The 285,519-nt window shown below is 45.3% G+C and overlaps 2 protein-coding genes, 2 long non-coding RNA genes and 2 pseudogenes across 7 annotated transcripts; 3 read left to right on the forward strand and 3 right to left on the reverse strand.

The window, feature by feature from the left end:
• Positions 1-30,977: 30,977 nt before the first annotated feature.
• Positions 30,978-61,742, reverse strand: LOC128110657 (meteorin-like protein; annotated as a pseudogene).
• A 57-nt stretch (positions 61,743-61,799) lies between these two features.
• Positions 61,800-96,828, forward strand: Sypl1 (synaptophysin like 1). 2 transcript variants are annotated; one of them, XM_052738296.1, is made up of 5 exons: positions 61,804-61,976; positions 72,474-72,592; positions 74,843-75,050; positions 89,121-89,306; positions 90,963-96,828. In XM_052738296.1, exons 1-5 carry the CDS (start codon positions 61,908-61,910, stop codon positions 91,095-91,097), a joined length of 717 nt encoding a protein of 238 aa, XP_052594256.1. In that variant the 5' UTR covers positions 61,804-61,907; the 3' UTR covers positions 91,098-96,828. The 2 variants fall into 2 exon arrangements, with proteins under 2 accessions (XP_052594257.1, XP_052594256.1); XM_052738297.1 differs by lacking the exon at positions 89,121-89,306 and having other exon boundaries at positions 61,800-61,976.
• A 24,131-nt stretch (positions 96,829-120,959) lies between these two features.
• On the forward strand, positions 120,960-160,060 carry LOC128110659 (uncharacterized). 3 transcript variants are annotated; one of them, XR_008218269.1, is made up of 4 exons: positions 120,960-121,221; positions 128,571-128,680; positions 151,851-156,178; positions 157,839-160,060. It is a non-coding gene; the product is annotated as an uncharacterized LOC128110659 (long non-coding RNA). The 3 variants fall into 3 exon arrangements; XR_008218268.1 differs by having other exon boundaries at positions 151,851-160,060; XR_008218270.1 differs by lacking the exons at positions 151,851-156,178; positions 157,839-160,060 and adding an exon at positions 130,796-131,157.
• A 6,689-nt stretch (positions 160,061-166,749) lies between these two features.
• Positions 166,750-243,578, reverse strand: Cdhr3 (cadherin related family member 3). Its single transcript, XM_052738298.1, has 20 exons — positions 243,473-243,578; positions 236,505-236,707; positions 232,431-232,596; positions 231,005-231,102; positions 220,844-220,938; positions 219,992-220,096; positions 211,465-211,613; positions 208,791-208,980; positions 190,710-190,881; positions 189,424-189,526; positions 188,239-188,337; positions 185,468-185,694; positions 182,728-182,899; positions 180,279-180,529; positions 174,625-174,806; positions 172,534-172,547; positions 171,178-171,209; positions 168,917-168,965; positions 167,168-167,319; positions 166,750-166,917 (listed from the first exon to the last, which is right to left on the reverse strand). Exons 1-19 carry the CDS (start codon positions 243,552-243,554, stop codon positions 167,171-167,173), a joined length of 2,538 nt encoding a protein of 845 aa, XP_052594258.1. The 5' UTR covers positions 243,555-243,578; the 3' UTR covers positions 166,750-166,917; positions 167,168-167,170.
• Positions 243,579-254,378: 10,800 nt separating this feature from the next.
• Positions 254,379-268,857, reverse strand: LOC128110661 (uncharacterized). The gene is made up of 2 exons (XR_008218271.1): positions 262,352-268,857; positions 254,379-256,336 (listed from the first exon to the last, which is right to left on the reverse strand). It is a non-coding gene; the product is annotated as an uncharacterized LOC128110661 (long non-coding RNA).
• A 9,152-nt stretch (positions 268,858-278,009) lies between these two features.
• LOC128110662 (transformer-2 protein homolog beta-like) overlaps positions 278,010-285,519 on the forward strand; it is an 8,258-nt pseudogene continuing 748 nt past the window's right edge.

The following is a 285,519-nucleotide window of genomic DNA, read 5'->3' on the forward strand; positions in this document are numbered from 1 at the left end:
GAAGAAACCTGGTGCCAGGGAACCCCCAGGAAGCCACAAGGACGACCCCAGCTAAGACTCCTAGCAATAGTGGAGAGGGTGCCTGAACTGACTTCTCCTGTAATCAGATTGGTGAATACCCTAATTGTCATCAGAGAGCCTTCATCCAGTGACTGATGGGAACAGATGCAGAGATCCACAGCCAAGCACTGGGCCGAGCTCCGGGAGTCTCATTGAGGAGAGGGAGGAGGGATTGTATGAGCAAGGGTCATGACTTCAAGGTCATGAAGGGGAAACCCACAAAGACAACTGACCTGAGCTCATGGGAGCTCACGGACTCTACACTGACAGCTAGGGAGCCTGCATGGGACTGGCCTAGACCCTCTACATGTGGGTGACAGTTGTGTAGCTTGGTCTGTTTGTGGAGCCCCTAGCAGTGGGATCAGGACCTGTCCCTGGCACATGAGCTGGCCTTTGGGAACCTATTCCCCATGCTGGAATGCCTCGCCCAGCCTTGATGCAGGGGGAGGAGCTGGTCCTGCCTCAACTTGATGTGCCATGCTTTGTTGACTCCCATGGAAGGCCTGCCCCTTTCTGAGGAATAGATGGGGGAGGGGTAGAAAGGATGTGGGGGAGGACAGGAGGGAGGGAAAACTGTGGTTGCTATGTAAAATAAAAGAAAAAATTAATAAAAAAAAAGAAAGAAAATTAAGGAACTAAGAAAAAATGAATAAAACGTAGCAACAGAGTGAAGTTTTGCTTCCTATACCAAAGCCAGCATTCTTACTGAGATGGTGTTCAGGCCAACACAGCCTAACTGGCTCCTCCCATTAGCCTCAGTGGAGGGGCACTAAGGAAAGAGAGGACCGAGGCCAGACGACCCTGGGCCCATGCTCCTGCCCTCCCAGTCAGGCAAAGGAATATCCCAACCAGTGGCGTCCTTTCAGAAAGAGCTCTGAGCTCCTGAGCACAGCAGGAGGCAGCGCATGCCCACTCTGGTTTAGTTCCCAGACTCTTCCAGGAGCAGGGCGAGCTTAAACCAGCCAGGCCCACTGGTACACTGGATTGTGTGAGTGGGCCCATGGTCCAGTGGCGGTTGGATTATTCTCCTTAGAAACCCTGAATCTAGGGACTGGGAATGGCAGAAAGCACTGTGTTCAGCCATGCGCAGGCATCGATGGAGGGGCTGACTTCAACTGGTCGGTGCTCTGGGGTCATTTATCCACACGGTGGTCAGCTGTCTTCCCTTTAAGAGGGTAAGATCCTTAGCCAGGCATGGTGGCACACACCTGTAAACCCAGCACTTGGGAAGTAGAGGCAGGAGGATCAGGAGTTCAAGGTCATCCTCCCCTACACAGTGAGTTCCAGCCCAGACTGGATCACAAGAGACCCTGTCTCCTTCTGGCTGTCACCTCTGGCTGTGGGTGTTACAGCTGTGTAAAAGTAGATAACTTTTGGTAGCTTCAACCTATAGTCCCAGCACTTGGCAGGCTGAGGCAGGAGGATTGTGAGTTTGAGGCCTGCTTAAAATACACAGTGAGAACTTGTCTCTAAAACAAACAAATCACAAATAAATAAAGACAACTTCAAACTTTAGATCTTTGATATTGGTGAAATCAGAGGCTAAATATTCTGAAACTGGCAAGGGAGCATTGAGAAAAGAGAAACATTGTTATCACAAATGCTTTGTGGATACCAAAGCTTGGGCATCCGAAAGGCACCACAGGCACAAATCCCACCCCACCCCCACCTCCCTTTGCCACAGTCTATCCTGGGAAAGTCTACGGCAGCTGAGTCATTTACTGGCACTTGTTGGAAGATTTTTGCTGTAGAAAATGAGTTTGCTGGTTGCTGAACACTGCTCTGAAACGGAGTTACCAGAACCTTGAATTCTCTTACTCACTAGCTGTGGCTTCCCTGACCTTCTGGCAGATAACCAAGTCGGGCCTGTGGAGGGAGTGAGCTGGCTTGTGGTTAGGAAGAGCTGTGGAGACTTCCTGTAAGTCATAGAAGTGGGTTGTCTGTCACACTTTACGATGCCAACAGTTCTGTTGTCTTTTGATACACACTGCAAGATTTGGACAAGTCCTTCCACCCAGACCTCGTTACGTGGAAAGTGTGCAGTGTACTCAGTCATGCTTGGTTGATGTTTACTGAGTGATTTACCCATTGGCTTCTTAAAGCTGAGAAGAGGAACGTCTGTTAGAAATCAGAGTCAACTTGTCCCCGGGTCCTCTGAAACTATTGTCGTTCATTTGTCTCACGTATTTTTCTTAAATGTTGAGGAATCCTTCAAACACAGCTTAATATTATGAAGGAGGCTGAAATGAGTCAGTTACTAGCTGTGAGATTCAGTTACTAGCTACATCCTTTGAATTGCAGGAAACAATAGCGGCCTCCAGCACAGAGGGTTAAAACTCATCATGTACACGAAGCGGTAAATCCAAAGTCCACTAGAGGGCAACAGCGGGCCAGGAATTGACTGCGGAGCTGCGCCTCTGTAGGAGCTGGGGAGACCAAAGCCCTAGGGCCACAGTTCTGTGAGCCCTGAGCAGAAGTGGGAGGATGAGACACAGCTCCGGGGTGAGTAGAGCGATCTATCAGGAGCTGTAAAGAAGCTAGGCAAGGAGTCTGTGAGATGGCTCAGTGGTTTGCTGCCAAACCTGCTGCCCTGAGTTCAGGGTAGGAGAGAACAGACTCCTGCGAGTTGTTTTCTAAATGACAAATACACACACGAATTAATTAAAAGTTTAAAGGGAAAAAATCCCATTTTAAAACAAAGAAACTAAGCAAGGCAAAAGCCAGGAGGCCTGCCTGGACGCAGAGGTCCTGAGGAGTAGCTGGGAAGTGTGAGTGTCGTGCTGAAATGCAAAGGGCTGCAGAGACTGCCAAACCAAGGCCCAGATCACTAGACGTTCAAGAATCTGGTCGAGAACGGAGGGCGCCTGGATCCTAACCATACCTGAGAAAGATCCGACGGGTGTCACCTGTGGTGACGTCCCGACCTCTCCTTAGGTGGAGAAGCACCATCCAGGCATTGGCTCTCCCTTCCTGCGCTCACTCCCTGACTAACCATGGCATCAAGCTCTCCACATCTCAGTTCCTTTCCCATTAACTGGGTGTGATGATGATAGCACAAACTTAAAAAAGATTTAAAATTATATTTATGTAGGTGGATCCCCTGGAGCTGGAGTTACAAGTGACTGAGCAGCCTGACAGGTGCTGGGAATTGAACCCAGGGCTTCTACAAGAGCAGTTAGTGCTCTTAACAGCTGAGTTACGCTCCAGCCCAAAGCTTCTTACATGAGGGATTCAACGGAGGTTTGATATCTTACTAAGTCGAGTTATTTAAAATTCTGCAAAGCAACAGCGTTTCTGCCATCAGACAAATTAAAAGCCTCAAGCATGTCTGCCATCAGACTGACATTTAATGACACACTCGACCTGTCATGTCGCCTTGAAACTTGTTGATTCTTAACAAGATTGGGGTGGTAGAGGTGGGCAGGAGACGTTAATGTTTTCATTGCCCTGTAGACAATCTCCATTCATGAAGTAAGTGTCCCAGTGCCTGCCGTCAGAGTGTTGTGGGGATTAAATGTGCCGTGGACACAAAGGGCAAACACCAGAGAGCAGCAGTTGGTGTCAATCACAGCTCAGTAGCTTAACCAGCAACCACTGCACATCTGGAGCCGGCTAGAGACCGCGTAATCCTGGCTAAACTTAGCTCAGCCCAGTTTCTCATCCTCCTGAGAGTTGTCACCTTCTCCGGGCAACAATGAAGTACAGAATGCACATGGAAAGACAGACCCATGGGATCCACGCCCAGAACTGGATCGGCATGGCTTCTGCCTCCTTCTGTCAGCCCAAGCAATCACATGGCCAAGCCCTGCCTCTATGCTGGGAAAGTCTGCTCTGTGACATACACTATGTGAGTTTGTTGTTTGCTTTATTGCAGGTTTCCCACAACTACAGTGTGAACACCCTTAGACTGGGGACTGTCTGTCGTATCCAGGTTGCTTACCACTGGGAAAGGATGGTCTGGAGAGGTCACAGGATCATACAGGGCAGGAGAGGCAAGATCTAAACAGGACTGGCTGGCTCCAAAGTTCAGGCTGTGAGTTATTACACTCTAATACCTCCCTTAGTAAAAGACAGGTAAGTAATTATGGTCTGTGTAAGACTCAGAGCCCTAAGTGGGACCTACATATTGTAATACTTTTTTTCCTGCAGTTGGAGTCTCTAGTGGAAGCATCAAATTGCTGGGTTTATTATTGGATCAGGTGGGTAAGAAAAGTGCATTTAAAGGCACAGGCCCCTAATGTGTGGCGCTGGCCTGTAATCTCAGCTACTTGGCAGAGAGGCTAATAAAGAGGGTCCTGCAAGTTGAAGGCCAACCTGAGCAACCTAGCAGGACCCTGGCTCAAAAGTTCTAAAATACAGTTCACTGGTGGAACTTGTAGTACAAGTGAGGCCCTGGATTAACCTCAATAGAGAAAAAGAGGAGGGAGAGGAGAGGAGGGCGTGTGGGGTGGGGGCAAAAGCGTAAGTAGACAAATAGATTTCCGAATTCAACTGGCTTGCCTATCGAGTAAAACAGCAAGTAAATAATCTAGAAGATGAGAGTAATATTTCCAAACTGACAAGGAGCTAATAATTGGAACCTGAAAGGAATTCAAGCAATTTATTAGCAATGAACTCCAAGTAAAACATGTCAAAAACTCTAAGTGGGCATTTCTGAAAGAAGACATACAAATGAGCAACAGGAACGCGAGAAAAGTAATGCCAAGGTCATCTGAGAAACACAAGTCAAAACCAAGAGCGCTCACGGCAGAGTAGAAGACAGAGAGTTGAGGGCAGGAAGGAAAGGGAGCTTCTGCACACTGCCTGTGGAAACGCAAATAATACAGCAATTATGGAAAAGAGTAAGAAGGTACCTGACAATTAAAAAAATAGTACTATCCAGCAATCTCACACTTGCTAAGGAAGTTAAGTCGATGTATGAGAGAAATCAACACTTCCGTGTTGATCCTAGCAATGTTCACAAGGATCAAGAAAGGGAAGCAATCTACATGCCCAGCATCCGATAAGTGGGTGAGGAAAATGTGGCGGATAGGCATAATGGAATGCTATTTGGCCACAGAGAAAGGATGAAACCCTGTCATTTATAACAAAATGGGTAAAATGAGGCTGCGGTCATTGTATTTAGTCAGAGAATCCAGACTCCACGAGATAAGCTCACTCACACGTGACATGGAAGCTGAGAGCATCATGATGCTGGACAGAGGGAGGCCAGAGGAGAGATGAGGAGGACATGGCCCTCGGTGGGGACCAAGTTACCGCGAGGAGGGAAAGGTAAATCCGGCTGTGCTGGTCCTCAGCACGTGGATGGCAGGTGCAGATCAGGTGATCTGTGTTTCTAAAGTTAGTTGACTTTGCAATGTCTTAGTATAAATAAATAATAATTGAGGAGACAAATATGTTTATCCTGATTCAGACATTACATAATATATATACATTAAAACATCACATGATTCTTCATAAATATATACATTTTATGACAGTCTAAAAAGAATAACTGAAGTTATCATTGTGTTAGCTTGATTGTGGCAACTACCTTATAATGCATACATTTATCAAATTAATATGTTGTATATATTAAATATGTATAATTTTTGTCAGTCATACTTCACTAGAGCTGGAAAATATTTTTTAAAAGAAGAGTGTTCATTAGCCAGGCCTAGTGACACAGGCCTATAATCCTAATTATTCAGGTGGCTGAGGCAGGAGGATTGTAAGTACAGCCTTGTCTGGTCAACACAGTGAAACCTTGCCTCAAAATAAAGCAAATACATTTTTAAAGAGCTGAGGATGCGGCTTAGAGGTAGAGCTCTTTCCTAGCATGCCCTGTAGTCCATTCAATTCTCAGAGACAGAAAAAGAAAAGAGAAAGATGGAAGGAGAGATAAGACAAGGAAAAGCAGACAAACAGCAAGGCATGCGAGAGGCAGGACTGAAAGCTCAGGAGACGGCCCAAGAAGGATGCCCGCACACCCCTCCATGAATGCCAGCCTTCTTTAGGAGCACTGCAGCTGACTGTGGTGTGTGCAGACCACGAAGACCGTGTGCGTGCTGCACGTCAGCATTTCATTATCCATCAGCGAGTTCCGCTACCATTAGTCCCCTAAGTCATCAACCTAGTTGCACTGTGACTTTCAAGGGTGCTTCATGAGGCAGAGAACAGGGGTTGCAAACTGGCAGACTGTGGGCTGGAACCAGCCTGCAGGCATATTGTGTTTTGCCTGCACTGACAAAAAAAAAATGTTTAAAAGTTGCCAACATTTAAAAATAGAGAATGCTCTATTAAAACTCCAACTGTTAGTGAACTCAGTCACTGGAAGGGCTTTCTTTGCTCAGAATTACCTACTCTGTAAGAGTTTGTTGGAGGTCACCTATAAAATCTGCACTTGGTGTCTTCCCTAAGGTGGAATTGCTAGCTGGACTTTCACTTAAGGTCGTCAGACTTCGTCTTCCCCCTTATTCTTCAGTCAACTTTAGAAAGTCGTGTTTTCTGAGGAGGGATATTGTAAGCCTTCCACTGTATTGACAGAAGTCACTCATAATTCCCTTTCATTGAAATGATTTCAGTGTCTACGGTTCTAGTTCCCTTTTCATTGATATCATAATCATTTATCTTTCTCCTTCTCCCTGAGATAATTTCGCTGGAAACCTATTTTACTGTTTTTCTCTATGCACCAATTATGTTATTTCTTTTCTATCATTATTTCCTATGTCAATAATCTGCTTTTATTATTTCTAGATTGCTTTCTTTGTATATGCTATGACGGATTTATTCCTAAGTTTTGAGATTTGAATCTTAGTTCCTGGGCATTGATCTTTTCTGATCTAGTACTTAACTGATTGGTTTCTGAGTGTTCTTCTAGCTGCACCCCACAGATTTTGAAATAGAGAGCTTTACCAAACAATTTTAAATTATTTTAAGTTTACATCACGATTTTTCTACTTTGGTTCATGAATTGTGGTGGATTTGGTAAATTAGCATTCATTGTCTATTTCAAATCCCTCTACATGCTAAAAAAGTATTTCAGAGTCTGGAATGTTAAAAAAAAATTCATCTATCAGACTCCCTTGCAGCTAGCTACAGTTCTGTGAAATAGGTTCTTCTACCAGATATGCTTTACATTATTTGAAAGGTAGAAAGCAAACGTCACCTTTCTGCTGAAGCAAGGTCATGGTATGTTTATTTTTACTTCAGCAGCTAACACTGGGTATCTTCCTCAATCATTCTCCACCTTATTCACTGAAGCAGGGTCTCTCAGTTGAGTTTACTAATCAGCCGTCTATCCGGACGGCTTGCCCCCAGGGAGGGATACCATGTCTCTGGCTCCCCGAAGGCAGGGTTATGGGCTTTCACCTGGGTTCCAGGGATCCAGTCTCTGGCCCTCCCCCGTGTGCCACAAGCTCTCTGCTCTCTGAGCCATCTTCCTAACCCCTGCCCCTGATTTCTGTCTGCATGATGAGAATACATCACTTAAAGTGATGTATTAAAAAGTTGAGCTAGTTGGGCTAGAGAGATGGCTCAGCAATTAAGAGTACTGGCTGCTCTTGCAAAGGACCAAGGTTTGGTTCCCAGCACCCACACAGAGGTTCACGCCTGTCTGTAACTCCAGTTCTAAGGAATCTGACATACCCTCTGGCCTCTAGGGCACCAGGCATGCATACGGTGCGCACACATACATACAGGCAAAATACGCACACACATAAAACAAAAATTAAAAAATCTTATTTTAAAGGTGGTACTGTCATGATAAATTTATCACTTCCTTCTAGAAATTTGACATTTTGTTTAAATATTATAGTGCTGCAGTGTTAGGTGCAGGGTGGGGGTCTCTGCAACCGTCACAGGCAGCAGAGTGATGACCGAGGCAGGCATGAAGCCAGTTTGCAGCCACACAGCTCAGCAGTCGTGTTGGCTCAAACTTTGGGAGTCTGACCCCAGGGCGTTTACTTTAGGCATGTTTAAGCACAGCACAATCTGATGTAAACTATTCTTGTGATGATTTCTCAATCCCACGAACACAGCAAAACATACCAAAATCTCTTTCAGGAACAAAGTAAGCTAAATACCTACAGATCAGATGTGATTGCATCAAAGCTAAGTTAAAAGCACTGATAACTTGCTATTTTAATTATCTTGGTCCTATTTTGTACAGCTGTCACAACTACAGACCTGTTTGTGTCTTTTTTTAAAATATTTTCAAATGTTATGTGTGCCTGTGTTTGCGTGTGTGCTTTGTGTGTATAAGCACACACAGAGGCCAGAAGAGGACATCAGGTTCCATGGACCTAGAAGGCCATGAGCTACCAGGTATGAGTGTTGGGAACCATGCCCGGATCCTCAGCAAGAGCAGCAGGTGCTCTTAACCACTGAGCCATCTCTCCAGCCCACGTCACCGTTTTAAAGAGTACCAAGATGCATATATAGAACAACACAGATTACCAGTACATTCATGTTTCTCCTTCTCTGGAAACTTCTCCTTTTTCTTGCAGTTCAACTTTGAGCTTTTTCTGGTGATGATTTCTTGGTAAATTCAAATGTGATTCTTCCGAAAGGCCTTGCTTTCTTGTACTGAGAAAGATCCTATGAGTACAGTTTTCAGATTTGAAAATAATTTTCTTTTGAAAAATTAAAGTTGCCGGGCAGTGGTGGCACACACCTTTAATCCCAGCACTCGGGAGGCAGAGGCAGGCGAGTCTGTGAGTTCGAGGCCAGCCTGGACTACCGAGTGAGTTCCAGGAAAGGAGCAAAACTACACAGAGAAACCCTGTCTCGAAAAATAAAAACAAAAAACAAACAAAAAAAAATTAAAGTCTTTTGCCACTGTTTTCTAACTTTTATTTTGCTACCAAGAATCACTCTTCTCTGATTGCTATTCCTTGCTAGTGTGCCTATTTTAAAGGTGTCCCTTTTGTACGGGTGCCTGTGCTTCACTTATAATGTGTCCTGGTGAATTTCTTGTAACATCAGTGTCATCTTCCTGCACCCAGGATGGGTTCCTTCTGCCAGGCCAGGCCAGGTCTTGGCTGTCATCTCTTTACACGTTGACACCATCTCCTGTCAGACTCGCCCCTCCCCCTCTATGTCTCACCCCCTCTCAGTCTTATGTCTGTAACCTTCTGATCTGCACTGTGAATAATTTCTTTACTTTCTAACTCACTAGTTCTCTCTGCAGCAGCATCTAAAATACGGTATTTGTTCCATCACTGGGACTGTTACTTCCAGTTATGACTTTTCTATTACCAGGGATTCTATTCCTTTATAAAATTTGCTTGGTTGTTCCTTAGAGTCCCTTTCCCATTCTCACTTTAAAGTTTTTTGTTGGGGTACATTAAATATGGCTATTTTGTAATTTGCATCTGGTGATATAAAGTTTTTAAGTCTGCTCCTGACTTTTTCTTACTTCCTTTCTGATATTTTGGTGTGTGTTTGTTACTAAAACAGGATCACACTATGTAGCCCTAACTGGCCCGGAACTTGCCATGTAAATCAGGCTGGCCGGGAAGTAGAGGCAATCCTCCCGCCTCCACCTCTTGAGTGGTGGGATTACAAGAGTACCTGGCTTCCTATTTCCGACTGTTTTTCAGTTGCATGTCACCTTCCTAACCCTTCCTTCTCCTCTGAATTCTGACCTTGCTCGGCTCGCTTAGCAATAAGTAGTTCCCTGGAGGAAGTCTCTGGAGCCGCCTGCTCCTGCAGAGTTTCAGGTCTGCTGCTGTTCCCCTTGGGGCCCTATCAGCCAGAACTGTCCTAAATTTAGCACTGTTTCAGAGTTGTTGTTGCCTTTTAATCATACAATATATATATAAATTTGGACCTGGACTCTAAGAAAGCAAGTTTCTCATTTTAAATTGTCAATATATTTTGAACAATTTTCTCCTATCCAGTGTTAAAATAGAAATAGCGAGTCTCCTTTCTGTCCTTCAGTGTACCAGGGTTATCTGTGCACACTCCTACACTCAGATCATAGCCTGGATTCCCACCCTGATGCAGAAGTTCTCCTCATACATACCCCACCTCCGGCATGCTCTAGCTGGCCCTGGGTTCTAGTCTGCCATCCTCTCTACTACCAACGCTGCCCTGAAAGTGCACAGCCTTCTCTCCAGCCTCAGCGTTCACTGGGCAGTGCCTCATGAGACAGATGCCTCTCCCTTCTCATGTCTTGATCACTGTGGATTTCCTTTGGGGAGGCTCATACATTTCTTAAAACTCTTGGTTTAATTGACATTTTAAATTTTGTTCTTACAAAAAGGAGATCGGTCCTACTGCCACCAAATCTGACAATCCAAGTTTAATTCCCAAAACACATGGTGAAAGGAAAGAATCAACCCTAAAAATTGTCCTCTGACCTTACATGATAGCTGAGATATGCATGTGCTCAAACTGTCTCTCTCTCACTCTCTCTCTCTCTCTCTCTCTCTCTCTCTCTCTCTCTCAACAAACAAATAAATGAACAGAGAAGCAATTTATGATGTCTAACTCACTATATGGCCCGAAACAATTATCTCACCACACAAAGGGAGGTCACCAGGGCTGCAGGCCTCTGCCTCAGTGTCCCACAAGTGGCCAGTGGCTGAAAAGGTGCTGGGTCAGTGTTTCTGGGCCAGGCTTCATTCTGCAAAATCTTGAAGAAAAGCCTGCTAGGCACTCATGACTAGGCAGGTGAATAAGGATTGTGCAAGACCCTAGAATTACCTTCCTCTGCAGAATGGCTGGTAGGAAAAGCATCTCCTCACACACTGTGGTGATAACTGAACAAGGATTGTTACCTCAGAGCAGCACCATCTTGCAATGACCAATGGAGTTAGTGGGCCTCAGTATAGAGAACCAGTGGCAGCTAATATCTCTCTCTGTCTCCATCTCCCTCTCTAACACACACACACACACACACACACACACACACACACACACACACACACAGATCCAGACTGCGGGTCAAGGGACTCGGGATCTTCCACTAGCAAAGATGGCAAGAGGCGAGGATCTATAACTAAAAATTCTTGACGGCACACACGTCAAACAATTTCCCAGAGAAGGGACGGTGTTCGAGGGCAGGGTCAAGAGTCAGGCTTAGATGGCCAACCAGAAAGAGATGCAGGGAGGTACTGTGATGGCAGATGGTGGTTCCTGACAGGGAGGGGGCAGCCGTGACCTGCTGTCCTCACTGTCACTCACTAAGCTATGCTTTGTGTGGTTTTCTATCTTTGGTTCCCTTTCACAGGGAAAGGGCTTTTTAATGTGGGGTACAGAGAGGCTTGCTCTCAAATACCACCTCACTGCCCAGTCATTTTTTTTAATCCAGCTCCACACGAAGGTGTCAGTATGCTTTAAAATTAGACTCTAAGAAATGCAAGGAACCCTGACAACATCTATGTCAACATCAGGTGTGGACATCAGCAGGTGTCTGTGGAACTGAAGACACACCATTCTTGCCTCTAGCTAGTCCCTGCTGGCTCCCGGATAGAATAGTTACACTTCATCTTGGCCTGGGTGACTTTCCCTGCTCCCTGTGTCTGAGCTCTCCCTCCCCCGCGCTCTATCCACCCCCAAGATACGTTGATGTTTCATTTTATAATCATGTCCCTTTTTCTGGGTCACTGATAACTGAGAATATCTAACTCGCTGCATGTGCCCCTTAAGTACGAGCACAACGCATCGCACAGAACAGTCGCCAGCAAGCACTTGTTTTGCAGTGTAAAGCGCTCACTGTCCTTTCTTTCTCAGCTGATAAGTTAAAAGGCAGCCATCACCACTGGCTGCTCTTGACAGTCTTGTTGCTCATTCTGTTAATACAAAATGATTTTACTTCGTATTCAGTTATAAGTCACAAAGTCTGTAACTTGTTCAGCATCTTCTGTCTGTTGCAGACAATAAAACATAATGATTAATGCTGGTCGTGCTGGCAGCAAAGTCCCAACAGAGGGCAGTAGAGAGCCGGGGGCAGGCAGCAAGCCTCTGCGGGGTGTTTGCTCTGGAGCCCTAAGAACTAAGTCTGGGGCTAGGAACGGCAGGAAGTCTACGATTTCAAAACAGGCAATTTCCGGAATCAGAAAAACGAGGAACTTACCAGGAGCCTGCGATCTCAGAGTGAGCACGGTCCTAACGGGGTCCGCTGGGGTCGGGTCGGGGTGCCACACCTGTTTCTTTTTGTTTGCTGTGGAGCAGTGTTTCGCCTGACTCGGAACTTCCTTCTGCAAAGCGATCTTTCTTCTGAATACTAAGTTCCCAGAATTATTCTTCAGGGTATCTTCCCTTCTGTCCTATAGGGTGGCCCTCGCTGACTGTTCCCAACAGTGAAGTGCCCCTGCCTCACCTCAGTCCAGCCAGGCCTTTGCTGCTCACTTGCTTTTTAAAGTGGCCCACAGAACCATAGCAGAATGGATCCCAGACTTGCGCGGATGTGTGTTTAAAACAAACACTGGTGCTCTAAGCATGGAAAGTCTTACAAGAGACCCACCCCTGGCCTTTAGGGGTGTATACGTGTCACTGCTCTGGGATCTTCTCACCACCACTGGGGGTGCTAAAAATCCAGCTTGAAGCCAATCTGTGACCCAGTGAGTGTCAAAAGAATGCCAGCAGGCCCAACCACGTGGACAGAGGAGAAAATACAGACATGCCGAAGAGGAGCTGTCTGCTTTTGTTGGAGATTTCTACAGACCATCTGTCCAGAGACAACTGTGCACGTAGTGACAGGTGCCGGCCCAGAGGCAGATCACCCTACCTAGTCCTCAGAGTCCGCAGAAACCTGTCCTGGCCCTCTGACAAGGCAGCCATCCTCCTACGCAGACCTTCCCCTCGATTCTCTGGTGCCTTTGGTCTCTTGATTTTTCCATCTTGATTTGGAAACCTCTGTGGCACTTGAAGATTAGGAAAGTTCCTGTCAAAAGCAGACCATTTAGCTCATGTGGCAGCACTTGTCACCAGCCCAAGGTCTAGTCTTCTTCCAGTTCAGCTGGGGGGGAGGAAAGGGAAAAGGACAGGAAAGGGAGGGGAAGGGAGGGGAGGGGAAAGGGAAAAGGACAGGAAAGGGAGGGGAAGGGAGGGGAGGGGAAAGGGAAAAGGACAGGGAAGGGAGGGGAAGGGAGGGGAGGGGAAAGGGAAAAGGACAGGAAAGGGAGGGGAAGGGAGGGGAGGAAAGGGAAAAGGACAGGGAAGGGAGGGGAAGGGAGGGGAGGGGAAAGGGAAAAGGACAGGGAAGGGAGGGGAAGGGAGGGGAGGAAAGGGAAAAGGACAGGGAAGGGAGGGGAAGGGAGGGGAGGGGAAAGGGAAAAGGACAGGAAAGGGAGGGGAAGGGAGGGGAGGGGAAAGGGAAAAGGACAGGGAAGGGAGGGGAAGGGAGGGGAGGGGAAAGGGAAAAGGACAGGGAAGGGAGGGGAAGGGAGGGGAGGGGAAAGGGAAAAGGAGGGGAAGGGAGGGGAAGGGAGGGGAGGGGAAAGGGAAAAGGACAGGGAAGGGAGGGGAAGGGAGGGGAGGGGAAAGGGAAAAGGACAGGAAAGGGAGGGGAAGGGAGGGGAGGGGAAAGGGAAAAGGACAGGAAAGGGAGGGGAAGGGAGGGGAGGGGAAAGGACAGGAAAGGGAGGGGAAGGGAGGGGAGGGGAAAGGACAGGGAAGGGAGGGGAGGGGAAAGGGAAAAGGACAGGAAAGGGAGGGGAAGGGAGGGGAGGGGAAAGGGAAAAGGACAGGAAAGGGAGGGGAGGGGAAGGGAGGGGAGGGGAAGGGAGGGGAGGGGAAAGGGAAAAGGACAGGAAAGGGAGGGGAAGGGAGGGGAGGGGAAAGGGAAAAGGACAGGGAAGGGAGGGGAAGGGAGGGGAGGGGAAAGGGAAAAGGACAGGAAAGGGAGGGGAAGGGAGGGGAGGGGAAAGGGAAAAGGACAGGAAAGGGAGGGGAAGGGAGGGGAGGGGAAAGGGAAAAGGACAGGAAAGGGAGGGGAAGGGAGGGGAGGGGAAAGGGAAAAGGAGGGGAAGGAAGGGGAAGGGAGGGGAGGGGAAAGGGAAAAGGACAGGGAAGGGAGGGGAAGGGAGGGGAGGAGGGGAAGGGAGGGGAGGGGAAGGGAGGGGAGGGGAAGGGAGGGGAGGGGAAAGGGAAAAGGACAGGAAAGGGAAGGGAAGGGAGGGGAGGGGAAAGGGAAAAGGACAGGAAAGGGAGGGGAAGGGAGGGGAGGGGAAAGGACAGGAAAGGGAGGGGAGGAAGAGGAGAAAGGAAGGAGATGGGAGATGTGGAAGGAAGGCCTGCCACCTGTGGTGCACATGCACTCTGAGTGTGCACATGCACTCTGAGTGTGGTGCACATGCACTCTGAGTGTGCACATGTACTCTGGGTGTGGTGCACATGCACTCTGGGTGTGAGTGCACATGCACTCTGAGTGTGCACATGCACTCTGGGTGTGCACATGCACTCTGAGTGTGGTGCACATGTACTCTGAGTGTGGTGCACATGCACTCTGAGTGTGCACATGCACTCTGAGTGTGGTGCACATGCACTCTGAGTGTGGTGCACATGCACTCTGAGTGTGCACATGTACTCTGGGTGTGGTGCACATGCACTCTGGGTGTGAGTGCACATGCACTCTGAGTGTGCACATGCACTCTGGGTGTGCACATGCACTCTGAGTGTGGTGCACATGTACTCTGAGTGTGGTGCACATGCACTCTGAGTGTGCACATGCACTCTGAGTGTGGTGCACATGCACTCTGAGTGTGGTGCACATGCACTCTGAGTGTGCACATGCACTCTGGGTGTGCACATGCACTCTGAGTGTGGTGCACATGTGCTGTGGGATGTTCTGTATGTCAATGTGTTGCTGATTAGTCAATAATTAAAACACTGATTGGCCATTGGCTAGGCAGGAAGTGTAGGCGGGACAAGGAGGAGAATAAAGCTGGGAAGTGGAAGGCTGAGTCAGAGAGACACTGCCAGCCGCCCTGATGAGAAACAGCATGTGAAGATGCCGGTAAGCCACGAGCCACGTGGCAAGGTATGGATTAATGGAAATGGATTAATTTAAGCTGTAAGAACAGTTAGCAAGAAGCCTGCCATGGCCATACAGTTTGTAACCAATATAAGTCTCTGTGTTTACTTGGTCGGGTCTGAGTGGCTGTGGGACTGGCAGGTGAGGGACTGGCAGGTGAGAGAGATTTGTCCTGACTGTGGGCCAGGCAGGAAAACTCTAGCTACACACATGTACTCTGAGTGTGGTGCACATGCACTCTGAGTGTGCACATGCACTCTGAGTGTGGTGCACATGCACTCTGAGTATGGTACACATGCACTCTGAGTGTGCACATGCACTCTGAGTGTGGTGCACATGCACTCTGAGTATGGTACACATGCACTCTGGGTGTGCACATGCACTCTGAGTGTGGTACACATGCACTCTGGGTGTGAGTGCACATGCACTCTGAGTGTGCACATGCACTCTGAGTGTGCACATGCACTCTGAGTGTGGTGCACATGTACTCTGAGTGTGGTGCACATGCACTCTGAGTATGGTACACATGCACTCTGAGTGTGCACATGCACTCTGAGTGTGGTGCACATGTACTCTGAGTGTGGTGCACATGCACTCTGAGTATGGTACACATGCACTCTGAGTGTGCACATGCACTCTGGGTGTGGTGCACATGTACTCTGAGTGTGGTGCACATGCACTCTGAGTATGGTACACATGCACTCTGGGTGTGGTGCACATGCATTCTGAGTGTGCACATGCATTCTGAGTGTGGTGGACATGTACTCTGGGTGTGAGTGCACATGTACTCTGGGTGTGGTGCACATGCATTCTGAGTGTGCACATGCATTCTGAGTGTGCACATGTACTCTGAGTGTGGTGCACATGCACTCTGAGTATGGTACACATGCACTCTGAGTGTGCACATGCACTCTGGGTGTGGTGCACATGTACTCTGAGTGTGGTGCACATGCACTCTGAGTATGGTACACATGCACTCTGGGTGTGGTGCACATGCATTCTGAGTGTGCACATGCATTCTGAGTGTGGTGGACATGTACTCTGGGTGTGAGTGCACATGTACTCTGGGTGTGGTGCACATGCATTCTGAGTGTGCACATGCATTCTGAGTGTGCACATGTACTCTGAGTGTGGTGCACATGTACTCTGGCTGTGGTGCACATGTACTCTGAGTGTGGTGCATATGCACTCTGGGTGTGGTGCACATGCACTCTGGGTGTGGTGCACATGCACCTGGAGTGGTAGAGTCTAAGTGTTGAGATTGAAATTCAAGAGGAGAGCACAACTTCCATTCTGCCTTACATGAAGAAGCAGGGCTTCCGCTTGGAGCAGCTGCGCCAATGCAATTAGTCCTACACTCCTAGCACCCTGCGCAGTGGGAAAGTCTTCCTGACCACAGGCAGCCTGAGTCCTGACAGGTCCTTCTGGAGCATCTGTTGTTGGGTGCCTCCAGATGACTGGAACACTTTACATAGATAAGGAAGAGCATTGAGATGGATGTGATGACTGCTCCTATCCGAATATGGTGTAAATGGAGAGTGGTTGAGAACAGGAAATGCGCTTTAGAGACAAGTGTGGCTATGTGGGCAAACTTCTAAAGCTAAACCAGGGCGAGAGCAGGCGTTCTAACGTGATCACCACTGACTATCAGCTGCAGAAACAACGGACTGCAAAGGTGAAACTTGGTTGTGACCCACCATGTGGGTACTGGGAAGTGAACTTCTGTCCTCTGGGAAAGCAGCCAGTGATCTTAACTGCTGAGCCATCTCTCCAGCCCAGACACACACACACACACACACACACACACACACACACACACACACACACACACACACACACCTCTAATAGCAAAAGAAAATCACTAAGAGATACTTCAAATCTTGACTTTAAAAAATCTTTTTGAGAAATTGAACTTTTAAGCGCAGGCTGACAATTTGGTGGTTAGTGTCCACTGTCAGGTTTGGATATTTCACAGACTCCAGAGTCACCTGGGAGATGGGGACTATATTGATTAGAGAGGATCAGACCTGCCCAGTGTGGGCAGCACCATCCCCCTGCTGAGACCCTGACTGTGGATGCAATGGACCAACTGCTTGAAGCTCCTGACAGTTAGTTTTTATGAAGTGGAGCTGTGTTATTCATTAAGTGGCACTGTTACTGTGCAAGAAAAGCCAAGAGGCACAACAAAACCCACTATGAGAGTTTATTAGGAGAAGCGGGGACAGGAGAGGGTGTGCTCAGACCTGTTTGATAGACGTGTGTGGAGAGAGGGGAAGAAGGAGAAGGGGGAAGAAGAAGAGAGGGAGGAGTCTGTGACCTGCTTTTTATGGATTCCCCCGCACATGCACATATGGGCTCACAGAGCTACACCATACATGTGCATAGATTGCATGATCATGCTGCATGCAAATTACACAATCGCACAGCACACAGATTACATAGGACGCATGGATTACGCAGGACATAAGGCCCTGGAATGACTAAACATCTGGACAGTGCATGTGCAGTCATGTAGCTGAGGGAGTGGCCAGGAATTCCAACATTCCAGACTCTTTGCTTATTGTAAAAAAAGGTGGGTGAACAGGAATGGGGGTGCTGTGTCTCCCAAAACTGCTTCCAGCTGACTCGGTGGACATCAGTTAACTCTTGGGAGTGGGGAAGGGGGCTTTTGGGATGGCCAGACATCCTGAGGTAGTGGATTGTCCTCTGCTGCTTTGGGAATCATCCAACACCTTCCACTGTTTAGGACTCTGGCTGCTTTGGCCTGACAAGGTGCTGTCCAGGAGGATCAAGCTGGCTCTGGAGCTCACTGACCTGTCCAGGAGGATCAAGCTGGCTCTGGAGCTTGGAAGAATTTTTAAACATATTAAGAAGCAGCCATGGGGAATTTAAAATCCTGAGCTGGTAACCATGATGTTACAATGTTTAATACTTTGCTATATTGGTTAGTGTTGGGGAAGGAGAGATATTTGGAACATGCTTTTAATTTTTACCTGAGATAAACTTTATCTGAGACAGATTTTAAGACACCTGTTTTCTTTATTAGTTTAGCATCCAGGAGACACAGGTGATCAACTGCTGAGGGCATTTAATAGTAATAGATGGTTATATTAAAGTCTGTTTTTGCAGAGTCCAAACCCTTTTGAGTCTGGGGGTGTAAATACCTCTGGACTGTTACTGTTCCTTCCCGCCTGGGTATATTTGATGGTCCTTGGACTCCAGTTCTATGGTGATCCTATAACAATTAGCTGAGTAGTTCATTAGGAGAGGAAACCAGGAAGGAAAAGCTTGTGGGGTGAGACCTCATTCTTCTGGAATTGGTGATGTCCTCTGGAACTTGAGAGAACAGGGCCCTGTCTGTGTCACTGTACATGAGGAGGAGGAGAGGAGCTGCTGACCGGTCTGGAGTGAGGCACATGGAGGGAGCAAATGAAATGAAAGCTCCTACCTTAGCTGGAAAATCTCTTCCCATTAGGGGAACAGGGCAGGTTGACACCACTAAGAATGTGTGTGTGAGAGGGATACCCCTGAAAGTACGGTTAAGTAGTGGGGTCTGATGAGAAGGGTAAGACTGTCTCCCTACCCTGACAATAGGGAAATGAGGAGAGGTGGGACCCCAAAACTCCCTCAGGATTGAGTAAGTTGCTTGGTGTCCAAAAGGAAGGAAATGGATCACCCTAATATTGCAATGCTATCCTGGGTTCCCTGTGAGAGATGGCATCTTTAATCCTTGCCCATGGCCAAGCCCATTTGCCCATTCATTGGCAGAAGTTAGATATTTCCTGTGAAATATCGGGGTCCAAGCAGCCATTACATGGCCAAGTTTGTTGTTATCTAAGGGATATTTAAGGCATTTCTCAGAGGAGGAGTGGGACCAGGAGGAGGAAGCCTTATTGTGGTGATATTGTGTTCCCCAATATATCATGCACCCTAATAAATTTATCTGGGGTCAGAGAACAGAACAGTCACTAGACAGATATAGAGGCCAGAAACTGGTGCCACTCACACCTTTAATCCTAGCCTTCTGGAGGCAGAGATGCATCTGGATCTCTGTGAGTTCAAAGCCACACTGGAAACAGTCAGGCATGGTGACTCACGCCTTTAATCCCAGGAAGTGATGTCAGAAAGCAGAAAGGTATATAAGGCATGAAAACCAGGAACTAGAGCTGGTTAAGCTTTCAGGCTTTTGAGCAGCAGTTTCCAGAAGCTTCCTCAGAAGCTTCCAGTCTGAGGAAACAGGATCAGCTGAGGAACTGGCGTGGTGAGGTTGCTGTGGCTTGTTCTGCTTCTCTGATCTTCTAGCGTTCACCCAGTACCTGGCTCTGGGTTTGTTTTTATTAATAAAATCTTCTAACAATTCATGCTTCACCTTATGTCCCACGACTGCAGCCAAGAGAAAAAAAATCTGAAAAACCAAACGTTATCTAAGACCACAATTTCAGGTGTCCCTGAGATCATGGAAGGATCTGCAGATTGGCTTGAGTTACCTGACCCTTGGTCAAGAGAGGGGTAAGGCCAGGGTGAGTGAGTACAAGGACCTCCTGGGGGTCTGACAGCATTCAATGCTTGGTCAAGTGAAGAATGAGTCACTGCGTGTGCAGCCTGAGGACCCCCCATCTGACAGCGAGAAATGTATCTCAGGCTGCAGACGTGGGAAGTGACTAGGGACTGGAAAGGGAAAATTCACCAATCGGAACAGCCAGTGTTGTGTGGAGCAGTCCGCCGACTGGGCAAATGAAAAAGTGGGCAGCTGTAGATCAAACAAGCCTCAGTACAGGATCCTGGATGCAGAGCGCTGGGAGGGCCTACTTCATCTCAGCACCAATGTTAGTGTTAGGAAAGGGTGGGCTCAGGCCTGTTTGAAAGACATGTTCAGGAGAGAGGGGAAGAAGGAGAAGGGGGAAGAAGAGAGGGAGGAGTCCGACCCGCATTTAATGAATTCCCCCGCACATGCGCGTATGGACTCACAGAGCTACACCACACATGCACATAGATTGCGTAATCACACTGCATGCATATTATGTGACCATGCAGTGCACGGATTACATAGGATGCATGGATTACGTAGGATGTAAAGCTCTGGAATGACTAAACATCTTGACAGCGCATGTGCAGTCATGTAGCTGGGGGAGTGGCCAGGAATTCCAACACTGACATGCTGACTTCCTGTCATGAGGGACTGTACTGGAACTGGAAGTGAAAATAAACCATTTTTCTCTTAAATTGCTTTTGTCCAAGTATTTTATCTCAGCTATAGGAAAATTAACGCCCACTGTTAATGCACAGGCCTAAGGATGCTGTATCACCTGAGAGTGTGGGGTCAGCCAGGGCTACACACTGAGACCATGTCTAGAGACAAAGGGGCTGCCTCCAAGCTCTTGTGTTAAAGCCTTGGATCCCAGTAGATGGCACTACTTTAGAAACTTAAGAGGTGGAGCCTAACTACAGGAGACAGATCACTAACAGCGTGCCCTGAGGCTCCATCTTGCCCTAGTCCCTAGCTATGTTCCCTCCTCAGCCTCCTGTCTGCCATGGGATGAACAGCCTCATGCTCCCAACCCCATGGCATGAGCCTTTCTGTGAGCCCAGAGTCAGCAGATCCAAAGACTGTGGGCTGAAATGTCTAAAACTGGAAGCCAAAATAAACAGTTTCTTTTTTTAAGTTGTGTATACCATTCGTTCTGACACAGCAGTGAAAACTGCTGTTACAGAGGGCCAGATAACAGGGATGGAGGTTTATGGACTAGATGGTCTCTGCGGGGAGCTCCACTGTGCCACTGTACTGTGAAAGGGGCACAGTGTACTAACAAGGGAGTGTGGCTGGCTCCCAATAAAATCTATTTACAAAAGCAGTCAGCCCCCGACTGAGGCCATGGTTTGCCAACATCCAGAGTGGCAGTTGTAATAGAGAGAGGATGCCTCCAGGCTAGAGGAAGTGTGGTAATCAATCCATCCTGTCTACACATGTATTTTAAGTCAAGCAGCAGGTTCTGGATCAGCCAGTGGTCTATGAAGTGAACTGTGCCTACTCTAGGGTGCACACATGTAAGTCAATTAAGGGGGGTGGGGGTAGAATTTCTACATATGTCTCATCTATTTTCATTTTAAACTACTGATTTTGTCTATCATTTTGTGATTTGGGGAATTTAAAATAAATCATCTCTAACATGTTAATCAGAAATCAGTCTTCTAAACTTCTGAAGAGGACTTGGCAGCACATGTGTCCTTGGAGCAGTGGTATATGTCCACTGCCACTTGGGCTGGTCTGAGCTGTGCATGTCTGTCAGGAGCCAGGCCCCAAGGACAGCAGGGTCCCACCTGCTCGCAGGTTTCCTGCTTGAGACCTGCCTCTCGAAAGGAGTCTTGGACTCACCACTCTGTTTTGAGTCTGACCAATAGTTTCAGCAACTGGTCAGGCACATGCACGTGCGCGCACACACACACACACACACACACACACACACACACACACACCATTCACAAGTGCATTGCATAGGCTATATTTCTTTCACCTGTTTTCACAGCAGTTCAAGCCTGTCTTGCCAGGGGACAGATTATGCATTATTATTATTATTATTATTATTATTATTATTATTATTATTATTATCATATAAGCATCTGTAAAATTATCACTCAGACTGTCAACATCGTAGGTTAGTGTTATGACAGTTTTATGGTCTACATACAGCAGCATCTTGTTCAAACAAATTGTGAGACCAAAATGAGCCATCTTAGAAATAAGACCAAAATACTTTCACCCTAAAACTAAGGCCTAAGATTTCAACTTCTAGGAATAGGCCAATAGTTACTGAAACAAGTCAGTCCAGATTCCAGAAACCAGGAAGTGTAAAAGTACAGAGTCACAAGGTAGTCACGAGGTAATGACTGCCGGACTATGAAATGTCTTCTCCCTGGTTTCCAGGGTAACTGACCACAGAAATGCCCCCACCTGAGGGCAGCCAATGAGAAATGGCGGTGGGCAACCACTCCCTTGGAAGCAAGATTAAGCCATGATTTCTAGAAAGCCCCTAGAAGCGAGCCAATCAGAATTGTACCTGTACTAGCACCCCTAAATGATGTAACCTTGTGGCTTTTCCCTTTAAAAACTGAGCTTGCAGACAGGCGGGCACTTCCTCCAGCCTCCACTGCATTGGATGTATTGGACGAAGTCCCTGCCTAGGCTTGTATTGCTTTTGGATATCCAGAATTAAACCTTGCTTTTGCATTCCAGCATGCTCGTCTTTGGTGGTCTCTCTGGAGGTCACGATCTGGGCACAACAAAATTAGTACATTATGAGAATTCTGACCAATGGGAGCACAGTGTCTCAAAGACGAGCCTTTTATTTCCACAGAGGGACACAGAGGATAGAAGTAAAGGGCTGGAATCTAAGGGGAAATACCTGACATTCCAAACATTCCCAGCACAGACCCATACCTCTAGACAAATGTCAGCAGTCAGGGTCCTGAATCCTGGAAATCCCCTCACCCCAACCTCTGCAGTGATAAAACCCTACCCTGCCCAGGGAGTCTCTGCTCTCATGCTGCATTGGACAGATGGGAAGACCGTTGCCAGCACAGCCCGAGGACAACCCCTGGGATGTCCATCGCAAAGAATATAGCTCAGACTACAGCTGCGAGAAGGGCAGACTCACTGTGGTGAAGAATCATGGTGGTAGCAGTTGTGGTAGCTGTGTGGGGGTCCAGCAGAGGCAAGGGATGCGTGCACTTGCAGTCTTGTGGTCTCATTGGATGGGGGAGGCAGCGGCAAGCGGCAGTGGTCACAGCAGGTCCTCAGTGGTATATCCTGGGTCACGGCACCAATGTTGGTTAAATGGCACAGCTCATGGCAGCCATGCTGGCAGAGGAGAGTACTGATCAGGAGGATCACAAGCCATGGGTTACCTTTTTAGAGCTTTATTGGGAGAGGGGGAAGAGAGAGAGGGAGGGAGGGAGGGAGAGAGAGAGAGAGAGAGAGAGAGAGAGAGAGAGAGAGAGAGAGAGAACAGACGACAGACGGAAGGAAAGAGAGTGGAAAGAGAAGGGAACGCACAGAGGGCCCGCCCGCTTTTTAGGCTGGGACGCCGTTGCAGACTGGTGACATAATTAAGGACAGAATCCTTACAACACCTCCTTTATCTTCTGCTAGAGGGGCCCCAAAACAGCTTGACCACACAGCTGCCAGGACAGACTTAGAGGCCCAGACACAGCTTCTGTGACAGGCTCACTGACAGGTAACATCCAGGTCCAGGAAAAGCCATAAGCTGACCCCACCTAGAGAGGACCTACATTTAAGGGGAAATACCTGACATCCCAAACATTCCAACCATTAGATAAGGTGGCCAGATGTCCCTGAGTCTAGCACACACCTATTTTTGTTTTACAGATAACCCTTAACAAATGTCAGACAATCAGGGCCCTGAACCCTGGAGATCCCCTCATCCCAATCTCTGCTATGATAAAAACTCTACCCCGCCAGAGCTCAGGGCCCTCTGCTCTCACCGCTGCATTGGACAGACAGAGAGACCAAGCTCAGAGCTTGGAAATGAAGGCTCTTTGCTTTTGCGTATGGGATTCGATCTCTGTGGTGGTCTTTTGGGGGTCCCCGTGATACGGGCACGACACTTCCTGGCTTTCCCTCACTGTGCAGTCAGACTGCAAACCCACTCTGCCATGGCTCAGTTTCCACCTGCAATCCTGCAGCCCGTCTTCACTCTCACCTTCCCCTAAACACTTAGAGGAACACATGAGCTCGGTGTTCCACTTTGCCACCCTCTCTCTCTCCTCCATGGACGAAGATTTTATTTTATCAGCTTGTCCTCAATACAAATCAATGGCTAAAACTGGCAAACTTGGTTTCCAAATTCTCACAAATTATTAACTGCTACTGCTGCAAACAAATGATCCCCAAATACCTTATACCTAAACTTGCTCTGCTATACTTCCAAAGCCCCTAACCTCTAAGGCTCTACTTACTCATTCCTAAAAATCTTTTTGTAAGAATGATAAGTGTTCCCTCACGGAAAGGTCATGGCCATGACTACCCCAGTATCAGTATCAGAGCTTTATTAGGAGGAAGAGAGGTAGGGTGGGTACAAGAGAACCAGGCCTGGGGGAGGGAAACGCACGCACAGAGAGCAGAGAGAAAGATGATGTGAGGAGAGAGAGAACAGAACAGAGAGAGAGTGGCGTCTGTGTCACACTTTTTAAGGGTTCCGGGGAACTTGTGCAGGTGGGCTTACAGAGCTACACCTCACATGTGCACGTAGTCACCAGTGCACACTAATGACACAAGACCCTTCGCTTAGCTCCTGAACTGTGCGTGTGCGGTCATGCAGCTGGAGTGAGGGCAGAATCCTAACATTTTTATTCCTACGGTTTCGTAACATGCTGCTCTATTAGCACTATAAACTCTCATTTCAGGATTTGTAAATTGCTCATCTGACATGGTTTAAAATCTATATAATTTGTAACAAAGTCTGTTTCCTGTGGAAAGTTTTGTTTGTATTGCTGTTAGAAAAGTTTTGTCTATTTTTTATGGATGGATGGATGTGTGTCCGTATGTTTTCTTGTGGACGTGGGAGCCACACAGAATTACTTCAGGCTCAGCTGGGTGTGTAAATGTGTGTGCCACTGCGTGTTTGTTTCTGACTGGTCTTGGGTGCCTGAGTTTACATTTTCCACGTGTCTTGGCAATAGCTCAGCTGCTACTATTATAACTAGCTGCCTGAGCTCAGAATTTGCCTCTGTGTTTCTGACCACTGACTCTGATGTAGTGATAGAAATTCATATGTCATTTGGGTATTAATAAAATTAAAAGTTATTTTATGCTGTTCTACCTTATTTAAAAAACAGCTAAGGAAATTGAGTATGGTTAAAAATTTGTACTTGTAACTTCAAATTGTTCTTGGAAACAACACGTGGTTTGCCATCATCTTAAGTTCAGCCACATGGGCAGTCACCATTTTGACTGAGTTGGAGAAGAGGGATGTCATGTGACTTCACCACCATCTTGATTAAAAGTGACCACATGGAGTGGGCCTACCAAGGAGACAACAGGTCTCCAAGATATTTTGGATTAGGATGGATTTCTGTGTGATAATTCCTGTCCTGTCCTGAAAACGAGGTTTATGAAAGATAGGATTTAAAACAATGTTGGTTTAATGAGGTCTTAAAGCTCCACCTCCATGCGCTTACCTTTCTGGTGGCCAGATTTTGTAAGGTAAGAGTAATCCACTTGGTATTGATTTTAGAGACACTGAATTGTTTACACTGTTGAAACTTGAATTTTGCCTTCTACAAATTATGGTTGTGCTCCATGTCTTAATTCTTCAAATAAAAAAAGTTAGGACCACAGCTGAGCACCAGAGATTGAAGTATTTCTATCTTATCTCTCCGCCTAAGGTCTATCTAGGCTAACAAAGACCAAGTTAGGAATGTATGTCTAACCTCCTTGCTTTTACTAACATTGTTAAGCTGTAGCTAGTTTGGTAAACTTAGTCATACAGAAAACTGTTATGCACTATGAAAGGATCAGGAAAGATCTGTCTCTTTGTGGACTGTGCTTATGAGTTATAAGAGTCTTATTTTGATATTAAAAGAGCTTCAATTCAGAAATTGTTATTTCTTAAGGCTAAACTTTTTTTTTTTTTTTTTTTTTGGTTTTTCGAGACAGGGTTTCTCTGTGTAGCTTTGTGCCTTTCCTGGAACTCACTTGGCAGCCCAGGCTGGCCTCAAACTCACAGAGATCCGCCTGGCTCTGCCTCCCGAGTGCTGGGATTAAAGGCGTGCGCCACCACTGCCCGGCACTTAAGGCTAAACTTAACAGGGATAAAGCTATAAAATTCTAATCTTATAAGACAGACAAGTTAACTGCCAATCACCTCATAAAGGCTTAACTTCTTTGATATGTTCAGATTTAGCTTATATATATATACATATATATATATATTCAAAGTTAAACCTAAAACAAGCAACTAGAAATAAATATTTGTCTAGTTTAGATATATCTAACAGATAATGATCCTCAAATGCTTCAGAGATACAAGAATATGGCATTTAATATGTTTAATAAAAAAAGCTTTTCATGATAGAGACATGCCAGCTCCTAGCAGCACCCCTATCTCCTCCAAAGAAAATGGATGGGCGCAGAAGAACCTCAACCTGGAGCTTGCTTTAAATGTGGAAAGCTGGCCACAGGGCAGAAAAAAACACTGCCTTTCATCTCAACTGCTGCCAAGACCCTGTCCACACTATGAACAAGCAGGATATTGGGGAATTGTTTGCCCTAATTTGTCTAGACAAGGTAGGCCAGTTCCTCAAGTTCCTACTCCACAGGAAAGTCTGTCAGATTCTCTGAGCCTGACAGCTGAATACTGATGCTGCCCTGGGACCTCTGTCCCCAGTGACCATGGAGGAACCTGGGGTAGCTGTCTAGGTAGCCAGTAAGTCCCTGTTGTTTTTAATAGATGTAGAAGCTGTTTCACTTCTGCTTACTCAGGTGAAATTCATCCTTCTCAGATCTGACAGCGTTTGATGACTAGGGTACTGATAGCTTCTCCAGTTTAAGCTCTCTCCCTGACCCCAAGGCTACAACCACTTTGGTAGTTCATTAGTTAAGTTTCTTATTAAAAATACAGACAGGTTTGCCTTGTTCACAGGCAGCAAAGGATAAATAGGTTACAGATGTAGTTTCCCACTAAAGGAACACAGGAGATTATTTAAGGTGTGTAAAGATGTTTCAGACTTCTGTCCCTTTGGTATGCTATTGTTCCACTAGGATTTCAGAGGTCCAGAGTTTCAGCATTGATAAATGGAGTTCTGAGGAACTGACAGAGCACTGACTATTTACTATTCAGTCACAAGCTCAAGATTTTAAATTTCCTTTGGTTGTCTTCTGAGTATAGACTTAAAGGTGTGTTTCATTGGGCTAAAACCAGGCTCTCTAGACATAGGAAAAATGTTCATGCCTTTTAACCTAAAGCCATAGCAAGGTGTAAATCTCTTCCAGCTGTTTTACAGACACCTGCATGTTCCTGGGGAAAAAGTGCTACTACTGTACTAAGAAATCTGGCCTGGTGGAAACTCATATCAAGTCACTCCACAAATTGTCTGAACAACTTCATCAATACAACCAGGGCACATCTCCGTTCCATTCTTTCTGGAAGTCTTCACTCTCCCCATGGCTAGCCCCATTCATAGGGCTGGTATTAGTAATCTATTTTTTTTTCTCCTAGCAACTTGCTTCTCCACTTCCTCCCAGAACAGATTCCTGAAGTCTCAGATGGCGGCTAACTGGAAGCTTCTTCACCCATACCTCCTGCTGAGCACAAGCCCACCTATTCCCTCTCCCCACATTGTCCCATGACAACAGGAAATAGCCAAATTTGAACCAGTGCCCATATACCCAAAAGGTCAGGATGTTCAGCTGGAACCTCCAGCTCACTCTAGGAAGCCCCATTCCTGCTTCTCCAAAGCCTGCCCCCTCACAAAAAACGAAACAAAAACCTCCAAAAGTCCAGTTGTGCATTCCTGATTTGCAGGGGCTCCTCCTCTGAAGCTGCCAGCAGCCCAACCCCCACCTAAAGCGTTATAATTGGGCACAAACCCAGCTAGTGGAGGACCCATCATCACCCTGTGCCTACAGGATAGTTAAGCTCCCTCTTTTAGACCGGCCATGTAATTTTTTCCTGCCCCTTCCCCAGCCTCCATCTCTGGGGGCTGGAGGAGTCACTGGGGAGTTGCTTTGCTCAGAATGAACCTGGTCTTTTACTTTTTTAATTCAGCTTGATCTGGCTTACTATGTCAGTGGAGAAACCTATTATCAGGGTACAGAAAATTTTATTACCATTAACATTTTAATCAGGACCTGGAGAAATGACTCAGTGGTTAAGAACACTTGTTGCTCTTATAGAGGACCTGGGTTCAGTTCCCAGTATCCACATGGATGACTCACAACCATCTGCTACTCCAGTTATAGGGGACCCTTTTCTGACCTCTGCAGAATCTGTGATGCACATACGTACATGCAGAACACACACACACACACACACACACACACACACACACACACACACACTTTTTTTTTAAGGTTTAAGAGCTTGTACTAGTCTTGCAGAGGACCCAGTCACACCCCAGCACCCATGTCAGGTGGCTCACAGTCACTTGTAACCGGGCCCAGCAGAGCACCTCCCACCTCTGTGCTACTGCTCTGCTGGGGGAGACAGCTAGGAGGAAGTGAACCAAGTGATCCTGGCTCTCGGGAACTTACCTCTTTAAGAGTCCTTCCTGCTCAAGCAGAATAACTCTTTTTCTTCAGACAAGGCCTTGTAATATATAGCTCAGGCTAGCTTCAAATTCACTATGTAGTCTGGCCTAGCTCCAAATCCTCAGCTTCCTGAGATCTAGATCACAGGCACATGTCACCCACCATACTCAGCTTCAAGAACCTTAACTGGTATCAAAAGTTCCCTCCTCTTTCTTCCACCAAAGAACCCTGCTAGATGTTCACCTGCCCTGCAGAGACTTCTCATCCTGCTCCTTCTGTAGATCTTCTTAAGTAAACCAGAGACTGCTCTCCAGGAGGCACTGGAGAAAGAACCATGGCTCTGGGAATTGTTGATGGTCACTGCTCCATTACCACGCAAAGGAAAAATCCCAGGACCCCCATGAGGGCACGTGCAAAGTACGTAATTTTAGTTAGTGACTGGCTTTACAGGACACCAACTCAGGGAACCCTCCCTCAGTCTAAGCCATTTTAGGACAGAGATTAGCTGCAGAGTGAGCAGTGCATTGTTCCTGCCTCATTATGACTTTTTTGTGTTTTATCTTCTTCACCAGGGCTTTTTTAATGTCTTGTCAAAGCCCAGATGATTCATTCTGGGATTAGTCGGAGTGGAGCCGAGAGGCACTTTGAAATGGCCAGCCATGCTCTTTCTCCAGGCCGCACAGTTGGTTAACACCACCAAAACTCCATCTTGCGGCAAGCAAGCATGCTGTTGGCTTCACTGGGGGGTTGATGACGGCGGCTGGGAATTGTCACAGTTTAGTTTAGTGCTCCTGGCAAACTTTAGAGCCAGTTTGCATAATGCAGTGTCTAAAGAACATGATTCCAGCTGAACAGAGCATGTGCAGTTAAAAATAGAACACAGGCACAGAGCTACTCATCTATAAACCATGAGGCTGGGGGAGGAACAAAATTAAATAATAGTCCCTGGGGGTTCGTGAACACCTGTCCCTGTCACTCAAATCGTGCAAGAGCTGGGGATTGCCGGCACATTGAAACAGGCCCTGCCCTGATGCCAAGTGGCAAAAAAGAACCACCAAACTGACCCAGTTAAATCAGGAAACATGAACACACCTTTAAGCAGGCCACAGTTCAGGTAGTCTCTCTAGTCTGGGCCCCTTGGGAATTAGCTGTGTGTTGGACTGATCTAGATTGCCTTAGCTCCCACAGCAGACAGCCGGTCTAGACTGCCTTAGTCCCCAGCAGACAGTGTCCTAGACTGCCTTAGCTCCCACAGCAGACAGTGGTCTAGACTGCCTTAGTCCCCAGCAGACAGTGGTCTAGACTGCCTTAGTCCCCAGCAGACAGTGTCCTAGACTGCCTTAGCTCCCACAGCAGACAGTGTCCTAGACTGCCTTAGTCCCCAGCAGACAGTGGTCTAGACTGCCTTAGCTCCCACAGCAGACAGTGGTCTAGACTGCCTTAGCTCCCACAGCAGACAGTGGTCTAGACTGCCTTAGTCCCCAGCAGACAGTGGTCTAGACTGCCTTAGTCCCCAGCAGACAGTGGTCTAGACTGCCTTAGTCCCCAGCAGACAGTGGTCTAGACTGCCTTAGCTACCACAGCAGACAGTGGTCTAGACTGCCTTAGTCCCCAGCAGACAGTGGTCTAGACTGCCTTAGTCCCCAGCAGACAGTGGTCTAGACTGCCTTAGTCCCCAGCAGACAGTGGTCTAGACTGCCTTAGCTCCCACAGCAGACAGTGGTCTAGACTGCCTTAGCTCCCACAGCAGACAGTGGTCTAGACTGCCTTAGTCCCCAGCAGACAGTGGTCTAGACTGCCTTAGTCCCCAGCAGACAGTGGTCTAGACTGCCTTAATCCCCAGCAGACAGTGGTCTAGACTGCCTTAGTCCCCAGCAGACAGCCGGTCTAAACTGCCTTAGTCCCCAGCAGACAGTGGTCTAGACTGCCTTAGTCCCCAGCAGACAGTGGTCTAGACTGCCTTAGTCCCCAGCAGACAGTGGTCTAGACTGCCTTAGTCCCCAGCAGACAGTGGTCTAGACTGCCTTAGTCCCCAGCAGACAGTGGTCTAGACTGCCTTAGTCCCCAGCAGACAGTGGTCTAGACTGCCTTAGTCCCCAGCAGACAGTGGTCTAGACTGCCTTAGTCCCCAGCAGACAGTGGTCTAGACTGCCTTAGCTCCCACAGCAGACAGCCGGTCTAGACTGCCTTAGCTCCTACATCAGTGGAGCTGGACTTACAGCCAATGGGAAGCCGAGGCTGCTTGGGCTGGAGTCCACTCTCACGCCTCTGTGTGCACCGTGCACCTGTTGTGTTCTGTGTACAAGGAATACAATGCGGCCTTCAGTTGCTTCTAAGCTGTGGAGGAGTCTCAGTGTCCCAGTACACAGAATTGCAAAGTGCTAAGAATCAGAAAAGAAATAACCTAGTATGAGTTTCCATACTAGGAAACAATTTTGACAAGCAATATAATCTATTTTGTGTCAATAAAGAAGTAAGTATTTGCTGTCTGGGTATATAAAAAGCTAAGCCATCAAAACAATGTTGTAAATGTGTTTCCACAGAAGTACAGGAAACTACAGAGAGTAGGAAGCTGCCTCCTCCTCCATCCTGTCATTCTCCAGCATCTGGCTGGCAAACCGCTTCTCTTGTGTGTGACTGTCTCTCTTTCCATCGACAGTGCCATCCCACCCAAACTAAACAGTGTGGAGACTTACCAGAGTCTTATGCCAATTATTTGTTTCTGATTCTGAAACTCTATAGTAGTAATGTTCTCCATGTTTTACAGCCACCTGGGTAGGTTTCAAAAATTACAGTGCCAGGGCTGGAGAGATGGCTCGGCATTCACTGGCTGTTCTTCCAGAAGACCTGGTTTGATTCTTAGCACTCACAAGGCAGCTCAGTGTTTGCAAGTCCATTCCCAGAGGATCCAGCACCCTCGATAGAGCATGAACAAGATTTAAAGGATTTCCTTTGTTTTGTTTTGTTCTGGTTTGTAATGAGGTCTTAGTATACAGCACAAGCTGGGCTTGAACTCAGGATTTTGCCTTTGCCTCCCAAGTTTTAAGTTCATGATGGGTGGTTGCATTGTACCAATAGGCCTGTGGAGGATTCTCTTTTATGTCTCATCAGACTCTCTCAGCAGAAAAGCTTTATTATTCCTTTTAAGGACAGACAAACTACACCCAAAGCCTTATCTTACAATTGTAAGGTACAGGACACAGTAGGGAAGTGCTGTGCTTAAGAAGGACACACTGGTATGACGTGACACTGAGCTCCTTGGTGGCCTAGACGAGGTGGAGGGGATAGGCTGCAGAAAAGCAAGATGGCAGCTGTGGTTGAAAGTGCTAGAGCTGCAGACTGAAGGTAAGGCTGCACGGCCTGCCCTGTGGGAGGGGAGTGGCTGGTGTTCTCCCCAGGACTTAGGCTGTGCTGCACAGAGCCACTTTGAACTCAGTGGATCTCTGTAGACCTTGGCAGTGTCCTGTGGCAGAGTCCTCTGAACTGGCTCTACGGTAAAGGACATTCACCCATCAAGTCCATAGAGGTGGCTGTCCACATTGTTGAACAGAATAAAATGAAAATTCACTTTGTCATCTATCCAACACTAGACCTCCTGGGCCACGACATCATGGGCTGCCTGAATGGCCTCATTCTTTCCAAAGCACTCTGTCTTCAGGGGTATGGTCTCCATTTCAGCAAGAAACTGTTTCAGGACTGATCCATCCTTAAATTCCAGCTTGTCTTGACCATTGGCCACTGCATGGATCATCCCAATGTTCCCAACGGTCTGCTTCAAGAAGTAAACTTTAAGATTCTTTGTCTTGTTGTTGTTGTTTCTTATGGACATTTCTTTTTTTTACAAAAAATACAACTTAGTTTGCATTTTATAGCATTTCCAATGGGTCATAGTATGCTTGGTTGAGACCTAATGGGGTCAGAGCAGCATGTACCTTCCCAGTTAGAGCAACAGGCTGGGCAGTGCCACTACCCTGCTGCTTCTATCTAGATTTGCGCAACTAAGGCCATGAACTATGGCATATTTGAAGGAGAACAGTACCACATTGCCCTGAAAGTCACTCCATATTAATCTCACAGAGATTTATGCCCCTCTCCTCTGCATTCCTGTACATCCTTTGAAAGTCACTAAAGCGTGGGGCACGCCCGGCTGTACTTCCTAAAGTGCACATGTCCAGTGAAGAGACTTCCCCATGTGGCTGTACACCACACTCCAGCAGTGCTGTGACATGGCCCAGCCAGTGGCCACTGCCCTCAGGAGCTGGCTGGAAGACCCTGCTCTCCTGCCGGCTCACATGAAGGTAGAAAACCAACACTTGCTGCTCTGGCACATGGGTGACATCCTGGATGAAGCCGCAAACGACAAAGTCAGTGTCAAGGAGGGCACTGGGCAGACAGCATATGCGGGTCCAGGCCCCTCTGCCCACTCTCCAGCTCACACTGGAAGCCTGTGGCCTGCCTACGGATGTCAGTTGGGGCGTTGCCTCCACAGATAGGCCACCCTGCTCTAGGCTGAGGCGCTGCACCTGAACAGGCTCAGCACCAATGTCCCACATCAATAGCGCCAGTTCTCACTTTTTCCAAATAAATATTGGCCCTGCAGAAGTCCCTGAAAAGCTTTATGCACAGTCAGGTTCCTGGCAGGTGAGGTGGTGTTGGGCTGTATGTTAACAGTGAGCATCCCCGTTGAGTACATCTACTCCACAAAGCCTGCTGAATAGAGCAGGTACACCTGCTCAACCTCCTTGCTGTGTGACTTCCAGGTCAGCCCACCCTCCTTCCAGATGCACAGGTCGCTTGCTTGTGGGGTCCAGCAGCACTGGGGGTGGGGCAGACCTGGCCCAAGGCTACGGCTGCCTGACAGCTGGGGCCAAGTCTGTCCAGCATGCCTCAGCACCCACTAAGTAGGCTCTTGCACCATTGGGGCTGGCAGCGTGATTCCCTGTGCGCTCTGATCACAGCAGCCCACCCCAGCTTGTCCTTGGCTGCCCAAGCTGCAACCAGAGCTCCTAGCTCAGGCAGTTCAGAGGGGGTAGAGTCACAGAGAAGCAGGGTGGATTGCAGGCACCAGCGACCCAGCCCGGGAGAAGATGAAGAGACACAGACAGAACTCCTGGAGACACTGGACAAGGGTGAAACGATCCTGGAAGGAAGGCATGAGGAGGCTGGGCGAGTCCTGTAGACATGTGTGCACAGGAGAAAGACAGTCTTAGTGATGCTAGGTCCAAGGGTGTGCAAAAAAATGGGGGCCAGACCATCGAAGTCTATGAAACCAGAAGCAAACTTTATTTCAGAAAAAAAATCATCCCAGGGAGGAGGGAGGCTGGGGAGGGGGAGCTTACCAGTTAACTAGGACCAAGCCAGAGTTCAGGCTTCTGAAACTATGGCAAATGGGGGGGGGGAATTCAAGCCCCTTTTTCATAGTAAGAAGTAAGCATTAGGCAGAGACAAAAGAATTTTTACAATTCTGAAGTTAAACTTTTAGAGATATATTGCATTTTAGGATTTATAATTTTGTAAACAAGGTTTTAGAAGGTTCCAGCTAACTGATGTTTGCAATCTTCTCTGACAGAGCCAAATGATGTTTGCCCAAAACCCACAACTTTTCCTGATTTCTGACGTTGCTGCGTTCCCATAGCAGAGAGAAAATGAAACAATGCAAAGCAGGTTGTTACACAGAACTCATTAAAGATTAACTTTGGTCTACAGCAGTTGTCAGTGGTAGGGAGAATAGCTAACCCCAGGCTGCAGAGAGCCATTGTAAACAAAACAAAACAACAACAACAACAAATCCTAACATTTGGGCTGCTGACAGAGCTGCCCATCATAAAACAAAGGCCTAGTTAAAGATTAATCCCTATTTGCTGGCAGAGCTGATGGCTGTCAGCTTCCATCTCTTAAGCTTATAACTTTTTATTTCTCTATTCCTATCTTCCTATCATCCTTTTCCTGGACCATTAAGAAGGCCCATGAAATGCTGGCCTCACCACAGGAGGGCTTCCAAGTCAAGATGTACAAGGTGAAAGGGTCCCTCCTTAGCTGACCCTGTAAGAATCACACCCAGGATTATGGTAGCCCCAGCTCTGTTCAGGGAACAAGAGCTGGAGAGTTTGCACCATGTCATTGAGATGAAGAATGAGCAAATTCATGAGCTGGAGAAGCACCTCCTCCTCCTCCTGGAGATACTGAAAGAAAAAAATCTGATATTAGCACTGAAAAGGACCATCTTGGGGAGGAGGCTGAGGACCTACAGTTACAAGCTGGCAACAGACTGACCATGTCAAGGCGGTTTGGAAAAAGATCTACCCAGACCTGGAAAAGGACTCAGAACAGCCACTGCTGCAGCAGAGGGAGAAGCCACTGAACCATCTGAGTCCTGGGCCAGTGCCTCCTCCATCTTACCCTGTGATAGGAATTCCCACCACGCCCCCACGGCTGTGCATAGCTTAGTCATTTCCAGTCATACGTCCTGTGTGATCCATGACCCCGTGGCTGTGTGGTTGTTCAAAGTGCTCGGCGCAACCACATGATCCACGTGATCTATGTGCATGCGTGGAATAGCCACATGGGCCTGTGTGTGCAGGTGCGGCTTGGCCTTTAAAAGCCATCCCCCACGTTCCCCTGCCCCCTTCACACATGTGTCCTTTCAGCAGACAGATGATCAGATAGATGATCACATCTATCCTTTTCTCCTCATCTTAATAAAACTCTTGTTAGTGGATTCTGTTGTGTTTCGTGACTTTTCCTCGCAGGGTAAGAGCACTGCTAGAAACCAACACCCTGCCCTCTGCCACGCCTCAGAGCTCCCCCATGCCCCCAACACCTCCCCGTGACAGCCAGGCTACTGCTCCCTCCAAAGACTCCATGGAGAAGAGAGCAAGAGACGCTCAATTCTTCTCCCAGGGTGGACAAGTGGGCAGAAGGAGGTGATGGATGTAGGCAACAACGATGACGGGGAGGGCGGGCCACCATGGTCACCCCAAAAAGTGCCTTTCCTTAGCTGGCCCGGGGAAGCAAAGGCAGACATTTCCCTTCCCTTTTCTCTGTCCTCAGAGGGTGTCCAAGACGTCTCCTATGAAGCTGGGGCTATTTGGACCATCTGGCAAAGAGGGGACAACCTCGTCCCGGAACCTCACCTTTGCTGACAACTCCGTGACCCCCAAGTTCTCATTACCATACCCGTAATTCTCACTCAGAAAAATGGAAAAGGACACAGCCCAAGAAAAAGGAATGCAGTATTGGTTTTGCTGAGATGGCTTCTCACCACATAGCCTAACCGTGAACTCAAAACCATCTTGCCTCAGCTTCCTGAGTGCTGGGAACATGAGTGTGTACCATCACTTCCAGCTGGACAAAGGATTCAATCTGCATAGAGATGAGCACTGTTGATAGTCTGAGGCACATTTATCTAAGGTCTTAATGTGAAAATTAAATCCTTTTGTTAAAAATAAAACGACAGATTTACATATTTTATATATATATATATATATATATATATATATATATATATAAATGAAATCTTTCAGAGATAATCCACAAACCCCCATCTCCTGTCACAAATAGGAAGGGCTTGGCATCCAGGTGTGCCAGTGGCTGAGCCCACCCACAACTTACACTCTTCTCCACAAAGGTTTACTATCTCTGTGGTAGGAAGTGACGCTGTGCCTCTTAGCTAGTTCTCAGATGTCTGCAGGGGAGAATTAGGGAGGAGGCTCACCCTAGGGATGTTTGTAAAAAAGTGTGTGTGTGTGTGTGTGTGTGTGTGTGTGTGTGTGTGTGTGTGTGTGGTGCCTTACAGTACTTTCCAGCTGCTTTAAGCTCCTTTCAAGACTAAAGAAGACGGGTGCTGGGAGGAGGGGTAGATTGTGGGAGGTGGGCAATGTTTTTATTATTTATCTATCTATCTATCTATCTATCTATCTATCTATTTATTTATTTATTTATTTTTTGAGACTGGGTTTCTCTGTGTACCCCTGGCTGACCTGCAACTCACTCTGTAGACCACGCTGGCCTCGAACTCACAAAGATCCTCCTGAGTGCTGGGATTAAAGGTGTGTGCCACCATGCCTGGCTGGGTAATATTTTTTATAGAAACAAAAGTAACATTAATTTTGCAGACTCTGTCCACCTTAGCCAGGTTGCATTAATCAGTGTCATGAGTCTCTAGAGAACTGATTCAAGTCCTTTCAGATTCTGTTGTATTTGCCAAGACTCTCCCAAAATACCTGTGCTGTTTTCATATTGTTCAGCTGCAACTTGTGAAAGCTACTTCTTCCATTTTCAAAAATAGCTTGAAAGCTACTTTTTAAATTAAAGTAATATTTTCTCAAAAAAAAAAATCCTTGGGCCTGGGGGTCCCTTCTGAGTCTTGGAGTCTCCTGGTCACAGCAGCTGCTCCTCCACCCGCTGACAGGGTTGCCTGCTGGGGCACCCCTGCAGCTGCTGGAGCACACACAGGCTAGGCTCCTCCAGGCCACGGTTGTTCCTGAGGAACTGGGTAGTGTTGTAGCATACAAGGGGCCGGCCTTTGGCAAATGTCTCCTCGATAACCCAGAGGCTCTCTGGCTCTGCCCTCACACTGAGGCTGCTTCCTACACTGTTCAGCTCCAACTAGGGCCAGCAGCACCGCTTGAGCTTTGATGGCCACTAAGGGCCAGCACCCCTCCATTGGACAGTTCCCTGGGCTCTGGGTTTGAGAAGCCCTACTGTTACGGCCTGAGCCACTGTCAGCTGGGCAATACCTTCACCCTCTGAGTGCATCTCTTTTCCTGGTGGCAGAAGCAAGGGAACACCAACAACATGAGGCCCAGGGACTGTTCAGGGGCTCTGCAGACTGTCAGAGGTCTCCTCCTCTCCCAGGGCTGCTGGTGACTGTTTTACAGTTGGTATGGTTCAGAGTGGCCATCTTCTCCCACTCTCTCAGAAGCCTTGAACTAGTGTCACCACTTGCTGCAGGAGCAGCAGCTCTGGCAAAGTCACTCAAGCACTAAGATTGGGGGTGAGGGAGCAGAGAGGACAGCCTGGCACAGCAGGCCTGCTAGGTAACAGGTTTCTCTGCTGACACAGTAAGCCAGATCAAGCTGAACTGAAAAAGAAAAAGAACAGGGTTATTTGAGCAAAGCAGTTCCCAGGTGAGTCCTCCAACCCCAGAGATCAGGGGCAGAGAAGTCACGGGCCTGAACTAAAGCAGGGAGCTTATAGACCCTGTAGGTGAGGGGTGATGACGTGTCCTCCACAAACTGAGTTTGTGCCCAAGTGTGGTCAAAAGTTCACCGCTTTAGGCGGGGTCTTAGGCTACTAGCAATTACAGGGAAGGAGCCACTGCAGCCACCAAGAATGTGGAACTGGGCTTTTGGATACCTTTTCTTTGTTGGAGATTCTCTGAGAGGGTGGGGTTTGGAGAGAGAGGAGTGGAGCTTTCTGAATCAAGCAGGAGTGAGCTGCAGGTTCCAGCTGAACACTAGGGCTTGTAGTTCTCATTATCTTTCAAAGATGGCTGAGCATTTTTAATGTTTTAATGGAGGCAAACCCTTAAGCCGCACATTCTAAGTCTGATCTGAACAAACTAAAAGGGGATTTAGCTAGCAGTTTTCCTATGTCCTGCCTGGCCCTGTCAGGATAAATCTCTCTATCTGGCAGTCCCACAGCGGCTCGGACCCAGGCAAACACACAGAGGCGTATATTAATTTAACTGCATGGCCGTGGCTCAAGCCTTTCGCTCGCTATCTCTTACATCTAAAGTTAGCCCATAACTACTCATCCATGTATCGCCACATGCTCCGTGGCTTTACCTTCGTCCCATTACATGTTGCTCCTTGGGCAGCTCACTGGCATTCCGTGTCTTCCCCCTCCCCTGTAACCACCACAACCCCCACCCACCTCACCCCACCCCCGCCTTCTTCCTGTTTCTCTCTTTGAATTTCCCTGCCTGCCTCTAAGCTGCCTTGCCATAGGCCAAACGGCTTTATTTCTCAACCAATCAGAACAACACATATTCACAGCATACAGAAAGACATTCCTCCATCAAGGGGATAAATGAATATTCAGAGAGTAGGAAGGTAAAACAAAACAAAACACATAGCTTAACTCTCAGACCTTTAACCTGCAGCTCAAAAGAAGACCAGACCTTCTGAGGGGCATGCAGGGAGTGAGGAGTCTGACTAGAGGGAGCCACATAATCAAGGGACACTGTGACCTGATTTTAGGCTTGATTCAGCAACTATTTACCATACAATCTCACATTAACTCAGGAGACATTCTAATCTGAAAGGTAGACTTTCATAAATGATGACCTTCCTGGAAGTCGACTAATATCACAGGATATTAACAAGGGAGGAGGAAGAAGTGTAGAAAATGTCACAGGGATTTCTTCTCTTGGGGGACCTGGATTCCGGGCTCTTAGGATTTTTTTAGTACTTAACTGTTTGAAATGTCACCTCTTATGGGATATTTTTCTGGTACTTTATTGTTTGTGGGTGTCTGAACTCTATCCTACACAAATAAACATTGCTAATTTGAAAGGAAATCAGTTACTCTTTCTACAAGAAAGCAGGGAGGATTCAGTATCAAAATGTCACTAGTGTTATTTATTATGCGGTGCTGCTCACTGTGCGAGAAAAGTCACAGGCACAACAAAACCCACTCACTGTAAGAGTTTACTAGGGGAAGGAAACACAAGGGTGTGCTCAGGCCTATTGGAAGATTGTGCAGGAAGGGTGTGTGTGTGTGTGATCTGCTTTTATGGATTTCCCCACACATGCACATATGGGTTTACGTAGCTATGCCACACATGTGCATAGATTGTGTGATCACGCTGCATGCAAATCACGTGACCATGCAGCGCACTGATTAGTAGGACATAAGGCCCTGGAATGACTAAGCGTCTTGACAGCGCATGTGCAATCATGGGGGAGTGGCTAGGAATCCTATCAACTAGTTACTTGTAACTCCTACCTAGTGAGCATTTTCTCTGTGTCCTGGGCCACTAATTACTTCTCAATTGTCCTTACAGCCACTGCTGATACAGGCTGCTGAACATTTACATTAAAAACATATGATGGGACTGGAGAGATGACTCAGTAAGAGTACTTACTGCCCTAGCAAAGGACCCAGGTTCAGTTACCTGAATCCACATGGAGGTTCACAACCATCTGTGACACCCATTACCTAACACCCTCTTGTCCTCTGGGGACATATATATACACACACTCACACACACAAAAAAAAAATTTAAATAAATAATAAACTTTAACACGGACAAAAATCATCTATGACTTAGGATAGTTTAAAACACCGGGCACTGGTCCTCAGGTCTGCAGGATGGCTCATCTGTAAAGTGCCTGCAGTTCAAGCACAGGAATCCTGAAAAGGAGCCAGGCAGTTTGTTCACACACCTCTGCAATCCTTTCGCAGCCAGGGTCGATCCCTGTGGCTTGCTGGCCCCCCAGTCTATCAGATCTACTGAGTCCCTAATTAGGTGAGACTCTCTCTCTGTCTCTCTCTGTCTCTGTCTCTCTGTCTCTGTTTCTCTTCTCTGTCTCTCTCTGTCTTTGTCTCTCTCTCTGTCTGTCTCCCCCACCACTGTCTGGTTTTTTGAGACAGGGTTTCTCTATGTAGCCCTGGCTGTCCTGGAACTCACTTTGTTGACTAGGCTGGCCTTGAACTCAAGTAGATCCTTCTGCCTCTGCCTCCTGAGTGTTGGGACTAAAGGTATGCAGAAAAAGATCAGGCAGAGAGTGGTAGAGGGGAAAGCCCTGACATTGGCTTCTTGTCCCAACATGCAAACATACATGTGCACTCATACACTCACGCCCACAGAAATGTAAAAATAAAACCACAATGGCTCTCCAGTATGTTAATCTTTTTAAAACAATTAAAATTTAGCAAAATAAAAGAAATTCCGTTAGCAGAGTTCTAGGCTTTGCTCAAGAAGTATTTGGCATGGGGGCACATCCATATAATCCTAGCATTCTAAAGGCTGAGGCAAGAGGATTGCTGCCTGGAGTACATAAATCTGTCTGACAAAAAGTAAGAAAGAGAGGGAGAGAAGGATTGAGGAAAAGAGGGAGGGAGAGGGATAAGAAGAAGGAAAAGGAGAGAGAACATGCATTCGTGTGTGCATGCATGCATGTGTATGTGTGTTTGTGTTTGGGGAAACAGGCAAAAGGTAATTTCTAGAGCTGTAACTTTGCACAATGGTACAAAATCTTTAAATCATTTCTTGTTCTTCTGATTTCTGCCCACTTGTGGAAAAATCAAGGTTTCTAGTATCTTTGGACATGAGAAGTGAGCCAGGAGAACAGAATATAAGGAGTGCCACCCCTCCAAATTTTCTGCATATTAAGGTCATGGGATCAGCTCAAAGGGAAGAGGGCAACCTAGCATTGAGGCTGTTCTCTAACCTGCACATGATTCTGAGGAGGAGTGCTGTGAAGCTGAGCATGGGTAAAAGGCATTGGACATAAGGAGAGCCCCTTCTGAGAGCTTATCTCTGGTCAGCACCTACCTTCATTTTACCCCTAAGATAGGAAGCCAAGTGAAAACAACAAAATTGCAAGTACTCATCTAAACCTACAAATTAAAACCTCAGCTACATTTCCTTAGCACTACAGCAGTGTGAGATTATTTAGTCCCTGGTAAATGTTCGATCATAAGAACCAAGGGATATTGTGAAGATACACACAGCCAGATAAGACAAGTAAATTGGGAAATGGACATAGGCATATTTTTCCTAGTATTAAAGACTGACCCCATATTTTACATATACCAGGCACTCTGCCACTAAAAGACATCCTTAGCCAGAAATGAACCCCCTGCCGTGTGTGTGTGTGTCTTATGTTTGTAGTATATACTTCTGTATGCAAACAAACTCAAGTGCACACATGGGGAGGTCAGAAGTTGACATCATCATGTCATCTTTCATCCAACACTCTCCACAGTATTTTTGGAGACAATGCTCAAAGGTCACCATTTCAGCTAGACTGGCCACCTGACAAGCTTCCTGGATCCTTCTGCCTCTGTCCACCAGTGCTGGAGTTACAGGTGTGCATCACTTTGCCTGGCCTTCTTCTCAGATCCTTTACCTAAGGAGCCTTCTCCTAGTCCTTGAATGAATATTCTTTATTTTTTTTAAATATTTATTTATTTATTATGTATACAGTGTTCTGTTTGCATGTATCCCTGCAGGCCAGAAGAGGGAGCCAGGTCTCATTACAGATGGTTATGAGCCACCATGTGGGTGCTGGGAATTGAACTCAGGAGCTCTGGAAGAACAGTCAGTGTTCTTAACCTCTGAGCCATCTCTCCAGTCTTGAATGAATATTCTTAACTAATCAAAAAAGAAGTGCTGTGGGATGTTCTGTATGGCAAATGTGTTGCTGATTGGTCAATAAATAAATCACTGATTGGTCAGTGGCTAGGCAGGAAGTATAGGCAGGACAAGGAGGAGAATAAAGCTGGGAAGTGGAAGGCTGAGTCAGAGAGACACTGCCAGCCGCCATGATGAGAAACAGCATGTGAAGATGCTGGTAAGCCACGAGCCATGTGGCAAGGTATAGATTAATGGAAATGGATTAATTTAAGCTGTAAGAACAGTTAGCAAGAAGCCTGCCACGGCCATACAGCTTGTAAGCAATATAAGTCTCTGTGTTTACTTGGTCGGGTCTGAGAGGCTGTGGGACTGGCGGGTGACAGAGATTTGTCCTGACTGTGGGCCAGGCAGGAAAACTCTAGCTACAAAGAAGAGCAATTCTGAATTAAAGTGAAGTACATGGGCTAACAAGGTATCTGGCTGACCTAGTCTCCCTTTATGGTACCCTAGACACATAAAAGAATGACCATGTGCCTTAGTTAGGGTTTCTATTGCTGTGAAGAGACATCATGGCCATGGCAACCCTTATAAAGGAAAACATTCTGTTGGGGCTGGCTTACAGTCTCAGAGGCTTGGTCCATTATTTCATGGCAGCACGCAGGCAGGCATGTTGCTAGAGAAGGAGCTGAGAGTTCCACATCATGATCCATAGGCAACAGAAGCAACTGTGTCACTCAGCATGGTTTGAACATATGAGACCTCAAAGCCAGCCTCCACAGTGACACACTTCCTCCAACAAGGCCTCCTAACAGTGCCACTCCCTGTAGCCAAGCATTCAAACGCATGAATCTATGGAACCATACCTATTCAAACCACCATATCATGTGAACAAGTGGACCAGATAGCAAGTCTTAAAGGAGCAAACACATCTCTGAAACAGATTGGAAACCTGCCATCATGCCTTACATCTAACATATGGAGTAAAGGTACCTTCATCCTGCTGGGCTAGCTCTGCCCCCACCCAGAACAAACATTTGCTAGGTATTTGAAGAGCTAAATCATTTGCCTGCTTGGAACACCTAGCTTCATTTGGGACATCTTTCATACCAAGAGCAGAGAAAACAGCCTGCTGTTAAGAAGGAAGAAAATTTACCTTTCTCTCCTTTATCCTGTAGAATGAGGTCAGTGTCCTAGGGCTAGCTACTCTGGGTGAAGAACAGACGGTTGGCACAGCTATATCTGAAGGAAATGGCAGAAGTCACAAAGCCAGCACAGCTGCTTGACAAAGATCCAGCAAAGCTGAGCCACATGATGACTGCTATGCCACCTTTGGTTTTCATCTCCACCTGTTACATACTTGGGGCACTTTTAATTTTAATGGATTGATGGAAAATTCCTTATGAATCATTTATGCCTTCTCCCAGGAATGCTGCTTCTAAGCTTATCCAGGCAAGTCCTGAACATACTATCCCCCACACACACTTTGAGGGAGATATCCTTATCTACTTGAAGGTCTTTCTTACGCCTTGGAGGTTGTGACACATAAAGAAGAAGCCAGAGGTCTCTTTATGAGGCTATGAGACATTCTTGAAACATCTGTCCCTGTACTTACACTGGAACAAGATATTCAAAACAAAATAAATTCAAAAAGGTCAACAAGTTGGCCACAGCTCAGATTACAAGCCTCTTCCCACTGTACACTCAGACAATTACATGACATACAACCCTGCCCCGCATAGAAACATATTGATAAGCAAAGTACAGAGTGGAAAGGTGATAAAAGTATGAGGTGTCATGACCTCCCTCTCTTAGAAGTTAGCTCATGCAGAGCCACTATAATGTCATATGACCAAGGAACAACGGAATGCCAGGATTAGACATGTAGACCAATTCTATAAAGATAATATAAACATTGATTGTATTATGCCAGGATTTGAATAAAAGCAGCAGTTTTAGCCTGAGGATTTTCCCTGAGTACTCTGACCACTAAGAGTTAGTAATACACTGCCTGAGACAAGGCAAAATGCCCAGGGTGACTTGAAGACTTTGTTTTGGTCTAATGTCCTTGAAGCAACCAAAACAACCAGCCCAAGCACAGGCTGTCATATGCCTCTAGATTCTCAAAAATTGGGTTATGGGTTTATGAATAAGAATGATAATTCTGTTTATTAATGATGTCAAACCTTGAGGGAAAATGATTGGAAATGATTAACTCTGTTCTGTCATAGTTTATTAATGATGACTAAAAGATGAGCAAAAGGAAGTGAAACACATGACCAAAAACAAAAATGGTATGATCTATGTTTTTGGAACATCATGAATGTAACCCTGCTAACTAAATTCTGGATAAATAAAGAAACACTCTGACTGCTAGTCAGTCAGGCTGCAAGATTCTCCCGACCACCATGGCCTAGCTCACTTTCTTCTCCTGCCGACTCCTTACACCCTCTGCAGGACCCATCCAGAAGGTGATGGGATAAAACAACCTTTTAAATGTATCTATTGCTATTTCCATATTCCATATGAATCTTGAGAGAAATTATGGATTTTTTCTGAGTTCACACAGGAATTCAAGCCTGGCTCTTCTGCCCCAGCTCCTACTCATAAGGGGTGTGTCTTGTCCCCACTGCTATCCTGGCCTGGATGATATGCTGATAGTGCTGGCTCAGTTGTCTCCACAGCATGAACTAAGCCCACCTGGGATCTGCAGTCTTGTTGGGAAAGCCAGGCCTTTCCCCTGGCTGTAGCTGGTAATCAGGAAAAGGCCCAAGATACACAGTGCTAACATCCTCCACCACTTACAGACTCAGTAGAAATAGACCATAGCTTTGGTTCCTTAACTGCCATTCAAAGGGAGCAGATAAATGCCCAGAAGTGGCTCCTGTGGGACTTGACCTTCCTATTAGAGACATAGCCTGACAATTTCCCTTCCCTCCTCTCCCAAGGAATCCCCGGGGCTGTCTCATCCTCCCTGAAGAGTCCTATGTGGTGGGGCAGATGATGCTGCATTTATCAGCCTTCTCTCTCCAATGTTTTCTGTGAAGTAATGCTAAAGCAGCCCTAGACACTGCTTCCTGACTCCCACCTCACCCTACTTTGTAGCTGGAAGTTTTCCTGGTCCCACCCGGCTCACAGCTGCTCAGATCCAAATAAACACACAGATACTTATATTAATTAAAACTGTTTGGCCTAATGGCTCAGGCTTCTTGCTAGCTAGATCTTACACTTAAATTAATCCATAATTCTTATTTATGTTTAGCCACATGGCTTGGTACCTTTTCCCAGTTCTGCCTTCACGTCTTGCTTCTCATGGTGGTGGCGGCTGGCAGCGTCTCCTAACTCAGCCTTCCACTTCCCAGAATTCTCTTCTCTGCTTGTCCCACCTACTATACTTCCTGCCTGGCTACCAGCCAATCAGCATTTTATTTATCAATAAATCAGAGCAACACATTCACAGCATACAGAAAGACATCCCCAGCACCACTTGTCACTCGCTGTCTCTGCTCTGAGTGTGCATAGTCCCAACGAAGCATCAGCTTCAGTTTCCTCCAGAATGCAAGCTATTTACACTTGTAGAATTTTACATCATTGTTCTTAATATTTTCTAAGTGCCTGTGAACCTAGCATTCAAAAAAAAACTATATCCTCAATATACCCTTCATTTAGCCATATGGCCCTACATCTTATTTTCTACCCAAGGAAACCATCATCTGGAATTCCTTCACTTTAAAAAATATATAGTATTGCATTTATATGCATTCCTAAAATGTATCCTTTTTATATTCATTGTTTAAAATCTATGAATTTGGGGTATTTACTTTTTTCACTTAGTGTTTACTGCTTAATTGCTAAGCACAGCCACACTTGTGAATTAGTGCAATTCATTTCTTTTACTGCCATGTAATATTAGGTTGTACAAATGTAGCATAGTGTACCCTTTTTCCTGCTTATGGGCATTTTCTTTGTTTTCAGGTTTTTGTAGCATGGATGGTATAGCTGTAGCCATTCTTTTACACCTCTCCTTTTCACATCTGTCACTCTCTCTTAGGCCCACCCTCCCATTGTTGGGTCTCCATTCTCACATCTGTCACTCTCTCTTAGGCCCGCCCTCCCATTGTTGGGTCTCCATTCTCACATCTGTCGCTCTCTCTTAGGCTCACCTCTCATTTTTGAGTCACATGTAAATGAATGCTTGGCTTTAGGAGATAATGACTAACTGTTCCCCAAATTGTTTACACAAATCCATGCCTTTTCTATCACACTGAGTGTTCTCTAAGGTCCAATTGCATTGTCCCACTTGTTCTGACAACTGCCAAAATTGAGAACTGTTGGTTGAAAACTAAATATGTCACATTTCCTCTGGAGGTCTGGACAGGTAGTACTGAGGTTCTCGGGCTGAATCTATGTAGGCCATCTGACTTCCAGAGCTGCACCAGGCCTGAAGGTGCAGGAGGAGGGAACTGGCCCATGCCTTAGAAAAGAACACCATGTGCAACCTGAGTGTTCTCAGGCTTCCAGTTTCTTTTCTTTCTTTCTTTTTTTTTTTAAGATCTATTTCTTTTTATTTTATGTATATTGTATTGTTGCAAGGTAAGCCCACCAGAGACCACATGGACACTCTTAAAGCCAAGAAGAAAGTCTTTATTGCCAGCTGGCAGCTTCATGGGGAACTTATCCTAATCACGCAGCCCTGAGCCTTAAAGCCCTTTTGTCTCTTATGCCCAAACACCACACCCTGGCTGTCACACTTCAGTTAGCAAGAAACAGAACAACAGAAGCAAAGAAGAAAGGTTGGTAGCACATTTAGGGACTGTCCTGGAACTGTGGACTGGGTCTCTGATGGGTTAGGTTTTGCTCCTGCCTTGTCAGGTGCTGGGGCCTGTGTGCTGGGTTCTAAGGTCAGAACAGTGCCTCTAAGATGGCGTCAGTTGTGCTAAGGTCTGAAGGCCTGTTACAGTAGGAGTGTTTGGTCTGCATATCCTGTGTGTGCACTACCACATGCATGCCCAGTGCCTGCAGGGGCCAGAAGAGGTCATCAGATCCCCTGAAGCTAACATTATATGTTGTAGAATATTATTTTAAAATGTGTTACATTTGTTTATGCTGTGGAATATTTGTTTAATGATGCAAAGATGTGTTGCATTCTTTTATGCTGCATTTGTTTAACTTTGTAAAGCTGTGTTGCTTTGCCTGTCCAAAACACCTGATTGGTCTAATAAAGGGCTGAATGGCCAGCAGCAAGGCAGGAGAGAGAAATAGGCAGGGCTGGTATGCAGAAAGAATGAATAGGAGGAGAAATCTAGGGAAAAGAGAGAAGAGGGAGGGGTGAGAAAAGGAGGAGAGGAGGACACCAAGGGCCAGCCACTCAGCCACAGAGTAAGAAGGAAAGAAAGATATATAGAATAAAAAAAGGTAAAAAGCCCAGAGGCAAAACATAGTTAAAGAGAAATGGGATAATTTAAGTTAGAAAAGCTGGCTAGAAACAAGCCAAGCTAAGACCAGGCATTCATAAATAAGAGTAAGTCTCCATGTATTTATTTGAGAGCTGGGTGGTGGGTCCTCAAAGAGATTAAAAACAAATCAACTACAGTTACAGATGGTTGAATCACCATGTGGATGCTGGGAATTGAACCAGGTCCTCTGCAAGAACAACAAGGGCTCTTAAGCACTAAGCCATCTCTCTACCTCTCTATCTCTCTATCTCTCTATCTCTCTATCTCTCTATCTATCTATCTATCTATCTATCTATCTACACACACACACACACACACACACACACACACACACACACACACACACACACACATATACATTTCCCCTGCAGGTGAACTAGACAATTCAGGTTAACATTGGAAAACATAAGAAGGCTTCAGAAAGATGGACAGGCATATACCAATCTTGAAGTTAATCAAAGATACATCATTTCAAGTCCTACCCCCCCCCCCCCCAGTATCGGTCTACTATCACTGTAAATGTTCTGAGAAGCTCAGGCTCTCCTGACTAGGACATTCATTCTTTGGTGAGTCACAGACACATTCACCTTTTCCAAAGGCTGGTGCCCTGTCCTCCAAACAAAGCTCTCTTACAATGGATAAAAGTGTCTGTGGAGAGCCTTTCCTCACTCAGCCCTTACCCTTTCCAGTACTGATGACCTCTACTTGGCTTCATCTCCAAGTTGGCTCCTCTTACACGCAGCAAGATTGCTTCTAGCTGTTTCAGATCTCTAGAGATTGACTTGAGCCCACAGAAAAGGGTACTTTTCTGAAGAGCTAATAAAAACCCAAATATTTCTGTCAGCTCAACTCATTTATATGACCTTCCATAAACCAATCCATGTTCCCAATGGGACAAAATATGCAGATTAACTGAGCATACCACATACTCAAGCCTAAGCCAGATCACACAAGTAGGAATACTTTGGGAAGTGAGGAGAAGAGAATACGTTGCCCTCAAGGGATGCTGGGCAGACATAAAACAGTGTGCTACTAAGAGACCGGAGAACACAGTCTTATCTTCCTTTATTTCTCTTTTCGCTAGCAGGTATAAGTCAAAACATATTTTATACTGATTCTCAGTATTCTATTTCTAGTATAACAATCCTTATAATAGATACAAATCACACCAAGTGTGGTATCTGCTGTGGGATGGTCTGTTTGTCAAATGTGTTACTGATTGGTCAATGAATAAATCACTGATTGGCAGTGGCCAGGCAAGAAGTATAGGCGGGACCAACAGAGAGGAGAATTGAGAGAACAGGAAGCTGGGTGAGGGAGACACTGCCAGCCGCCATCAGGACAAGGAAGATGTAAAGTACCGGTAAGCCATAAACCACGTGGCAAGGTATAGATTAATAGAAATGGATTAATTTAAGCTGTAAGAACAGTTAACAAGAAGCCTGCCATGGCCATACAGTTTGTAATCAATATAAGTCTCTGTGTTTACTTGGTTGGGTCTGAGCGGCTGTGGGACTGGCAGGTGAGAGAGATTTGTCCTGTCGGCCAGGCAGGAAAACTCTAGCTACAAATGGTGTCCAACGTGTTGGCAAGAGTTTCCACCTAAAACCTGAGAAAAGATTCTAAAACAGAGCTAAAAACAGCTTCCTAATTGTCTTTCTCAAATGAGCGACAGCTGCCGGTTTGAGCTACTGGCGGGTTCCTAGCGTGCGTGCATGCTCGACCTACAGTATGGTGGGAATGAGGCCTCTGCAAGTGGCACATTAAACTGCATGGTGGATTTAGCCTTTTCTAGTACAAAACAAAAAAAAAGAGGTTTCTGGGCTACACGCTGCTTGGATAAAAACATAGACTCACGATAGCTCCCAGAGCTGGCGAAAAACTACAGTACTGAAGCCATGTTGGGAAGCTGAGGTGGGCGGAGCCAGCAGCTACAGCTGCTGCAGCTTAAAGCAATAGATTCACAATAAGACAGATTCAGATGTAATAGTTTAAAATGTGTATAAAATATACGTAGGCTTGAAAGAGACAAAAAAGGTGATATATACAGTATAGAAACAAATACATAGTTTTAAAAAATAAAGTCTTTAAAGAGACAGTAAAATTAATATAAAACATAAGCCACGTGAAGATGAATATTACACAGAAAATCTGGATTGTGTTGTCTTTGGGATTCTTAACTACAGAGAGATATTTGATTGTAAAGGAAGCTGAGTTAAACCAATATGCATTTTTTTTTTTTTTTTGGTTTTTCGAGACAGGGTTTCTCTGTGCAGCTTTGCGCCTTTCCTGGGACTCACTTGGTAGCCCAGGCTGGCCTCGAACTCACAGAGATCCGCCTGGCTCTGCCTCCCGAGTGCTGGGATTAAAGGCGTGGGCCACCACCACCCGGCCCAATATGCATATTTTAAAGGTACCTTGACTTCAAAATTTGGATATAAGGATATGGTACTTTGGAAAGGAGACTCTGCTTTTGTTTCCACAGAAAGCCAGGGGCTATGGATTTGTTGCAGATTAAGACACATCAGGTTTGACCAGCCAAGACCACCTGAAAGGTCTCCGATGACACCATGGCCCAGATGATCCAACATCCAGAACCGTTTCAAGGCAACTGGCTCAGATGATACAGCCTCACGGACTACTCCATGATCCTAAAATTTTCTTTGTTTCCCCATAAGATACAGCGCCCCCCTCCAGCAGAAAGTAGTAAGAGAAGCTACGCCCAAATTCCCAAATATACCAAGCTGACTTTGGAGATGTGTAATGGTTAAAACCTTCCTTTTTAAGAAAAGAAAAGGGGAAGTGCTGTGGGATGGTCTTTATGTCAAATGTGTTACTGATTGGTCAATGAATAAATCACTGATTGGCAGTGGCCAGGCAGGAAGTATAGGCGGGACTAACAGAGAGGAGAATTGAGAGAACAGGAAGCTGGGTGAGGGAGATACTGCCAGCCGCCATCAGGACAAGGAAGATGTAAAGTACCGGTAAGCCACAAGCCACGTGGCAAGGTATAGATTAATAGAAATGGATTAATTTAAGCTGTAAGAACAGTTAACAAGAAGCCTGCCATGGCCATACAGTTTGTAATCAATATAAGTCTCTGTGTTTACTTGATCGGGTTTGAGCGGCTTGGGACTGGCGGGTGACAGAGATTTGTCCTGACTGTGGGTCAGGCAGGAAAACTCCTGACTGTGGGCCAGTCAGGAAAACTCAAGCTACAGGTATCATTTACCTGCAATCCTAGCACTAGGGAAATAAAGCAAGATCCTGAGTTCAAGGCCAGCCTGGGCTATATAAGGAGGCCAATACTCAATAACTGGACCTCAAATCCAATAAAACAAACAAAAATTGTTATCTATCTGACTTCATCTTGTAAGGTTTAGTAATCACATGCTTTCATAAAAGGATGTTTGGGGCAGTGTTTTAGCCTATCACAGTACATATGCACTGTTCCTTAACAGCAAATAGCATCACATCTTAAGGGCATAGTTTATAGTTTTGTGTACTGGCTTCCCACACTTTAGCCATCCTGGCAAGAGAGGAGTATTTTAAAGAGAAACATTTATGCTATCAAAACTTCAAATAATTCAAATTTCCCCAGGAAACTTGTAGTAGGCTGAAGCTATTGTACAGCCAGAGGACAAACTTGCCTCCCCACGTGAGCCTTTTACGTAGTTCTGACAACATATGAGATGCCATTAGGATAGACACAACCAGGGATGGGTTAGTAATGGGAGGGGCCACACCTTGACCAGGACCACTTAGTTCCCCATACCTCTTGCCCTTATTTACATCTAAACCTTCGGTCAAGAGTCTGAAGATCAACTAGATGTTGGACGTGTCAGAGAACCTCTTTCTTTGTTCCTCTTTTCAGTGTGGCCACATTAAAGAATCCCCTTTCTCTATTGTCCGAATTACTTGCCTTTTTAGTTAAGCATATTGGAGACAACTGGTGGCTGAGTCTCCAGAGCCCAGACTTTAACCCTAAAAACTCAGATAATAGCACTTCACTCTTAGCTTGGGAGCCATTCTGGACTTTTCCCCTCTCTTGAGTTATTGATCAAGCTTTCCAATTTGTTTTAATTTTTTTCCCAGGGCCTGGTCATATTCCTTCTGCCTCTCCCTCCTTGTCACTAGCTGCTCAATAACCAACTACTTTTCTTTCTTTTCTTCCCTTTACCTAGAGTTCTTGATGCTGAAATGTTGGAAAATGTAGCAGAAGCATAGGCATGGTGCTAGGTTGAGAATGACAAACAGAAGTTAGGTCTCAAAATTAAACCACACAGGCAGCTCCATGTGGAGGATGTAGAGTCCATAGAATTTCAAAGGGCCTGAAAAGTCACAGGATTATTCCTAAGAACCTCCCAAGTCATAGCACTGGATCGCATACATTGTGAAGACTTCAGCCCTCATTAATTCAACTGTTTTACCACAGATTTGTTGAGGATGATCAAATATAGATCAGGAAACAGTGTTTTCTATTCTCCCTTGTGGTCATCACTACTTGACAATATGTTTTTATCGTTTTTATTACTATTATTGGCCCACTTCTTCCTTTTGGACGTAAACTCTTGGAGAGCAAGGATGATGTTGTGTTTCTCCTTGTAGGATCAGGGCTCATGGTGCCTGGTGCAAATGAACGGTTATAAATACTGCAAGGCAGGTCTGCGGCATCCGGTCTCTTAACAGATGGCCGACAACCACTTTCACTACCTGTGCTAATTTGTCTTAGGTTTGCTGTTTTCCTTCCTTAGCACCGAACAGACTCGACCAAGTTCCTAGGAATTCAGCAGCTCTCATGTCGTTTCATGGCAGCCCAAAGCTTCACCCTGTAGTTAAACCTACCTTCCTTGGATTGTGCCCCAGACTCTAAGATTCTACCTCAGACTCTTTGTACACTCAAATGAAAACTTCCATTAGTCTCACTGCCAAAAAAAGGAAATCATATGGTTTCCTGTCATACTGTAATACACCATTTAATGTAATAAACCTCCAGGGTGTTTGTATTTTAAAACAAGGGGCTGTTAGCCTATGATGGCATTTTAGGGTTTAAGTGACAATACAGTACAATAGATAGATGATAAACGGATGTATGAAGGGAGGGAGGGAGGGGAAGGGAGACAGAGACAGAGAGACAGAGACAGACAGACAGACACACACACACACACACACACACACAGAGAGAGAGAGAGAGAGAGAGAGAGAGAGAGAGAGAGAGAGAGAGAGAGAGAGAGAGAGAAATAATTGCCACAGATGGGTGGTGGGGTGCTCCAACTTTTCCTTATTCTTCCAGGCTTCATCATAAAGATGCTCACCCGCTTTGATCATAAAGTTAAGGTCATGTTAGAAGACTGAAAACAACAGTGAAGAGAAACAAGAACCCAGAGAGGTTTAAATACAAAGAATGAAAACCCTTGCTTTCTATCCAAGGGAAAATAACACAAACCAAACAAACTGCTTAAAAAACTGAAGACCGGCCGGGCGGTGGTAGCGCACGCCTTTAATCCCAGCACTTGGGAGGCAGAGCCAGGCGGATCTCTGTGAGTTCGAGGCCAGCCTGGGCTACCAAGCGAGTTCCAGGAGAGGCGCAAAGCTACACAGAGAAACCCTGTCTCGAAAAACCAAAAAAAAAAAAAAAAAAACTGAAGACCAATTCACTTAGCTTATAAGAAAATTACAAATGATTATTGCTTTAAAGACAGACTGGGGGGAGGCTGCCAAGTGTGGTGTCAAACTGTAATCAGAGCACTCAGGAAACTAAAACAAGAAGACTGTGAGTTTAAGGCCAGGCTAGGCCACACTGGAACCCTGTCTCAAAATTGTAGAGCACATGCTTAGCATGGAGGTGCCCTGGGTTAGACCTTGAACACCACAAAACAAAGCAAAAGGTTGAAGTGTAAAAGACATACAGCTACAAACACAACAAATGATCAGAGCAGGTTACCCTGAGGGGTCCTTTAAATGGCCATCTCCTCAAGCACATTTATAATTAAATCTAATTGATTTATAATTAGTTTTCTAGAAACCCAGCTAGTATGTGGAGTATTTTCTTCTGCTGCCTAAAGCAATTACATACAAACTTCCACTGTATTCTGTCATTGGTATTTGTATTTTCCTGGCTGGTTTCTACATTGTCATTTCTGTATGTCCCCTCTTCACATGTTCCAAGAGGATTCTTCTTCTTCTTCTGCTGCTGCTGCTGCTGCGATTATAGACATCTGTGGCTGAAGAAGCCAACATGGAAAGTGATCACTTTTGGTGGTCTATTCTTAGTAAATGCTGTGATACCATTCTGAAGATCATGGTGATTCTAATACAAATTCTACAGAGTCAGAATCAGGAGGGGAGCCTATTCTCCAGTCCCATCTGCAGACACAGAAGTTGGGATCCTAAGGCTATCCTGTCCCGCAGGCTTAAAACAAAGGACTTTGTCCACCCAATTCACTGTCCTGGAAAGCTATTAGACTCCATGTTCTCCCTGGCAAAAAGCCAGTTCTCTGTAGAATGGCAAACAGAAGAAGCACACCATTCTTAAAAACTGGTTCATGCTGCTTCTCACCTAATTTCAGAGAAAGCCTTCCATATAGTGCAATATTAAACTTGAAAACTGTTGACACCTTCAGGGGCGATTCTGTCTAAAGAGAATAAAATGTGGAAGTCCTCTAATAATGATTTCTCAGATAAGTTGCTTCAAACTGGTTTCTACACTCTTCATACTGCTGCATCTTACCAGTGCAGGCAGCCTGCTGAGCTCACTGCCCTGGAGAATGGTTCTGGGAGCAGCCCAGACATTTGTCTTCATTCTCTGGTCCTGATTTATTATCATAAATATTCAATCGGTGTTAATTGATATATGCAAAATTGGTGGGAAACAAATACCCTCATTACATAGACAATATAAGCCAAAGAAAATTAAATAGTAATGTTCTGGGAAAGCCTGCACAAGTGACAAATCCAGTCAGGACCCAATGGTTTTTGCATTTCAACCTCATGCTTTTGCTGTGTGTAATATCATGCTGCTGTTGCTAACTTGGCTGTCTGCTCTTGGCCATTGTTACCACACTGGGGACTGAGAGCTCTTTACCAACAGGTTTAGAACACTCTAGTTACTGTGCACATACCAACTAAGGATCGTTCCCTTTCATGTTCTATACTCCTGTCGCAGTGATCTTCCAAACTAAGAGATCCCCATGTGACTCAGCATTGTTAGAACCTAACCTTCTGTCAAGTAACATTGCAGACATGTACACTGGTGTGTATGGCCGGTCCTCTAACAATGTTCCCTATCCCCACCTGCCACACATGGAGGACTCCGACACTGTATAAGTAACATTGCAGACATGTACACTGGTGTGGATGGCCGGTCCTCTAACAATGTTCCCTATCCCCGCCTGCCACACATGGAGGACTCCGACACTGTATAAGTAACATTGCAGACATGCACACTGGTGTGGATGGCCGGTCCTCTAACAATGTTCCCTATCCCCGCCTGCCACACATGGAGGACTCCGACACTGTATAAGTAACATTGCAGACAAGTACACTGGTGTGGATGGCCGGTCCTCTAACAATGTTCCCTATCCCCGCCTGCCACACTTGGATGACTCCGACACTGTATAAGATGTTCCTCTTTCAATCACTATGCTCTATCATGGCCTCCTACCTAGGGAAGCCCTGCACATCTCTGATCAAGCTTTAGTGCTATGTCACCTCTTGTGTGAATCCTTTTCTGAGATTCTTTCTTCCCTTTGAGCCTTGGTGTCCAGATCATCAAGACATGAATCATAATTCTTATCCTTTTTTAAACTCAGTTGTCACATGAAACATGACTAAAAGTTCTCCAAAATGTGTAAAATACTATACAAAAGCCAACTTTTATTTATACAATAAACAATAAAAGTTTATTTATAAAATAAACCTTATACAATAAAGTTTCTCTTTAGAAACTTTAATATTTGTGATTATAAAATTAGCACCTACAAGTTAGAACAGTTCCCCTACTTATTCATTGCTTCAGTATAATCCAAGCTTGAAACGTGCTGGGAACTAAGCTCAATTCCAACACAGATAGAAGGAATAGAACTGGATCCATACAGAAACTATTAGAATGACTTTGCTCTGTGTGATGTTCAGTCACGGAAAATTTTATTTTCTTTGCTTCCTAAAATTCTAGTCTCAAGTTTTATATTTCTCTCATCAAAAGAAGAGTCTTCTTTATAACTCCCTCTGCCTAATAAAGTATGATCTCCTCACATAGCCTTTTGTTTTAACACTAAGTCTTTGTTGCTTTTTGGCTATCCAATTTGCACATTGATACTCTTTCTGGGACACAGTGACAGTAAGAGGCTACATTTGTTCAGTTCTTTCGCAGTACCAGGAACTCCTTTATCATCATCATCATCATTATTACATTTATTTATTTGGGGAGGGGCTCAAGTGCCACAACCCTGTGGAGGTCAGAAGACAGCCTCTGGGAGCTGTTTTCTTCTTCTAGCACTTGGTTCCCAGAGATCTAACTCAGGCTATGAGGTTGTCACTGAGCCATCCCACCAGTAACCCTCTCACACACTCCTTTAACTGATCTCTGATTATGAAATTCAAACCTTACTACAACTCTCATTTCCTTTCTGTCAAGTAGGAATGAGGCCATGAAAACCTCTAAGCTCCCACTGATGGGCATGACAGAGTTTAGAGACACAGTTTAATCACTCAGTTGTACCACTGTTCTAGAGGACCGAAGATATTTAGAGGACTCTCCAGAGACCCACAATTAGAATAAAGATTGGGGGAGGAGCAGAAAGAGGCAAGGCTGTGTGAACATATGTCAAATTGTAGAAACAGATCATAACACAATATTGGAACCAGAAACAGAGGTCCAAGAAGGGTCGGTGCTGGGAAGCGGAGGCAGGAAGATCAGCAGTTCAAGGCCAACCTAGACTACTCAGCAAGTTAAAGTCCATTAGCTGGTGGCTACCGGGGTCAGGGTAATCTGCCATGCACTGCATTCTTCTTGTGCACTTTGTTTTGTTTGCAACAGAATGGAAAATAATTTTGTCTTACACACTTCCCTACGCTACTGAACATACCTTTTAAAAAAATCTCCTAAGATTAAATGTGGTTTTCTGGGTTGATCAGAGCAGAAAAAGAACATTAGTGGACTATTGATGGGGTTTAAAGATTTCTATAGTTTAGTCAACAATAATATATCAATATTAAATTTATTTTTAATTAATTTTTTCCTGAGACAGAATCTCCTGTAGTACAGGCTGACATTGAACTCCTAATCTTCCTATCTCCATCTCCCAAGTGTTTGGAGTGCAGGTGTGCCACCATGCTCAGCTAATTAAAAACACTTTTTTTGACAAATGTATGATGGTTATAGAAAGTGTTAACATTAGAGAAAACTGGTTAAAATGTATATAGAACTGTATTTTGTAACTTTTCTGTATGCCAACTATTACTTTAAAATTTGAAGTTTATGGAGAGATGGCTCTGTGGTTAAGAGCACTTAGTGCTCTTGCAAGGGGCCTGAGCTGGGTTCCCAGCTTCCACATGTAAGTTCACAACCATCTGTAACTCCAGTTCCAAGGGATCTGACACCCTGTTCTGACCTCCATGGGCACCAAGCATTGCATGGTGTACATACATTCATCCAGGCAAAACACACAAACAAAATCAAACAAAATAAATCTAAAAGAAATATTAATTTTACAAATTAAAATGTAAATTTAAAATTGCAAGTTTATTTTAAAAAGGCTTTAATTATTTTGAGATTTACCAAGTTTCCTCAGTTAGGATTTGGTTGCTGGGAGAAGACACCATGACCAAAATCAACTATGAGAGGCAAAGGTTTATTTCACTTACAGTTCTACAGTATAATTTATCATTAGAGGAAGTCAGGACAGGATGTCAAATGGCAGAAACCTGGAGACAGGAGCTGATGTAGGGGCCATGGAGGAGTGCTGCTTATCCTGCCTTGCCCATGGCTTGCTCTGCTTGCTTTCTTACAGTACCCAGGACTACCAGCCCTGGGATGGCACTGCCAATAGGAAGCACAATCAAGAAAACAGAAGTCAGGAATAGTGGTGCACATCTTTAATCCCAGAACTTGAGAGGCAAAGGCAGGAGGATCTCTGTAAGTTTGAGGCCAGCCTGGTCTACATATCCTGAGTTCCAGGAGACCCTGTCTTATTCTTCATCCCAAGCCCCCAAAAAGAAAAGAAAATGCATCATAGGCTTGTTCTTAGGCTTCTTAACTGTTCTAGCTTCTTAACTGAGGTTTCTTTTCCAAATGACTCCAGCTTGTGTCAAGCTGACATAAAACTATCCAGAATATAAGCCTACTTAATCAATTTATTGCACAATTACATGCATGCGGTTATTTTTTCTAAAATTATTGTGGAATCCACTAAAGGAAAAAGTATTTGTGTATATAAACAAAACTTGGGTGGGTTTTGAACTTGATGCTAATGCATTCAAAGCTGCTGTGGAACAATCTTTTTCTACACTATGAATATATATTACTCTCATTGGTCAATAAAAAGCTGACAGGCTGGTAGCTGGGCAGGAAGGTAGGCAGGAAAGCCAAACTGAGAATGATGGGAAGAAGGAAGACAGAGTCAGGAGATACCAGCCAGCCAGCCACTGAGCAAGCAGGACATGTAAAAAAAAAAAAAGAGGGAATAAGCCACGAGCCACATGTCAATACATAGATTAATAGAAATGGGTTAATTTAAATGTAAGAGTTAACTAGTAAGAAGCCTGAGCTATCGGCCGAGCATCTGTAATTAATATAATCCTGAGTGATTATTTGGAACTGGGAAGTTGGGACAGGGAAACATCCATTTACATAAAACACTTTTTAGGGAAAAAAAAGTATTAGTTGGGAATTAATTACAAAGATTCATTTTGCCAGTAAGGTACCAGAAATTTTGTATACCCATCAAGAAAAACAAAAGTATATTCTAGCTACCCAATTTCTGTCTAAATGTACCATCCTTTCTGGCCTCTGAACATCTCTAAATCCCAGTGTCACCATCTAGAAAATGTTTTGTAAACAGCGTAGAGAAGGCAAAACAGTGACAAGTTATTTGGTATCTATATAGACCCGTGACACTACTTCAGAGAGGGCAATTCGGCATTACAAGCACTATTCTATAACCTCCCTCATAAAGGAGAAATGGGCCAGTGGCTAAGAGCTCTTACTGCTCTTGCGAGAGACTTAGGTTTGATTCTTAGCACCCATATGACAGCTCACAGCCATCTGTATCCCCAGTTCCAAGGGAATCTAACTTTTGACACCCTCTTCTGGTTTCCACAGGATCCGGAGCTCATGTGGTACACATATACAATGCAGGCTCATATAATACAAATAAATAAGAGAAATAAACCTTTTTCAAAAAATAAACGAAGAGGAATACACTGTGCACAGAGTTCCTGGCCCTTTCCTCTGGTTTGAAGAAATGCAGCTGCAGCCAATGTAGAGTCACCAGCATCTGCAACAGTCCTCCTAGATTTGAACAGTTATGCTCTCACAAAATGCTATGCTTACCACTTCTGCTGTGGGAGCATTCAAAGACTCCTACAGCTATCTTTTTAACCACTCAGATATCACTGTCTCTGCCAGCCACTGTCAGCTCCGTCCCAGGCAGCAAGCAGTACCAGGCTATATGTGACTGGAGGCTTATGCTTCATTGTGGTTCTGTTCAGTGAGATCCTGCAAATGAATCCTGACAAGTGATCTGACGGTTCTGCTCACCCTATGTGGTCTCTATATTTAAAAACTAATGGCACAGGACCAATAAAGGGACCCTCTTAAAATTCAAGGATTACATTCTAGCATTTTGATCTCCTAAGAAGCTGTAATAAGATCTTCCTCTGGTGCGTTTGAATAAGCAGGAGAGAAAGGAGACAAAAGGAGGAGAGAGGAAATTACAGCTCACAAGTTGATTAAGGCCCATCCTATCTTAATTCCTGAGACTATAGTAAGTGGGAAAAAAACAAACAACTGCAACAAAAAAAACAGACAACAACAACAAAAAAACCCAGAGAACTACAAAAGACTGACTTACTAGTTTATGAAATAAATTAATAAAAAAATAGCCAGGGCTGGTGGCACACACCTTTAATCCCAACCCTCAGGAGGCAGAGGAATGTGGACCTCTGCATTCAAGGCTAGCCAGAGCAAAAATATAGTGAGATCCTGTCTCAAAAGGAAGTAAGAAACAGGGTCTGACTATGTAACCCAGACTAGACTTCAACCCCTGGACTCAACCTCCTTCCTAAACCTGAATAGCTGGGACTAAGACAGATATAGGAACCACTACAATACTTGTACAAATATGTTCATTAAGTTTATATTTTAAAATATTCCTTCCGACGTTCATTCTCCTATAAATTAGCATAGACACTGAGAATGGAGCAATTTGGCTCCCTTCATCAAAACAAGTGTCTGTTTAATAACCAACAGAACTATTCTCATGCCAGCCTATGGACAAAGTATACAAAGATTGTAGCTGATTGCTCTGGTTCTTGGAGGCACAAGGCAGGGCTGTTTGAAACAGTTGATATCAGATTTTTTGCTACCTCAAGCCTCAGTGAACTCTAGACGGTCCTGCAATCATCCCTACCATGACCAGACAGGGAGAAATTCCTTGGGGGGTCTAGAGAAGAGACCACTTGACTGGTGCTAAGAGACAAATCTGTGATTGGCCCAAAGTGATGGGTATGCTTTATTTAAAACAAGCACTTGTGGTTGGTCCAAACCAGCTGGACTGGAGGACATAGTCCTCAGGCTGCATAAGAAGGATGTTCAGGCTCACTCGGTTAGCTGAGTCAGAGCTACTCCAGTGTGTTAACTCCTCTCTGAAGTGGCCCTGACCACTTCCAGAGGTGACACAGAGAGGAAGCAGCAGAGACAGAAGCAGTGGCTGCACGATGACCCCAGCAGCAGTAGCAGGTACCCTGTGTCTACCTACAGTGGCAGAGGTGTAGCAGTCCAGGTGACTGAGTCACTGAAGGGGTTAATAGCCAGCTATGTGACAGCCAGAGCAGCTGAGACATTCAAGACACATCAGGCAGGAAGAAGAAAGGCTGAAGGGGTAGAAAAAGAAAAGGCGGGGGGCCAAGAGCAAAGAATAAAATGTTGTAAGGGACAGAGAAGAGAAAGGGCAGGCCCTGGTCACCACAAGAGTTCCAGAGACCTGGTAAGCCTTCAGGGCCAAAGGTCTCACCCTGAGCCAAGAATGGCCAAGGGCTGAGAAACTCAGCGTCCTAGATTTACCAACACCACTACAGGGTAAGTTCTGAGGACTGAGCACTAGAGGGGGCCAGTTGCTATTGCTCCTGTCTGGGTACAGCCACCAGGCACTGCTGCCTACCGCCAAGAAAGGAAAGCTGCACCACACCAGCTGCTGCTTCCCTGCCTGCCCACAATTCCTATCCACGTACGCACTCAGACGAACCTCAGCCAACTGACTGGTGACAGGACTAACGAACCATGGGGTACAAATTATTCTGAGCCTCTCAGCACTGTGAAGGTGCAAGGTGTGCACCCTTCCATTCTGTTAGTATCTATCTGATTTTGAAATTACATTGAGTCTACTTTGAATATTTGTTATTTGAAGCAAAAGCTAATAATCCACTCCTGGGTGCCTATCCAGCAGGCCTCGGCAGAAAAGAACTTTTTAAAAAGGCTTGAGGAGTGGAATTCACAGAAACAAGAGTGAGGGAGGAGGAAGTGTTAGCTTGGTAGCAGATGTCCACGAGTAGTGCTCAATTCTGATGGAATAATTCAAGAACACTGAGTAAATACAAGGACGTACGTGGAAGCCGGTCCTGGGATCCTCTCGTGGCAAACCTCTGCCTTCCTTTGCTATTACCATCTTACCATGCATGAAAACAGGCCACTATTCCAGCTCTCCAAAACTCAGGGGATTGAGGAAGCCAGACAAGAGAGGACTAGACTGGCCTCCCATTCTGGTGGCAGGAGGCAGTGCTACCTAAGGTAAATCGTGAAAGAAGAGTCGACTTTACAGAAGCAAAAACAAACAAAACCTGCCCCCAATGCGGGCCTCGCCAGACCGGGATAGGAGACGCGATCCCTGTGACATCTGCCAAGCCATGCCTTCTCCTACTCTGGCTCCAACAACTTTTAAAAGCAATGCCCGCAGAAATGTTTGGTGAATCATACTTTCAAGCGCCCTTACACAGGCAGGTTCGCCAGACATCTGTTGTTTTGCAATAACTCATTTAAGGGCCCTTCACACGAGCTTTGGAGCGAGGCGTTATCTGTGTTCACACTTCATAAATCGGTCCAAAAGCCGAGAGCATCGTGAAGGCCCTGAGACAGGAGGGCGTTGCCGGGGCGGGTTGCAACAGCCACAAAAGGGCATAGCAACGAGAACGCCGCCGGGGTCGCGCTGCGCAGGCGCAGGCACCCCCGCCCCACCCCCGCGCGCTGGCGAAGACCGGAAGGGAGTCTGGGGCCTAGGGAGCGCGTGCGCTGTGGAGAAAGCGCCAGGGCCTGGGCTTCAGGGACCGGGGCGCAGCGCAGGCATGGCTTCCAATGCTTACTTAGTTCGCCAGCGGTTCAGCCGGCTGAGTCAGGTGCGGCCGGGGGAGGAGCCAGCCCTTGCCCGCCGCCTCTCAGCCTCGCCTTCACGGGCGCGCCCTCTGGTCTCCCCAGTGACGCTCAACCGCCACCCGCCCCGCCCCCTCGGCCGCCCCGCCCCCAGCCCCGCCCCGGCCCCGCCCCGGAGCCCGCGGCCCCGCCTTCCCGTCCTCGCCGCCGAGCTGCTCCGGTAGCGCTGCTCCCCTCCTCCGCCCCGCGTCCTGACTCTGTTCCCTCCTTTCCCTCAGAGGATGTCCGCCTTCCAGATCAACCTCAGCCCGCTCAAGGAGCCGCTCGGCTTCATCAAGGTCCTGGAGTGGGTGAGTGCAGCGGGCGACGCGGACCCCGCCCGGCCCAGCGCGGGGCGCCCGGGGGAGGCGGGGACCCGGCCGTGAAGAGCCCCGCGCTGGCAGGCCGCGGGGCGGAGATGGCGGCCGCCGTCCCGTCGCCGGTGCGCGTGGCTCGTCCCGGCCGCCCCTGGCCGCGGAGGCGTGGGAGCGGCTCGCTTTTCTCCCGGGCTCCACCGGCAGCCGCAGAGGAAGCCAGGACTTCCTGCTGCGGTCCAACCGAAACCGAGCGCCCCGAGGCCGGCGCCCTCCGCGGGCGAGGCCGGCCCTGCGCTGGGTTAAAAATAGTGTGGTCGGGGCCGCGGAGGCAAGGGCCTGGCCCCGAGCGCGCCCCGCTGCTCGGCCCGTTCAGTACCTTGCCAGCCGTGGACGTCGAGGTTGTTTTTACTTACTTCTGGCAACACCCTCCTTGGAAAGTCAGCTTCCAGCCCTTCTCTGGCAAACAATCATTAACATCAAAGGAGACTTAGAGTTCGACCTTGGTGCTTGAAGCTGGTTTACTGCGATTTTCCTTCACACTGCGCGGCCCGCTGTAGTTCGGTGCCGGTGTTAACAATGTTAACTTTGAGCGCTTGGCATGTGTTTGCCCAGTGTGCAGTCAGGTTGTGTTTTTATGGCCAGTACCGTTTAACTCCTTCACAATTCATTTTGACGATGGAAAATTAAGAACTTTGCAGTGTCCTACATGTGCTTTAACATAGAACTTCACGTTTTCCGATGATACTCTAATTTTTTTTTACACTGTATGCCTCCAGTTTTATGAAAACTGGAATGCCGCCGGTTTCTTGCAACTGGCAAGACACTTGGCTTTGTACAAACCTGTTAATAAGAAAGTGAATATTTTAATTCCAGAAGCAAAAATTATAGGAGAGAAATCAAAGAAATGTAAAGATCAAGAAAAAAACCCTTACATTTAGTGTCATTGAAGGTTACAATTCAGTTTAATAATTTAGATTTTCAGTTAAATGCAGAGGCAGTTTATAACTTTTTCTTGAGTATTTTAAAGTAGGGGTGATTTTTTTGTTGTATTTTGAAATTATCTTTAAGTTTCTTAAGGAGATGCTGTTTTCAGTTTGAAGGCTTTTTATTATGCAGACAGTAATTTTGTAGTAAGACTACATTGTGTTAATGGTGTGGTAAATATTTACCCAACAAGTATTTGAGTAGGTATATTCCAGCACTGTGCTAAGCACCAGCAAAACAGACACTAATAAATGATCTTTTTTCTCACGATCATTCAGGGATGGAGTGGAGTATATAAAGACGCCATATGGTACATTCTGTACTAAAGCTACTTGTTTAGTGTAGTAGATGAAACAGGAAGGGATCTTAGGGAGGACTTTATAGATGGAAGAACATTTGAAGGATGAATACTCACTCATCGGGTGGTGGATACAGATTGGCTTTCTAGGCAAGAGGATCTTATGTTCAATGGGAGGAAAAGTTGAAGCAGCATAGCATTGTGTAAGTAAGTACACTCGGTTGGAACATGGACATATTGGGCAAAAGTACAGTTCTAGATGATTATAACAAGTCGATTTTGAAGCCCTTGCTCCCTCTGAGGTTAGGCTTGAAAAACTGGCCCTTTGTGTACAAAATAACAACTTAGGTTGTATATTGGATAGTGTCCAGTTAAGCTCAGACTTCAAGTGAATCATTGTTTATTTGTAAACAATGTAAAAATGGCCATACATGGAGGGAGACCTGCTGCTTTAGAAATTATATGTGCCTAAAATCAGTTGTTGTGAGGATGGAGATGTCGGGAAGTTAAAATATATATAGAAGTAGCATTCTTGTGATGACTAGCATATTTCTGGCTTGAGTTGGTAATGGCCTTATAGTCCAAGTCATTAAGAGGAAGAGAAAAATATTTGGATGGTTAATAAGGATATATTGTTGGTGATCTCTTCACATTATGTAAGTTGCAGTGTCCTATAGGCAGTGAGTGGGACATACAGACCTAGCTGTTTAGAATACAGGTCAGCAAAGAAGAAAAGAATGGTTAGGAAGGTGAAGAGAAACATCTAGACATCACTGTTAGAATTTCCAGTAAAGAATGCTAGTGATGTCAGATGCCATGGAGCCAAAGCATGTCCCTTGTTTTTGTAGTCAGGAGACTCTTGATGGCGTTAACAAGAACAGTCTCAGTCAAATCAGAAACCACATTACTGTAGGCTGCGTGGGGTGGTTGTCTGGTGAGGTAATGAACTCAGTGAAGGTTGACCAGTATTTGGGGATACGGGAGAGAATTGGTGGTATTAGAAAAGGGAAAACTAGTTCCTGTTACAACTCATTTGTTTAAATAATTTGATAAGAAAAAAAAATCCTGTGTTTTCTACTTCTCTTAAACTATTAAGATTCAGGGCTCAGGTTTAACTTTATTGCTTCATCAAACACTTTTTTCTTTTGGCTTTTAGAGACAGGGTTTCTCTGTGTAGCACTGGTGTCCTGGAACTCACTCTGTAGACCAGGCTGGCCTCAAACTCAGATCTGCCTGTGTCTGCCTTCTGAGTGCTGGGATTAAAGGCGTGGGCCACCACTGCCTGACTATCAAAAATTCTTAAGTCTTTTTTTTTCCCCCAAGCTGCTGATACTGCTGATTTTTACTAAAGCCCAGCATTTTTACCCATCAGTCCATTTGCTCAGTCAGTGCAAGTGTCAGTGTTCTAGAATTAATAATATCTTAGTGTTATTACAAAAATAATTTTGACCTTTGTAGGTTCCTGGAAGAATCTTGGGAACTCTCAGGGGTCTGCAGGCTGAGATTAATGTTTTACTGTAAGAAAAATATTGTTGGGGACCCCAGAAACATAATAGAGTAAAAGCCTCTGGGGGTTTGACGTAGATGCGAGTACTTTAGAAAGTAGAGAGAGACTGGGGAGTTGGCTCAGTGGGGGACGTGCTTGCTGTAGAAACTGAGGGCCTGAGTGTAGATGCCCAACAGGTGCACCTCTGTAACTCAGTACTGTGTGATGGAGACAGGTGGGGCTCACTGGCCAGCCAATCTAGCAGAAATAATAAGTTCCAGGTTCAGTGAAAACCCTGCATTTAAAAAAAAAGTACAATGGAGAACAACAGAACATACCTCACATTGGCCCTGTGACCCCAACATGGGCATGCACAAGTTAGTGCACACACTTAAGAAAAGAGAGAGCCACCTAACAACTGAGACCTGCATCAAATACCCTGAAACATGAAGAAAACCAATTTTTACTTAACTCAGAATTTATAAGTGGCAACAAATCCTCGTTCTCCATAATAAAACATATTCATGTCAACCCAGCCAGCCAAATTAACAGTGAAGGTGCTGATTTACTCTAAAGGCCATAAAACTAATTGAAAGTATTATTATTTATCACATATGGTCAGAGCATAGCATCCTGGAGTTGGTTCTCCTTCTACCATGTGGGGCCTGGTGATGGAATTCGGGTCATGAGGAGTACTGGCCAGCATCTGAAGCAGCTGAGCCACTGACCCTGAAAATGATTTAAAAGTAAATATGTTTATATTCCTTGGAGATTTACAGCTCTGTACTCAACCAAACATGTTTAAAAGTAAAGATGACAAAATGCTTTCAGCATAATGACTAAGAATCAGAAAAGACTTCTAGATATTTCAGCTATGTCTGAGGAGTCTAAATTCTGAAGGGTTATGGAACTGTTAGCAGAGGTTTGTGTAGTTGTCTGTAGTAGTGGAGAGAGGGTGTAAGATAAATTCTGAAGGGTTATGGAACTGTTAGCAGAGGTTTGTGTAGTTGTCTGTAGAAGTGGAGAGAGGGTGTAAGAAGCACTTTGATACAGACTTCATTGCTCATTTCATGAGAGTAACTTGAAATGTCAGTGCTCTCAGTGTTTGACAGTAAAAACAATAAATGTATTTGACTTTAGATAGGAATAATCTCATGCAATATATTTCCAGGTATGTTTCTGAATATTTCAGTTGATTCCTTTTAAAACAAAATGTTAAACATGAAGAAATTTAGGTAGTGACACTAAATTTAGGTGGTGACACTAAATAGCAGTGAAGTGGAACTGGAAGTGCTTTATTTCAGCACCCGTAAATGAGATGAATGCCAGTGTTTCCAGGAGAATTCTGAGAATAAGCAAGGTATATGAATAGGAGATAGAATTGTGACTCTGGCTGTAGGATAGATAATTTACTGAAAATATCAGGCGTGCCCAAGTTTTTTCTACTTGAACTTTTATCAGTGAAAAAATTTTTGCACAAAGCCCCCTATGCATCTGTAATTTGTGTGTACATTTTAATGTTAGTACCTTAAAGCCTGTTGTATATTTAGAGTAAATTTACATTTATATGTTTTGTTTTCTTTAGCTTGATTTTTGAGATAAATCTATTTTTTTAAAATCTATTTTGTTTTTGTTACATAACAAAATACACAAGGGAAATGCTAGTGGTAGAGTTAATACGGAGTGGATTAATGTCTGTAGCAGTCCAGGAGAATAATAGGTTCTGCTACAGTGAATTAAGTAGAAGCTTTAAAAATAAAATGAGAATGGAGGCATTCTCAGAGGAATATGTACACAGCTAAGGCATAAACACTAGTGTGTTTAAAAAACAGTACAATGTGACAATCATAACAGTACCTGGCAGAGAATATAGTTCAGCTAAATCTAGAAAGAAAAAGTTGTGGCTGCATTAGCCATGCCATTTATGCCAAATTTGGCAAGTGTTTTGTTTTGTTTCTTAAATACAGACCTGAAGAGCAGTGGACTCCTTTTAAACCAGGTTACATGATCAGATTGCTATTTCAGGTTAGTCTGGTGTCATTACTAAAGTAACTTTGTCCAAACAAATAATACAGAGCAGACAAAAACATACAAGTTACAGAGTAATTTAATGTTGTATTAGCCATAAAGGTGAAATTAATTTTTTACTTAACTCTATATCGTCTTTTTTCTTTTTGTTTTTTGAGATAATCTTGTGACCTTGATGTTCCTATATAGCCAAGGATGACCTTGGACTTTCTGAACCACCCTTCACTCAGAATGTTAGAATTACAGGCATGCATCACTACATCCAGTTTATGCAGTACTGGGGATTAAACCCAGGATTTAGTGCATGCTGGGCAAACTCCCTTAACAACTGTGCTGGCTGATCTTATGTCAACTTGCCACACAAACTAGAGTTATCTGAAAGAAGGGAACCTCAGTTGAGAAAATGCCTCCATAGGATCTGGCTGTAAGGCATTTTCTTAATTAGCGATTGATGGTGGAGAGCCCAGCCCTTTGGATCGTGCCATCCCTGTGCTGTTGGTCCTCGGTTCTATAAGAAAGCAGGCTGGCAAGCCATGGGAAGCAAGCCGGTAAGCAGCACTCCTCCAGGACCTCTGCATCAGCTCCTTGCCTCCAGAATCGTGCCCTGTTAGAGTTCCTGTCCTGACTTCCTTTGATGATGAACAGTGATGTGGAAGTATAAGCTGAATAAATCCTTTCTTCCCCAACTTGCTTTTTTGGTCGTGGTATTTTGCTGAAGTAATAGAAACTCGAACTAAGACAACTACATTCCCAGCCCCAGTTTATATATGTTTATATTAAATCTTTGAAATCTATAGTATATTTTACACTTACAGCATATCACAATTTAGATGGCAGCATTCATGGTTCAGCAACCATCAGTGTCTGAGGGCTATTTTATCAGCTGCTGTAGCTTTGGAGCCCACACAATAGAAGATGTGTGATGATTGGAATGAAATTAGAAACAGGAAAAGTTTGTTGAGTGAATCCAGTGAAAACCAGTAAGGGCTTAAACAGAGAGAGTGGTAGATGTGATACAAGCAGCTTTTAGAAAATGGTTCCAGACTGGATATGCTGGTGCAAGTCAAAACACAGGAAGTTGGAGACATAGAGTTATGTTAGTTGAAGGACAGCCTTTTTTCTTTGAAAACTTTTTTTAAAGTTTTCATATTCTGTATAATCTTACGCAACCTGATTTTTTTTTAATTCAGCATTAGGTTTCTGCATCTCCTCTATATTGATGTGGCAAGCTATAGTTCTTGTATCTTTTTTCTTTATTTTATTTTATTTTTTAAGAATGAGGGGTTGGAGAGATGGCTCCGCTGTTAAGGGCACTTGCTCTTGTAAAGGACCCAGGTTTGATTCCCAGCACCCATGTGGCAGCTCACAACCATCCATGATTCCAGTTCCAGGGGACCCATCACCCTCTTCTGACCTTTGAGGGCACCAGGCACTCACGTGGTACACAGACACATACAAGCAAAACTTTTGACACATGCACACAAATCTTTTAAAAAAATGGTTTGAGGGCACTGTAAGAGGGCAGGGAGCAGGGCAGTAACTAGAGTATCCCTTTTGATATGTAACTTTGTATTGTAAGAATATACGATTACAATCAATGTTCCTATTGCTTTTCCCTCCCCGCTTTGATAAAGCGTTGCTGTGAACATTGTTAGAGAAGTCTCAGTACACGAGGAACGGTTTCCTCTTAGATCTGTGGACTAGTGGGTCCTTTGAGACATTTTTATTACAAGCATTTCACTTACTTTGTAGCTTGCTTTATATTCAAAAGTTGATTTTTGATTTTAAAGTTCTATAGTTGAAATTAACTATCTTTTATGTTTAGTGCTTTTTTAAAGAGTCTTAAATTCTTCTAATGGTCACAGATTTTCTTTTTTAAAAGCTTTTTCATGTAAGTTGCAGCTCATTTGAACCATGTATTGATTAGCCTTTTACTAGTTATCTGTTACTGTACAGTAAACTGCCCCAGCTTAGCAACTTACAACAGCAGATACTTATTATTTTTCTATGTGGAAGGAATTGGAGGGTTTGGGTTCAGGACTTCTGAGGTTCTTGTCAGTTATTCGCCATGGTTGTACTAATCTCAGCCTCTGACTCACTCGTGACTGCTGGCCTCCATGGTTCCATTTCCAAACTCGGTCGTGTGGTTTTAGTTAGACCTTGGTCCCATGTCCTTTAAGTCTCTAAAATGTGCCTGAGGGGGTTGAGGGTATGGTGGTAGAACACAGCATAGCATGCTCAAGGTCTTGAGTTCAGTCCCTAGCATGTGGCATAGAAGACACACATACTGGATATAGTGGCTCATGCCTGTGTTTCCAGCACTCAAGGAGGATCACCATGAGCTCCAGGACACCCTGGGCTACATGTATGAGACCCTTTGTCAAAACAAAAGCACAAAAGTTGTCTGAATAGTCTGAGGATCCTTCCAACATAGCAGTGAGCTTCTTGAAGTAATGAGAAAGTTCAAGAGAATACAAAAAAGAAAAATAAATTGGAGGTGGGAAGGTTGTTTACTTGTTTTAGGTAAAGTCTTATCTATCTCTGCTGGCCAAGAACTCACTGTGTAGCCAAAGGTGTCCTTCAGTTTATAATCCTCCTTCCTCTACCTCCCAAGTGATGGGATCCCAGGTATGACCATCTTATTCAGTGTTGGGGATCAAGCCCAGGGTTTTTTGCATGGTAGGCAAGCAAGCTACCAGTTGAGCTGTATCCACAGGCCAGAAATAGCCGTCCTATACAGTGTAGTCTTAAAAGGAACCTGTTTCTTCTGCTATACTCAGTACTCCGTATAGATCAAATTCAAGGGAAATTAAGTCTTCCTCTTGATGGAAGTTGTGCCAAAGTATCTGGATATACCTTATGGTCACCACAGTCCTTGCACAGTGATGTGCAGTGGCAACTCTGTCAGTTAAAAATTTGCCAGACTCCAGTCTGTTTCTGGCCTCTTTAGTTTGATCTATTGGTTCAGTTTGTTTACATCATTTTTCTTTTTTTCTAACCTTAAATGTGAGTTTACTCCCAAGTTTCAGTTCTTGCTTTTCTCCCACTCAATGTATTCATGTATTTTTATTCTAAGAGAATATCCATATGCCTTGGTACCTATGGAATCTTAACAGAAGATCTCAAACTGTATGTAGACATTACGTCAGGCTCTTCATATCTGATATATATATATATATATATATATATATATATATATATTTCTTCTTTGGAGAAACCTTCAATTATTATTATGATACTATCATGAGAAACAATGTCGAGTGTGTTAGTTTTCCATTGTTTAATATAATTGAGAGTAATCCACCTAAAACAAGAAACTGTTTTAGATTTATGGTTTCCATGGTTTTGGTCCATGGTTGGCTGGCTCGGTTCCTTTTGGGCCTGTGGTAAATAGTACATGGTTTAACAACTCTGCTTCAGGACAACCCAGAAGCAGAAAGAGATAAGGCCAGGTTCCCAATATTTCTTTGAAAAGAATGACTTTTCTTTCAGTAAGACCCACTTCCTAAAGGTTCTACTACTTCCTCATCATGCTGTAGGCTGGCAGATTGTCCTGGTGTCTAGGGAACACTCAGCTAGACTGTAGTATCCCGTATTTAACACTATAGGCTTTGATAGGAATTGTACACAGAAATGTTTCTACTGCTTGATGTGTGTAGCTATCAGCAGAGAGACCCACATCTCTTTAGTTTTCTATTCTAGGGAAGGACGGACAATAAGTGTGATTGTAACACAAATCTTAAAAGGTCTTAATAAAAAAAAAAACTGGAGCCAGATATTGGGGTGAATGCTGAAAAATCAGAGAAACAGTACAAGCTACAGCCAATCTCACCTCGCCAACTCCTCAGCCGATCATGTTTCCACAAATCCTCAGACTGAAAGCCTCTTAAGTCCTCACCTCTGAGGGTCTCAGTTGAACTGCTGCTAAAAAACCTCTAACTCCTGGTCCTCACGCTCTATATACCTTTCTGCTTCCTGCCATCACTTCCTGGAATTAAAAGCGTGTGTTCTTCCCAAGCAAAGCCGTGAGATCTCAAGTGCTGGGATTAAAGGTGTGTGCCACCACCCTTGGCTCTGTTTCCAGTGTGGCTTTGAACTCACAGAGATCCAGATGGATCTCTGCCTTTGAGTGATAGGATTAAAGGTGTGTACCACCATGCCTGACCTCTATGTCTAAATTTGGTGGCTGGCTCTGTCCTCTGATCCCCAGATAAGTTTTATTGGAGCGCACAAATAAAATATCACATGTGGTACCTTAGGCAATCTTACATGTGAGGAAGAAGACATAAAACAGTATACAGAGAGTTAGTATTAGAGGAGGGCAGCAAAGGTTACATGTGGGAGTGAACATGTGTTACAGGCAAAGGGACTAGCCATTGAAGACCCTGAAGGAGTTGTCTAATGACTAGACAGCAGATATGCAATATGTAGGAAGTTAAGGGAAAGGAACAAATAGCAACATATGAGAGTTAAAGATATAAGGGAAGTAAAGCATATTCAAGAACTCAGGAGCTGTTTGAGGGCTTTGAGCAGAGGGAATCTATTCTGCCTTATATTTGTGTTTAAACTGCAGAGGCTGTTATATAAGTAGTGCACTGAAGTTGTGGCAAAGAAGGAATCAGGAATCAAGGCTGTTGTGCAGAATCCAGCCAAGATGTGATGTGATAGTCATTTAGATTAGAGGTGGTGATAAGTAGATTGCACATGTATTTTGAAGATAAGAGCTATTGACATTTACGGAATTACTGAATTTTCAAATATGATAGCACCCAAAACTAAGTATTTTTGTGGTGAAAAAAATTTAGGAGACAAAAAGAAATTAAATCTTGTATCTTGTGTTGCACCGAGAGATGACCACTATTAAAAATTTTCATGTATAACTTCTGGGTTTTACCCTCTTTGTATGTAAATGTGGATACACATATAGTGTATTATATGAACAAATTCTGTATGTATTGAGCATGTTGCTGTGTTATTAAGTGATCTCCAATATTTTATCTGTTAAAAGCTTATTATTCTGTTATATAAATGAATTCTAGTTTGTGTGACTCTCTAACAATACTTAGGATGCTTCTGGGTTTTTCTGTTATAAATAGAATTTAAGGAAGCATATGCATAGTTGAGAAAAAAATTGAATTGCTTTTTGAAACCCAGAAATACATGAAAGTGAGGTTTCACAAGTTCATAAAGTAGAAAAGAATCTCTTCCTTTATAACCTCTTGTTTTCAACAGTTCACTGATTACTTGAGCCCCAAACAAAAACACCTTCCATTTACTCCTGTTTAAAATTTTTGATAGGGAAAAATGAGTCTTATTTGCATTTCTTTGCTTTTTGTTTTTGTTTGTTTTTAAGACAGGGTCTTTATTACCTCTGGCTGTCCTGGAATTCTCTGAGTCTATGTAGACCAGGCTGGCCTTGAATTCAAAGCAATCTACCTGCCTCTGCCACCATGCCCAGCAAGTCTTCTCTGAATTTCATACTGTATGGGCTAGTGTGTTTTATATTATACTTGGGAAAATAGAATCACATTTGTTGACATTTGCACATTTTTTAATGTTTTTAGTATATGACTAGTAATTTCTAGAATACTGGTGAGCCAGCTTTTAATGATCAGTGTACTTAGGTTTTAACAGCCTTGGTTCAGGTTGCAGTAATGCTTCTCTCTTCTCTGTTTTTTGGTCTCATTTTGTGTAGTTTGCTTCCATCTTTGCTTTTGCCACCTGCGGCGGGTTTAAGGGCACAACAGAAATTCAAGTGAGTTGTCCTAAAGGCGACAATAGGACGGTTACAGCTGCTTTTGGTTATCCATTCAGGTGAGTGGGGTGGTGTGTTAATTATTTAACAACTGGTTAACTTCACATTTAGTCACTAGGGTTTCTACCTGGTCGGACTCAGTGGCAGAAGCCTGTACTCTGAGCAGTCACAGCACTTGCAGGAATATGTGTCAAGACGGCTGGTCTGGGGAGCAGAGCCTGCCTCGGCTCTCATATGCGTGCACTTAGACATATTTTCCAGCATCTATTCATGGAAGGTGTAGAATAGTTTAGATTTGCATCTTCACTTGCGACTTTTACTCAGCCTATGGTACAGACCAATGCCTGTCTGTAAACCTTTTCTGGTCTCTAATGAGGGAAATATACAAAGGGGAATATATTTATTACTTCCTAGCTGCTGAGACCAAATACCTGACAGAAAAAAGACAGGGAAGAATTGCTTTGGTCCACAGTTTCAGGAAGCTGTACCACGGTAAGTTGGCTTTATGAACTTGGGCAGAAAATCATGGTAGTGAAAATTTGTGGCAAAGGTGGTTCTTCATCTCATGGTGAAGCAAGTATGTCCCCAAATGTTTTCCTCTAACAAAGCCCCTTGCTAAAGTTTCCAGAACCTGCTATAATAATGTCACCAGGGAGCCATGCATTCATTTGGTGAGTTTATAAGAGACATTTCATATTAAAATCATAACAGAGAGGCCAGGTGTGCTGTCACATGCCTTTAACCTCAGCACTCAGGAGGCAAACACAGATGGGTCTCAATGAGTTTGAAGACTGCCTTGGTCTACATAACAAGTTCCAGGATAGCCAAGGGAATAGAGAGAGAGAGAGACCCTGGAGAGAGGGGGGGTGGGGGGGGAGAGATATTGATCAAATGATAGAAAGCAAACATTTAGAAACTTAGAGTCCTATGGCATTGTCTTGACATTCTGTCCTATCACAGTAGATCAGATACGGGGAAGTGGAGACTGTTCTATTAGTGAGCCACTTTACTACCAAGGAGCACACTTAGTTTCTCAAGATACACATTTCTCATGTTTCTGCATTACTGAACTCATAGTGTTTTATGTCATTTCCAGACATATATAAAGTATACTTGTTTCTTAAGTATAAAACCATATTATTTTACTTTTAAAGGAAAATAAACAGTAGCAGGTCTCTTCTGTGCGACTTCAGTTTCCACTGAAAAGTCTATTGTGAATATCTATGTCTAAGATATGAATCTTCTGCTTAGCTTTGCTTTAGTTGGCGTCTTAGAGACTCAATTTTCTAACCAATACATTGGAAATAAAATACTTTAAGGATGTTTTGATAGTTAAAAACTTTTTTTGAGGCAAGATTTCACTACGTAGCCCTGGTTGGTCAGGAACTTGCTAGCCCAAGAACTCGTAGAGATCTGCCTTTCTCTGTTTCCTGAGTGCTAGAACTAAAGGCCTGCACTACTACACTCTGCAAATAAAATATTACGTTAGAGATCCATATATCCTGAGAGCTTGCTAATCACCAAAGCCTTTCTATCTCTTACCCGTTCATTTTGTTACAGTAACCATCATCTTTAATGATAATTGATTTTCTAATTTACAAATGGGTAAATGTAAGGCCATGTAAATTTTCCTTTAGCAGCTCATTAATCAAGGGCTGAAATATGAATCTTGAGGCTGAAGAGATGGCTCAGCAGTTAAGAACACTGGCTGCTCTTTCCGAGGACCTTCGTTCAGTTCCCAGCACCAACACATGGCTCACAATTGTCTGAACTCTGGTTCCAGAGGATCTGATGCCCTCCTCTGGCCTCTGCAGGTGTGACGCACACAGGTGGTGCACAGACATTGATGCAGGCAAAACATCCATACACATAAAATATAAATTAAAACCAGGTCTCCGGGTTGGTTGGAAATATCTTTTTAAAAAAGGAAGAAGAAAAATATCATTGTAATTGTTTCTCCTAAAACTAGTGACACACACCTCTGCCTCCTAGAATAGAAATGTGAGTTGTAAAAGACTTTTTTATAATCTCTTCTAATATTATACATTTTTATTGCAGGAAGATAGTGTCTAAATGTTAGAACTGTTTGACTCCATTTATATTCAGTCTGCCATAAACCTATTACTGAATAAATTTATGGTTATATGTAGTATGAAATTTTTGGTTTAGCTCAGTATTTGAATCTTTTCTAAAAAGAAAATATTTTTAGTGTATTTGGAGAATATATTTTGAAATGTCAGTATTTTGCTTAAGTATTTCTCTGTTAAGAGTCCAGTGATTCCTGTATTTATTTAAGTCTTTTTTAATAGGTTGAATCAGGCATCGTTCCACTCACCCCCGAATGTCAACGTGTGTGATGTGAAATGGGAGAACCATGTCCTCATAGGTGACTACTCCTCCTCCGCACAGTTCTATGTCACGTTCGCCGTCTTTATGTTCCTGTACTGCATTGCGGCCCTTGTGCTCTATGTAGGCTACACGAACCTCTACCGGGACAGTCGCAAACTCTCCATGATTGTAAGTAATCAGCTTATGTCTCTACAGAAGTAATGTGGACAAGTATAAGCTAAGTTACGTTTAAAGGTAAATAGAGGATTACCCACATAAGTGTGTTTGACATGAGGAGAGCTTTCTTCAGTTATTAAGTTTAATCCAATTTTCATAGCCTGTTTATAATTCAGAGAGAGTTGGTTTTGGTTTTATAAACCTGGAAAACTTTCGAATATTTGATTAAATCATTAAGTTTTAAGTAGCTAAAGGTTAAGAGTTTAAGAAATTAGTTTCTTAGCCGGGGGTGGTGGAGCACACTTTTAATCCCAGCACTCAGAAGGCAGAGGCAGGCGAATCTCTGTGAGTTCGAGGCCAGCCTGAGCTACAGAGTGAGTTCCAGGAAAGGTGCCAAAGCTACACAGAGAAACCCTGTCTCGAAAAAAACAAACAAAAAAAGAAATTACTATCTCTAATTTGAAGAATTGCAGATTGTACTAGTCAGATCTTTACTTCTCACCTCTTTCTCTTTCCTCAAAATTCCTCTTATGCCACTATCATTTTTTAGCGAGCTTAATTTTCTTTATCGGCAAAGTGTGGCCCAAAGATCAAATCTGAATTTTTTAAATAAAATAATGTTTAGCTCCACCTTATGCATTGTATACGACTACTTTTATGCTTAACTCTGACTCAGATAATTTTTATTCATCATCACTGGGATCAGCAAGTTACATTTGATCCTTTGAGATGCCAACAAAGGATTTGGATTTGAAAACTTGATACCTTTCTTAGAGCTTCTGAGTCTTCTGATCTAGAAATCACATAATCTTTGAGGTTAAGGGAGTAGCCTGTCCTTCCTGGATTTATCAGTGGCAAGTCCAGAGATAAGCCATGGTTTTATGTTAGACCTCCACTATAAAGGAATAGCTTTAAAGTCAGTGGTAGTGTGCAGGTTCTTGTGATGCTAGACATTTGTACCTATGAGAAGAAGCACTGAAGTCTTTGAAGAAGTTGTGAATTTACTTAAAGAGAAAGCTGCTTTAATATGAAGGAATTATTAAGATAAGTTATACTTACCAATTTATTTTTAATTTTTGCTGCTTGGATCATAGGAATGTAAATGGTAAGTAAAGAACAAAATAGTTTTATATCATGCATATTTACTATTTCTTTTGTCTGGAAAAGTATAAGAAAGCTAGTTGTTTTCATAAAATGTTTCTGGCTATTAACATTTTAAAGTGTTTATTCATTACAAATTAAGAATCTATAGCTTTGGACATTTCAGGCTTTGCCTTAAAAGTGACTAGATTGGTCATACTGGTAATATTTTTATTTTTTGTTTGTTTGTTTTGTTTTGTTTTTCGAGACAGGGTTTCTCTGTGTAGTCCTGGCTGTCCTGGAACTTGCTCTTTAGACAAGGCTAACCTCGAACTCAAAGAAATCCACCTGCCTCTGCTTCCCAAAAAAAAATCTTTTTTTTTTTTTTTTTTTTTTGCATTTTGTCATTATGCCAACAAATTCCTTTTTACTAAATAAAACAATGAGCCCTTTCTTGGATTTTATCTAATAATTTAAAAATTATTGCACTTAAGTCAGTATTTAAGGTCTAGTTGTAAAGAGCTTTCTTTGTGATAAAACTAAAACAATCTAGTTGTATATCATTTAGGGAGTCAGAATATTTTTCTGTATTAGAATGATGTTATTGGGCTTACAGATATTTCAGAGTTGGTTTCATCAATGGTTTTTGCTAGTATAAAGCAGGATGAGTACTTTTTTGTTTTGCTGTTTTTGAGACAGGCCTCATGTAGCATAGGCTGATCTGCTAACTAGCCAAAGATAAACTTGAACCTTCTGAACCTCTTGAACCTTCTACCTCTGCAGTGCTGGGAATACAGGTCTATACTACCATGCCCAGCAAAATGGATGCTTTTTTTTTTTTCCATTTTTATTTATTTATTTTTCTATTATCAGCTTGATACAGTATAAATTCTTATCCTAGTAGTGAAATGTTTCATTGAGGCTTGCCCAGTAATTGAGTAAAGCCAAAACTTATTATAAGCCACAGTCATCCTAGGGTTCCCCTGCTATATAGCCTCCCTAGTTCTGTGGGTTGCAGTCTGATTGTTCTTTACTTTATATCTAGTATCCACTTATGAGTGAGTACATACCATGTTTGTCCTTCTGGGTTTGGGTTACCTCACTCAGGATGATATTTTCTAGTTCCATCCATGCTTCTTATGTATAAAAGTAAAACTCAGTAGCTGGAGAGATGGCTCAGCAGTTAAGAGCACATACTGTTCTTCTGGAAGGCCTGAGTTCAGTTCCCAGCACCCATGTTAGAATGCACATAACTCTCCATAACTCCAGCTCCAGCGGGATCCATTACCTTCTAATAGCCTCCCTGACCCTCCCTAGACACACACACACACACACACACACACACACACACACACACACACACACAATTTAAAATAAAAAAAGCTTTTTTTTTACATTTTATTTTATTTAAAAATTCTTTTTCATTTTACATACCAACCACAGTTCCTCCTCCCTCCCCTTCTCTTAATTCACCACCACCACCCACCCCACCATGCCTCATCTACTCCTCATAGGGGGTAAGGCCTCCTTTGGATAGTTAGTCAACACAGCCTGGCATATCAAATTGGGACAGGACCAAGCTCCTCCCCGCTGGATCAAGGCTAAGCAGGGCATCCCACCATAGGGAATGAGTTCTAAAAAGCCAGTTCATGTACCCGGGATAAGTCCTGGTCCTTCTGCCAGGGGCCCCACAAACAGATCAAGCTACACAACTGTCACTCACATTCAGAGGGCCTAGTTTGGTCTCATGCAAGCATCCCAGCTGTCAGCCCAGAGTCTGTGAGCTCCTACTAGCTTGGGTCAACTGTCTCTATGGTTTTCCCTGCCCCGCCTGCAGGGCTTCAACTGGTTCTCGACCACCCTAAGGACGGAATGATAGGGACAGGAGATACAAGGGAAATACACCAAGTCTAGATTCTGATCAAGGTGCAACGTTATTTTTCTCCAGGAGGGTTTATATAGTTCCTGCAGGGTGGGGGGAGCAAGAAGCTGTCATCTGCATAAGGTGGGGCAAGCTAACAGGATGTTTGTATACGATGTTTACAGGGTGAAAGGGTCAAGGGCTCTGCCTCAATGTCCTGTTGCTAGGCAACCTGACTGTAAGATGATCTAGTTCCCTGTCTTATGGGGGTCTGTATTTTTCCACTAACTAGAGATTCTATCCTTGTCCCTGACATTTCCCCATCATGATCTTGACACCCCCCCCCACACACACACACACACACACACCTTGCTCCTATAATCCTTCCTCCCTCTCTTCAACTGAACTCCAGGAGCTTGGTCAAGGGTCTCTGCATCTGCTTCCATCAGTCACTGGATATAGGTTCTAGATGACAACTAGGGTAGACACCAATCTGAGTGCAGGGGAAGGCTAGTTCAGGCATCCTCTCCACCATTGCTAAGTCTTGGCTGGGGTCATCCTTGAGGGTTTCTGGGGATTTCCTTAGAACCAGATTCCTCCCTAACACCCAATGGCTCCCTCTGTCCAGATATCTCTTTCATTACTCTCCTTCTCCGTCCCTCCCCCAACTTGGCCATCTCGATCCCTCATGTTCCCACCCCTCTCCATCCCCTCCCCACTACCCTTCCTCCCAGTTTACCCAGGAGGACTTAGCCATTTCCACTTCCTGGGGCGATCAAAGCATGACCCTCTTAGGGTCCTTCTCTTTACCCAGCTTCTCTGGGGCTGTGGGTTGTAGCCTGGTTATCCTTTGCTTTGTGTCTAATATCCATTTACGAGTGAGTACATACCATGTTTGTCTTTCTGGGTCTGGGTTACCTCACTCAGGATGATTTTTTTTCTAGTTCCATCCATTTGCCTTCAGATTTCCTGGTGTCCTTGTTTTTAACAGCTGAGTAATACTCCATTGTGTAAATGTACCACATTTACTTTATTCATTTATTGATTGAGGAGCATCTAGATTATTTCCAGCTTCTGGCGATTACAAATAATGCTGCTATGAACATAGTTGAGCATGTGTCCTTGTGGTATGGTTGAGCATCTTTTGGGTATATGCCCAAGAGTGGTATTGCTGGGTCTTGAGGTAGGTTGATTCCCAATTTTCTAAAAAATCACTATAATGATTTCCAGAGTGGCTGTACAAGATTGCACTCCCACCAGCAGTGGAGGAGTGTTCCCCTTTCTCCACATCCTCTCCAACATAAAGTGTCATCAATATTTTTGATCTTAGCCATTCTGACAAGTATAAGATGGAATCTCAGAGTCATTTTGATTTGCATCTCCCTGATGACTAAGGATGTTGAACACTTCCTTAAATGTCTTTTGGCCATTTGAGATTCTTCTGTTGAGAATTCTCTGTTTAGATCTGTACCCCATTTTTTAATTGGATTATTTAGTATTTTGATATCTAGTTTCTTGAATTCTTTATATATTTTGGAGATCAGCCTTCTGTCAGATGTGGGGTTCGTAAAGATCTTTTCTCATTCTGTAGGCTGCCATTTTGTCCCATTGACTGTATCCTTTTGCCTTACAAAAGCTTCTCAGTTTCAGGAGGTCCCATTTATTAACTGTTGTTCTCAGTGACTGTGCTACTGGTGTTATATTTTGGAAGTGGTCTCCTGTGCCAATGCGTTCAAGACTACTTCCCACTTTCTCTTCTGTCAGGTTCAGTGTAACTGGATTTATGTTGAGGTCTTTGATCCACTTGGACTTAAGTTTTGTGCATGGTGACAAATATGGATCTATTTTCAGTCTTCTACATGTTGACATCCAGTTATGCCAGCACCATTTGTTGAAGATGCTTTCTTTTTTCCATTGTACAATTTTGGATTCTTTGTCAAAAATCAGGTGTTCTAGGTGTGTGGATCAATGTCAGGGTCTTCAATTCGATTCCATTGATCCATGTGTCTGATTTTATGCCAATACAAAGCTGTTTTTACTATAGCTCTATAGTAGAGCTTGCAGTCAGGGATGGTGATGCCTCCGGAAGTTCCCTTATTGTATAGGATTGTTTTAGCATATGAAGTTGAGTATTGTTCTTTCCAGGTCTGTGAAGAATTGTGTTGGGATTTTGATGGAGATTGCATTGAGATTGCTTTTGGTAAGATTGCCATTTTTACTATGTTGATCCTACCTATCCAAGAGCATGGGTGATCTTTCCATTTCCTGGGATTTTTTTTCAAAAACAAAAACTTAAAGTTCTTGTCATACGGGTCTTTCGCCTGTTTGATTAGAGTTACCCCCAAGATATTTTATGTTATTTGTAGCTGTTATAAAGGGTGATGTTTCTCTGATTTCTTTCTCAGCCTGTTTATCATTTGCATATAGGAGGGCTACTGATTTTTTTTTTTTTTTGAGTTAATCTTGTATCCTGCCACATTACTGAAGATGTTTATCAGCTGTAGGAGTTTCCTGGTGGAATTTTTGGGGTCACTTGTGTATACTATCATATCATCTGCAAATAGTGAAAGTTTGACTTCTTCCTTTCCAATTTGTATCCCTTTGATCTCCTTTTGTTGTCTTACTGCTCTAGCTAGAACTTTGAGTACTTACTATATTGAATAGATATGGAGAGAGTGGACAGCCTTGTCTTGTTCCTGATTTTAGTGGAATCGCTTTGAGTTTCTCTTCATTTAGTTTAGTGTTGGCTGTTGGCTTGCTATATATGGCCTTTATTATGTTTAGGTATGTTCCTTGTATCCCTGATGTCTCTAAGACCTTTATCATGAAGGGGTGTTGGATTTTGTCAAAGGCTTTTTCAGCATCTAATGAGATGATCATGTGGGTTTTTTTTTTTCTTTCAGTTTGTTTATATGGTAGGTTACATTGACAGATTTTCGAATGTTGAACCATCTCAGCATCTCTAGGATGAAGCCTACTTAATCATGGTAGATTTTTTTTTTTTTTTTGGAGGGGGAGATGTGTTTTTGGATTTGGTTTCCCAATATTTTATTGAATATTTTTGCACCATTGTTCTTGAGAGTGATTGGTCTGTAATTCTCTTTCTTAGTTGCTTCTTTGTGTGGTTTGGTTATCAGTGTATTTGTAGCCTCGTAAAAAGAGTTTGGCAATGTTCCTTCTGTTTCTATTGTGTAGAACAATTTGTGGAGTATTGGTATTAGCTCTTTGAAATTCTGGTAGAATTCTGTGCTGAAACCATTTGGCCCTGGGCTTTTTTTGGTTGAGAGACTTTTTTTTTTTTTTTTTTGGTTTTTCAAGACAGGGTTTCTCTGTGTAGCTTTGCGCCTCTCCTGGAACTCACTTGGTAGCCCAGGCTGGGTTGAGAGACTTTTAATGACTGTCTATTTCCTTAGGGGTTTTTAGGTCTATTTAAATTGTTTATCTGATCATGATTTAATTTTGGTATGTGGTGCCTCTCCAGAAAAGTGTTCATTTCTTTTAGATTTCCAGTTTTGTGGAGTATAAGTTTTTGAAGTGTGACCTAATGAATCTCTGGATTTCTTCAGTGTCTGTTGTTATGTCCCCTTTTTTGTTTCTGATTATGTTAATTTGGATATCTCTCGCCTTTTGGCTAGTTTGTGTAAGGGTTTGTCTATCTTCTTGATATTCTCAAAGAACCAACTCTTTGCTTCACTAATTCTTTGTATTGTTCTCTTTGTTTCTATTTTATTGATTTCAGCCCTCAATTTGATTATTTCTTGTTGTCTACTCTTCCTGGGTGACGTTCCTTCTTTTTGTTCTAGAGCTTTCAGGTGTGCTGTTAAGTCACTTGTGTGAGATTTCTCCAAATTCTTTATGTAGGCACATAGTGCTATGAATTTTCCTCTTAGCACTGCTTTCATAGTGTCCCATAAGTTTAGGTACGTTGTGCATTCATTTTCATTGAATTCTAGGAAGTCTTTAATTTTTTTCTTTATTTCTTCCTTGACCCAGTGATGATTTAGATGAGCATTGTTCAGTTTCCATGAGTTTGTAGGCTTTCTGCAATTTGTGTTGTTGTTGAATTCTAACTTTAAGCCATGGTGATCTGATAAGATACAGGGGGTTATTCCAATTTTTTGTATCTGTTGAGGTTTGCTTTTTGACCGAGTATGTGGTCGATTTTAGGGAAGGTCCCATGAGGTGCTGAGAAAAAGGTATATTCTTTTGTGTTTGGATGAAATGTTCTGTAGATATCTGTTAAGTCCATTGAGTTATAACATGTGGTATTTCTCTGTTAAGTTTCTGTCTGGCAGACCTGTCCATTGGTGAGACTGGGGTGTTGAAGTCTCCCACTGTTAGGGTGCAGGGGTTTGATGTGTGATTAGTAAAGATTCTTTTACAGATGTAGGTGCCCTTGTATTTGGGGCATAAATGTTCAGAATTGAGACTTATCTTGATGGATTTTTCCTGTGATGAATATGAAATGTCCTTCTCCATCTCTTTTGATTAATTTTAGTTTGAAGTGTATTTTGTTAGATATTAGGATAGCTATACCATCTCTTGTTTCTTAGGTCCATTTGATTGGAAAATCTTTTCCCAACCCTTTACTCTGAGATGATGTCTGTTTTTGAGGTTGAGGTGTGTTTCTTTTTTTTTTGGTTTTTTCGAGACAGGGTTTCTCTGTGTAGCTTTGCGCCTTTCCTGGAACTCACTTGGTAGTCCAGGCTGGCCTCGAACTCACAGAGATCCGCCTGCCTCTGCCTCCCGAGTGCTGGGATTAAAGGCGTGCACCACCACCGCCTGGCGAGGTGTGTTTCTTGTATGCAGCAGAAGGATGGATACTGTTTTCATACCCATTATGTTAGCCTGTGTCTTTTTATAGGTGAGTCCATTGATACTAAGAGATATTAATGACCAGTGGTTGATAATTCCTGTTATTTTTGGTTTTGGTGGTGTGGGTGGTAGTGTGTGTGTGTGTGTGTGTGTGTGTGTGTGTGTGTGTGTGTGTGTGTTTTCTCTTCTTTGGGATTTGCTGGTGTGAGGTTTATCTATTACCTGTATTTTTGTGGGTGCAGCTAACTTTCTTGAGTTGGAGTTTTTTTTTCTAGTACTTTCTATAGGGCTGGAATTGTGGGTATGTATTGTTTAAATCTGGTTTTGTCATGGAATATCTTGTTTTCTCTGTCTATGGTGATTGAAACTTTTGCTGGGTATTGTAATCTGGGCTGGCATCTGTGGTCTCTTAGTGTCTGCAGAAAGTCTGTCCAGGACTTTCTGGCTTTCAGAGTTTCCATTGAGAAGTCAGGTGTAATTCTAATAGGTCTGCCTTTGTATGTTACTTGGCCTTTTTCCTTTGCTGCTATTTATATTCTTTATTTGTTCTGTATGTTTAGTGGTTTGATTATTATGTGGTGAGGGGCTTTTCTTTTCTTTTTTTTTTTTTTCTTCTTTGATCCAGTCTATTTTGTGTTCTATAAGCTTCTTGTCTTTTCATAAGCATGTCCTTCTTTAGGTTGGGAAAGTTTTCTTCTGTGATTTTGTTGAATATATTTTCTGTGCCTTTGAGCTGGAATTCTCCTTCTTCTATTACTATTATTCTTAGATTTGATCTATTATCGTGTCCCAGATTTTCTGGATGTTTTGTGTTAAAAAATTTGCTGGATTTAACATTTTCATTGATCGATGAATCTATTTCCTCATCATATACTTAATGCCTGAGAGTCTCTCTTCCATGTCTTGTGTTCTGTTGGCTATGCTTGCATCTGTAGTTTCTCTTCATTTACTCAGATTTTCCTTTTCCAGAATTCCCTCAGTTTATGTTTTCTTTATTGCCTATATTTCAATTTTCAGGTCTTGAACTGCTTCCTTCACTTGTTTGATCCCCCCCCCCCCCTTGGCTTTCTGTACAGGATTTATTGACTTCTTCTAATTGTTGGTCTTTTCCTCCATTTCTTAAAGGGAATTTTTCATTTCCCCTTTATGACCTCTATCATCTTCATAAAGTTATTATTAAGGTCGTTTTCCTTTGCTTCATCTGTGTTGGGATGTTCAGGTCTTGCTGTTGTAGAACCACTAGTTTCTGGTGGTGCCATATTGCTCCTTATGTTTTTAGTGTATTCTTACACTGTCATCTAGCTATTTCTTCCTCCAATTTGTACAGGTGGAGCTTGTGACTCCAGGAGTCCCTCTTCCCGTCGTTACAGGTGGGGCCTGTAGCTCTGGTGGTTGCTGGTGCCATGCTGTATGAGATGGTTGGCAAGGGGTGGGGAGGATGCTGCTGCCAGTATCTAAGACTGGGATGTGTGAGGGTACTGTGCCTCTGGAGGCCTAGGGTCTAGATAGCTGGGCTGTCCAGGTGGGGCCTTGGGGACCCACCCCTTATTCCCAGTCAGTGGAAGTGGGGCCTGTGTAATAAAAGTAAATTTTTCCCAGCACTCGGGAGGCAGAGCCAGGCAGATCTCTGTGAGTTCGAGGCCAGCCTGGGCTACCAAGTGAGTTCCAGGAAAAGACGCAAAGCTACACAGAGAAACCCTGTCTCGAAAAACCAAAAAAAAAAAAGTAAATTTTTATATACTCAAATTTTAAATGTTAAATTGACTTTTAGGTGCTATTGATTAATAATAAGTTTGTTGATTAGTATTATTCTGAATTCTGCACTAAAGGATTTTAAGTATTTCAGTTTCAGATTTTTGAGTCTAAGTTTTCTTTTTTAATATAGTACTTTTTGTATTAAATAGCAGATTTAATGGTACAACAAATCAGGAATATCAAGAATAAAACACAGAAAAAAAAAGATTTCCCAATTCTAAAGTCTTTCACGAATCATATTTTAACTTACTGGTGGCAGGCCTCTAGGTTGAACGATTCACTTAGACTGCTATATGACCAGAGTCTAGGAGGATGAGTTTAATTTGTAGGGACCACAGTAACCTCTCACTTTTCTTCCACCATAGTTTATTTTCTGTACCATGTTTAGGGAAGTTCCTACTTTTGAAATATGTGGCTGTTACGTTAATCTAGTTATCAGCAAATCAGATTTAAAGAGCATAACCAGTGGGCTGGGAAGATGCCTCAGTTGGTAAAGTACTTGCTATGCAGGCGTTGTGGATCTGAGTTCACATAGAAGTACAAATATGTAACCCCAGGACTAGCGGTGTGGAGTTCACTGGCCAGGCTGTCTAGCCAAATGAGTGAGCTCCAGGCCCAATGAAAAACCCTGTCTCAGAAAATAGAGAATAGCTGTGGAATACACCTGACACTCAGTTCTGGCCTCCACACACGTTACACACAGCATTTATATACACATACACAAAATTAAGCAAGACCAGAAGAAAAACTGATGTTTTAGCCAAGAATTCAAAAGGAAGAAAATAACTGAAAATTAAGATATTTGACATATTTTGGTCAAAGCTCTAACTTTAACCTTGAGGGAATTTTTTAGTGGCATTTTATCAGGTTTCTGAAGACAAGAAGTTTTTAGGAAATGTCTGTTTGCAGCAAAAGTAGAGCAGAGGAGAGGAGTAAAGAGGGGAGTGTTCCCCAGTGCAGAGTGTCAGCTACAGTGTTTCTTTTCTCTGATGAACACGGTTTAGTTTCAGTGGACAAGAGGAAGTAGAGAGCTCAAATGCAAATACCATGCTTGTGTAATTAACCCTTGGTTTTGTCCTCTAAGCACAAATATTTATTCACTGTATGACTAAAAGGTGGCTGGTAAGATAATTAAAATCTTTTAAAAATTTTAACATTTTTTTTTTGTGGGTGTATGTGTGAGTATACGTGTGTGCACATGCAGTGGTGCCCATGTGGAGGTCAGAGGACAGCTTGTGTGAGTGTTCTCCTTCCACTTGGTGGGTCCCTGCATCTAACTCAGGTTGTCAGCCTTGCTGACAAGCACCTTTATCTGTTAAGCCATCTCTCTGGTCCAAGATAATTAAAATGTAATTTCATTATTTTTTTTTTTTTTTTTTTTTTAAGAATTCTTCCATGATAAGCCTTAGAACTCAATTCTGAGTTTGGAGTAACTGGTTTTGGGTTAGCTTTGCTGTTAACATACACTAGCTGATGCCTTGTAGTGCTTAGAGTCACACCTAAGCTTAGTAGTGCTTAGAGGCACACCAAAGCCTTGTAGTGCTTAGAGGCACATGTAGTGCCATTCCCATTTAGTTCATGAATTCACAGGAAGACCAGATAAGGTGAGACTTAAAATAAACTTCACATTACACAGATTCATACTCACAGTGTCTTTGTAACCAGTCCAGTGGATACTTTTTAGTTCCCCAACAGGAAAGATTGGGTAAGGAGATTTTTCTTCTTTTTTTCTCTGTTACTTCTGTAAGAAAATATTCAGAACATTAAAACCTTCCTGTTTATTTTTTGGGAATGTAATAATTAACAGAATTTAATAGAAAACTACTCAAGTTCAAAAGATACTGTTTCTTTTTGTTAATAAAATGAACATTGTTTTTATAATTTTTGTAGTATTTTTTTATTTTTTGAAATTATAATTACATCATTTCCCCTCTTCCCTTTCCTACCTCCAACCCTTCCCATGTATCCCCCCTTACTCTCTCTCAAATTCATGGCTTCTTTTTCTTTGTTATTATATTTTTTTCCCTAAATATATGAATAGAACTTGCTCAGTTCATATGATGCTACTTGTATGTGGATGATTTCAGGACTGACCACTTGGTATTGGATAACCAATCAGGGGCCTCTTTATTGGAAAGACTATTTCTCCTACTCTGAGCATTCCTTCGTTGTCTGTAGTTCTCTGTCTAGGCTTGAGACCTCTTCAGCTCTCTTCCTTACATAATAGCATGTCTACTGGTGTTGTCCTTGTTCAAATCTTTAGGCAGCCATGTTGATGAGGTTTCATGGGCATAGTTTCTCTGACATTTATAGGAGGCATGATCTCACAGCAAATCTCCTGTCCTCTGGCTCTTAGATTCTTTCTGTCTCCTCTTCTGCAAGATCCCTGAGCCTTGGATGCAGGAGCTGTATTATAGACGTATTGGCTGTGGTTTTCTGTGATGGTCTCTGTGTGTTGTAAAGAAAAGTTTCTTTATCTGTGGATATAGAGGTAGATATTTAGAATGTAGTTAGGAATTATGCTGGTTTATTTAGCAAAGTGGCAGTTGTAGGTTTCCTTCAAGATCCATGATTTCTCTAGCTCTGGGTAGTTGGCTTGGCTTCCAGTACCAGGCATGATTTCCCTCTTGTTGAGGAGGCCTAACATCCAATTAAATAGCTGTTGGTTTCTGCCACAGTGCGCATGCCATGCTGGTCATTGTGATTCATAGGCATCATAGCTGAATAAGACCATTGGTTGTTTCCTCCCTTGGAAGTTCGCATGGTGCCTTCTGGTACCATGAAAGCTAGTCCTCAGGGAGGAAACTCTCGGTTCAGATCTAGCTCAGGTCCTCTGGGTTCTGTGTCAGAAATGCACAGTATCTTCAGCAATAGGAACTTACCTTGCATCTCTAGGGGGCAAGCAACAGCAACAGCAATAGCTTGTAATGTTGGGGGTCTCTTGGACAACTCTAGGCCTGGTGTTAGGGTTTCTGTTAGCAAGTCTATGTATGGCTTTTGGATCTTGAGGAGAACATTGTTGACCTAGATAGGAAATTTTCATTTAAACTGTATATATTATGTGTGTGTTTGTGTGTGTGTATACACACACACTTACGTATTATATATAATTATATGTATTATATGTAATTTTATATAGTTAGAGAATATGGTTTTTACATTTTTACATGTATAGGTATTTTGTCTGCATATATGTCTGTGCACCACATGCATGTAGGGCCCACAGAGACCTGAAGAGGGTGTCAGATCCTCAGAAACTGGAATTACAGGAAGTTATGAACCACCATATGGGTGCTGGGAATTGAACTTGGGTCCTCTGGAAGAACAGCCAGTGTTCTTAACCGTTGAGCCATTTCTCTAGCCCCTAATGAACATTCTTACAATTCAGTCATGAACCTTAAAAGACTTGGTTGTGTTGTCTTCTTTTTTCTTGTTTTTAACCACTTCATTAATCCATCTCTTGGACAATTATTTTTAACAAGACTGAGAATTTTATCTGAACATAGAAGCAAGTAAGAGGATAGGGAGTTTATATTGTATGTGCAAGGGATTATAACTTAGAATATAAGTGACTCGAGTGAAGTGAGGGGCAGTTAAAAAGAAAAAAATGGTAGGGTTGGTTTATAGGTCTAAGCTGGATCAAAGACTTTTGTAGTTGGGATGAAAAAACACCTGGTCTGGTGGTGTACACCTTTAATCCCAACACTTTAATTCTCAGGAAGCAGAGGCAGGTGGATCTCTGTGAGTTCAAGGCCAGCCTGGTCAATACATCCAGTTCCAGGCCAGCCAATGCTACATTGTAAGACTGTCTCAAAAAGAAAAACAGAACTAAAATTATGGAGAAATGCACTTGTTGTTGACAACAGGGTGAAGTATGAGTCTCAGAATACATGGCTAAGATTATGGTAACATCTTGGGAAGCTGCCTTTTTGTGTAATAAAAAGTGGACTTCAGAGCTAGAGAGACGGCTCAGGGGATGAAGCACTTAGGAAAGCCAGAGGATCCGAGTCACGTCTCCAGCGCATGTACAGTTTGGGCATGGGCATAAGTGTCTGCAGTTTCAGTGTTACATACAGAGATGATAGGTAGCTCTTGGCTTGCTGGCTGGACAGCCTGTCTGAAATTGTGAGCCTCAGCTTCGGTGAGGGACCCTGTCTCAAACAATAGAGAAGACACTTGACCTACTTCTTGTTCTCCATGTATACATGTAGGCATGCACACATATACCAAAGTTAAAACTTTTTTTTTTAAAGGAACACGCAGCCATTCTTGCAAGAAGACAAAAATATTGCTTTGAGTTCAAGACTAGCAAAACCCTGCCTCAAAAATAAATAAGATTTAAGTTGTAAACTTCTGAGGAGATGATTAAGTCTTACTGTGTCTCCGGCATGGTGTTAGAAACAGTAAACACTAATGGTGATTAGACTGAATGACCTTTTATATAAAGTACATTGTGAGGACCATTTCTTGATACCATGGGATTAAATGTAATCCTTATTTCTTTATTGCTTATAGGAAATGTGCCTCTTTTAAATTCATTGCTTACTAACTGGTGCTTGTTTTTGCTCTAGGACTTTATTGTTACTCTTGTGGCCACTTTTCTGTGGTTGGTGAGTTCCTCAGCCTGGGCTAAAGCTCTTACAGATATTAAAATAGCTACTGGACACAATATTATTAAGGAACTTGATCCTTGTCTGTCAAAAGTGTTGTGTCAATTTGTTTCCGTGACTAGTATGGGATCCCTAAATGTATCCGTGGTAAGTATCTGATGCTTGCACAGTTTCATTTACTAGAACAACATTTAAGAAAGTAACTTTCAATAATCTCTGTGTGAGTAAATTGATTCTTATTTTACTAAGCTACTTGGGTTCTAATTCGGATACACACACACACACACACACACACACACACACATTTATTTATTTATTTATTTATTTATTTATTTATTTATTTATTTATTTATTGATTGAAAGTATTACCTGTTGAAGACTAAAAGACACTAATAATGGTAACTTGTATTGAAAAGATGTGCTAACCATTGTGCTATAGTATCTGTGAAGTTACTCAGCCATTCTGAGAGGAATATGAGAAGCAGCGTTGTTAACTTTGTTGTACAGCTAAGAAACATATGTGTTACAGTCCTCTGGAGAGATACAACTTTTGAACCAGATCTGACTTTGTGCCTGTTCTCTTACATTTGCTTTACTTGGAGTATATAAAACGAACACTTTTTTTTTTTTTTTTTTTTTTTGGTTTTTCGAGACAGGGTTTCTCTGTGTAGCTTTGCGCCTTTCCTGGGACTCACTTGGTAGCCCAGGCTGGCCTCGAACTCACAGAGATCCGCCTGCCTCTGCCTCCCGAGTGCTGGGATTAAAGGCGTGCGCCACCACCGCCCGGCTAAACGAACACTTTTAAGAGTTTCTTAAATCTGTAAAATTTAACATAGGTGATTCATTATATTCATCAATTTCATCAAATTGAAGTTGATTGTCAGTAACATTGAATATATTCTATTTTGGAACACTTTTTCCAGAAAATGCTTTTCCATAAGAGGAAGTCAATATTGCTTCATAAAGCAGTTTGCCCACATTCTTGATAATAACTCTGTAACGTAAACGTCAATACTTACAGTTTGTATTGATAGGTAGTGCTGTGAGTGGGACAATTTCATAAAAATTTTGTGTGCACTTACACAAAACGGTAAAGCATTTGCTTTTTAGTTAGGTAGTTCCTCAGCTTCTTGCCCCACTCTTACTTCCTAAGTCACCCTCACTGATCACTGAAGGGCTTTGTTAAATAAGGTAGGGAGGCTCATCAGTCCTGTGTGTGTGCGGGAAGAAAACTCCTGTGTGTTGATGAGTGCAGGGTCGGAAGTAGAATTCTGGCTGCAGCTGTTGGAAGAGCAGAGGGCGGTCAGAAGAGAGAATGGAAGAAAAGTGAAAACCTTAAGAGACGCAGACTCGGCTTCCTGCTGAGCCTTGTCACCCTGGAATACCAAAGTCTAAATTCAGAGTAATAAAAGGGAGTTACTGCTTTTCTCAAATGTAATCCTATGTGCAGAAGTAAAAAGTTTTCATTTTTGTTGTTTTATGTTACAGATTTAGAGTATTAGCATGTTGAATATAGTAAGTTATTATACACCAGGCAGACCGGCACATGCCTTTAATCCTAGCACTTGGGAGTCAGAGGCAGGAGAATCTCTGTGAGCTCGAGGCCAGCCTGGGCTACAGATGAGTTCCAGGAAAGGTCCCAAAGCTACACAGAGAAACCCTGTCTTGAAAAACAAAAAAAAAAGTCATTATGCATCCAAAATTTGTACGATGGACTGTATGTATAGACTTAGTTTTTTATTCTGCTTTGTATGTATATTAAAACAAATATTAGATTTTTATATTTGTTTTCCTCTTTCATAGATCTTTGGCTTTCTGAATATGATACTTTGGGGAGGAAATGCTTGGTTTGTATACAAGGAGACCAGCTTACATAGTCCATCAAATACGTCAGCTTCCCACAGCCAAGGAGGCATCCCACCCCCTTCTGGAATATAATTAAATGGGGGAAATATACTGTATGAAATGTGTGCTATACTATGCCTTGTTGCCAACATCTTGAGAAGCATTATTGTTTCTAATAAAAAGTAATGGCTTTTTCAGTAAATTGGTGGGTTTAAAATTTTGCTGCTTTTCTATATAAAACGTGCCTTTTCTAGAAATGCAAGATGTAAATGCATTTTAAATGTAAGTTTGAACATTCAGGAGCCTGTTTATGAGATGATACTTATTTTTAAGTGAACAATAATTTCACTAAGTTACCTTCTAAAGTGTTTACACCTTAAGCCTTAACATAAACCTTCATTCAGAAAAGTTATGTCATATCATAATATAGGAAGAATGAGTTTGGAATATACACTACTGATAGTTTGTACACATCGTTCCCCTAAAGCTTGGCTTGTTTAAGAAAACCTTGATTGCATAAATTGTATTTAGGAAAAAAGATTAGTATAAATTTTATATCTGAATATTGTTCATGTTAAAAATTTTTGAATTGCAAAGAATGGGTATATATTTTGTTTCTGTTTTTCTAAATGACCTGCTGTACTTATTAGGTGTACTGAAATTGTCTTACGAGCAAGGACTTGAAAATTCTAACAAATATGTAGAGTTAACTTTGTGCTTCTGTTGCTTGAGGTATATTCATTATTTCTGGTGGTTTCTTAGGCTTGCTATGTTAGAAAGAGCATGGTTCCCACAATAGCTATATATATATGTGGACATTCTTTATGATAATGGTTTGCTATCCTTGTTCACAAGAGAGAAAAATCTACCTGTTTTCTTCAAGACCCTGTTAGAGGGTTAGAAAAAATTAAGGTTGCTTTTCACTTTAGAAACATTAAAATTTAGTCAATGAAGTTGTTTCTCCTGAGTTTAACATTGATATTGTGAAAATAAGTGCAGTTCAGATTTCATATTTCTTAATATTCATTCTTACTTCACAAAAGGATGATTAAGGAATTATGCTATAAAGGAACCTCAGTAAACTGTATTGTGTATGTGCTGTCTTTACACACACATTTGGGTATGTTGAGAATACAATGCTTTTTGTTGTACAGGGATCCAGACTTCCTGTCCTTACAAGATGATGTTTGTATTGCGAAGCACATCTTGAGATATTGCCTTATTTTTATTGCTTTATTCGTGGCAAAGTGTCTATGTAAGAATGTATGTTTAATACAGCAAACAATAAAGAAGTTACAATAAAGATGCCCCAGTGTGACAGTAACTCCCCATCCTCAGGTATGCGCAGCACAGAATGGAACTGGTTTTCAAAGCAGGAGGTAGAATTACAATAGTGTTTTTAAGTTTAGAACAGAATGAAATGCCCAGCATTTCATTCTCATTTGAAAGCATAACTCTTACATTGTTTTCCTGGTAAACATTTTCTAATTGGTCAGTCAAATAGCAAACATTACTGATTGAGAAGATACAGCTTCTGCAACATAACACACTGGGTAGACTGCTTGTCTTGCATACATGAGGCCCTGGTTTTAATCCCTGCACTACATAACCCAGCTGTGGCAGCCCAAGTCTCTAATCTCAGCACTGCAGTTTAAGGTCATCCTTGGCTACCTGGGGAATCCAAGGCCAATCTGGGATGTGTGAGTCAGGCACACTCATTTCCTGCTCGCCAGGTGCACTCTGTGTGTGTGTGTCTGTCTGTCTGTCTGTCTGTCTGTCTCTCCCTTCTCTGTTTCTCTGTGTGTGTATGTCTCATCTCTGTCTCTCCCTCTGTGTGTGTGTGTGTGTGTATGTGTGTGTGTGTGTATGTATCTCTCATCTCTGTCTCTTCACACCCTCTTTCCATTCCTCCCTCCTCTTCTTTCTCCCCCACCCTGGAGCTAAACTCCATGGTTTTGAACCTAGCCTTGACTATTCACTAGCTGGCTAACAAGATGAAATACCCTCTCTACCACCATTTGTATCTGAAAACATGGAAATAAAAGTACTGACCTTGGCCTGGAGAGATGGCTCAGGGCTTAGGAGCACTGACTTCTCTTCCAGAGGACCAGTTTCAATTCTCAGCACCTACATGACAGCTAATAACCAACTATAACTCCAAAGGCATCCAGTGTCCTCTTCTGGCTTCCACTGGTACTACATTTATACATAGACACACACATGCAGGCAAAACGCTCATATGTAGCTGAAGTTTTCCTGTGTCCCGCCCAGTCCACAGCCACTCAGACCCAAGTAAACACACAGAGATTTATATTAATTAAAACTGATGGCCATTAGATCAGGCTTACTACTAACTAGCTATTAAACTTAGCCCATTTTTGTTAATCTATATGTCACCACATTTTCTGTGGCTTTACCTGTATGCCATTACATGCTGCTCCCTGGATGGTGGGCTGGCGTCTTTTGCCTCAGCCTTCCTCTTTCCAGAATTTTTCTTGTCTGTTTATCCCACCTATACTTCCTGCCTGGCTACTGGCCAATCCTGCTTCGAAGAAGAAACTGCCAGACAAAGTTTTATTTATCAACCAATCAGAGCAACACATTCACAGCATACAGAACATCCCATGGCATCTCCCCTTTTTGTCTAATCAAAAAAGAAGGGTTTAACTTTAACATAGTAAAATTACATATTATGTAACAGTTATCAAGCAAGAATTAACAGTTACAATATCTAGTCTATATTTGGCAAAAATTAAAATATTTTATCCTCTATTTGTGAGTCTAAAGTTTTATATCTAATTTATCTTTTATCATAACCAAGGAAAATTATAACTAATTTTCAACTACATTGAAGACCCTAGAAGGATATAAACTACCTAAGTAAACAGGAAGAACATGGTAAGCAACTTACAAAAATCTAGAATGACAGAGACAGCTGTCTGCCTGGATAGTCATCAAAAGTTCCTCTGTACTGTTGGGGCATCCATCTTTAGCCCATAGGCCTAGAGTCTCTGTGTCCTGTAGAATGTCTGGCAGTTTCTTCTTCGAAGCAGGAACCTGAAGGACCATTTTGCCTTGCAAAAGTTCAGTGGTCACCTTCCTATAGGTCCTGTAAGTCCAGTTTATACAACATATTGTCAAGCAGTCGACACAAGGTCACTTTTTGCCCAGTGGCTAACTTTTGCCACAAAGAAAACAAACTCCATAATGAGTTTCTTTAATGTTCATTAACTTCTCTGAAGTAGATTGGTGCTACCAGGAGCAGACATGTCTCAATGTCCAGAAAGTCAAAGTTGTTAAAACATCTTAAATGCCATATTTTGTAAGTCTTTGAAGTGTTTGAAGATTACCTACCTAATTGAAATATATCTATGTATACCTAGAAAACTTAACTAACATGATTATAAGTTTGATTATCATAGATGACTAATAATTATACATTATGGTTTCAAATGAGCTGCACAAACATGATACCTTAAACAAGAGTAGAAATATACATACAGTATAACAAAATTCACTTTAAATTTATATCAATAAACTAAAATCTACACCAATGTAAAACATTTTAAACAAATTGCTCTTTAAAAGTAGATTCAACAATCTACCCTTTTATCCTATCATATCTATACTATCTTTTTTTAGAAAGAGATTGCATTTATAATCAACCTGTTTTAAATAAAAATGAACATTTATGAACAATATTTTGGGAATTTGGGTGTAGTTTCTCATACTACTTCCTGCTGGATGAGGGCGCTGGTAATCTAATGGAGATCCTGAGGAAATTATGGTCAAGTCCTGACTGGAGTAGTCTGTGAGACTGCATTGTCTGAGCCAGCTGCCTTGAAACAGTTCTGGATTTTGGATCATCTGGGCTATGTTGTCATCGGAGACCTCTTAGGGGGTCTTGACTGGTCAAACCATATTAGCTTGGAGGCAATCCATAGGTTCTCGTCTTCTGTGGAAACAAAAGCAGAACCTCTTTTCCAAAGCAACATGTCCATAGACATAAATTTTGAAATCAAGATATCTTTAAAATATACACATTGGTTTAACTGAGTAGGCTTTTTCTGCTTTTAAAAATTCCAAACACAATATAATAGACTTTCTGTGTAATATCCATCTTTATGTGGCTTAATTTTTATATTACCTTTATTGTCTCTTTAAATACTTTATTTTTTTAATACTTTTTATTTCTTTATATAACTGCAGGCAAAACACTCTTATGTCTTTTTTTTTAACTGACTTCAGAAATTATATGAAAAGCAAATGGCTGTGGAAACATGTTCAGCACATAAGTCCTCTGTAAATGTTAGCTATGTCTGAGACTGTTAGCCTGGAGTCCATGGGCTGGAGAAGCAAGAAGAGCTTCAAGCCAACAAGCTCCTCCCTTGGTAGTGTTTACAGTTTGATTTCTCCTAACCACTCCTAGGTGTTTGACTTTTTCTGTTTTTGGTAGATATTGGAGGTTTATGAAATAAGGTTAAAATTAGAGTAAACTTAGAAAGGGCTCCTGTCTCCTCCCCTTCACACTGCTTTTTAGTGAACATTACAGAGACAATTTCTAGAACAAATGCAATCAAAGCTTTCACTTCCCAGAGACAGGCTGCAGACAGCTGTATAGAAACAGATTCATTGCTAATGTTTTTAAATAAAGTTCACATGGATAAAGATCATTTTCAATCTGTTAAAGGTAAGGGCAGCAGTACATGATACTTTATTTTGAGCATAGTTACGTTTTTATATAATATTTCAAAAGAATGGGTGAACATATAAACTCTTACAGAACAATTGCTCTATATAAACCAGATTTTTAAAAGAAAATATTACAAGAACAGCCTTTTCCCTACTGAGATACAGTTGGTACAGATAGCTCAGAAATGAATATTCTTACCAATACTTGATGCTACCAGGGTTTTCTGTGAGAATTTCTTCCTGTGGATATAAGCAGTGCCCAAGTCATCTTGGTAGTAACCCGTGGCATTTACATAGGCTGCAGTTTTTCCCATCTCTGGCTTGTATTTTCACTGGATTTTTGTTATAAGAGTTTGTTCATTTCAATGGTATGTAACTATCTTCCTCATGGCCTTTAGTTTTCCACAGTGGCCATGGTGAAGTCATGTATTCTTGTATACATTTTAGGATCAACTTGTCAAGTTCCTAAAGACCTTTGTGAAGTTGCATTTGGAAAGAATTGCATTGAATTTATAAATCCATTTGTGGAGAATTGTCAAGTTTATAATGCCACAGTTTTGTATTTATAATCATGGTATATTTCTGCACTTATTAGATCTTCTATGCTTTTCAATAAAAGTTATTTTTGTTTTCCATGTAAAGATATGATTATACTTAGCCTCAAAAGTGTTCATGTTGTTTACATAGTTACATTAGATTATATTCTGAATTGAGTTGAAATTGTTTATTGTTATACATAACAATACATAAACATATGTGGATTTTTAGCTACTGGTATTAGTAGAAGTTGACAGGTTTTCAAACCTTGAATTTTAATATGTAAATTATTCTGATATTTAATGTATATCATCCACAAATATTGATGATTTTATTATTGAAGTTAGACTAAACTTTCTAGTTATTCTCTAATTATATAGTAATTGTCAAGACAATCTATTTTAAAAGTAGAAAATACATATTTACCTGACATACTGAAAACTGCTCAGTGCAGCACTTGTAACCACATATTATACTGTTGTATATTGGTAGCTGTGTAACATAAATTCTGATTAGTATCAATTGTTTCTTTGTAGCATTGACACCTTATTGGGAAATACTGATTGGATTAAATTGGTCACAGTAAGAATGGTCATATGAGTCTCTTATGTTGGAATTTGTTTGACTTTGCTTGGATAAGAATGGCATTTTAGAGCTAGGCAGTGGTGGCTCACACTTTTTTTTTTTTTTTTTTTTGGTTTTTTTCGAGACAGGGTTTCTCTGTGTAGCTTTGCGCCTTTCCTGGATCTCGCGCTGTAGACCAGGCTGGCCTCGAACTCACAGAGATCCGCCTGGCTCTGCCTCCCGAGTGCTGGGATTAAAGGCGTGCGCCACCACCGCCCGGCTCATGGCTCACACTTTTAATCTGTTTTGGAGGCAGAGACAGGTGGATCTCTCTGAGTTTGTTCCAAGACAACCAGGGCTACACAGAGAAACGCTATCTGGAAAAACTTTAAAATAAAAAGACATTTGTAGTTGATACATAAACGTGTATACATAAACATGCCTTAGGTATACAAATTAATATTGAAATGCATCTGATGAAGTTCACCACATCTAGATAATGAACCACTCTTCTGACCTACGCACTCCAGCAACTATTGTCACTGGGTATTTTCTAGAATTTTGTATAAGTGAGTTCATCCTAGTACATAATACATGTATTTTTTTTTATTTCTAAGTGTTCTGTGTGTGAATTACCACTATTTGCTTATATGCCTCTGTTGGTGAAGAGGCTGCTGGAACTTTGGGCCAATGACTGTCTATGAATACTCATGAGTCCTTTTGCTAGGTGTAGTGGTACACACCTACAACCTCAGACTTGGGAGGCTGAGGCAGAAGGATCTTGAGTTGGAAGAAAGGCTAGACTACATAATGAAACCCTATTTCAAAGGGGGAAAAAAAAACAAAAATGACAAAAAAAAATGTTAGTGATGGCACACACCTTTAGACTCCATACTCAGGAGGCAGAAATAAGCAGATCTTGCTGAATTCAAGGCTAGCCTGGTCTACATGGTGAGTTCAAGATCAGTCAAGGCTATATAGCCTGCTGGCTAGCTTTATGTCAACTTGTCACAAGCTAGAGTCTTCATAGAGGAGGAACTCTGTAATATCTGGCCATAAGTCATTTTCTTAATTAATGATTGATGGGAAGGGCCCAGCCCATTGTGGGTGGGGCTACCCCAGGGCTGATGGTCCTGGGTTCTATAACAAAGCGAGCTAAGAAAGCTATGTGGAGCAGTCCAATAAGCAGCACCCCTCTATGGCTTCTGATCAGTTCCTGCCTCCAGGTTCCTGCTCTGCTTGAGTTCCTGTCCTGATTTCCTTTGATGATGAACAGTGATGTAGAAGTGTAAGCCAAATAAACCCTTAACTCCCCCGGTTGTTTTTGGTCATTTTTCTTTAATCACCGCAATAGAGACTGTAACTAGGACACATAGTGAGACCCTGCCTCAACAATTAAAAAAAATTATTGTGTACATACTATAATAGTAAATACATGGGTAGGGTCCATGCCTGTCATTTCCATCATTTAGGAGGTAGGAGGTAGAAACGAGAACTGGGTTAAAGGCCAGTCTCGGTTACAGGACACCAACTTTCCCAAAACACAGAGGGGGGGGGAGAGATAGAAGGAGGAGGAGGAGGAGGACTGGAGAGGTGGCTCAGCAGTTAAGAACACCTCAGTTTCCAGCATCTGTATCAGCCATCTAGCCCCTGTTCCAGTGCCCTATTCTAGCTTCCATGGGTACTGCACATGCATACATGTGAACACATACATACTTGAGGACACACATCTGTAAAGTATTTTTTTAATTTTAAAAGGCAACGACTAGTAGAACAGCTGGATCACATAGTAGTGATATTTTAACTTGAGAAGCTGACAGAGTGGTTGTGTACCGACAGTGTCTGAGACTGGTTTCTTGACATCTTCCATCAGTAGGTGGCATGGTCAGAATTTGGAACGGAGCTGTTTTCATAGGTGTGTGGTAGTGCCATTGTCCTAATTCTAAAAGTAAATCTATTGGATTTTTCTTCATTTTGTCTTTCAAAGAACAAATTTAATTGTTTTGTGTTGGGAATTTTTAATTTGATCATATTTTCCTATGGATTTACTTTTGATGTGTTTATAAAATCTTTCTTTAATAATCCAAGCTCTCAGATATCTTTTGGAGTTCACAGTTTTGAGTTTTACAACCAGGAATCTGCATTTTAATAAGTTCCACAAACAGCTTGTAATCTTTCAAGCTTGAGAACCAGCAGCTCCTGTTGACAAAAGGCACCACGGAAATCCTTTGCTTTGGGGTGCACCTTAAAAGTTAATGGGCTCTGCTAGCTATCCAAAGGGAGTTCTACACAGCTTGTTCGTACACCAACATGAAGGCAGTCTGGACATTTTTACACTGCTTTCACCTCTAAGTCATCTTAGACCAGTGCTTACTGGTCACTATCAGAACTGAAAAGGAGGCTCTGTGATCTTAAGATCTCAGAACGTGACTAGCGTATAATAGCCGTATGGTTCTCTGGACCTGGGTAATCCCCGTGCTTCTACATGACACTTCATTCACCCATTTCTAGGCTGCTTTACCTAATTGTCTCTGAAGGTTTTCAGCTGATACTTCCCCCTGCAACTGTTCCTTGGTCCTACTGGGGTTCACTGGTTTCCTTACTCCCTCCGCCTCGTCTAGTCACCTTTCACTTGCTTCTCTACTTAGTAAATAGCCATGAGTAAGCTGTGCATAGTGTGATGCCTATTCTCCACCTCCGTGCCTATCTAGTGAAAGCCAAGCTAGTCATCACATCAGAAGTAAAGCCTGTTTTCTTCTAAATTAAAGGTGTCGGAGCTCACATTCCCTGCAGAGAACCAGAGAAGACTCCCTGCATTTCTTTTAAGTGGTTACTGTCTTCCAGAGCTAGCAACCACTCTACCACTCTTCATATCACCTTATATGTGTATATAAATCTCCCTTTGTTCAACCTGGGTTTTTTGGCTTGTTGGGACAGGGCCTTGCTATTTAGACCAGGCTAGCCTGAAATTTACTATGTAGCTCAGGCTTGCTTTCAGCATGATCTTCCTGTTGAGCCTCCTGGGTGCTGGGCCTGTAGCACCATGCCCAGCTTACCTTCGCCTTTTTAAAAATTAACATTATTATAATGATGTAATTTTCCTCCATTCCCTTTCTCTTAAAGGCAATTTTGATGGCATCATAGATAGATAGTTCATCACAACTGCAGAGATAATTTCCACATAAGGCAGCATTTGAACGTTCTTAGGGTAAAGATTTGTATTTTAAGGGTGACCAGATGTCCTATTTTGTACTATTCAAAATAATTTTTTTAGAGTACACATAAATATATATGATGGGGCTGGAGAGGACTCAGTCTGAAGAGTCTTGCTGCTTTTACAAAGACCCAAATTAGGTTCCCAGCACCCATGTTGGACAGCTCAAAACTGCCTGTGACTCCAGCCTAGGGGATTCAACACCCTCTTCTGACCTCTGTGGGCACACACATGTGGAATATGTACACACGCATATACACAGTGTGGGGGAGGGGGAAGATGTACGTGTGCACATAAATTAAAAAAATACATGGAAATATGTGTACAGTTCTCAGACTGACATTGCCAGTGCCTGAAGTTGGTGTCAGTTCTGAATGATGTGTTCATCTCTTGTAGTTTTTACTGCCTTAGCACACAAGTGACTGTTGACTTCTGAAAGTTATCTTTAAAAATCATTTTATTTGCTATTTTTAAAAATGTATGTTGATGGATTTAGCTGTGTTGTTGATCCTCACAGTTGGTGTTTCATTATAAATATGTTGTTGTTCTCGTATCTGTCCTATTGACAGTATCTGAGTTGTTGCAAACGTCTGCTGCTATGAAGCAATACAGTGAGATTGCTGGACTGTAGAAACATTAAGATTGCCAAACAGGTTCTCAGAATAGGTGTGCCAGTGCACTCCCCTCAGCTGGATGACGGGAGTCATTATCCTCTGGCTTAATTTTGCTAATTTGGTGAATATGAGGTGTTTCATACTGGTTTTAATTTTCTTGATTATGAGTGAATGAATGAGCTTAAACATTTTTTTTTCCTTTTTCAGTCTAGAGTTTGAATCCAGGCTTGTAAGTGACCAGGCAAGTGCTGCTGTGTCACCACCTACAGCCTGTCTTCCACATCATGTTCATAGTCTTCTGTAGAATCACTGTAACTAGGCAGTGAACTCAGTGACTTGTTCTCCTAGAATAATCTGGATACTGTTCCTTCGTATCTCTGTTGTCTGCCCCCAGGCCCATGCCATGAACCAAGAAATGTTTGCCCTTATTTATCACTCTGAGATAATTTGTTTATGATTGGGATATTTTTGTTCCATGAACTATGTAACGGGATTCACTAGTCTATTGCAACCTGAAATTCTGTCTGTGGGAAAATGACTTCTGGGTTACTGATGCAGTCTTGCTTGGGATTGCAGGACAGTTCAAATTTCTGTTCTTAGGCCACATTTTCCAGAATTTTCCCACATCATGAGTGTTCACATTTATTAGCACAAAGCTCTTGTCTCTTAGTTGTATTTTTAATATCTGCAGTTATGTTCCTTTCATTTCTGTCATTTTTGAGCCCTTTTTTTGTCCATTTCGTCAGAGGTTTGCCCGTGTTTCAATAGGCCAAGTTTGACCTGCTGTCCTGCATCTGCTTTCTTTAACTCCTGCCCCCATCTTCATTGGTTCTGGTCACTTTTGCCTCCCTCTAACTTGAAATGGTACTCAGCACATTCATTTTTCAACCTGTCTCTTCCTCTTAACATGTATGTTTGAGTTTTAAATTTCCACAACTTATCCCACGAATTTGGGGCAGTGTTTTTGTTTTTGTTTTGTTTTTTATCACAGTTCAAAATGCAGTTTCCTATTATAATTCTTTAATTTTTTGTGGATAAAAGTGTTTCAGATAAGAGTGTTTGCCTGTGTGTATGTACATGTACCAAGTATGGGATATACCCATGGAGGCCTAGAACTACAATCACAAATGGTTGTAAGGCACCACATGGGTGCTAGGAACTGAACCCATGTTCTCTGTAAAAGCAGCATGTGTTCTAAACTGCTGAGCCAACTCTTCAGCCCCCAATTTTATTTATCACAATTCTGAAATTAATTAGTAATGTTTCTAAACATATGGGACCTTATCATTTTTTTTAACTATTGAAGTAACAATGTTGTGATCTCTGCAATATCCAGTCTCCTGAAATTCCGTGAGTTTTTTGGGGGGTGGGGGTCTAGTTATAAGTCATAATTTTAACCACTATTACATACCACATGACATAACCATCATTAACAGACCACATAGTCTAGGTGTACAGTGTCATCTATAATCCAGGTTTGTGTGCGTATGTTCTGATGTTTGCATGATGGAGAGATATCTTCCCGTGCATCTCTCTAAACGCATTGCATCCCTGCCATTAAGTGACTCATGCCTTATGTTTCATGAGTGTGAATGGGAATGCTCTAGTGTGTCAATCTGTTTGCAGGGTATGTCAGGTCACTGATTTTGTAGTTTAAATATTTCATATTTTTATAAGGTGCTTATAAAATAAGGGTACAGTAAGTTGAGAACACTGAGAACAAGTTTCCTCACTTTGGAGTTTGGATCAGTCTCTCGAATCTGGAGCAGAGGTCTATATCTTTACAAGATTTGGGGGTTTGGGGCACTGTTCTGATACATCTTTTTCTCCTGGCCTTTTAGGGCTTTAACAACAATGTTAGATTTTTGGTTGGAGCCCCACAAGTCTCTGAAACATATTCACTTTGAGTCTATTTTCTCTCTAGAAATTGGACAACTTCTATTCTCTTCCAAGTATTGATTTTGTTGCTGAATCCGTCAGCTGGGCTTTGGTAAGTTTTTATTTCTGAAGTTTCCATTGGTTTACCCACATTTTATATTTCTTTGCTGAGACTCTATTTCCCCTTTGCTTCAAGCATAACTGTAATAGCTTGGTAAGCATGTTCTATGATTGGCTTGCCAGGCTTTCTAGATCATTATGACATCAGAGGCACTGTCGTCATTATTGTGATTTTCCTTTGGCTGAAGGTCACATTGGCCTGAAGAGTGGCGAGTAATGGTGATTATGACCATTTGGAGTATTATATTGAGTTTCCAGGTCTTGCACCTTGTTTCAGTAGGTTTCCTGTGACTCCACTCCTCCAGGTAGAGGAAGGGCCCCCTGGCACAGCCTGGCACAGCTGGAAGTGTCAGTCGAACATATGACCTCCACTCACATGGGAGTCACTAAGAACAGGCTTTCCCTATGGTATATGGCTGGGATAGGTGACTTCTCTGTCTTGCCCGGCTGTCCCTGTCCTCATCCTTTGCTAGAGAGTCCACTTTTAGGAAAGGTACTATGATGGTTTGAAAGAAAATGGACCCCAAAGGGAGTGGCACTGTTAGGAGGTGCGGCCTTGCTGGAGGAAGTGTGTCTCTGTGGGAGCGGGCTTTGAGGTCGCTTTTGCTCAAGCTTCCCTCAGTGTGATAGTAAGTCCACTTCCTGTGTTAGGGAGTTTGATAACCCCAGGAAAAGACCACAGACTCACTCCAGGTTATAATTAGTTAAATTTATTGATTCTGCTAGCAGGACAGCAGTCTCTGAGTCAAATTAGAAACTGCCATGTGAAGAGGGGTGAGGGAAGGATTTATAAACGCAAAAACCACAAGAAGACCTTGAATGTCTTCACAAGCAAGCCAAGAGCTGTTCTGCTCCATCAAGATTAGGTGGTCAAGATGACCGAAAATAGTCCTTGGATGTCTACACAAGCAGGTTACAGAAGCCAAAAAAAAAAAGCACTCATTCATGTCCTAACAAGTAAATGGTCACAACTGTACATGTTTGGGTGGGGGTCAAGGCATAGAACTTATCTTCCAGGAACTAGAGTCAGAGACAAATGGCTAGTGGGTACCAAGATGAATGTCGAGCAGAAGATGGAATTTCATTAGTCATCAAGATAGCAATAGAGAAGTAAGACACCAGGTTTCCTCTATCTCTCTACCTTTGGGGATTTTTATTTCTTTATATATAATGACTTTTCCACCCCTCAACCAAAGAAGTAGGGAAAAGTATAGCTTCTCTGGCTTTTGGGAACAAGTCCTCCCTCTTCTGGCTGAGTAAAGTTTCTGCCGAACTGTATACTCAGCAAGCAGAGGGAGGCTGGGTGAGGAGACTGTATCTTTGCCTCTCAGTATTTGTTTTCCCCATGCTTAGCACAAAGCTACTAGAAAAACCATGTAAGTGTAGAAGTAGTTTTGACACGGAATTTCCTTTCCCAGGATTTCAAATGGCAAAATAGTCTATGTGTAGTTTCATTTTAAAATAGAAGTTGTCTTCATGCTACTAGTTCTATGCAATATGTAAGAAATAAGTCTAAGGCCGGGCGGTGGTGGCGCACACCTTTAATCCCAGCACTCGGGAGGCAGAGCCAGGCGGATCTCTGTGAGTTCGAGGCCAGCCTGGGCTACCAAGTGAGTTCCAGGAAAGGCGCAAAGCTACACAGAGAAACCCTGTCTCGAAAAACCAAAAAAAAAAAAAAAAAAAAAAAAAAAAGAAATAAGTCTAAATCAAGTGCAGAACATCAGCATTGGAAGATTCAATTCCCTCACTTTATAAATCGGATCTAGAGTTAAGCTTGAGAGAACATGGCATCCACACTATTCCCAAAGTAGAAGTGTATCTGGATCCCCAGTCCAGCCCCATTTAGCCAACATATTTAGGCCAGACACCGCGTCCTGAATCAGGACATTGAATGTCTCTACAGCTCTCTCTGGGGCAGACTGAGAAGCAAACTGTACTGTGTAGCTGTTTGTTTATTGTCTCTTTGACTCTTGGGGAGGGGGCTGCCACCCAGCTCCCAAGTAAATCACATAGAGACTTATTCTTTTTTATGAATGCCCAGCCTTAGCTTGGCTTGTTTCTAGCCAGCTTTTCTTAACTTAAAATATCCCATCTTCCTTTTGTCTCTGGGCTTTTAGCTTTTTCTATTCTATATACTGTTCTCTACTTCTTACTCTGTGGCTGGTTGTGTGGCTGGGTGGCTGGCCCCTGATGTCATCCTTCTCCTTTTCTTGTTCCTTCTTCCCTTCCCAGATTTCTCCTCCTATTTATTCTCTCTGCCTGCCAGCCCCACCTATCCTTTCTCTGACCAGCTATCGGTCATTCAGCTCTTTATTAGACCATTAAGTGTTTTAGATAAGCAAAGTATCACAGCTTCACAGAGTTAAACAAATGAAATATAAAAGAATGCAACACATCTTTGCATCATTAGAACAAATGTTCCACAACATGAACAAATGTAACACATCTTAAAATAATATTCCACAACAGTACTGGGACAGTTCTCAGTTGTGGGACCTGGCCTCTTCATCCTCTTTGTCAAACACCCTATGCTGAACTAAACAGTGTGATGTGAAACTTCCTGCCACCCACAAAAGCTATAAAAAGTCAGACCTTTCCTTTGAGGGATTGGCCTGAGATCCCTGGCAGAGGTGCGGGGAGATGCTCTGTAGAGCTCCTCACCTGCTCCACCCCCATCCTTCTCATACCCGCTTTATCTCCCCATCTCTCATGAATGAAGCATCGCTCCAGGTTTTAAAGAGAAGCTGCTCCTTCCTTCCAAGGCCCCATTAAGTTTAGCTCTCCCTACATTATTGCTGCCCTCCCACCTTGAGTCTCCTCATGGAAGGGAAGTGTGTTGGCCGCCTCTGTAAACCAACAGCTATTGCCTTACACACACGCGCACGCGTACACACACACACACACACACACACACACACACACACACACACGTCCCCCCCCCCACATTTCTTCTAACATACTACAAATTTTTAATTAGCAAGGAAGGCTTTTTTGCCAATAACAGAAAGTTATTTGTATCATATTAGCCAAATGCCTTACTGTTTTGAGAAAAAAAAAATCAATGAAGAAGTCTGCCCAGGCATTTACACCCTCCTCACATGGCCCAGAGGTCGGCTCTGTCATCTGCTGCTGAGACAGTAAGTACTAATAGCACTAGGGGTGAGACCCACTGCATCTGTTTGACAACGTGTTGGTTATTATCCTTAGCAGGGGCAATTTCAATGGAGTTTTAGGGACAATAGCCTAATCAGAGTAGACAGGAAAGAATAATTTGGAAGAGGATGACATGAGCAAATGTGGATGATTCTTCAGAGGCACTCTGCTGTGGGGAGAAGCAGAGAACTGGAGTAGAGGGTTTTGTCTTTTAAGCTGAAAAAAAAAATTGATTCTCTTTAGAGCTAGAAAATCCTTACTGATCCAGAAAGGAGGAAAGGCAGGGATCCTGAACCTGAGGGAGGGCACACGCAATCCATTATATCAGGACAGTGTGTTTGTGTGTCTGTGCACATGTGTGTGCCTGTGTGTATGACAAAGTGCATGTGTATGTGAATGTATGTGGAGGTCAAATCGGTGATGTCCTGTGTCTTCCTCAGTCACTCTCCACGCTGAACCTGAAGTTCACTGATTCTTTTAGGTTGTCTGGACAGCAAGTCCCAAAGATCCTTCCAGCCTCTGCTGCCCCCATGCTGGCACTACAACCATACTCTGTCTTTTTCACATGCGTGGTGGGGATTGAACTGAGATTCCCATGCCCAGTGAGCCATCTCCCGGCTCTGCCAAAAACAGAATTTTTAAACAAGTTGCTTAGATTTAGTGACAAAGAATGTTCTCTTTAATTGCAACCGTGTTCTGAAAATAAGCAAAATCATCACATGAGAATAAGTAGAAGGGCAATGTACAGACTCTGGGCAGGTGAGGAGAAGTAGAATGTTTACATTAAAAGGCTTTGCCAAGCATGGCAGACACCTGTAATCCCAGCACGTGGGAGGCTATAGTGAGGCCCCATCTCAAAAACCTAATGGCTGGGACGGAGCATGCTTAGAGCCATAGTGCTGAGTCTGAGGATTGTTGATTCTAGCCAACACACCAGGATGAGAAAAACTGCAAAAGGAGAAACTAAGCTGTTATTATTAATAGATAACAAGTCCAGGTAGGAGACCCAAGATGAGCTCCAACCACCGGAAGTAGCTTAGAGAAAGCGGGATGGAAGGTAAATACGCCAAAACTGCACAAGCAATTATTCTAAGACTTCAAGAAAGGTTGTGGACTAGAGGCTGCCACTGTGAGAGCCAGCAAAAAAGTCAGATGAGAAGAAAATAGACTACCCCAAGGGGAAAAGAAGGAAGAGCTTTGACAATGGGAAGTTATGGTAGAACAACTGAGTGTAAAACTATACTACACACTGAAACTCAAGTCAAGCTGACACAGCCCAACTGTGCAGCTCCCTGGCATGGGGAGAGCGAGTGGAAACCAAAGTTGCAGGTTGGGTGAGATTGTGATTCCTTTAGCCAGAAGTCAGGAAGAATCCCGCATTATCTGTCTATATGACTCAGAGAGCAGTGGCCAGGCACCATTTTAACAGAGAATCTATTGCGTAAAAGTGAGCTACCCTGGTGACCAGGTAATAGGAACAACCACAAGTCAGGGAGACTGAACTTAATGTGCCAGGACCCCAGGCTGAGAGTCAGGCATGAGACTGTTGTATAGAGCAGGGGTGGGGGAAGTGGGGGGCAGGGGAGTTGCAGGTGCTGAACAGCTGGAAAATGTAGGCAGCAGGAGGCTGTTTGGGCAATGAAGTGCACAGGGAAAGGTGACAGACTCCTCAGCAGGGAATAACTGGAGTCTGACAGCCCTGGGCCTGAGGTCGGGGTGGTATAAATGGAATTCCTAGCTGCTGTTCACTGCTCTAAAGTCTGTGCTCTGAAGCTCCACAGCCAAGACTGCATCTCTATAGCAGGGTTGCCAACACTCAGGAGGCTTTGGAAACCAGAGAGGCAGGTCTTCCACCCACACAGATTCCAGTGCTATGGTCTTCCCCACATCCAGTCACTAGGAAGACACCTCCCTCCATATAGCACATCTGCCACAAATGTATGATCTGGGGAGTCTCAGGAAGGTGGGTGTCTTAGTCACTGTCCAATTGCTGTGAAGAGACACCATGACCAGGGCAAGTCTTATACAATAAAGCATTTAATTGGGAGCTGGCTTACAGTTTCAGAGGTTTAGTCCATCATCATTAAAGCCAGGAGCATGGCACCACACAGGCAGACATGGTGCTGGAGAAGTAGCTGAGAGATACACCCTGATCCACAAGCAGCAGGAAGAGAGAGCCACTGGGCCTGGCTTGGGCTTTTGAAACTTCAAAGCCCACCCCCAGTGACACACTTCCTCCAATAAGGCCACACCTATTCCAACAAGGCCACACCTCCTAATCCTTCTCAAGTAGTGCCATTCCCTGATAACTAAGCATTCAAATCTATGAGCCTATGGGGTCCATTCTTATTCAGACCACCACAGTGGGATGATCTGCCTGGCCCATAGACTGCAAACCTAGATGTGGCCAAGAGGGTATTCTGACATACAAAGAGGAACAACTACTAAAGACAGTTCTGGCAGACACTGAGCACCTATCCCATACAGACTCAACACAAGCATAAATCACAGGAAAGACACGTAGCAGCTTATATTAAAGCAATCTGCCAGGAAAATATCACAATTCTAAGTATATACACTAAATGCTGGGGCTCACAATTTTATAAAACAACCATTAATGACATAGAAGATCACATGGGTCCTGACATGAGAGCAGTAGGTGACTTGAATACTCTAATGATATACCTCAAGGTCTCAAACACAAGAGCAGAACATCAAAACATAATACAAATCAGAGCAGAGGGCTGGAGAAATGGCTCAGTGGTTAAAAGTATTTGTTGCTCTTCCAGAGGACCCAAATTTGCGTCCCAGCACCCACATGTGCCTCACAGCTACCTTTAACTCCAGTTCCAAGGGATCCAGCATCCTCTTCTAGTCTCTGTGGGCACAAGGCACATACTTGGTACACAGATACAGATTTAGACAAAACAATCATACACATAAAATAATAAAAGATTTTACAAAATTTAAATCAGTGCAGAAAATTATTAAATGGAAACTATGAGAATAACACACATAATCAATCAAAGAAAAGTTATTTGAAAAAAGAAATTAGACCAGCAAACCCTGAAAGAAAAGAAAGATCCAGACTAATAAAATTGCATAAGAAACAAAAAAAGGAGAGATAGCAGAAGGTTCCAGTGAAATTCAGAGAATCACTGGGCAGTGTTTTGAAAACATATTTCAAAAATGTAGAAAATCTAGAAGAAATGGATAGATGTCTAGATACATATGACCGACCAAAATTAAATCAGGATGTTAACTTCAGTGGGTACATTTCAAGCCACAAGATCGAAGCAGTAATAAAAAAAAAAAATATCTCTCAACAAAGAATAACCCAGGACCGGACTGGTCTGTTATCAAATGCTATTAAAGCATTAAAGAAGCTCCTCTCGCTGTTCCTAAGGTAGAAAGGCAGGGGCACAGCCAAACTCACTCAACAAAGCTAGCGTTCCTGGGACACCAGAACCAGAGACAGGCACAACAAATAAAACTGTTCATCAATTTCCTTGATAAACAAACACAAAAGTTCTCAATAAGATTCTTGCAAATTGGGGCTGGAGAGATGACTCAGAGGTTAAGAGCATTGACTGCTCTTCCAGATGTCCTGAGTTCAATTCCCAGCAACCACATGGTGTTTCACAACCATCTATAATGGGATCTGATGCCCTCTTCTGGTGTGTAGGCAAACATGCAGACCGAGCACTGTATACATATTAAATAAATAAATCTTTTTAAAAAAGATTCTTGCAAACTGAATTAAAGAAGGCATTAACTGTCAACCAATAGCTGAGGAGCCCCCATGATACTGGACTGGGCCCTCTGGATAGGCGAGACAGCTGTTTGGCTTGAACTGTATAAGGGGTCCCCAGGCAGTGGGATCGGGACCTGTCCCTAGTGCATGAGCCAGCTTTTTGGAACCTAGTGCCTATGGTGGGACACTGTGTGTAGCCTTGGTGCAGGGAGGAGGGGCTTGGACCTGCCTCAACTGAATGTATCAGGCTCTGCTGATTCCCCGGGGGAGACCTTGCAGGTGGGGGGGGTGGGTTGGGGGGAAGCTAGGGGGCGGGAGGAGGGAGGACAGGGGAATCTGTGGTTGGTATGTAAAATGAGTAGAAAAATCTCTTAATAAAAAATAAATAAATAAATGAAATCTCAAAGACAACACACACACACACACACACACACACACACACACACACACACACACATGCGCGCGCATATGCGATAGCCAAGTAGTTTTCACCCCAGAGAAGCACAGATGGTTCAAAACACATAAACCGATAAGTGTAATGCAGCACAGAAATAGTCTCAAGGACAGAAGTCACATGATCATCTCAATAGTTGCAGAAAAGACCTTCAATGATGCTTGATAAAAACCCTGAGAAAATGAGGACGGAAAAGAAACACATATCTCAGTATTAGAAGCCTGTGTAGCAAACCTATGGCTGACACTAGACTTACCAGGAGGAAACCAACAGCGGTTCTTGTGCACAGGGATAAAACACAATTACTCAGCACAGAATCTGAAGCATTAGCTAGAATAGTAAAGGAAAGAAGTAAAAGGGGTGTAAATAGGAAAGGAAGAAGTTAAATCATCCCAGTTTGCAGAGAACATGATGCTGTATTTAAAAGACCCTAACCACTCCATAAGAAAACTCTTAGTAACAAGATATAAATTCAATGTATAAAAATTAGTAGCTTTTCTATATACCAATAATGAACTTGTTGGGAAATAGATCAAGAAAAAATAATTCACACTAGCTTTTTAAAAAAAAATCTAGCCGGGCGGTGGTGGCGCACGCCTTTAATCCCAGCACTCGGGAGGCAGAGCCAGGCGGATCTCTGTGAGTTCGAGGCCAGCCTGGTCTACAAAGCGAGTTCCAGGAAAGGCGCAAAGCTACACAGAGAAACCCTGTCTCAAAAAACCAAAAAAAAAAAAAAAAAATCTAATAATAAATCTAATCAAGGAAGTAAAACACCTCTACAGTGAAAATTTTAAGACACTGAAGAAATTGAAAACAGTAGAAGATAGAAAGACCTTCCATGTTCCTGGGCAGGCAGAGTTAATAATGTGAAAATGGCTATATTATCTAAAGCAATCTGCAGATTTAATGTAATTCCCATGAAAATTCCAATGAAGCCCATTACAAAAGTAGAAAAAAAAGACAACCCTGCAATTTGTATGGAAACACAAAAGATCCCAAATAGACAAAGCAATCCTGCAGTCATCACAATACCTGAGCTTAAACTATGCTGCAGAGCCATAGTAACAAAAGCAGTAGGTACCAGCCTAAAAACACCACATACTTTGGTCATAGAACATGGGTTAATCAAATTTCCCCAAGGAAGTCAGGAAGCTTCCTCTCTGCCAACTAGATTTCATGGTACCAGAAGGTGTTGTGTAAGCTGATGTGAGGGAAAAGTCACCAGCAGTCTTATCCAGCTGTGAGCTATGACAGGCATGACAACATATGCCCATGGCTGCAATGGTGGCAGGAATTTTATAAGGTAAACAACTGCTTCTTTAAATTGGATTTACAGACCGACCATTCCACAGGAGGCAACTCATGCCTAAAACTCATGCCTTCCAAGGCACGTGGTTGGGGAGTTCAAAGACTCCAGAATGAACCTGCTGCTATTATTTTACTAAATGAACATAATATCAAACTTCCCTCTAAATTTATGTCTCTCTAGCCATAGATTAATGCAGCTCTCAGACATTATTGCAGCATTTCTTTGTGCAGTGGACAATGGGTAATGCAGACACTCATAACTCATCAAAGTGCAGAGAATGGGTGTCAGTGGAGTCGGCAGCCACAGATGGGCATCTGCATCCCCTGCCCACAGCTCAGGGGCCGTCTCTGAAGAAGGGATGGAAAGATTTTAAGAGCCAGAGGTCAGGAAGGGCCAAAGAGAAACTGTCTTCTGAACATGAAGGGGCCACTGCTGTCATGAACTCATGGAAGCTGTGATGCCTGCACAAGACCTACCCAAGAGGTTGAGTGTCCCTTATCTAAAATGCCTGGGACCAAGTGGTTTGGATCCTAATATTTCATTAGATAGACTGTCAAGGCCTGCCTCGGTAAAAAGGTGAACACTTCAAGAGAGTACACGGATGTTTGGTCTTGCCGTATCTAAAAAGGGAGTGTCTTGGCAGAGGGAAAGGCAAGGCAAGGGTGCAGAGGTGAGAGCACAGGCACCAGAGACCGTTCAGGGCAGCACCATGTGAGTGTCATGGGATATGGCATTTATTTAAAAGACTAGGCCTGAAGTCATGGTGAGAAACCAATGAAAGAGTGCTTCTGCCTTGAGTGATAGATCCAAAGTCCTGGTTGACCAGCAGTCTGGAAGCAAAGCTGAACATGCAGCAGGGGAACTAAAAACTGGACAAAAAACTGGAGTCTGTGAAGTCAAATTAGAGAACCCATGAGAACTTAGATGGACATCTTAGAACCCACCCAGTCCCTGTGCGACTGAGGGGGGCACTTCAGGTGCCATCTATGCCCTTCATCGTAGAGCTCCGTGTACCAGGCTCAGAATGCAGGGAAGATGAAGGCAGTCTGACAGCAGCTGCCCCACATCCACATCCAGCAGATCACCAGCAACCTGTGTGAGCTGCTGCAGAGCCTGGCTTACTGCAATGACCTGCACAGCATCCTACAGCTGTTTTGTTGCTGCATTCCCAATCTCACACCCTTTTCTCGAGAGCCAGGAGGAACTCTGGGAAACGTAGCTCAAGCTTAACCAAAATGACACACCTTCAAATGAGGAGTGGAAAAGATATCGTTGTAGCCAGACGGGGGTGAGTTTGGGACTAAGTGGTAAAGGATGACTACAGAGTATGTTCTGAATAAACCACACCTGAGCATGAACCCAAATGACTTCCTCTGACTGTGTCTAAAAATAGCTCACTAAATGTAGTTGGTGTAGTTTTCCAGGCTGAAGAAAAGCCAGAACGAAGCTTAGGTAGAGGGGTAACAAACAACCCTGGTGATTGAAATTTTAACAAATGTTAGAATTTCCCTTTGGAAACCTTGGTATCTAACTGAAAAGAAGCGACCATTGATTTGATCCTAAAGAATAGGGGTTTGGGGGGTGGGGATGGCCTGGAATAGGACCTAGAGTTCAGGAAATGGGACTAATCTGTGAGTTAAGGCACGATTTTTTTGCCCCATTTTTTGTAATGTCACTTGCTTTTATAATTTCGTGGGAAGGCCTAAGGCATTGTGTCTTGCAGATATTTATTTGAGACTAGTCTGATGGCCTAGCTTGGTGTCAGGACAACATCAGCAAGATATAGTAGAGCTCAACGGCCCCTGACTGTGTATTTCCCAGATTCACTTGCAGCTATGTGTGGCTTTGTGGCTAAGTGATGGCCTCTTTGGTGCTGACATTACGAGTGCACGTCACCATGGTGGATTTTTAATGTGGGTTCAGGGAACTGAAGTCAGATTCTCTCACTGGCTAGGCAAATGCTTTACAAAAACATCTTTTCTCATCCTCAGTGAGTTCATTTTTTAAATGTTAAAAATTATTTGTTTGAGGCCACCCTAACTGGCCCAGACCTTATGGCTCTCCTTCCTCAACCTCCTGAGAATTGGGGTTATGGGCATGTGCCATGTACCCAACTTGTAAATTCATTTTAAAAGCAGTGACTATCAGGCACCAGTGTAGAAGAGAGGATGATGTGAGAGAGACAGGTCAGGACAAAGTCAGGCCGTCGCCTTTCCTCGGGTGGAGGTAAAATGGCGCTGATGGTCTAGCTCTGGGTTGGGTATTAGTCTCACTGTGTTCATTCATTATCACAGGAGGGTGATGTAAAGGCAACAGGCCAGGTGTGGACTAGTGAACAGTGTACCATCCACTGAGAATGTTTATCGTGGTGTTCTGCACACTTCAGTGCATTTTCCAAAAAGCACTTGCCCATGAGAATTGTAAAAGAATTTTCCTTAATCCCACTACCCAAACACAGCAAACAGCTCCTTAAACGTCTCGGCTAATGACCTGGAGCACATTTTCATGGCTTTCCAATGAAGTGTGAAGTATTGCAGTTCTCCTCAGCACATTGCCAAGTGAGCCCTGGGACACTCTCAGCAGTTAAGGCCAAGGGAAAGATCTAGAAAACCTTGGCTCTGAACTTCAGAAAAGAAATAACAACAGCGAAAAAATGTCATGGAAGGCTTCTAAGGATAGGTTTCCATTTGTTGACTTTAAAATTGAGCTGCAAAATGCTCATCTAAATTCTAGGAGTAGAAAGTATTGCAGAGTAAATATTAAGTGCTAACATTTGTTTTCGATCATGTTCATACTGTCATATGTTTTATATCTTTCTTCTGTGTGACTGCTTACCAAAGTTTTCTTTATATTATACACCCCTCATTTTTCATACCGTAACATAGAAAGTGTTAGCATTCAGGCATTACCTGGCCTGCCCCGTGGGGACCTGGCAGGATGCATCATCCCTGTGCACATGTGCTTGCCAGTATTCAGGCAGGTACGCTGGCCAGCCCAGGGTCCTGCAGCCACTACGTCACTACGTAATTTGTGCACATGCACAGTGTCCCCTCATAAGAGGCAGGCCCCATCCGCCTCCCTTTTTCTCTCCTCAGCTCTTGTCTCCAGAGGTCACACTCTTCCTTCCCTTCCCCCAATAAACCCTCCATGAGCCTTGTTGCATGGTCTGTCTGTCTGCTCTCGCACGCTGTTTTTAAACTATAACATTGGTGCCATGAGACTCAGCAGGCCCTTCTGACGCTTCTTCCTGCCCACCAGCAGTCTGAGGCATGCCAAGACCCTGGAATCCGACCTGCCTGCAACCGTCTTACTTTTCCAAGTAACGGATCGCAGGCCCTCCATCCAATACGATTAGTGAGTTTCCCTTCTCCACCTCTGGCCGTTTCCCACGAGTGACGATTCGTCTCTCAACGGTGGTTTTGCGCCCCTTGGCCCCACCAACAAGTCCTAGTTCTGGACAACCCATTTGTTTCTCAGACTCAGAGCCCTGGCCCCTGCTCTGTGTGTGACGACTCACTGAGCATCCTGTGCCTCCTCAATTGATCCTTGCTGAATTTCTGGGACGCTAGAAATTCCAGGCCTTTGGGTCTTACTTCTCTACTTCACTCATGGAAAAATGCCTCTAGAATCATATCTCCAAGCTCCCCAAACCTTAGACCTCTATATCTAGCACCTGACTTAAGGGCTTAACTTATCCGCATTTGCAGTCAGAACTGGTCCCAATACCCCTTAGATATCAATCCAAATGGCCGCTTACTGGCACCCTACATCCCGATATTTCATGGGACCTTTGTAGCTTCTGCCAGCGATCCGATGGATGGAAGGGGGTACCCTGTTTTCAAGCTTTCTCTTATCTTTGCTCCAAGCCCTGACTCTGTTCTTTCTTCTTTATAAAGACTATTAAGCTGCATTTCCCCTCTCATTAGGTGAACTCTCTCAAATAGTTCTTCGGTCAAAAAATTCCAGTGTTAGTTTCTGTAGCAGCAGCAGCAGCAGCAACAGCAGCAAAGCAGCAGCCTGCCTCTGCCAAAGCAGTTACATCATCACCTGTCACCAGGTCCCTTTCCACAGCCAGCTATATGACATGTACACCCCTTGAAAGTGCCCACCAGGCAGAGCTCATTCTCTTGCCTCTTGCTCTTCTCCTTGTCTCTAATTTCCTCCCTTGCCTCCTTTCTCTCTCTTGCTTCTCTTCCTTCCCATCTGCCTGCCTCTCTCAGGTCCCCACTGACGCCGCCTTCCACTCATTCACTCTTTTGCTTTCCCCCTCCCTGCATCAACTCTGTTGCATGTGGCATGTTTGTTTACTGGCACACTTTGGCAGGGCACACCAAAGCTACTCACTTCATGCTGGGACCCTACCTGGCTGCTCCACCCACAACAGATCTGCTCTCTCCCATCTGCAAAACGTCTGCTTTCTCATTCACCAATGGCTTTGCCTTTCATTCAATACAGGGAAATGGGTCCCTCGTGGGGTAGCCTGCCTCTGACCATTCCCCTCGATGTGAGACTGGCGTCAGTATTCCTTGGACCAGGCAGCTGGGAAACTGAGAATGAATTCTCCACTCTCTTTTTCTTAGCTCCCAAACCTGCTTGACTCTGTCTGTTCTCCTCTAAATGTCCTGTCTAGGTCTGCTGCAATGTGGGAGTCAGAGATGGAAAAGCCAGCTTCGTTTCACTCAGCACACACTGGTTTTCCCTTTAATTTATTCAACTCCTGTTTGAGATGTGTGTGTGTGTGTGTGTGTGTGTGTGTGTGTGTGTGTGTGTGTGTGTGTATACATGTGTATGACTTGGATTTAACTCTATATGTGTGGACGTAAGCTAGCTTTATCTCTGTATGTATATGTAACTTGGATTCAACTGTGCATATATGTGCATGTAACTATTGTTTAGAAACACATGTATTAAGCAGCAACCACGTGGCTCTTCTCCATCTTGGCTGGTGACCTCATCATGATGTAGGCAGCCACATGGCTGGCAGCCATCTTTTACTAAGGTTAAAGAGTACATTTCTTAGTCCTAATGAGTTCTCTGTTCATTGTATCTCCCTCTAGGCTAAGTCTCAAATATTTTGGATTGGTATGAACTTTTATATGATGATAAAAATATATGGTTAGATTTATTACAACATACTGCATATGTGATTCAACTCTGGTTTAAAATATACTCTATATGGTGATAAAAATTTAAGGTTATGAAGATCTACTCATATTAACAAAAAATAACTTAGAGACTTATACCTGAGTAGTTATGTCTTTGCCAAGCTTCTAGAGAACTTAAGTAAGTGGTCACATGTGTTTGATAAACAAGATATATATTCTATAATGAAATGACTGGTCCCCCGAGAAGGTCCTTTTCCCAGAGTTGGGCATTTGGGCAGATGCCCCCATGGCCTGTCAAGGACAGTGCTACCCTCTGTGTTCCTTTAGTCCCTGCTCATGGGCCCCACCCAAACTCACATGCCCCCTTTCTCCTGTTCCGATTTCTCTCTGGGATCTTTCCTTTGTCATTTTCCTTGTCTTCCTAGGAGGCAGCCTTAACAGCTTCGTACAAACTTGTTCTATTTTTACCCACAGAATGGCTCTTTTAGTTTCTTTACTGAGCCCATTACCTATGGTTAAAAGGTTTTAGTTTGATACTAGAAGAGCTTTAATTCAAAATCATTATTTTTAAGGCTAAACCTGACAGGAATAGAATGTAAAGTCCTAGTCTTGTGAAAGGTGCTAACTTATTGTAGACTGTTAGGGACACAAGTTAACAATCATCCTTATAAATGATCAAGTTCCTTAATTACAGTCATGCTAAGTACTAATATAATTAATTACAGGGATAAGCCTTATTCAGTCCCCTGTATGTATTTTCTAAGTTAAGCTTAAAACAAGTAACTAGAAACAAAGTTTATCCATTCTGATATACCTAATAGACAGACAGTCCTCAAATGCTCAGAGATCTGCAGAAGATGGCATTTAAAATATTTAATTAAAAAGCTTTTCATGTTAGAGAGACATGCCAGCTCCTGGCAGCAACCCTGTCTCCTCCAAAGCAGATGGCTGGGCGCAGAAGAACCTCCACCTGGAAACTTGCTTCAAATGTGGCAGTGCCAGCCACCAAGCAAAAACCTGCCCTCCACCTCAACTGCTCCCAAGACCCTCTCCAGGCTGTGGACAACAGGACACGGGGGACTCGACTGCCTTGAGTTGCCTTGACAAGGTAAGCTGGGCCTGGTCCCCACAAGTTCCTACTCCAGAGGAAGTCTGTTGGATCTCCTGGCCCTGGCAGTGGAAGACTGATGCTGCCCCGACACCTCTTCCCTCAGTGACCATGGAGGACCCTGGGTGGCAGTCTAGGTAGCCAGCAAGTAAGTCTCTGTCATTTCATTTGCTGATTCAGGTAAACTTTACCCTTCTCAGAACTCGATGCTGTTTGACGACTAGGCCAGTGGTAGCTTTGTCAGGTCAACAGCAGCAATCAAGGCCTCCTCCGCTGCCTCCTCAGCTCGCTGTGTAAAATTCACAGGCCTCACTCTCCTGGAGCTAATACGAAGTCTAGACACAGTTCACCTTGCTACCAGACTCAGAAAAGAGATAAACTCACAAAACGGATTTCAATGTACCTTTTTCCATTCTTTTATTTAAAGGAACTTGCTTTGCAGTGACTGCTCTCAATGGTCAGCCACCTGTATCTCCTGGTGAATTAGATAGAAAGAAGGTATTTTAAGGTGTAAAGTTTCTGTGAGGATATGAAAGCTTAAGATGTGAGGATCTAAGAATGTTTTAGGGTCTAAGAATGTGACTTAAGGTGTGCAAATGCAAATCGCTAAGGTCTGAGGATGAAAAGGTTTAAGTGATGAAAAGGAGAAAGTGACTCGAGATGTATGAAAGAACGAAACATGTTCCAGACTCCTCTCCCTCACTGTGTTACTGTTCATAACTAACGTTAACTGATGAAATTCTGACAAGCCATTCATCTAGCTCTGGCAGAGCCCTAAACACCACACTACCGCCACACTATCACAGCCACAAGCTCAGGATTTGAAATTCCCTTTGGTTGTTTTCGAACTATAAACTTAAAAGGTGCTTTTCATTGTGCAAAAAACGTCACAGTTTTCCAGATAGAAAATAATTTCTGGGTCCCCAATGACTCAAAGGTGTACATATGCTGCCTTTTCTACAATGTGGATTTCAGTACAGATTATAAGCAGTGGGAATGCTAATGTGTCTAAAATTTATCTTTTTACAAACTCAAAGAATTCTCATAAGCTCCAGGGAGTCAACTTGGATCCACCTCGAACAGGTCAGATGCACCCCTCGGTTATGTACTTTCAATCAACAGCCCAAGCCTCCCTGCCTTTCCCTGGCCTTGGGACTCCCTCCATCCACTACCAAGACCTAAGGGAAAAAAAACTGCCCCCCAAACTTAAGTTTATCTTCTGCCCTGCCAACATCTTGCCAGATCCAAGCAATGCCAGTTCCACAGAGCCTGGGCAGCAGTGAAACAACCAGCTACCCCAGGATGTGGCCAGCACCCCAGTTTTCTCAGGTGCCCCTAGATGACCAACTCCCCCCAAGTCAACAGGAAGCAGTCTGGAGAACTCAGCATCCTCGTTCCCACCCCACTTGCTATCCCCTTCTAACGTCTCACCTTTTTAATAATAAACAAAAGGGAGGAATGTCTGCAGACAAATTTCTAAATGGTCTTATTAAATAAAACACACGGAGCCAGAAATTTGGGTTCAAGCCTTAGAAAAATCAGGGAAATACGGAAAGCCTCCAGCTAACCTCACCTCACCAACTCTGCAGCTTCCAAGGAGAGCAACTTCCTGTCTACCCAGGCTTAGATGCCTTGCTTTTCTGCCCTCTCATTGGCTCTTAGCCCAGCTACCTCTCTTCATCTTCCTACACAGTTCTGTCACTGTCTGTCTGTCTGTATAGACGTCCAGGTCTCTATGGTTGGTACTGGGATTAAAGGCGTGTGTCACCATGCTTGGCTCTGTTCCCTAGTATGGCCTTGAACACACAGAGATCCTGCCTCCTAAGGAATTAAGGGCATGTGTTGCCTGACTTTATTTACTTTAAATGGCTGGCCTTTTCCCCCTGATCTCCAGGCAAGCTTTATTTATCAAAGCACAAATAAAATATCACCACAAATGTTAGCATTCAGGCATCACCTGGCCTGACCCTTGGGGACCTGGCAGGAAGTGTCATCCCTGAGCACATGTGCTTGCCAGTATTCAGGCAGATGCGCTGGCCAGCCCAGGGTCCTATGACCCTGGTAGTCTATGCACATGTGCTACGTCCCCTCATAAAAGGTGGGCCCCTCCCCGCCTTCCCTCTCTTCTCTTCTCAGCTCTTGTCTCCAGAGGCCGCACTCGGTGCCTCTTCCTTCTCTTCCCCCAATAAACCCTCCACATGAGCCCTGTTGCATGGTGTGTCTGTCTGCTCTCACATGCTGTTTTAAAATTTTTTAAATTATAACAGAAAGCAGCTTTAATTTAGAAAGAGTAAAATGAATAAATAGAAGTAGGGTTTTGTTTTGTTTGGGGTTCCTGTTGTTTAAGACAGTCTCCATTTTTAGCCCAGACTGTCCCAGAACTCAAGATCCTCCTGCCTCAGACTCTGGAGTATGCCAGCATGGTTCATGGAAGTGCTTTGAAAACAACATCCTTAGACAAGCTCATGCACAATGCTCACCACAAAGCTTTATAGGTAGTCCCTGGATAATGTGAAAAGCAAGTGACCACACATAAAATTCCAAAGAACACTCATTTCTCTGTGTTTCTCCTATGCTTCCAGCTATTTGGACTTAAGACAAAGACCTGCCTTCCAACCTCAGGGATAGCATAAGGGCATGTGGGCTACCAGCCCATGCCAAGGTCATGGGTAGCAGCAACAGGAGGCCAGCTATCAGGAGCACACAGTAGATCTACCTCCTCCACTCTCCAGCTCTCGGAGCATGGGCCCACTGTAAAGAGCACAGGGTTCTTCGGAGCATGGGCCCACTGTAAAGAGCACAGGGTTCTGACGGAAAACACCCAATCAAACATCATGTGTTTGATGTCAACTCCCTGCTCAAGAATGTGACTCCAGATGTGAAAATTTGTTCTCATGATGAAAAGAAAGAACAAAGTCTGTCATGAAGAAACCTGTTTTAGGGTGGTTTGCTTTGTGTGGAGATTGCCAGAAACTTTTCATGGTAGTGACTGAGGATGGGCTTGTTCTCTGAAATGGCTGATGAACTGGGCTTGTCCCCATTACTTCACATTATCATTTCAAAGGTTCTTCATGTTTGTTTCTGGTTGAATACCCTCTTGGGCTGCCACTCCCCAAATGTCATCTTGAATCTTTCTGCCCTACAGAGGCTCTGAGGAAACACATCCTTAAATGCCTCAGGAACCCTGTTAGAGTTCTGAGCTGTAAACAGCACTTGTGAGTGAGCTGGCTGGACCCTGTGCTTGCTTTCCTGGAAGGCAGCACACCTCTCAAGTCCCGCTCCAGGCTCTCCTTGTGGGCCTCTGGCGGTCTCCCATGATGCAGGAAGAAGTGACTCTGAAAATCCTGTTTTGTTTTTTTTTTTTTTTTCAGAAGTAGGAGGAAGATCTGAAATAGGCCTGGCAGCTTGATCAGTGTTGGCTGCCTCTGCCAACAATATGTGAAATGTGTTTTTCAAGGATAAGAAGCTTGGGCCCCAGGCCAAAGCTCATGTCTGCCATCAGCAAGAAGATACATGATCACTGTGACCCCGCTAAGCTGTTTACCTTTGTGCTTAAACAGGAATCAATGCCTTCCGCAGTCCCAGGGCTGCTCTCCCTTTAACAGAACCCCACTGCCGGGTGGGTGTGACCGTGCCAGTCTCCAGTGAGGTGAGACTCCACACAGCTCCATTCCTGCCAGCTAAGCTTTCCTTGTTGCCTAAGAGGCTCAGCAAGGTGAGTGCAAACACTCTTGCTTTTAACACCTACACAGGAGGTTCCAACGAGGTCAGAAGAATCTGTGCATGCCTGAGGTGTCCCTGGGCAAGAGCGATTTGGTAGAACACGGTATTTATTTGTTATGCAAAGCTTCATCCTCAAATACCAGCTCACTGAACTGCTCAGAATGTCCTTGCAGGGACGTCTGACGCACCATGCTTCCTGTTTTTGTAGAGTCAGCACAGCAGTGCTCAAAGCGTTAAGGCATGAAAGGAGGCAGTGCGGCAGCAGGGCCAGCGGCTTCCCTCCTAGGGAAATGATGCTCTCTGGTAACTAAGCCGGTGATCCTAACTCCTTGCCTAACAGTGTAAGGAAGTGTTCAGGGGAAGCTGGGATGAGCTTCTACTTGGTCCCACAACACCCGAAGGCCTGGCTAAAATAGAGACAGAGATGGATAAGTCTCATCAATCAGCTTCTCAAACTGGGGTGCGTGTGTTTGGGAGGGCAGCAAGGGTGGGGTGAGCCTGAGAAGAGAAGCTACCGAAGAAAAACAGCATAATCTCCGTCGTTTCCCCCAGATTTGTAAATGAAATGCTTGCTGTTTTTTTTTTTTTTTTTAGCTTTAAGTGTAATTAACTTAAGCAGTCCTCTTACCCCTCTGACAAACCTTCCTTTTCTGAAGAGGATCTGGCTAAGCCCACACTGTACGCTAGCTATTCCTCACAGGCTGGTCATGTTCACTTCCGTCTCTGGTTCCACAAGTGCGTGGAGCTCCTGCTGCACCGCAGATGAGAAAGACTCGGCTCCCTCCTGGGGAGACCTCAGTCCAGCTAGGAGGAGCAAGTCAGCCTTTGATGTGGGTCTGCTGGGGGGCCACAGATACAAGATCCCAGAGCTGGTGAGGAAAGCTGGCCAGGGGTAGAAGAGGAGTGAGCTGAATAAGGTTCATTCTCTGAGCCCTTGTGTGACATGGCCACATTCTTACCTATCCAGCTTCCAGTCCCCACTGCTTCCCTGCCAGATGCAAAATTTAGAAAGATGGCTCTGAGCCAGCTCTGTTGTTTGGGGCTGCATTCACTATCTGCCTCCCAGGACCTGAGGCTCACAAGCCCGGAGCTTGGGACATGGCCTGCGGTGAGCTGGAATTAAGTAATGTCATGCTCATCTTAACTCCACAGACACTGCTGACCCCTGGGCTTCAGGAACAGAGTTGGGCAGTAAGTTGACAGCCTCCAGTCTGGAATCCTGCCCACTGGGCGAGGCGAGCAGGCCTGCTGGAATTCCTGGTTTGTTTCCAGCAGAGACCCGAAATGGATTCTGGTTGTTGCTTCTTGGTGTTTTCCATGGTGGGCACCTCGGCCAGCCCTACCTCAGGAAATGTTCCCCAGCATCCCCCCACCTCCACCCAGAAGCCCTCTTCTCATTCCTTGCTACACAATGTCCAATTGAATGTACCTCCTCCTACAGCTGGCCTGGCTCCTCAGTAGGGCATCACTTCTTCCTCTCAGGCTCAATGACTCATTGTTTTGTGAAATCTTAAGAGGCTCCACCTCATCCATTTGTTCACTCCTCTCCATATGCTTTATTCATTCCAAAACCAATATTTGTTTTTCTGATGAAAACTTGAGGCTCACTGGCTTCCTCCTCCTGGGACTCCCACAGCCCTTTGCTCTCTGCTATAGCTTAAGAATTCAGCCCTAGGATCCGTCTGTTGACTTGTCTGTCTCCTCCTTAGGCACTGAGCAGATTCTGTAGGGTGGGGCTTGCTTCTGCTGCTATGAAGGCCTCAGTCAACACCATAAGTCTGTAAATGTTGTGATTCAGACAACCATCTTTAACCTGTGTGATCTAAAGTCTCTTATTCATTCATTTACTTATTATTTATTTTTTAGAATGGGTCTTATGTTGTCATTCTGGATGGCTTAGATTTCGATTTGTAGATTCAGCTGGCCTCAAACTCAGAGAGATCTGCCTGCCTCTGCCTCCTGAGTGCTGGGATTAAAGGTGTGTGTCCTCAAATATCTTATTTAGATTTCATCTATCTTATTGAATTATGACGTTAGATAACCTGGGCTCAGAAAACAGCATTAAACTGCTATTATTCTCGTTATTATTTCTTCTTACTCAGGAGTCTCTGTCTCCTGGAAGCAACCATGAGACAATAGACTGACTTCTTCACCTGCAGTCAGGCAAAGACCTTCCTGGGGTGGCATGGTGCACTGCAGGCAGAGGAATTGCCAGGAGGGCTGAATGGCTACAGCACGTGCTTGACCCGGGATGGATCCAGCAATTTCACACTCACTAAGTTGGTCTCCCTTAGCCGTCCCATGTAAGGAAGCATCCAGGTGAACTTCTGTGCTTTTTCACTTCTAGCACGTGTTTTCACGTGTCTGTTGTCTGTGTTTCCCCGTATGATGGCTAATTCCATCAGAGACCGCAGCAATTCCCTACTTAGAACAGAATTCAGCAAAGCAGGTGAGCCATCAGGGCAGACAAGCGTGGCTTGCACCTGGCCACAGACCATGTTGGCCCTGGTTGGTGCATGGGCCAATCCTGGAAAGTACAGGGTCCTTTGGGGTACTAAGAGGTCAGCCATGTTGGTGAGTGGACCACGAGAGTTTGGTGGATAGGGCGGGTGGTTGGGGTAACAGGAAAAATGATGTAATCTGTGCGGGTCATCAGAGCAGAGGAGAATTCATGTGAAAGCTATGAAGAATGCTGGGTAAGGGCTGGCGAGATGGCTCGTCAGGCAAGTGGGCTTGGTGCCAGCCTGAAAACTTGAGATCAATCCTTGGAAATCAAATAGTTTAAAGAAGAGAACCGATTCCCATGAGTGGACCTGATGTCCACACATGCACATAAACTATTTATGTGCATACGTATGTATTACTAATACATATGTATTAAAGGATGCTTACTGACAAGGCTTGATGATTGGTGGCATGTGGGGCACAGTGAAAGGGGTCACAGGTGACCTAGCAGAGAATGGGAACGTGATTGGAGGCAGGATGTGTAATAGGGAAAATTTTTGACTCAATACTCCCGTAAAGGTATGAAAACCATTCTCTTATAAGCATTGCTTGACACAAACCCAAGGAAAAGGGATTCATGACTGGAGCCAGGGCCTGAGTGTGCATCACCAGAAGTCTATCTCAGTCCTGCAGTTCACAGAACCCCAAAGAGAAGGTTATGAGGCGCTGGCTGTCATTTCTGTGGTCAACAGCTGTGGTGGTTGAATGAAAATGCCCCCATAGGCCCATAGGGAATGGCACTGCTAGGAGATGTGGCTTCCCGGAGTGGAGGTGGCCTTGTTGGAGGAAGCGGGTTATGGGGATAGACTTTGAGGTCTCAGAAGCTAACGCCTGCCTAGTGCCTCGCAGATCTCTTCCTGCTGCCTGTGGATCCACATATAGAACTCTCAGCTCCTTCTCCAGCACCATGTCTGCCTGCATACTGCCATGCTTCCCGCCATGATGATAATGGACTAAACCTCTGAACCTGTAAGCCAGTCCCAATTACATGTTTTCCTCTATAGGAGCTGGCGTGACGTGGTGTCTCTTCACAGCAATAGGACACCGACTAAGACAGCTGCAGGCTGGAGAGCCTCCATCTCACTTGGCTTTTCTACAGTTCCCTTTAAAACGTTTTTTCTATGGATTGATTGTTGTTGTTGTTCTGTTGGTTTATGTAGTCCTGGACGGCCTGAAGTTTGCTATGTAGACCAGGCTGGCCTCAAACTCACAGAGATCTGTCTGCTTCAGCCTCCTGAGTGCTGGGATTAAAGGTGCACTACCATGCCAGCCTCCTTTTAAAATACTTTTGTACTTTCAACTTTCATGTGGTGAAGTGTGTTTTGAGCACGTGTCTCTGTGGATACATATGCATACAGCCACATAAATACCATCCAAATCAAGATACTGAGCATCCAACCCAGTGGGTTCTGTGCCTCTTCCCAGTTCTTACCCAGGGTTCCCGCTACTCTGCATCTTCATCTAGGGCTCTTCTGGTTCTTGAGTTTTGTGTAAACAGGACCACACTGCATATGCTTGCTTTTGGTTTTGGTTTTGTGTGCTTTTTGGTTCTCTCAGCATAATTACTGTGAGGTTCACACTGCTGTGAGTCTTAGGAATTTGCTTCCTTTAATAGCTGTGATCTTCCTTTGTATAGACATACCGTAGCTTTTCTACTATATCCTGTTGATGGGAATGTAGGTTGTTTGGTCTAAAACTGCAGCCAACTTTCTCATACAAACCCTTTTGTGTCTACTCACTTTGTACACATGTATGTGGTATGCATGCGTGCATGAGGGGTATGTGTGTGTGCTCATGTGTGCAGGTACACATTTGTGTGTGTGGTGTGCATGTGTATGTGGTATGTGGGGAGTGAGTGCATGCTTGTGTGTGTGTGTGTGTGTGTGTGTGTGTGTGTGTGTGTGTGTGTGTATGCATGTGTGTTCGTGTGCACATGTGAGTCCAGAGGATGAGAGGATGCCCGCAGGTGTTGTTCCTTTTCAGGTGCCATCTGCCTTCTTTCTTGATACTGGATCTCTCACTAGGACCTAGCACTTGCCAATTAGGCTCGATGGTCTTGACCCACCTCTCTCCACCCACTCCCCATTGTGACTCTAAGAGCATACCACCCACTGGTTTTTCTTTAATGTGGATGCTAAGGGTCAAACTTTACTGACTGAGCTTTTTCTCCAGTTGGGGACACCCACTTTTAACCATTGCAGGGAGGCTGTACTTTTTGTGTTTTTAGTTTTATTTTAAAATGTATCATCATCATCATTTGTGTGTGTTTGTGTGTGTGTGTGTGTGTGCAAGGTATGTGTCTTAGTTAGGGTTTTATTGCTGTGAAGAGACACCGTGACCAGGGCAACTCTTACAAAGGAAAGCACTTAACTGGGGCTGGCTTACAGTTCAGAGATTAGTCCACTATGGTCACAGCAGAAAGCATGGTGGCACACAGGCAGACACAGCGCTGGAGAGGGAGCTGAGAGATCTACATCTGGATCCACAGGCAGCTGGAGAAGACAGTGAGACACAGGCCTGACGAGCATCTGAAACCTCAAAGCCCACTCCCAGTGACACACTTCCTGCAGCCAGACAAGGACACATGTCTGAATCCTTTCAAATAGTGCCACTCCCTATGAGCCTATGGGGCCATGTTTATTCAAACCACCGTGTGTGTGTGTGTGTGTGTGTGTGTGTGTGTGTGTATGTGGAGCACATGTGCTACAGAGCACATGTGGAGGTCATAGGGTGACTGTGTGGAGTCAGTTGTCCCTTCCGCCTTTGTGTGGGTTCCAGGGATTGAGCTCAGGTCACCAGGCTAGCACGACAAGCCCTTGTACTCACTGAGTCATCTTGCTGGCCTATTCCAACGTTACAAAGGGGAAGCCGGTCTTGGCTTGAGGCTGGCAAGTCCGAGGAACTCGGGTTCCACTGGCCACATGATGTTACATCACCTCTGTCGTTTATGCTTTGTTGGAGAAAAGAAGATCTGAGGAAAAAGATACAAGGGATTTTAGAGAATCATTTTGTTTTTTCTTCCTTCCTTCCTTTCTTTCTTTCTTTCTTTCTCTCTCTCTCTCTCTCTCTCTCTCTCTCTCTCTCTCTCTCTCTCTCTCTCTCTCTTCTCTCCTTCCTTCTAGACATGGTTTCTCTATTTAACAGCCCTAGCTGTCCTAAAACTCACTATATAGACCAGGCTGCCTCAGATTCACAGAGCTCTGCCTGCTTCTGCCTCCTAAAGGCATGCTCCACCAAACCTGACAAGTACATGGCAAAGTCTTAACCAAGTTAGTCCCAAGGGGTTCTTTATCCTAGTGAAGAGGAGTACTGACCTGCTCTCCTTTTGTACACTTTTTTTCTGAGACAGAGTCCCACACTGTAGCCTAGGCTGGCCTCAAAACCCACAGCAATCTTCTTGCCTCAGCCTCCTGTGTGCTGGGCTGACAGGTGAGTGCCACCACACACGGCTTTTTTTCTTTTTAAAGATTTATTTTTATTTTATGTACATTGGTCTTTTGCCTGTACATATGTCTGTGTAAGGGTGTCAGATCTTAGAGTTATAGACTGTTGTGAGCTGCCATGTGAGTGCTGGGAATCGAACCCTGGTTCTCTGGAAGAATAGCCAGTTCTCTTTACCACTGAGCCATCTCTCCAGCCCCTACCATGTATAGCTTGAGCTATCATTTTCAGATACTTACAAAGGAGTTTGCTGAGGTTTTTGTTTTGTTTTGTTTTGTTTTGTTTTGTTTTGTTTGGAGACAAGGTCTCTCTACATAGTCCTGGCTTACCTGGAACTCACTGGGTAGACCAGGCTAGCCTCGAACTCACCAGCTCAGGAGTTTTCATTCTTAACAAGGAAAGAGATGAGATAGGATGTTGATACAGGAAACCAGCAGTGTACTTGGGAAACGACCTTGAGTCACCTGTGGCCCCAAGTGAAGGGCATGACTTTCCTACATCATATGTGGAAAACATTTTCTCTTCCCTCTGATCATCACCATCCTGTTAAGCATCATTTCCCAGGTTTCAAATGAAGAAGGGACTCTCCTAATTTCTGCAAAGATCTTCTTTCCATGTTTCCCTTTTAGTCTTTTCCCAAATGATTCTCATCTCCATGGCAACATTGCCGGTAAATAATCAGTTTCCCAACACTAGACTCCTTCTCAGGCATCACAGGCTTCAGAAGAGTGAGTCGTCATTGATTAGGAAATTGCTATGTGCTGGGTAATACATGAGGCAGTTTATAGTCATTTTACCTTAACCCATACACAAGACAAGGGAGAAGGTCAGAAGTGCAAAGAGGTAGGCAGCCCACCCAAAGACACACAGCAGAGCTAGAACATGATCTCATGTACTTTTGGCCCGTTGGCCTAGTGCTAAGTGTGTTTGAGTTGAGGCTTACGGGAAGGGCTGAAGAGCATAGGCCAGCTTGAGGTTGAAGCAAGAGGATTTGGAGAGAGCAACCACACCCCCCACCTCCTGATAGCTATTCACAGCACCCCCATTCCTACTAGCTATATGCAGCCCACACCCCTCCTCCTTAAGCAAATACACTCCTGGCCTCTGACGGCAGAGCCAGAGTGATGTTGTGCATTCTGACTTCAGAGGACAGCAGATCAGTCTCTCTGCCTGCCTGTGTTAAGAGAAAAGCCTCCATAGAAACAGTCATAGAGAAACATTTAGGAGAACAAGAGGCTTAGCCCGATGTGCAGCAGATGCCAATAACCCTAGCACTCAAGAGGCCGAAGCAGGAGGATCCAGAGTTGTGACCAGACTGGGCTACACAGAGATATCTCAAAGAATGAGAAGGAAAATAAGTATGTAAACAAATACTTTCTGTATTTCACAAAACAGTCTGCAGTTGGCATGGTGCAGGATGAGATCAGGGGAAGCAGTTCAGAGGAAAGAGCAAGCATTCCACAGATGGTTCCAGAAAGAAGTCCACTCATCTTGAACACTGGATTGTAAGTATTAGTAGGAAACCTGGGGGGCAGGGTCTGAGGACAAAGGTAAAAGAAGGTACCCCTTCCCTGGTGTCAAACTCAGCACTTAGTCATAACTCAGTGCACCCAGGTGAAGCTGTCTTTAAGCCATTGTTCGATTGCTCTAGACTTAAGTGAGTTCAAGGCATTATGGCTGGTGGAACCCTTTCCTGGAACCCTAACATTAGGGTCTGAATTCTTGGAGGTGTTGCCATCTAGGATTCAGGAACCGAGTTTGCTTTCTCTACCAACTAAAGAATTAAAAGGCTGGAAAGAGTTTGAAAGTCAAACAAAGCCAATGCTTATTCTCAGCAAAATAACAAGCTTAGAGGCCAATTCCTTGTGGAAGGAGGGGATCGAGTCCAAAGCTGGAGTTCTACTGGGGTGCCAGACTGTGCCTGGAAACCAGGGTCCCCTTTGAGGTTCTTAGTCTCACAAACAGACTCAAACAGAATCTCCAGGACAACATCAGTAGTGTTAAAAGTAACCCCAGGGCAGGCAGGCATGAATGAGGTAGCTGCCCAGAGGGGAAGAATGGAGAAGAGAAGGGAACAAGCCATACTGTCTCAGTGACACTGGATGGAGGGCAGACACATTGGACAAACAGCCACATGGCAGGGAGGAAGGCTTTAGGGAAAAGAAGGAAGTCCAAAGTACCAGAAAAGGCCGACATTAAAGACAAGCAAACAAACAAAAACCAAGAAGAAGAGCAAAGAAAAAGAAAAGGTTGTTGGAAAGGTGGGCAGAGCCAGGCAAACCTCAGGGCTGCCCAGTGGGGATGTCCTAATGGGAGGGGATTCTGGGAAGGGAGCACAGCTTCTTATTCCACCTATCCAGTTAGCATGGCTTAAGTGAGCCTGCCTTCCTAGGGTAGCCCCTGGGCCAGGTGATTGGCCTGTATGACCCATTCACTTTTTTCTGTCTTGAGTAGTTTGGAATGTTGGCTCTCCACTAAGGCCAGAGATTTCGCCCTCCTGACCAGAATGAATTAGTTTTCCCTTGACGGCATGTCAGACTGACAAGCGGTTTCTCTGGTTGAAGGATCAAGGGTCCTGGTAGGTGGTCACCGCAGGGAAGGAATGCAGGAGCAGAACTAGACTGAGAGGCTCAGCATGGATGAGCACAGGGACAGGGGCCTCTCAGGAGGACATACCTTCCAGTCCAGCGAACAGTGGGTGTGACACATGTCCACTAGGCTCTGGACGCACTGGGCAAATGTTCTCTTTCATAGAAAGGAAAAGAAGGGAAAGGCTCTGGGTGCTGGCCTGCTGCAGTGTGGAAGCTGCAGGGGTTTGAGGAAGCCGTAGGCTTGGCCTGGGTGGACCACACAGCTGCTGGCAGGAGAGGAGCAGCCCAGGCCCCGAGCCAGAGCTCTTTCCCTTAGCTGGCCAGAACCACTGGCCTCACTCTTCAAGGCTCGACTCATGCCTGATGGTGGGGATAGAAAGAGCCCTGGGTGAGGAGTCAAACCTTGACTGAGCTAAATAACCCCTTCAACACGAGCACAAGCCATTGACACAGGACCCTCTGACCACCAAGGAACTCATCTGGAGTGTGACTCACACAGTCCTTCTGGTCCAACTAAGCTGACCCTTTCAGCCAAGTAGCAGCCCATCAGAATGCTCATGGCTCTTCCCCCAGGCCCCCCACTGGCCTTTAGAGAGTGATGGGAGAACTAGAGGCCCAGGCTATGTATGGGCTTCCCTGGTCAAATACTCTCTGAATTTGCTCCAGCTCCACAAGCCCAGGACCTTGCTTCCTGGTCTTCTCTCTCCTTCTCTCACTGCCCAGCGTAGGGCCGGGACATGTAGTTAGGAGGTACTGATGACCTGCTTTGTAATGAACCTTGTCAGAGACTATGATGTGGGGCCCAACAAACCCGAGTTCCAATTTAAGCCGTGCTGCTGCCTGCCGTCTGCGAGGCTGAGTTAGATGCTGGGTTTCTCTAAGGCTCAGCTTTCTTGTATATAAAGTGTGGCTAATTCTTCATGGGGCTTATGGGAGGATTAAACGCAGTGGCATATGGCAAGCAGGAGGGGGCCCAACAAATGAGTTTCCTTTATCCAAGCAACTGAAATCTCTGATCACTCCTCCCAGGAAAAGAAAGCCAGTGGAGCCTGTCAGGGGAAGGACCCTGTTGTTTTCAGAGCCACATCTGTCACTGTGGAGGGTGAACAACACATCTGCCGGGTTCCACACTCGTCCTAGGGAGAGACCTTATGCTGCAGCTGTTGCCCCAGCTGACCCACAGGGTGATGTTTGCAGTGGAGCTGTTAGAGCACAGCATGGCATGACCCCTGGATGTACAGCCCAATCCTGATGGCACCTGTTATCTCCACACTGACTCTCCAGCTCCTCCTGGGCCCTCAGCCTCTCAGCTAGGGGAGGAAGGGAAGGATTGGGAGGGATAGTCACTACAAAAACTGTCTAAGGAAACATATTAATCTTTAAACAGTTATTTTTATATGATTATTGTGTGTGTGCACGTCATGTGTTAGGGGTTATGCATGCCATGGTGAGCACGTGTGTGTGTGTGTGTGTGTGTGTGTGTGTGTGTGTGTGTGTGTGTGTGTAGATCACAGGACAACTCTGAGGAGTCAGTTCTATCCTGTCACTTTTACTCAGGTCACTGGGTTTGCACAGCAGATACCTTTACTCAATGAGGCATTTTTCAGACCTCCCATTAATCTGAAGAATGTTTCTGTATCATAGAAGAAAGACTTTTACTATGTGTGACTTGTTCTCATGAGCAGGAATTTCAACCCCAGCTTGCCCTCACCTGAACAAGCTCTGTGGTGTTTTACCCTAGTAGGATTTGAGTATTTGGTTACTGCAAGGTCACCGCACACGTTGGAGTCACCTTAGGGTTTACAGGACATGTTTAGGGACATTACTTCTCGTGATTCTCACTAAGGTCCCACAGGCAAGAAAGGAGTTCTTAGCCTGATTTTACAGGCAAAGATATTGAGTCTTATGGAGGCTGTACCAAATCAGATAGGTGTACCCAGGACAGGCAAGACCTCTGCAGAGAAGGAAGACAGTGGCCACTTCAGACCCAAAGCACTCATTCTGTCATTCTATGGAACGGTCATGTCACCTCCTGTCTTAGTCACTGTTCTGCTGCTGTGAAGAGACACCATGACTGCAGCAATTCTTATGAAAGAAAGTATTTAATTGGGGTTAGCTTACAGTTTCAGAGGTTTAGTCCATTGTTGTCATGGCAGGGAGCTTGATGGCAGACATGGTGCTGAAGAAGAAACTGAGAGTTCTACATCTGAATCTGCAGGCACCAGGAGGAGAGAAACCTCAAAACCCACCCCCAGAGACACAGTTCCTCAACAAGGCCACACCTCCTAATCCTTTTAATCTGTTCAAATAGTGCCACTCCCTGGCGACTAAGCATTCAAATATATGAGCCTACGGGGGCCATTCCTATTCAAACCACCACACCTCTAATACTCTAAAACAATGATTAGACTTTAGTATGAGTTTTGGTGGGGACATTCAAAACTATAGCACATGGAAACTAAGCATGGAGATTTCTGTCTCCTACTTTTGCATGCAATCCATTTCTTAGGAGACAGTGGTGATGGGAAGTCTCTGCACCTCTTCTGTGACCTCCTAAGAAGAACAGAACAGTGCAATTTGAATGAGTTGCCACATAGCTGTTCCATTAGTATCCAGTATTAGTAAGTGCTCAGTAAATTGTGTTACTTTCACAGCTGTGGCCATTCAGACACTTGGGTGTTCTCCTCGAGACTACATGCTGTCATTACTTTCGTTTCTTGCCTCAGCTGGAATACAATCTGCAGGAGGACAGGGCGTAAGCCTTGCTCACTAATGTGTCCTCCTTTCCTCCAAGCTGCCTGGTGCATAATAAGAGCTTGTTTTGCAGAGCAAAAGGGAGAAACAAAGGGAGGACCAAGAACGGAGTAAAATCTGCGGTTGACTGGAGCTGATGGAGATCTGTCCAGCCCGCCGCCGTGTAAAGGTCATGGAGACAATAGCAGCCTGCGCTATAGAACAGGTTGGGACACAAGGTCGGGAGAGTAAAGGCAAACCGGGAAAGCAGTGCAGTAAGGACACAGACTGCGGCTGGGTGGCCCCTCAGCCACCACACTGAGCAAAGGGTTCAGCAGGTCCTAAGTGAATCAAGACGGAACTGGCTCCCAAGCCCTACTGTTCAGCACTCATCCTCTTGGTCACAGAATGGCACAGAGTTTCTGGTTATTCCAAGCACGGCTTCCCTCACTTCAGGATATGCTTTCTGCTGCCCATGTAGGTGCTTCAGGGCAACTCAAGAGAGGCATCCAACCTGGTAAGCTCAGGAGGAAAGGTACCCACAGCCACTAAGGCAGCCTCTGTCTGCACTGTGCCTTGCTGTGGGGGGCTGCCCACAGGGGAAGGACAACTCTGTAGTCCTCTGAGGGAAGTCAAGAAGCTGACTTGACCTAGAAGATGCTAATTGCGAGCTGTGTTCGCCTGTCCTCGGTCCCCATGGACCTCAGCCTGGAGCAGTGAGTAGGATTTCATATTTGAAATGATCCTTACAGCTTTGGCCAGTTGTGACTGGAAGAACAGCCGAGGAAACCTGGAGAGGGCTGTGACCGTGGAGGATCTCCTGGTCGGGACAGGAGAGGAAGGCTCTGGGCAGAGTTCTGGATGGAGGAGAGGCTCTGCAGAGCCCAGGCTAGACTTCCCAGACAAAGGCCTGTACGGAGGGGGATGGGCTCAGCCTAGGGACACACTGGGCCTGGACCCAGGAGATGGGCCTCATAGTGCTTGTTTGCATTTTCCTGGGTACCAACAGGCTTCTTTACCACCTTCCTGTGTCTACTGGCCCCCATGCTCTTCTGTCTGTAAAACGTCCATTCACATTTTTGTTTGGGGGGACTTTCGGTTTTGTTTTTTGGTTTTTTGGTTTTTTTGCCCAACTTTTTCTACCCCATTAGGATTACATGACTCCATGTATTATTGATTCTAGGCTTTCATCATTTGTATGTGATACATACCTTTTTCTCTAGTTTATGGCTTATTTTCTAGTTTCTCTACAGTATCTGCAATGAATCAAGATTCTAAATTTTAATAAGGTGACATTGTAAGTATTGGATGAGTTGTGATTTGTTGTTGTTTGTTTTGTTGAGATAGAGTCTCCCTGGAACTCACTATGCAGGTCAGGCTGGCCTCAAACTCACAGAGCTCTGCCTGCCTCTGCCTCCTGTGTGCAAGTAATAGGGGTGGTGAATATGACTGAAATGCCTTATATGTGTGTGTGTGAAAGTGTCAATTAATTAAAATTGAGAAAAAAAAAAAAACTCCCAACCCCACAATCAAAGAAGTACTTGATTCCATTTTCTCTGGATGGATGCCCAGCCACGCCGCTGCCGCCGCTGCCGCTGGTTAGAGACCTGTGTTCCAAGACAGGGATGGGCAGTCCTTAACATGCTATGTTGTCACCCCTGATGCTAGCAGGACTGCAGAAGGGCTATGCACAACCGTGGGGACCCTGCTCCTGTGAGCTGGAGTACATTTCCACTGTAGTCTGGCTTCAAGCCCCCAGCTCCAAGCAACCATCACCAGCACGAACAACCCTAGCTTGGGCTCTCCATCCAAGGTGCTAACAAATCTAAGGCCACAGGCATCCAAGGGGAAGTGGAGGCAGCCCATCTTGGATAAATCTCAGAGCCCAGCTGCTGTATCAGATGGGGGCGTCCTCTGAATATAGTGGCTGACACACAGCTGTTCACCACATGCCAGGATCTGCCAGGGACCAATCTCCCAGCTCATGACAAATCCTCCTGTCAAGATCACAAAGCAGGGCATTGTAGCGCTGTGTTAGCCTGTGTCTCCCAGGGTAGGTCTCCAGACCAAGAAGACCAGCCCAGAACATTGTGGACAAAGGAGCCACAGTTGGGCTGCGCTTGAGAGGGAAGCAACTTGGAGAACGGAAGCCCACTCTCTCCTGCCGTCAGATCCACACCCACCTCCCAAGGCTGGGTTGGAATCCGGCAGCAGTGTAAACTAGGCAGCTTTGAGCTTACAATGCCAGGCCTGCTCCCAGGCAGGTTCCAGATACCTGCCCTGACCTGACTTTCCTGTTCTGCCTCCCAAGGCTGCCAGAAGACACTTGATAAATATGCCAGTGCTCTGGCCTTTGAGCTAGGTCTGGGGGACATTCTTAGGCATTAACCAAAGAAAAGCCAGGTGATCTTTAAGGAAACACGTACTTCAGTCTCTGCCTTCTCTGGCGGTCTGATTTTTAAGAACCCTGCGGGGAAGGGGTGGAGGATGGCCCACCTGAGGTCTAACCACCTGAGCTGGTGGGGCTTGGGTTCTAAATCCAGGTCTCAGGTCTCTGGAAAGAAGGAGTGTGTGTGTGTGTGTGTGTGTGTGTGTGTGTGTGTGTGTGTGTGTGTGTGTCGAGGGTGGGGATGGAGCCAGGGAACTGCTAGAGTATGGGGAATTGAAGGGACTTATTGGCAAATGTTGCATTTAACGGGTATTTTCAAACACCAATAGCAAGAAGGTTGTTTGGGGAGCCTTCTCTCTCTCTCTCTCTCTCTCTCTCTCTCTCTCTCTCTCTCTCTCTCTCTCTCTCTCTCTCTTTCTGTATATTTCATTTAGGAGAAACTGAAGTCTAAATTTGCATTGTACCTCATCAAAGAAGTCAGCCTTGGTCTCTTTCTGGGTTCCACTTGGCCAGCCCCACACTCTCACTTCTGCCTTCCTGCTGTGTCTTGACCCACCTCAGCTTCCTGCCCGTCACGTATTTCCCTCCCCTAGAGACCACCAAACGTCTTCACACTGTTCTGTTTCTCTCCCTCCACAGGCAGTGACTCTAACTATTGTAAGTATAAACTTTCCCATTTAGCTTATTTCCCATTGTATTAGACTTACTGTAGACTCTAAGATATACTGGATTTATAGTGAACTAATTACACAGTTGTATGGACTATCCAATGGGTAGAAACTTGCCATTGGACAAAGTGACCATGAATTAAGAAACATGTTAAACACAGCTGTGTCTTATGTAGATGCAGCCAGGTGCTTTGAAAACCACCAGCTCTGGAATTCAAAGGCATGTTAGCTTCTTCAGGCTGAAGGCAGTGGAGAGAGTGTGTGGGTGTGTGCTGGCTGCCCTAAAGTACTCTCTTCCTGAAGGGCACCATAGTCTCCTCAGGCCTGGCTATATGCTGCTTTCTCTGGCTTTTCCCACTGAGATAGCTCAGGGCTCCCGACTCTGGGACCTTAGTGGTCCTGATGTGGATGTGGCCCAGGCTGCCTGCTACTGAGGAAAGTCAAGAAAGACCCATCAGAATGGGAGCACTGGTTGGAGTCAGAGGCCCTTCACCATTTGGGGATGGAAGGAGATGAGCTCCCATGAAGGGGAAGCCTTGGAGCCAAGTGCATTTGACAGTCAGGGGAGCTCCAGAGTCCTGGAGGAGAGACACAGGCACCATGACCCCACAAGGCCATGTCTTAGACGAAGACATTTCCAAAGTTGTCCCAGTTCTGACTCATGGTTTGCTTCAAGGACACAGCACTTCAGAAGTGAGACGTGTCACACCACCATGTGTGGGCCATAATGCCCATGAAGGCACCATGGTGCCACCTTCTGCTTCCATCCTGAAACTGCACCTTTACTGGAACTCATTGCCTGTGAGCCCACTGCCTACCACTTCCCAGTGAAGGTAAACCTCAGCTCCTCATATTCTGCCTCAGGGCCTTTGCTTGAACTGTTCCTTTCTTGGAGGTATGGTTTCAAAGCTATTTATACAAGTCCATTTTGTACAGCCATTATTATGAGTCAAGAAAACAAATTTTAATGAAGATGGTTTTATTTTCATTTGGCCTAGTATTATAAAAATATCACAAAGGAACACTAAGGATTTCTTTTTAATTTGAGACAACTTGTGGGGGACAGCCAAGTTTGATGATTACAGAGCATATGAGTCAGCTCTCATCAAGTTTTGTTGCAATAACAAGCAACCTCAAAATCTCAATAACAAACAGCAACCAAAAGACCTATCATTTGTTACTTAATGGAGTAGTCAGTGGTGGCTTCGCTTCACTGAAGGATGGAGGACTAATGAATAGCCAGGAAATATTCTCCTTTTCCTTCCCTTAAAGAACAGAGTGGCCTGACCGGGCGGTGGTGGCGCACGCCTTTAATCCCAGCACTCGGGAGGTAGAGCCAGGTGGATCTCTGTGAGTTCAAGGCCAGCCTGGTCTACAGACTCAGATCCAGGACAGGCACCAAAGCTGCACAGAGAAACCCTGTCTCAAAAAACAAAACAAACAAACAAAACAAAACAAAAAGAATAGAGTGGCCCTGAAGGAGGAGCCAGGTGGCCTCTTGTCCACATCACAGAAAGCCTTGGTGGGCGAGAGGAAGCTAAAGGCTGCAGGAGATGCCTCCTTAGACTGCAGATGTCCTAGGATGCCTGTCCTGTCCAGAGCAGGCAGGATTATCACTGTCCCCCGGGCAGGTGTGGCTCAGTCATCAGGGAGGGGACAGGAAATGCTGTTGTGGGCGTTGAGTCCTCATTCAATGCACACATGCAGAATCCAAAATCACCTCAGACTCTGCAGGAATCAAACTGCTCCCAAACCTCTGCCACAGAGGAGGTGAGAGGGTGACCTCAGCTGATAGGGAAAGGAGGGAGGGGATTAGGATAGAAAAGCAGGAGGAGCAGGCGCCCCACAGGTGGGGTGTGGCAGCTCACCTGGAACCGGTAGCACAGAGCTGACTCTCACCATCCGTTGCCAGACTCTCACCTGAGCCTCCTTCCTCACACAGCAAACACTGGAAGAGCTCAGTGGAGAAACACAGGCGACTGGATTCCTTCCTTCGAAAGATCCCTTAGCCCTAGGGAAACAAGTTTCAAAGTTGATTGGGAAAGGGGAGGGTGGGGTTCAGATGTGGAAAGAATAAAGAGGGAACAGATGGTGCTTGCTACAGCGACCAGATTTCCCCCCACCTTAGTTAATCTGGGAATGACCTAATTTACATAGTATTTGCATGAATTTCCATTTCAAATTAAAGCTGCCTAACTTCAAACATATAGGAGAAAATAAATGAGATAAGGCAATCTTCTGTAATTGAGCTGAAAGGATATATGACATGCCGGTCTAGCCTTTAAGCCCTACCTCAGGAAGGGAAAGAGCTGGCCCTTATCCCCTAGTAAGAGGGGGCTTTCTGTAGCCTTCTGCCTGAGGGTCCTGTGGCCAGTGGTCTGGAAAGAGTAAGAAAGGCTACCTCGCCTGTGTCCCATCCCTCCTTCCCTTATGCAGTCGTTTAAGAAGTTAAACTGAGAATAACACAGAAAAGGCAGGAAATCTCTATCCCAGAGCTGAGATGTCTGTCTCATCATGAGAGCAAGTGGGAAGCCAGCATCGGGTATGGCCTTTTCCACATACGCAAGGAAGTGAGAACCAGGTGCCCGGGACACTGGGCACGACTCTTATGATGGGGATCACCTCTGACTTCTGTCTGCCGACAGCTCTCCATCTACTCATTCTCATCCTCCATCAAGTCCTAGATTCTATCCCAGTATCTCAGACATACCTGAGCACCCGGGAACATACACCCTGGGAGGTGTCACCAGCCTGGCTGCACATTGGCAATGGGAACTGTGCCAACCTACAACATGCCACTCACCATGCTTTGTAGCTGAAGTTTTCCTGTGTCCCACCTGGCCCACAGTCAGGACAAATATCTTATCCACAGTCTTTCAATCTTTTATAAAATAATCACGCAGAGGCTTAATATTAATTAAAACTGCTTGGCCATTAGCTCAGGCTTACTACTGACTAGCTCTTACACTTAAACTCAGCCTATTTTTGTTGATCTATATGTTGCCACATTTTCTGTGGCTTTACCTGAGTGCCATTTCATGCAGCTCCCTGGATGGTGGCCTGGCATCTCCTCACTCAGCCTTCCTCTTCCCAGAATTCTCCTTGTCTGCTTATCCCACCTATACTTCCTGCCTGGCTACTGGCCAATCAGCATTTTATTAAACCAGTGTACAAAAGCATTATTCCACAGCATTTTCCCTTTTCTGTTTAATTAAAAAGTAAAGGTTTAACTTTAACATAGTAAAATTATACATAACAAAACAGTTATCAAGCAAGAATTATAGTTAAAATATCTAGTCTATTTGTATTTGGCAAAATCAAAGAAGATATCCTATCTATTCTGTGTTTGTGAGTCCAAGGTTTCATATCTACCTTATCTCTTATCATAAATAAGGAAAACCATAATTATAACTATCTAGTCTTCAACTACATCAAAGACCTCAGAAGGATACAATATTACCTAAGTAAACAGAAAGAGCATTGTAAGCAACTTCCAAAAATCTAGAATGACAGAGAAAGCTGTCTGCCTGGACAGTCACCCAAAGTTCCTCTGCAATGGTGGGGCATCCATATTTAGCCCATAGGCCTAGTCACTTTTAGTCACTCTCAGTCACGTTTCTCTGTGTCTTGTAGAATGTCTGGCAGTTTCTTCTGCAAAGCAGGAACCTGAAGGACCATTATTGCCTTGCAAAGTTCAGTGGTCACCTTCCTGTGAGTCCTGCATGTCCAGTCAAGACAACATTTTGTCAAGCAGTCCAGGCAAGAACAGGTTTTTTTTTCCGAAATGACTATTTTTGCCAAGAAGAAGATAAACTCCATATGGAGTGTCTTCAACACCCATCTTTCTCTCTGAAGTAAATCGGTGCTGCCAGGAGCAGACATGTCTTATTGTCCAGAAAGTCTAAGTTTTTAAAACATTTTAAATCCCATATTCTGTAGGTCTTTGAAGTGTTTGAAGATGACCTACATAATTGAATTATATCTATGTATATCTAGAAAACTCAACATGACTATAAGTTTGATTATCATAGAAGACTAATTATTAATCTGTATTTCTTAATTATCCATTTCAATTTAAATGAGTTACATAAACACAATACCTTAAATGAGAGTAGAAATATATATACAGTATAACAAAATTAACTTTAAATTTGTATCATTAAACTAAAATCTATATCAATGTAAAACGTTTTAAACAAGTTGCTCTTTAAAAGTAGGTTCAATAATCGACCCTTTTATCCTATCATATCTATATTCTGTATTTTCTTATTATATCCCCTTCTTCTTTTAGAAAGATATTGACTATTACCAATAACAATTTGTAACCAACAACCTAAACAAAGACAAACATCCATAATCCATTTTTTTGGGGAATATGGGCATAGTTTTCTAGGCTACTTCCTGCTAATAAAGGGTGCTATATTCTTATGGGGATCCTGAGAAAATTAAGAATTATGGTCAAATCCTGACTGGAATAGTCTGTGAGGCTGCATTGTCTGAGCCAGTTGCCTTGAAACCACTCTTGATGTTGGATTATCTGGTCCATGGTGTCATCAGAGACCTTTCAAGGGGTCTTGGCTGGCCAAACCATATTAACCTGGAAGCAATCCACAGGTTCTCATCTTCTGTGGAAACAAAAGCAGAACCTCTTTTCCAAAGCAACATATCCTTATACATAAATTTTGAAATCAAGATACCTTTGAAATATACATACTGATTTAACTCAGCAGTTTTTACAATCAAATGTCTCTCTGCAGTTAAAAATCCTAAAGACAACATAATCCAGACTCTCTGTGTGATTTTCATCTTTACGTGGCCTATTTTTTATATTACTTTTACTGTCTCTTTAAAGACTTTATTTTTCAAAACTTTCTATTTCTTTATATAACGGTCTATATTCATTTCCCCTCTCTTCCAAGCCTATGTTCGTTTTTACACACACACTGTAAACTGTTTAGAGTTTATCCCATCTGAACATGTCTTATTTGTGAATATATTGCTTTACCTGAAATGGCAGCTTTGGCTGCTGGCTCCACCCACCTCAGCTTCCCAACATGGCAGAACTACATTACTGCCAGCTCTGGGGGATTCATGTGTACCACCAACTCTTGGAAGCAGTGGGTCTATGCCTCTGTTAAAGCAGTGTGTAGCCTAGAAACCTTTTTTTTTTTTCTGTCTGTGCTAGCAAAGGCTAAATCCACCATGCAACACACTGTGCAGCTTGGAGATGCCTCTGTGTACTGTGGTGGGAATCTGCGGCCAGCCCCATCTCACAGGCAGCTGTAAGGAGACAAGTTTGCACTGCTGCTGGCATGAGACTGCGAGACTAGGAAGCCCAGTGTGGCTCCGTTTCTGTGCATTCAGAATATTTAAACTTTCTTAGGTCTATATGGCTCAATGCCCCATGTTGGGTGCCATTTGAGAGAGGAGCGAGTGGCCCAAGGAGCAACATGGAATGGGACGCAGGTAAAGCCATGCCACATGTGGTGATACATAAATTAATAGTTATGGGCTAATTTAAGATATAAGAGCTAGCTAGCAAAAAGCTTGAGCCATAGGCCATGGTCATACAGTTTGTAATTAATTTAAGCCTCTGTGTGTTTACTTGGGGGATGCAAGTGGGAGAGACTTGTCTTGACTGCTGGCAGGTTGGGACACAGGAAAACTTCCAGCTACAGTGTTTACTCAACATCCATGCCTCTCTCTAGTTCCTGGTCTGATTCAGATCTGGGGAGACCACAGGGACAGCCAGATGGGCACAGAGCTCAGGCTAGAGGCTAGGAGGTCATCCAGGCAAGTGCTGGCTGTGAGCCTGTCACCAGAAATGAGCTAGCTTTAGTGAGGGCTAACTGTTCAGTGTGGCTTTGCGGTGCTGCTCATATGTCCATCATAGACTGTCTCCCCTGAGAACCATCTCCTGTCTTCGAATTAAATCCGTCCCATGTGGCTCTCTCACATTTAGCACTCCCTCCCATTCCTTAGCAGAGAGATGCAGGTCAGGAAAGCCTCATGCTGTGCACTCATGTTCCCTGGAAGCAGTTTCTGTTTAGAGTCCTGGGGCGTCTCTCCCTCAACCCATAGTTAAAGCCAAAAGCTCCCTATTCCCACCCCCGACTCCCACCCCACCCCTCACTCCTGCCCATCACTTCCTTGCTCCATGAAACAAGTCTAGAACAGTCTAGCTACTTTCTTATGGTGGAAGGGAATTTTAGGAGACATGAGGGGAGGGGGGGAAACCATCAGAGGAGTGTGTTCATTAATATTTTAAACATTTATTTGTCCTTATACTTTGCTACGAAATAATAAACCATCTTATACAAACCAACAAAAGATGGCAGTGGTAAGGGGGAGATGTGGAAAAATGTTGATAGCAAGACAGAGGAGGTAAAGCCCAATGGTCAGAGTCCAGTGTCAGTGAAGTGTTCATTTATTTGTTGTGTTGCATTTTATTTTAACTTTTTTATGTGTACGGATGTTTTTCTTGTATATATGTCTGTGCAGCAAGCATGTGCCTGATGCCCAAGGAGGCCAGAAGAGAGAGGTAGGTCCCTTGGAACTGAAGTTACAGACAATTATCAGCTACCATGTAGGTGTTGGGAATTGAACCTGGGTCCCCTGGAAGAGCAGAGAGTGCTCTTAACCACCAAGCCACCTCTCCAGCTCCTGGTGCTGGTGAGTTTTTCCCAAGGCTGTACCTTCTGAGTCGTCACCCACTAGTACCCCTCGGCCAGGCCACATGGTACTTGAGAGGGCACATGGGCCTAGGGGCAGCTGTGGGAGATAAACTTACCCATCTCTGAGGCTACAGGAGTTCACTGTACAGCAACATCACTGGCCAGAGAGAAGGCTCTGGAAAACCAGATGTTTTCATTCCACCCAGCTTTTATGTAAGAACATTCCCAGCCATCTCATTTCTTTTCAGGTCATCTCATCCTGACCCAGGAGATACACATATACTCTTTCCTATGTCATGGTTTGTGATGACCATTTTAGGCTTTGTGGACCACACTACTCAAATACAACAGTCAGCTCAACGTTGTGTGATAGCAGCTCCAACATGAAATCGAAGAGGTGTGGCTGTGAGCCAATATGTGTAGACACAGAAATCGTGCATTTTGTTTGATTTTTATTCATTGTAAAAACTATTCCTCTTTGGATGGTTTTCATTTAAAATCATTCTTAGTTCTCAAGCCAAGAAACAAACACAAAGAACCAGACAGCAAACTGGTCTTGGCTTTAAGCCAATTCTGAAGCAGAGGGTGGATCTTTAGAATTGGAGGCAGGGTGGAGCAGATGGACGTGAATGAGCATCCAAACACAGCCAGAGCGATTGACTGGCTTCTGTGTACGTGGTTCCTCCATTTTTTCACCTTATATGTTTCCCAAGTGACTTGTTTGCTAGTCATGAGTACAATGTAAATTCGCAAGAATCGTTTTGGACAGAGTAGAATAGAAAGGATTTCAGGGTCCACACACTGAAGTTTAGTATTGTCCATTACATCTTGCCAGGTGTGTACTTGTACACATAGACATTCTTATATCTAAGGAACGTGCTGGATTACGATGTGATGTGTATTTCTAAGTTGGACAGGCATTTCTGTGGTAAATATTGAGAAGGGAAAGGGTGTGTACCCAGCCTTCTTCAATCCTCCGTGCTTACGTTTCCCTCCCAGCCCTGCGCTTCTGCATGTTTCTTTACTGATTGCTTAGACATCTTCATGGTGATACCCGGGCAGACAGAGTGCCAATGAGAGATGAAGGTAGGCCAGGCCATACCCAGCCCTCAAACTCTACATCCCCCACCTATGTTTTTATCCTAGTAATTAATATTCTTTACTTGATGATACAAGTTCATGCCTCTACCTGAACACAAAAGAAAGCAAAATGCATCTCAAGTCTAGAAGGTGATGGTCATGAATGTCCTCAGTCACTTGGCCATCCAGCCAATTTGGTCTTCACTGATTTCTTCCCTGTTCTGAAAAGAAATAGAACAGCACTGGTAACTTTCCAGCCTGAAGATTTAGGAAATCTCCCCATGTCTGACTCTGCATGTCACAGTGATGCTACCTGAGAAAAACACAGAGGAGGTCCATTTCTGTTGTTAAATGCCATCCTTTAGAAAACCTATCGCTTACCTCTAGAACTTGGGTGTGCTTTTCAATTTTTAAATTTCATGTATGTGGGTGTTTTGCCTGCACACATGCCCATTGCCCAAGGGGCCCAAAAGAGAGTTCAGACTCCCTGGGTCTAGAGCTAGATAGTTATGACCTGCTGGGAATTGAACCTGGGTCCTCTGAAAAAACAGCCAGTGCTCTTAACCACTGAGCCACCTCTCTATCCTCTAGTTGGGCAGAGTTTATTTTGAAGCAATTGTGCGCCATTTACAGATTTCAGGAGCAGCATATTATCATTTTTAAAAAAATTCCTTTTTTCTTTTCAAATAACTCAAAATATTTTTCATTTTAAAATACATTATATAGAAAATAATTTTCCTTACCCATGTCTTATTGTCTACCCAGCACCTTGTAATGAGATATCTGGTATACAGCTGATGCTCAAGAAATATGTGAAAATGCATGAAAGATAGAATTCCAGACACTGGGGTTCAGGTACACAATGTGAGGGAGTAGAACACAATTGTGAAATTGGATGAAGCCCAGTGAGAAGCATACGAGTGCTGGTTCTCTAACTATACCAGCTGGCTTAATCTTACACATGATATTCAGTGAGGGCCTGGGAAGATTTTAGGAGAAGTATTCTCCTGCCCACTTGGTCAGCTGATAAAAAGCCTTACACACAAATCTCAGAAGCATTCGCTTGGTGTGAAGATAGGGGTGTTTACATTGCAGCCTGGGAATGATAGTTACTCTCCAGCCATGGCCTCTGGGAGACACAAACCTGCTTCAGGGCGAGGCAGCACAGAGACCGACTTCTGGGCACAGTGGGCAGTGATGTCATGAGCGTGGGGTCACATGGGGCGGCCTGGGCTGGAGGCTGTGGTTTGAAGGGAGAAGTGAGGACTGAGTCAGGGACACAGACAGAAGCAGATCTCTAGTCTCCTTCCTTGCAAAAGTCCTCTTCCATGGAATGCCCTGGACGCTGCAGATGGCTTCTGGGACTCTCAGATGCCCCTGCTCTTTGCCCTGGTAGTTGCAAGGGAGCATCTGTTCCTCAGCACTCAAGTCTGCCTCTGACCACGCTCTGCAAGCAGCAAGCTAAATGCCCTCTGGGTGTGAGGTCCCCCAGTCACTCAAGGTTCAAATTGTGTGTTCACTAATCGCCCTGGTCAATGCTGACTTACCTCAATGAACAGAGATTCCATGGTTGTCTAGCCATTCTTAACAAGCTGGCAGTGACTTCCCAAGTGGAGCCCATGAAAGAAATGAGAGATTCAAGAGTGCTCCTCTTTCCCCTCTCCTAGCTTTCAGAGATAGAATTTTGGATTTAATATTTTTTTTGCAGTTTTTTTCTTTCATTTTTCTTTATTAAGAAATTTTCTACTCACTCCACATACTATCCACAAATCCCCCCTCCTCCCTCCTCCCACTCCCCAGCCCTCTTTCCCAAGCCACCCCGCATCCCCACGTCCCCCAAATCGAGGTCTCCCATGGGGAGTCAGCAGAGCCCAGCACACTGAGCCTAGGCAGGTCCAAGCCCTTTCCCACTGCACCAAGGCTGCACAAGGTGTCACACCCCAGGCGCCGGGTTCCAGAAGCCTGCCCGTAGACCAGGGACAGATCCCAATCCCATTGCCTGGGTGCCCCTCAAATAGTTTGAGCCAAACAACCATCTTCCGTATCCAGAGGGCCTAGTCCAGTCCCACGGGGGCTCCACAGCCACCAGTCCACAGTTCATGGGCTTCCACTAGTGTGGCCAGTCATCTCTGCATGTACTCCCATCAAGATCTCGACGTTCCTCACCTGCAGTACCTTCCTCTCTCTCATCAATTGGATTCCTGGAGCTCAGCCTGGTGCCTGGCTGTGGATCTCTGTATCTGCCTCCATCAGTCACTGGACAAAGGCTCTATGATGACATCTAGGTTATTTGCTAGGCTGATCACTAGAGTAGACTAGTCCAGGCACCCTCTGGGCCACTGCCAGCAGACCAAGGTGGAGTCATCCTTGTGGATTCCTGAGAGCCTTCCCAGCACCCTGCCTCTTCCTATTCCCATGATGTCCTCATCTATCATGGTATTGCCCTCCCTGCCCTCCCACTCTGTCCCTGTTCCAGTTTGACCCTCCCATTTCCCTATGTTCTCATCCCCTACTCCTCGCCCTCTGCCACCACCACCCCCACACCCAGTCTACTCATGTAGATCTCATCCACTTCTCCTTCAGTATCCCTCCTAGGGTCTTTTCCTATTAGCTAGCCTCTCTGCAGTTGTAGGTTGCAGTCTGGCCATCCCTCCCCTCACATTTAGTATCCACTTATGAGCGAGTACATACTATATTTGTCCTTCTGAGTCTGGGTTACCTCACTCAAGATGATATTTTCTAGTTCCATCCATTTGCCTGCAAATTTCATGATATCATTGTTTTTTACTGCTGAGTAGTACTCCATTGTGTATATGTGCCATATTTTCTTTATCCATTCTTCAGTTGAGGGGCATCTAGGTTGTTTCCAGGTTCTTGCTATTACGAATAATGCTGATATGAACATAGTTGAGCTTGTGTCCTTGTGGTAAGATTGAGCATTCCTTGGGTATATGCCCAAGAGTGGTATAACTGGGTCTTGAGGAAGACTTATTCCCAATTTTCTGAGAAACCGCCATACTGATTTCCAGAGTGGATGCACAACTTTGCATTCCCACCAAGAGTAGAGGAGTGCTCCCCTTGCTCCACATCCTCTCCAACATAAGCTGTCTTCAGTGTTTTTGATCTTAGCCATTCTTACAGGTGTAAGATGGTATCTCAGAGTTGTTTTGATTTGCATTTCCATGATGACTAAGGATGTTGAGCAATTCCTTAAATGCCTTTCAGCCATTTGAGATTCTTCTGCTGAGAATTCTCTGTTAAGCCCATTTTTTTAATTGGATTGTTCAGTATTCTGATGTCTAGCTTTTTGAGTTCTTTATATATTTTGGAGATCAGCTCTATGTCAGATGTGGGATTGGTGAAGATCTTTTCCCATTCTGTAGGCTGTCGTTTGGACTTATTGACCATGTCCTTTGCTCTACAAAAGCTTCTCAGTTTCAGGAGGTCCCATTTATTAATTGTCACTCTCAGTGTTTGTGCTACTGGTGTTATATTTAGGAAGTGGTCTCCTGTGCCAATTCGTTCCAGACTACTTCCTACTTTCTCTTCTATCAAGTTCAGTGTAACTGGATTTATGTTGGGGTCTTTGATCTACTTGGACTTGAGTTTTGTGCATGGCGACAGATATGGATCTATTTGCAATCTTCTGCATGTTGACATCCAGTTATGCCAGCACCATTTGTTGAAGATGCTTTCTTTTTTCCATGGTACACTTTTGGCTTCTTTGTTGAAAATCATATGTTCATAGGTGTGTGGATTAATGTCAGGGTCTTCAATTCTATTCCATTGGTCCACATGTTGGTTTCTATGCCAGTACCAAGCTGTTTTTATTTACTATAGCTCCATAGTAGAGCTTGAGGTCAGGGATCATGATACCTCCAGAGGTTGCTTTATTATACAGGATTCTTTTAGCTATCCTAGGTTTTTTGTTTTTCCATATAAAGTTAATTATTGTTCTTTCCAAGTCTGTGAAGAATTGTGTTGGGATTTTGATGGGAATTGCATTAAATCTGTAGATTGCTTTTGGTAAGATTGCCATTTTTACTATGTTGATTCTACCTATCCATGAGCATGGGAGATCTTTCCATTTTCTGATATCTTCTTCAATTTCTTTCTTCAGAGACTTAAAGTTCTTATCATACAGGCCTTTCACTTGCTTAGTTAGAGTTACCCCAAGGTATTTTATATTATTTGTGGCTATTATAAAGGGTGATGTTTCTCTTATTTCTTTCTCAGCCCCTTTTTCATTTGTATATAGGAGGGCTACTGATTTTTTTTTGAGTTAATCTTGTATCCTGCCACCTTACTGAAGGAGTTTATCAGCTGTAGGAGTTCCCTGGTAGTATTTTTGGGGTCACTTATGTACACTATCATATCGTCTGCAAATAATGAAAGTTTGACTTCTTCCTTTCCAATTTGTATCCCCTTGATCTCCTTATGTTGTCTTATTGCTCTAGCTAGAACTTCCAGTACTATATTGAATAAGTATGGGGAGAGTGGACAGCCTTGTCTTGTTCCTGATTTTAGTGGAATTGTTTTAAGTTTCTCTCCATTTAATTTGATGTTGGCTGTCGGCTTGTTCTAAATTGCCTTTATTATGTTTAGGTATGTTCCTTGTATTCCTGATCTCTCTAGAATCTTTATCATGAAGGGGTGTTGGATTTTGTCAAAGGCTTTTTCAGTATCCAATGAGATGATCTTGTGGTTTTTTTTCTTTCAGTTTGTTTATATGGTGTATTACATTGACAGATTTTCGTATGTTGAACAATCCTTACATCCCTTGGATGAAGCCTATTTGGTCATGGTGGATTTTTTTGATGTGTTCCTGGATTCGGTTAACCAGTATTTTACTGAGTATTTTTGCATCAATGTTCATGTTGCATCTTTGTGTGGTTTGGGTATCAGGGTAACTGTAGTCTCATAAAAAGAATTTGGTAATGTTCCTTCTGTTTCTATTGTGTGGAACAATTTGAAGAGTATTGGTATTAGCTCTTCTTTGAAAATCTTGTAGAATTCTACGCTGAAACCATCTGGTCCTGGGCTTTTTTTGGTTGTGAGACTTTTAATGACCATTTCTATTTCCTTAGGGGTTATGGGTCTGTTTAAATAGTTTATCTGGTCTTGATTTAACTTTGGTACAGGGTACCTATCCAGAAAATCATCCATTTCTTTCAGATTTTCCAATTTTGTGGAGTACAGGTTTTTGAAGTATGACCTGATGATTCTCTGGATTTCCTCAATGTCTGTTGTTATGTCCCCCTTTTCATTTCTGATTTTGTTGATTTGGGTGCTTGCTCTCTGCTTTTTGGTTAATTTGGATAAAGGCTTATCTATCTTGTTGATTTTCTCAAAGAACCAACTCTTTGTTTCATTGATTCTTTGTATTGTTCTCTTTGTTTCTATTTTATTGATTTGAGCCCTCAATTAGATTATTTCCTGGTGTCTGTTTCTCCTGGGTGAGTTTGCTTCTTCTTGATCTAGAGCTTTCAGTTGTGCTGTTAAGTCACTAGTGTGAGATTTCTCCAACTTCTTCATGTGGGCATTTAGAACTATGCATTTTCCTCTTAGCACTGTTTTCATAGTGTCCCATAAGTTTGGGTATGTTGTACATTTGTTTTCATTGAATTCTAGGAAATCTTTCATTTCTTTATTTCCTCCTTGACCCATTGGTGATTCAATTGGGCATTATTCAGTTTCCATGAGATTGTAGGCTTTCTGTAATTTTTGTTGTTGTTGAAATCTAACTTTAAGCCATGGTGGTCTGATAAGACACAGGAGGTTATTTCAATTTTTTTGTATCTGTTGAGATTTGCTTTGTGACCAAGTATGTGTTCGATTTTGGAGAAGGTTCCATGGGGTGCTGAGAAGAAGGTATATTTGTTTATGTTCGGGTGGAATATTCTGTAGCTATCTATTAAGTCTATTTGAGTCATAATGTCTGTTAGTTCCCTTATTTCTCTGTTAAGTTTCTGTCTGGCAGACCTGTCCATTGGTGAGAGTGGGGTGTTGAAGTCTCCCACTACTAGTGTATGGGGTTTGATGTGCGATTTAAGCTTTAGTAATGTTTCTTTTATGAATGTCGGTGCCCTTGTATTTGGGGCATAAATATTCAGAATTGAGACTTCATCTTGTCAGATTTTCCCTTTGATAAATATGTAATGTCCTTCCCTATCTCTTTCAATTGATTTTAGCTTGAAGTCTATTTTATTAGATATTAAGAGAGCTACACCAGCTTGCTTCTTAAATCCATTTGATTGGAAAGTCTTTTCCCAGCCTTTTATTCTGAGGTGGTATCTGTCTTTGAAGTTGAGGTGTGTTTCTTGTATACAACAAATGGAAGGATCTTGTTTTTATATCCATTCTGTTAGCCTGTGTCTTTTTATATGCGAATTGAGACCATTGATACTGATGGATATTAATGACCAGTGATTGTTAATTCCTGTTATTTTTTGGTGATAGTATTGTATGTTTCCCTTCTTTGATATTTGTTGGTATGGGACTATCTATTGCCTGTGTTTTCATGGGTGTATCTAGCTTCCTTAGGTTGGATTTTTCCTTTGAGTGCTTTCTGTAGGGCTGGATTTGTGGAGATATATTGTTTAAATCTGGTTTTATAATGGACTGTTTTGTTTACTCTGTCTATGTTGAATGAGAGTTTTGCTGGGTATAATAGTCTGGATTGGCATCCATGGTCTCTTAGTATCTGCATAACATCTGTCCAGGACCTTCTGGCTTTTAGAGTCTCCATTGAGAAGTCAGGTGTTATTCTTATGGGTCTGCCTTTATATGTTACTTGGCCTTTTTCCTTTGCAGCTCTTAATATTTTTTCCTTATTCTGTATGTTTAGTGGTTTGATTATTATGTGGCGAGGGGACTATTTTTTTTGGATCCAATCTATTTGGTGTTCTGTAACCCTCCTGTATTTTTTATAGGCATTTCCTTCTTTAGGTTGGGAAAGTTTTCTTCTATGATTTTGTTGAATATTTTCTCTGTGCTCTTGAGTTGGTATTCTTCTCCATCTTCTATCCTTATTATTCTTAGGTTTGGTCTTTTCATGGTGTCCCAAATTTCCTGGACATTTTGGGTCATGACTTTGTTGGCTTTAGTGTTTTCTTTGACTGATGAATCTATTTCTTCTACTGTATCTTCAACGCCAGAGACCCGCTCTTTCATCTCTTGCATTCTGTTGGTTATACTTGCATCTGTAGTTCCTGTTTGTTTTCTCAGATTTTCCACTTCCAGCACATCCTCAGTTTGTGTCTTCTTTATTGTCTCCATTTCAGTTTTGAAACCTTGAACTGTTTCCCTCACTTGTTTAATTGCTTTCTCTTGGCTTTTAAGGGATTTACTGATTTCTTCCCATTTTTTGTTTGACTTTTCCTTGATTTCCTTAAGGAATTTTTCATTTCCTCTTTTATGATCTCTAATATCTTCATTTTTATGGTTGATATCTTCTGTTTCTTCTGTGTTGGTTCAGGTCTTGCTGATGTAGGCTCTGATGGAGCCATATTGGTTTTTATGTTGTTGACTATATTTTTGCACTGGCATCTACCCATCTCTTTCTCCACTTGGTGCAAGCAGTGTCTGTGTCTGAGGGAGCCTCTCTTGGTCTGATTGATACTCTTGATCCAGTGGGAGTTCTCGGTCTAGTCGATGCTGATGGACTTTTTATCTTAGGGAGCAGCTCTTAGTCCAACTGGCGCTAGTGGGCTCTGTCTCAGGGAGTAACTGCAGTCTTAGTGTGTGGTAGATGGTGGTAGTCTGACCTATCTGCAGGATGTCTGCCTGTCAACTGGCCTCTTAGTCCAGTTGGGTGCTGGCAGGCTCTGTCTCAGGGAACAGTTGCAGTCTAGGAGGGTGGGTGGGATTTGGGGGAGGTGGGGCTTGGGTTATAGGGTCTGATGGAGAATGGTGGTAGTCTGTCCTGTGTGCAGGAAATCTGCTGCCAACTGGCCTGAAACTGGAACTGCAATGGGTGGTGGTGTAGGGGCGCAGGGTTGTGCTCCTGGGCCCAAAGCCTAGGAGCTGGGGTATTCGGGTATGAGGATAAAGACTCACCTTTTAGTCCAGTTGGGTGCTGGCAGGCTCTGTCTCAGGGAACAGTTGCAGTCTCAGAGGGTGGGTGGGCTGGATTTAACATTTTGTCTCATCACTTTATCTTATTTTATGTAGGTGAGACAAACATCTGGTACCCAGATCTTCATCCATTTTTCATGCCTTGCTAGCCCCTTCAGGTGTTGTAAACTCCCACATCCTGTTAATTAGAATATAAACTTCACAGATACTAAGTAAGTCAACAAGATGATTTTGTAGTGTGGTTGAACAGATGTGTCTCTAGCAAATGAGTGAGCATGAGCAATGTCTCCTCAAAATTACCTTTGGCAGTACCCTCCCACCTAAAGGAACCCCAAGAGAAAACCCTAGGCATAGGCAGCTGGCGTAGTGCCTGGGGTGGGCACAGGGCAGCCACCCTTTCAGGGAAATCCCCTGCTTCCCTTTAGGACCCTCTTATTCATAAAGTGTTTCCTTCCTTTTCCTAGGGACCACTCTCGGGCACTGGACTAAGGACGAGGGAGAGCCAGCTGCCCTAACATCACATGGCACAGGGAGCACTCCAATTCTGGAACATGCACTGCTCAGTCACTCTAGTAGAATAAAACCAGAGGCTTTGAAGTTCCATCCCAGTTATGACCCAGCACTTTGGCATACTCTGGAGAATACAGGACAAGCCAAGGAACACTCAGCTGAGCCTGTGTTGACTCATCCCCAGAGCTAAAGAGTTCCCATCCAAACTCAGAGAGTCTGGATTCTGGAGTTGTAGAGATCCCAAGAGGCTCCTTGGGGCAACTGAAAGCTAGGACAGTCACTGTGGCTTTATCTATCCCCTTTCCACCACCAAACAATGTTCCTGAAGCTGTACAGGAAGTGGGGACACCAGATAAGACACAGCAAGCAGAATCTGTCCACTGAGATTTCAGTGCAATAAATCTCAAGCAAGTTCAAAGCTCCCACTGCTTCAGAAATGGCTTGTTAGGCAAGGAGAATAAAAGTCTCTGTGCTGGCTAGTTTCATGTCAACTTGACACAGATGAAGTCATCAAAGAGGAGGAAATCTCAGTTGAGAAAATGCCACCATAAGATTGGGCTGCAGTCAAATCAGTAGGGTATTTTCTTCCTTCCTTCCTTCCTTCCTTCCTTCCTTCCTTCCTTCCTTCCTTCCTTCCTTTCTTTCTCTCTCTTTCTTTTCATTCTTTCTTTCTTTCTCCCCCCATCCCCCACACCATCTCAAGTGATTGATGGGGAAAGGCCCAGCCCATTGTGGGTGGTGCCATCCCTGGGCTGGTGGTCCTGGGTTCTATAAGAAAGGAGACTGAGCAAGCCATGATGAACAAGTCAATCAGCAGCACCCCTCTATGGCCTCTGTATCAGTTCCCACCTCCAAGTTCCTGCCTCCAGGTTCCTGCCCTGTTTGAGTTAATGCACTGACTGACTTTGTAATGAACTGTGATGTGGAGGTTTAAGCCGAACAAACCTTTTCCTCCCCAAGTTGCTTTTGGACATGATGTTTCATCGCGGCAATAGAAACCCTAACTAAGACAGTCCCAGATCTTGGCCCTGGAACTGTGTCTCATGAGTGGAGAGATGGGGTCCTCTCTGACTTTTCTTATCTACGTACCAAGGAGTTAGGCTGATGACCTCGGAGTCCATCCAGTTGAGCATTCCAGGTGGTTTTCTCTAAATTCTGTTCAAGCGACAGGATAAGATGACTCTGTGCAGCCTGGCAGCGTGAAAAGCACATTTCAGCTTTCACAGTGGCGTCCTCAAGCCCTGGATCTGTCAGCCTGGCACCTTCTAGATACAGCACTTAACCATTTGCCAGCCTCTTACATCACTGAGTTAACCCAAGTCTGGCTAATTTATGGATTAGTTCTCCCAGAGCCTGGATGTAGGGCCTGTCTTGATGAGTCACTTTCTCAGAGTCAGGTGACAGAGCAGGGTAACTAGGCGGGGAGAGGGGGATGGGGGGCTCTTCATGTCATCCTGTGAGTTGTAAGTATGGTGCCCAGTGACACGGAGCAGCCAGTCTGCACATAATGCACTTTGTACTCTATAAACGGCCCGTGTCCAGGTTGACACTCTGAGCCAGCTGTTCCCTTGGCTGCTCTCTCTGGAACCAGTGAGGCTTGGCCTGAAGTACCTATTGGCAGAAGAAAGGCACTAAGGCCAAGCCCAAGGTGCCCAGATGTGGTCTCTCTGCTGCCCTCCACTGGAAGGGCTACAGAGTGCAGGCAGCCCCAGAGGTCGCGGAGAAGGTGTGAAGCTTCCCCAGGAAATCCCCCAGCCAGAGGAAAATAGTGGCTCGTTCCTATGTACTTCTCATGTACAGAATCGCACTGAATGTGCACACTGCTATTGTGCAGGTGTATTATTACCCTTATCTCCCTCTACACAGGAGGAAACAGACCCTACCCGCCGTCGCCAAGTAAAAAATGACACAGTCGGCTTTAAACAAGTGCCCTAAGTCCGCTCCTTCAATCAGCATGTCTTCTCCAGAGTGACGGCAGGTCACCTAGGAGTTACTCACCCAAACTAAAACCCACATTTTGGGCTAGTAAGATAACTCAGTAAATTGCTTGCCCTGCAAACACTGAGACCTGAGTTCAATTCTCAAAACCCACATAAAAAGCCAAATGTGGTAGTGTGTGCAACTTGGAGGTGGAAACATGTGGATTCCTGGTCTTGCTGGCTAGCCAAACTAGCTTAGTCAACAATCTCTGGTCTTGTAAAAGACCCTGTCTCAAAAACCTGAGGAAAAATGTCCTTTGGTGTTCACACGTACTTACACACACACACACACACACACACACACACACACACACACGCACACGCACACGCACACGCACATTCACATATGAACATAGACACCCATGCACACCTGCAATTGAACTTTCTTTGGACTGACAGCTTCCAAATAATGACATGGAGACTTCTTATTAAGTATGAAAGCTTGTCCTTAGCTTAGGTTTGTTCCTAACCAGCTCTTATAACAATTTAACCCATTTATATTAATCTACATTCTGCCACATGGCTCGTCACCTCTCCTCCATAGTGTATGTCCGACTCTGACTTACTCTCCCTCTCAATGGCAAATCCCTCCTCTCTTCTTCCTGGAGTTCCTATCTCTTCTTGCCCCACTCATCCTCTCCTGCCTTGCTATTGGCCGTTCAGCTCTTTATTAAACCAATCAGAGGGTGCCTTGGCAGAGACACATCTTCACAGTGCACAAAAAGCTTATCCCACCACACATACATACACAGAGAGAGGAAGAAGGAAAAGCATCTTTTGTGACACTCTCTAAAGACTTTATTTTAGTTGTGTGTTTGTGAACATTTTGCCTGCATGTACATATGTGTAGGACATGTGTACCTGTGGAGGCCAGAAGAGGGCATCTGAGCTGAAGTTACAGGTGGTTGTGCACCTCTGTGAGGGTGCTGGGAACCAAACCCTGGTCCTCTGCAAGAACAACAAGTGCTCTTAACCTCTGAACCGTCTCTCCAGCCCCTGGGATACTCCTTTAATGGGGGAAATGAAACAAGTCTCCAGAAGCAAAATGGATTAAATAAATTAACCCAAAACCAAGACACTACAGCTCTGGAAAGATGAGTCACGGGTTTGCAAGCTTATAACTCTGGCTGTATTGGATCCTTTAAGTTCAGGAAGGAGTTGACTTCGAAGATTATGCATTTCCCCAGGGGATGAAGTAGCCAGCCGCCTTAGTACTTTGTCCATCTGGGGAAATTCAGACAAGCAAAGGGGACCTCTGACACATCTTGCCGTCCTATCAGATTCTCTCCTGCTGCCACCCTGGTGGTTAAGGGTTTTATCTTATAAAACGGGGATTAGCGTGTCTTCCTGTTCATTAAAAGCTCACACAGTAGGCTAACAGCAGCACTTCCCACACATCCACGGGGATGGGCCCAGATGGTTCTCCTCGGAGCCTCCCAGGAATTTTATAGGCACTTTGGCTTGAAACTGGAGGTCTTGACACGGCTTTTGAGGTCAGGTGCAACACTACAGAATTTACTCAGGACAAGACCAAGGGCAGCAAGTGCATATCTATCACTCCCAATCACAGAGGAAAATTATAGGGCAAATATTGCTTTACCAAGCCCATCAAAAGAAGTGGAGACTGCTGACGCCTCACTGCCTTGTCCATGCCCACCTGGGGCCTGCTAATCCCACAGTGAGGACCGTGATGCCTGCTCTGCATATCAAAGGAGCATTGAGGTTCATGTATGTCCAGCACTTCTTCATCCCTAAAAGTGACTCTGGGATCAGAAACCAGCTCAGCCCTTGGGTTTCTGATAAAATTTGACACCATTCAGAGGGACAGCCAGTAAGTGCGGTGCAGGAAGAAGGGAAATGCCGGAAGGGATGCCATTCCTCCACACCCACCTTCCCAAGGTCACCATCACGATCTTCTGCTATTAATACACCAGGGAGTGGTCCAGACCCATTGATCAGGGACGCCATCGCACCCACCCTCCCGCCTGAGGAAAACGGTCATTGCCCCTAAACTTTCCTCATCCAGTTTGCTGCGGTCTCTCATGGGAACCTGTGCAGAGACTGGCTGACATTGTCTTCTGGGCTCCAGCCTAGTCAGTTCTGCCTAACGAGAGACCCCAGTTAGAGAAATCAAATGATCTTCTCCTCTCAGGAAACTGATTTCAAGAATAAGAAGAAAATGAGTCCGTTGGCAGCAGAGAGGCCTCACGGATCTGTGCAGAGGAGCTAAGTGAGGCCTGCTGGCGCCACAGCAGCTGTGAACCCAAGTGCCTGTGCGGTGTCTGGCAGCCTACCTGCCACAGGTGGGTACCACACTGTGCTTAAGGTGAAACATGGACCTGCTGCTGCAACGGAGGCTTATATTGTTACAACAGTGTTTGTCAGAGTTGGGAGGAGCGCTTCATGGAGAGTGGCAGAATCCCCAGTGTTTGTGCTGCAGGAACAAGGCAGATTTACAGGGACAAGTGTGTGCCAACACGGCCACATTTCTCAGGGCGTTGGTACAGGACAGAGAACGTCTGGGGCCTGTCTCAGCCCGTTTGCTGTCCTTGTACTGAGGTGAGCCGTTGCTTACGGGAGGAGATTCGTGTAGCCCAGAGTTCCAGAGGCAAGAACATTTAAGACAAGCTGCATCTGCTTGGCTTCTGGTGAGGCCTTAAGCTTCTTCACTTCATGGTGGAAAGCTGAAGAGCAAGTGGGTGCATGCAAAAGACAAGGAGCACAGGGCAAACTCCCTCAGTAGTTAGAGCGTCCATCCATCCATGAGGTCTCTTCTCTCTAAAGCCCAAATACCTGCCCTGAGGCCCTACCTCCCAACATGCCAGGGTGACAATCAAGTTCCAATATAAATTTCAGAGGGGATAAACCCCATTCACCTGGAGCAGGTCCATACCATTTATCTTCCAGTGAAGGCATAGGCTGGAAGAGTAGCCAAGTGAGTGTTGCAGTAAGTGGTATAATTTAATTCCTTTAAAGAATTGCCAAAAAAAAAAAAAAAAATCTAGCATTTGAACATGTGCCAGCATATGCATCAGAACCCTCTGGTTTCAAGTAACAGAAACCAACTCAAGTGAACTGACATGGAATTTGGTGATTTCCACAACTGGAAAGTGATCTAAGACCAGCCCTAACCTTGGTAATGCTGGACACATGTGCTCAACATCACTCAGGAACCACATCTATCCCTCCAGCTGTGGCTCTTCTCTGGCTGGCAGGCCCCTTCCCATAGGCCACGAAGTCATCAACACTGACTTTCCAGATCAGCAGCCTGTATCCACAGTACTGGTCTCATTGGTCCACCTTGGGAAACTTATCCATGAGTGAACCAATCATAGAGCTTGGGAGGAACAGCCGTCTGAATGGCCTGATGTAGGTCACGGACTTAGTTGTAGATCCAGCGAATGTTGTCAGCCCCACCAGAACACAGGGCCTAACATAGAAAATGGTTGTTGCCTGAGAGACACTGAGCAGGCAGTAATCATAACTTCTACATCAAGCATGTACTTGGAGGACGAAGATCCTTGAACTGTCTTTAACAACCAAATGATTTTGAATTTAGTGTGTGTGTGTGTGTGTGTGTGTGTGTGCCCACACAGTGCTGGGATTCAAAGCCGGAGCTCTGTGCATGCTAGGCATAGCTTCCTGATCTCAGTCATTATGAAGTTTAACTTTCACAGTGAATTTATCAGTTGAGGGTCTTACAAACATGTGAGTCTCACTCTGGTTGATTTAAATAGAAGTCATATTTATGAAAGCATATTAACGGCTGACAGAGTCTCCACATGATTCAGAGTGAAAAAGAAATGGGCTCTGAGTTCATGAGCAGTGCAGAGCTCCCCACCCACCTGGTGATAGGCCTTTGCTGCATTCTGCTGTGAGTATCTTCGTCCTCTGCCACACCCTACCTCCATCACTGAGACACAATCCCATGTTGAATCTGTCCCTTGCTTTTTTCTCTTCCAGACTGAAGTCTCATGATGTCCAGTTGGTGGGTATAGCCTAGATCACATGCTGAGGACTTGCCACAAATGAGTTCATAACAGAGTGAGATGCCCCAGTGAGATGCCACCGACAACATGGCTGTGTTCACCAGCTTTCTGTTACTGTAATGAAAGACCTGAAGCAATTAGCTTACAAAGATAAAAGGCTTGCTTTGTCTTATAGTTCCAGAAGGCCCAGTCCAAGACTGGGAAGATCTATTGCTTTGAGTTCCTGGTGGGGATACCAGATGGAAATGGCAGAGAAAACTACTTACCCGGGGGGAAATAGAAAGAGGTTATCCCACAATTCCCCTCAAGGACAAACCTCCAAGAACCTAAACACCTCCCACTAGGCCCAACAATGGTTCCACTGCCTCCCAACTGTACCGCCCTTGAGGTGGGGCATACCTTTACTACATGGATCTTTGTTGTGAGCCTTATCCAAACCACGGCAGTGGCTATGTCCCAGGTTTGGAAAGCTATTAAAATGCTGCTGAGCTGGCATCCATGAGACCCATGCCCACTATACTGTCTCTGAAAGGTCAGGCTGTCTATCTCTTCCTGGCTCTGGAGACACTGAGCAACTGAGCCAAGACTCTTTGTTTTCACATGTGGCCTCCTAACTAGCCTGGGAGCCTGTGTCTAGGGTAACAAAAGGAGTCCAGTTAACACAATTTTGGCCAACAAAACTTGAATGAAGTGTGGCTTGCAGATATTTCTCAGTGAGACTGGCTGACAGAAGCTCACAGTTTCATTATAAAGACGGTCTCCAGTGGGTCATCCAAGCATGGCTATGCCCCTACTCACTCTGGAACCCCTGCAAGTAGCTAATAAGCCTGTCACAGGAGTGCAGAAATGCTGCTCTGACCTGTTAGAGCCAAAAAAACAAACCTCATCCATGAATGAGAACTGGGCTGAGGGTGGGGCCTGGCAAGGGCCTCCCTGGTTTGATTAATTCTTCTGGGAGTCTAGCGTGCTCTAGCTCATCCCAGGAGACAAGCTTATTTGACTTTCCTCCTATGTCTGTGAACTGCTTCATCAGGAGCCAAAGTCCCTCAGTGAAGACATCATTCTTTGAGTAGCAGCAGTGTTACAAATGTTGAGCTAACACTGAACATATCCTGCCCCCGAGAAGCCTTCAGATTAGCCAGAGTGTAAGTGACATGAGGGGAGGCAAGACAGGAGACAGACTCATTAGCGTGCTATTACTTTGAAAGACATGCAGCTCTCCTTTGTAAGTAGAGGTCTCTGATCTGATATGGGAGCATAATCATTCTATGTTCTGAACACATAATCCAACAATAAAGCATCTCCTGGTGGGAAGTCTGTCCGTGTCACCATCAAGTACACTTAGCCATATTTAATAAATGATAATGACCATTGCAGAACATCTCTGCTGTTTCAGGCACACACAGCTCCTGGGTAAATGCCGGGAAAGGCAGTCTTGGACCTCCCCAGGGAGTGCGGCATGTTCCACAAGGGTGGGGCATTGCAGAATCTGGGCCTTGACAGGACATCTATCTCTCTGTGATTCTCGTTTCGCCATTTCCCAGGAAGTGGCAGGTACCTCTGAAGACCACTAGGTGTCGCTGTAAACCTGTGAGATCCAGGCCTTCCACCGAAACCCAGCATCCGCTGGGTCTGTTTTCAATCAACACGTTGTCAGTTTTTCTCCCCAAGGCCCCAGGGGTGTGCTAGGAATTTTTATTTCTTGAGAAACCCTGTGATTCAGCTGCCCTTTGTTGGCCCTGCCTGAGAGAGCAAAGTTGTGCTTGCTCCTGCAGCCCGCTCCAGGCAGAGTGGGAGGGTCCCCGCTGGAGGCTCCAGGCCACCAGCCACAACCCCTGCCTCAGGTCTCTCCTCCCCATCTTCTTTCCTTTTCATTCCCCTGTATCTCTGTCTCCCGTCAGTGGCACTGGTGACCTAGCCCTGTCAAAGCCTCTTTCAACCCTTAGGACCTTCAGGACACCCAGAACCGAGCATGCGAGCATGCGGCTGCTTTTCTTCTGATCCTCTGCCGCTTACCAGCTGGAGGCCTTCGGCAGCCCTCTACCCGAGTAGTTCTCAACCTTCGAATGCTGCGACTCTTTAATACAGGTCCTTGTGCTGTGATGACCCCTCCAGCCGTAAAATTATTGTGTTGCTACTTCATAGCTGTAGTTTTGCTACTGTTATGAATCATAATGTAAATATCCGACATGCAGGATATCTCACATGTGACCCCAAGGGCAGCCACGACGACTGAGGTGGAAGAATCACCAGCCATGGTTACCTCTTTAGAGCTTTATTAGGAGAGACAGCGAGAGACAGAGGAGAGAGAGAGAGAGAGAGAGAGAGAGAGAGAGAGAGAGAGAGAGAGAGAGAGAGAGAGAGAGAGAGAGAGAGAGAGAGCGCGAGCTCACGGAAGACAGAGGGAATATGGGGAGAGAGACCCGTGGGAGGGCACGCCCGCTTTTTGGGCTGGGACACCGTCGCAGGCTGGTGACATAATAAGGATGTAACCCTTACACCGGGTATCCCTGCACGTGATTTAGTTATTACCACAGGAACAGTCACACTAACACTTGGACATGCACAGCCAGACAACAGCACAGAATGTGGGATCTTCATTCTCCTGAGTCTGTGGAAAGATGCTGTTAAAGGACCAGAACCCGGGTGTGCGGCTGACTAGAACCCCTTTACTTGTGTCAGTACTGATTAACTTGCGGATAGCCCAGCTGGGAGCTGCCTCGGTCAACAGGTCAACAGCCATAGCTTGCTTGGCAAAAGGCCGTAACTGTCCCGCCGCCTTCCTGGAAAGGCCCCTTGCGGGTGGAGCTGCAGGTTTGGACAGCATTTCTGGTTTCCAGCACCCTCGTAACTGCTGCGGTTTCCGGGAGGAGGTAACAAGCAAGATTCTGGCGGGGGGTGCCTGAAGCTGCTCTCTGCCGGTGGTGAGGCCGCAGGCCCCGGAACCAACCTCCTGTGCTAAAGTGACCCAGCTGGGAAGACTTTCCCGAAGCAGGTCGGGATCAGACAGCGGCAGCAACAGGGCCAGAGGACAGCGCCCCTGCTGGCCACACGAGTAACTGCTTCCCTTCGGCGCGGAAGAGACTGGGCGGTGCAGGCCGTAAGAAGAGACTGCCCGCGGATAGGGGGTAGGAATAAAACAGAGAAGAACACACGTTTCCTTTTCACACCACAAGCAAAGTGCTGGGCTGGGCGGAGTCAAAGGCCTCCACAGCCGAGCCTTTCCTGTCCGGCAGAGGAGACACAGCTCGGCTGGCTCCCTGGCCCCTCTTCAATTTCTCATCTGCACTAAAGAGATGAACCTCAGACTCCACTCAGAGAAGCAGTGAGGGTATGCAATCAGGTGGGCAGAGAGAGAGAGGGCAGAGGCCTAGCTCGTTAGCCACAGCAGTCCAGAGGTTTGACCCGACCAGCCTGCAGACTGCTCTTGAGCAAGCCAGGCTGTGGCTAGGGCTCTCTGCTGGGCTGAGCAGAGTGCTCCAGACCAGGCCCTCAAGCCGAGTGGATGGAGTATCGGAAGGGCCAAGTGCCACACTGGGCTGACAACTTCTCACCTATCTGTTTAAAATTCTTACACACCCCTCACGTTCCGCTGGAACTCTGGATGCAATCTGACAGTGTTTCTTAAAGGTTCCAGTTACTGTATGACCCGTTAATTCATTCTTAGATATATACCCCAAATAAATGAGAACTTGTGTCCACACAAACGCTTGTAGGATATGTTCATTGCAGAAATATTCACTATACCCCAAAGATGGAAACAACCAAAATAAATACCCACCAACTGATGAATGGATAAATATGTGGTGCGTACATGCAACCAACTATTATGTAGCCAGTAAGAGTAATAAAGTACTGACGTACCTAAAATGTGCTGAGTGAAATACACAGGATGGACGTGGATAGTAGGGTTCCGTTTATATGAAATATCTTAATAGGCAAATCCATAAGACGGAAAGATGATTAGCCTGTGTCAGTGCCCAGGGACAGGAGATGACTGTACATAAGTATGAGAAAATATTTGGGAATTAAATTGTGCTAATTGCACAACCTTGTGAATACAGTAAATCACACTGAATACTACGATACGTGAATTAAACCACGATAAAACTGTTACTTTTAAAAGGCCCCTCAGCATGCCAGCTGGAGTCTGCTCTGGCTGCGTGAGCAAATGCAGCGGGCAGCGCAGGCGCGGAGCTCTTGTGAGCTTTGCCTACAAATGAGATTAACCAGCTGCCCGCTGTCAGCTGCGCCAGCTCTGCGGAAGACGCGGCAGCCACAGGCTGTCTCAAGCAACATAGAGGCCTGAGTGTGCTGAGGTCCAGGATTTGGACGGCAGGGTGCTTGCTCCACGTTTGGGCCCGCTTCCTTCTCCGGGAACCATGCAGAAAGATGACAAGGCTTGTGAGCATGCCTTGCTTTCCTTGGTCTCAAGACTTCTAGAAAAGAAATCTGGGTTTTCCAAACCCCAAACCAGGAGTGAACGTTCTGACCTGCACCCATAGAAACAGAAGGATGGGAGTGTTACTTTCCCAGAAACTTACGTAGAGACAGACGTGTAGAAAGTGAGCAAGCCTCCTCCTGGTAGCTCAGGTCCCTGGTGGGAAGCAGGCAAGCACAACAGTTCTTCTCTGAACTGAGCTGATCCAACATGCGACTTACTTGGGGTGCGTAAGCAGCCCTGGTGCAGAATTCTGACCAAGCCGCCCTGCCCAAGCTCTACTTTCTGCTTCTTGGTAGCGTTGATTAGCATCTTGGCAGGGATTCAGTGTGGCAGACACTGCTAACACATCCCTAAGCAAGGGCTATGCCAGCTAGACAGCGGCTGTTGCCCTCAGGGGAAGCGGTTGGGTGACTTACAGCGGAGACCCGCCAAGGGAGTAGCCAACTCTGCTGGGGACCTTTACCGGACACAGGAACAGGGCCCAGGAGAACCCAGGACTTAAGATTTCCAGAGTCCCCCTTTCTGCTGCTGGGCCAGGCCACCACTGTCTTCTCCTTCTATGTATGTCCCTGTTCTCCTTAAGTCTGGCCTCACATCTCCATTATATTTGGAATAAAGGCTAAAGCCACAGGGCCCTCATCGTGAGCTCTCCTCTTCGCATACCTGACATCATGTCCCCAACATCCCAGACAGACAGACGGACATGCTTGCCTCCACAGGTACCCCTCGCCTTGCCCTTGTCCTCTTGCTGTTTGGAAGGTTCTTCTCAGATACCTGAATGGTCCAGCCTACACTTCCAGTGTCAGATTCTCCCCGCACTGTGTGGGCCTTCCCTGAGCATCTCTCTAGAGTAGTCTCCGGTCCACCTCCAGACCCGCTTATTCTTCTCAGGGGTGTTTGCTGCCACCGACATTTCGTGTGTACACTGGGCAAATTTTAGATCATATTATGTATCAAATGTTTCCTTAGCATCTCAGTAAAAGCAAAGAGTAAGTCTCAAGAGAAAAGCAAAGGCTGTTGAGGGAGTCGACCACCCTGCAGTGGAAAAGAACGGTTTCTTCAGGCTGCCTTGGTGCGAGGCTGCTTCCCTGGAGAAGCCAGCTGAGAGCAGAAGGCCCCTGTCACTGGTGTGCCTTTGCTTGTCCCTGATTGGGTCTCAGTTAGACCCGTTTAGGGCCCGTTGTTAGACTCAGCAGCCTAGACTGTGATGCCAACGGTGGTGGGGTGCCCACTGATATTCAGCGGGCAGCTTCCTGGGCTGAGAACTGTCGCCGGGAAGGCGGTGGGCCAGATGTGCCCTTACATACGGTCCAGCCTTTGTTTACTAGAATACAAGCCCAAAGGACACTGCTCGCTCACTACTATGTCTGAGCTAAGTCTTCACAGCTTAGAACAGTGCCAAGTACTTTGCAGACACCTGCTGGCAGTTAGCTGATTATGGGGCTGTTTATCTAGATAGAGAAGCTGTGGCTGCCATATGTGGGTAGAAGATGAACAGGAAGTCTCCTTGGTTCAGCCCAGTCCTACAAACGTTTGCTGAGTGCTTGCTACACACTGTGCTAGCCACCCCAGGCTGCACAAGTGCTGCCTGGAAAGTATTGAAGGGCAGTCTCAGTGCTTTGATTCATGCTCAAAACTGTCCCCAACTTTGATTTCTTCCCACCTTTAACACCCCTTCAGGCTCAAGGCCTCACTTTCAGATACTGCTCTGGTCCACGTCTACTTCCTGCAGCCCTCACTCAGTTCTCAAAAAGTATCCATGTGATAAGAAGGGAGTCTGAGGGGAGGGAGGAGTAGGGTGGGGGAGGGATGAGGGATGAACTGGAGCAAAGGACAAGGACACACGGAATGCCAGACTCAACTGTGGCTTCTTTGGTTTGGTTTGTTTCTAAGACAGCCTTTGACACTCTAGCTCAGACTGGCCTGAATTCACTGTTTAGCCCAGGTTGGCCTCATAGTCAGAGTGTTCTTCTGCCTCACCCTCCCCAGTACTGAAACCCATTGTTTTATATTCCAACTACAGCAGTTAATTTTTAAATGGTGCAGCAAAAATATCGCCATATGTTAAGAGGCTCTCTGTCTCTAGCTCCATCTCCTCTTTGTCCACAGCTCCATCACGGCGTCCCAGCTGATGAGACTGCTGCACCCTCAGCCTCCTGAGGAACAGGACACAGGTGCTCACCACCACACCTCTGTGAGCTGATCATTTTCAGAGTCGGCTTCTTACCTTACAGCACGTGTTATAGCTTGTGCTCTCCCAGGTGACACACAGGAAGGCCTGGTGTTCCGAGTCTCCCCCCTCCCCACTTGACTGTTTATTAGGGTACAGATTAAAAAGTCCATTGGACACAGGATTTATCCACAGAAGAGCCATGTGGGGATGTAATTACATTGTGGTGACCCAATCGCCTGAGGCTGGTCCTCCACTGGAACATCTCCACTACTTTTTGACAAAGGCTCCTCAGTAAGTATATGTACACACACACACACACACACACACACACAAATGGCTCAGGGTTACAAAGGAGATTCCATGCTTAGGTTAATCCAGCTTTAATTTTCAAAAACTGGAAATGGGCCAGCTCATCAGCAGTCTGCAGTCAGTCAGTCAGTCCTAGCAGATGGGCAGCTCCATGGGTTCTTAGCCCTGGGCCTCACAAGGCTACATGTGGATGGACTTTTCTTCCCCAGCAGACAGTTCTAAGAGACTTAATATTAACTATAAATATTTGGCCAATAGCTCAGGCCTGTTACTAGCTAACTCTCACATTTTAAGTTAACCCATATTTCTTGCCTATGCTCTGCCATACGGCTTGGTACCTTTTCTCAGTATAGCAAGTTTATCCCCTGCTTCCTCCGCATGTGCTTGAAACACTGAGACTCCTCATCTTTTTTTTGAGCTCTTGTTTTATCTGCCAGTCCTGCCTAACCTCTACCTGTCCATCTATTGGCCAGTCAGCTTCTTTATTTAACCAGTCACAGTGACATAGTCACACAGTGTAAAGGAATATTCCACAGCTACGTATGCAGAAGGAGATGGGGAGGGCCGTGCTCTCCTCTGAAGTTTCTAGCTGCCCTTGCCCCATTCCTTGGGTTCCTCTGGGCTCACCTGGGGACAATCAGCTCTTTATACAGTGTCCAGTCCTCTCAAAGCCCAGTCTCCTGCCATCCTATAGAAGGAATGAGAGCCCCCCACACCCAACCTTCTAACATCTTCAATGGGCTTGTGAGCAGTTATGAAGGCCCCAGCGGCCTTCGTGCCTTCACAGAGCTTCATTTCCTTCCCTTGCATGGACACTGAGGACTTCTGAAGATCAAGGCATTTTAGTTGGGGCTCTGCAGACGTCCAAATTCTTAAACTGGTCATCTGCCATGTCACCACTTTAACCCTACAAGGGAATGGCTCGGCCTTCTTTTGCAAGATTCATACCCATTCAAGGGAGTTCCTAGCAGCACAGTGTTATTAATAAACCATGTCTCCAGCTAAGTCAGTTTTACCAACGTCTGACTTTCCAGAGAGGCTGCACTGGATCAGGCATGCAGAAAACCGGCCACTGAGCTGTCTGAGGTCTCCTATGGGGATTCTGCTGTGGGCCTCCTCATGGGGATGGAGTGCTGCTGTGACGGCTCCTGATGACTCTTCCTGGCAGTTACTGAACTAAGGTCTCAGCAGCTGAGAAACCAGACCCAGAGGGCAACTGAGGCCCATGCAGCTCTTCTGGGCCTCTGCTGTAAAGTTTCTGTGCGGTCCCATTATATCACCTTTAGTTAGGTGCTCAGGCCAACAGGGAGCTTAAGGTCTCCTGCTGGGCAGCACTTGCCAGTGTATGTACATTTAGAGCCGATGGCAGGGCCTGGGAAGAAGCAGGCGGGAGTTGTATTATTTCAGACTGATGTTATTTCAACTTTGAGAAAATGTGTTTCATTTCATGGCTCATCTTCATCAGAACAGCTAAAATGAAAGGGACTGACCATTCCAGGAATCAGTAAGGAGGCAGAGCAACTGGACCTCCCAGTCTTTGATGCTGGAGGGTACACTGGAGTTACCACCTTAGAATGTCGTGGTAGTGTCCAGCCGTGGCTCTGCTCCTCCAACTGGGGCAAAGTCATGCAAGGGTATCAGATAGAGAGTAGAACTGGATTACTGAGTGCAGCATGATGGCCTCCCAAACATGACACTAATTGGGGAAAGCAATTGCTATGAGTTTTTAAAAGGCAAAACTAGTCTACAATGATAGAGGGTTGTGGCTGTCTCCCGGAGAAGACTGCATGTTAACAGGGTGAACACCTCAGAGCTGCATGGTTTGTCAAATGCAAGATACATTCAAATAAAATTAAAGTAAAATAAAATAGTAGCATCATATTTCTTCTTCCCAAACGAATGGCTCACTGTGTACCCTCTATGTCTTTCAAAAACAACTCATGCTCACTCACAAAGGTGTACAGTGTTGAGCTGTATTTACAAGTGAACACAAGGACGGGTGTATTAGGGAAACGGAGTGTAAGTTTGCCTGAAAGGGCTTCCTGGCCCCACTGCAAAGGACACACAGGGGCAGCTTGGCATTCAAACGTCAGCACTTCCAGCAAATGTGCACAGGTAGTCGGGAGCCTAGAGAGAAAAATTTCCAGTGCCATTTCAGAAAAAGCCCATTTCAGAAATATTTTAGAGGTTTTGGCAGATACCCTACTTAGGATCCTGGATGTTGAATCCATCCAGCCACATCTGTGCACCTGTGCCGAGCATGGCTACTGTCCCTGCACAACTTAAGGTGAGGTGCTCCCCCCACCCCCCACCCCTCACCCCACCCCCCACACAGAGGCTTGCCCCTGTCCCTCATGGGGGTCTAGCAAACACACACCTGTTATTTTTCTGCATGTTTAGTGAACGGCCCTTCAGCAGCTGTGCCTCTGGGCTGGGGACTGGGCTCAGGCCAGCTGGGCAGTTGGGTTAATGGACCTTTCCACTTTCTGGCACCAGTTTTTGAGTTGAATTCATATATTTCCCCGGTCACTAGGGGCAGATAATACAGCAATCATATAAAACAATAAGTTAACCAACTCTGCTTGTTCCCACTTCTCCCTGCTCTGTTCTGATGACTGATGAGGGAGGCTGAAGATGTGACCCCCTCCCCGCGATGGGGAAGGATGAGGGAGGCTGGAAGATGTGACCCCCTCCCTGCGATGGGGAAGGATGAGGGAGGCTGGAAGATGTGACCCCCCCTCCCCGCGATGGGGAAGGATGAGGGAGGCTGGAAGATGTGACCCCTGCGATGGAAAGCAGCTTGTGAGGCACCCAGATGGTCTTCCCAGGCCAGCCTTTCCCCCAAGCTGTGCAGCTCAGACACACAATACCTCTCTGGATCGGGAGGCTGGCAGGCTCTGTCACCACCTACCTCACTTGCAAGATGAGGGGGCCATGTAAATTTCAAGTTTCTTATGGCTATCAAATAAATTGGGTTCAATTTCTAGCGGGGTTACCCATTAGGATCTGATTTATCTTGTTTTAAAAGACCCTTGAATCCGGCCATACAAAGGAATTCAGTAAGTAAGGGTAGAGAGCCTTTGATTCTTATTTATGTCAGGCTGGCAGAGTGTAGACACTGATCTGGTCCTGCCGGGGATGGGGAGAGTCAGCCATTTTCATTGTGCTGGAGCCAGCAGACACTAATTGATGTGTTTGTTCACATCGGGCCAGTTGGCTCCTTTCTTTCCCTTTTCTTCTCTCTAGCACATAGGAACTGCACAAGTCTTCCCTGGCTTTCTCCTTGTAAGCTTGGGTTTGAGGCAAGCTCGGCTCCTGCCACGGCAATAGAACACAAGTGGCCTCTCTCAGCTCAGGATCCCACCAGCACTTATGTTAATGTGGGCACATTATGGTAACAAGTACCTAATAATAGAGGGAAATTTAATTCCAACAGCAGCAGCTTCTCACTGGAGAGGAGCCATCCTCCTTCCGAGGACTGAGCCGCTTGCATATGAGGGTGGCAGGGAGCCAGCACACTTGCCTCCAGAATTTGCTTTCCTTCCCTTTATTCACGGCTATAATTGAGCCTTTGTAAGCAGAGGGATGTGTGTAAAGGAGCTAAATTTGGAGCTGATTTCAGGGGCCAATGAGAGCTCTGGAGGCCAGCTTTACCTTATGTTCATCATGTCGACCAAGTTCTTGGCCCTGATCTGGGGCTGGGGGAGCCAAACTTGCCACTTCTGCTACTAATAAGATGGCATTAGAAACATGCAAGAAGGGCCAGAGGTGAGACAGGATCAGTGAGCAGGGGGAGATACACACCTTTTTGAATTCACTAGTTTCCTAAATGGGTTTGTAAATAGGCAGTGAGGGAAGAAATCGCACCCTGGAGAGCAGCGGCAGGTGGAAGCGCTGAAGTGTCCGTCACTGGGTCTGCAAGTCTGTCCCAGCTGTACCCAGCTGCACCCAGCTGCACCCAGCACCCAGCTTAGCCGTGTTAGAGTCTGAAAGGGTCAGCCTCACATTACAGACAATGTGGCCAAGGTGCTAACCAGTGGTTAAAAGAAGGATACTGGACACTGTTCCCAACTCTTCTGTCCCAGAGCACAAAGCATCCTCATAGGTGGCATTGCCATTTGGTTACCTGGGTCTGTGGCTTCTCCATCAAAGACAGTATTCATCTGGACAGATTCCTAAGGAAAAGAGACTGCTTCAAGCACAATGCTGTGGCTCTCCCCAGGCAAGGCCCCCATCCTCACAGCCCAGCTCCTTACTCAGGGCTTCTTTCACTATTTCATTTTATTCATATATCACTATTATTTTTTAAGACAAGGTTAAGCCCAGGCTAGTCTTGAACTGGGTATGTAGCTAAGTCTGGCCTAAACCCCCTGATCTTCCTGATTCTACCTCCAAAGTGCTGGGATTACAGGCGTTTATGCCTGGCTTTCTTTGCTCAAAGCTTTGAGACACTAATTTATTCAGCAGGCACTGGGCCATATGCTAGGGACACTACGGTGACCTAGCCAGGTATGTCTGTCTAGCTTGCCACTGACAAACAGGGACTACAATGAAGATACATGGCTATAATAGCAGATGTCAGATGCTTTGGGACACAAGTGATGAGCAATTAATCCAGACCTGTGGTTTAGAAAAGAGTCCTGAGAAAATGTTATCTAAAGTATGTAAAGCAAGAGCCAAAATGCTAAGTGCCTTGGGCTAAGATTTACATCATTTCAGAGCATCAGTACCAGGCAGACTTGGAAATAGGTCCACAGGAGCACTTACCTTGGGCCCTGGCATCCCAGCCAGGCACTCTTACCTCCAGCTACCTATCTTGCCCCCAAAGCCAACAGTGCTGATGCTGGCTTCCCTGAGGCCCACCCTCCACGTTTGGTGCTCTGTGCCATCCTCCAGATATAAGCTTTGCGAATGTGCTTGTCCCAAACCCATGGACAGTCTTTCACTACATCATACCCTAAAAAAAGTGACAGAATCAAGATCCCCAGCATGCTGGAGAGAAGCTAGTCAGCACAGTGGGCTTTTCAATATGGCCTTTTCCTTACCACACCTAGTCACTTCCCCACAGCTCCTGGATGCTGAGGAGAAGGAGTGAGAATTCCATGAGTTTCATCTACTATATCAGCTAAGAAGCCCCATGTTTTATGTCATGAGGATTTATTTATTTAATAGATCAGTGTGGCCCAGTTTTAAGGCCATCTATGGGTGGCATCCCCCTGGTACCCTAGGAGCTCCTTTTAGATGGTAAGACCTTGGAGGTCCAAGGCTGTTCCTTCCTCCTACTGGTAGACTAACCAGAGAGTAGAAGCACTAAGGTGTTGAGCGTAAAGGGAAGATCCCCCTTTAGCTGTACTAACCCCCTCATGATACATACTCACCAAAACTATATGTCTTAGATCATAAGGTTTATCAAGGGGAAACAGAAGAGGAGGTCAGGGAAGGTATTGAGTTTTATCCCTTCCCAGTGAGTGTATTTCTCAGTAGAGAAAGCAAAAGAGAGCAAGACGAGTGTGCTCGTTGAGTGAGAATGCCCCTATGTTTGATTAGCTGGTCCTCACTTGGCAGAACTATTTGGGAAGGACTAGGAGGTGTGACCTTGTTGGAGGAGGTGTGTCACTGGGTGTGGGCTTTCAGGTTACCAAAGCCCACTCCATTCCCATCCTCCTTTCCCTCCCTCTCTCCCTCATGACTGTATCTCAAGATGTGAGCTCTCAGCTACCGCTCCAGTGCCATGCTTGCCTGCTGCCATGCTCCCCACCATGATGGTCATAGACTTGAATCCTCTGGAACTGTGAGCCCCAAATAAATCACCTTAAGTTGCCTTGCTGTTGTATCACAGTGACAGCAAAGTAAGGCAGTGTGAATGTGGCTCTAGCCAAGATGAGCACTTCACAGAGTGAGACATCTGGTAGTTTTCAAGAGATTTCCCTAGTCACTGTCTCAGGGTGGCTGTCCTCCCTCCCATTTCATAGTGAGGAATCTAAGGCTCCCAAAGGCTTGGGGGTCCTCAGGGTCAGGCTAAGGGGTAGGTAGAGCCAATCCCAGACCCAAAACTTTGCATTTTCTCTATCACTTTTTTGCAAGGTTATGGAAAAGTCAAGAAAATTTAGATCCCGTAGAATGCTGCAGGCCAGCTCCGGCTCTTAAGCTCTACTCCTCCAACGCACTTTTGTGGAGAGCTGGTATGGATAATAAACACCACTACTCAATATTTATGAGCAAATACATCAGCAGACATGTTCAGTGAGGGAAGGAATTCTATCAGGAGCTTGCCATGCAGCCTCCCAGAATGCATAAATACTCCCCCAGAGCCTGGACTCTGTGTAGCAGAGACAGGGTACCAGCACCCAGCACTGAGGCAAGGTTCCTGTGGCTGACCACACTCACCACCACAGCCTCTCTCTTCACATTCTTCATGTCTGCAGGGGAAAGAACAGGTCAGCATTGGAGCCTCTTAGATGCTACCCCAACCTGAAGTTCCACCCCACGATGGGATTCCCTGAGCAGGCTTGACTTTAGTCTTACAGACATGGCAAAGGGTTTTTTTTTTCCAGCATCCCTGTTCATTGACAGCTTTCAGTTTTCTCAGAAAACATACACATTTATGCACAGCATACAATTTAATTTTCAAAATGTTTTTCTAGATTATTAATACTGGTCCTAGGAAATAAGATCCCACATGGATTTAGAGATAAGAAAGACTATATGTTCATAACAAGGGATTTCATTCCCTATATCCTGGTTAAAAGTAACTGAGGTTGGGGCTTGAGAGATGGCTCAGTGATAAAGAGCATGTGTTGCTCTTGCAAAGGACCCAGGTTTGATTCCCAGCACCCACATGGGAGTTCACAACCATCCATTACTTCAGTTCCAGGGGCTCCAATGTCCTCTTCTGGCCTTAAGGGCATCAAGCATGCATATGGTGCACCTATACACATGTAGGGCAACTGTCACACATAATAAAATGAATAAATTTACTTAAAAAAAGAGGATTGGAGGCAGTCATGACATTTCCATAAAGGTGCTCTCTCCATATGATCAATAACCATTATAATTAAAATTTGAACCCCCTGCTTTTATGCTTTGGGCATATCAACACACCTCCATGGGTGGAGTGACTTAAGCAAACATTTCTTAAAATGCATAGAATTTCCAATTTTATGTCTTGTCTCTCCCTATAGCTTGGAGTAGCCCTAAGTTTACAACTCTTGGCCAGGATTAGAAAGACATATCTTCTTGGGCCTGGGGCTCTCAGTAGATCTTGCTCAATTTAACCATTAACTAGTCTGACCTAATGAATTTTGTGAAAAATGATCAAGTCCATTACAATCTGAGAAGAAAGTGTCACTGTTCTTTCAGAAGTGGCACTTTTTCAAAACAGAGTGCTCACTGTCCTTGGGAGCTGTCACCCTGTCCGTGGGCAGCAGTCAGGAAATGCTGGCTGTGTAACATGTGGAGAGATCCTTATTATGGATGAACTGGGTTCCATGGGAGATATACCAAGATGACCAAACTGAGTTGACTAGAGATGAACATGTGTAGAAAGTAGGCAAGGTCAAAGTGAGTGGGCCGAGGACAGGCACCCTGCACCCTGACATTCCCTACTCAAGCACAGATACCCTCTGCTTCCTCATTCAAGACATGAATATTCCCTGACTGAACCCATATTTGAACCTTTTAACATAGTATAACAGAGCAAACAGTGAACAGCAAACAAACCAAGAGAACATGCACTGTACATACCTCCTTTCTTCGTCCTATGGGGGAAAGGATGAGCATTAATTGACTGGACAATATTCGACATAAATACCCACACACGGTAACAGAGGGCCTCTAGGCAACTGGATTCCTTGGGCTTTGGGGACTGGTTTGAAAGTGAGCTGGGGAGAGGGACCGAAAAGTTTTGGCTACTAGGGCTGCTCTAAACCAAGCAGTTTGGCAAGCGATAGCCTGGAATTACAGAGGGTCTAGGAGTTCGAAACTCTTTTCATACAACCCCAGGGCACACAGTGACTTTGGGGACCACCAGCCCTTCTCCTTTGCACTCTCTGCCCAGTGGCCACCTGAGCAGAGAACTTGGCTCACAGCACGGAGGCTGGAGGCCAGCAATTAACTTCAGTTTCCTGTAACATGAAAGAGCTGGACTGGGTCTCTAATGCCCTTCTCATACAACCTTGGATTCCATCATTCTAATTTTATTCCTCACTATTTGACAAGTGTTGGCTGCCACATAGTACAACTAACTTTCAGAGAGAACAAGTCTGAGTCTGAGTCTGAATTTCTAGCTATTTTCTCTTTTAGGTTGGGCCATGCTGAAACTCTATTTAGAATCTGAGTAGGAACAACCAGGTTCAAGATACATATTTACATTTCGTTATAATTTTCATCTACGTTGCAGAGTCTACCCTCCCCCACCTTTGTTTTGTTTTATTTTGTATTTTCAAGGCAAGGTTTCTCTGTGTAGCCTTGGCTCTCCTGGAACTTACTCTGTAGACCAGGCTGGCCTCCAATTCTGCCTCCTGGGTACTGGGATTAGAGGCATGTGCCACCACCTCCTGGCTTACATCTTTTAAGGATATGTGTCACCATCATTCTTATGTGCTTAAATATGACCCTTTTAGAAACAGGGTGGGTTTTTTTTCTATCTTTCTCAAAGTCAATTTGTAACTAGAATGCAAACAGTTTTTTTTTTAAATTTCAGCAGATGCTGAAGGATTTCTTACCTGAAGTCAAGGTTGTCAATAGTACAAACCTCCCCCAATAAATATGGTAGAATGCAATGCACATCTTTAAACTAATGTCTTTCTTTTATACCATCTTACATACTGACACACAAAATTACTTGATAGTTATAGTTAATATTCAAATACTCTTAAGAGGCATTTCAGTCTTATCATTTATTCCTTTTTGCCACTGAGGGGTCCTGGAAGTCAGGGCATCCAGCTCCCAGGACATCTGGGCATATGATTAAATTTGGGGTCTAGAATCCTGAGCTCACTGGGTCTTGGCTGTGAAGTTAAAACCTCAGCAACTTCAAAAACATTGCTGTGGCAATGGAGGCATTTACCGGTGTCAGGAATACCACCCGGTGTCCTTTGTGCAACTGGCTTAGTTGGTTGGTTTTACAGGGAAGGACATTGATGCCGAGAGAGTTCTCATGTGCCCAGAAAGTGACAGAGCTCAGGTTTAAACCTGGAACTTGACCAATTCCAAACACCTGGCTCACAGCCATTGAGCCCTGGCTGTAAGAGCTACTGAGAATGAATCCACCTCTAGGAGAAGTCTGTGACACACAGGTTCTCATAAGAATCATATGCCCGAGCAAGTGAGAACAGGGAGATAAACTTGGCACGCCATTAGTGTATTTCCAAGAGGGTGGGAGATGGGGTTCCATGCAAGAGAACAAGGAAGGTCTAACGACACTCAGGGAGCCACTGGTACCCAAAGTTTAACTTCCTCGCCTGCTTTTGCTGTTGTTGTTTTGCTTCCTTTAACTCCATCCCTGCCCATAAACACCCTCTGAGAAGACACATCATATTCCACAGCCATGCACAGAGGCCTTTATCCAGGGCAAGGTCACTGGAAAGGTGACAGCTCACTTTCTCCAGATCCCACCAGGACTAGGGCAGGTTGCTAGAGAAAGATGAAGGGCCAGTGTCCTGGGCCCACGGGTGACAAAGTGGGTACCCAGGCCCAAGGGCAATTGGAATTTCTTCCGTTCATTCCTATTCTCTCCTTCAAGCCAGGTACCCTGCCCTATACAAAAAACAAACAAACAAACAAAAAAAACCCAAAATAAAATAAAAAGGAAAGACCCAGCCCACCAGAACTTACAACTGTTTCTTGTCCTTCCTGGTCATGGAGGAGCAATGTCTGTAGACAGTTTTGGCCAGCAGGACCGTCAGGGACCCCAGAAGACCCACAAGCAGCATGGAGCCCAGAGTGATGATGAATGGCACATACCATGCTGATGGAGAGTACGTGTTTTCCCTGAGGATCTGGTAGGTGATCCTGGGCTTGAAGGACAGAGAGGGGAAGAATGAGTGGGTGGGAGCATCTCTGACATTTAGCATTGCCGGTGTGCAGTGTTTTGGCTGCTCAGTTCCTGTCCTGCAAGCCTGACATCTGTGTGCTGTAGTTCTGCTCCTCCCAACCCTGCCCTTGTTTATATCCGTTGGATCAAAACCCAGAACAATTAGGGAACTGCAGATTGGCTCCCGACTTAAATGTGCTCTCCATCTCTTCCCCTTCCTCAGAGCTGAAAAGTCCACTAGCTATTCCTCTGCACAGCACAGTCCAGGGACTAATTTAGTCATTGTCTCTCACTGGGAAGGCAGGAACCATGAAGGCTGGTGTTTTGTTTTGTTTTGTTTTATTTTTTAAACACCTTGTAGGCTTTTCAGCATTCACTCGACACAGCTGCCACTGCCAGATGAGTGGACTGTGATCACAGGGAAATTTCAGGTTCGGAATCTGCTTCCTAGAGTGGGAGACAGATAACAAACGAGTCATGGAGATTTCAGAATTGGAAATGGCGTGGTGGGTTAGGCTGTAAACCTAAGAGACTTGGCAGTTTCTTCCTAAAGATAGCCTGCCAGCTTGCCCCATAGTGGAAGTCGTCAGGGTTTGTTATGGTTTGAGTATGAAACTCCCACAGGTTTAGTAGGTAAAGGAGCTTGCTGCCAAGCCTGATGACCTGGGATTGATTCCTAGACCCCACCTGGTACAAGGAGAACACGGATACCTACAAGTTGTCCTCTGACTTCGACAGGTGAGCTGTGGCACACATGTAGGACATGCATGTACATCCCCCCCTCAAACAAACAAACTAACTAATTGCCATAAAAATCTCAAAAGGAAAAGCCTGGAGAGATGGGTGGTTAAGCAGTTAGGAGAACTTACTGCTTTGAAGAGGACCCAGGTTTGGTTCCCAGCACCCACATCAGGTGACCCACAACCATCTGTGACTCCAGTTCCAGGGAACCCATGCCCTCCTCTGGCTTCTGTGGGCATCTATGTGCATGTGGTACACAGACAGACATGCAGACATATGCATATAAGCATATGTAAAACACATGAAAGCTTTAATTGAATAAATTGAAAACTAAGCCCCCACAGGCTCTTGTGTGGAACTGCTTGCTCCCCAAGCTGGTAGCACTATTTTATGAGGTTCTGGAAATTTTAGAAGCTGAGGCCTAACTACAAGGTCACTGAGAGTGCCTGCAAGGTCACACCTGGTTTCTGGTCCCCTCCCAACACAGCTTTTTGTGAGTCATGAAGCAAGGGGCCTCCTCCACTGCTTTCAAATGTACATGGAAAAGCAGCATGGTGCGTTGTATGAAATTGTGAGTCAAATTAAGTCTTCCCTCGCCGTAAGTTATTCTGTTGGGTGCTTTGGTTGCTGCTACGCAAAAGAAAGCCACACATGGCTGCCACAGTCTCTACTCACCGGGGTCTACCTTTTTTTTTTTCTTCCCAAGACAGGGTTTCTCTGTGTATCCGTGGCTGTCCTAGAATTTGCTCTGTAGACCAGGCTGGCCTCAAACCATAGAGAGCCTCCTCTCTGCTGCCTGAGTGCTGGGATTAAAGGTGTGTACCACCACAGCCACCCAGCTCATTGGGGCCTACTGACTGCCGTAACAGAGAGGTGAACATCACCAGTTATTGGCAAGACTCTGAGAAGCAGATGATAGCTCCATTCACAGGCAGTTTTCTAAGAGGAGAGGGATGTGGAAGGAAAGGGGGAAGGGGAAGCAGAGGGAAAGTGTGGTGGCCCACAGGGGCTCCCTAGTAAGGCCTGACTCAAGGTCAGAAACTCTGAGCTTGCTTTGCCCAGCAGGGCTGCGTAATAGGATGATTTGGCCAAGGTCGTAGTTACCAGGTGTTTTGAAGGATCTACACTTGTTGGTACTTCATACCCCAACCTTGAGAGGGGAAGGTCTTTTACTCCTTCACTTGCTGATGTATAAAAAGTCCATCATGAATAAAGTTGAGGTGACTGGGTATTGACCCAGGGCCCTCCCAAAGCTATCCTGAGTCTCTATCTTTCTCATCATCTCTGTCTGTATTTCTATCTAATACTTCCTCATTCCTCACTTCTCCCCCCAAGAACCCTTCAACAGGTCAGAGCTGTGCTCTTACATATGATGCCAGAAGGTGGGACTTGGATATGAAGTCTCTCTCTCTCTCTCTCTCTCTCTCTCTCTCTCTCTCTCTCTCTCTCTCTCTCTTTCTCTCTCTCCTAAAGAACAGGCTAAGAAAATTGCAAGGGTCTAGCAAGTCATGAAGGTTTGAGTTTATGATTGTTTTTAGGTCTGAGAAAGATGTATGAATGCTAAGGATGAAGGCCTAAATTAGTTCTAAAGTTGTAATATAAATAAGTCATAAAAGTTTTGTTGAAGTTTGAGAAATATAGGCTTTAGGTATAGGGATATTGTTAAAGCTTAGGCTTAATAGAAGGTAACTTAGGGTAAGAGCAGGTTTTCCCAAGCATGGAACCTTGGACCTTGGAAGGGAGGAGAGTGGAAGGGCAGTGTCAGGGACCAAGCAGCCACTGTGGACTTAGCAGTCTGAGGACAAGCAGCAGCTTCAGAAGCCCCCACCACAAGCAGAGGCATCAGAAGCAAGGGCTGACCCAGCATCAGCATCCCTGAGACCCGAGGGGCATCATCAAATCACAGGCAACAGATGCAGAAAGAGTCATTGTAAGTAGCAAGGGTCTGCTGTGAAGGAGCCTCGGTGAAGAGAATGCAGTCAGCCAGCGTGCTTGCAAGAGCCGGACTGACATGACTGGAGGCTACACTCTGCGACCATGATGAGCCCAACAGGAGAGGCAAACCGTGAATGGCACCTGTGGAGAGTGCAGCAGAGGCTTCAGACCTCAGCAGCCAGAGCAGAGTGAGGGAGAGCACAGGTGGAGAGCTGATTGGGCAGGAGGGCGAGAGCACAGGGCACTGCTTTGCAAGAGATAAAGTCTCCAGAGAAAGATGCCTGTGAGGTACACACCCAGCAGGCTAGGGAAATGCAACACGTGTTTGGTTGTGGGTCTCTTTGTATTTGGAGCTTTTCGCTTCAGATTCCTTATGACTTGGACAGCTATACCAGAACTTTCAGGGCAGCTGGTGAGCCAGGCTCTGGTCTTGGGCTTTCAGTGGAATATTAAGATTGGTATCAGAACTGACTTTTTTAATTTTGAAGACTTAAGAAACGGGATGGACAGGAGTGGTTCAATTGCCAATGGGACAGTTTTGATTTCACCTACACATATATGCATTATCAACTGTGATGACTTACGAACTGTTTTTTGTAAAAATGGAACTGTTTTGTGTATGCATATATACCTCTACTAACTGTGGTGACTCATGAACTGTCTTGTGCAGGAGTGGAACTGTTTTGTGTAAAAATGGAACTGTTTTGTGTAGGAATAGAAAAGTTTATATTTTCTACCCAGGCTCAAGATGCAGCTTCAAAAAATATATATATAAAGAAAAGGGGAGTTAATATTCCTCAGTCTCTTTTAATTAAAAAAAAAAACCATTTTCTTGTTTTTTGTATGGATAATGTTAGCCTGTATTAATGTACCCTATGTTTTGTTAGCTAGAAATGCAAAAAGTTCTATTAAGAAATTGCTTTTGGCCAGGCAGTGGTGGTGCACGCCTTTAATCTCAGCACTCGGGAGGCAGAGCCAGGCGGATCTGTGAGTTTGAGGCCAGCCTGGGCTACCAAGTGAGTTCCAGGAAAGGTGCAAAGCTACACAGAGAAACCCTGTCTCGAAAAAAAAAAAAACAACAACAAAAAACATACTAGAATTATGATGTTAACCTGTTAATGTTAATGGTGATAATAATAATTCTAGTATGAATATTACTACACATAATTACAATTACAATTCTCCCAAACTTATATCCAAAAGTAAACTCTTAATAGAACTATCTACACTTCATGAACTTTAGCAAACATCCAAAAGCAATTTCTTTTTTTTTTGTTTGTTTTTTTGTCTGTCCTGATGCTCTCCCTCACACTCTCTGTCCTGATGCTCTTCCTCACACTCTCTGTCCTGATGCTCTCCCTCACACTCTCTGTCCTGATGCTCTCCCTCAGCCTCTCTGTCCTGATGCTCTCCCTCACACTCTCTGTCCTGATGCTCTCCCTCACACTCTCTCCCTGATGCTCTCCCTCACACTCTCTGTCCTGATGCTCTCCCTCACACTCTCTCCCTGAAGCTCTCCCTCACACTCCCTGTCCTGATGCTCTCCCTCACACTCTCTATCCTGATGCTCTCCCTCACACTCTCTGTCCTGATGCTCTCCCTCACACTCTCTTTCCTGATGCTCTCCCTCACACTCTCTGTCCTGATGCTCTCTCTCACACTCTCTCCCTGATGCTCTCCCTCACACTCTCTGTCCTGATGCTCTCCCTCACACTCTCTGTCCTGATGCTCTCCCTCACACTCTCTGTCCTGATGCTCTCCCTCACACTCTCTGTCCTGATGCTCTCCCTCACACTCTCTGTCCTGATGCTCTCCCTCACACTCTCTGTCCTGATGCTCTCCCTCACACTCTCTGTCCTGATGCTCTCCCTCACACTCTCTGTCCTGATGCTCTCCCTCACATTCTCTCCCTGATGCTCTCCCTCACACTCTCTGTCCTGATGCTCTCCCTCACACTCTCTGTCCTGATGCTCTCCCTCACACTCTCTGTCCTGATGCTCTCCCTCACACTCTCTGTCCTGATGCTCTCCCTCAGCCTCTCTGTCCTGATGCTCTCCCTCACACTCTCTGTCCTGATGCTCTCCCTCACACTCTCTGTCCTGATGCTCTCCCTCACACTCTCAGTCCTGATGCTCTCCCTCAGCCTCTCTGTCCTGATGCTCTCCCTCACACTCTCTGTCCTGATGCTCTCCCTCACACTCTCTCCCTGATGCTCTCCCTCACACTCTCTGTCCTGATGCTCTCACTCATACTCTCTGTCCTGATGCTCTCCCTCACACTCTCTGTCCTGATGCTCTCCCTCACACTCTCTCCCTGATGCTCTCCCTCACACTCTCTTTCCTGATGCTCTCCCTCATCCTCTTTGTCCTGATGCTCTCCCTCACACTCTCTGTCCTGATGCTCTCCCTCACACTCTCTGTCCTGATGCTCTCTCTCAGCCTCTCTGCCCTGCCCTCCCTCACCATAGGCCCATCGCCTGTGGTATGAAATTTAGAAAACTACTAGCCAAAATGACCTTTGTAATTGGAGTTGATTACCTCAGGTGTTTTCCCTCAGTGATGCAGTCTTTACCACAGTGGTCACTGTTTGATCTACCACATGTCCCCACACTGTGTTCTCTACTGTGAGAGGTCAGTGGCTCTACATGTCCAAGCTCTTACACAGATTTCCACCTACTAATCAATGGTCCTTCCAAACAAATGCCTCACTTTGGGGTCAAAGTTTCCATGGCTATAAGTGCTAAGGCTATGGCTGGGGGTTACAGGTCCCGGATCCTTACCCTGGGAGCTGTGGTGATGATCGAGGTTGGGTGAGGAGTGACTTTTACACTTAGTGTCACTGTCCCTGTTTCAACAAGAGCCTTGGCATCTCTCCTGCCAGACAGCAAGTTGTCATCAGTAATGTAGACAAGCAGCTTGTAGTCCCAGATCTTATCGAGGCCACCAGCATAGTCAAAGTGGGATGCCAGCAGCAGACGCGTGACGTTGGAGCCAGCATTGGGAGAGAAGGTGAAATGACTGTTGATGTTGCCTAAATGAGATGTGACCCAAGCGTGTTGGTAAAAGAAATAAAAAGAGCATAAAATAGAGATAAGGAAAAATCCCATTTGTTTTATTTCCTCAAATGTCCACACTTTATTTTTTTATGTAACAGGCTGAGTCTGTGATATCCGCAAGTGAGAACGGACTGGAAAAAGAACCAGCTCCCCTGTCTCAGGGCCACAGAAGGAGGGTTAACCGTCCAGGTGCAGCTCCTGACTGTAGTCAGAGGGTTTTCTCTGGTCCTGTGAGAACGGACTGGAAAAAGAACCAGCTCCCCGTCTTAAGGCCACAGGAGAGTTAACCGTCCAGGTGCAGTTCCCTGTCCTAGGGCCACAGAAGGAGGGTTAACCATCCCGGGGCAGCTCCTGACTGTAGTCAGGTTTTCTCTGGTCCCGCCTGGCCCCATGGTCCCATAGTCACTTATAAAATAATCACTCAGAGGCTTGATGTTATTTACAAACTGTGTGGCCTGTTGCAGGCCTCTTGCTAGCTAGCTCTATCATCTTAAATTGACCCATTTCTATTAATCTATGTTTTGCCATGTGGCCGTGGCTTACCAGTACTTTCACATCTTGCGTCTCATGGTGGCTGCTGGCATCTCTCTCCAGACTCTGCCTTTCTCTTTCCTGTCTCTCTCCTTGGATTTCCCGCCCGCCTCTAAGCTGCCTTGCCACAGGCCAAAGCAGCTTGTTTGTTAACCAATGGGAACATATATTCACAGCATACAGAAAGACATCCCCCAGCACCTGGTAGTTTAGCAGACAGCATTTATTTCATGGCAATGTAGGCACATGTAAATGCCTGCTGAGGTCAGTGAGTGGGCGGCAATAGCCTAGAATGAGCTACACCTCTAGCCATAGGCCAGGTCCACCTTATGCCTTTTGTGGAACTGTCTGGCCACACTGGTGAAGTACCCTAAAGGAAGGCACCTCCCGAAGTTGCAAGGACTTCAGGCCCAGGTCCTTGGAAATTCTCCCCAACTGCCTCCTATACACACACACACACACACACACACACACACACACATACACAAACACACCACACACACACAAAACACACACAGATACACACAGACACACACACATACACACAGACACACACACAGATACACATAGACACATACACACAGACACAGACACACACACAAAACACACACAGATACACACATACAGACACACACACACAGATACACACAGACACATACATACATACATACACACACGGACATAGACAGACAGACAGACAGACACACACACACACACACACACAGACAGACACACACAACTGTTGGGGCCCACAACTTGAAGCTCCAGGCGCCTGGGGGAGGAAGGATTCACGCCCAACTACCGTTCTTGCTCATCCTCTGGTGTCTCCAGACTCATTACTGACTGAAAACCAGTAAATGGAGCAGATGATGCAATTTTTATTCCCTCAGCAACAAAGTGCTCCGTAAGGTCCTTGGGACTTTCAGTATGGATTATCTCCACCCTCAGCAGCTGTGGTCTCTAGCAGTGTCTGCCCCGGGTTTTGGGGCATGGTGGCTCAGCGGCTTCCCACTGCTCTGCCAGACTCAGCAGGTGGCCGAGATGGATTTTTAGGTTTTCCTGTGGAATTGCTCTGCTTGTCTGGGTTTAAATCTCTGGCCCCAGCACCTCATTAGATGAGCTATTTTGGTCTCGGATCCATTGAGAGGTGCTCTTTTCCTCTCCTTCCCACAATGGCATATTTTTAAAGAAAGAAAATGAATGGAGCAGAAGAGTGTTGCTGAGGACATGCTTCAAAATGCATTTCATCTATTCTTATCCTGAGAGAGGCCTGGGGTTCCCTCCCTCCAGCAGGCTTTTCAGGAAGAGGTGGTGAGGAGAACTAAAATTTTTTTATAAATTACATTCATTATATTCTGGGAATTTGGGGAGAGTATTCCATTAAAAGGGTTCATCCTTCCTGGGGCCTTGGAACAGTCATGTGGGCGTAAGTCTGGTTGTGGGGGTTTCTGGAAGAGGTAGGTGAGGCAGAGAAACTCATGGAGCACTGGGAAAGACAGGAACCCTTGTATTCCTCAGCCCTCCTTCCTCACACAAAGCTCGCCCTCCCATGCCCACACTGTGCCCACATCAGTGTATGAGCAACAGCCCAGTGTTCTGTCCCTCCCTGAATGGCCCAGAACTGTTGACACAAGTACAATACCTGAACCAATGGAGTATCGGAAAGATCTGGGGCTAGAATCAGGGTCAGTGCATGTCAACTTGAAATTCTGAATGTTTGTGCCAACTTTCAGATCCACTGGGATGGCCATGAAGTAAAATTCTGGGGTACACATTGGCTTTTCATCATTTTCTCCAATGATGTTTACAGTGATCTAGAATAGCAGGAAGGCGGTTAAAACATTACATTTTATTCAGTGTGTGTATGCGTGCTGTGCGGGCAGAAGTCAGAGGACAACTTATGGCTGTCTTTCCTTTCACCATGTGGATCCCAGGAATCAAACTCAAGTTTTCAGGTTCGGCAGCAACTGCCTTCACCCACTGAGCCATTCCATCAGCCCAGGACAGTTATTCTTAAGAGCTAAAATGTAGTGAGTGCTCACTGTGTGGGATACGAAATTTGCATGAATTCACTGATCTGACTTCATATGTGAGCAAGAATGTGATAACTCCCATCTACAGATGAGAAAAGGTGGCTGAGAGGCAGAGAGTAATTGACATAAACCCACTCGAATAGTGAGGGGCTGGCTAAGATTTCAGTGTAGTAAGAGCCTGCTAAAATCCTTTGCTGTTAGCATCTCTGCTGTGTGTGTGTGCATGTAGAGTATGCAGATATGCAAATATCATCCCTCAACACCCATGCTCCCCAAAGATGATGCCAGATTCTTTTGATAATGGCTGTGAACTTGTGGGAATGCCTATATTTTCTTATGCACCATCCCCTGTGAACCTGAAATGAGTCTCTGATTTTGGTATACATCACTGTGATTCTCAACTCCGGATCCATTTTCTTGTGCCCACCTGGAGTTCCTGGAGGGTGGGGCCCAGACACTTTCTGTTAAGTTCCTCAGCTGACTACTCTCTGCAGCAGGCCTAAGAAGCAAGGGGCTAGAGCGACGACGCCCGGCAGCCTGGCTGTTAGCACTGCAGAGTCTCCCACCCACTGTGCTGCCCGGCTGGCTGCTCTCATCGCTCTGTCCCAGGCCTGGTGAACTGACCAGGACTCCTGCCGGCACAGGATCCCACAGTGTCAGCCCTGAAAGGGACTTAGGTGATCATTTCGGCTCATCACCCTTTTTAAAGGCTTATGAGTTTTGAGTCGTATGCATTCTACTTTTGAAATTTAGGGATTTCAGCTATTTCTGAGACTGGGAATAAATTGAAATGTTCACTCTAGTTAGCTCCCAGAGTGGAGTCCATTCATTTTTCTCTTTAAAAAAAAAAATGAAAGAAGAAAAAAAAAATACAGTCTAACAAACACTGCAATTATCTGCAAATTTCCTTGGCCAGCAATTCCGAGCCTCATGCATTGCTGAGAACTTCATCCCATTAATTCAAAGCAAGTCGCCAGAGGAACTGAACTACTCGGGCACCGGTTTATCACGTGACTTTCCAGAGAAATAGGGTCATAGAGATAAGCCTTGCCCGTATCCTCTCAGAAAATTGGGAGCATGGCTAAGAAATGAATTCACTTTCCTCACTGCAAGCTGGTTGCTGTCCCTACCACACTGCCAGCGGCCAGCTGCCAGCCATGTCACTTCCCTCATACCTTTTCACTTTACTAATGCATCTGTATGGCCATCATGTAGCCCTCAGAGCATCCCCGCACTCACCCCACAGACCCACTAGACCATCAGCGATGCTTGTGCACAGCACGGTACCCCTGGGAAAAATGCTTGATTCAGGTGCCCACACTGTGCGCTGAGAATCTGCATTCAGTGAGAGCCTCACCATGGAACACTGAACAGCAGACATCTGCAAACAGATGTGGGTCCCTCACAGGCCAGAGGCTTGTACCCAATCTGGTACTGCTGTGGAGTACAGTAACTATGGGAGGTGGGGTCTCATGGGAGGTCCACAGGTCATTAAGGGGATACTCTCAAAGGGACTGTGGGACCCTAGCCTGTCTTCTCCTTACTTCCTGACTCTTGAAATGTGAGTGAGCATTGTCTAAAACACATATTGTTGCCAGGCAGTGGTGGAGCACACCTTTAATCCCAGAGGCAGAGGCAAGTGGATCTCTGTGAGTTCAAGGCCAGCCTGATCTACAGAGCAAATTCCAGGCCAGCCAGGGTGTTTACACAGAGAAACCCTGTCTCAAAACAAAACAATAACAACAAAAAGCAAAACCAAAAATACCCCCCCCCAAAAAAAAACCCTACAAAAACACATATTCCCACCACATGCCACCTTCACCAAAGGCCCAAACAGATGGGTTTGAATCAGGGCTAGGGTACCTCTCTTTACTTCAACAGTAGCCAGAGTCAGCAATTTTATCATCATGGCACAAGGCTGAGTCACAACATCATGTAATATCTACCCCCCCTGGTGATCATGTGAATGGGACAGAAACAGGCAATGCCGCCCCATCCGGTGAGCATGGCGGTGGGCAGAAACAGGCAATACTGCTTCAGGAAGAGATTAAGAACTACAAAAGCAACCCACTTTGGCAGCTTGCCACTTACCACCAACCTGTGGAAGACAAGGCAAGATTTAAAGGGCACTAAGGGGGACTTTGTCACACAAAGTGGCTTTGTGGGCTCAGCAGATTTGTCATCAGTCTTAACACTTCTCTCAGTCACCCACAAATGTGAGCCTCAAATAAAGTGATCTTTATGTCCTGGGAAGTACTACTTACTCTTCCCCATATGCTGAGGGGCCCAGGGAGAGCCCCGAGTCAACCAGCTGTGTGGCAGTGCAGAGACCCAACAGCCCCAACTCACAGTGACGGAGCTCGCGTCCTCGCCGTTGGAGGCCTCCACCGTGAGAATGTAGACGGGAATGGTTTCATGGTCTGCTTTAGTTACTAGTTGGAGTTCGCCTGTCTTGGGATTAATCCAAAAGATGTTTGGGTACCGGAGGCTGGCCCCTCCGCCGGATATGGAATACACCACGCTACGCTGGGGCAAGTCTGTGTCCGTCGCTCGCACCCGCCCAACTCGGGTTCTAGCTGCAGGAATAGAGAGCGATTAATACTGACGTGAGGCGAGGTATCCTCATTGCCACTGGCAGACTTTTGGGGGCTTCCTAGTTGTCAGAAGCCTATGCATTTTAAATATTCAAGTCTATTAAATTCAAATAATGCAAATAAGCACCCAGGAAGTGACTGGACCACTAGTCCAAGCAGCGCTCGAGGTGGGAGAGAATTCATACCCTACAGAAGCTCAAGGGCACCCATTACGTTATCACCACGAATGGTGAGAACAAGTATGCACACCCTACACCCAACCTTCAGCAGTAATACTATCTAAAGTCTCTTGCACTTTTCAAGTGTTCTAAAATGAGCTATTGGGGCTGAAGAGGTGGCTCAGTGGTTAAAAGCACCTTTTGCTCTTTCAGAGGACCCGGATTTGATTTTCAGCGCCCACATGGTAGCTTGTAGCCTTCGGTCACTACAGCGTGGGGAGGTCTGATGCTCTCTTCTGGCCTCTGTAGGCACCAGGCACTCACACAATGTACGTACACACACAGGCAAACATTCATACACATAATATAAAAATAAATAATGCTTTAAAAAGGAATATAGCAATTGATGAATTCTGAGTATAGATGTTGAAATTCTGCTATTTCAACAGTGTTGGTAGGGCTGTTGAAGTTCTGGGTTGCTTGCTTGTTTTGTAGAAGTCCTTTCTCATAAATTTCACTCCTGTGGGCAGAGACCAAGTTGCTCAATTCTACAGGCCAGCACCAAGTGTGTGACCCAGGGAAGACGGCCAATACCACAGTACTAAGGCCAGAGGATTTGTGAACTGTTTGGTCCTGTTGAACATATAAAGCACACAGGGTAATATGTAAGAAGCTGTGTTCTTTGTAAGGCGCTAACAGTGCTCCCTGTAAGGAGTTAACAGTGCTCCCTGTAAGGAGCTAACAATCGTGTTCCCTGTAAGGAGCTAACAACTGTGATTCCTATAAGGAGCTAACAGTGCTCCCTGTAAGGAGCTAACTGTGCTCCCTGTAAGGAGCTAACAACTGTGATTCCTGTAAGGAGTTAACAGTGCTCCCTGTAAGGAGCTAACAACCGTGCTCCCCATAAGGAGTTAACAGTGCTCCCTGTAAGGAGCTAACAACTGTGCTCCCTGTAGGGAGCTAACTGTGCTCCCTGTAAGGAGCTAACTGTGCTCCCTGTAAGGAGCTAACTGTGCTCTCTGGACCATCTTCTTGTGTTTTGTTTTGGAACAACATCAGAAAATAGAGACGTCATGAGAATAAAATGGATAGGAATAATTGGGGTGGGGTGCTCTGATTGATTTGGTTTGGTTTTTCATTCTAGAAGAAATACCTGTGATCTCAAGGTACATGGCCGGGGATGACCTGTTGATCTGACAGAATATGCCAGATAACAGAAAGCTAGCAACTCTTATTACCTTCAAGTTAGGAGAGACGAGGAGAAACTGGAGCAGGGAGCAGTTCCTCTCTGTCTCTCTCCCTCTCTCTCTCTCTCCCTCTCCCTCTCCCTCTCCCTCTCCCTCTCCCTCTCCCTCTCCCTCTCCCTCTCCCTCTCCCTCTCCCTCTCCCTCTCCCTCTCCCTCCCTCCCTCCCTCCCTCCCTCCCTCTCTCTCTCTCTCTCTCTCTCTCTCTCTCTCTCTCTCTCTCTCTCTCTCATGCTCTCATTTTCCATCTCCCTCTCTCTATCATCTATCTGCCTGCCTACTTATCATTTCTGTCCCCTCACTGTGTATGTGTGTTCTGTGTGTGTGAGTGTGTGTGAGTGTGTTCTGTGTGAGTAAGTGTGTGTTCTGTATGTGTGTGTATATTCTGTGTGTGTGTGTGTATGTGTGTGTGTGTGTGTGTGTGTGTGTGTGTGTGTGTGAGAGAGAGAGAGAGAGAGAGAGTGTTCTGACAGGGTCTCATGCAGTCCAGGCTGGTTTTGAACTTGCTATATTATTGCAGATGGCCCTGAACTCGCTCCTCCAGCCTTCACCACCCAAGTGCTAGGATTACAGGCATGGACCACCATGTCGGTCATAGGATTCTTTTCTTAAGGGCAAATAGACCACAAAAATCAAAGTATCATTATAAAGGCAGAAAATGAGACTGCCAGTGAACTCAAGAAGAGGAACGTGCTCTTTTTTGTCTTTAAATAGAGGGACTAGAGAAGTGGGAAATCTTTTCCCTACTTGAAAATCCCAACTCTCTGAGTGAGCCTGTTAAAAATCACAGAAGAGACCAAGAGAAAACTTAGTCTATAACACAGAGGATTAGCAGAAATCAGGCAGACAGACAAGGAAGCAATCAGTGCATTCAGAGAAATGCAGTTTAATCAAGTTTTTAAAATCCATGTTTCACCTGGAGGTCTCTGCAGTAGCAAGATCAATGAGAGAGAGGAGCGGGAGAGAGGGAGGGAGGGAGGGAAAGAAAGATGCAATAAACACAAATCAGCCATGAACCTGTGAAAACCTATTGGTGGTCTCTGCCAGGAGCCATGCCTCTGCAGAGCCTGAAGTCGGATGAAGCCTGGCAAGAGCCTATGGTCTGTGACTTGGCCCCTACCCACCTGGTCTTGTTTCTGATACATCAAACATGTATGATGGTCTATCAAAGATGAGAGGAAATTCATTTTCCGGGCTTGTTAGGATGGAAACGTAGATGCTATCTAAAAATGGAAATAGAAACAAATTAACATCACAACCTGTACCCATCTGTTCAGTGGGCGTTTTGAAAACATCTTGTAAGTTTGGGCTTGGGTACAAGACACTAGATGGTCCTCTATTCCACACTGTAGGTCCCCGACAACACAAATACAGGCCACTGTAGAACTTGGGGGCGGGGGGAGTTTGAGAAAGCCTGACAAGTATTGAGAGAAGCAAATGGACCAGTATGAAAATGGGGGCAGTGTGGGGACAGTGTGGAACAGGGGACAGTGTGGAATAGGGGACAGTGTGGGAGCAGTGTGGGGACAGTGTGGAACAGGAGACTGTGGAATAGGGGACAGTGTGGGGACAGTGTGGAACAGGGGACAGTGTGGAACAGGAGACAGTGTGGGGACAGTGTGGAACAGGGGACAGTGTGGAATAGGGGACAGTGTGGAGCAGGAGACAGTGTGGGAGCAGTGTGGGGACAGTGTGGAACAGGAGACTGTGGAATAGGGGACAGTGTGGAACATGGGGACAGTGTGGGGACAGTGTGGAAGAGGGGACAGTGAAGTATGGGGATAGTACAGAAAGAAGGGCAGTGTGGAATTAGGCTAGTGTGAAATGAAGAGTATGGAAAGGGGGAGTGGTATGGAATGGGAGGGAGAGGTCTAGCCATGTGCAAAAACACTACAGTATAAAACTCTGTGATTCTTGAGGGCAGCTGCAGCTGAAGAAAGGGAAGTCGGATGGGAGGTACCGCTAGCAAGTTAGGCCATAGCCAGATCATGGAAGTGCTTCTATGCCAAACCAAAGAGTTTAAACATGAACTTGACAACTGCAACATGCATTCAAGGAAGTTCTATGCTGGCATTTGTATTTCCTGAAAAACCACTGACAGAACTAGAGAAGCAGAGTGGGGAAGGAGCAAGGCAGGAGGCAGAGAGACCCTGAGGACACTGGATCTCAGCCAAAAAAGGAAGTAGCTGTTGGGGCCTGATTGGTGGATGTAACAAGAGACCCTGTGCCCAATACCTAGAAGTACCTAATGCAATTCAGTCATCAATGCCCGGGGAGATGCCGTCTGAAGTAAGTCAAAGGGTACTTGCTTTTATAGTATGGAGGGGCGACATCTTGCACTTGGATTATCACACTGTACTTATTGCCAGCTGCTAGGTTGCTTGGATTTTCATAATCTAGATCACCAATTAACTAGGTCAAAACAGAGATACTAGATTACATAGGATAAACAGTCATATTATTGAACTGACAAATCTATTTTCATACAGTTAGTGGCTGTATAAATCGCCAGCATCCTTGGGGAAACAGTTTGCTGGGGCATTTGAGGAGTTTTGAGACATAACTCTAGTGTAGCTAGACAACTCAGAAGAATTTACCAAAGGAGAAAAATCTATCTCTAAAGATGTCCGCCCAGCTAGCACTACTGCCCAGCAAACGAGACCCACACCTCCAGAACAGTTAAAGAAAAGCACAAAAGGAAACCCTCTATACAGGAATAGTTTCTATTATTTAATATACTCATACAAATATATCTAGATACATAAAACCACATAGAAATGAAAAATGTGTCAAAATGTTGACAGTGTTCACTCCTATATGGTAATGTTCTTGAGTGTTTTCTGTATTTTAAATGGTGGCTATGGATTAAGAACCTAAGAAAAAATATGAATTTCCCCAAAATTGAAATTAGTTTTTTTTTTTTTTATGACACCGTAACTTTCTAAGGGACTGAAGACAGCTTGAGATGGGAGGTAGAAAAGGAGGCAGGCTAAGGGGGAAAGTGGTGGGCAGCTTGCTGTCATCTCCAGGGTCTGCTGGAAACACCTCTCAAGACTCCCGCCATAGCCTTCCTTTCTGCTCTTTTCCCCACACCCTGCAGCAGGAGCCCTGTGTGAACAGAAGCCGCACAACCTTGCTGGACCTCGCCTTTCATACCATCATCCAGTTCTGCCTCTGCTCCTGCGCGGACTTTCCACTCCCTCCTTGTTCTGCGCCCTGTGGGGTCTCTGGTGGTTCTGTGATGCAGAATCTATCAAGATGGCTCGGCTGTTCTCTCTCCCTCGCACCTCAAATAACAGAAGAGCTTGTGCACCTAGGGCACTGCCATGTCTACAGCGGCTCACTAAGCAGGCATGTAAAGGAAAGGCAGGCAAAGTCCTCAGCCCCCAGCACAGCTCTGCGTAATGAACGCTGCTGAAGCCTGAGAGAAATAAAGAGCTGACAGGAACACACAGCCACTGTTAAGTCTGTCAGTTACGGTGGCTCTGAGAGGAGGCTGCCTTGCAAATTCCTCTCTGCAGGGTAGCAAAAGCACCATGCATGTTGGACCAGCTTTCCCAGTGTCCTTTTAATGAGGCAATGACCATGAACTGACCACAATTCTCCCAGAGCCAGCTGGATGCTGTGAAAATCTGCGGCTGCTCCCCACTCCAGATGGCGTGGTGAAGTTGAATTTGTTGTTTGGAGCTTCACTGTCATCATCAAAGCAGAACTTGTTCAGGTCCAAAAGCAACGTCCCGTTGGCTGCTCTCTCAGTCAACATAATGCTGGCAAAAAGATGTAATTCAATATTTCCCCTAGCAAATGGCGGCTGAATTGGCCTTCTAACCTAGGCTGAGGCTAGACACCTCTACTTCATATGCAATCCACAAGCCTCCTCCTCACGGCTCTCCACTTCTGCCATAGAGTCCTCTCTAATTGCTTCTAATACAGCAGCTGGAGGCAGGCTGTGCGGGTCAGATCCTTCAGCCTGCTCCTGAGGACCGGAAAACTCCTCCTCTTCTCACCTACTCCTACTCTATCTCCCTGCCCTCAGCTCCTCCTTGTTCATGCTCCTCCCACCAGAGTGAGATGCTCCTGATGATCATTACACAGACCACCAAGGCGCTAGCCCCAGGGCATTGCGCCTGTTTCTGGAATGCTCCTCCCCCAGGTCTCCAGAGTGTTCCTCAGAGGCCCAAGGCTCAGTTGCCAGGGTGACGCTATTGGGAGGTGGTGGAGTCATCTGAGTGGAAATCAGGTGGCTGGGGGATGCCCAGAAGCGAACTGTGGGACTCCAGCCCTTCCTCACTCTCAGTTCCCAGCCTTGAGGTGAATGGTTTTATCCCACTGTGGGCTCCTACCACAATCTGCTGCTTGCTAAAGGCCCAAAACAATCGGGCCAACCAATCACAGTCTGAAATCTCCAAAACTGTGAGCTGAAATAACCTTTCTCAGATACTTGTTACAGAGGTGGAAAATGAGCTAACACCCGCTTCTTTCATTTCCTTGAGCTTCTAACCTAATGTCACTTTTTTAGAGAAATAGTAATGATTCCCACCCACGGTTTCCTCTATTGTTTGCCCCTTTATTTGTAATCTTAGAAATTATCATTATTCACCATGCTACATATTTTATTCATTCAGCCCTTGTATTGTCTATGTTCCCCTAGCATGCACTCTCATTGAGAACAGGGATCATCATCCACTTTGTTCTTTGCCCAGTCAATAACTATTTGTAGAATGAATGAAGGGTAGGTAGCATGTGAGAGCAGAGTTGTGAAGAATACAAGAGAAATGGGAATTCCATGCCACGACTGCAGGAGTTTAACTTGTTGAGAGAAGATCAGTCATCTCCTATTCTTAGAAGATTAAAAACTCCTTGACTTTGGTCTTAGAGGCTTCAGTATCATAGAGGGGCTTCTCAATACCTCAAAACCATAATTCTCACTTCAGAAGGAATAAGAGAGAGCTCACTGGGGGGCCAACTGTGAAACTCAGGTTTCTCCAAATATCATGAAACACCATGGAAGTGGCTCTACGAGAGACAGCTACAGAAGAAAAAAGTCACGATTCAAAATGTTTACCAAACACACTGAAGGACCACAGGTAGGGCCACAGCAGGGGAAACCTCAACAGGTTTCAGATGCTGTCTGAAGACATTCTTAGGGTTCAGACTGGTGGAAGCCAGTGTACTGCTAAGAATACATTTTACAGTTTTGGCTGTCACAGGGATGTCAAGTCAAACACAGGTGGGAAACACATGACTTGCAAACGACATCCCAAAATAATTTGGCTCTGGATTGCAAAATTTTAACTCTCTATAACCATGAAGTACTGCCATTTGGTATCATCGGATCTTTAATACAGGCTCAGCTCTCTCTCTCTCTCTCTCTCTCTCTCTCTCTCTCTCTCTCTCTCTCTCTCTCTCCCCCCTCCCTCCCTCCCTCCCTCCCTCCCTCCCTCCCTCCCTCCTTCCCTGCTCTCTCCTCCCCTCCCCTCCCTGTTCCTCCTTCTCATTCTCTTTTATCCAAAGAGGTTTAGTAAGGGTCCAATCTGAAGTGCTGGCCTCAGCCTCCAGCCTAGCTTGATGAGGGAGACTGAGGAAGGCAACTTCATGTCTCCAGTTTCTCCTTCTCTGTCTTTATTTTTTTTTTTATTTTTTATTTTTATTTCTTTTTTTTTTGGTTTTTCAAGACAGGGTTTCTCTGTGTAGCTTTGCGCCTTTCCTGGAACTCGCTTTGGAGATCAGGCTGGCCTCGAACTCACAGAGATCCGCCTGGCTCTGCCTCCCGAGTGCTGGGATTAAAGGTGTGTGCCACCACCGCCCGGCTTCCCTTCTCTGTCTTTAAACAGGCATTAGCTTTTGCTCCATGACACACCAGCTCTAATCCTAGTGACCTGAAATAATAGCATTTATTGTTGCTCACCATCGTGCTGGTCATCTGGGAGCTCGTTTGGTTCTGGTTGGGCATGGTTGGTCTCTGTGGTCACTGGAAGCTGGATTGGGACTGGAGGTCAGGGGCTGCCCTGTTCACACGACTAAGGTTGGAAAAGTGTTGGCATCTCGTTCTCAGAGTGCTCTGACTAAAAGAGTGTGTAAGTCCTCTGGTTCTCATGTCTTTCACAACCAAAGTACACTCCCTCCACACTCTACAGTCTTCTCTTGTGACAGCTAAAATGGACTTGGGATCCGCAACTGTGGAGCAAGGACAGTGTTAGGCTGTGGATAGTGACAGCGTCTGCTTGCTAGAGAGAGGACATGTGTCCTGTGTCCCCACAAAGCCACACTGGCAGCTCTCACATCTGCCGCTCTGTTTCTGCCTTCACTGTGCAGGGCCAGTTTCGGCCACTGATTCTCTGACTGGGGGCCACTTATTAAATGCTGGGCGCTGTTCCATCGTAAGCACTTTAAAAATCTCTAATTCCTGAACCTCTAAGGGGTTTGTTCTCTTACCCTCATCTCACAGGGAAGCAAAGAGTAGTCTGGAGAGGGTTCAAGGCCTATCTAAGAAAGTCAGTCTCCAGACATGGTTTTTCATTGTCTGTGTTACGATCATTGTAAACTTTAAGTTCCTGTGACAGGGAAAGACAGCGCAGAGGGTCCTCCATCTTGTATTCTTGCTGAGGCCATTCCAGGTTTAACTAGAATCTGATCTCCTTGATGGAGAATCCCACAGAAAATGACCCAGCTCTGTTCTAGGAACCAAAGATCGGGACGTCCTAGCTAGCTTGCCTTAGCTTCTGTTAAAACGGCTTGCTTCAGACTGCTTACTCTGCTGAGCCTCCTGCAGCTGCCAAGTGAGATGGAGGACATGCTTTCTTCTTTTAAAAACCTCATGTCCTGGACACTTGGGGCTCCACCCAGGTTCCTGAACATTTGGGTGTGGTCACAGCCTCTAGAATAAAGACTTTCAATTGTTTGCACACCATGAGTGTGAAGGGACCAGAATCTGAGTCCATCCTAGACATGGAGTAACCCCGTTGCAGAAAATGACCTAAGCCTGGGTGCAGGAAGTACCCAGCCAAGTTTAGCCAACCAGGTAAACAGTTTCAGACATGGCAAAGTTACAGGATAGGGCTGTTATTAACCACATATGACTAAAAAGCCCGCAATGGGTGGACCTGTTACTAGCCCCATCCAATCAACATGCGCCCCATGTAACTGCTCCTTGACTGACCAGTTAGAACAAAGATTAGCTCACCACACTTAGAATTCCCCATGTTCCTTGTTAAAAAGGCCTGCATGCCTTTGTCTCAGATTGTCATCACCATTTTTGTGTGGATGGTGAACCTCTGCATGCTGACCATTTCTGAAGAATAAACATTCTTTGTGTTTGCATACTATTTGAGTTTGGGTCTTCAGTGATTCTCAGGCCCTTGTAAGTGGGCATCTCTGGTGACCTCCCTGTAACATTTTGGAGGTCCCACTGAGATACCAGAAACTAGACCCAGACACTTAGGTGCTGTGGATATCGCTCTGTATAAATAAACACTGATTGGCCAGTAGCCAGGCAGGAAGTATAGGCGGGACTAACAGAGAGGAGAATTGAGGGAACAGGAAGGCAGAGGGGGAGACTGCCTGGAGCTGCCGCCAGGACAAGTAAGATGTAAGGTACCAGTAAGCCACGAGCCACGTGGCAAAGTATAGATTAATAGAAATGGGCTAAATATAAGAGTAAGAGCTAGACAATGATAGACCTGAGCTAATGGCCAAGCAGTTTAAATAATATAAGCATCTGTATGTTTATTTTATAAGTGGGCTAAGGGACTGCCGGGGCTTGGTGGGACCCAGAGAAAAAACTCTCCAGCTACACTTAGGTCCTTGGGACCCCCAGGAGTGAGCAAGAGTGTGTCAGGCAGAATGGACACTTCAGGGGGCATGTGGCCTGAGACATTCCAGGTCCCTAAGAAAATCCTCTCTGACCTACCTATTGCTGCCAAGCACTTCAGAGGCACCCTACCACCTCCACCCTAAAGAGTAAATGAAAATCATCTGGTCGGAACACCTCCAGAGGTAAGTTCAGTCTGTAGAAGGTGCCATCTGAATAGGACAGAAGAAGGAAGGTTGGATGTGACTGTAGTTCCTGTGTCTGGGGTCTGTAAGAGAAGTCACAGGAGCTCTCTGTTCACTGCATGAACGGATGCTTGATCGCTACCTGTGATTTTCATCTGGTTGTTATTGTCTGTGTCTGCACTTTTTGTCTCTTTAAGTCTGAGTGTCACTGATCTTGTAATGGGGGGAATTCCAGCGGCTTTAGTGTACATTCAAACACCTTCAGAAGGGCTTCTGGGACAGGGACAATGGTGGTACTGTTTCTCCCCAGGAAGACTGCACTCAGGAAATGTGAGTGGCCCTCTTTTAAGGTGGGGTGGCTGCCTGAGGGACCTTTGGATCTCCAGGCAGTCAGAGCCTGTCTGGGACATTGTGACAAGATCTCCCAGTCATCCCCATCAGTTGTCTTATGCTAATCATTGGCAACCCTGACTTTTCATCCATCCCCATGGTTGAAAACTTGGGCTCTTTCTTTGGGAGTCAGGGTTCTCTTGGTCTGGCTGGAACACCTGAGAAGCTACAAGGTACCACAGGTTCTCCGTGCTCCATCTGAAGAAACAAACGTTCTGCCTCCTTGTGTTCTGACTGGTCCAATAGAAAATGTGAGAGGAGCCAGAGAAAATGGTCCTGTCTAGAGGGGAGGCCAGAAGACCAACTCTACTATACTTGGTCCTCTCTCTCTCTCTCTCTCTCTCTCTCTCTCTCTCTCTCTCTCTCTCTCTCTCTCTGTGTGTGTGTGTGTGTGTGTGTGTGTGTGTGTGTGTGTGAAGTGGCTCTGTCTATAGGGAGATCAGACAAGCTTTGTATGAGGCTGTGAGACATCCTCAATTCTCCTCCTGAGGGAAGCTCCAGAACCCTGTTACAGACAAGGGGAAGAATAGGGGGAAGGAAGAAGCCCCCTGCCCACATTTATGTCCTTTACCAATAATGATCTATATCATTTGTATATACCTTTTTTTTTTTTTTTTGAGAAGCTGCAGGTCCTTATCAGCCTGTTGGAAACTGTTTTCCAACATACCATCTGACTTGGGATGATTGTCAGCAGCTTCTCACTGTTTATGGCTGAGAAGTAAGACTGAGTCTGGCTGGAAAGAAGGAAATTGGCTCTGGGCCCAGGCGGTGGGACACTGCCTAACGCAGAGGCTTGGGTGGAGAGAACCTTCCCTCTACCTGATCCAGTTGGGATCCTCAGACCAATGAAGGTAAGAGGTGATTGGAGACTTCCCACCAAACATTGTTGTGGTCAGTCAGCTTGTCCAAGGTAAGTCAGGCAATCAGAGGCCTGATGAGTCACCTGCTGGGTTCCTAGAAAGGCTTTGTGAGTCATATTTACTCCACAGACCCAGGTGTCCCTACAAACCAGTGCGCCATCAGTACTGCCTTTGCCATGCAGTTGGCCCTAGGGATAAGGAGAAAGCTCCAGAAACTAGAGGAATTTGAAGGGTGAATGCGTCTCAACTTTTAGAAATTGCTCAGAAAGTTTACAGTAGCTGAGACTCAGCTGAAGACAGGCAGAGAAAGAAACTCTCCCATGGGATAATCACTGCCCTCAGGGAAACTGACAAGAGAGGAAATAGGGGAAATAGACCAGGAGAAAAGGAAAGAAAACATCTGGGGAAAAACCAGCATGCCTATTGTAAGCAGAAGGGTCACTGGAAGAATAAATGTCCAAGCAGAAAGAACAAGAGGAGAACTGCCCCATCTTCCAGCTAGCCGAAAACTGACAGGGTCTGGGCTCCATACAACTCTGCCCCTAGGAATCCAGGATTACAGCAAGAGTAGGGGGCATACCCATTAACTTTCTAAGAGACACCAGAGTCCCCAACTCTGTCTTGACAAAGCCCTTTGGACCCTCACCTCCAGGAAGACAGCAATCCAAGAAGCAGCAGGCCAAACTGCCTGTTGTCCGTGGACAGCCTCCTGGGCCAGAGACCTAGGACAAGATGCTGTGACTCGTTCTTTTCTGGTTATGTCAGACTGTCCATACCCACTGATTAGAAGGGACTTATCACAAAACTCACAGCCACCATCTCTTCTGAGGGGAACTCGACCAGTTTAACGCTGGACTCTGGCCAAGCACTTACCAAAATTCTGGTCACTTCTCCTCTATTCAAGGAGTACTTCTTCCCAAAAGGGGAAGAGCTAGCCTCAGGCTTCCTGTGAGAGTCCAAAGCAAGGGACCCTGATGTTTGGACCAAGGGGAACCCACAGGGCTTAGCAGTTTACTGGCCACCCATTATAGTTCAGCACTGGTGTGGGTCAAACAATAATAGCCAAGGAGGCCAACCCAGGGATTGTCAAACACGTCAAGGGAGGCAGGAATTCTTGTCCCCTGCTGCTCCTCATGCGATACTCCCTTGCTTCCTCTCCTGAAGCCCGACACTCAGGACTTCCAACCAGTACAGGATTTAAGGAGGTTAAAAACGGGTGGAAATCATCTACCCTGCAGTCCCAAACCCCTACATCCTCCTGAGTTTGGTGCCCTGAGAAAGAAAGATCGGTATGGTCCTAGATCTCTGGCCTAGCAAGCCCATCCATATTTGTTTTTGAATGGACTAACCCAGAGGGAGGATATGATACCTAACTAACATGGACGCCATTGCTGCAAGGGCTCAAAAACTCACCAGTATTGTTTGATGAAGCCCTGAATGTGCAGATCTGTTGGAATTTAGATAAAAATATCTACAAAGCACCCTGCCTGAGTATGCAAATGACCTCCTCATAGCTTTGGTCACTGAGGATGGACATGGACGGGAACCAGGGGGCCTTTTAGAAACTCTCCAAGCCCTGGGGTGCAATCTCAGCCATGCATCCCTCAGGTGACATACAACCACTTTTTATCCCCCTGAAAATCTCCACTCCCACATCAAAAACAAAGGTAAAGAATTCCTGGGGGCAACTAGACACTGTCAGCTATGGATAATGGGATTTGCTGAGATATCCAAGCCCCTCTATGCCAGCACTGGAGATATGCAGCCTTTGGGATGGATTGGGACTGAGCAGAGGGCCTCTGAAGTCTTGGAAAAGGCCCTGATTTCTTGGCTTTCCCAGACATGGAACTAAGCCATTCCATTTGTATGTGGATGATGTCAGAAGCACTGCCAAGAAGTCCTCACACAAATACCAGGACCTTGGAAAAGACTGACAGTGACGTATCTGTCTAAGAGACTTGACCCAGTCACAGCTGGATGGCTGGCATGTATTAGGGCCACAGCTACCAGCACCCTGCTGGTAAAGGAAGCTGACAAATTAACTTTAGGGCAAGAACTGTTCCTAACAGCCCACACTCTGTTGAGGCCTTCTTGAGGGGGCACCTGCGAGATGATGTCTAACGCCCCGGTGACCCAATACCAAGCCCTGCTTCTTGATCAATCATGTATTCAGTTCCATATGACAACGTCAGCCCTCAACCCTGCTGGTCTACCAGACAACAACCCTGCAGACCCTCTGCATGACTGTCTGGAGGTGACTAACCAGATGCAGTCTATCAGACCTGACCTGACTGACACTCTGCTGGCGACACAAGTTGAGGTATTCACAGATTCGAGAGCAGTTTCCTCCAAGATGGGATCAGGTGTGCAGGAGCAGTAGTGACGACCCAAGGCAAGGCTATCTAGGCACAATCTTTGAGCAGGGAAACCTCAGCTCAACAAGCTGAGCTTTTAGCTTTGACTCTGGCACTACACTCGGGGAAAGACTATCATCACATACACTGAGAACCAACATACTTTCCCCATGGCCCATGTCCATGGGGCTCTAACATGGCAAGAGGATGGCTAATCTTAGCAGGAAATGAGATAAAAAAAAATAGGGAAGAAACTTTAGCCCTATTGGAAGCTATCTGGTTACCCAAGAGAGTGTTCATTGCAAAGGACTCCAAAAGGGGGATCCCCCAGAAGCCAGAGGCAATGGAGCCACTGACTTGACTGCCTGGGAAGTAACCCTTGAACCAGTGGGGCCTCTCCAAGTCTTGGTAGCCCTGCCAGAGCCCAGCTTACAAGTCCAGCCAAAATACAGCCTGGTGAGGTTGACCGGGAGAATGAGAACTAGCAAAACAGGACAAGCAAGGATATTGGATACTGCGGACAACAGAGCCATCCTTCCTGTGAGTCTGGGAAGGTGGCTGGCTATGGAATTCCACCAATCCACTCACCTAGTGAGCACAAAACCTTCTGAATTCCTCAGATCCAAGTGCTATGTTCCAAGTTAGAGAAGCCTGATTGAAGACACCATGTTTAGATGTGCCACCTGTGCTCAGGTAAATCCCAACGGAGGAAGGAAGATTCCAGAAGAAATTCCAGCTCCAGGAAATGGGCCTGGGGAACACTGGGAGTTGGACTTTACTGAAATCAGTCCTATTGTTTTTGGCTATAAGTATTTGCTGGTGTTCATAGACACCTTTCAGGATGGATAGAAGCCTACCCCACCTGAACAGAGACTGCTCCAATAGTTACTAAGAAACTTCTTCAGGAAATAATTCCTAGGTTTGGACTACCCCTAGTTTGGGGGTTGGACAATGGCCTGTCCTTCATGGCCAAAGTGTTTCAAAATCTGACAAAGGTATTAAATATTAGCTGTAAATTACATTGTACAGAGCTCAGGTCAGAGAGAAAGAATGCTTAGAACTCTTAAGGAGACTCTGACCAAATTGATCCTGAAACTGGTGAAAATTGAGCCAACCTCCTCCCCTTTGCCTTGCTCAGGGCTCCATACCATAGGGGCTCACTCTTTTTAAAATTATGTTTGGGAAAAGCTGGGCATGGTGGCACACACCTTTAATCCAAGCTTTTGGGAGGCTGAGGCAGGTAGATCTCTGAGTTCAAGGCCAGCCTGGTCTACAAAGCAAGTTCCAGGACAGCCAAGAAGCAATTCTAAGAAAATGACACCCTCTTTCCCAACAGGTTTTTGTTTTTCTCAGGGTTATGGACAATTGTCATCTATAAGGGGTTGGTTATAAGTTGTTATAGGATTAGGGGTGGAACAATAAAGATTAGACTCAAAAAACTCATTTGGAATAGAAAAAAGGGGGATAGATAGGATAATAAGGTAAATTATTGTATCTACTTGTAAACTAAATTAGCAACAATCAGTTTTAGATAATTCGCATTGGTATGGATTCTTGTATATTGATACAAATATAAATTTTTTATTCTTAAGATAATTTGTATATTGACACAAATTCAAAATTATATTTGTCATATTATATGTTCCCACTTGTTTAAAATATTTTTGTATATTGATGCAGATGTAAAATTTTTTTGTCATACTGTATATATGTTCTACTTCTGTTTAGGATATTTTGTATATTAATGCAAATTAAGGTTATTTTTGTCATATTGCACTATATGTTTCTACCTCTGATTAGATATTTTTGTATATTGTCACAATTTCTAGGTCATTGTCCTTATTATACTGTACATCTGTTTACAGATGGTTTATTTCTATAATGTGAAGCTTTAGTCCTTAAGCTATACAGCTTATTAAGAACTACAGGTTAATAGTCATCCATGCTTGTCATCCTTAGAGTTATGCTAGTTAGGTTTTCTAGATGCACAAAGACGTATTCCATATAGATAGGTAATCTTCAAAGACCTACATAATATGGCATTTTAATGTTTTAATAACTTAGAATTCTGTCGACATGAGATATAACTGCTCCTGGCAGCACCACTGTACTCCTGAGCCTGATGGGAATGAAAGACACTCCATATGGAGCTTGTTTTCTTCTTGGCAAAACTGGCTTATTAGGCAAAGAACTGCCCTGCCTCGATTCCTGACAGTAAACACGCTGTCCAATCTGGACAAGCAGGACACAAGGAAAAGCAGCTGCTTAACCTTGCCAAGACAGGCTAGGACAGTCTTCCAAATTTTTTCTGCTTCTGAAAATGATCTGCCAGATATTCTAGGCCTATAGCCAAACTTGGATGCCCCAACGTCGAAGAGAAACTTTGGGTGACTGTCCAGGCAGCCAGCTGTGTCTGTCATTCTTCACATTTTTGGGAATTCACTTGCTTGCACTTGCTGCCTCCTCAAGTAATATCACTTTCTTTCTCAGGTGTTTGATGTGTTTGGAGACTAGATGGTTACAATCTTCTCACATCTTAGCTAGGGCATATTAGGTACAAGACTTAGCCTCTTCAGGATAGGACAGCTTTTGGAGTAATCTCTGTAATTTGCCAATTACCTATAGTCTGGTTATTTGGAATGTGTTTCTTGCTTGATGTTGTTCTTTTTTTTTAATGATTTTTTTTTAAGATTTATTTATTTATTATGTATATAGTGTTCTGTCTGCATGTATGACTGCAGGCCAGAAGAGGGCATCAGATTTCATTACAGATGGTTGTGGGCCACCATGTGGTTGCTGGGAATTGAATTCAAAAGGACCTCTGGAAGAGCAGTCAGTGCTCTTAACCTCTGAGCCATCTCTCCAGCCCCATTGATGCTGTTCTTATTGGTCATAGTTTCATTGTTGTTTATGTTATTACCTTTTCTTTCTTCTGCACAATGCTTGATTGTTGTCTTTATTGTATATAGTTTTATGTTAGGATTAGAATCTTCCTAACTAGAAAAAAAAGGGGAAATGTTGTGGGAGTTCAATCCATTCAGTCAACGACATTTGGGGTGACTGGCCCTATGGGCATGGTTTTCTTGATATATGACCAGATAAAACTGAGGAGGGGGCTCTCTCTCTCTCTCTGTCTCTCTCTCTCTCATGGTCAGAGGAGGAGCAAGCCTTGCGGTTGGTCCTCATCACCCTTGCGCAGAGTGACAGGACAGCAGCAGCTGGATCAACAGCGGCAGTCACCTTGTTCTATATTCATGAGTCTGTATTTTCATTGCACCCCTTAATAAATTAGTAAATAGACTTTTGTGGGTTCTCACTTCAGAAATCCTGTCTCAAAAAAACCAAAAAAAAAAAAAAAAAAAAAAAAAAAAAGAGGAGGAGGAAGAAGAGGAGGAGGAGGAGAAAAAGAAAACCCAAAATTATGTTTGGGAGACTACATCCCATCCTCCCCAAACTCTGAGAGACCCCCAGGCAGAAGCATCCAATCACCCCTTCTCGAGCTGTTGCAGGCCACTGACCAGACAGGGAAGGGAATCCTGCTATCTCTACCTCTGAACCTGCCCACCAGTTCCATCCAGAAGACTTGGTTTAGATAAAGATGATCCCTACCCAGACTCTGGAACTGGCCTGGAAGGGACTCTATCCAGGTATCCTTACTATTCCAACTGCTGTGAAAGTGGCTGGTGTCATTCCTTGGATCCATCACTCCCAATTAAAGAAGGCTGCTGAGGATGAGGACAGATGGATGGTCACTGGAATTTCAGACCCCTTCAATATAAGACTGACCTGAGATCGTTAACCCAGAACACCGTGTTCATTATTTACCTTTCTCTGTAGGAGATGGGAGCCTACAGCCCTCACTACCCCTTATCTGGACTCAGGAATTAAGAATAACAGACAGAGGAAAAGTGATAGTCAATCCAATGAGAGATCAGCAACCCCAGTTCCACATAGACCTTTGTTCTTTTATGCCCACTTTTGGAGCTTTGTTAAACTACAGAAGTGATGGTTGTGGGTGGGGACCTATCTTTTCCAAAAGAAAAGCAGAAAATCCAGTTCTCTGTGTGTCCAAAGAACAGCCCCCTCCCCACTGTCAGGAGCCAGGTAACGGTGGGAGTTACTATTGTGCCAAATGGGGTTGTGAAGCTGAGTCTTCCTAGAAGCATGCCAACAAACATACACATATATAAAGAGGGGACCCTCCCAAACACTGCATGATAGGGAACAGGAATCCCATAACCATAATACTGAGAGATTGGAGTCAACATTGGGATGACTATGTTTCATAGGATGCCAGAAAAAACTGGGAAATAAGACTCTATTATGCTACCAAAAGAGACACAGGAAGTAACTTTACTATTCAGAGGAGGCCACCTCCCTAGATCCCAGACTGATAAGTCCCAACAGAGACCTCCTTCCCAGCCCAAGGGGGAGGACCCAACCCCAACCAATGTTCCCTCTGGGAGATGTGCTGTGATCAGCACCAAAAGCATTACCATACTAGGCCCACTGCCCTGGGGCTGGGAATCCCCCTTCCATTCTCTACCCTTGACAAGGTTCACAGTTCATCTAATCACTCATAGCTGGAAATTGGTCAGGACTGCTTTTGCTGACTATGCCTGAACCCTCAAACCCATTACTATATAGGGAGAGGGACCAATCAGACCATCGGTCCACCAGCAAATAAAGACAACTGTAGCTGGGAACAGCTTAAGCTAATAAGGGGGACTTACAGGGGTCTGGAACCTTCCTGGTGACCAGGGCTTTTGACTTAAAAGCCTCACTTTACTCCAGTGCTTGCTATTCCACTCTCTAGGTCAATTCTTCTCATCAGCAGCAATATTTTGTGACCCCTGAGACCACTTGGTGGGCACGTACATTTAACTAAATGTGCCTCCTCAGAGTCATTCCAAAACACTAAGTCCCTGCTCTGTGACCTAGTGCACATCCTGCGCTGGTGTGCTTATGTAATGGGGAAGGAAGAATACACCTTTACACGGACCCCAGGCTGCAATGGGAAAAGCGACGAGCTGCACTCATCCTCGCCCAGCTCCTGACTGGAGCCGGTATTGCTGGTCCAACAGCCACAGGAACATCGGTCCTCATAATCAGTGATTAAAAACTTTAGAGGATTGACTAAGCAAGTGGACCAGGACTAAGGGATATTAGAGGACTCATATCAAGACTAGAGAAGCAAGTAAACTCCTTAGCAGAAGTGGTTCTGCAAAATTGAAGATGCTTAGATCTTCTCTTGATGAAACAAGGAGGATTATGGATGGCTTTGGGGAAAATCTGCTGTTTCTATCATAAGCAATTATGTTTAATTAGGGAAAATCTTGACATGGTCAGGGAAAACCTCAAAGAAAGGGAAAAAGGGAAGCATAGATCAGAAAACTGGTTATCAGTCGCTGTTTACTTGGTCACCATGGCTGATCACCTTACTGTCAGCATTAGCTGGACCGTTAATTCTTATCCTGATTGGGCTAACAGAGGGACCGGGCATCTTCAACTGCATGGGCAACTAAGCTACTGGTCCCGAGGACCAACTGTGTCCTCCTAGAACAGGATGAGTCAATGACTTGACTCATGCCATAGAATCACTGGGGAATGTGATGGGGCAAGACAGTGCGGAGGGTCCCCCATCTTGTATTCTTGCTGGGGCCATTCCAGGTTTAACTAGAACTTGATCTCCTTCATGGAGAATCCCATGGAAAACTACCCAGCTCTATTCTAGGAACCAACGGGCAGGATGTCCTAGCTAACTTACCTTAGCTTCTGCTAAAACTGCTTGTTTCAAACCGCTTACTTCTGTGATGCCCTTGAGACGCAGGATGTGGTTTCTGCTGTTAAAAACCCCATGTTCTGGACACTTGGGGTTCCACCCAGGTTCCCGAACACTTGGGTGTTGTCCCAGCCACTAGGATACACTTTTAGTTGTCTATACACTATGTCTGAATGGTCATCACTGGTGAGCTCCCTGTAACACCATCAATTATATAATTATACCTAGACCATGAATGTTTGTGATCTAAGTTCTGCTTACAGCACTGCAGACCTGGGGGAGTGTGTCATCTGAACACTTCAGGATCATGGTACCAGAGTACACACTCACACTCTCTCTTTCTGTGTGTGTGTGTGTGTGTGTGTGTGTGTGTGTGTGTGTGTGTGTGTGAGCACGCACGCGCGTGCTCAAGTGCTGTGGTGTGGTACATGCATATGAACTCGCACAGGTACATGAATGTGCTGCTGAAGATGTAACCCAGGGCCTGTTGCGTGCTAGGCAAGCACTTTACAATACGTCAGCAGTTTTGACATGTTCTTTTCATTTTTCTCTGACACTTGGTGTTTTTCCCACAAACATGTTTCTTGGAAAGCCACTCCCCCTCATTTATCAATCCCTGCCTCTCAGGGGAGCTGCTTCTCTCCTTCACAGCCATCAGATCCCAGCAAAGGTGACTTGCCCGGCAGCTTTCTAGACCCGCCTCCTGCTCATGAACAGCTTGCAAAGCACTTTGAGCCAAGTGTTGGGCAATTTACAACCTGAGCAGAGGCCATCACTGCCTTTGATGCCTCCACTGGAGCCCTGGGACCATTCATCATCAACCTGGGAACGACACAGGCTCTCTGTGCAAAGCTGTGGGAGCCTGAAAGGACCAGCCTCCCCCAAGCACCACCCACCCACAGCCTCTGGGCCTCCAACTATCACCCAGCTGCTCTTAATGAGTGCTGGCACCCAGCCCTCCCACTCTCCAGCCCATCTGCAGAAACTTCCAGTCACAGTGCTCTGGTATAAATGTCAGTGACTGTGCAGCTCCTTTTCTTTGTCCTGGGGTTTTGTTTTGCTTTCGTGCTTGGCTTTGTAATGGCTGGGATGGAAACGGGATCAAGAATGGGATGGCGGGTACAGGGACAGGGCTTCCCAGTCCCACAGGTCTGCATGTTTAGGAGTCATTCAGGCTGAGCTCTTTACAGCTCCAAGGAAGGACCCCTTTCAAGGACCCACCTCACTGCTAAGCCTTCAACAGTTCAACTGGGGGTTACCCTCTTTGGAAAAGCCTGGGGGTGATGACTGCATTTGTTTGGAATTATCTTCAGAAATGAATATAATTAGCACAGTTACTGACTTAGTGTGATGGACTTTGGGGCTAATTTGGAGAGAAGATCCAAGAGTGGGACTCTCTGTGGACTTGCCTGGAGGGCCTATGACATTCAAAATGTGATTTCATCAGGTAATATGGAACACAGTCTGCAAACTGTCCTACCACCTCAAGGGACTCCAGACCACAGGAAGCCAGAATATTCGATGAACAGATGTGAGAAAAAGAGAAAACAAACCAAGAGACTTGAGACAGCACAGCCTGCTCCAGGCACTGATACCCCACCCCCACCACCTTGTAGAGGAACAAAGAGCCGAAAGGCTTAGGATAAAAGAGAATTTCCCAGGATGCATGGGACCACTGCAGAGGGCTAGCATAAATGAAGATTTTCAAGGGCAGTCAGTGACTCTGCAAAGCTTTATTCCATCTATAGAACCCAGACTTCCTTTAGCAGATTATGGGGTTTAGACTGTACCTGTGATGTTGTGGAAGTCACGTCCTATCTATGGCACCCATCCATGCCAATATAAGAGAATGGAATGCTCAAGTTTGGAGAATAGTCTACAATATGGTCCAGCCTGTGACTGGGTCAACCAGGTCTCAGCAGGAAGTAGATGGCAAATGAGGATAATTCTAGGACATTTAGTAAAGAGATGATTACAAAGGGGTATATGGGTGTGTGTAGAAATTCCAAGGGCTGATACCTCTCTCAGGGCTAACAAGAGTGGAGCAGTCAGTTGTGGTGGTGCATGCCTCTAATCCCAGCACTCAGGAGGCAGATCTCTGTGAGTTCAAGTCCAACCTGATCTACAAAGCGAGTTCCAGGAGAGCCAGAGCTACACAGAGAAACCCTACCTCAAAAAAAAAAAAGAGTGGCATGCTACCCAGAGACTGGTAAGTACCAGTGGAGGGAGAAATCCGATGGCCAGGGAGTGCCTGTGCAGAGGGTGGAGGGCCAGGGAGTGCCATGTGCAGAGGGTAGAGGGCCAGGGAGTGCCGTGTGCAGAGGGTAGAGGGCCAGGGAGTGCTGTGTGCAGAGGGTGGAGGGCCAGGGAGTGCCATGTGCAGAGGGTAGAGGGCCAGGGAGTGCTGTGTGCAGAGGGTGGAGGGCCAGGGAGTGCCGTGTGCAGAGGGTAGAGGGCCAGGGAGTGCTGTGTGCAGAGGGTGGAGGGCCAGGGAGTGCCGTGTGCAGAGGGTAGAGGGCCAGGGAGTGCTGTGTGCAGAGGGTGGAGGGCCAGGGAGTGCTGTGTGCAGAGGGTAGAGGGCCAGGGAGTGCTGTGTGCAGAGGGTGGAGGGCCAGGGAGTGCCGTGTGCAGAGGGTAGAGGGCCAGGGAGTGCCGTGTGCAGAGGGCCGCCTTACAGGGACTGACCCTTCAGAAGGTGGAGAAGGCAGAGGTGAAAGGGAGTTGATTAACCCCCAGCTTCCCACTTCCCTTTGTTTTTAAAAGCTCCCCACTGGTCAGGAGAACATGAATTACAAGGAGAGTAGCGGTCAGCCTTCTGCAGCACAGGGCAAGATGCATGGTGGGTCTAACATGTCCAGAACAGACTCCAAGCTGTCACACTGGTCCTCTAGCACTGAGTAGGGCATGCAGGTTGTGAAAATGGGGAGCTGGTCATAAACATAACAAATGAACTTAATAGCCATCGCTTACCCCGATGGTCTTTGTCTAGGTCTCTTTCAATCTGTCCAAAGTCACCTGGAGCAAACTTGAAAACCCAGTCAAGATAACTCAAGAGACTTTGTCTATAGGTCATCAAAACAGAGCCCTGTTCTGATCTCCAGCCTTCCTTCAGATGCAGTGCACTCTGCCCACAAAGGTCATTGCTGAGGTGTACTCCACCCCAAAACTGTCCCCATTCAGACTTCCAAAGACTGGCTAGCACAGAAAATACAGAACTGAAGCCATTATGGAAGAATTCCCAATTTTGTGACTTGTTGTCAAAATTGCAAAAAGAGCCGGGCGGTGGTGGCGCACGCCTTTAATCCCAGCACTCGGGAGGCAGAGCCAGGCGGATCTCTGTGAGTTCGAGGCCAGCCTGGGCTACCAAGTGAGTCCCAGGAAAAGCGCAAAGCTACACAGAGAAACCCTGTCTCGAAAAACCAAAAAAAAAAAAAAAAAAAAAAAAAATTGCAAAAAGAATGCTGTTTAAGAAATCAAACAAACAAACAAACAAAAAACATAGTAACCCAGAATCAAAAAGGACTTTATGGGGTTAATGTGAAGGCTCAGTGTTTAAGAGCACTTGCTGCTTTTCCAGAGGACCTGGGTTCAGTTCTTAACAACACCTATATGGAGGGTCACAACTAACTGTTCTTAACTCCAGTTTCAGGGGATCTGATGCCCTCTTCTGACCTCTGCAGGCACCAGGCATGCATGTATGTACAGACATATATGTAGGCAAAATCCTAGCACACATAAAATAAAAATAAATCATTATTAAAAGACTATTTTAAAATTATTGTGAATTAATTGTGAGTCAAAGAACAAGCGAATATATATAAAATAACTCATGTCCCACATACATCTGTATTTCCCTCTCACTTGTACGCAATTAAGTTGTGAAAGATGAATCAGACGTTTTCCTTTGTTTTACCCAAGTACTCGGTTTGGTTTCTTCGTTATTTACTGTGGGTGTCTTTGCGAGGTCCTGGTTACTAATCCTGACTCCATCACAGCTGCTCCTGGCACTGGCTCACCTCTGGAGGCAATAAACGAAGAAAAGACCGTCCAGAGAGGGCCTGTGGCGCAAGTGGAATGAAATGAAAAAATAACTGGAAACAGAAAGTGGAAAAAAGAAATAATGAAGAGGGAAGGAGAGGAAAGAAGAAGGAAGAAGAATAACAAACAGACCTTTGTACAAAATGGCACACTTCGAATCTGCCTGCAGAGAGTCATCACCCTAATGTTACCCTCTAACAGAGGAGCCCAGAGGTCAAGGGCCACCCAAGAGGGAACACATTTCAACACACGAGTACCTGAAGGTGAGCTTTCTGCATGTTGCAGGGTTGTCATTGATGTCTTCCACAGTGAAAGTTATCTGGATGCGGTTCTCCTGACCCCCAGAGGGTCTGTCCCTCACCAGAACTTCCAGAGAAATGATGGGATTCTGTCTCAGTTCAGCCGCATCTCGATCTAGCCTTTGGGCCACTTGGATTGTCCCAGTCACTAAGAGGGCAAAGGTTAGAAGTCAAGTGAAGAATAAAGGCCCAGGGACATGGAGAACACAGGAAAAGGCTGTTCTAGAACGATGACTGGCTTACCCTGGGGGTAGCCTGTACAGACACGTCTTTCTGTATTTGACACCTGACCTGACCTTGCTCTAGAGCCACAGGTTGGACCCCAGGGTTGAGCTCCGTGCGGCACTGCCCACAGCTGACAGAACTGGTGGCTGGCTTCAATTACTGGAGAATCTGTTGCTAAGAAACACACATTGGAGAGTGAGTGAGGCCGAGGCTGCAGGGGAAAGCCCAGAACTGGAGCTGCTGAGACACCTGGAGCAGTGCTGCCTCTCTCCTCTGTTCTGATCCTTGACTCTTCCCTCCTCTCTACTTGCCTCCTCTCCTTTCTTCTTCTCTCCCTTCCCCCAGTCTCATGCTTAGCTTGATTTGCTTTCATTTTTATTACTTGGAACCAGTCTTAATTTAAATACTCAAAAAAGGGTGTGTGGAGGGGAACGGAGCTCAGAGGCAGAGTGTTGGCCTAGAGGACAGTGCCCTGGATTCAATCCCCAGCACCACTGTGTATTTATTTGTGTGTGTGTGTGTGTACTTGTTAAAAGTTCATTTTTGCAACACTAGAGTGAAGAGAATTTTCAACTAAGATCATCTATCTCTACACTCTTAGCTGTGTGAGGATGTCAATGTCAAAAGCCTTCAGAAGTTTCCAGAGATAGAAGCCAGGTGCTGGCTTTGCATGCCCCAGGCCCAGACTAGGTATACTCAAAAGTTTATGGGGCCAGTGACACATGGTCTGGGATTGTCCATTGCTGGTTTCCACAAAAGCATTATGTAAGGTGAAGTCCAGTGGACTGATGTGGCTTGGATTCATTGAGTAACTAAGAGGACAGGCTCTAGAATCATCTGGCTTGGACATCGAAGTCCCCCAATGAGCTAGAGATCTTGGGAAGTCACTGGAGCTGTCTAGGTATCTCTCTCGCCCTTGGCTCTCCTTTCACTGGGTTGTGCAAGTACCTGGGAAGGAACGCATGTGGTTGCTCAGCATAAGGCCTGGTAAGTACAAAGTTTGCAATAAGGTGGCTGTTACAGAGGAGAGGAAGTTCACTCTCTGCACTAGGCTGCTCGTACAGGAACATAACTGCCAACAATCTAGCAAGCTGATCTAGAGAGACATTGTTCAATGAACCACCGTTAGCCCCATGTAGCTATCTAAGCCCTGAAATGGGGCCAGTCTGAATTGAGATATGCTGTAAGTATAAAATCATGTAAAATATCTCAATTACTTTTCAATATCAATTATGCTGTAATTATAATATTTTGGACTTTAAGAGTAATTTCATTTTTTAATGCAACTACTGAAGACAGTGAAATTACACACCTGCCTTCATTCTACTTCAGTGTTCATATCATTCTTCTGAATCTTAGAAATGTGTGAATAGGGCAGGTAGCTCGAGCATCTTTACAGGCACCTTCCAGAGAGTGATGGGGCTCAGGGCTACCCCACAACATGGCACCCTAACATCTAAGATAACCACAGAAGCATAAGGGCCTCTCCACCCTTGTTCTAATCTCCCTTGGATTTTCCCAGAGATGGTAAGCATCACCATCTAGAAGGACAGACACCTGAACATCAGGGCTTGCACAGTTTACTCTAGTTTTAGACACTCTGTCCTCCAATCATAATTATCCCTTTACTTTCTTAGCAAACTTGATATAAAAAATGCAATTTTCCAGACAAGTCTGGTGGTTAATGTCTATTAACTCGAGTACTCAAGAGGCTGAAACAGGAAGATTGCCATGAGTTGGTACATTGCAAGTTATAGGCCAGCCAGAGCTACATACCAAGATCTTGCCAAAAAGAAAAAAGACAGAGAGAGAGAGAGAGAGAGAGAGAGAGAGAGAGAGAGAGAGAGAGAAAGAAAGAAAGAAAGAAAGAAAGAAAGAAAGAAAGAAAGAAAGAAAGAAAAGAAAGAGAAAATCACTGTGCAGTGGTGGTGCACACCTTCAATCCCAGCACTCAAGCAGCTCTCTGAGTTCAAGGCCAGCCTGGTCCACAGAACGAGTTCCAGGAGAGCCAGGGCAACAAAGAAGAAACCCTGTCAAAAAAAAAAAAAAAAAAAAACCCAAACCCAAAAAACTATAAAATAATAATTTTTCTTGTGTCATTGAGTCTTCGTTTCCACATAGATGGAGATATGTGAGTTCTATTTATAGGGGTTTCAACCTTAATGGCAGTTAAAAAGAAATTCACCTCCTCCATAAAGGTGACAAGTGACTCCCTGTTCATACTCAGCCCTGCGCAGGCCCCACAATCTCCGCTAGTGTCTGTTGCCTTTAATACGTCCTTTCCCTGGCCACTAAGGCTGAGCCTGGACAGAAAGGCAGGCCAAGGGCCACAGAGGAAGAAAGCCTTACAAAACCACTCAAGCAGCTGCATTAGAAGATGTGGGATAGGGTGCTGCGGATGACTCACACTGGTCTATCACAAAGTAGCTGCTGATGGTTGTGATGCTGTAGAGGAGGTGGCCAGGAAAGCCCTCGTCATCAGGATCCTCTGCAGTGATGTTCGCCACGATGGTTCCTGGACGCAGCTCCTCTGGGATGGAGTAGTCTCTCCTTGGACTAGCATAAAAATACGGCAGACATGGCTAATTTGCAGGGGAGGGGAGGGAGGGTGCCGACTGGCGGTAGGTATTTTGGTGTGTACTAAATATAGCACTGCATTGCTTGAGTTGCATCAACACACAAAGAACACAGCCGCAGAGAGGAGGGTGACTCGTGTCTGTATTTCCAAAAACCACATCCTTGTGGATGAAGAGGTGTGCCAGGCTGTTCTGCAGCAATTTACACGGCACAGCCACTGCCTGCCTGCCCGCCGGATGCCTTTTCCTATCATTAACACCCTCTTGCATAAAGATACTCCATCTACTCAGTCAGCTTCTCTCCTCCCAGGTTTTGTCTGGATCCTTTTAAAGACCCCATCTGGACGTGACTCAGAACTGCAGGTTTCCTCCCTGTGTGACTCCCCCCCCCCCCCCCATGGGATCTGCCAGAAGCCCAGTGTCGTCTATTCTAGCATCTCTGGTTTTGTTTATTTTTTTTCTTCTTTTGCCTGAGGATACAACATTTTCACATGGAACTTGGGCATCTTTCCAGGTGGCATTCATCCTGAGGTTAGCTCTCTAAACTGAGACACTCCTGGCAGTCAGCAAAGCCATGGTACTGTTCTCCAAGGGGCGCCGTGTGCAACAGAATGCCAAGTGCCCAGCTCACCTACCTTTCTCGGACCTCCACGCTTTTGTAAAAGGGCAGTAGTGAGATCATTTCAGAGTGGCAGAGCCACGTTTAATTTCCCTTTATCCCAAGGTGCCATTTCCCCCTGCGGTCCCTCCTTGAAGGGAAGCAGGCTTCATCTCTGCCCTAAATGCTGCCTTCACGTTGGGGCCTCAGACTCTGCTGCCCCTGTCACACCACTGCTGTCCCACAGGGCAGGCCAGAGGAAAACAGACTCAAGAGAAGCAGAGACCATCTATAGTCAGGCCTTCACCCTGGCCTACCCCATGGGCCCTGCCCCAAATTCTGAGCCTAATATCATCCATGGGGAGGGGGTTCTCCCACCATGTACCCCATTGTTGGGAAGGAATAAGCTTGTTTTGTCCAAGAGGCCACTCCAGTGCATGGGCCTCCCTGCCTGGCGTCCCACAAGCAAACCATGTGCCCTCTTTCTAACTTGCCATATCCCTTCTCAGAGTGTGTGACATCAGTGGGCTGAGCCAGAGGAGCCAGGGGTAGCAAGGACCAGAGCCAGATAAAAGAAGGCAGCCTTGTCTTCTACAACCAACAGAACCCTGTTTCTAATGCAGGATGGTTTTTCTTCCATCCACTAGGTTGGGTCTAGTAACTTCCTAGCCATGATTACAAAGATGCCTGGTGGTTTGAAGGACAAAATGTCCCCATAGTTTTTGGCATTTAAATATTCACTCCCTAGTCGGTGCTTTGGGGGAAGGCTTAAGAGATGTGGCACTGCTGGAGGAAGTCTGTCACTGGGGGCAGGCTTTGAGGTTTCAAAAGACTCGCCCTTCCCGTGTGCTCTCTGCTTCCCGTTTGAGGTTAGAGATGTGAGAGCTTGCTGTTGCTCCAGCTGCCATGCCTGCCTGCTGTCCTGTTTCCCTGCAGTGATAGTGATGGACTCTCATCCTCTGGAACTGTTGGCCTCAAATACACCTTCTTTGTGTAAGTAGCCTTGGCCGTGATGTTTTATCACAGCAACAGAAAAGTGCAATAAAGATGCCCTGCTGCCTGCAAAGCCTGGCCTCATTTCTGCATTACTCGAAGCACCAGCAATGCCAGTATCACCATGGAGCTTGGGAGAAATGCAGATCCCAGAGCACCGATGGGAGCCTTGAGTGTCTACTGAGACAGACAGGGATGTGCACACTCAATCCAGTGTCAGGGGTGACAGTTAGGCCCAGGGTGCCTAGGACAGAAAGAAGACACCATAGGAAGAACGTGCCCTGCCTCCCATCTCTGATCCCTTCTAGGCAGTGGTTCTGAACTTGGGTCAGGGAGGTGATTATATTTAGACACATCTTTTGGTTGTCACAACTTGGGGAAGGAACTGCTCTTTCCATGTTGAGGGAGATGCTGCTAAACACACTCCTTCACATGGGACAGCCCTGTCACAAAGAGAAATATCTGGTTCAAGTCAGGATGTGAGCTTAAAGCCTGCTCTGAAGCCTCTATAGGCCACACTGGCTATGGCAGGTCACCATGAAAGGAACAGGCTGGCTGTTGGGAAGAGTGCCTCATGTTAACAGTCTTTTCTTGGTTGCCCTGATAGTAAGTGCAGCAGAAAATTAAGTTTAAGTATGTGATCTAAGATTCATGTCTGTAAAAAAGATTATCCAACAAAAGGTCTAATTTCAGGTCTACCAAAACAGAGAGGGGCTGGAGAGATGGCTCACAGGTTAAGAGCACAGGCTGCTCTTCCAGAGGTCCTGAGTTCAATTCCCAGCAACCCACATGGTGGCTAACAACCATCTATAATGAGATCTGGTGCCTTCTTCTGGCCTGCAGGCATACATGCAGACAGAATACTGCTGTGGGATGTCTTTCTGTATGCTGTGAATATGTGTTGCTCTGATTGATCGATAAATAAAGCTGGATTGGCCTATGGCAAGGCAGCTTAGAGGCAGGCAGGAAATTCAAGCAGATGGACAGGAAGAAGAAAGCCAGACGGGAGACGCCATCCCACTGTCCAGGGAGCAGCATGCAATGGCACACAGGTAAAGCCACAGAATAGAAATAGAAATGGGCTGAGTTTAGTTATAAGAGCTAGCTAGCAAGAAGCCATCATGACCCATAGGTCATACAGTTTGTAAATAATATTAAGCCTCTGAGTGATTATTTTATAAGCAGCTGTGGGACACAAGTGGGAAAGATTTGTCCTGACTGCAGGGCCAGGCAGGACCAGAGAAACCTTCCAACTACAGGACACCGTATACATAATAAATAAATAAACCTTAAAAAAAACCAGAGAGGATAAATATGATTATCATTCACATTCCCCACCAAGCTCGGCACTACACCTGGCTGCCAGAGTGCAGGACCACAGTGGGTGGGGCTGGTGATCACATTCCCTGTGTGACTGGGTAACTTCCTCCCTGTGAATGAGGACTCAGGAAGGCACTCCCAGGCACCCCTTACAAGAGGTTTGCTAGTGACTCCAACAGAGTCAGGCAGAGGGAGGAAGAGCTACTTGCTGATGTCTAAGACAAAGTGTTCTGCAGCCACCACTGTGCACAGGTGAATATGTCGGTGGTTTTCAACCTTCATGAACCACAGCCTCCCCCACACACACACAGCCAAACCACAAAGTAGTCAGACAGACATCTGTCTCCACCCAGGGATGAAATGCGGAGACAGTCTCCACAACAGAAACAGCACTCACTGTGGTGGCCTTGGCTAGGCACCAAGATGAAGAGCTGTTTCCACGGCTGCCTTGGCTGCCTCGCACCAAGACTTGGTATACCTGGGTCAAGTTGAAGATTAAATCCAATATGGTTAGTGCTAGCAGATGTTTCAGAGAAGAGAAATTAAGAAATCCAAGGGATTGGGCATGCTCTCAATTCAGCATCTAGTATGACTCCAAGTTTATTCTTTCAACCCATGGCTGTTGAGGATGGGGCTGCTTGTAATTAACAGTCTGAGCGAAATGAGGCAGTGTCCTGTCCCATCCCCATTCTAGAGTACAGGCTCCTGCAGACACACCTTGACACCATCCATGAACACTGAAGCAAAGCCAATTAAGAGCCTAAAAGGTCCATCTCTAAAATCACAAGTGAGAAGTGCAGAGTCTGAAGGGGCCTCTAGGTGGCCATTTCCCCTCCCTGATATACTGCTTACTAGTGCATTTTAGAAGACATGGATCAAAGTAGATTAGTGCCAGAGAAGTTATTTTTCTCTTCACCATCCTGTCAATGTGGGGAATATTTCTGGCCATATGAGTACCAACCCCACAGCTATAACCTTCCTAGATTTTTTTGGTTCACAGAGCTGTGTGCTGGCCTCAGTCTGAATCTGAACTTGTATATCTCAACCATTTCTCAACCTACTGGTGTTTGTTTCTGGGCCATCTGTAGAAATGCTTCATGCACTCTGGAACCCAGCACTAGTCACTGAAGGAAACATCCCAAGAAAGATTATTTGTTGCTGTAGCTGCTATACCACAGCTGGAGCTAGTGTAGGTGACCAGATACCACAGCTGGAGCTAGTGTAGGTGACCAGATACCACAGCTGGAGCTAGTATAGGTGACCAGATACCACAGCTGGAGCTAGTGTAGGTGACCAGACACCACAGCTGGAGCTAGTGTAGGTGACCAGACACCACAGCTGGAGCTAGTGTAGGTGACCACACACCACAGCTGGAGCTAGTGTAGGTGACCACACACCACAGCTGGAGCTAGTATAGGTGACCAGATACCACAGCTGGAGCTAGTGTAGGTGACCACACACCACAGCTGGAGCTAGTGTAGGTGACCACACACCACAGCTGGAGCTGGTGTAGGTGACCACACACCACAGCTGGAGCTAGTGTAGGTGACCACACACCACAGCTGGAGCTAGTGTAGGTGACCAGATACCACAGCTGGAGCTAGTATAGGTGACCAGATACCACAGCTGGAGCTAATGTAAGTGACCAGATACCACAGCTGGAGCTAGTGTAGGTGACCAGATACCACAGCTGGAGCTAGTGTAGGTGACCAGATACCACAGCTGGAGCTAGTGTAGGTGACCAGATACCACAGCTGGAGCTAGTGTAGGTGACCACACACCACAGCTGGAGCTAGTGTAGGTGACCACACACCACAGCTGGAGCTAGTGTAGGTGACCAGATACCACAGCTGGAGCTAGTGTAGGTGACCAGATACCACAGCTGGAGCTAGTGTAGGTGACCACATACCACAGCTGGAGCTAGTGTAGGTGACCAGATACCACAGCTGGAGCTAGTATAGGTGACCAGATACCACAGCTGGAGCTAATGTAAGTGACCAGATACCACAGCTGGAGCTAATGTAAGTGACCAGATACCACAGCTGGAGCTAGTGTAGGTGACCAGAAGGGTCTCTACTGTGCTGTGTTTGCAAAGTGGCAAGAGGCTAGCCTGGGAACAGACTGGGCTTAGAACCAATCAGTCTTAAAACACGTTTGGTTCTGTGTGTGCTTTCATGTTCTTATGTGTGCAGGTTCATACGCATCTGGAAGCCAGAGAACATCCTTGGATGTTGCTCTACTCGTTTTCTTCTTTGAGACAGGGCTTTTCACCAAGGAGGCTTGACTGGCCCATGAGCCCAGATTTGTCTGTCTCTGTCTCCCCAGCACTGGGACTGTAAGTGTACAAGCACACCCAGCATTTTTTGCATGGGTTCTGGGGATTGAACACAGTGAGCACTTTACCTAATGAACCTACTCTCCAGCCTTCTTAAAATATTTCTGCAAGCATTCTACCTTGCTCTCATGCTTGTGACTATTTCAAATATTTTCATCTTATATATACAGATATATATCATATTTTAAAATATAAATACACAAAAATACATAAATATAATTATACAATAAAATATATAATATAATATATATGTTGTATGTAATAAAGTAAACATATATATGCACATATATGTGTAAATATTGGTTTTTTTGAGACAAGGTTTCTCTATGTAGCTCTGGCTGTCCTTGAACTCACTCTATAGAGTAGGCTGGCCTCTAACTCACAGAGATCCTCTGCCTCCTAAGTGCTGGGATTAAAGGCGTGTGCCACGACTGCCTGGGTATTTTTAATATTTTTAAAGATTTATTTTATTATGCATTGTTAGTGAATCAATAATCCATATGTCTCTCTGTGTGTATATGAACATGTGCAGGTGCCTGAGAAGACTAGAAGAGAGTGTTGGATCCCCTGGGGTGCTGTGGGATGTATTTCTGTATGCTGTGAATTTGTGTTGCTCTGATTGGTTGATAAATAAAGCTGCACTGGCCTATGACAAGGCTGCTTAGAGGCAGGCAGGAAACCCAAGCAGGTATATGGGGAGAAGAAGGGAGAGGAGAGAGAGAGACGCCAGCTGCCGTCACCAAAGGAGCAGCAAGATGCCAGCAGACTGGTAATGCCACGGCCTCATGGCAACTTAAGATTCATAGAAATGGGTTAAGTTATAAGAGCTAGCTAGCAAGAAGCCGGCTATAGGCCATACAATTCGTAAATAATATTAAGCCTCTGAGTGATTATTTTATAAGCGGCTGTGGGACCGCCAGGCTTGGTGGGACAGTGGGGCCGGTGGGACCGCAGAAAACTTCCAGCCACACTGGGGCTGAAGTTATAGGCTACTGAGAGCTGCCCAGTGTAGGTGGTAGATACTGAAAAGCTAAACTCTAGTCTCTCTGAGAGCAACGAGTACTCTTACCCGCTGGGCTATTGAGGGCTGTGAGTATACAGCAGGTGATAACTGGTGTTCATATGTCAACCCACCAAATGAATGACTCTTTGATGGGAAGCCCCACCTGGCAAGGCCATGAGGTTACTGACTATAAATGACCAGTTGCTCCTTGTCTGTGTTTCTCTCATGTGCCATTTCATCTCTTTTCTAAGAACTGCATTGTTTCCTTAAGAACAGCTATGATATTTCCCCATTCACCATGCATTTCCATGTAATGTGCATATGTAATCTCATGATTACATCTCAATCTTATTAGCACAATTATGGATAGTCAATAAGATGATTTTTTTATTTAACTGTACAATTTTTATGAATAGAAACCTACTAAAATATGCTTCATAACTAGGTCTATTGTTCCATGTGGACTGTAGACACTCAGAGGTCTTGTTTTCCATCCTTAGCCACTGACAAGGCAAAATTGGTCAGACAAAGTGTCCTCATAGGACTTTCATAGAGCAGAATTGCAGGTGCCTGGCCTTGTTGGATCAAAACTCTTCAGAAGAATTATAGTGAACCAGAAGTGATAGTGCAGGTGTCTGGCCTTGGTATATCTTAATCCTTCAAGAGATCAACAGCACCTATGTTGCCCTAAGCTTCCTCCACCAGCACCTCCTCACTCTGATTCAAAAAACAATTAACACTGTATTTATTTCTACACCAGTTTTTAATGCAAGATTTTAGGCTCAGTAGACTATGTATAGGTCCTGAGATTCCAGTGATTAACAGAAAAAGGCTGTTAACTGACTAACCATGTCTGGATATTGTTAATCACATACAATAGTACACGTATTCTTTGCCTCTTCCTTAGATCTCTCATTGGTTTAGTTTCTTCCCTTGTAACTCTTGTAGCCATCCCTTTAAGAGATCGCCAGAACTTTTACAACCTACAGGTGGGGTCAGTTACCAGTTAAGCTGACCAAGTCTTTCCCAAGTGTGACTCTTATCAGAATACTTGTCCCTGAGAGTTTACTTTGTAGTTTTTAACTAATAAATTGTTAATGAATGTACACACACACACACACACACACACACACACACACACACACACATGCGCTTGGGAATTTGTAATGAGTTGTAGAATAGAGATGTAGAAGAATAAAGATGTAGAGGAGAATAAAGATGGAAGACACAAAGAACACAACAATAAAGAGCACACAGACTGAAGAGCATTGGCCCATGTGTGAAGACATGAAGGCATTACAGAAATCTTTCACTTTTCCCTCGCTCCTGGGAAGCATATCTCGGAGGACTCTGGGTAGGGGCTGAGGGCAGGTACCTCAACCCCTACACTGTGCCATCTTTCCAGTCCTAGTTTTGCTATTAATGGACAAATAATAACTGAACCCGGCTTTGGGTTTGGTGGAGTAGCTTGCACTATATTTGTTCACAGTCATTAAAGCGGCCGACCTCCGAGCACAAGATGGTGCTGTTTCCCTGTGGCTGGGGCCTGTGCCCACTCAGGGCAGCAGAGAGCCAGGCAGCTCGGAAGGTCATCACTGCCTCTAAAATTCCATCTTATCTTCCTGAATCTCCATGTGCAGCGGGCCCGGGATGGGGCCAGGTCCACACTCTTTCCCTCATCTCTGCTGTAAGAGAAGCAACAGACACAGCCAGGTGTTGTGCTGGGTCTACCAAGCCAAGAGGAAACTCCAGCATGCCAGCAGCCTTATAGTACCCGTATGGGCTTCAGGTTGATTACTGACATGGGGCACTTTATTAAACAAGTGCCTGCCTTGTATCCATCTTCTGTGTTTGTACAGTGACTCCCAAGGAGCACTGTGCTCAGCCCTTGGCCCTCTTTCCCATGGAGCATGTGAATGTGGGGGTCACAAGGTGTGGCGAGCAAAGGGAGCATGAGGTTGAGAAGCATAAAGGACACTGAAGATTTCCATTTCTCATCTCTCATTTAGGCCAGAGCAAAGCACATCTCTCTGGTGTGTCACGAAATGTGTCTCAGACAGCTGTGGCAGCAGACTCTTTGAGCCCTGCCCCGCATGTCCTCAGACCTACCTGATAAAGCGTGGGATCTCATCATTGATGTTCACAATGGTCACCTGGAGTGCTGCAGAGGCTTCGAGATTCCCGCTGTCTCTCACTCCCACAAGGAGATAGAAGCTGTCAGGGAAACATTCCAAGTGCAAGAAACGAGTTTGCTTACACAGTCACAGAGGAAGCGAGCACAGTGGAAGGAGAGATTGGGGCGAGCGGGCCCCCTCTCCAGCCCCATGCTTCTTATGCACCTTCAAATGCCAGGTGTGGCCACCTTCCCTCTCTGGCCATGGAGCTCACTCCCTCAGTTTTTAAGTCTGGAGTTTTTCTTCATGGCTACTACCTCCCTGGACAGATGTCCACTCCAGCCAGCCAACTCATATTCTCTGCCTTACAATGTCCCTGCGATGGACCTATTCCACTCTCCAGGAAAGGAGGCTCACATTTTATTCATCCATTCGAAGTCCAGAGCCTCCCATACACCAGGGAAGCAAGCACTCCACTGAGCTACACCTCATCCTCAATGACTGCTCTAGGTCTCTTGACTAGTGTCAAGCCAGGACCCTCACCTGGCTTTCCCCCGGCCTATGGCTTTCATCTCAAAGACTGAGCTGTCTTGTCATACTGCTGCCTTCGGGTGCCCGTGATCCTACCCTCCCCAGTCGGTGCCCCCAGCTCTGGGCATGCCCTCCCCCTACACCATGGCTTCATCGTTTCACCTGTGTCCTGCCAGGGTTTTTGGCCTGCTAAAGCTGAACTCCTAGCCACACTCCAGGCTGCTCAGGGACCCGCCCTGTGTTTGTATCTGGCTATTCCCTTATTTTCCTTGTGTTCTGGATGGCCATACTTCTGGAAGGTCATTGACAAGTTTACCTCTTGTGTCCTGCTTCAAAGTCCAGTTCTGTGGTGGAGAAGAGGGTGCCATTAGCAGACATTCTGAAGTTCTTTGAGGGGGAAATGAGGAAATGCTGTAAAACAAGAGAAAGTGAGAATCATGGCAGCACACCCTCGGGTGCGTTTGCTCACATCCTGTCTGGTAAGCTCGGCCTTAGATGGGTGAGTCAGATAACCAGTGTGTAGTGGGTAGCTGTTCCAGCTTTGACCTGGAAGTACTACTCCCATTGAGGCTTCAGTAACTGTCACGCCTACAAGGCAGGGCTGAGACAGGAGCCCTGAAGACCCGAGATCTGGATGTGCTGGCCGTCTTGGTTCCTGGATCCTGGACACTCGAGGTAGACCGAGCGGAGTGTTCCGCCGGACTGCGCTACACCTTCCCCAGACCCTGTAACCTATCCCTTTACTTGTAAGTTACCCCACAACATAAACCTCCCTTTTAACTACGTGGAGTTGCCTTAATACTACAACCAATACCAGTGGAGGGTTTGAAAACAGAACTATAGCCCCCAAAGTCTAGGATCAAAGACACACAGCCAAGGTCTCCAGCCACAGATGTGGGGTATGATCACTTTGGAGTTCCTAGGACCAAAGAAGAGTGGCCAGAAAATAGATTAAAGGTCTCCCCTGGGGCCAAGATAGAGTCTTCAAACCATGTTTGAAAAGTACCTACTTTCTGCTTGTTATGTAACAATCTCTCTCTAGTTGCAATGATCATACTTTTACACAAAAATTGGGAAAGATAAAAATATTTAAAAGTCACTAACTGAATTCATGTGTGAAATCTCATCATTTGGATGTGTTACTTCCTGGTCTTTTTGTGCAAACACACACTTTCCAAAATCTCAAGATGATGTGCTAATGGAATGGCAACACTGTTCTTCTTTCGATCTTAAGCATTTCCTCAAAGCCTTGTGTCTCCTATCAACCCTGTTTAGCTTCTGAGATCACAAGAGACCAAGTGTGGTCAGGATGGGATGCCTGCAGACTCCCACCATTACACCAACTGACCAGCCTAGTTTGCTAACAACAGCACAGCATTTCAGACATGGGGTTTATTTAACAACAACCTCTTGGTTTTCATTTAGGGGTTCCTGCCCTGTTTTAAGAGGAACAGTTGGTCAATGCCAGGGAGCTCTTTTCTGTGACCTTCTCTCAGTACTACATCTCCTCTCCATTATAGACAAACCTTTGCAAGCCCCCACCATCTCTCCAGTTCTTTGCCTGAGCAGCAATAGGTTGGGTCATAAGCTGCCCACATGCAGAACAATCCTGTGTCTTTGGGCTGAGTCTTCCCTGCAGGAAATCAGTGATCAGAGGCCCATGCTGGGTATGATGGAAGAACCGGCATATTTACCTCATACGCCAGACTCAGAGTCTTTCTGCATGTGTTTTGTAAAACTCTGGGAGACAAACCTATTTATTTGGTTCTAAGCAGTGGGAATTTTGGGATATAGACATGGCAAATAGGCTCTGCCTCTAAAAGCTTAAGGTCAACTGAGGGAACAGAGTGTTGCAGGTGTGGGACTCCAAGAGGAATCAGGATGGGCAATAACAACAACCAAAAAATAACCAAAAACCCTTCGTCACAAACTGGAATAGTAAATTATGTTTGTGATTCTGGAGAAAGGCCTCCTGGATTTGATGCTATATTAGTCACAAACTGGAATAGTAAATTATGTTTGTGATTCTGGAGAAAGGCCTCCTGGATTTGACTCCTGGTCCCATCATTTCTAGCTCTGTGAGTTTGTGTAGGATAATAGCAACGGAGCCTGCCCCATGGAGGAACCCACAGCATGCCTATCTTAGTTACTGTTCTGTTGCTGTGAAGAGACACCATGATCAAGGCAAATCATACAGAAGAAAGCCTTCACTGGGGTGGCTCACAGTGTCGGAGGCTTCGTCTATTATTATCGTGGTGGAGAGCATGGCACCAGGCAGGCAGGCATGGCTTTGGAGCAGTAGCTGAGAGCTACATCCTGCAGAGAAGGGGCAGGGGCTGGACCTAGTGTGAGCTTTTGAAACCTCAAAGCCTACCCCCAGTAGCACACTTCCTCCAATAATGCCACATGCACCCCAACAAGGCCATGCCTACTCCAACAGGGCCAACTCCAACCACTCCTAAACCTCTAACCCTTCCAAACACGCCCCTTTCCTAGTGACTAAACATTCACATATGTGAGCCTATGGGAGTCATTCTTATTCAAACCCCCACAGTGCTAAGACAATGCTTCCAACATGCTGGACCTACCTTGGATGGCAGCTTCTACTATTCAGCTAAAATGTAAGATCGTGTCATGAGGGTGTAGCTTAGGGGTAAAGCTCTTGCTTCATGTGTACAAGGCCCTGAGTTCAATCCCCAGCTCTGCAGCACCTTAAAAAATAAGAGTATGCTCCTGAAGGAAAAGGTGTTCTTTTGGTTTCCATGTGAAAGGACCAAGCAGATGCCATAACAGGCTGCTCAGTCTTCTCTCAGAGATCAGGCCTCAATTTCAGTTTCCTGACTGCTCAAAGTTTAGCCAGATGTTTACTTTCTGGGGCCCCTCACCAACTTAGAGTTATGTGCAGTACGTGCTTGACCAGCCAGCCCCCATGGTGGCTCAAGGACAAAGCCTGGGACTTGTGCTGGACTGCCCCCAAAGTAATAAATTGTAACCACCAACCAGTAAATTCAAAGGTTACATACCCTCACCCAATTAAAAGAGAACAGAGATAAAGATAAACCAATCTGAGTTGCACCTGAGCAAAACTCCCCCCAACCCCCCTGAAGGGCTTGTGGATTTTGCCTTTAAAAAGCCAGCCACACAAAGAAAAACCAAGTTCCTCCTGGCCTCACAACTACCAGTGAGTGCTTTGGATCGAGCTTCCCTGTCCGCGGCTTGTAAACAGAAATAAACCATGCTAATTGCATTCTGAACCTAAGGTCTGTGGTGGTTTGTCTTTGGGGTCCCAATCTGGGCATAACACATGTTCCCAGTGTGTAACAGAAGCTGCCCCATACAGGCATTCAGTGAGTCTTTTGTTAAATATTCGATGGTGTGGTTTTCTTCTTGCCAATTTCTCACTGAGAGGCCAACATTCCCACCTCTGAAAAATCCTATAACAAGGGGAGAATGGTGTTCCGTGCCTGTAATCCCAGCACTCATGAGGCACAGCTGGGAACCTCACCACAGATTCCAGGGCAACCTGCAGTACTAAGTGAGACCCTGTCTCAAAAGCCAACCATGGCAGCCTCAAAATTCTTAAAACAGCAATATCGTGCCAACCATTTTATATGTCTGTTTAAATGTAGTAATGCTATATTTGGCAATGCAATCTTGAGTTCAGTCCCAATAACTGCTATAGGAAAGAAAAAAGTCAGACAGCAACAGATAGAATTGGTTTGGGGAACAAAAACTAGGGACATGAGAATTTCCTTAATTTCTATGATGCTAATCTTGATAATCTTTACATATATATGCACGTATGTATAATTAGTGCTAAGCTAATTCTCTTTTCCTTCTGTCTCCTCACTTTGTTCATGGGCACGCAGTTTTGTGCTCAGAAAGGGATAATATCTTCAGACTAGAAACATTGTGTCATGTGGCCCCTTGCCAGAGACTCAGTAAGGCTTTCTGTAAACCTGGCATTCACGCCTCCTTTTTAAGGCTTGTTTAATCAAAGCTCTCCCTTGATATTCATTCTTGGAAAACAGAAACTAAATAGAATGAAAAGCAACTGCAGCCCCTCTCTGCCCCAGTCCTGGCTGAGAAAAGTCCTGAGTAATCAGATCAATTCAGCTAACAAATGTTCCTTAGACAAGCTCTCTGCCTTCCGCTGGGAATATCCCTTCCCACCTCCCACAGCTCTGTTTGCCGGTTCCTGGTGCTCCTGATTGCCCTCGGTCACAAAAGCTTCCTTTTAAAAGACACAGGGCCCATCCTTCCTGCCCCATTCACTTTGCAGAGTGTTTCTGGTATAGCCAGAGGGAAGGTGAAGTGGCCCAGTTTCCAGAAATGTCAGCTCCCTGGGGGCCAGCAACCTCCTTGCTACAGTGTGGCAGCAGCTGGCAATATCCCGGCCATCTCTGGCTGTCAGGCCTTCCTACCAAAAGCAACAGGAATTCAGCCTTGTCTGCTAGAGATCAGGGCACCGATGCCACTGAGAGCTAGTTTCCAGAGGGAAGCAAGAACCCTCGTTGTCCCAAGTCCAGAGTATCAATGACACTTCAAGCCTGCACTCAGGACCCCATAGCCTCACCCAGAGGAGCAGCACACAGACCAGGATCTTCCAATCAGGCTGGGTGGGTTAAAATACAATACCATGTGTCAGTTAGATTCCTCCATTTAAGATGGATATTTTGAAACAAACAACCCCTACCAATTCCTCTTTCTCTTTTCCCCTATGCTACTCCCAGCCCAGCTCTGGGGGTCGTAGGTTGGGGAGAGGAGAAGGAAGGAAACCTTGACTGAAGGAAAAAGGCCAATAAAAAGCTGCCCACTGCAGCCCACTCTGAGCTAAGTGTATATGTCACTGAAATGTTTTTAAGGGACATTGACAAATTTGTGCATTGGGAGTTTTGCAGCGATTGTTTGTTTTTAGAGACAGCATTTCACATGTCACAAGCTGACCTCCAACCCACTATGGTTTCATGGCATCCTAAGGACTGAACCCAGGGCTTTGTGCATTTTAGGCAAGCACTCTACCAGTTGAGCAGCATCCTCAGTGCCCAGAGCTGATTGTATAATGTTCACCTCACCGGTAAAGCTGCAGCTTCAATCCCTGTCCCTTCTGTGGTAGGAACGCCGTAAGGAGTCTGAGTCCCGTCTACGTGATCCAGGATCTGACAGTCTTAAGGGCAACAATCTCCATCCACCTGAGGATCTGCCCAGAAGCAGGCACAGCCAACAACTGCTGTGGCTATAGGGCTGGAATCCACCAACCCGAGGGCTTTTCCTTCTCCTCATACAGAGACCCACAGTAGAATGCCTCTTGCTGTGACTTCAAGCAGTGACTTCAAAAACATGCAGGACATGTTGCAGGGGGGGCATGTGGTGGAAAAGCTTTCAGGAAGGAAAGGGTGGGGCATCATAGCAGAACTTCTGGAACAGGGAAGAAAGACCCGGGCACCCAGTACCAAGCAAAGCCTTAGTTCCTTTTCTCATTCAGAAGCAAACGGCTGCTAAGAGACCAGAAAGCTCTACCCAGAAACTAGATGGTGGGACATGCCTATGCTGTGTGACAAAACTTTCCCTGGGGAGGTGAGCACGTCTGCTCACCCGTAGGAAACCTACATCAGGCCAAAGCATGGACACCACGAAGTCCAACTTGGTGAATCAAGGAGTTCTTCTGGGGTTACTTACAGGAATATGAGTGAGAGGTTACTTATAGCAGCAGAAATGACTCAAAGCCCACCCCAGCACAGGTGACAGCTCACAAAATCTGGGAACCTGGAGCACACAGCACAGACTGCAGGCCGCTCAACGGGTTGAGAGCGCCTTTCCAGGTGCCTCCGTGGGTCTAATCCTCTTCTAAGCAGCTGGGCTGGTCTCTAGTCTTTGCAGATCAGTTTGTCTGGGTCTTCTTGGCAGCTTGGCTCATCCAGAATCTTCTCTGCAGCTCAGCTTCCTTCCATCTGAGAGGGACTCTCAGCTTCTATGGCTTACTCTGGCAGAGAGGGACCTAAAGAATCTGGTCACTTTCAGGGGCTTCCTGACCCTATTTTGAGTCATTTACCTCCCTGCTTAAGGAGCTTCCAGCAGGATGGAATATTTCAGTTGCTGAGGAGACTATTTCACAGCTGCCTGTAATCCCAGCATTGAGGTTGAAGCAGGACAGCTAAGGATTCAGGAGACCAACCTGGGATATAAAACAAGACTCTGTCTGTAAAGGGCTGTGGCTGTGGCTTAGTGATAGAACACTTGCCTGACATGTATGAAGACCTCAGTTTAATTACTGAGGTGGGGATGGTAAAGGCAGGAAACTTTGGGGGCCAGCAAGACGGCTCAGCACTGAGCAGGTAATGGTACTTGTCACACAATATGACAAAGAAGTCTGGAGATCTGGGCTTGATCCCCACGGTGGGAGGAAAGGACCAGTTCCACAAAGTTCTTCTCCGACCTTCCCAGGCATGCTCCCCACCCACTAATAGTAAATAAAGAAATATATACACACACAAGCTGTCTAGTCATGACTTTTATTGGTCTATTCAGCACAGAGGATTCCTGGAAAGAAGGAATGGCTAGGCTGCTCTCACAGCCACGAGCAAGAAGATGTAAGTGAGGATGTTCTGTTGCTCTACTATCAGTGAGGTTATTGCTCTTTTAATTTAATCCTTTGTCTGCCCTGGTGAGGACAAAGCACACTTCATTTCATGCAAAAGGCCTTCCTTAATGGAAGAGTCTGAGAAAACCCTTTAATGGAGGGGCTGTACACTAGATCACTTTGCCTCAAGCTGCAAAATCTATTAGTATCCCCAGTCTCCAAGGAGGCTGTGCTGCAGCCAAGAGGCCGTTGGCAAGGAGCAGGATGGAGGAAGGGTCGGGGTGGGGTCTCTCACCAAGCCTTCTTCAGCAGGTGGAAAAAACTGAGTGGCTACCAGAAGAAAGCTCACAGGGAGAACGTCTTTGGATCCCAGTCACCTGCATCCTCATCAGAACACAGAAGGAACCCCTGGGGACATAACTACATCAAGATATAAGCCCGAGCACCCATCCAGCCATCAGCCCATGTGCATGTCACCACTGGGCACCTGAAATGTGGCTAGCCTAATGGTAGTGGGCCCAGGAGTAAAGCGGATACCATGTTCTAAGATCATATGAAAAGTGAACATAAAATATCTCACTTGCCATTTGGTGATGTTTGTTATACATATTGAATTGAGCTATATTATAACTACTGTAACTGAGGAAGAGAGAACAGAGGTCTGTAGAGAGGAATTGACATGAGATCATACTTCAGAGGAGCTGTATTAAGAAAGACAGCTTTCAACCATAGTGTGTGTTGGGGGGTGTGTGTGGTGATTGGGCCTGGGGGTGGGAGAGATTCAAGGACAGAGCACATCATATGGTAGGCAGCATGGCAGGGCCTTGAAGGAGAGGAAGTTCCAAAGAACAGTTTCCTTAGGAGAGACAACTGCCATGTTTAGCATGACAGGAATCCACACAACGAAGTGGCCCTTCTGACTCATGGGTTTTTGGGGAATGGTGGGAAGTTACACGCTTGTGACTTAGCCTACAGTCCAGGAGGCGAATGCTAGTTCAGACTTGGTCCTGGACACCAGAGGGGATGGAGGGGATGGACTCTGCATCCTGTCAGTTCTTCGTCCTGAGGGACAAACTGAAGGAGTATGAGAGACACACAGCAGCGAGAGGGTCTGTGATCTAACAATGATTAACGCCGCCTGATTTCTTGTACTTTTAATGTGGCCACTGAAACACTGAAAACAACATATGCACCATTTATTCCTGGTTGCACAGGATAGTGCAATAATGAACAAGGGTGGTTGAAGCGACATACAGCTTCACTCCTGTCAGGTTTCTTTTAAAGGGATCCAGTGAAGCTGCAAAGGTGGTAGCTCCTGAGTGCATCCCCAGTTTACATGCTCTGTGACATGCTTTCACTTCCCAAAGGGACACTAGCTCACCAGAGCACGTGGCTCTGGCAGGCCTTGCCCTTCTCCCCCATTCCCTCTGCCTTGCTAAAAACCATTAGATTACATTCCTGAAGCTGGCCACCAAGATCTATTCCCTTATTTGGCTGCTTCCTCCTCCTGAGGCTGACTACCAAGGTACGGCAATCAAAAGTCCTCCTGTGTACTAGGATTGAAGGTGTGTTCCTCCACTGCCTGGCTGTGCTTCCCTCTTCCAAACAATCTTCTGTCACTAGGGTGTCAGCTGTGACCACTGTAAGGAAAAGACTGTTATTTTTTTCCCCCATTCTCAGGAATGACTTACTTCTAGACTGTCAAATTCTTCAGATCTGTGTAATTTCATCTTTGTTTCCAGGTGATCTAACATGCCTGGACAGCATTCTTGGTAGAAATCCAAACAAACTAAATAAATAAGGTACATTTTGGTGTGGTGACTAATCCACTCTAGGAACTCTTTTCCACTGGTCCTTCTCGAGCAGTAGTGGCCAGAGGACACAGTTTTGATCAGTGACAATTATCGAAAGTATTACTATACTTTCCTACCCAAAAGCAACATACTAGGCTGGCCTGTCTCCTTTACCCTAAACCCCATTTTACTTCCTTTTCCTCTGTTTGGCTTTAGATCATCATGACAGAACATGTGAACAGCCATCTTGCAACCATGAGGTTAAAAAAACAGGACAAAGCAAAACATGCTCCATATGGAAGAACAGAAACAGAAAGCATTCAGCCTTCTCCAAACGGCACAGCACCTGCCCTGGGTGGTCTGGCTGTCCCCAGACTTCTGGATTATGGGAACACACACACACACACACACACACACACACACACACACACACACACACACACACACACATGCACACACTCAAATTCATCTCCCGTGGTTATATTTTCTGTTATCTGCCCTCCATGAGAAGTATGCTCTCAGTAAATACTCATTTAAAGCACTTAACTATTTGTTGCATAACAGTTTCCTGAAACGTTCCATCCTGCAGGGAAGCTCCTTAAGCAGGAAGGTAAACAACTCAAAGTAGCTTCAGGAAGGCCCTGAAACTGACCAGATTCGCCAGGGCCCTCCCTGCCACAGTAAGCAATACAGCTTCAAAGGATTCTGAGACCAGACCATCTGCCTGGAAGACGTTCAGACCAACTGAGGCACCCGGGAAGGACACGCTCCAACCTGTTGAGCTGCCCGCAGGCTGTGTAGTGTGCTCCAGGCTTCCAGCTTTGTGAGCTGTCACCCATGGTGGGGTGGGCCTTGGTGATGCAGCTGTCTTTGAATCATTTCTGCTCCTGTTAGCAACCCCTCACTCATATTCCTGTAAGTAGCCCCAATAAATGTTTTGGTTCACCAAATTGGACTTTGGTGGTATCCATGCTTTGGTCTGTTGTGGGCTCCCTGTCTGGGGTGAGTGTGTGTGTGTGTGTGTGTGTGTCATCTCCCCCGGGAGAGTTTTGTCACACAGTGTTGTTGCTTTCAGTAGCGTGTGCATCCACCCATTCCACGTTCTCTTCTTCATGCCAATGCTGACTCAAATGAATCTTGAACAAAAGAATGAATGAATCTTTTTTAACAAAATGACATCTTCTAAGAAAAACAACTGTTATTTTAGAGATGCCCGCAGTAACCTTCCAGCAGCTGTTTCAGACCCTGTGGCAACCTGCATTGGTCCTGGAGATTATTCCCTTGGATCGCTTTGTCCTGTTAGAAAAACCAGTTCTGTTGAAGCTGCAGATCCGCAGCAAAAGGAAGAAGCTGCAGCCTGACTGTCCCGTTTCAGAGTACTCTTCTCTAGAGGGTAGGGTTGGCAGCTGGGCACCTTGCACCCTTGGTAAACCTTCATGTTTTCCTCCAGGCTATCCAGGCAGCTGCAGGGCAAGTTCAACCTCATCAAAGCAAAGAAAGGCACCCTTCCCAGGAACAGCTCAGATGCTTCACCTGGGCTTGGTGGGTCTAAAAGCCCCAGCTCCAAGAGGGAATCTGATTTCAAATGGGAGAAAGGAAACCTAAGCCTTCTCAGACTGGATGGTGAGACAACTCTCTGGGACCCAGTCCCTGTCTGCACCGAAAATTCCTGAGACTTAATTTTCCTTTAAAAAGAAAAACACCTTTGCTGCAAGCTTGAACGTCTCTTAGGAAGAATGTCAGTGCCTGGTTGGCTGTGTATTTCCTGTGCTCATGTTCAAAATAGCCTGGTGGCTTCGCATCATCTTGAAAGCGAATGCTGTCTGCTTGGCTGGCCTGGGCCAGGTGGCCTCATGCAGCCTGTCACGTGAGCTCGCCCTGCCCACCAGGTGCTCTCCTGCTTTTGCTGTCACTTGGGAAGCACAGGAGCTCAACAAGATTAAGAATTTGTCCGGGATCACAAAACACCTTGCACCCAGAGCCCTGGCCGGACCTTGGAAGTGGCAGGACATCCCCTGCTGTCCTTGCTACCCACCTGACAGGCTTGGCCGTCAGGCTCCTGCCCCAAAGGTGGTGTGTAACAGCAGCAGCCTCGGATACTTACGCTGAGGGGTATGTTCCTGCTTGTGTCTTCTGGGTCAAAGGCCTCCACTTGGTAAATGAATCCAGGATTTGTTCTTTCTACTACATAGAGGTTTAAACCTGTTCCGAGTCAAAAGGGAATAAGAGTGTCTCATCAGATAGGGAATTCTAACACCAAGCCATCCAGACGCTGCAGCTAAAGCTAGGCATGCTGGCATCATGGGACAGAGGGAGCAGCCATGACAAGACCCAGGGACATACTGCTTGAGCCAAGCTGTTTATGAAGATCACTATGATGCTAGGTGTCACGCCTCAGTCACCTCCTCCACTGGGAGGTGACTCTGGACTGTCATTAGCTGGAAAGAGGACCAGATGAGAGGGAAGACAGAAGCCACCCTCGTGCCTCCAGTGTGACACCAGTCACATCCAGATCCATCTTCTTACGCTAAAGTGACCCTGTGAGACGTGCATAGACTTTCAGCAGAAGGGAGTGGGGGTGAGGACACAGAGAGGGGTCGGGGAGGGACAGGACTAAAGAGTGCTTTGAGAGGTTTGCTAAGTCTGAGAAGCCTTTTAGCTGGCCAAGAGACATTGGGCAAAACAGATAGACATCTGAGTTTTGAGTTAGGGAGAGCCCAAGAGGAACAACGGACTTGGGGCTCTCATTGCACAGAGTACACACAGCCAGGAGCTTGGCGAGATCTGGTGGGAAATGCCCCTAGGTTCCATCTTCTTTATTTTTATTGTTTTTTAAAGTTTATTTATTATCAATATCTGTGTGTGTGAATGCACATGTGCACATGTGTGCATGATATGTGTGGGTGTGCATGCCACAGTGTGTGTGTGTGAAGACAGAGAATAACTGTGTGGCTCAGCTCTCTCCTTCCCCTTTGATGTATGTGCTGGGTGTTGAACTCAGGTTGCCAGGCTTACATAGTAAGAGGTCTTACCTGCTGATCCATCCCACCACCCCTTGTTTTTACTTTTTGTGATGTTGAGGATTGAACCCATGGTGCTGTGTGTGTTATGCAAGCATTCTGCCACCAAGCCACATCCCCAGACTTCCATCCTTAGGTCGTCCCCACTGGCTCCCAGGCAGGCCCAGAGCATGTGGTACCCGCAGAGTCCGTGTGGGAGAGCAAGACAGCTGGACAATGGCTGCAGAATAAGGTGACAAACCTAGGCCAGGCCAGGTTCCCCTACATTTCCCACTGAGTTCCCTGCGTTCAGCGTTCTTCCCAAGACTGAGAGGGACAGAGAGAAGCACAGATGCAAGGCTCTAAAAGCTGCTGGGTGTCAGGACTGGGCGTGCCTAGGAAGACATTCCATTTCCCCTGCTTGTTAAGCAGCTGCCTTTTCTGAGGAAGCAGCTGCTTCTTCATTTTCTTTTTCTGTTTGGCTCTGTCCCGCAGGGTCCTCTATGATGCCGCTGTCCGGGTATGTCTCACCTTGTGCCAAGTTGCCTTGAAACTGAGGCGGCTCATTCACATCTGTCACCTGAACAGTGAGGACCTGCAAGTCTGTGACACCAACATCATCTTTAACATAAATCTGCAAATCAAATATTTTTGGTCCTGTTTCAAAATCCAGTTGTTCCTTCCCAGTGGTGACAACCTAGAACAAAATGCAAGATTCTCAGCAACACACACGAAAGGCCAGCTTTGTATGCAAGCGCTTCGCAAGGGGCTCTGACTAGGAAGGGCGCACGCATCCTGCCTCCTGGTGACCATTCTTCACTCACTGTCAGAGGCAGCTCCTCCTCTGCCTTAGTCCTTCCAACACAAGCCCCGCCCCCAGGACGCTTCTCAGAAGGCACTCCTGGGGGTGATGCTGCTTTTCATGGGAAAAAGCAAAACTATTCCAGAGACATTCTGGTGTGATTAACTGGAGATGGAAAGTCACAGAACTGAATACCTACCTACCACACTTAGCACTAGACCCCCGGACAGGCACCTTAGCTACCCTGGACACAGCTCCTACAAGGCCAGGCACATTTCGGTGGGTTAGCTATCCCCTAAAAGGTTCGTGTTGAAATGGAATGACCGGTGTTCCCACCACTGGCTGATGTGAGCTAACCAGTAAGAGGCGGTGGATGGGGAGCACACCGTCCTCCTGAGTGAATCAATGCTTCAGTCTCGAGAGTGGGCTGCCACAGAGCCAAGCCAGCTTCCCAGGCCTTCCTCCTTTAACCGTCTTGCTCTCGTCCGTGTCCCCTCGCCACGGTGTGTTGGCCACACTCTTCTGCAGGGCCCTGGCCGGGTACCAGCACCTTGACTTTGGACACCCAGCCTCTGGAACAGGAAAAATCACTTTCTTTTCTTCACAAGTCATCCAGCCTATGGCATGCTGTTGTAGGAGTAGACTGATATCCGAGTGAGCAGACATCCAGGATTAACCTCCTTCTCTCCTGTCCCTCCCCCCTGTCTTCCTCTCTGTCCTCTTTCCCATTAGTAGGGATTGAGCCCAGAACCTCACAAATACTAGGCTAGTACTCTACCCCTGTACTCTAACCCTAGCTGAAACATTGTATTTCTTCTAGAACTTTGGCTGCTAATAAAACATTGTATTTCTTCTAGAACTTTGCCAGGACACTTAGCATCACGTGATGAAAGCACTTGGCTCTGGTCCGTTACTCTGCTGAACTTCCATGTGACCCCAAAAGAGTTGCTGACCCTTCTGTCTTTGTTCCCACAGTGGCTATAACTCAGCGAGCCAGCCCTGGGCTAGGTGAGCTGCTGACACTTTGTAACAGAGGTGAGGGTCAAGAGGGAGAAGAGTTTGCTGTGAGTTATCTCTATTTAGAGAGGGCTGCATGGAGGGCTGCATGGAGGAGGTGGCAGGTATCAGGTTTGATCCTGCAAGATTTAGACTGGTTACAAGAAGAGATGGTAGCCACAGGTGCAAATGTGCACAGTGGAGGAAGACAGGGTGGAGGGTGGAGAAGGAAGAGGTGGTCTGGCATCTACAGAGAGCCTGTCTGTGTATACGCCTCATAGCCACTTATTCAGAGCTGGGCTGTCTGTGCTGTCTATGGATGGTGAGGCAGACTAGCACATCATAAGCAAAGACTCTGAACCAAACTAACTGACTTCAAAGCTCAATTTCCCATTACGTAGCTTTCCCACGCCTCAGTCTTACCATCTGTAATTCAAGGATAAAGTAACACCTGCTTCATAAGGTCATTGTGGAGCTTGAATGAGCTAACTCAAGGACTGTGCCCAGCACATCTGGCACTAAGAACCCTGTGCAAAGGTTGACTTCATCCCTGGGTAGTGGAAACAGCTTGGGGTGTACACATCCACCTGGCCAGCAGACACAGCCCAGTGCCTCCTTATACACCAGCTTCCTGCTCAGGCTGGAGCCTCCTTTATGTCCTGTTAGACAGATCCTGTCCTTCCACATCACCTACTGCTGCTTCCTTCTCCTTGGAACTAGCTGGGACTCTCTACAGGAGGCTAGCAGACTTCTCACAAGCATCCAAAGTTTGCATCTTAGAACCAAAAGAATCATGTGGCTACCAACAGAAATGGAAAAACTGTCTGGTCTCACCAGTGCTTACAAATGTTTATGGATCTGCCCCTTGCCAAGCTATTTTGGTGTTTTATTTGTCATGACAACTGTAGATTGGCAAACATCACTCCACATACAGGGAGGCTGAGTGGGGGGAGGGAAGGGGCTCTCCTCAGGCACCAGGTGGGAGTGGGGAACTTCAGTTTAGCTACAGAATTCTGGGGTAAAATCATAAGTTTGGCTTTGTGTATGTGGGCTTCAGCATCATCCTGAGCAAAGCTGAGCAAAGTTTTGGGTCCATAGCTCTCAGAACAGTTAACAGGACAAGAGATGAAAGAGGAAGGCACTGGCCTCCACAGGACCTTGGAGAGCTCCTGGGCTGTGCTGGGTCTTCCCTGCTGTCCCTCCCCTGCCTGGGTGGCTCAGAGCTATCCTTAGAGACTCTCATCCAGGAGACTGTCATCCCTTCCCCCAGGGTGGGTGCGTCACTAGTCCTGTAGGGTTAAGGAGACCCTCTGCTTGGCACTAGTGGGGTCTATTTGTGAATTAATAGCTCATTAAATATGTTTTGTTTTGTTTTTTTAATGAGATCTCCAGAGCTAGATGGCCTGGTTTCTAGTCACAGTCAGCTACATATTAGCTGTGCAAGCTAGGACAAAGAACTCAGTCTTTCTGTGCTTCATTTTCCTTGTCTGTGGAGCCATGGTACCTTGAGGATTTCAAGAGCAGGAGTGAGTGTGAGAATCATTTTCAGTGGTGTCCAGAACATAGGATGTACTCTGTAAGTGTGAGCAGTTAGCAGGACTTAGGGGAACAGACTGGCAGCAGCTACCCAATGCAGGCCATATGCTAAGAATAGATAGACAAGGCAGCTGAGTCCTGGAGCCAGCATCTGGGTCCTGGGAACTTCCGTGGGATGATGATGTGAAGACTGACTGAACCCATCCCAGAGTGGAGAGACACTGGGCTCTGGCCTCAGGGAATGGGTTCTACAGGGCAGCTGTCGGCCCCTGACCTTCCTCTCTCTTTGGAGCTCCCCTAGTAATGCAGAACACCAGTATGGCTGGTTGGTGGTGGCATATGCCTTTAATTCCAGCACTCAGGAGGCAGAGCCAGGTGGATCTCTGTGAGTTCAAGGCCAGACTGGTCTACAGAGTGAGATCCAGGACAGGCACCAAAACAGCACAAAGACACCCAGTCTCAAAAAAAAAGAAAGAAAGAAAGAAAGAAAGAAAGAAAGAAAGAAAGAAAGAAGGAAGGAAAGAAAAGAAAAAAGAAAAAAAAAAGAACACCATATGGACCCCATGGAAGCAGCTAAGTCTAGACTAGGCAGGCTTGAGCCCAGTTTGTCCCACAAGGATCTAAGGGACCCATGGCAGAGCTGGCTCTAAGTTCAGGAGGCTGCCAGACCTGTTGAGTAAGGGGACTGAGGAGGAGAATGCTGAAGGCCAGCGAGTCCAGACCCTGGATCCTAAAGATGTCCTCAGGCAGGCTCTCCCTAGGGGGAAGTGACAACTTTGGGAAAAACTCAAATGACAAGCTAGAAAACAGAGCAACCATGGTGTGACACATGAGTGCGAATATTTGGATCTGAGGCATCTGACAGGAAACGTGCACATTGCCGGTCTAGACATTGAGACTTCTGCTTACACTTGTCTTTCATATTAAATATACTTGCTCTTTCAGATTGTCCCCTAAAAAAGTCACAGAGTCACAGCAGAGTAGACCCCCTAGAATCAAGGTCAGCAAGGACCCCAAATGTCAAGATTCACCTCCTCCCTTCCAAAGAACAGGGTAGGCCAGTGCACACTAGCACCCAGTAACATGTGAGGTCAGAATGTTCAAGGGGACTGCAGAAGAAGAGAAGGAAAGGCCGAGGAGGCTGGACATCTAGCACAGGGGCTCTGTGGTCACTTGGCAGAGGAGAAGTTAGAGCAGTAGTGGAGGAAGGGTCTCTGGAATCCTGTGCATATCTTCTTACAGACACAGGGCACGAGTCAGAGGCGGCTCACCTCAAAGCTGGTCCCTGATAGTCTGTTCACCCTGAAGGCTTCAGTGAAGGGACTTGGGTTGACCACCATCGGAAATCCTGGCATCACAGGTGACAATGATACTGATAAATTCACAGAAAACTCATGCACCGAAGTTGCAGGTGGAGCATTCTCTGGCACATTGCTGGTGGCGGGCAGGTGGATCAGGTGCAGTGCTTCTCCTCCTGCAGATTTAGACAGAGACGGCATAAACACCAAGCTGTTGGCTGGAAACAGAGGTTTCATTGCTTGGTCTGTGACTTCATTTCGTGGCAACCAAGGGGGCTGGTCATTCCCAAGACTGAATGCTTTCTAGACACTGGAAGTGAAAACATGAGGTCTTCTGGGAGCCAAGGAAACAGCCAGAGCAAACAGCCATGAAATCTGCTGCCGCTGGGGAACAAAGGCTCTAGTTCTCCCTCCTCCCTCCCAGCCTTGGAAGAGCTGGAAAAGAACCACTTAAAAGCCCTAGTGTGGTAATGATGCTCTCTCTTGCAGGGTCTTAGTATGGTAATGATGTCCTCTCTCTTGCAAGGGCCCAGAAGATTCTGGAAGCTTATTTTCCTTCTCGAGGCAATGTTGGATTCATGAGGTCATCTGAGAATTGAGTGTGCATGACTAGAGAACTCCAGAATAGTGGGGGATTTCTCCTCAGCCATTAACAATGTCAAGGACAATGAATGGTCTGTTGCTGGAGGCTGTTTGGGGGCATCCTGTGGAGGATCAGTCAGTGTGATTAATACTAATTTCACAGAGGAGAAAATGAGAGAGTCAGGAGGGCACATGGATCGCTTTGGGCTTCACTACAGAGAGAATTTTATAATTTAAGAGAGAATGTGCTTCTCCCAGAACAGAATGGGGACTATTCTAAGGTCCCCATGATATTGTGCCAGACTTGGCCACAGCAGAAGCCATATTCCCTCATGTTTTTATAATCTTGCTAACTATAGTGGGCGGGGGCTGTGTGGTGGTTTGAATAGGAATGGCCCCTATAGACTCAGGTGTTTGAATGCTTGACCCACTGTGAGTGGGACTAATTGGAGGTGTGGCTTGTTGGAGGAAGTGTGCTACCGTGGAGGTGGGCTTTGGGGTCTCATTTATGTTCAAGCTAGGCCTAGTATGACAGTCTACTTCATGTAAAGAAATGCCCTGTCCTTCTGTGACCTCTTCTCAGGATAAGGTCATGTGCCAGGATCATGCAAATGAAGTAAAAACCTTGGAAGCATTCACAGGAGATACTGGCAGCAAAGGTAGCCAAGGTAGAATCCCAGTGCCCCATTCTCCAGATCCCCTCCCAACACAGAGGCAGGCACAGTGATAGCACTGTAATAATCAAGGGGCTAGGGTCTGCATGTTAAAGTGGTGCATTAGTGAGATGCAATACTCAGAGCATTAACCCATTCGTTCCACAGGTAAGATGGATGGATGTCCCAAGGCACCCAGCTCAAACTGATGTGCCAGTGGTGACCAGCCAAGTTGTAGCAAGGAGAAGGTTGGAGGCTCAAGGCCAACTCTTCTTCCCAAGACACCTCATTTCCATCCTATGGCTGGTCTTCTAGAAGGTTCTTTCGGAGTCTGGTAAGCAGGCAAGAGGCTTTAATGGAATTTGACTTTCACATGTGTCTTAATTAAGAATCAAATTAGGATTGCTGGCATCTAACACATGGACAATGAAGAGGCCTGTGGAGATGGATCAACAGACACAGGGCCAGCTGCGACATCTTGATGCATGAAACACTGTTTCCCATGAATCACAGCCTTTCTAGGAATGCACCTCTGGGGCCTCCTCCTGAGCCAGTGTTGAGACAGTTAAAGCCTTCCTAGCTTCAGTTACTGGCAGAAAGCTGACCACCCTGGGCCCCCAGCACTAAGTGGTAAGGCATGACCTGTTTCTCTAAATTACAGCTCTGCTTTTGAGACACAAAACAGCCCTCACCTGAAAATGTATCAACAAATATTCCTTCAGGGACCAGTAAGATGGGACCAATGGGTAAAGATGCTTGCCATGCAGGACTGATGCCCTGAGCTCAATCCCTGGAACCCATATAGAGGTGGAAGATGAGAACTGATATGTGGAGGTCAGAGGACAACTTTGTGGAGTTAGTTCTCTAACATCCATGTGCATGCCATGGCATACCCCACCATATGTGCACTAGTAATAAATACACAAACAAGTAGTCCTTTGTTTTCTCTGTTAATCAAAGAGTGTGGAGGAAAATGCTGCTGTGGAGCAGAAATTTGAAAAGAAAACCTTCAGCTTCACTACTGCTTAACCATGTGACTGGGCTGGACCCTGATCTTCTGTGGGACTCCAGTGTCAACTCTCTTATGGCACTGGTGCTACCCAAATGACTGCTAATCAGGGTTCACTTGCTAAGAGACACCCACAGGAGCCTAATGACAAAATCTGCAAATCTACAGTTTGTTTCAGAAAAAAAAAAGTACTGTAGAGCAAAAACACAAAGGAGACTCATCATACTGAAGGCTGCTCTTAACAAGAGGTCCAGAGCCAGGGCCAGGCTCCTGCTGTCACCTTTTCCCTAAGGGCTTTGGAATGAAGCACTTTCTTGGATTATGAACCACTGATGCATGCACAAATACTGTCTTGGCCCATTTTGTGGTGCAATAACAGAATACCACCAATCAGGCAATTTATAGACTATGAGTTTCTTTGGCTTATACTTACGTGTGCTGGGAAATCCTAATTGAGCATTTGTACATGGTGAGGTCCTTCCGACTGCTCCATAATATGACCTCTTAAAATGAAAAAGGGCCTAGCTTGCTGTTTGAGATAGGATTTCATTTTGCAGCCCAGGCTATCCTGGAATTCACTGTGTAGCTCAGGCTATCCTGGAATTCACTGTGTAGCCCAGGCTGACCTCAAATTCATGGCACTTCTCCAGTAGGACAGGGAAGAAAAGACTTGGTCCTCGGTGTTGGTTCTGACCATCACATCAGCTGTGTTGGTCTGGGAGCCTCACTCTGCCGTTGCCCTGAGAAGAATATCTCCTCACACCACAGAGGTGGGCAATGTGGGGAGGAGAGCGGCGAGAAAAGCTCTTCAGAGACCTGCTCTGAAGAGAAGAGACATCTTTGGTAATCTCTTTGGATGTCACCTATACCACAGGAAGACTTTCTGGAAATTGACTCTCGAATTTTCAAACGATGTGAATGAGAGCATTAAGAAGCTGTTTCATGGGCTGGAGAGATGGTCCAGCAGGTAAAGCGTTGTCTGCCCAAGCCTGCCAACCTGAGTTCTAGGACCCACAGAAAGGTGGAAAGAGGGCACTGACTCCACAAAGTGGGCCTCTGGCCTTCACGTGTGTGTTGTGGTTCACTCTCCACCCCAATACCACACACACATAATGATAATTAATAAATAATTTTTTAGGCGATGCAGTGGTAGCACATGCCTTTAATCCCAGCACTCAGGAGGCATAGTCAGGCAGTTCTCTGTGAGTTTAAGGCCAGCTTGGTCTACAGAACAAGTTCCAGGAGAGCCAGGGCTACACAGAGAAACTCTGTCTTGGAAACCAATAATAATAATAATAATAATAATAATAATAATAATAATAATTTTAAAGCAGTTATGGGACTGGAGAGGTGGCTCAGATGCTAAGAGTACTGATTGCTCTTCCAGAGGACCCAGGATTGATTCTCAGTGTCTATGTGACTGATAACAATCATTTGTATCTCCAGTTCCAGGAAATCTGACACTGTCTGGCCTCTGTGGACACCACATGCACATAATGTACAGACATACATGCAAGCAACACACACACACACACACACACACACACACACACACACACACATACACACACACACACACACACACACACACACACACACACACACACACTCCAAAAAAAGATTTTTAAGTGACAGTTATACCTAGTTTCGTAAGAAGAATGCAATACCAAACCTCAGGCCTTTTCGAATTTTCTCACACTGTCTAGCAGAGGTTCAAGCCCAGCTGATAGAATCAGGGAGCTTCCTCAAGACATGCGTGATTTCCCCAGCCTGGTGCTCATGGAAAAAACTCCAGTCCAGGAGCCTGATGCTGTTTTTGTTCACATCAGAGTTATAGACTCCAAGGAAGTCCTTCACTCCCCAGTGCCCCCGGCATGCTTCATTTCCATGGGGAGCACAAAAGCTTTTTTAAAAGAGTAGACAGCTTCCATACACCTCGGGTTTAAGTATCCTGGGTCCTCTGGCTGGTGAAGAACATGTGGTCCTGTGGTGCTTACAGAGTGCAAAGACTTTGTTCTCGGCTCTTCCCCGTGGATACAGTCAGGAGTTTGTCTCCTTTCTGTTCTCTGGGGATTTCCTTTGTAAGTCATCGTCAATACTGCACGTGATAGTTTCCCAAACAGAAACTTTCATTTTCCCTCATCAGGAAATCGGGGGGGGGGGGGGGGGGGGGGGACAGAAGCTGAGTCAAACACAGATAGGAAGTAGGCAGAAGATCTGAAGCTCTACATTTGGTGAAGGTTCACCACTAAATGTGAAAGACACAGACACACCTGCACCAAACTCTGAAAAGATGGTGATCAACTCAATTAAATATATACTGGATGCCACCATGATCGTGGCGGCCCACAGAGCACTAAGACATTGTTGGGCTGGCATTGCAGTTGCAGAGACAGTTAAGAGACAGGTCAGACACTTCAGAGGTGAGTCACGGAGCTCATGTCAGCTTGTTGGGCACCTGGGCATTGTACTGAGCTGTCGGCATAGAAAACACAGAGAGGCAAGGGTCCTTCCAGGGAGCAGTGGGAAGAGTGTCTGTGATGAACCAGAGACAGTGGGAGGGATCTAGGGGATGGCGGGGCCTGATATTAGGACCTGAGAAATAAAAGAGGAGGCTGTTTTGCTTTCTTTGGGGCCCCTTCGTGCTGAAGGCACGTGCACATTGTCTGCCCTCAAACCCAGAATCCCTCAGACCTCTACAGTTTAGAGTGACCATTATGATCAGGTTCTCAGACTCACAAAAGATGAGAGACAGCCAGACCACATCATTGAAGTCCATCAAAAGGTAGGTCTTGACCATGGTGGAAAATGAGTGATTCAGCATGTGGTCGACTAGGCCAGAAGAGATTTCTGGCAGGAAATCCCAACTTCAGATAGGAAATCCCAAGCACCCAAGGACTTGCAAGCCTGTGCAATTTGTTTATTCCACACACCTGAAGACAACATTCCAAACGAGAGTGTTCAAGCGAAAGCTACTCCCTGTGTCCCATCTAACTTCACTGCTCCCTAGTGACAATAAATGTCACCTCTCAACTCAAACAATTATAGCTCAAAAACTCGTATTTCTGGAGAACCTTCAAATGTTTACCTCAAGTAAGCACCTGGATGGTTCATGGCCTGCTTTAACTCTGTAGCTCTGCCCTCCACAGGCTAAAGCCTCAGGCGAAGTGCTCTCAATATGAGGAAGCCCCGTTATTTTTTTTATTAGCAGGTCGGAGAAGAAAATCAAATGTTCATTTTTATGGATCTTGAAAAAGCATTTTGATTTAAAAATCCATTTTGATTTAGAACTAATAAACCAGATAAAACCATCTCCTAAATGTAGAAAACATTTCTGCCTTACACCAAAAGCTAGCATCCTGCCTTGGGGTACAGAAACAGAAACATACATTTTCCTCTTTAGTTATAAATGGTCGGGAAGGACGGGTTGGCAATTAGATAAGAGAAAGAAATGGCACATAGAACAATCAGAGCAGAGGACTACCAATGTTCATTCTCTTCAGTCCTGCAAAGTACATTCGATTAAAGGGGAAACCATTAAAAATAGTAAGATCAGTCGTTAACCGGCATCCGTACATTGTATGACAGTAAGCTAAAGGATAAAAGGGAAGAGAAGATTTTTATCTACAAATGAAAAGAAAGAAAAATAACTACCACAAATAACTGAGGTCTGAATGTAAATACCAACATAAAGGAAACTAACTGACCCCTGAGGGAAGCAAAGGAGGATTTGAGCAAATACCTAGAACTCTGATTAGGGGACTCAGCAGCGTAAATCGTCACACTACCTTTTACTAAGCATTTACTATGTTCTAGGTCCTTCTCTGAGTGTTTCATCATATAACTCACCAAAGATGTAAATTACCCCTAAATTAACCTGCAAATTAACGTGAGTGAATTCTATTTATTATGCATATATTACTTATTCAAAATATAAAATTTAACTAAAAAAGCTTAATTTCAATAGTCCAAACTGAAGGTATTCTTTAAAATTATACAAGATTCTTGGGGGCTTAAGGGTTGAGAGCACTGACTGCTCTTCTGGGAGACTCGGGTTCAATTCTCAGCACTCACATGGCAGCTCACGGCTGTCTGTAGCTCCAGTTCCAGGGGACCTGACACCTTCACACAGACATACATGTAGGCAAAATACTGACGCACATAAAATAAATAAACCTTTAAAAAATAATAATGACTCAGATTCCTGAAGCTCTTGAATGGGGGAGAGAGTGCGGGAGAGTCAGGTGGAGTCTTGGCCCTTTGTCAGAAGGACTGGCCTCGGCTCACAGCTCCACAGCTGCCCTCCATATCTGTTTCCCTGCCGATGGTTTGCCAAGTGCAATGCCTGGAAGAGGACAAATTGTCACAAAGACTGACTTGACATCCGAACACAGCTAGGCTCTGAGAAACATTTTCCCAACCCGAGTTCTCAGAGAGACTCCCTGCCAGGCCAGTCACAGCAGAGTGAGGCCTGGACAAGCCTGGGCTCTGCTGTGGTTCTCTAAGTGCGTCTGCTCCAGGAACCCTGGCCGCAGGATGCAGGCCACCCCAAAGCGGCTGCCTTTCACTCCTCACAGCCGAGAAACCCTCACAGGAGTGCAGGCTCACAATGGCCACGTCCTCTGTGGGGGCATTCTCACAAAATGGTGTCCAGCACAGCAAGCAGGCCAAGCAGCTTTACAGCACAGAGCTCCTACCTGAGGTGACCCCCAGGAGAGCAAGGACAATGACTGCCCCCTGCATACTGGATGGCTCCCTGTGTGTATCCAGGACCTTCATCCAGTGTTCTGGCCCACATCTACTCCAGAGACCACAGCCTTCCTTCCCCTCGTGACCGGGTTGCCAGGCAGGAAATCAAGCAGGCTTTGGTGGTAACTAAAGGAGACTATAAACACTGCAGTCTGTTTGTTCCTTGACCTACTTGTGCGATAACCTGCTACCAGACAGGCCGGCTACCCCATCCTAGTTAGCCTAAGGTCTGTTCCCAAAGTCCTCATCCATGTATCTCCACAGAGAACTCAAGGGGAGTCAGAAGAGCAAAAAGTGACACACTGAGTCGGTGGTCAAAGCTGCATGTCCCTGTCATTATGAACACGGGGCCCGTTGTCATTTACCCGGTCAGGGCTTCAGGTGAGGATGTCACTACTGATCTGAACTGAGGAGCAGGACTCAGACCTGGAACTCACTGAAACTCATTCTCAAGACAATGGCTACGAGCTGGGACCAGACGTCTCCGTAAAGCAGACAACCGGTAGACGGTGCCCTTTGACGCTGTGTTAGTTACTTTGCTTGTGGCTGTAATAAAACAACTCAGGGGAGGGAAGGCTTATTTTACCTCACAAGCTGAGGGAACAGCCTTCTTGGGGGAAGAGGCTCAGGCAGCAACAGCAGGCCGCTGGCATGCTGCAGTGGTGCTCGGGCTGCAGAGCAGGAACGCTGCTGCTCAGCTGGCTTGCTCCTTTTTATTTAGTCTGCAGCGCCAGCCTGCGTGATGGTGCCACCCATATTTAAGGTAGATTGCCCCATTTCAATTAAGCAGTTTAGAAACCAGCTCACAAACATTCCCAGAGGTGAGTGTCCTAGGTTAACCATCTCAGACACCGTCCACCACCATGGCTCCTCCAGAGCCCAAAGGCTGGCTGAAGAACATTGGAGTTGGGCTTCTGCCCACTAGGAAGTGGTGTGCCCCTTTACGGAATTTCCATGACTGTTGCAGCACTGTGCCAAGGCACAAGGAGAGGTGGGTGAATCATCACAGCCTGGCTCCACGTTCACTCAGAAAAGGGGGTAATTAGCTCAGGGAAGATGGCTGAGGAGCAGTAGAGGAGCAATCGTGGTCCGTGGAAGAACCATCTCCTCCATCCATTCCCCCACAACAGGTACCTGCCTGCTGTAGGGAAGGGATATCCCAGGAGCCCCAGATGTGGAAGGGTTGACTAAACCCTCTGTCAGGGGTGGAAGGGGTGTGGAGGATCCCAGGCGCTCTGAAGCACAGGCTAACATACATGCAGACTGGTTCGGCCTGAGAAGTCGTCATAGGTGACAGGCTGTGAGCGGGCAGTTAGAGAGGGCCTGGTCCCTTGTCCTTTCTCTCTGCCCAAGCTTCCGCCCAGACCTGTATGGCAGAGAGGAGCTGGTAGGAGCCGTGCGGTTTGCCCAGTCCCAGCACCAGCTGCGCCAGCCTGCGAGTGGAAGAGTGGAAGGAGAGGAGACGTAGTCAAATTTAGATTTGTAGGAGTTGAACGGTGCTGGCCATGAGTAACTGGGCGACCAGAAAGCAATGTGCTAAGGGACAGGACAGGGAGATTCAAGCCTCACATTTGCACTTCCAGCACTCAGGAGGCTAAGGCAGGAAGATTGACAGCCTGGGCTACATAGTGAGTTTGGAGCTAGCATGGGCTACAGAGGAAGCTACTGCTCCGAAGCCAGATGAGAGCGAGAAGGATGCGGAGGGAAAGGGGAAAGAAAGACCATGTTACATAAGTCTGTTTCAACAGTGAAGAGAGGGAGACTGGAAGATTTTCAGCTCACTGAGAAGAAGCTGCTGGTGAGCAGCAATCCCTCCTGGGCTGGGAGAGGCCGAGGCTCAGATACACTGCCAGTTAGCACTCTCCTCAGAAACCCAGGACCGCAAGGCCGACTCCTCTCCTCCCATGGTCTCCAAAGTGCCTCTGTGTCACTGCCCTGGCTCCAGACACAGCCTCCTCCGCGGCCCCCAGTGCATCCTCCAGGCTTTCAAGCTCATTTCACAAGAACTTGCATCTGATCCTTTACTTTGCTGCTAAAATCACAAACCTCTTTGCCCTTCAGTTAACTGTCCCTGGATAAAGCAGGAAGATTTGGAACGCAAGTCTAGAGGCTTCCATTTGAAGTAGCTCAATGGTAAAAATCATAGGCTGTGTGACCTTAGGCAAATTACCTAACCTTGCAGATCTCAATTCTACTTATGCCTACCTGGAAACCAGGGAAAGTAAGTCCTGCAATCCAGTGTTACTGCTGCGGTGAATGAGACAAGGGAGAGAAGGCAGAACAGCCGAGCGTGTAGCACGTGAGTTTAGAGCACATCCAACAGTGGTCTACCCCAGAGGGGCGTCTGCAGGGCCAGCAAGGGAGGCATGGGTGGGCAGCATTCTCTGCTGAGGGAATACGCAACAGTTACCAGTTCTCACTCCTCAGTCTTTCCTGTCATATTAGTTACTGTAAATAATCCATTTCATTATGCGTAATTAAAGCTGAAGTGATGGCTCAGATTAAGTTATGGAAAACGTCAGAATAATTAAGGCTTTGAATTAAAGAAACTCACATCTGTTTAGTTTTTAGCCCGACTACATAGTGTTTTAATGTGGCCCTGTTTTCACTGGGTTTCTGTCAGCTCTCCCCCGCCTCCACCCGGCTCCCCTGGAGCATGTGGGCCCCTTTTGGAAGGTGCTATGTGTTTGTTTGTTTCCTCTTGTAAACAGCCTCTGTTTCCACTCCCAGAATGGGTCCATCACCAGGACTTGACACTTCTAAAAGCACAAGTTTCAGAGGAGGACTCTACCTGCTCAGAAGTCACAGCGGCCTCAGGGGACCCTGAGAGCCTAGTTCTCTTGTTACCTGATTGCAGGGTGCTGAGCTATTCCAGTCTCTAGGATCTATCTCCACAGGAAGATGAGTGAGGGACCTCATAGTCCGGTAGTCCTGGGCCAGAACTTTTGGGGCCAGGGAGCCTTCTGCGAAGTCTGGGCTGGCCTAGCAGCCGTCAGGCCTTGGAGTACTTCAAGGGTTCCCTGGGAGTAGCTCCGGTGTCCGGTGTGTTAGTGATGTTGCCTTCTGATATTTGACTTAGAACCTGGAACATACTTTTCTCCTGTAATCTCTATGTACCTGAAAGAAATAGACAGGTGAGAAATCGGAGCTGCGTGGTGAATGCTCAGTTATTCTGCCCTTTAACCATTCTGAGGGCGTGAGGTCCGGGATGGCAGTGACCTTTTTATCTGTGGGACAGAGCATGGCTATCCACCTGGCTTGGAACTCTGGCTTCCAGTAATGTAGACCTAGGACAGGACATGTGGGATTTGTGGTGGTATTGTGTTCCCTGAAATATTGTGCACAGTAATAAGCTTATCTGGGGTCAGAGAACAGAACAGCCACAATATTAAACATAGAGGTTAGGCAGTGGTAGCACACGCTTTTAATCCTATCATTCCAGAGGCAGAGATCCATCTGGATCTCTGTGTGTCAAGGATACAGCCAGGCAGGTGACTCATGTCTTTAATCCCAGGGAGTGATGGCAGGAAGCAGAAAGGTATATAAGGCGCGAAGATCAGAAACTAGAAGCTTTTGGCTGGTTTAGCTTTTAGGCTTTTGAGTAGCGGTTCAGCTGAGACCCATTCAGATATGAGGACTCAGAGGCTTCCAGTCTGAGGAAACAGGGTCAGCTGAGGAATTGGCAAGGTGAGGAAGCTGTGGCTTGTTCTGCTTCTCTGATCTTCCAGCATTCACCCCAATACCTGGGGTTTGTTTTTATTAATAAGAACTTTTAAGATACTTGCTAGAGGAATTTGCCTTTCCAGCACCTTGAACCCCTGTCCCCCAGGTCCACATGCATAATAGGGCCAGCATGCAAGTGGCACATGGCTCCAGGCAGGAGTGAAGCATGGCCCAGTGTTCTAACATCCACACCGTGTGAGCAGTGCTTGCGGGCCAGCCTCCGGCCAGTCTCCCCAAACTCTTCCAGGTGAGGGGAACTTGATGTTTCTTTCTTTTTCTTTCTCTGTCTTCCTTTTTAAAATTTTTAACCTTTTTATTTTTTATATATGATTTATTTTTATTTTATGTTCATTGGTGTTTTGTCTACATGTATGTCTGTGTGAGGGTGTCAGAAGCCCGGGAAGTGGAGAGACGGTTCAGTGGTTAAGAGCACTGGCTGCTCTTCCACTGGACCCTCATTCAATTCCCACCACCCACATAGAACTTGGCATTTCTTTGCACCCTAAATTCTTCCTATTTAACATGGTGCCAGGTGCATAGTTCGTGCTCAGACAACTGTGGAACTAACGATTCACTTTATAGTCTCCTGATCCTTACCTTTCTCTCTTTCTGCCCTCTCCTGAATACAAGCTCAATGATGTTCTGTGAGAGGATTCATGGAGTCGGGAGTAAAGAAATTCTGTAGCATTTCTCCCATCTAAAACCCAGGAATAGCTCCCTTCCACACCGGCCCTGAGGACTGTGGGAGAAACCAATGCCCTGGCAGCTCCTGGCAGGTGCCAGCCTGGTTCAGGGTGGGAGATGGGGAGACTGGCCTCCCTAAGGCCACCTGATCACCGGGAGTGTAAGTGCTTCTAGAACTCTGTGTGCTTCTGAGCCACACCTCCAGGAAGCCCAGGCCATTCCTATTTGTTTTTAGAACGGTTTGATGAAGACACATTTCACAGATGATAAATTGCATCCAGCTAAAGTACACAGCCCTCTGGTTTTTATTATATTCACAGACCTGTGCCGCCATTGTCACAACCAATCTTAAAACATTTCCATTGCCCCAAAAAGAAACCCTTCACTCCTTAGCAGTTACTCATTTTCCTCTAGCTTCTTACTCCCACAAACCTTCAACCATCAATCTGTTCTGGTTCCTGTCGATTCCCTTGTTCTTGACATTTCATATGGAACTATACAATATGTGGGTTCTGGGATTGGCTTCATATGGAACTATACAACATATGGGTTCTGGGATTGGCTTCATATGGAACCATACAACATGTGGGTTCTGGGACTGGTTTCATACAGAACCATATAACATGTGGGTTCTGGGATTGGCTTCATATGGAACCATACAACATGTGAGATCTGGGATTGGCTTCATATGGAACCATACAACATGTGGGTTCTGGGACTGGCTTCATATAGAACCATACAACATGTGGATTCTGGGACTGGCTTCTTTCACTGAGCATCATGTCCTCAGGGGCCGTCTAGCTTGTAGCCTGCCTAGTACTTCACTCTCCCCTTCCCCCTTTTTTTCTTTTTACTGCCAGATAATATTATTCTGCTCTATGGATGAGCCACATCTAGTTTGTTCATCCACAGAGAGACATTTGTCTTATTTCTACTTGACAAAGCTGCCATGAACATTCACACACACGTTTTGTTTTGTTTTGTTTTCAGGGAAATGTGTTTTCATTTCTGTTGGGGAAATACCATGAGCATAAATGTCAGGTCATATGGCAACTAAGGGATTATTCTTATGCATAAATACCTAACAACTAAGGGATATTCTTATGCTTTGGAGCCAGCCCCTCCAGTGTCCTTTGCTGGTGTCCCTGTTTTAAGCTGTGGGCTCCACATGTCACCTCTCTGACAATTTTTCCAAATATCTTTATACCAGCTAATCATTTCTCTCTTCCTCCTTTTTGTGATGTTCGTTTGTTCAGTCACCTGCTCTGTACCCTCTGTGCCCTCTGTGCATGATAAGGTTAAAGCAGGGGGTAAAAAAACAGAAGTTCCTTGGCCAGCCTAGCCAACACTCTGGAAGCACTGTTCTTCCAATTTACCCATCATCCGCCCATTTATCCATGCATCTATGCATCCATGCATCCAAGCATCCATCCATCCATCCATCCATCCATCCATCCATCCATCCACCCACCCATCAGTGCATGCATACATGCATGCATCCATCCACCCACCCATCAATACATCCATCCACCCACCCATCAGTGCATGCATGCATGCATGCATCCATCCATCCATCCACCTGTCAGTGCATGCATCCATCCATGCATCCATCCATCCATCCACCCATCAGTGCATCCATCCATCCATCCATCCACCTGTCAGTGCATGCATACATCCATGCATGCAGGCAGGCAGCCATCACTCCTATATAGCACACTGTGTATGAGCAACTGAGCTGGGTGCCAGGTCTGTTATTAGTTACTTTTAAATCACGTGTGACCAAAAGAAATGGAAGAAACAGATAAAAAGGAAGGTTTATTTTAGTTCTGCTCTGAGTGATTTCAGTCTTTCGTAACAGGGAAGACATGGTGGAGGGTCTCAGCTTCTGTCCACAGGAGCATGCAGGGGCAACCTAGACCAGGAAACAAAGGAAGTGCACAGAACCAGCAGCAGAGGTGACCTTCAAACTCCGCCCCTGCAACCGAGCTACAAAGATGCCACAGCCTGCAAAACAGCACCACTAGCCAGAGACTGAGTGTTCACTGAGCCTGTGGAGGACGTTCAGATCTAAGCCTGTTGTGACACAAGAGTCCCACCAAGGTCCCCAAACCTAGCCCAGAGACAAACTTATCCTAAGCCCACAATTACAGTCAAGTGAGCCAAGTACTGTGTTCAAGGGTGCCTGAGGCTGTGAGAGCATGGCTGAGTAGGGGAAGGGATCAAATTCAGATTGGAAGTACAACTGTCGAGAAAGCTTCCAGATGCAGGTGAGCAGGAGAATGCCAGGTGAAGGCCGGTCAAGGCGGGGAAGGACAGCAGAGAGGCCTGGAGAGTGTGGCTGTCTTGTGAGTCTCTGCCAATCGACTTATCTCTGGGGACCATAATTTTTAAGAAGTAAATTGTTTTTTTTTTTACTAGCTAATATATGCATACAATATAAAATTCCAAGTGTCCAGAAGAATAAATAACGAAAAGAAAGCTTTCTCGCCTTCGCCTGTCCCTTGCAGGCAGCCATTGTTAGTCTTGTGAACCTCCTAGAGACAGCTCAAGCATAAACACACGCTCATTTACATAGTCATTACTCTTGTAGAAATGGAAGCTTAGAACTTGATACAAGCTTGAGACGTCTGGGGAGAGGAAACCTCAGACATCAGACTGCATCCAGGCAAGTCTGCGTGGGGGTGGGGGAGGGGGTGGGGTGAGGGGTGGGGAGGTGCTCTTTATTAATGGTGGATGTGGGAGGGCTTAGCCCACTGTGGGTGGTGCCACCCCTGTGCAGTGGTCCCGGGTTGTTTAAAAAGCAGGCTGAGCCAACCAGTAAGCAGCGCTCTTCCATGGCCTCTGCTTGAGTTCCTACCTTCGGGTTCCTGGCCTGCTTGAGTTCCTGGCCTGGCTTTCCTTCATGACAGACAAGTAAGCTAAGTGAACCCTTCATTTCCCAAGCTGCTTTTGTGTCGTTGGAATAAATGTTCGAACACTCAGTGCATTAGAGACACTTGTTCTTTTTAAAAAGTAGGACAGAAGTTTCCGTCTTTGAAAACACAGGATAGAAACTGTGTAGCAGTGTCCTGTGTTATTTATGCAGTTCCCTATGGAGAGAAGTTTACTGTGTTTCCAGTTCATCTATTACAAATGAGACTGCAATAACTATGCTTGAATATATGTAATAAATATGAGCGTATGCTTGCAGATGAAATTCCTAAAAATGAAATTGTTGAATAGAAGAAAATGTGCATTTAACTTTTTGATGTATACTATCAGAGTATTTCTTAGAGATTTTGTTCCAACATTTATTCCCACAAATGGCATTTACAAGCATGGAAGAGGCCCCGGACCCTTGATGATACCATATTATCAAATATTTTATCTATCTGTTAGGTAAAGAAATATTTCATTGAAATTTGCATTGCTTCTCAAAAGTGAAATTAAGCCATGCTTTCCAATATATAAGAGGCCCTGGGTTTGATTTTAGCACCAAAAGAAAGGAAGGGAGGGAGGGAGGATAGGAGGAGAAGGAACCAGAGGTGGAGTAAGATGGCAGTTGAGCCTCTGACATCTGTCCTACCAGACATGTCAAATTGGGCAGCTTATCAGTAGACAAATGATTTTTGTAGGACTAAGAAATCAGATGAGAGGCCACAGTGTCTGCTTGTAAATTATAACAAAAAGCTGAAAAGTGGAAGAAAGCGGGCAGAAGGGAGATGCCCATGCTGCCCCTTTCCCAGCCAAAAGCAGCCCAACATGGAGAGAATTAAAATCAGACTTTAGACATGATATGCAGTACCAAAGTTAATGTTGGCAGAATTAATATAAATATGGATGTAGTACTGAAAGTGATTTACAGATTCCAGGCTATCACCATCAAAATCCCAATTCTTCACAGAACTGGAAAAGAACACAGCTGACCGAGAAGAGTTTGCAAGTTTTTAGCATAAAGAAATGATAAATGTTTGCAGAGACAAATACGCTTAGTGTTGTCAGGCCCGAGAGAAACCCGGGACAATGCTCACTCCGTACCTGTGGCTCATCCCAGCACTTCTCACCCACCCTAACCCTCTCCAGCCCAGGGCCAGGCTTCCCTTCCCTGTATTACTCCGTGTGTGCTACCTCTGGCAAGAGGGAGAGAGAGCAGGGAGCAGGTAGAGCATGCTTATTGGGGGGATAGAGGGTTGAGACAGGGTTTCTCTGTGTAGTTTTGGCACCTGTCCTGGGACTCACTCTGTAGCCCAGGCTGGCCTCAAACTCATAGAGATCCACCTGCCTCTGCCTCCCGAGTGCTGGGATTAAAGGCGTGCGCCACCACCGCCCGGCAGAGAGTCACCTCGTACATACAAACATGGGCTTACAGAGCTATGCCACACATGATTACATGGGACGTAAGGCCCTGGAGTGACTAAGCATTTTACCTGACTGCTGACAGTACATACACGGTCATGTGGCTCCAGAAGTGGCTAAGAATAATAACAACCAGGACAACCCCTAAATGTCTACACAGACTCCAAATATGCCTTCCACATCTTTCTGTCCCACGCTGCCATTTGGAAAGAGTGTGGACTGCTTACAGCCTTGGACGTTCCTCCACCCAGAAAGTCTCTTGTGTCAGCTCTGTTGTGTAGTGTGATTTTGTGGTATTCCTTGGCCCCTAATAGCCAGGGTCTCCTTTTGCTGTGAAACACTTACAGAAACAAGTGCTCTTAACGACACAGCCATCTTCCCAGCCCCTACAGTAATACTTTTTCACTCAAGGACCGTTAATGAAGCTAAAGTTAATAGGTAAGATATATAAAGAAAAAGATCAGTCTTGACATACTATTTTTTGTAACTATTCTGTGAATCTAAAATTATTGCAAAACTTTGAGGGAAAAGAAACCACGTATTTCCACTTCTGTGAATGTTCTGGTCACTTCTACAAGATTATTGGTATTTTCTACTGTCTTTTAGAACCTTGGTCTCTTAAGGAAATTAGTATACATTATACTTGGTAGTATACATTTCATTCATGTGTATTTATGAATATGCATTTCATTCATGTGTATTTATGAATATTTATGCATTTCATTCATGTACATTTATGAATATTTATACATTTCATTCATGTTTCCCAAGTTACTGTTGGATTTTTTTTCCCTTAACTTTATTTCTAGAGATTTTTGCTGTAGAATTTTTCAAACTTTTGATACAGTCAAACTTCCTGTGTTGTGTCTTAGATTTTGTAAGTTTCTTTAAAAGGACCTTTATTTCTGAGATGAAATTTTTCTGCATCTTTCTTGTACCTTCATGGCTTTGCTGCCCAGTGTAGGCTCTGGTTTCTTTGGAACTGTCGTTCAGGTTAGAGTGAGATCCAGAGGAAGTGTGTTGCCAGCAGCCGCCTCAGAGTGTGCTTCCAATCACAGGAATCACCATTTCCTGACCTGCTCTGAGTTGGGGTCCTCACAATACCTTTTCTTCTTACCCGGGGAGTAGTTAAGCTTAGGATAGAGCTATTGAGCAGAAAAAAAGAAAAGAAAAGAAACAAACAAACCAAAAAACTCTGTGTTTATCTCATTCTATCTTATAACTAAAAGAAAAGAGGAAGACTCCCCTGCCCAGAGCAAGTCACTCAAGAGAGCTGGGACTGCTGGCCAGAACTTGCTCCTGGGAACCTAGGCCACTCACTTGCATGCCTGTGGGTGACTAGAGGTTGAATCAGTCACTTTGCTCATGGTAACTCTTTCTTTCACAAAGAATTGGACTGACTAGTTGGAGGCATGATTTCAATCACTGTCTCCTGGCCAGGAGAGTTATTCAGGATGAGGTAGTTGGTGCCGCCCCCTCCCACCCCTTCCTTTGCCTTGAGCTATGTTTTTCTTATCTGACCTCATGAAACAACATTAAAGAGAAGCTGATGGCCGGCTATGGGCCTTTTGACATTCACAACCCTCTATTTAGACTCTTTTTTAAGTGTTTTCTTCCTTTACAAATAAAGACCTTAGTCAATCTTCAGTGTCCATCTGAATGTTTCTCTTCCATTTTCTGCTTTCTGTTATTTAGAATTAACTACTTGTTTGTTTTCAACACACAAGAAGACACTTTTTTGTTGTAGTTGTTTTTAATTTTGTATGTGTGTGTGTGTGTGTGTGTGTGTGTGTGTGTGTGTGTGTGTGTACATGAATACACATGCCATAGCACACAAGTGGAGGTGAGAGGTCAATTTATTGGAGTCAGTTTTCTCTCCAAAATATGGAACCCAGGAGTTGAACGCAGGTTACCAGAACTGTAGCAAGTCCCTTTATCTTCAGAACCGTCTCACCAGCCGAAGATGTTTTAACCACCAATGTCTCAGTGCTTGTATTTAAGATTTTTTTACAGGTTTCTTTGCATGTTTTTGCTTCTTGCATTGCATGCTTTTTTTTTTAATTATTACCTTGTGTAATGGGCAAGAATAAGACCACTACCACACTTTTGAGCCAGAGTTGAAGCAAGCTTTATTTTATTCAAGTACATGAGAGAGCTGGTTGACAACTGCCTCCTAAGCTGGGTTAGAGAGAGCATTCAAGATGCTATGAGAAAACAAATTCACAGACACAGGATACAGGAAAATGCAGATCCAGCTGCAGAGTCCTTCCGTTTTGCCCGTGTGTGTGTGTGTGTGTGTGTGTGTGTGTGTGTGTGTGTGGAACTAGCCATCTGGTCTCTGATCACACCAGGAGAGCAAGCCTGTGCTCTCTCTCCTCAGTTTTAAGCAGTCACCCAGAAAAAAACCACGCCTCCATCAAGCAGATACCCCAAGGTCCTTGGCGGAGTGAATTCTCACAACACTCCCCTTTTTGTCTAAATAAGAAGGTTCTGAACCTAATACAAAGCTATATATAATGAGAATAATTATCAAGTATTGTCTAGAAGACAGAAAAGGTAACAACGTAAAAACTGGAACTACAATCAGCAAGAAAAACATTGAGCAAAAAACATATACTAAATGTCCAGGCCAGAGGTAAATGGCAAATTACGGAGATTACTCCAATAGCTGTCCTATCCTGAAGAATCTAAATCTTGTACCTGAAATGCTCTTGGTTAAAATACAAGAGGATTGTAACTGTAACTATCTAGTCTTCAACTCTCTCAAAGACCTGAGAAGGGAAATGATATTACCTGAGTGAGCAGGAAGTGCAAACAAGCGACCTCTGAAACACGCAAGGTGTGACAGAAACAGCGGGCTGCTGCACAGTCACTGCATGTTGCTCTGCAATGTTGGGGCACCCACTTCTGGCTACAGGTCTAGAATATCTGACAGACCATTTTCAGGTTCAGCAGGCACTATTTCTTGTGTCCTGCTCATTCGGACTGGACAGCGTGCTTACTGTCAGCAGTTGAGGCAAGGGCAGTTCTTTGCCCAACAGGCCACTTTTGCCATGTAGAAGACAAATTCCATATGGAGTGTCTTCGATGCCCAACGTCCTCTCGAGAGTGAATTGGTGCTGCCAGGAGCAATCATGTCTCATGTCAACAAGATTCTAAGTTATTAAAACATTTCAATGCTGTATTCTCTAGGTCTATGAAGTGTTTGAAGATTACCTATCTATCTGACATATATCTCTGTCTGTCTAGAAAACCTAACTAACATGGCTATAAGTATGACAAGCATAGGACTATTAACCTGTAACTCTTATAAACCTAAGTAACTTAAAATCTAAGGCTTCACATTATAAAAATAAACAGTCTGTACAGATGTACAATATAAGGACAATGACCCTGAATTTGTGACAATATACAAAAATACCTTAATCAGAGGTAGAAATGTATAGTGCAATATGACAATACCTTAATTTGTATGCATATACAAAATATCCTAAACAGAAGTAGAACATACATACAGTATGACATATACAATTTTAGATTTGTATCAATATACAAAAATATTTTAAACAACAGTAGGAACATATGTACAATATGATAAATATAGTTTTGTATTTGTGTCAATATACAAATTATCTTAAACAGGAATAAAAAAATAATTTTATGTCTGTATCAATATACAAGAATCCATATCGATACAAACTATCTAAAGCTGATAGTTGCTAAATTAGTTTACAAGTAGATACAATAATTTACCTTATTATCCTATCCTATCTATTCCCGTTTTTGAGCCAGATACCCCAAGGTCTTTGGTGGAGCGAATTCCCACAACAGCCCAGGGTCTCTCTCCTCTTGCTGCCTGTGGGTCTGGATATAAGGAACTTCTCAAACTACTCCTCCAGCACCGTGTCTGCCTGCATGCCTCCATGCTTCCCACGTGATGACAGTGGATCGGGCACCTCCGAATTGTAAGTGCTTCCCTTTGTAAGAGTCGATGTGGTTTATAAGATGGAGGCAGACTTACAAGGCACTGAAAATGAGTGACAGTTGAGCCCTGTGATGCCCAGGAGACACTGCAGAAGAGAAGGCAGAAAGAGTGTAAAAGTCAGAGCACAGGGAGAAAGGCTGAGAGACGCCGTCTTCAGAACAATACACAGACGTGGCAATCTCTCAGTAACTACAGACACCTGCCAAGAATGGGCCCCTCGGCATGTAGGAAAGGATGGAGAAGGGACATAGGGGCTGTGTCCCTCACTGCTGAACTATTTCTAGGGATAGAGTCAGAGGAAGTATGGACGCCATTGCCTTCAGTTCTATACTGTATCTATTGGTGACCCCCATCGGCCTCCAATAAACAAGTCTCAATCCAGTGGTCACACTCATTAAATTAAAGGGTCACAAAACAAGGCTTCAAGTCCTAAACCTTTGAAAGGGTCAGGTGGAAAGGAGAGAGTTTTGATAGGGTGGGAAGGAGACAGGGAAGGGTGGAAATAGAGAGATCAGAATGCATCACACACACACACACACACACACACACACACACACACACACACACACACGCGGAATTGTCAAATCACTAACTTAATAAAAATGTAACACAAAACCTAGAATCCTCCTTTTGTGGATTAAATACCTTCTGCTCACAAAAAAATATGTTACCCATCCTTTCAGAAGCATAATATAATTTAATATGAGAGTCTTTGTTCATGTATATATGCTTGTATGGTGGGTGGCCACATTACAAAGTAAATTTTAACTCAAGTATTTGAGTTTCAACAACCCTTTGTGTTCCTGTGGGCCCTCTAGATACTGCATTTAAAGTCCTCACTATAATTCTTCCTTGAATAAGAAAGAGTTGTGCCAGAGAATGTCTTTGAATGTGAGCTGCAACAATGGCTCTCCCCTGATTTCCAGCCTCCTACCCATCACACAGATTTCAAAGCCACTGACTGGCTTCTTAGAATTATCTCTCTGTGTATCTCTATGTATCTCCATGATGTATCTCCATGATGTATCTCCATGATGTATCTCCATGTATCAATGTATCCATTTATCCATGTATTCATCTTTCTTCCTCCCATGCATCCAACTGTCTCCCTATATATCTATTTCTGTATATCCATCTGTTTGCCCATCTCTATCTTCTGTATCTTTCTGTCATCTATCTACCAATCCACCTACCTCTATATTTATATCTTTATATCTCTCCCTTTATATCTATCTAGCTACATATCTGTCTGTTTGTACACTCAATCTTCTGTTATTTCTATTTCTCTGAAGCCTCAACTATTGTAATCATAGTCTAAAGTGAGGTACAGAGGGGTTAGGATTTCAATGTACCTTTTGGGGAGACGCAGTTTAGCCATGGAAGAAGCTGCATGGGTTACTTTTCTTATCACCCTGACAGGGACAGCTTAAAGGAGGGAGAATTTATGTGGGCTCATAGTTCATGGGGGATGGCTTGATGGCTGGGACTCTCTTGGTCTAGAACAGGACTTTGCAGAATGATATCCTCACATCTCAACAGCGACAGGGAAGTAGCGAGCTGAGGTTGGAAGCAGAGTTGGCTCATAAACCCTCAAGATCTACCTTCTCAGTCCTATACCTGCTAGGTAGACCCCAAGTCCAAAAGATTCTCAGCCTCCCAAAACAATGCCATCAGTTAGAGAAGAATCAAACACATGAGTCTGTGGAAGACATTAAAGTGGCTGAGGGCACATGTGTATGGTGGGTGTGGGGATGGTATGTGTGGAGAACCCATGCCTGCTAAGAGAGCACAGTTGCCCTGTTACGCTGTCAGTGCCAACAAGCACATCTTATTTGCTGTTACAGTGTGTGAGGGCTCCTATTCCTCCACATCCTTGGGATGACTTCTCAGTTCTTATCTGTAGGTTTTCCCTCTGTTTATCACTTGTCAAGTGTTACATTTTTCTCCCAAAAACAGACACTACCTCTTGCCCCTTGAAGAGATATGACCTGTATCTCTTTAAGAACTCTAAGGTCTTCCTAGCCCAGGCCTGTGACTTACCACTGTCCCTCTGTCTGGGCCTTCTCCTTCCTCCCCTCCCATGCACACTTCCTTGGGCTAGCTCCTTTTCATTTTGCCTTCCTCAAACAGGCCTTCCTTGACTTCCTGTTCCTGAGCACCCCCACACATCCTTCTTCCCTTCGCTTCTGGTTCGTACCACACATTTTTTCTGTGTGGAGTCCTTGTTTTCAGTGCCCGGACTGAACGCCGTGGAGACAGGGCTCACACACGTCTTGCGTGTGTGTGTGTGTGTGTGTGTGTGTGTGTGTGTGTGTGTGTGTGTGTGTAGCCCCGTTTCAGTGTCGGCAGTGTTGAGCAGGTGAAAGAATCGGTGGAATGCTGGCCCGCGCTGTGCAGCCACCCAGCCGCCCAGATGGAGCCCGTGGCAGTGAGACACTAACAGATGAGCTGCCAATCACAAGCCGTGAATCAGCGCAGTATTTACATTCCTTTGTCAAACACCATCACTTAGGGTTTGAATTAAGCTCAGCTCGTTGTTTACAGTCTCTGCTGCTTGTTAAAAATTGATACAAACCCCACATGCTTAAATGGCTTGATAAGTGGTTAGTTGACATCACCGTGGTCGCCAGCAAAGAGCCTAGCCTTCCTGTCCAGATGTGAGAGCCAGGTTTCTGTTACTCTCGTTGTTCTCTGCAGGAGCGGAGTGGTCCAGGACGGCACAGGCAGAGCAGCAGGCATGTGCCTTGGTGTTAGGCCTGCCCTTGACCCTGCTCCTCCAAGCACTTGCTTTTTGACTCCGGGCAGATTACTTAACAGCTCTACATCTGAACAAAACGTGAAAAAAAAATAGTGCTTCTCCATTGAAGAACTGATCAGGGGACCAAAGTTAATCCTTTGTGCATGTTCTCTGTGTGACAGGGGTTCTGAACAGAGTCACTATATATATATATATATATATATAAAGTCATTTATATACATAAAATTTTAAAATAACTACAAACAAGGCCAGCTGATAGCTTTCCCAGCTTGTCTCTTTGTTCATTCACTCTAAATATTCTTTGGAAGTAACTGAGGATTCACTATAAATAAGCTGTGAATTAGACTCACGCCTTACGTATCTCCCCATGCTATGAAAACCAAGTACACACTGATAGCATCTACTCCATGCTTTCCAGGTGCCAGACATTGTACTCCACGCTTAATATGACTGGCTGTTTAATTCCCCACAATGACGCTATGAGGTAGTTGTAGTAATTTTATCTATTAGTCTCCATTTGGCTGATGGGGAAACTGAGGCACAAAGTTGCAGAGGAACTTGCCCAACATGACTAGTCCGGGAACTGGCAGTGCCAGGGGGTCAGGTGCAAGCAGCCTGACTTCTCAGTCTGGCCATGCCAGAGACTCTGCTATATGAGGCTGCAAGCCCTTCTGGCTCACAGTGGTGTGGAGGGAAAGAAGCACAGCTCGAAGGGCCCTCCGAACCAGACCTGTGCTGGTCTTGCTCCAGTGGTCGGAGGGATCCAGTCCTGAGGAAGGAGTTGCGGGCTATGTATGGGGTGCAGGCACTCGTGGATCTCAAAATCAGGGTGTTGACTTGTGTTATACGTTCAATGGACCACTCAGCATTTGCTAGTAAACCACCCACCATGACGTGAAGGGGGCAGAATGAACAAATGGTTTGTTTAAGGAGAGAAAAGAGCCTCAGTGCCCAATGAGCCCTCAGGAAAGGACGGCAAAGGTGCCGATACAGCCTTCCAGGGATGACTCAGAGGGAGATGGCTGTTCAGAGCCGGGGGCCTTTGCCTATGTGGAGAGCTCACTGGTAAGGGTGGAGCCTGGCATCACTCCACAGAAAGACACCGGGAGGCACCAGGAGCAGTAGCCTGGGAGCTCTGGACTACCCAAATCTATGAGCCTCTGCAGACCCCTTCCCTCTTCCTCTGCTCTGTGGCATCCCAGGATCTTTGAGTGAAGACAGGTTGGGGAGCATCGAGAGTGCTGCCCCATCTTTCTTAGAGGGATTGGCTCAAGCCAGTTCTGGGTGACATTATGACCCTAAATATCACTGAGATAGTCACCCTTGGTGCACTGGCCACTTTCTGGTTCTCTTGCCTTTGATCAGTAGAAAGGCCAAAGCAAGGAACCATACATCACCCTGCTGTGCAGCTCTTCAGCTGAGCACAGCCACCAATGTCCCTATAAGAGTGTGGGGTCCGGAAGCCATCAACACACAAGGTGCCCTCTGGGCCAGCCTGGTGTCGCCTGTGAAAATCAAGCACAGCCTCGGGCTGTTTTCCTGACCCACCTGACAGAGGAGCTTGGTCCAGAAGCTGGGGCTGCACACTCCTTGTAAAATCACCCTCTTCCTCACTGGGCCCAAGTGAGGGGTTCCATTTCAGCTTGCTTTCCTGCCCTTCAGAACTCACACAGGACGTGTGGGAGTGAGGGTCTGTGGTGGAGGCCTGTGTTGGGTGAGCAGTAAAAAGGGGCCAGGCGAGACAGGAGGGAGAGTGTGGGATGGAAATGGAGTGGGCAGAGCTCAGCGCCTTTGGAATGTAAGCTGGCTGGAAATGACAGATGACCGGCTGAGCACCCAGGCAATCAGGGGTATGTGAGGCGTAGAAGAGTCTAGCGATGTGGAAGCAGTATTGGTATCCAGACTTGGGGTTCAGGCCAGAACATGGCCAGGGAGGGACTGTTGGTCTGAAGAATTCTTGCCAGGTGGTTAGAGGACATTTGTATTCTGTGCTTCAGCTCTGGATACTTCCCTGGCAGGCTCTCAGGAGGGTATTCAAGCTCACATACTGTCATTATTCACTGAGGTTCGTGAGTTCTCTAAGCACATGAACTTGACTGGAGAAGAGTGAGGAAGCAGGAAGTCTAGCTTTTTACTTGGGACTTCCTACCCTGCCGCATTCCCTACAAGGGGCCTTAGGAAGAGTAGTGGCCTTTCTTCTGCATGCGTTTTTCAAGTGGTCCACCCGGCCATAACCTCTGCCTGTGGTGGGTTCTCTCTGCCTTCCTTCTGACTGGAAATAAAGGCCCTGCCCTGGGAAGGGCAGGCAGAGGGAAAGACTCTGGAAACATAGGTGCCTCACCAGGCCTGGGCGAAGCTGCCCTGTCTCTCTACCCTGGGCAGTGGTTGGCAGCCTCAGCAGGGTTATTGAATTCGTTATCATGCCTGCTGAAGAATGCGCTGCTGAGAGGTCTGTTGACACAAACCCATATCCCTGGGAAATTCCAAGTGATGCAAACAAGTGTGGAAGGAAACACTGAGAACAGACAGCCTTGCTGTCATGGCTCAGATCCCCACTGCTTCATACTGTAGTCTAGCTGTTAGCTGGAACAGAGCTGCTTTGGAGGGGCCACTGTAGAGTATGTTCAGTCATGAGCTAACTGGATTCCTTCTACAGTATGTGGTCTATGAGGAGATTCTGGGCCTCCTAGCCGCGAGGCGATGCCCAGATTGGTGAAGTTGCCACCTGACTTTATTTAGTTAGTTTTTTTTGTTGCTGTTGGTGCTAGCTTTTTCTTTTCTTTCTTTTTTCTTTTTCTTTTTTCTTTTTCTTTTTTCTTTTCTATGTTGTGAGACAGTCTCTCTCTAGCCTGAAGCTCACCAAGAAGGCTTTTCTTGTATGGGCTCTGGAGGTTGAATTCAGGTCCTCATGCAAACAGTTTACAGACTGCAGCCCAAGGAGACATTTCTTAGAGCTGATTCAGAGAAGGAACATTGTATGATCACTTCAATATCACATTGTAATGACATAGCTTTATCAATAGCTCTTGAATTGGCTTAATCACCTATGTGTGGCATGCATGTATATACCTATATGTTCCACACACGTAAGAATTTTCAGAAGATTCTGTACCATCAGTGAATATACCAGGGTGTGATGCCGTTCAGAGCTTCCCCATCTGCATCTGAGAAGGGACTTGGCCTCCCACAGCTACAGTCTCATTTACCCTCTTCATACTGCACACACCCCCAACCCCTCCAACCCCCACCCCCCACCACAGGTCCTTTGTGATCTCCCAAGACAATGGACTCCAGGCAAAGGCAGGGCTTCACTCACTGTATTTTCTGCAGGGAACCACTTACCTATTGCCTTTATCCAGTGACTGAGCCAGGTGAAGGATAAAGAGTCACGCATATGTGCCTGTGCAAAACAACCAAAGGGCAAAGTTCACTCAGCGTTGCCTCAATCACTGAGACTTTGGTCAGCTTGGCGGTACTGTTCACTTTGGTCAGCTTGGCGGTACTGTTCACTTTGGTCAGCTTGGCGGTACTGTTCACTTTCCTCAGCCCAGTGTTGATACGTCGCTTTCTCTTAAGTTTGCCTTAAATTTCATTGGACTTAAGTTATTCTAGCAAAAGCAGATTCAAATTTTGCAGTTATTTACCATTAATAATAACCTTCAATTTATGTATTTTAAAGCTCTGTCAATGAGAAAATAAATTAGTAGCCACATAACGCTTTGGGTATACTAGCAAGAGAAAACACATATAGTAAGCATAAGAGAAGTCTGCAGATATCTCTATGGGGCTATGGGGTAGCAATTATTTTTAGCTAGTTTTTAGCAGAACCAGCTGTCCATGCATATTAACTGCCATCATGCCATTTGCATTTGTTTCTGATAATGTTTCTTTCCCCTTCCAATCACAGGGTTTGATAAACTTAAAAAAAAAAAAAAAAACTGGAAATTCTGCCTCAGCACCTGCTGAGAACTTAACTGTCTGGGCACCCTAAGATCCAGGCCACGGCAGATCCAGTGTCTAGTGAGGTCACTCTGCTTTTGAGAGTGTGGCCTTTCTTTCTGATTCAGCACGGCAGAAGGGATGGAAGGTGCAGCAGCTTTCCGAAGCCTCCTTTGTCCGGCGTTAACTCTGGTCATGCAGGTACAGTCCCTTTATAAACACTTCCACAAAGGTCCCGCATCTTAACGCCACCTTGAGGTTCAAATTTCAACACATGAATTTTGGAAGGGCACGTCCGTTCAGACCATAACACTTTGTTCTTTCGATCCTCTTGGTGTAACTATGGTCACCTAGAAAGAAACCAAGTCGATGGAGCGTGTAGCTCAGTAGGACAGTAGGTGCTCGGCTGCACGAAGTCTGGGTTCTGATCATCAGGTTGGTCAGTCCACAGTCATGGTGATATGTGCTTTAGTCTTAGCTCAGGGACACTACATGATTCACCATCTCTTTTTAGTTAGCTCTCTGTGTTCAAATCTCTTTCAAGTAGCCTCTATTGGTGAATTTGAATAAGCCAGTGAGAGGAAACGTACGTAGACACGCACGTACACATGCATGCGCACAAATACACACCAAACACACACTCAGCATTACCTCTCACTGTTTCTGATCCTGCTTCACTTTTGTACTGGCCCTTATCAAGCCTGAATCATACTTAACTAATCCTTCATCCACTTTTCTTCTTCACCAGTGTGTAAGCATCATTTGGACGGATGTCTTATTTACTGTTGTATCCCTGGAGACCGAAGCTATGCAGAGAAATGTTAGAAATTAACTTGTTTGGTTGGATACATGACGGGAATTATGGTTGAAAAAAATCTACTTTTGTCAAGTGGTCGCTGGGGTGACACAGTTTTAAAGTACAAAAAGGTAGTCAGGCGGCCAGCGGCCAGCTTCCGCCCACGACCACCCTTGGCGCCTTCTTCCCTTTCGTCACAGACACCTTGATTGTGTTCTTTCACTGAAGTTCAGCTTCTGGTCCACAAGGAACAGTTCACTTGATCAACCCAATTCAATGGGAAGGTTAGCAAATATTTCTCTATGTCAAGAGTTCTTCCACTCTGCTCCAGGGGTCAGTTGGTGTACTTTCTCAGGAATGCCGAAATACAGCGATGACAGCTGACCAATTGAAGGGACGGGGACTGGGAAGTGGGGGTGGCTGCTGAGCAGAGAGTGTGCTAACTACATTGATATCGCAACCACAGTTCCAGAGGGGCATTTCAGTCCACACAGAACACTGTTTTCAAATATTGTCCTGTTGGCTCGTCTAACGTCAGCTTGACACAAACTATAGTCATCATCTGAGACGAGGGAGCCTCAGCTGAGAAAATGCCTCCATTAGATCTGGCCGTAGGCAATCCTGTATGGCATTTTCTTAATTAGTGATTGACGTGGGAGGGTCAACCATTGTGGGTGGTGTCACCCCTGGACTGGTGGTCCTGAGTTCTGCAAGAAAGGAGGCTGAGCAAGACACAAGAAAAAAGGCAAAGGAGCTGGAGAGATGGCTCAGTGGTTAAGAACACTGACTGCTCTTCCAAAGGACCGGGGTTCAATTCTCACCACCCACATGTCAGCTCACAACTGTCTGTAATTCCAGTTCCAGGGGATCCAACACACATGGCAAAACACCAATGCACATAAAAATAAATTAATTCAAATAAAAATAAAAAGAAAAAAGCCAGTAAGCAGCATTCCTCCACGGTTTCTGCATCAGCTCCTGCCTCCAGGTTCCTGCCCTGCTTGAGTTCCTGCCCTGACTCCCTTCAGTGATGGGCTACAATGTGGAAGTGTGAGCCAGATAAACCCTTTCTTCCTCAACTTGCTTTTGGTCATGGTGTCTCATCATAACAATAGCATGCCTACCTGGACAATTGCTGAAGTAGCAACTAAGCATCTAACAAAAAATGCAAATAGAAACCATTGTTATCTATTCATTAAAGCAGTTCCCCAAATTTCTACACCAGACAGCAGTTTATCAATCTAACTGTGACATATAATTGGAAAAAGAAAAAATTTAAAAGACATTTTTATCTTTTGTCTCTAACCAGATCTCCCTTCCCAGTCTAAATGAAGTTTCCTTTATATTTTAAAACCATTTTCTTTTTAATTTTAATTGTTACTTATTTATGTGAGTGTGTGTGCTTGTGTGTGTGTGCTTGTGTGTGCTTGTGTGTGTGTGTGTGTGTGTGTGTAGGAGAAGGAGGAAGTCACAGGGGTATCAGATCACCTATAGCTAAAGTTCCAGGCAGTTGGGAGCTCCCTGATATGGGTGCTGGGAATTGAACTTGGGTCTTCTGCAAGAACAGTGTGTACTCTTAACCACTGAGCCATCTTTCCAGTCCCTCCATTTTAAGTATATAAAACAAAACAAAACAAAACAAAAAACAAAAACCAATAGAGCATGAGAGACTGAGTAGTAGTAACGGTAATGATGATAATCGTGGGGTGGGCGGTGTTGGTAGTGGTGGTGATAATAGCCATGTTGGGGAGCCTGTGATAGTAGTAATAATAGACAGTGATAGTAGTTGTGCTAATGTAATAGCAGTAGTGGTGGAAATAATAATGGTGATGGTGGTGACGGTGACAGGTTTGGTCATGGTAGTAATGTGGTCGTAGTGATGGTGGTAGTGATAATGGTGATCATGGCAGCAGTGGTGATAATAATGGTGGTGATGTTGGTAGTAGTGATGGTATTCATAATGATGGTGTTAGTGTGATGATGGTGGTGTGACAGTGTTAATGACCGACAATTAACAGGACTCCAGTGATGAGCTATGTTAGGCTCTGCCTGCGTCAGCTCTGGCTCCAGTCTTCCCTCCTTGACCTTGGGTGTCACATTGTATGTGCTGGGACTTGCAGCTCTGTGGGGTTGACCTGCCCGCCGGGCCTTGCCTTGCTGTGTTTAGATTTAGGGAAATGTTGCCATCTAGTGCCCCACAAGAGTCTTAACTCTTTAAATAGATAGGACAGCCTCCCTCTCTCCAAGGTACACCCTGGGCTAATATCACTTCCACAATTGCAACCATGGAAACATCTTGGTGATGTTTTGTTTTCACTCATTTTCTCTTCACAAAATGGATGGAAAGAGAAAGATTCAGTAGTCACAGCATGAGTGTTTAGCCGTGAGCTAACACTTACTGTGAATAGCATGTTCCACTGGTCAAGACAGGGAAAAGGAACGAAAAGCAACTGAACATGTGGAAGTGACGCGAGTGGAGAGAGTCAGTGGCCTGGCCTTCACTTCACTTGCTCTTCTGGGTGTTCCTGGCAACACTCCTCAGGCCATCAAGCAACCTCCCCACACTTATATAGTCAATAGAGTCCATCTCCAGCCATCCTCTGCATTCTGAGGACACAGCTAGATAAACTCATCAGCTAGCTGATGCTCTAGGGTTCTGACCTCCTTTCAGGTAAATAGGTATTTTTAAGGGAGGCCTCCAATGACTTAGTTCCTTAGAGTAGCCAGGGGTAGCCAGGCTGGAGGGGAGAAGTTCTGGGTCAGAAATCACTGCAGTGACTCCAACTCCGTCTGGCCAACCTTCAGCCTGATCCTGCCTTTTGTGGTATTTGTGTCATGATTTGGATTTACATATCCATGCCTTTCATGCCGATCTTTCCTACCATGTGTGGGCAGGGGCTACATCTGTCCACTGCCGTGTGATAGGAGCTGGGCTGGTGACTGCTGGAGAAAAACTGGTGCACAGCTGTGGGGAAACTTGGTTTAGTGAGTGAGCAAGAAGTCAGAAGGTCAGCAGACAGGTCAGGTGCCGTCGAGTTGAAGGATTTTGAGATTTCATCCAGACTCGAGGTTTTGAAACTGCTCAGTCCTACAGCCCTCGATTCTTGAAATCTTGTGCTGGCGCCTCCAACATTTTCAAGTGCTCCTCTCTCGCTGTATTCTCACACATACCCCCTTCCACTGGGCTGATTTTAACAAAGAAGCTCATAGAAGGCAGACTGTTGTGGAAGATGACACAGCTAACTGGACAGGAAGCTTATGCAGCCGGAAACTGCCGAATCACACAGTTCTCCATGGTAATTAGAGAACACCCATCAAGATTTGTTCCCCTCATCCGGGAATTCAGAGTGACTCCTCACTGGAACAGGCCCTAGAGGACACCAGGCACTTGGTGTAGATGTGCAACACTGTGGCTTTCAGGATGCTGACGGCTGAGGGACTGTAACATCCATCTGGAGACCAGCAACCTCTCTGAGATGTTGAAAACAAAGGCTTATTTTGTACTCGGCTACTTGTGAGGCCATGCTTTTCAGAGTGACTCTAATTATAAATCCCCGTATTGCAAAGATGGATAAACTTGGCAGTACTGGAGACCGCCTTGTGTCCTAACTATTTCTCAGTTGGTTTCGACCCTGGCAAAACCCCAAATGCATTTTGCCAAGCACTCTTTTCCTAATTCCTAATCCCTGGAGTGGCTTTAGGGAAATTTCATCCATATGTTTCCGAGTCATTTACAGTGAACTCATCTTCTGCTAGAAGAAATGCCTCCTCAAGTCAGCAGAGTCCAGAGCGCAGCATGTTTCCGGGCAGAAACAGATCATGCTGGCTTTGGGAGGAGTTGTTTGAACTTTCTGACTACAAGGTGGGGAAGAGCATGGTATTTCCTGCCCTCATACCTTCCCCTTTCTCAGAGTGCCTTCTTGAGCATGTTTGAAAACCTTCACCACTGTTTATGAAACCGGTAAATGTCATGTTTGTGTACGGATTTAAACAAGCTGTGGATATGAGAGGGTTTGTTGTTGTTGTTGTTTACAATTCCCATTTTTAACAGAAGCAGGAAAAGAAAGGAACAATTGTTGAATTCACACTGCATGGCAGGTGCATTTCAGCAGCCTGGTGAGAGAGACCTGGTCCTCCTCTGTAGGGAGTCAGACACAGACTTGGAGAAAAGGTGTGTATTTAGCAGAATTAAGGTTGGAATTCAAATCAGAAGCCAGCTGGCTCCTAGGTTCATGTTCTTTCCACTAGCTCCACTTGTCCACGGACACAAAGGGGGCTAGCACACGGTCACACTGTCCACAGACACACAGGGGGCTAGCACACGGTCACACTGTCCACAGACACACAGGGGGCTAGCACACGGTCACACTGTCCACAGACACAAAGGGGCTAGCACACGGTCACACTGTCCACAGACACACAGGGGGCTAGCACACGGTCACACTGTCCACAGACACAAAGGGGCTAGCACACGGTCACACTGTCCACAGACACACAGGGGGCTAGCACACGGTCACACTGTCCACAGACACAAAGGGGGCTAGCACACGGTCACACTGTCCACAGACACACAGGGAGCTAGCACACGGTCACATTGTCCACAGACACACAGGGGGCTAGCACACAGTCACATAGTTTATGGTCACTGATACTAGGGTGGCAGGCAGTGTCCTGTTGGGTTTGTTTTAAGTGAACAGACTGGACTAGACTAGACAGCAAGAGGGTCGAGCTCTCCTTGTTACTGTTGCCTCAGAACAGTTAGGGACCTGGTCTTCCTCAGTGTGATGGGACATCAGACGTGGATGCTGCCAGGCTGGGAGGAGAGGTGTTCACGGTGATAACTCTACACGTGAGCTATCATCCGAGCAGAGCTGCAGATAAGAAAGGGGCACAGCCAGTGTTCACAGTTCTGTGACACAAAGAGCCTACTTTCTTCAGCAAATAAATGGCAAGGAAAATAAAAGCAACGAGGCCTAGAGATGACCGAGCACAGGCAGGAGAAAAAGAAAAAGACAGACCTTGGTCTGCTGCTGCAACTCTATGTTAGAGACGAAGACACAGGTCAGCGTTCCATCTGTCACCTAATAGCAAAAGACGGGCTAGAGAAAGAAGGAAGAGAAGAAGGGGGGCAGGGAGCAATTGTGCTGATTCTTCCTTCCTTCTTCTCCCTCCCTCCCTCCCTTCCTCCCTCCCTCCCTCCCTTCTTTCCTCCCTCCCTCCCTTCCTTCCTTTCTTTCTGGATTTTGTTGTTTGTTTTGTTTTTGAGATAGGGTCTTAGATAGCTCAGGCTATCCTTGATCATGCTATGTAGCTAAATTTAGCCGTGAATTCATGATCCTCCTGCCTCAGTCTCTCAAATGCTGAGATTACAGGTGTCTGCCACCACTGGTTAGGAGTTATCTTAAAAGAAAGAAGGAAGGGAGGGAAGGTGGGAGGGAAGAAGGAAGGAAGGAGTGGGAGGGAAGAGGGAGGAAGACCAATCTCCTCTCCTAAAAGTACTTAAAAATTGGGCTAGGAGAGTAACTCAGTGGAGGAGTGGTTGTAAGATGAATTGCTAAACGGTCTTATTAATAAAAAACCCAGAGCTAGATATTGGGGTGAAAACTGAGAAATCAGAGGAATAGAACAAGCCACAGCCAACCTCACTTTACCAACTCCTCAGCTTCCAGAGAGAGCTGCTTCCTGCATAATTAAGCCTATATCCTTTCTGTGCCCTGCCATCTCACTGCCTCTCTCTGCCCAGCTACATCACTTTCTCTTTCTGCCCAGCTCCATCACTTCCTGTCTGTCTGTACAGACCTACAGACCTCTATGGTTAACTAGTGCTGGGATTAAAGGCATGTGCCACCATGCCTGACTCTGTGCCCAGTGTGGCCTTGAACTCACAGAGATCGGGAAAGATGTCTGCCTCCCAAATGCTAGGATTAAAGGCATGTGCTACCACTGCCTGAACTCCATGTTTAATATAGTGTCTGGCTTTTCCTCTGATTCCCAGATGAGCTTTATTGGGGTGCACAGATAAAATATCACAAGTGATGGCTTAGTCTTCACAAGTCCATTGGTTGGAGGTCTAGCATAATTTTAAGAAGAAATAAAGAGGAAGTGTTGTTGCTACTGGGTGGTTTATAAAGGAAGGAATCTGACTGTTGGTCTTGTTTTACGGTGGAAATGGGAGAGAGCAGAGAGAAGCCCCCTGTGAATGTCTGCTCAAGTGTAGGATGAGGATCTTTACACTAGTCAGAAGCACAGGATGAAGGATATTTACACTAGTCAGATGCACAGGATGGGGATCTTTACACTAGTCAGATACACAGATTGAGAATGTTTATACCAGTCAGATACATAGGATGAGAATCTTTACACTAGTCAGATTTATCTGAAATTGTCCATGATCAAATTTGGTCTGAATTACGATGAAACTTATTCTAATTAACATGTATTTTACTACCACCTTTGGATTTTTTTTAATAGTGAAAAACTGAAAAATGGAGATTTATTCAAAGTGGTCACAATGGAAAGAGGAACAAAGAGATACAATACCCCCCACCTCCAAGTCCGATTTCAGGGTCCAGACATGAGGGTATATAAGAAACAAGAGACATACATAACTAAACAGTCCAGCCAATTACTGTCTCTGCTTCGAGTCTCTACAAAGTTGTCTAAGAACTTGCTGGATCTTAATCTTTGCAATTCTCTGTGGTTCTCATCTCTGCGTATTACAGGATTTTATAGTACGATAGTGGAGGCTTAAAGAAGAAAGGAAGAGCTGGGCAGTGGTGGCGCACGCCTTTAATCCCAGCACTCGGGAGGCAGAGCCAGGCGGATCTCTGTGAGTTCAAGGCCAGCCTGGGCTACCAAGTGAGATCCAGGACAGCCAGGACTACACAGAGAAACCCTGTCTTGAAAAACCAAAAGAAGAAGAGGAGGAGGAGGAGGAGGAGGAGGAGGAAGGAAGAAGAGAGAGAAGGGAGAGGGGAGATGGAGGGAGGGAGGGAGGAAAGGGAGGGAGGAGGAAACAGAAGAGAAGGGATGTAAGTTCTCATCAGAGAGATCCAGGTTCCTATAGAATCCTATCCACACATGTGCAGAGTTTTTGTAGGCCCAGCCTCTGTCTCTCTCTTCCCTGACATCCTGACTCAAGAGCTGAACTCAGGGCCTGGGGCCTGGGGCCTGGGCCTGAGACTGGGCCTGGGGCCTGGTGCCTGGGACTCGGGGGACTGGGGCCTGGGACTCGGGGGACTGGGGCCTGGGACTCGGGGGTCTGGTGCCTGGGACTCGGGGGACTGGGGTCTGGGACTGGGACTGGGGCCTGGGACTAGGCCTGGGGCCTGGGACTGGGGCCTGGGACTGGGGCCTGGGACTGGGGCCTGGGACTGGGTTCTTCACAGGTAAAGGGCCTGTTCGTCTTGATTTCTGTCCTGAATCCACAGGATTGCCCTTGATGCCTTAATGTTGAAATTTCAAAACCCACTGTGATGAATCTGCACCATCACGTACACTGAGCAGCAGGGGGCAAACAGTGTGAGATTGATTTGCAAAAAATAAGTTCACAGGGGCCAGATGTGGTGGCACACATATCTAATCTCAGCACTCAGGGCCAGATGTGGTGGCACACATATCTAATCTCAGAACTCAGGGCCAGATGTGGTGGCACACATATCTAATCTCAGCACTCAGGGGCCGAAGGCAGGCAGAGATCAATCTGGTTTACACAGAGAGTTCCAGGTCAGCCAGAGTTACAGGTTACCTGAAAAAAAAATGCACAGGTTTTTTATTTTTTGGTGAAGTATTTGAGGATACCATTTTAAGTGGTATTAGGTGAAGCAAAGGTACAGTTGCCGGTAGGAATAAGAAACCTTAAATAAAGTGGCTGCGTGTCAGTTTTTCTTTATCGCCTGTTTAGTGAGCACTCACTAGCATACCCAAAGAAAACATGCACTGTGGGTCCCATGACACTTACTGCCTAAGCCTCTGTGATTGTCAGTGATCTGCCTTTGTCTGTCTGTCTTTCTCTCTTTCTTTCTCTCTTTCTTTCTTTCTTTCTTTCTTTCTTTCTTTCTTTCTTTCTTTCTTTATTTCTCTCTTTCTCTCTTTCTTTCTTTCTTTCTTTCTTTTTGTTTTGTTTTGTTTCTGTTTTTGAGACAGGGTTTCTCTGTGTAGCCCTGGCTGTCCTAGAACTCACTCTGTAGACCAGGCTGGCCTCAAACTCAGAGATCTGCCTGCCTCTGCCTCCCGAGTGCTGGGATTAAAGGCCGACAGGCTGCTTTTGCCTTTCTTTCCTCATCCTTACTGGATTATTTCAAAACAAATTTCAAATGTCACTAGCATCTCACATGGACATGCCTGTTTGCATGCCTTTAAAATGTTTAGATTCGTGGGATTGAGAGTCGAGCCTCCAACCGTTGTGTAGAGTGAAGGGCCGGTGAGGAAATAAACAGAGATGGAGTCAGAGACACGAGAAGGTGGGGTGGGGTGGCCATGGGTAGAAGCTTTGAGAAAGAACTAAGGAGGCTGGGTGAACACAGCTCTGACTGGAGGAACAGCCTCACACACCAATACCTGCCATTATAATATGAGGACTCCCCTACTCATGGAAGGGCAAGGGGGCCAGTTACAGAGTAGAGCAGAGGGTGTCTGCTTCTGTTCTCATGGTTGTTACCTGGAGGCATCTCCAGAGTCGGGATTTGAGTGCTGCGGCTCACTTACCTGACCTGTCAAACTTTCACTTCCGTCACTTGATAGGAGCCCTTCTCAGCCTATTACACATTTCCTGCACTTTCATGGGACAGCGACACACGGTTTGAAGGCCTTGCCAGCAGTAACAGTTTACACTGGCCTCCAAAGTGAACAGCCCTCTGAGAAACAAAACTGATTGACATGCAAGCTCAGGAAGCGCGTTGCGGCCACTGGACTTTTCTATCTTCGTTGGTTTGATAGATAACGTGAAGGTGGGAGGAAATCCCTTTCTCCCTGTATGCACACCTTCTTACGGCTCTCAACGTATCTTCTGATTGGAAGACCCCCTTGTGTTCTGTATTCTGTCTTGGTGCCCCCAACCAGGCTGTGAAGGCATTACACCTGTGCCCCAGGTAAGAACATATTGGCTATGAGTCTTGAGGGGCTTGCCTCTGAGGGGGGCAGGTATTATATCTTATTTTGTGTTTTCTGAGTGCCATTTTACCTTACACTCAGCCACTAGCTGAATCTAGACAGCTAAGGCTGCAAACTAAGAGATGGATTACTTCTATGTTGCCCATGAATGTCTGACTTGGGCTTCAGAACGTAAGCAAAATCAGATCTTAGCATCTCCCATAGACTATAAAAGTGAAGCGAAGCATAGGAAATGGGCAATAAGCAGCCTACAAATGCAGACATTTCGTGGCTACACATTCCATTGGATATCTCTGAGTATTAGCAAGAGATAATTTAGAATGGAAATAATAATATTTGTTTATTAATTGATTTGCTTATTTAGTCTCTTAATTAACCATTTGTTTCTTTGGGTTTTTGTTTTGTTTTTGTCTTAGTTGCCCAGACTATTCTGGAACTCAGTATGTAGCCCAGATTTGCCTGAACTCTCTGTGATCCTCCTGCCTCAGACTCCCAAAGGTTAGGATCACAGGTGTGAGCAACCATGCCCACCTACATAGTAACTTTTTAAAGTCATGTCTTGTTTTTAAAAAGTGTGTCTAGTGAAAAGAAACACAGAACTTCATTTTTAAAAAGAACATACTTGACTACATTAAAACCAGGAAGTGATAGGCAAATGATGAAGTGGATGGAAGATGTTTCCCACAGAAACAAAGGGCGGGACCAGGCCGTCCACACAGTGCTGCAGGCCTCACTTTCCCACCCAAGAACAAATGTCTTTCCTTGCTGCGAAAGGAGACCCAGTGTTTTTCAGCTCTGTTGTGCAGCACAGAGGTTTGGAGGCTGAGCTGGAAATGAGTTAACTTAAGTACTTGGAGTTCTGATCACAAGCGTCAGATAGCAGAACGCTGACAGACAGGGCCTGCATGGTGATGGGGGGTAGCGTGGGCTCTTTCAAACTTCAGGGTAAAGGTGACCCTTCCTGTTCAGCAACATCAGCTGCAGAACTTTTGCAAATTCAGTCTTCCTTATTGCTTTATAATTTATAAAAGTTGAGCCAGGCATGGTGGCCCACACCTTTAATGCCAGCACATGGAAGGAAGAGGCAGAAGGATCTCTGTGAGTTCAAGGCCAACCTGGTCCACAAAGTGAGTTCCAGGACAGCCAGGGTTGTTACAGAGAAACCCTGTCTCAAAAAAAAAAAACAAAAAAAACAAAACAATGTATTTATATAAGCTGAATGCATTGAGCTTAAATGTATGGTTCTTTAGTGTCCCACTTTAAAAATTGACTTTAATGTACACATATGCTTTATAATCCACACCACAATTGAGACATAGGACAGACCCAGTGCTTCTAGAAAGATCACTCCTCAGCCTGCGAACCTTAGATTTTCAAGGGTCATTCATGTTGTCATATGATATAGCTCATTTTTTTCTGTTATGAAATAGTGTTTATTGTCTGGCTATAATATGATCTGTGTATCCATTTGATGCACTTATCTAAATTAGTCTTTTATTAATAAAAACGCAGGAGTCAGATATTGGGATAAAAACATGATAAATCCAAAGAGCAGTGGAGAAATGATCAACTGATCGACTGACTATTCTCCACGTTTCCCAGACCAAAAATGCCAAGAATCTCTAAATCCCTCCCTACTACTTCCTGTGCACCTCTCTACCCAGCTCCCTGGGTCTTCCAACACTTCTATGGCTAATTCTGGTCAGCTGAACATTGACTCTCTCTGATTCAAGGTTTAACTTATTGGCAGTCTTGAGTGTCAGTGCAAAAAAAAATCTCCCACATTAATCATCTAACTGAGGAACATTTGGATTGCTTCTACTTTGGGCTGTTATTAAGGTTGATAAGTCTCCTAGCGGGTGTCTGTTTTAATTTCTCTTTAGTAGAAACCTAGAACTGGGGGCTGGAGAGATGGCTCAGCGGTTAAGAGCACTGGCTGCTCTTCTAGAGGTCCTGAGTTCTATTCCCAGCAACCACATGGTGGCTCACAGCCGTCTATAGTGGCATCTGATGCCCTCTTCTGGCATAAAGTTGTACATGCAGATAGAGCACTCATATACATTAAATAAATAAATCTTTAAAATCAAAAACAAAAAAGCAAACATAGACTGATATTTTGGTCATTGGTAGGTATGTGTTTCATTTCATGAAATCTCTCAGGCCAGTTTCTGAAGTGTTTAGTACCATCCCTGCTCCTGTCAGAAGGAGCCCGAGTCCCAGCGCATCTGCATCTTCACCACTGTCAATGTTCTAAGTCTTTAACTTCAACTAATTTAGCAGGTACCTCACTGCTGGTTTTAATTTTAGATCCTTCTTGAGTATTATTATTAAAACCTTTTTCACGTATTTTTGGCTATTATTTTTCCCTTATGTAGTGCTTAGCCAAGTTTTGTGGCCAATTTTTTAATTAGGCTAATTGTCATGACAGAGTCCTCTGTCAGATACAGATGTAGCAAATTTCTCTAGTCTGTAAGCAGCTTTTCACTTAGCTGGAGGTGGCTCAACCACAGAGCATAGACTTAAGCGTGCACAGGGCCTGGGTCTGATCCCCAGCACGAGAAGGAGGAGGACAGAGAGCAGAAGACTGTGCAAAGACAGGAGAAGGAACGGGGGGAGGGGAAGTTGGGGGGTGTCTTAGGGTTTTATTGCTGTAAAGAGACACCATGACTACAGCAACTCTTATAAAGGAAAACATTTAATTGGGGCTGGCTTACAGTCTCAGAGGTTTAGTCCATTATTGTTATGGTGGGAAGCATGGTGGCATGCAGGCAGACATGGTGCTGGAGAAGTAGCTGAGAGTTCTACATCTGGATCTGCACAGCAGAAGGAAAAACTGACACACTGGTGTAGTTTGAGTATATTAGACTTCAAAGCCCTACTCCACAGTGACACACTTCCTCCAACAAGGCCACACCTCCTAACAGTGCCACTCCCTGTGGGTCACACACAAGAGTCTTCCAGGGCCGTCCCTGTTCAAGCCTTCACAAGGAGCTTTTGATTTGTATGATACCAGTTTGTTATTTCTTTCTTTTGTGGCTGTCTGTGAAACCATTCTTGCAGAGAAGGCTACCTTAGTCATCCTAAAGTACAGCCAAGGTTGAAAGCCCATGTACAAGGGTTTCAGGAAATCAGACTCCAAAACTAGCGGGCTCAAGAATATGAATGGCTGAAAATACAGAAAGGCACAATCTTGATGAACACACAAAAAGTACTGAAAACCGACTTGTGTCCACAGGGAACACTTTTACACTTTTATTCATAAGCAAAGAGAAGGACATGTGAGAACCAGCCAGAGTGGAACTCTAGCAATGAAACACAGACCTGGAAAGTCCTGCTTGGAACAAGAAGCAATGAGTACGTAAACTCGGGGCCTGCAGTTGACAGTGGAGCAGTTGCTGGGGCTGCCCAGCTGGGCTTTCACCCTGCCCTGGCTCGGGGCGTCAAGTCTCCAAAAGTGGCAACACAGAACACCGATGCCGGGAGGCACCTGAAGCTAAAGGCAGATGCTGCAGGGCTTAGGGAGCCCCCGCAGCTCGAGTCTCCAGGCCCCATGACTCGCAGCCCAGGGAGCAAGAAGACCTCCCGGAGGCAGCTGGGAACCACATGGATCTCTGAAAACTGCAGAGATCAGTTACAGGAAGCCAAGAAGACACAATGGTCCAAGTTCCAAAAACAGGTCTGTCAAAGATTGTCATAGCAATGGGCAGCAACCGCACCAGAGGCACACTCCATGCAGCTGCCCAGGAAGCGTGGATCTGTCCTGCAGGCCAAAGGCAGCGTGGCTGACAGACCCAGTTGACAAAATCATTCTCTTTGAGATAATCCAGTGGGCACAGGCCTCAGCCCAGCCAGCTTCACTGAACTACTACCTTCTCTTTCATTAGCATAATTCTGCCACTAATTAACACATTTATTGAGCACCTATTATATGCTAGGATGTTTAATTTTAAAGTTCCTTTAAAAAATTTAAACTCTGTGAGTGTGTGATGTGCAAGTGTGTGTGTGTGTGTGTGTGTGTGTGTGTGTGTGTGTGTGTGTGTGTGTATGTGTGTGTTAAACAGGCTTTATCCCCTAAGGCATAGCCCCAGTCAAAATTCTAAAACTCTTGAACTCTCAGGAATTCCTGCTCAGCTCAGAGATCCAAACCCACAGTTGCAAATGCACTGAACTGGTAAATGGGTGAATACATGTGACACATCCCAACAATAGAGTATTATTCAAGGCTAAAAAGGAGTGAGCTGCCAGACCACAAAATACATGGAGCAAGCTTGAGCACAAGAAAGCAGCCACATGAGAAGGCTTCAGACAGTGCGATTCCAAGTAGAAGGCGTTCTGGAAGAGGTGAAATGGAACAATGCAAGCTCAGTGGTCGCCAGGATGGGAAGGACATGCTAGAGTGGGCAGAACACAGGTGTCTGTGTCGGTGAAGCTGTGTGTAGTACCAGGACAACTGACATGGGTCATTACATTAAGCCCATGGACTTAGATATGTAGTCGTTTGAAAGAATATGGCCCCAAGGGAGTGGTACTATGAGGAGGAGTGGCCTTTGTTGATGTAGGTGTGGACTTGTTGGAGAAGTGTGTCACTGTGGGGGCGGGCTTTGAGGTCTCTTTTGCTCAAGCTTCCCTCAGTGTGACACGCAGACCACTTCCTGTTGCCTGCAAGCCAAGATGTAGGATACTTGGCTACTTCTCTAGCACCATGTCTGCCTGCATGCTGCCATGTCCCACCATGATGAAAATAGACTGAACCTCTGAACTGTAAGTGAGCCACCCCAATTCAATGTTTTCCTTTAGAAGAGTTGCTGTGGTCATGGTGTCTCTTCACAGCAATAGAAACCGTAACGAAGATGGATATCAAGGATGAGTCCCAATGTAAACTGGACTTTGGATGACAATGTGTTGAAATAGGCTTGGCCTTTGGTGTGGGATGTCAGCAGTGGGAGCGGTCACATGTGGGGTGAGATTTATGTAGGAACTCTCAACTTTCTGCTTGATCTTGCTGTGTGTGTGTGTGTGTGTGTGTGTGTGTGTGTGTGTGTGTGTGTGTGTGTGTGGTGCTGGGCGTTGGACCTAGACCCTCATGCATAGTAAACATGAACAGCCCCCAGCCCCTGGAGAACCCCGCACAACAGTTCCCCTCTCTCTGCCTTTGAGTGCTGGGATTACTGACTTAGCATATGGCGTTTTGGGAAAGGCAAACTGTGAATAAAAACTTTTATGAGCATTTAAAATTTTTGCACATCAAAAGACACTATCTAAATGAAAATCCAATCTACACATGTTTAGAGAAGGACAGTCTGATGAAGGATTTTGAAACTGAAAAGAAATCCTGGGAAGGAATGGTAAGTGTCTCTGAGTGTTTCAAAAGTCACGGGGAAAAGAGTAACTTTGCTCTAAAACATGTAATTGAGACCAGCAAGTGGACATTGTTGTGGTAGAAGCCACAGGAGGGAGGTCTCAACTCTGAGTGACTTGTGGAGTGCTCTGTGAGTAGAGGCCACTGTGGGTGTCACAACTGTCCGTCAGAGATGCAGGAAGCCTGGCTTGCTTAATGCTTCAGAAACTGGACTGATCATCTGAAACACACAGAGCATCTCAAAATGCAGGTCTGTGTCAAGTGTGGTGGTTCATACGTGTAATCCCAGCACTCTAGAGGCAGAGGCAGGAGGATAACAACTTTGAGGCTGGCTTGGGTGTGTTAATAAGACCTTAGTTTTTATTGTTTGTTTTTATAAACATGTGTGTAAACCCACCTACATGTGTACACACACACAAACACACAAAATGCGGATTTCATGGTGACATATAGTCCTAATGAACCTTAACGAAAATACCTACTTTTAAAAAATCCTCCAACTCTGAAAAGTGCATCGTGAGAGGCCGTGGTGGCAGGGCCTCTGGTAAGAAGGCAGGAGCTTGACAGCTTCTGTAAAGGCCAGGAGTGGTGACAACAATCTGGAGCCATGAGCGATGGCTGCGAGCAGAACTACGGTGAACGGGAATCCTGTTCTGCTTCCAGAAGTGGAAGTGCTCATGGATCGGGGAAATCTTGCATACCCCCTGCAAGGTCTCGCTCCAAGGAAGATTCAAGGCATTCTAGATCAAAGTCAAGGTCCAGATCTGAATCCAGGTCCAGATCCAGAAGAAGTTCTAGAAGGCATTATACAAGGTCACGATCTCGATCTCGCTCCCATAGACGATCCAGCAGCAGGTCTTACAGCAGAGATTATTGCAGACAGGCACAGCCACAGCCATTCTTCCATGTCTACTTGAAAGCGTCATGTTGGGAACAGAGCAAAGCCTGACCCCAACTGTTGTCTTGGAGTGTCTGGATTGAGCTTGTACACCACGGAAAGAGGCCCAAGAGAAGTGTTCTCTAAATATGGTCCCATTGCCGATGTATCTATTGCATATGACCAGCAGTCTAGACATTCAAGGGGATTTGCCTTTGTATATTTTGAAAATGTAGATGATGCCAAGGAAGCTAAAGAATGTGCCAATGGAATGGAGCTTGATGGACGTTGAATTAGGGTTGATTTCTCTATAACATAAAGGCCCCATATCCCAACACCAAGAATTTACATGAGGAGACCCACTTATGGCAGCTCACGCCGCCCAGATTATTATGACAGAGGATATGATCAGGGTTATGATGATTGGGACTATTACAGCAGATCGTACAGAGGAGGTGGTGGAGGAAGAGGTGGATGGAGAGCTCAAGACAGGGATCAGATTTACAGAAGGCGGTCACCTTCTCCTTACTACAGTCATGGAGGATACAGATCTCGATCCAAATCACAATCATACTCACCTCGTCGCTATTAAAGCATGAAGTTGAAGACTTTCTGAAAGCTGCCATAGAGCTGGGATATTGTTTGTGGACAGTATTTTCTATTGTCTCCTGTTTAAAAAGTGAACAGTGCCTAGTGACGTTAGGTGACTTTTACACCTTTATGATGACTGCTTTTGGTGGCGTTGATATGCTGTTTTCATTCTGCGTTTGTGTAGTTTGGTGCTTTGTTCAAAGTTAAGTGTTTTCAGAAAAGTATGTTTTGCATGTATTTTTTTACAGTCCAAATTTTGACTGCTGAGAAGTTTCTATTGTATAAAACTTCATTTAAAAGGTTTTTCCACTGAATCCAGGGTATTCTGAAGATCGAAGCCTGTGTGTAAAATACTACCAAATGGCAAAAAGCAACTATAAACAAGTTTGATTTTTACTTTTCTTTCTAAATATCAATGCTTAACCAGAACCATTCTTAAGTTACCAGTAAAATATTTTAAAGTAAAAATACTCAAATTTCTTTCAGGAGTCCATGAAACTTGCCATAGTCAATATACTTGCAATTAAGTGTTAAATACGCTGTAACTCTGTGCTGCTAGCATTAGAAGATAAATCTTTCCATACAGCAAGTGCTTAATGCTTGCATTAACGTGGATTCACCAGCCTTTATGTAATCTGTATTATAGATAGCAGGAAATAAGAGCCACAGACACAAGTCTCTCAAAGGCTGTTTCTTAAGGCTGTCACAGAGAGATAATGGTATTTCAACTAGTTATCAACAAGTGACGACAGTACATTCCACCACAAATGTCCTCTTGCTCTTCTGGCTTTTAGACTATATGAAAACACTGGGTGCTTCAAGGTATGGAATGCGAGAAGGGCTCGCCACACCTGTGTCCTGGATGAACTGAAGACTGCCTGTTCGTGTTTAAATATTATTTCCAGGTCCTTTGCTTACCAAAGGAGGCCCAATTCACTCAAATGTTTTGAGAACTGTTTAAATGAAGGCAAAGGGAAAACTTGCTAATGCAAATAAATAAATAAATAAATAAATAAATAAATAAATAAATAACAAATAAATAAATAAATAAATAATCCTCCAAAAATTCTGCCGGAAGGCCAGCCTTGGAAGCCACTCTTGTGACCTTTCTGCTCCCATAGCTTAAGCACCTATGACCATATGCTAATTTGAGTTTAGAAAGCAAAGATGGGCCAGATGGTGGCACATACCTTTTATCCCAGCACTTGAGAGGCAGAGGCAATCTCTGAGTTCAAGGTCAGCCTGGTCTATAGAGCAAATTCCAGGACAGCCAAGACTACACAGAGAAATCCTGTCTCAAAAACCAAAAGAAGAACAAGACAAAACAAAACAGCAATGATGAGGTAATAGAACTAGAGTGATTTTGTAGAAAATGGGGATGTGGTAAGAACGTGCCTAAATGGGTGACCCCATCCCAGAAACTACGCATGACCAGGGCACAAGGACTGTGTAGACCCTGAGGATCCTGAAGAATGGATTCTTTGAGAATGTCAGTGTCTTCAGAGCACCAGCCTAAAGTTTCCTTGAAAACTGAAGTGCCTAAAAGAAGCATCTGCCCTCCTTCATTTCAGACAAGCTTGGTCTTAGGCAAAGCTGGACGCAAAGGCAGATGTCAAGATGTTGCAGCCAGTGAAGGGGGCAGAAGACACACAGCTTTTGTTACTTACTAATTGGAAGAAGATGTTACTTCAGGGAGTGAGACATTTAAGAAATGCCATTAGTTGTTTGTTGCTGTCACAGATAGGAGGTGAACAGGCAGGAAGCCGGCCTGAAGTCAGCCAACGTTGAAAATTAAGGATGAGTCCCAAGGGCCTGGATTAACAGGGGAGGTGAACAGGCAGGCTAGTGTTCAGTACTAGTGGAGTGGGCCTGGAGGTGGCTCAGCGGAAAAGGCAGGTCTGTACCAAGCCTGGTGACCTGAGTCCACCCCCAGGACCCACAGGGTGGAAGGAGAGGACCAGCTCCCTTAGATTATGTTCTGCACTCTATGTGCAGTGTATCATGCATGTGCCATCCATACACACATAAACAAATTCATAATGTAAGTCTAATGATATTTTAATCCTTTGACCATTTCATACAATATATTTTGATCATATTTACCCACCCCCCAACTCCTCCCAGATCCATCCTCCCTTACCCATCCAATTTTTTAAAAAAAATAACTTGAGTCCAGTTTGCATTCCTCAATTACTCTTGGGTGTGAGCCCTGTCCTGTCTATCTACAGAGGGCACAACTGCCTTGTCCTTGCATGGTTTGGGACCCAAAACTCTGGTCAGGGACAATGAGAGAATGAAGAAACTACAGGCGCATGGGCAGAGAAAAGCTGGGACTGGGTGACCTGAGCTCTCTGGTGGAGAAGCTGCAGTGCCCTCAGAAGACCAGAGTGTTTCTTATGTGCTGTGAGCGGGGAGCCAGGCTTACTACATGCAGATAAACCAGGAGGGTTTGTGGTGTACAGCTGGATCAAGAAGGCAGGTTTAGCTAGTCTCAGTAGGAACGTTCTCTGCAGGGGTGCAGTCCGCAGGCTGTGAACACTGGGGGGAGAAAGCTAGGTGGACATTTCCTGCCCACACTGTCAGCACTTCTGTTTGGACCCAAGGAAAGCTTGGCATCCCTCTGAGCCTCAGCTGGAGAAGGCTTCACCACTCGCATGGCACCGAGGCACTGGGGTCCTTGCCATGCCCACGCCAACAATACACATTTACTCAGGACTTCACTTTAGTCCTACACACACTTTATCCTTACACAAACCTTGCAGCTATCAAATGCCAGTAGCTCCTCAGCTAAGAATGGGACCTCATGCCTACTTCTCGCACCCCGTGAGATTTTGTAATTAAAACAAACAAACAAACAGTACTGGTGGAGAGCTGACTCAGCAGTTAGGAACACTGCTCTTCCAAGGACCAAGGTTTGCTTCCCACATTGGGTAGGCCACAACCTCATGTGACTTCAGGGAACCTTCTGGTCTCCCCAGACACACACACACACACACACACACACACACACACACACACACACGCACGCACACACTCACGCACATGCCTTAAAAAAATAAAAAAACTAGTGAGGTAGTGATTATCATACTTCCCTAGTCTTCTTAATTGGTTAAGCACCTGTCAGTCATAAAATGCGGGTTTATTCCGAGTGCAACATTTCCCTATTTGCAGAAAAGGGTACAAGGAATCTGAGTGCAAGCACACACCAAGCAGGTGTGGCCACATGCATTCATCTCACGCATAGTTTTCACTAATGTTTCTGAAATCTATCTAGGTACTATTGAAATTAATGAGATTCGGAGTTGTTTTAAAAGCATTACTGGATTCACAACATCTCACTGTCACACACTGCCACAACCAATGGCTATCAACGTGCTTGTCTATCACATGAGCACATGTGGTGATATATTGTGTCCCCCAATATATTGTATACTCTAATAAAACTTATCTGGGGTCAGAGAACAGAACAGCCATTAGATTAGACATAGAGGCCAGATAGTGATGGCACATGCCTTTAACCCTAGCATTCCAGAGGCAGAGATCCATACAGAAATCTGTGAGTTCAAGGCCACACTGGAAACAGAGCCAGGCATGGTGACACACATCTTTAATCCCAGGACTTGAGATCTCATGTCTTGCTTGGGAAAGACACACACCTTTAATTCCAAGAAGTAGAAAGGTATATAAGGCGTGAGGACCAGGAACTAGAGGCTTTTAAGCTTTTAAGCAGTTTAGCTGAGAACCCTTCCAGGTGAGGACTCAGAGACATTCAATCTGAAGAAACAGAATCGGCTGAGGAGTTGGCAAGGACAGATTGGTTGCGGCTTGTTCTGTCTTTCTGATCTTTCAGCATTCACCCCAATATCTAGCACCGTTTTTTTTTTTTTAATTAATAAGACCTTTTAAGCTTTGTGTTACAGGCACATGCAACCCGACCCCTGCTGGGAAGACTGAGCACAAAGCTACGTCCATTCGGGAAGGACTATGAGCATTTCTTTTCCTCCCATGCACACTACAAATAGCTTTCCTTAGATCTCGAGTTGGCTCTTCAGGCATGTACAGGAAGTAAGATGAGGATGCAGAGAGACACTACAGGAAAAGAGTGATGATTCAGCAGTGTGGGGAGATGTTCTCCCACCCGCTGAAATCTTCCTTCATCTCTCCCGCAAAGAAAGCCCCCTGAGGCAGCCAGCATAAGTGAAACAAAATATTATTTAGTGATTTTGTAAACAAATCTTCTGCTATTAGAAAAAGAGAAAATTTATTGGGAAGTGGGATTCTTTGAAAGTGATGATTGATTTCTGCAATGTGCCCTCAAGCAGTTACAAAGCAGTAGGGCTGCCACCAACAGAGGACCGAGGAAGGGGTGGGGTTTGTGTCCCCAAGTCGGACAGAGTCACTTACTGCTCTGTATCAAGGTAGAACATGTACAGTTCGCAAGCCTGTTTCGAACTCTGGAATTCAGCACCAGCAAGCTGTTGAAAATGATGCCGACACTGGCTGGTTGCAACTCAGTGTGTAAGTGAACCAATTAAACAGCGCCATCAAAATCCTGCAAAGTTCACATCCCAGGAACTCAGGGGAAATTTATTTTAAGGAAACAAGTCAAAGAAAGCTAAACGTCATGATGAAATGCTTCTTCCAGGCGCGGTTTCTAATACTGAAAACTTGAAAGCAGGCTAAGGCTTAGCGATAAAGGAAACTGTAGTAAAGTCACTAATGAAATACAATGTCACTGTTAAAATGCTGGTAATGGCCAGGCGTGGTAGCATGTACCTTACATCCCAGCACTCGGGAGACAGAAGCAGGTGGATCTCCGTGAGTTAGGGGACAGCTTGGTCTACAGAGTGAGTTCCAGGACAGCCAGAGCTCCATAGTGAGACCCTGTCTAAAAACAGCAACAGGAACAAAACGTCAGTAATGAACTACTGACACCTGACAAGTGCTGAAGCCATTACTGCCGAGAGAAAGAATGCGGACTGTAGAACTGTGTCTGTGCCAGAATGTGGTTGAATAGATATTTATCACAATATTAACTACAAATAAGGACTGAACTAACTCATAGTAAAATTCGCACTACATCTTACTAGGAATTATGAGTCAATTTTTATTTTTATTTTGGTCTTGACAGACAAAAGAAAAACTGAGTTGGGGCAGAATGAATTTCTATGGGCTTTACCTCTCTCTAATGACTCTCCACCTCAACACACCTTTCTTCACGTGGAAGGGAGCAGATCGGACTTAGGGTGAAGACGCTGCCGTGGAGGACGTCTGAATACACAAAGCACTGTGCTTTCCTTTCAATCTGGAAGAGATGGGTAATGCACAGATTGCAGGAAGTTGTCCTGTCCCTCTCTAGTCATCTCATAAAATGGTGTTCTCTGCATGCTCAGAATTTGTCTAAGGCAACAAAGCTGATTTCCAAGGCCTGAGCTGAGCTCATCCCAAGAGCCTCCTCCTTCAAGTCCTCTCCCTGTTCCCAAGCACGTCTAGGAGAGGATGACAAGTCTGTAACAAGGATTGGTGTCCCTGTGACCAATTAGCTTCCAGGCCAGTGTCTCCTGTCCTGGCTGCACAGGAGAGTCTTTGGAGGTGTGCTTTAAACCTCCTGATCCCCCACCTCAGGAGAGCGTGGTCCTGAGGGAGCCTGGGAGCGATGGTGTGACACTCTCTGGGTGATTCTTATAGGTGAGTTCTTCAAGTCCCTTGCATTCTCAGCTGTTACCCTGTGAACATTTCAGCTGACCACCTAAGCAGAGTTGGAACAAGACTTCATTCACACTTTTAATACTTTATTGTGGTAAAATACTCATATCGTAAACTGACCTTTTTTTGCT

The sequence above is a fragment of the Peromyscus californicus genome, unplaced genomic scaffold, assembly GCF_007827085.1.
Source record: "Peromyscus californicus insignis strain IS unplaced genomic scaffold, ASM782708v3 Scaffold_15__1_contigs__length_86483966, whole genome shotgun sequence".
In the NCBI taxonomy this organism is placed as follows: Eukaryota; Metazoa; Chordata; class Mammalia; order Rodentia; family Cricetidae; genus Peromyscus; species Peromyscus californicus.

Bases quoted from the DNA above. Each gene is read 5' to 3' on its own strand.
- Sypl1 (XM_052738296.1), top strand. From the start codon at position 61,908: ATGTCCGCCTTCCAGATCAACCTCAGCCCGCTCAAGGAGCCGCTCGGC. The intron at 61,977-72,473 runs GTGAGTGCAGCG...CATTTTGTGTAG, and splicing joins TCATCAAGGTCCTGGAGTGG to TTTGCTTCCATCTTTGCTTT. The intron at 89,307-90,962 runs GTAAGTATCTGA...CCTCTTTCATAG, and splicing joins GATCCCTAAATGTATCCGTG to ATCTTTGGCTTTCTGAATAT.
- Cdhr3 (XM_052738298.1), bottom strand. From the start codon at position 243,554: ATGAAGGTCCTGGATACACACAGGGAGCCATCCAGTATGCAGGGGGCA. The intron at 189,527-190,709 runs GTCAGTTCATGG...GTTTTGACCTAG, and splicing joins CTGGCTCTGGGAGAATTGTG to TTAATTGGTGATCTAGATTA. The intron at 188,338-189,423 runs GCAAGTACCCTT...TTCCATTTTTAG, and splicing joins CGCCCCTCCATACTATAAAA to ATAGCATCTACGTTTCCATC.